Source organism: Coregonus clupeaformis, chromosome 13, assembly GCF_020615455.1.
Source record: "Coregonus clupeaformis isolate EN_2021a chromosome 13, ASM2061545v1, whole genome shotgun sequence".
Classification (NCBI taxonomy): Eukaryota; Metazoa; Chordata; class Actinopteri; order Salmoniformes; family Salmonidae; genus Coregonus; species Coregonus clupeaformis.
In genome coordinates this window covers 44,783,687-45,008,499 of record NC_059204.1, presented here as the reverse complement: position 1 = coordinate 45,008,499, position 224,813 = coordinate 44,783,687, and the positions used below count along the sequence as shown (strand labels likewise).

General features: G+C 42.4%; 6 protein-coding genes, 2 long non-coding RNA genes and 1 pseudogene across 16 annotated transcripts; 3 read left to right on the top strand and 6 right to left on the bottom strand.

Annotated features, from left to right (window-relative positions):
- Positions 1–3,640: 3,640 nt before the first annotated feature.
- LOC121578929 (M-phase inducer phosphatase 1-B-like) lies at positions 3,641–5,709 on the bottom strand. The gene is made up of 6 exons (XM_041893225.1): positions 5,578–5,709; positions 5,354–5,446; positions 5,196–5,258; positions 4,996–5,094; positions 4,749–4,882; positions 3,641–4,562 (listed from the first exon to the last, which is right to left on the bottom strand). Exons 1-6 carry the CDS (start codon positions 5,707–5,709, stop codon positions 4,430–4,432), a joined length of 654 nt encoding a protein of 217 aa, XP_041749159.1. The 3' UTR covers positions 3,641–4,429.
- A 9,835-nt stretch (positions 5,710–15,544) lies between these two features.
- On the top strand, positions 15,545–84,107 carry LOC121579583. Of its 4 annotated transcripts, XR_006002925.2 has the most exons (8): positions 15,546–16,018; positions 16,538–16,608; positions 16,692–16,865; positions 16,959–17,026; positions 17,114–17,176; positions 17,588–17,725; positions 18,524–18,649; positions 83,741–84,107. XR_006002925.2 is itself a non-coding variant. In XM_041894309.2 (7 exons), exons 1-7 carry the CDS (start codon positions 15,825–15,827, stop codon positions 18,569–18,571), a joined length of 756 nt encoding a protein of 251 aa, XP_041750243.1. In that variant the 5' UTR covers positions 15,546–15,824; the 3' UTR covers positions 18,572–18,655. The 4 variants fall into 4 exon arrangements, 2 of the variants coding, with proteins under 2 accessions (XP_041750243.1, XP_041750244.1); XR_006661668.1 differs by lacking the exons at positions 18,524–18,649; positions 83,741–84,107 and adding an exon at positions 18,051–18,141 and having other exon boundaries at positions 15,545–16,018; positions 17,360–17,725; XM_041894309.2 differs by lacking the exon at positions 83,741–84,107 and having other exon boundaries at positions 18,524–18,655.
- LOC121579581 (UDP-glucose 6-dehydrogenase-like) lies at positions 26,159–35,071 on the bottom strand. Of its 2 annotated transcripts, none has more exons than XM_041894305.2 (12): positions 34,886–35,071; positions 33,425–33,591; positions 33,086–33,187; positions 32,705–32,905; positions 32,396–32,593; positions 32,102–32,249; positions 31,843–31,937; positions 31,556–31,686; positions 31,307–31,449; positions 27,263–27,354; positions 26,997–27,107; positions 26,159–26,784 (listed from the first exon to the last, which is right to left on the bottom strand). In XM_041894305.2, the coding sequence occupies exons 2-12, from the start codon at positions 33,584–33,586 to the stop codon at positions 26,680–26,682; spliced, it is 1,488 nt and encodes a 495-aa protein (XP_041750239.2). In that variant the 5' UTR covers positions 33,587–33,591; positions 34,886–35,071; the 3' UTR covers positions 26,159–26,679. The 2 variants fall into 2 exon arrangements, with proteins under 2 accessions (XP_041750239.2, XP_041750240.2); XM_041894306.2 differs by having other exon boundaries at positions 31,556–31,641.
- LOC123492195 lies at positions 44,131–52,638 on the top strand. Its single transcript, XM_045224487.1, has 5 exons — positions 44,131–44,193; positions 45,336–45,760; positions 46,296–46,340; positions 46,837–46,939; positions 52,423–52,638. The coding sequence occupies exons 1-4, from the start codon at positions 44,131–44,133 to the stop codon at positions 46,904–46,906; spliced, it is 603 nt and encodes a 200-aa protein (XP_045080422.1). The 3' UTR covers positions 46,907–46,939; positions 52,423–52,638.
- LOC121579584 lies at positions 59,399–112,287 on the bottom strand. Of its 4 annotated transcripts, XR_006002928.2 has the most exons (8): positions 111,509–112,287; positions 110,311–110,412; positions 106,439–107,765; positions 101,477–101,589; positions 74,855–74,941; positions 74,626–74,699; positions 60,394–60,591; positions 59,399–60,216 (listed from the first exon to the last, which is right to left on the bottom strand). It is a non-coding gene; the product is annotated as an uncharacterized LOC121579584 (long non-coding RNA). The 4 variants fall into 4 exon arrangements; XR_006002929.1 differs by lacking the exons at positions 110,311–110,412; positions 111,509–112,287 and having other exon boundaries at positions 106,439–106,588; positions 107,512–109,215; XR_006002927.1 differs by lacking the exons at positions 110,311–110,412; positions 111,509–112,287 and having other exon boundaries at positions 106,439–109,215.
- A 109-nt stretch (positions 112,288–112,396) lies between these two features.
- On the top strand, positions 112,397–131,530 carry LOC121579582 (ADP/ATP translocase 3). Of its 2 annotated transcripts, none has more exons than XM_041894308.2 (4): positions 112,397–112,674; positions 124,046–124,529; positions 124,627–124,767; positions 131,499–131,530. In XM_041894308.2, exons 1-4 carry the CDS (start codon positions 112,564–112,566, stop codon positions 131,504–131,506), a joined length of 744 nt encoding a protein of 247 aa, XP_041750242.1. In that variant the 5' UTR covers positions 112,397–112,563; the 3' UTR covers positions 131,507–131,530. The 2 variants fall into 2 exon arrangements, with proteins under 2 accessions (XP_041750242.1, XP_041750241.1); XM_041894307.2 differs by lacking the exon at positions 131,499–131,530 and adding an exon at positions 129,698–130,747 and having other exon boundaries at positions 112,401–112,674.
- Positions 131,531–139,318: 7,788 nt separating this feature from the next.
- Positions 139,319–145,081, bottom strand: LOC121578928 (annotated as a pseudogene).
- Positions 145,082–152,904: 7,823 nt separating this feature from the next.
- On the bottom strand, positions 152,905–154,759 carry LOC121579585. The gene is made up of 4 exons (XR_006002931.1): positions 154,714–154,759; positions 154,300–154,364; positions 154,009–154,051; positions 152,905–152,936 (listed from the first exon to the last, which is right to left on the bottom strand). It is a non-coding gene; the product is annotated as an uncharacterized LOC121579585 (long non-coding RNA).
- A 22,074-nt stretch (positions 154,760–176,833) lies between these two features.
- Positions 176,834–209,978, bottom strand: LOC121579580 (zinc finger and BTB domain-containing protein 20-like). Its single transcript, XM_041894304.2, has 5 exons — positions 209,816–209,978; positions 206,461–206,567; positions 182,556–182,735; positions 178,987–180,525; positions 176,834–177,714 (listed from the first exon to the last, which is right to left on the bottom strand). The coding sequence occupies exons 4-5, from the start codon at positions 180,503–180,505 to the stop codon at positions 177,185–177,187; spliced, it is 2,049 nt and encodes a 682-aa protein (XP_041750238.2). The 5' UTR covers positions 180,506–180,525; positions 182,556–182,735; positions 206,461–206,567; positions 209,816–209,978; the 3' UTR covers positions 176,834–177,184.
- Positions 209,979–224,813: the final 14,835 nt, after the last annotated feature.

Below are 224,813 nucleotides of genomic sequence, written 5' to 3'. Positions count from 1 at the left end.
AGGTCAGGGCTTTGTGATGGCCACTCCAATACCTTGACTTTGTTGTCCTTAAGCCATTTTGCCACAACTTTGGAAGTAGGCTTGGGGTCATTGTCCATTTGCGACCAAGCTTTAACTTCCTGACTGATGTCTTGAGATGTTGCTTCAATATATCCACATAATTTTCCTTCCTCATGATGCCATCTATTTTGTGACGTGCACCAGTCCCTCCTGCAGCAAAGCACCCCCACAGCATGATGCTGCCACCCTCGTGCTTCACGGTTGGGATGGTGTTCTTCAGCTTGCAAGCAACCCCCTTTTTCCTCCAAACATAACGATGGTCATTATGGCCAAACAGTTATATTTTTGTTTCAGAGGACATTTCTCCAAAAAGTACGATCTTTGTCCCCATGTGCAGTTGCAAACCGTAGTCTGGCTTTTTTATGGTGGTTTTGGAGCAGTGGCTTCTTCCTTGCTGAGCGGCCTTTCAGGTTATGTCGATATAGGACTCGTTTTACTATGGATATAGATACTTTTGTACCTGTTTCCTCCAGCATCTTCACAAGGTCCTTTGCTGTTGTTCTGGGATTGATTTGCACTTTTCGCACCAAAGTACGTTAATCTCTAGGAGACAGAACGCGTCTCCTTCCTGGTATGACGGCTGCGTGGTCCCATGGTGTTTATACTTGCATACTATTGTTTGTACAGATGAAAGGGTACCTTCAGGCGTTTGGAAATTGCTCCCAAGGATGAACCAGACTTGTGGAGGTCTACAATTTTTTTTCTGAGGTCTTGGCTGATTTCTTTTGATTTTCCCATGATGTCAAGCAAAGAGGCACTGAGTTTGAAGGTAGGCCTTGAAATACATCCACAGGTACACCTCCAATTGACTCAAATGATGTCAATTAGCCTATCAGAAGCTAAAGCCATGACATCATTTTCTGGAATTTTCCAAGCTGTTTAAAGGCACAGTCAACTTAGTGTATGTAAACTTCTGACCCACTGGAATTGTGATACAGTGAATTATAAGTGAAATAATCTGTCTGTAAACAATTGTTGGAAAAATGACTTGTGTCATGCACAAAGTAGATGTCCTAACCGACTTGCCAAAACTATAGCTTGTTAACAAGAAATATGTGGAGTGGTTGAAAAACGAGTTTTAATGACTCCAACCTAAGTGTATGTAAACTTCCGACTTCAACTGTATAAGCTGGAAGTAGAAGCCTAAGTGTTGTTGTCCATTAGTTTACTCCAATTAGGGGAGGGGTGGTAGGGTTAGGGGAAACTAATCAAGGAACCTTACAGATATACTGTATATTTACAAAAACATATATGGGGGATTGGAAATAATGCAGACATTGATGAAATCTATCTGCTATATTAAAGTTGATCTACCCCCTAAAAAAAATATATATATTTATTTTTTTGTCTCTAAGAGCGTTGCACACCTGGATTGTACAATATTTGCACATTATTCTTCTAAAAATTATTGAAGCATTGTCAAGTTGGTTGTTGATCACCGCTAGACAGCCATTTTCAAGTCTTGCTATAGACTTTCAAGCAGATTTAAGTCAAAACTGTAACTAGGCCACTCAGGAACATTCAATGTCCTCTTGGTAAGCAACTCCAGTGTATATTTGTCCTTGTGTATTTGTCCTTGTGTTTTAGGTTATTGTCCTGCTAAAAGGTGAATTTGTCTCCCAGTGTCTGTTGGAAAGCAGACTGAACCAGGCTTTCCTCTAGGATTTAGCTTGTGCTTAGCTCTAGTCCTTGCCAGTGACAAGCATACCCATAACATAATGCAGCCACCACTATGCTTGAAAATATGAAGAGTGGTACTCAGTGATGTGTTGTGTTGGATTTGCCCCAAACATAACGCTTTGTATTCAGGGCATAAAGTTAATTTATTTGCCCCATTTTTTGCAGTTTTACTTTAGTGCCTTATTGCAAACAGGATGCATGTTTTGGAATATTTTTATTCTGTATAAGCTTCCTTCTTTTCACTCTGTCATTTAGGTTAGTATTGTGGAGTAACTACGTTGTTGATCCATCCTCAGTCTTCTCCTATCACAGCCATTAAACTCTGTAACTGTTTTAAAATCACCATTGCCCTCATGGTGAAATCCCTGAGCGGTTTCCTTCCTTTCCGGCAACTGAGTTAGGAAGGACGCCTGGTCTTTGTGGTTGAATCTGTGTTTGCAATTCACTGCTCGACTGAGGGACCTTACAGATACTTGTATGTGTGCAGTACAGAGATGAGGTAGTCATTTAAAAAATCATGTTAAACACTATTATTGCACACATGCAACTTCTAATGTGACTTGTTAAGCACATTTTTACTCCTGAACTTATTTAGGCATGCCATAACAAAGGGGTTGAATTGACTCAAGACATTTCAGCTTTTCATTTTTAATTAATTTGTAAACATTTCTAAAAACACAATTCCACTTTGACATTATGGGGTATTGTGTGTCCAGTGACACAACATCTCAATTTAATCAATTTTAAATTCTGACTGAAACACAACAACATTTGTAAAAAGTCAAGGGGTGTGAATACTTTCTTTCTGAAATGTCATTTGACTTTGCAGAAAATAACTGGACTGCAAATTTTAGTCAGCTATTAGGTTGGATTTCCTCTCACTGTTAGCAGTTGGGCTTTTGCACCTGGGCTTCCTGCATATTGCGCTGACAGACAATAACTAATCTCTCCATCATCGCCACTCTAATAATGCCACTTATAAATAAGATGGAATTGATCATTTCACTTTCCCTCCCGTTACTGCTCCACTCTGGACTGCATGACCTGAGGAGCAGGGATTAAGGAACTCTCAAAATCCATTGGCTCAGTGGAACCCAGCCTGTATATTCCAAACATTACACTGCACCAGAAAGCATTATTAGACACATACAGTCATGGTAGCATACAGGATTATTTTTTTGAGCAAGTGGCTTTTGAAAACTGCAATTTGAGACCTCCACTTGGACATAGAGGTTGATATGATATCATGTGATCTCTTAATTCACCCCTATCTCCAACAATGCCCTTATCTCCCCACTCAACATGCCCCGTCCTCTCATGGCCTTGCCTGGGACTCTGGGTTGTTGCTGCCAGTGACTTTTGGCTGCAGTCAGGGATATGAGTATGTAGGCTGCCCCATATGTTAAAAACCCATCAAAACTGTCTGCAAAAGGCCCTCCACTGCAACAGTCAGCCAGTACCACTTCCTTCCTCCTGGGAAAGGTCTGAAGTCTGAACCACGGCCATTCCCACCCTATCTGCTTTCAGTATAGTCGGATACCACTTTTTGGGGCCTGTGAAATCCCACAGTTGTTCCGCAATTACAGCTGCTGTGCAAAGAAGAGGGGGGCTTTTTAACAGCGAGGGGGATAGAGTTAACCCAGCTGTGTTGGGGGAGGAATCACAGCTGCAAACTAGACACACCTGTTGCACGGGCAGGGATAAGGACTAAGGATATTCACAAGGACAAGCCAAATAAAAAATACTTCTAAAGATTTTTCTCCTTAATGTTTTGGTTTTACTGTCCATGGACCATATGATACCCATTGAAATAATATAATTAAAATAAGAGTTACGTTTGTTTGTGTGTTTTTTTATTATAAATGTCATACTTAATGCATTAATTCATGTGCAGGTCCCTGATATAATCAAAACATTAAAAACTATTCAACCTAAACTGCAAGGTCATTCACTCTGGTTAAAAAACTGTGGTATTCAGAAGAGCTGAAATGAAGTCATGATTTCCATTAATAATAAAAACATACATTCATGATTGACACTGGAAATAATGCCACCATTTTCTGCTCTGCAATGTGGAAATTACATTAAAGCAATTTGAAAAGCTGAAAAATGAAAGCCATTAACCTGCGACCTCTACTGTAATTAAAAGACACTACAGTGGAATGAATTGATTACACATCCTGTTCAACTGGCAGGCAGTAATAAATATGAGTGGACAGTGTTTGTTATTAAAATTCACGGCCATCCAAACAAAATGGACAAAGGCAGCAGTGAACATCGCCATAGTGCATAGTTTCCATGGCAGCATGTGAAAAAGGCTTCCATTTGGAAAGCTAACAAACACAACAAAAGGGCAGTTTGTTATCACATAGTCAAGTAGGTTCTTGTGACTGTAGGATAATTAATCTGACAATCTCTAGGTCACCGTTTGGACTCAGCTGTCCCTCTGAGTGGCTGTTCTTCTCCTGGACTTCTTCCCCGACACGACTGGCTCAGTGTTTGAGTTTGACAAGAGTTTGGATGAGGTGGCATCTGTGGCGCTCCTAAGCGGAGGCTCGGCTGTGTGTGCAGCACAGCAGCAGCTCCTCCCTGTGGCCCTCGTGGTGCATGGGGCAGTAGGACTGGGGCTCACAGTGCTCCTGACAGACACAGAGGAGACCAGGGGAGTGAGAAATAAACTGATCACAGCCTAGCCCAACAGCCCAGAGTCTATGTGAGAGTGATAGAAGTCTCTGTAGCCACCCTTCAGGATGTAGAGCTCAGGGTAGTGCAGGGCTGGGTACTTGTTCATGCTGCGGTCCACACTGCGCAGGAGGCGACACCTACAGAATGAGAGAAACACGCTCTCATGAGGAGGGACTTAATCTCAAATGGAATACATGCAGAAAAAACACATTTCTGGTCAGGAGTATGAAGCAGATAATAAGCATTCTGCAGATTTGACACACACACACACAAACACGAAAACACAGACAGGTCGACGTGATGAAAAGGTATGCATGTCTCACGTTCTGGGTACTCTTTCGGAGGAGAATTCACAGTGCAGCACCAACACAAGCCTCTTATCAGGAGAGTGGGCTTTTAGCCTCTGGGACTGTAGATGATCCACTGCCTCGTCTGTGTTGGGCATGCTTAGAGCCCCCTGCAGGTGATGAGAGGGATAACACTAACTCAGACGAACACACTCGGTTCACACTCCACATTGATATAAACAAAGATTGCACTGTCCAGGGAATTATTCTGTTGATCTATCACCTTAATGTGTCCTCCCTGATACTCATATGGATAACAGCAGTCCACCACGGAAAAATACTCAACCAAGCAGCTGGACTTCCCTTCCAGAAGAGCACTCATCTGGGACAATGAGAGAATTAAGTATTTTTTGATATAATGTATCTTCCTGCAAATGTAACATGCACTATGTTAGGAACATAACTACATCTCATTACACTTACTGTGTCAACTGTGATGTACTTCAAGCCTTGATGTCTCCCTGTCACAGTCGGTAGGGCATGCACCTAAAATGCAACGGTCATTTTAATTTACAGGACCATGTAATTGTGATTGTGAAACTGTTTACTATTGTTAACTAGTTGGAGTCTCAATATACTACCTTGCTGAAGTCTCCAATGAGTTCTGCATTGATACCATCCCCACCTAGCTGTTGTTCCACCTCACACAGAGAGTGTGTCCTCTTATGCAGGTGCTGTTACTGAGAGTATGAATACTAGTCAGAAGAGAAACAACCCCCTAACTTCACAACACTCCTCATCTACCAATATACAGTGTAGCACTCCTGACCCACCCTTACCATCTTCTCATTGTTGACTCCAGCACCTTGGTCTCGCTCTCTCCCTGGCCCACCTCAGAGATGGCAGAGAAGGTGCAGTGTCGTTTATGTGGCCGGGTGTTGGCTGTGGAGGGGGAGGTGGAGGAGCGTTTCACCGGACGTGTCAACCGCTCTGGCATGGAGGGGGAGCAGAAGAGACAGCGCCCCCCGACGACACACTGATACCTTGTGAAGGAATATGTCTTGTTACTCCTTGCACCGCAGCAATGTTCAAACCAACTGCAAGTGATGATGGAAGAAGAAGATACTAACAGAGGAGAGATCTACTTCCTGGTTCATGAGGGGTTCAGACAGCAACTGTGCCATGCTACATGACATGATGACAGTAATGGAACCCTGGGGGGGAGATAAAAAAAATTGGGGTAAAAGGAGGGAGTCACGTAGGAAGACAGAAAAAAAGGAAGAAGATCTGGGGGAACATTATTCAAAGATGTAGCAACCGAGATTGAACCATGCATTGAATACAGGTACAGGATTCACACTGGTGCAGACCTCGTTGCATGATCCATTCAGTGACATAGATTAACACAATGTGACAAGAGGTGAAGACATCAGTCTATGAGATCCAAACATCTCATCAGCTTCCTGCTCCAGGATTTCCATGAATCTATCTGCATCCCCTGGAGAGTGCTGGGTTATGGGGGAGATGCAGGGTAGATGGGACTCCCGAAGGCATTTTTAGCAGACGCTCTTATCCAGAGCCACTTACAGTTAGTGAGTGCATACATTATTTATATTTTTCATACTGGCCCCCCGTGGGAATCAAACCCACAACCCTGGCATTGCAAACACCATTCTCTACCAACTGAGCTACATCCCTGCCGGCCATTCCCTCCCCTATCCTGGACAACGCTGGGCCAATTGTGCGCCGCCCCATGGGTCTCCCGGTCGCGGCCGGCTACGACAGAGCCTGAGAGTCTGGAATAGGCATAAAACACTCTGGCTTGCTCTGCATTCTTTTCCTGGGGCCATCTAAACATAGGGGAAACCACAGCAATGCAGTCATTGTATTTCAGGTGAGATACAGAGAATGCATAACTCCTCAAAAACACATCCACAACAGAGGTGGAGAAACTTTAGCAATCCTATACTGTCATCTAGTGGCCATAGTTGAATAAGCCACACGGCACTGAGCTGTTGCTAAAACATAATCATTTATGCCATTGAGAGGTTTAATCTCTGACTGATGACAGAATTGAAATAAAGTATATTGTAGAAGAAACAATAACATTTGCATGTGGATGTAAGTTAACCATGCATAACCCTGAATGTCAAAATACGTCCCCTCACATTCTCCTTGTTACTGAATGGACGTTCACTTTGGACTGCTACACAGCAACCTGAGCTAAGTGAGAAGAGAGTGTGTTAAATACACTGAGATAATCATTAAAAACAGATTCATAGGTAGAGTGAATCCACAGACTGTTCTTTACCAGGAAGGACCGTAACTTCTTAATGCGACTGCTCCCGGAAAAAAAGGAGAACAACATTACTTTGGATGATGCAGGTAGCAACACATTACCACTGGGATCCACAGGGCCAGTGGCGACCCGTCATTCACGGCAGGTGGGGCAAATATATATATGTATATATATTTTTTGCTTGCCTGTTTTGCATGTTATTTTGGCATTAATACGTGTCACATATCAGTTTGCAAACAATGTAAAAAAAAGAAGGAAAAAAAGTAATTGAGTTAATAAAGCCGCTTTTTTGCTTTCTTGAGTAAGGCAGCTCCAAAATGCAGGTGTTTCAGCCTAGCTTAGTGCTTTCTGTGGTTGTGGGGCAGCCAGCGGAAAATACGGAGCGCAGGTGTTGGTAATGTTTTCTAGTTGCACCGTGATTGGCTCAGTGTTCTGTCACTCATGGGGCACTAAAGTCACCGCCTAGTCTAAGGGTAGAGCTAGAACATTCAAGCCCCTTGGGTGCTGCCATAGAGTTACATTAGAAGTGCCCATCCAAGAAGGCTCAAGGTCATTGGCAACAGATAAAATGACGTCAAATCACGTTATACCTACAGTAGCTTTGATTGGACTGATCATGTCAACATCATACTTTCAAAATATTAGCTAGCAGTCATCATCATGAATCAAGTCGTCAATCTACCGGCAAATCCTTTTTAATCCTTGTCATATGAAGAGAAATAATGAAGAGAAATTATAGATAAAACGGATCGGTGCTCATCATTGGACATAAACATTACACAACAAGTTGGAAATCGCAAATTCAACAATGAGTGGTTTGGAAGGAATCAGTGGCTAACTGCATGCATTGCAAAGCAATCACTAGCCTGCTATTCAGTGGAGTGGCTGTGTGGTCCCAAGTCTGGGATTAAGGGTCTCTTCTCCATGTTTAAAATGATAAACATTCAACATTGGCCATGCTGTCAATGAAGCATGATTTGTGCCGCGCTCAAAACAACTGTTAACTCGGAACTGCGAAATCTGACTTCAGTGAGTTCAAGACAACTGGGAACTCGGGAAAAATGCGCTCCGACTGGGAAAATACGCTTTGAACGGTCATCCAACTTGGAATTGTAAATCCGGAACTCGGCCCTCTTTCTAGTGCTACGACCTGAAGATCACTGACGTCATCATGATTTGATCTTGTTTTTTTCAGAGTTCCCAGACTGCTGTTGGGACTGCTGTTGGGACATCTTTATGTAGGCCCTAACAGTTAGTGGGCACTGTTTGTCACCGTTATAGTGCAATTAATGTATTGTTTAGTGTTGTGTAGTGGCTTTGCTGGCATGCATCCCACAGTTTTTTGTTTGTTTGCCCCACCTAGATTAACATGCTAAAATCGCCACTGCACAGAGCCAATGGGGACCAGGTACTCATCCCTCCACAAATGATAACAGCATTCATATGTGTTTCCAGATTCCAGAATGTTTCTAAACACAGGGTTCAAGTTAACTGTGTTCTTGAATAACCCTGGCACCTAGGTGCATGAGAGCACAAGGCCACTGGAGGAGAAGTAGGCTTGTCTGCAAACCAACAGGAAATAATGTGCCAAAAAAGCATGACATGGTGAGGACGGAGTGAAAACAATATATCACGATGGTCACAAAAATGCAATGACATACAAAAGACAAACAAAGACAAAAGAGTGGCAACTGAAATTAAAAAATGGCGCAACATTTTACTGAAAGTGAAAGTGCAAAGCTTCTGTTACTTTACCAGAGTTTGTGGAGAGAATATGCAACGCACACACCAGCATAGATGGTCATAAACTCTGACCTTCTACCCAGCCAAGAGGAGTCTGGTTTCTTCCAAGGTTTCTTCCTACCTTGGGAGTTAGAGGTCTTACAGTTTTTCTCAGTCGCTTTGGTGCATTTCTTAGATCAAAAGTGCAATTCTTGATACTACTTGTACAAATTCCAAATCATCTAGTCACTTGTGCACATCATTAAAGCAATTTCTTATTCCTTTGAACAAATTGCAATTGCTTTTGTACATATTGCAATTGATAATGTACAAGTGTCAGCTTTTTCCACATTTTCAATTGCTCATGTCATGTTGATCAAAATATAGTAGATGGTTCTCTGTTGAATAGTCTTACCCCTCAAAACATCTAGGCATTAGTTCCTTGCATAAGCCATTACATGCAAAATTGTTGAACTATTTGTCATAAACTGTCAAGCATAGTTTTACACATTTCTATTAGACCTTTTGTACAAAAACGTAAATTGCTGAATCGTGCAGGTGAAATTAACCCTCACTCATGAAGGAATGTAAAGTGTTAGTTCAACCAACAATCAACCAGTTGTCTAAATTGCTCAAAGGTGCATCTCATGAAGAATCAATTGGCAAGCATATATAAACAGACCACAACACAGAGTTGCAATTTTCCAATAATGGATGGACCAGGAAACGAACAGGGTCAACAGCCAAGAGGAGGAAGAAGAGGAGCAAGGATGCGTGGTGGAAGGCAAAACAGAGGAAGAGGCAGAAGAGGACATAGGCGCATATCTGATGACATAAGGGCCACTATTGTAGACCATGTTGTCAATCATGGCCTTACAATGGCTGAGGCGGGTCGAAGGGTGCAGCCGAATATTGGGAGATCAACCGTGTCCTCAATAGTACAAACGTTTCGAAGAGAGAACAGGTATGTCCACCAATGTACAGTGCACTGTTACTGTTGTGATGTCACGAGAGGCTGTGTCCTGGAGGGACGTTACATCCCCCTGAGGTGGCTGCAAACCCAGACAGCTATGGCTCCATCTGCTGGTATGGTCGGGAACTCCACCCCTCTATGGCCAATCTTCCCACGCAGCTGAAACAAATGAGGAGCTGATGAGCTGAAGGTTTGGGAAGGGAAGAGACACAGTCTCCAACCTGGGCTCTCTGGAGGACAAGAGTGCTGCACGTCCACTTCCATGAGGAATATAAGGATTTGGAGATACTTACCTTTGGGAAATACTCACCTTTGGATATATGCACCTGTGGAAATACGTGAGAGACATTTGGAAGGACTTTTTGCTGGGTTGGCCACTAGCTGCAACGTGGACTACAGTAAGGCTGGGGAAAAGTTATCTGAGCGAGTGAGAATTATGACTTTGGATGTGGAAGAGACATCCCTGAACTGTTAACCCTTAAAGAGCCACAAGAGAACAGAATTTTGTTATATTTTCGTTAATTTCCCAAGACCTATAATAAAATCCTTGTTTTGTTTGAACCTTGTCTCCTTGCACTACTTGAGCAATCCCGCTGAAAGCTGTGTAGCCTCTCGTGACGTCACAGATGGTGGAGAATACGGGCACGCTCAAGCGTTAATAGTGCATGTCAGAGGAGGATACCGAAGGTTTGATCACCCAGTTTTCCAAGTTGGCCGTAGGCTCCCCGCCCGACTGAAATGGAGGACATATTGAAAGCCCTTGTTGCTGGCCAGCAAGCCCAGATGCAAGCAAACGTGGCTCTCTTGGAGGAGCAAAAGAAAGCCAACCTTCTGAAGGCAGAGGAATTGCAGTTGCAGAGACAGAGGGTTGTCCAAAATACCCGCCCAATAAAGGCAAGTGACTTTATATCTAAGATGGGAGCTACCGATGACATTGAGGCATACCTGCATGCATTTGAGGCCACGGCCACTAGGGAAGCCTGGCCCAAGCAACAGTGGGTTGGTCTGTTAGCCCCCCTTTCTAACCGGGGAATCGCTGAATGCTGTCCGGGACCTGGGCCCTGACCAGGTTACTGACTATGATGCCCTGAAGTCTGAGATCCTCAGCAGATATGGACTCACAAAGTTTGGTATGGCCCAGCGCTTTCACAGCTGGACCTTCCAACCAGACCAACCTCCTCGGGCGCAGATGCATGAACTTGTCCGAATCGCAAGGAAATGGCTGGATCCGCAGAGGAATACAGCAGCGGCGGTGGTGGAGGCCGTTGTGGTGGATCGTTACCTCACGCGCCCTGCCTTATGAGGCAAAACGGTTCATCAGTCAACAGGCCTTGACCACGGCTGATCTGACCGTGGAAGCTGTGGAAAAGTACCAGGCCACAGCGGAGATGCTGAATGCTTCCCGAAAAAGACCCCCGGAGGGCGGCCCCCACCACAAATGGGAAGAACCCGTCCAAAGGACCCCAAGGTCTCGAACCCAGCCACGTCAGGACTTATCCCGGCTCCAGGGGGAGCCAGAAACCAGGCGGGTCCAAGAAGAGTACACCAGGAGGGGGAAACTCGACAGTGTTACCGGTGTGGGGAGATGGGACATATCTCCTGGCAGTGTGGGAAACCAGCCGATGAACCTATGCCCACTGCGGAGTCCTCCAGCTCAGCACCCACACACCGTTTGCCTCGCTCTTGGGAGTCGTAGATGGCGGCCCAGATCGACCCCCCACCTGCCCGGTAACTGTGAATCACCATGATGTGGAGGCCTTACTGGATTCTGGTAGCCGGGTCACCCTGGTGCGTAAGGATTTGGTGGGCCCAACGTGTCTGACCCCGGGGAAAGTCCTCCCAGTTTCCTGTGTCCATGTGGACACCAGAGAATACCCCATTACTGAACTTACAATGACCAGCACACAGGGAACCATACACACGACGGCGGGGGTGGTTGATTCCCTCCCCGTCCCTGTCCTAATTGGACGAGACTGCCCAGCCTTTTACCCACTCTGGAGAGAGTCTCAGGAGAGGATAACCCGAGTACCTCGGAAACGGAGAGGCAAGACTCATCCTGGGAAGGCTCCGGTGCAATCCTCCGAGTTACTCACTCCCGCCCGGGCTCTGATAGGGATGGCAGGTGCCCAGACCGACACAGAGACGGAGCTACAGAATCTGGACAAAGAACTGTCTGGTCTGAAGGGGACCGCTGAGAGGTATCGTTTGTTAAAGCAACAGTTAGACATGAAGACAGAAGAGTTAGATATCCTCCAGGCTAAACTCCAACAGAGCTCCTTCCCTAAGCAACCGGAGGAGCTGGAGAGGCTGCGCAGGACCATCGAGGAGTGTGAGGAGACCCTGCGCAGTAGTAAGGAGGTCCAGAAGAAGGCAGAGGAGAAGTACAAGGTGTTGGAGAACAAGATGAAGAATGCGGAGGCAGAGAGAGAGAAGGAACTGAAAGCTGCTCAACAGAAGCTAAACTCTGCTAAAACCAAGGCTGATGCGTTCAGTAAGAAACTCAAGGAGAGACAACAGGAGGCTGAGTCCCTGGTCCTAGAGTTGGAGGAGTTGAAGAGAGAGCAGTCTGGCAAGCACCACGGCAATGCAGACGCCCTCTCCCGGCGTGATGCCTTCTTCGCTGCCTTTACCCCGACGAGGACGTCGGTCCCGAGGAGGGGGATGTGTGATGTCACGAGAGGCTGTGTCCTGGAGGGACGTTACATCCCCCTGAGGTGGCTGCAAACCCAGACAGCTATGGCTCCATCTGCTGGTATGGTCGGGAACTCCACCCCTCTATGGCCAATCTTCCCACGCAGCTGAAACAAATGAGGAGCTGATGAGCTGAAGGTTTGGGAAGGGAAGAGACACAGTCTCCAACCTGGGCTCTCTGGAGGACAAGAGTGCTGCACGTCCACTTCCATGAGGAATATAAGGATTTGGAGATACTTACCTTTGGGAAATACTCACCTTTGGATATATGCACCTGTGGAAATACGTGAGAGACATTTGGAAGGACTTTTTGCTGGGTTGGCCACTAGCTGCAACGTGGACTACAGTAAGGCTGGGGAAAAGTTATCTGAGCGAGTGAGAATTATGACTTTGGATGTGGAAGAGACATCCCTGAACTGTTAACCCTTAAAGAGCCACAAGAGAACAGAATTTTGTTATATTTTCGTTAATTTCCCAAGACCTATAATAAAATCCTTGTTTTGTTTGAACCTTGTCTCCTTGCACTACTTGAGCAATCCCGCTGAAAGCTGTGTAGCCTCTCGTGACGTCACACTGTATATAAGCAGTATACTGTATACTTCCTACAATGCTTCATATTACAGTAGTCCACTTGTATTTCACAGCATACAGAAATATACTCTATACAGATACATACTGCACCTTACATGCACCCACCTGTATGTTTTACAGTAAAATGTGTGTTCGCATAGTTTTTGTCTATGTGAAAGTGTGCGATGCATCACTGCATTTTTCCACACATAGGACTGCAAGATTACCTCAAACCGGTGGCAGAGGACGCCTTTTCACACCTCAACAGGAGGAGGCTATTTGCACCATGGTCCGAGCAAACAATGCCATGAGACTCAGGGAAATACAAAGGACCATTATAGAAGACAACGATGTCTTTGAAAACATCCATACGGTTAGCATCTCAACCATCGACAGGGTGCTGCATAGAAACCAGATGAGTATGAAACAGCTGTGCCGTGTACCATTCCAAAGGAATGAGGACAGAGTTAAGGAGCTACGGTACCAGTATGTACAGGTAAAACATATATCTATGTAACTACTTTACAGCAACATTTTATAGTGTTACATAGTACAGTAAGCATAAACTGCACACATTTCCATTGCTGTGGAAGGAACATGCAATATATGTACATTTTATGTCACTCTTCCTTACCAAAACAAATTCAACTGTGTGTTCTGGGATATAGCGTATAATGGAGTTGGAATCAAGTGAACCCTCTCACAACTTTGTATACGTGGATGAGGCTGGCTTCAACCTGACCAAATGCAGAAGGCGGGGTCGGAATATCATCGGTCACAGAGCTACTGTGGATTTGCCAGGCCAACGGGGAGGAAATATCACCATGTGTGCTGCTATTTCGGAGCATGGTGTCCTAACCCATATCCCCCCTTTTTAGGGCCATACAACACCCATCATCTACTCAACTTTTTTAGAGACTCTCTACAGGGCTCTCATCCCTGATGATGAGAGGGGTCTGTTTAGAGAGGATTTGCCAAAGTATGTGGTCATTTGTGATAATGTGAGTTTCCATCGATCAAACATCATAAGGCAATGGTTTGTGACCCACCCGAGGATGCTCATAGAATTCCTCCCACCTTATTCACCATTCCTTAACCCAATTGAGGAGTTCTTTTCAGCATGGAGGTGGAAGGTGTACGATCGTCAGCCACACACACAGATGACCCTGCTGGCTGCAATGGATGCAGCATGTGAGGACACCACAGTAGACGCCTGCAGAGGATGGATAAGGCATTCCAAAAGATTCTTTCCACGTTGCATTGGAAGGGAAAATATCCGGTGTGATGTGGATGAGAATATGTGGGCTGACAGACAGGAACGTCTGGATGTGTAGAGACAGCACTAGAACAGTGCTGTGGGCAAAGTTGTGCCTTAGGGGTGGTTTCCTGTGTTTCTTTCTAATTTAGTTTTTTTTCCTTTGTGCCCCTTGGGTTGTCCAGTCTCTTTCAATCAATAACCCACATACAGTAATATGTAAATAGTACTGTTGAAATTGATATATGCCATAGAAGTGCAGCCTTGTGCATTTTCAATACAGTAACTGTCATCCAAACTGTAGCCTAAGTTTACATCAGGTAATACTGTCAAAGTACACAGTTCCATTGACAACATGCCTAAACATTTTGACAACCTTGTTCGTGAACAATGACTCAATGACTTATCATTCTGATGACACTGACATGATCATTGGCATGAATATTTACTTTTGAGAGATGTACTAAGGATTTTTAGTGACTGACTAGCTTTAGAAACATATCTATTGTATATTGCAGTTTGTACAAATTGTTCTGAGAAATGCACTTATTATTTTGCACATGTTAGGGATGATGTGAAAAATGCACCAAAGCGACTGAGAAAAACTGTAATGGGTCCAAAAAGTTGGAAATGGATCCGTGGCTTTCCCACCCGACCCGATATGCAGATTTTTATTTTTTAAATGGAGACCCGTTCCAAAGGAACCCGTTCCGAAAAGGAGCGTGGAAAACAGACCCAAACAGACCCGTGCTGGTTTGGATCTGAGAGACCCGTTCAGATCCTTGCCATTGTCTCCTCTGCTTTTCTTTGGGGGTTTCTCCTGGGTTCGCAGAGGAATGTCACTAAGTAATGCAGGCGATGCATGGGAAAAAGATGGGTAAATATGGAGGTATAAAGACCATGGCACTAGCTCTCGAGAACCCAAGGAGTCCCAAAGCCAGTCCCCCTGTCTTAGGTTGTCAGCTGATTGTATGAAGGACAGCTGGCTCCATGTGAAGTAGATAGATAGATAGATAGATAGATAGATAGATAGATAGATAGATAGATAGATAGATAGATAGATGGATGGATGGATGGATGGATGGATGGATGGATGGATGGATGGATAGATAGATAGATAGATAAGATGGTCATACTAGGGATCAATTTTAGGACCCCTTTAGTTATCAAAAAAATCTAAACAAATTATTTGATACAATATTGAACTTGGCCTTTACTACTATAGAAACCCATTGAGTAATACACAAGACAGCTCATGAAATATTTCCATTCGTTTCTATGGGTTACCTTCAGACGAACGAGTCCCATTACGCTTGTGGATCATATTAGTTTGTAGCTCAAACGGTTCGGACGCTACAGACAGAAGTTGGCACATCGGCATTACCGAATTCAAACGAGTACGGTGACACTTGTGTGGGGCAGAGAACAACATCGTGAGAGTCTCCCCTTTCCATAGCGTGGTCATAATAATTATTGGGAAGCCCTACCCCCATTGAAGTTTACATTTAAAATGGTTAAGGTAAGGGTTATGGGTAGTGGTTTAGGGTAAGGACGTCCCAAGGATCTTTGAAAAAAGAAGAAGAATAAAGAAGAGGGGTAACCATGACAACGATCACACCAGGTGATTTAAAAATGGAGAAGGGAGAAAGGGCAGGCTTTTTCAGTGCTGCAGAGCAGCAAGTTATACTTCAGCGGTTTGACGACCTAAAACATATTTTCTATCACAAAAATAATACAACTGCTGCTGGAAAAGCTAGACGGGAAGCATGGCAGAAAATTGCCGATTCAGTCAACGCGTAAGTAGCTGCCATATAGACAGTGTACAGGACCCACTGAGTGTGGCAAGTTAGCCCCAGTAACTAATGTTACGCTAGCTAGCTAGTGGTGCATTGGTTGGTTAATCCTGTAGCTCTGGGTAAAGAAGTGGGCTGTCTAGCTAGCTAGCTGCTTCTAGCTTGTTACTCTATGTTCAGTAGTTGGCTACATTTTGAATGGCTTTGTAGTTCCTGATAGCAACTATAGCTAGCTAGCTAGCTGTCTGACCAGCATCTTCGAACAGCTAACTAACCTTTATATTCTAAAGATAGCCTACTTGCGTGCCCCCCATCCATAGTTATCATTTGCAAAGTGCACGATATGAACCTATAGCTTTGTATTTTTCTACCGTATTGCAACTTCAGTCAAACAGTGCCATGGAGAGGAAAGTTAGACACTCATCATGAAAAAAGTAAACAAGCCACTGTTTTTAGATATGTATGTATAGAGAAGATGTTGTTCTCATTGATTCTGATTCAATTATTTTATCTACATGACAGGGTTAATCCATCTGGAGTAAAACGAAGTTGGCTGCAGGTCAAGGTGAAATATAAGAATATGGTACAAACAGGTGAGTTGCACTGTCAGTGCCCCTAACTCTCCACTGTGAAGGTTTGTCAAGATACAGATTTACAATGTAATCTCTGATTCCAGCCAAAAAAGCAGAGAGGCAGATGACCAGGGAAGGCCCACTGCAACCTGGCTTTTCTGCTGCAGAAGAACTGATGGATGAAACCCAAAAGTTCTGTTACACTATAGACTGTATGACAGCAGAAACCTCATCCACAAAGCTCGAGTCAACACGCTCCAGCTCAAACTTTGTGAGAGGCAAGTCTGACCCTTTGGGATCATCTCTGCGTCTTTTATTAGATCTGGCATGGACCTCACCATGGTTTTAACAAGAGCATTATGCTTTTGCAGTGCTAGAAAACCACATGACATCAGAGGAGACAGCAGCAGAATCTGGGTCTGAAATGTATTTGAATAATGTGAGTTATGAAAAGCTATAGAAAACATTCAAGCAGTGGTTACTTAGCCTACAGTACTTTTGTTAATTGGACTGCTGTATGTTTTAGGTACCAGTCGTATACATTGACAATGCAGAAGAAATCACGTCAGAATCCTCTACACAGGAGGAGGTAGGCCTAATATGTTTTTTTTTAGAAGAGATTTGTGCGGTTGGAAGATGTTAGTGTAATTTGTTAAATTAATTAATTTGATGTATACATTATCATTGAAAGTGAAAAAGTATTCTGGAAGTGGCCTAATCAGTAATCAGACCTCATGGATAAAGATAATGGCCTAAACATTACACCTCATAGGGTCCAGGCATAAACGAGACCACGCCTGAGGCCACCCCATCCACTTCCAAAACATGGGACAGAGAGGGAAGATTATTACTCACTCAATGATAAGTGGTTAAAAAAGTGCTTGCCATATAAGGCCTGATATTTCTACATTAAGAATACAATGTACTGAGAAAATTTGTGAAATGGGAGCCGTTAAACAATAAAAAGTATGCATTTGTTTTAAATGTCAATGTTTTCCAGGGGGACAAACCAAGAAAGCCCTCAAGTGTCAATGTGAAGGACTTGTATATGAAATACTTGCAACAGGAGATCAACTACAGGAAATTAAAGATGCAAAAGATGACCTTGGAGATGGAATTACTTGAGAAACAATTAAATGTAAGTTTCACTTCAATTAGTTAAACTTGATGTTTATAGGATGTCATATCACAAAAGCAGTATCATGTTGGTAGAATTGTAGGAGGACGGTTAAATAAATAATCAGCTAAGAGCTTTGTATGAACAGTAAGTCAAACTTGGTGGTATTCAAGGCCCAAGATTGGGGAAACTAACTGGATAGCCGTTCAGAATGTTTATTAACTTTCCACATCACTTCAACAACCAGTTCTCATGTTTCTAATTTAACCAATTTAGGAATTATTCATAACATTTTAATCTGTCAACCTTTGCTCATACAGTTTACATGTTTCTCTTTTCTTCTCAGTCATGAACCACAAGGAACTTCAATTAATCATGCTTATGTACAGTTATTGCAATCTTCGAGCTTCACTTTTTGAATAAATGTTCCTTTTTCAAATAAACATTTGTCAACAGATTCCTTCTTCCGATATAATTTACTGATCTCTGGAGAGCATATTGCTGCAGTGTCTGTAGTCACTCATTTTGGTTCAGTCACTTCTTCACTTCACAGTCCTCTCTTACCCTCTTACCCTCTTGGCTTTCTGGGGTGAAATTGTCATAACACTTGTACCATATTGGTGATCACAGTGAACAGGCACTGGGTTTTTGCAGGGCATCCAATTGATACAGGGTGGTGCCTCCTTACGAATGATGGCAATGTTATGAAGGACCTTGCATGCCACTACTATGTCACACGCTCTGGAGTCCCTTCAAACAACTAAACCGGGCCCTTAACGTGGTGAATGTTGTCTTAATGCATGCTTTTTTCTCGTACAGTGCCTCGTTGAAGCAGCTCTCTGGGCCTGGTTTAGGATACAGGTATGACGTCATCATGAATGGAAGACGGGGATACTCATTGTCAGACACAAGACGGCCATCAAAACAACCTGAAAAGTAGGGGAGGTAAGAGAGACATGCTGAAATAGAACTGAAATTGTAACATTTTTCATTGTGGTTGTGCAATGTTGATGCCACCTTGCTGAAACTGATGGGACAGTGTACTCTCTTGGAGACATTGCAAATCACAAACAATCTGGAAAATATTTACATGCAGTGAGTTTTCATTTTCACATGAGATTTGCTCTTGGAATATATTTAAAAATGTTTCATTTATTTGGCACAGTTAAGAGCATAGCATTTACAGCTTCCCCAATAATACCTGCACATTTATGCTGCGAAATTCTCTGATTTGTGAAATACAACCTGGTCTCGGAGCATTTCGTATTATTCTGGATGTAAATCCGAGACACTCCAGTTAGTATGATATGTTACGTTTGGTATGGTTACATAAGACATGGTTACTTAAGTGAAAAACGAAAGGAGGATGGATGGGTGGGCGTATAACGCGAACGTCTAGCAACCCAAAGGTTGCGAGTGCAAATCTAATCTCGGACAATGTTAGCATTTTAGCAACTTTTCAACTACTTACTACTTTTTAGCTACTTTGCAACTACTTAGCATGTTAGCTAACCCTTCCCATAACCTTAACCCTTTAACCTAACTCCTAAACTTAACCCTAATCCCTAGCGTAGCATTAGGTAGTCCTGGTGTTAATAATTATTTAGCTAGTTTACAGTTTAATTTACTACCAAAAGCATTGGCCTAACCTTACTATGAAAGAATACATCACCTGCTATTCTATAAAAACAATTACATTTCTTGTTGAGCGCAAATGACCAATGAACTTCCCGAAATCAAGGAGAATTCTTGCCAGTGCGAAATATACTCCGTATTTGCTCAAGTTTTCTGCGTCACGGACTATGCATAAATTCTCCACACGCAATTTTTTAAAAACCAATGTTTGCATTACTGTAAGCCCACAGCTGCGGAGTGTATTGTTGCTCAATGACGGTGCAAACAGATCCACCAGGTATACTATACAATGAGATGAGAAGTGATACCTCTCATTAATGTATTCTTCAGAAAAACAGGATTTTGTCTGTCTTTGAATCCTAGGGCTTTTTTATTTGGGGTCTTTTATTTTGAAGATTCTAGGGCTTTTATTATGAAGATTTGATTTTGGAAGTTCCGTCTGTACAAATGAAAATGTATTTAAGCATTTGCACGCAGTGTTTGGACAATGGCGTTTCCATTTTTACTAGATCCAATTGACATCGGGGCACAAACATTTGTTCAATTTCTTTTTGTATTAACTGATAAATATAATACTTGTATCAACTACTAAAATGTATATCAAATTGCAATTTAAAAAAACAAGTTTGTTTTCCCATTCACTTCAGAATAAATACTCATAACTTCTGGAATATTAGCTAGCGACGGATCGGAATTTACAGAATGGTTACCTGGAGGAAAATGGGGGAGGGTCATGCTTTTTAAATTGCAGTCAAGGGGAGGGTTTAGTATTTTTTTTAAATATAGTCCAGGGGAGGGTCATGTACAGTGCAAGTCTGTTTTCACTTTGTCATTATGGGGTATTGTGTGTAGATTGAGGATTTTTATTTATTGAATCAATTTTAGAATAAGGCTGTAACGTAACAAATGTGGGTCTGAATACTTTCCAAATGGACAGTAATTTGTAATTGATTAAATTTCAATATTTCTGTGTTTTAGAATTGGTTGCAAATTAGGCTATATATCAATGTGTGCCCGATGCTGCCCCTCATCTCTAATTCTCCGCTGGGCGTGCAATATCAATATTTAGTGTGGTCTCAATCAAATTATCCATAGCCTATAGGCTACGAAGTGCATGCTGGGAGAAGCACAGAGCAAAGTTATATTTCTAAGATAGCTGCTGGGATGGTGTAAATAAAACTAGGCTGCACACTGCAATGGATATTCCAACCCTGAGCCCCGGGCTGCTCTGCTCTTGCTGATCAAAAACGTTTTTGCGTGGTGCTTAACCAATGGCTGTGCTGTGTAGGGCTACGGTGGTAGTTCAGGAGGAGAGTCAAAGGTTTCTTCCAATTTCTTTGTTAGGCTAGATGCGCGCAATATAGTGCACATGTTCTGTTCAGTTTGAGAAGGAGAGCGTGGAGATGAGGAGGAGGACCGGAGGTCAACTTTGATAGCTTGCTACTACTGTAATTGATTTGATTAAAAGCAATATGTTTCTTGCCCATGATGTACACTGAACAAAAATATATACGCAACATGTAAAGTGTTGGTCCCATGTTTCATGAGCTGAAATAAAAGATCCCATACATTTTCCATATTCACAAAAAGCATATTTCTCTAAAATGTTTTTTACATCCCTGTTAGTGAGCATTTCTTCTTTTCCAAGATAATCAATCCACCTCAGGTGTGGCATATCAAGAAGCTGATTAAACAGCATGATCATTACACAGGTGCACCTTGTCCTGGGGACAATAAAAGGCCACTCTAAAATGTGCAGTTTTGTCACACAACACAATGCCACAGATGTCTCAAGTTTTGAGGCAGTGTGCAATTGCCAGAGAATATAATGTTAGTTTCTCGACCATAAGCCGCCTCCAACGTCGTTTTAGAGAATTTGGCAGTACGTCCAACCGGCCTCACAACCGCAGACCACGTGTAACCACGCCAGCCCAGGACCTCCAGATCCGGCTTCTTCATCTGCAGGATCGTCTGAACCAGACAATCGGACAGCTGATTTAAACTGTGGGTTTGCACAAATGAAGAATTTCTGCACAAACTGTCAGAAACCGGGAAGCTCATCTGCGTGCTCGTCATCCTCACCAGGTCTTGACCTGACTGCAGTTCGGCGTTGTAACGGACTTCAGTGGGCAAATTCTCACCTTCTATGGCCACTGGCACACTGGAGAAGTGTGCACTTCACGGATGAATCCCGGATTCAATTGTACCAGGCAGTTTGCATACAGCTTGTATGGCGTTGTGTGGGCGAGTGGTTTGCTGATGTCAACATTGTGAACAGAGTGCCCCATGGTGGCGGTGGGGTTATGGTACGGGCAGGCATAAACTACGGACAACGAACACAATTGCATTTTATCAATGGCAATTTGAATGCACAGAGATACCATGACCCTTTGACGTGCCATTCATCCACCGCCATCACCTCATGTTTCAGGATGATAATGCACGGCCCCATGTCGCAAGGATCTGTACACAATTCCTGGAAGCTGAAAATGTCCCAGTTCATCCATGGCCTGCATACTCACCAGACTTGACACCCATTGAGCATGTTTGGGATGCTCTGGATTGACGTGTACGACAGCATGATCCAGTTCCCGCCAATATCCAGCAACTTCGCACAGCCATTGAAGAGGAGTGGGACAACATTCCACAGGCCACAATCAACAGCCTGATCAACTCTATGCGAAGGAGATGTGTTGCGCTGCATGAGGCAAATGGTGATCACACCAGATACTGACTGGTTTTCGGATCCACAGCCCTACCTTTTTTTAAGGTATCTGTGACCAACAGATGCATATCTGTATTCCCAGTCGTGAAATCCATAGATTAGGGCCTAATGAATTTATTTCAATTGACTGGTTTCCTTATATGAACTGTAACTCAGTAAAATCTTTTGAAATTGTTGCATTTATATTTTTGTTCAGTGTATTTATCAGAGTTATTGACCTCACAATAAGCCAGATTCTAGTAACTTCCATTGTGGAGCTGAAACCTGAAGCGGCAGCCCCGGCACAATCAATCGGAAGTGGACAGCTCATGGTACTGAAAGTAGGCAAATTCAAGTAGGCGTAATTCATTTCAACGTCTTCATTTTAATTACTAACAATTTTGGTAACTTGTGTGGCATAAAAAAAAGATTCCGGGCCTCCCGAGTGGCGCAGCGGTCTAAGGCAGTGCTAGAGGTGTCACTAGAGACCCAGGTTCAATCCCGGGCTGTATCACAACCGGCTGTGCGTGGTCCGGGTTAGGGGAGGGTTTGGCCGGGGGGGGGGGCTTTACTTGGCTCATCGCGTTCTAGCGACTCCTTGTGGCGGGCCGGGCGCCTGGAGGCTGACCTCTGTCGTCAGTTGAATTGTGTTTCCTCCGACACATTGGTGCGGCTGGCTTCCGGGTTAAGCGGGCGGGTGATAAGAAGCGCGGTTTGGCGGGACATGTTTCGGAGGACGCATGACTCGACCTTCACCTCCCGAGCTCGTTGGGGAGTTGCAGCGATGAGACAAGATCGAAATTGGGGAGAAAGAAGGGGGTAAAATAAAAATAATATAAAAAAATAGATTCCGATAATATGTAAAATTACGTAGAATTGCATGAAATGTTTATTTTTTCTTCACCTGCAAATAAGATGATAGATTCATGCAATGCTTTTACTATAAAGGAGATCTTTCCACCCCTACTCTTGTCCACGGTGGTCTGTGTACCCATAAGCTTCTGGCCCGCAGCCCTGTGTGCTATCAAAATTCCTGCATTGCCATGTAATGCTTACAAGACAAAGAACAGTTTCTAAAACGGCATATCTAAGGCTCTGGCCCGTCCAAGAAGTGAGGGTAAACCGTAGACGTGCTCTCTATTAAGTGTTCAGGGAGGGTTTAGGTAAAATATATTTTGCTGAAGGGAGGGCTATCCATTTTCATTTCAGAGAGGTCCGATTCTCTCCATGTAACCTTTATTATAAATAACATACTGGTTATTTTCCCCCCAGTCCCTATGAGGAATGTATTTTGAGGATTTTACAATACCAATTACATGAGCCTACATGTAATTGAAATGCTGTCTCTGAATATGGAGTGGTAGAGATTGCATAAAAGTTTGAATCCTCCCTTTAACTGTGTAAGGAAAGCTGTGGTGACTGTTACCAATGCAATCAATCCGCTTTGGCATGATCATCCATGGTTTAGCTCTCAGCTGTAATTGAAAGGAAATAGCAGACTTGTGACTTATCACTAGTGGACAACACGTCTGTGCGTCATGGGCCTTGTTGCGAAAGTGCATTTGTCAGAGCCGAACAGATGTTGATGATTAGGTTCATGTGTCACATGAAAGCCACTGCCCCATGGCTGATCCACAGGAAACCCAGCAGTGCGTCAAGACTGTCGACAGAGGTATGCCGTTCCTTGAGGAAAGTCTTCCCTTTCACAGAATGAACTGTCAGAATGACTAAGCAAATGCCTGACCAAACAAGAGCCATGCAACTAATAAGGATTGAGTTGAGTTGCTTGCAACTTTGAGTTGACCCAAAGCAACCTTGAATTGTTTTGAATAAAAGCATCTGTTATGTAAACTGGCAACATCCCTACCTAGTACACAAAATAATTGAGAGAAAGTGGCATAAAACAACTTATGTTTGAACATAATTGTAGTACAGTACAATTGATTCTGGTCATGCTAAAAAAATTCGTATTCACAGATACTAAACATGGTTTTATTCTGCAGGTAAAAATTTAAAGTGTTTTACTTTACAAAGTTCTTACATTAAAAAACAACATAATTATAATATTGCATGTATCGTTTATGTTTATACTCACACCGCTCAAGTTCACATTCAACCAGCACCATTTCATAGAAATTGCTTTGAAATGAATAAAAACTGAAAGAACAATGGAATCAGTCATCCAAAAATGCTTTCATACATGAATATTTTGGGGCAAATATACTTAAAGGGCAAATACAGAAACATCTGACATTAGATTAAGTTGTTTTCCCCCTTCCAAACCCTGGTAGGTATCCAACATGCACAAAACAAATAAATGAAGCATGAGGTTGGAGGGGTATTGTTGCCATATGTTGCTGACAAACAAGATCCTCAACCCTAACTTCAAAACATTCCCCAGGCATTCCCCCAGGCTTCTTTCATTGCAGCTGACATAATTATTTGTTTCAAGTCGCCATATTAAGTTGATGAGGGTGCTGAAACGACTGATTAGGGCTGGGCAATATGGCCAAAAAGTAATATCACAATATTCTTCACATTTTTGACAGTATTTATGTTTTTATATATCAAAATGTTCTAAATATGCTTTATGAGTAGTTTATGACCCTAGGATGGCAACACATAAATTATAGGTGATTTCAATGGGGCTTTCTCCATTCTCCTTTCTCCCCCACCCAAATCATACATTTCTGCATTTCCTGCACTCATTATCATTTCCACACGGTCACACATAGGGCTGCATGATATGGGGGGGGGGGATCTAGGCCTAATAAACTGGTGAACTGTTAGAATTATCGAAAAATGCATGATTATTCTAATTATATAGTAGGAATATAGTGGGCAGCATTTTTAATACATTGTCGTTTGACATGACAACGAATGAAAAAGACAGGTAGAATTTTTTGTGACTGGGTATGAACCAAATTGTTGGTCAGTGTTTCCCAAGGGACCCTAATTAGATGTTACATTACATGTTTTCTCTTACTCCATGTAGCTAACTAGCGCTAGCGAAAATGTTAATGCTTCGCCTATTCCTCTGATTTAGAATATACTGTTGCACAAACAACATGCTGATCCAAGCCTACACCAGCACTGGTATCAGTCTGTATTAGCTAGCTACGTTTGCTCTGACTCTTTGTACATTTAGCTAGCCAGCTAACACAATTTATTTTTGCCACAACTTGCTAAGAAAAGACCAACTAGTGTTTGCAGACAGTAAGAAACACAAACTAATAATTGTGATACACAAACTATGTAATTATAGAACCTGACAGAGCTTGAGAGGATCTGCAGAGAGGAAAGGGAGAAACTCCCCAAATACAGGTGTGCCAAGCTTGTAGCGTCCTAACCAAAGAAGACTCTAGGCTGTAATCGCTGCCAAAGGTGCTTCAACAAAGTACTGAATAAAGGGTCTGAATACTTATGTAAATATGATATTTCAGTTTTTTTAAACCCTGTTTTTGCTTTGTCATTATGGGGTATTGTGTGTAGATTGATGAAGAAAACAAAACCTTTTTAATCAATTTTAGAATAAGGCTGTAACATAACAAAATGTGGAAAAATTAAAGGGGTCTGAATACTTTCTGAATGCACTGTATATTAAGAAGCAAAGAATAAATCAGCATCATTGTCCCCAACATCTTGTTGCATCTGACCATGCAGACAGAGTGAAAGCAGAGAGGAAGAGGTGAAGCGAGAGGATTTACTCTACCCAAAGTTTGTCCGCATGAGATAAGCCCTTTTTTGTATGGAAGTCTATGAGAGTGTCTAATTACACTAGGCTTATTTGATCGAATAGAAGTTTCGTAATGTTTAGGTTGTTACAAATTTACTGATATAAGTGGATGCACGTGGCATTATATTGACAAGATAGTCAAGTGACCACTCTAACAATGGAAATGGACGTCCTCAAAGATGGAAGGCAGGCGGGAGGAGGCGAGATCAGGTGGGACCTTTCTTGCCAAGGAGAGGGCAAATATGCGTGTGAACAACAGGCCATGGAGATGGATAGGACTCATAATTTTATCTGTGCGTTATAGCGTCTGTGACAGCAAGAGCAGCGCCATTGAGGCTATCTCTATTTTAAAGTAGTCAATTATCTTCTTCATTGGCTGATTGCTTCGAACTCATAGGAATCCCTGACTACTTTAAAATGGTGGAACCCCTCAAAGGCAATGTCCATGCTAAAACGTTGCCGAAATGCAACGTGCGTCCACTTATATCAGTGCATTCGTAACAACCTAACCATTATGAAACTTCTATTAGATCAAATAAGCCTCACGTAGCAAATTAGCAAGTAAAACCTCTCGCTTTGCCTCTTCCTCTCTGGCGGCATGCAGGAGGAGAGGCGGGGAGAGAGATGACCCAAGTAGCAAAGGGAGTAAAAGATAAAAACCGAACATTACACGCGCGAGAGTCGCGTGTATCACACATTTAACAAACCAAAACATTGAAATGCCATTAGAAGGTCAAGTAAAAACCCAAACCGGTCCGTGCATCAATACTGGTGTATATAGTAAAATACGGTATGCCGCCTAGCCCTACCACTGATTTAATATTACATAAAACATTTTAACTTGGTTTAATATATTACTGCACTGAGCTGGCTCTGTCGCTCATGTCCCATAAGCACACTTCATAGTTTGATCTTCTTCAATGGTTGCTGTTGGTCTATTTTTGACTTGTCGCCACTTGCAGTGAAGTGGATCCTCTGGTTAACTCTTTTCCCAATAGTCTCCACCTGGAAAAAGACAAACAGTTACTTCGGAAACTACTGGACTGTCTCTATTATTCAACATTTCTCCAATACTAATTAGAAGAGCTGCTGCAAATGGATCTTTGGCTTTTTGTCAGTGCAGCCTTCCAAAAGCAAAGATGACTTCTTTGTTTGTGCCTAGGGTGTTTTCATACTAAAGCCATGTTTACTGTCTTACTGTGGTTGTGGTTACTTGCCTGGAAGCCGATATGCTGGAGTTGGTCGTGCAAGCTATCCAAGATCCTTCTACCGTCAAAGATGAAGGCAGGTTTCAGCATGGCTTTATAGATCTTCTCATAGTCCAGCTCCTGCAGTACAAATATGGACTCTATGGTTTACATTGAGAGCTCCCTTTCATCCATGTACAGTCCAATGCAACTATGTATGTAATTGTCAGAGTCATCTCCTTGCCATTTGATGTCAGTAATTGATGAGTGAGTAGCTTCAAAAATAAAAAACACACCGTGAACATATCCCACTCTGTGCAGATGACAATTGCATGGGCGTTCTCACAAGCCTTGTATGGGTCAGTGACGATGGTGATTAGACGAGAAACTAGGACGAAAGAGTATAAACCAAGGTTACTTCATGCAAATAAATATAAATCAACTGTTTGTGACAAACATTCATCCCATCTCATTAGAATGAACAAAAAAGTATCCCGTTATGTATGGCAACCAAAACCTAATGCGGAGAGAACAGTACACCCATTGAAATATCAACATGTATTCAATTAACTTATACTGACCAAAAATATAAACGCAACATGCAACAATTTTACTGAGTTACAGTTCATATAAGGAAATCAGTCAATTTAAATAAATTCATTAGGCCCTAATCTATGGATTTCACATGACTGGGCAGGGGTGCAGCCATGGGTGGGCCTGGGAGGGCATAGGCCCACCCACTTGGGAGCCAGGCCCACCCACTGGGGAGCCAGGCCAAGCCAATTAGATTTTTTTCCCCACAAAAGGGCTTTATTACAGACAGAAATACTCCTCAGTTTAATCCGCTGTCCGGGTGGCTGGTCTCAGACGATCCCGCAGGTGAAAAAGCCAGATATGGATGTCCTGGGCTGGCGTGGTTACACGTGGTCTGCGGTTGTGAGGCCGGTTGGATGTACTGCCAAGTTCTCTAAAATGACGTTGGAGGCGGCTTATGGTAGAGAAATTAACATTCAATTCTCTGGCAACAGCGCTGATGGAAATTCCTGCAGTCATCGTGCCAATTGCACGCTCCCTCAAAACTTGAGACATCTGTGCAAATTTTTGAGTGGCCTTTTATTGTCCACAGCACAAGGTGCACCTGTGTAATGATCACCTGTCAGGTGGATGGATTATCTTGGCAAAGGAGAAATGCCCACGCCAGCATAAGATGATTTTGTTGTTGTTGGGTATCACAGATTGTTCTGTCAAGTCTCAGGGGGACATAAAAATGTAATTGGGAAGAAGGATGTTTAACATGCTTTTTACATTTGTATCAGGAACCATTTTTGAGAAAATCACAATGAAAGTGGCCATTTTAGGCCTATACTTATTTACTTTATGTCATTTAGCAGACGCTCTTATCCAGAGCGACTTACAGGAGCAATTAGGGTTAAGTGCCTTGCTCAAGGGCACATCGACAGATTTTTCACCTAGTCGGCTAGGGGATTAGAACCAGCGACCTTTCGGTTACTGGCACAACGCTCTTAACCACTAAGCTACCTGCCGCTACTTGCCTCCTGTGAGACCCTATGATCCGTGAACTGTACATGGTACAGGCAACATCTTGGTGTCATTATGCTCCCTATAGTGTGCTCTAAAAATAAAAGTCACATTTATTCAACATAAAAAAATATTATTATTAATATCTCAAAAGTACCCTTTTTGATTTTGCTTATTTTTTAGACATATTGTTTGGAAGTTGGAACAATATATTATTCAAACACATCACGTTTCCAGAGTGGGCGCTCAGCTACTTTTTAAAGAAATTATCAATTTTATTCATTATACATTGACATGATAGGTCATTAACCAATTACGGTCCTCCTGTAGGATGGCACATTCAGCAAATCACCAATAGAGGGAGTTCCTATTTAATCAATTTCCCCATTCATTGTGTTGGTGGTGCTCATAAAATTGATCATAACTTTAAAAGTAGCAGAGAGCCCACTCTGGAAATGTGTTATACTTTTAGAGTATATTGTTTAAAACAATGTCAAAAAATTTACAAAATCAAAAAGGGGACTTTTCTTTAGATATTTACACCTACTGTTCAAAAGTTTTAGAACTACTCATTCAAGGGTTTTTCTTTATTTTTACAATTTTCTACATTGTACAATAATAGTGAAGACATCAAAACTATTAAATAACACATATGGAATCATGTAGTAACCAAAAAAGTGTTAAACAAATCAAAATATATTTTATATTTGAGATTCTTCAAATAGCCACCCTTTGTCTTGATGACAGCTTTGCACACTTTGATTTGTTTAACACATTTTTGGTTACTACATGATTCCATATGTGTTATTTCATAGTTTTGAACCCTTGAATGAGTAGGTGTTCTAAACCTTGTGACCGGTAGTGTATATTAATGGTTTTAATGTTGACATTCATGTGTAAAATTATATTTCAGAATGTACCAATACTTTTAGAGCACACTATTAGGAGTATAACGACACCAAAGTGTTGTCTGTATCATTCACAGATCATTGGGTCTTACACAGGGAATGTATACAGTGCCTTCACAACACTTAACCTTTTCCACATTTTGTTGTGTTACAGCCTGAATTTAAAATTGATTCAATTGAGATTTTGTGTCACTTATCTACACACAATATCCCATAATGTCAAAGTGGAATTTTTGTTTGTAGAAATGTTTTTACATTGATAAAAAATGTATTCAGTCAATAAGTATTCAACCCCTTTGTTATGGCAAAAATGTGCATACTAAGTTGCATGGACTCATTCCGTGTTCAATAATATTGTTTAACATGATTTTTGAATGACTATCTCATCTCTGTACCCCATACAATTGTCTGTAAGGTCCCTCAATCGAGTAGTGAATTTCAAGCACAGATTCAACCACAAAGACCAGGGATGTTTTTCAATGCCTCGCAAAGAAGGGCACCGATTTGGTAGATGTGTAAAAATAAAAAAGCAGACGCTGAATATCCCATGGTGAAGTTATTATTTAGGCTTTGGCTGGTGTATCAATACACCCAGTCACTACAAAGATACACAGGCGTCCTTCCTAACTCAGTTGCCGGAGAGGAAGGAAATTGCTCAGGAATTTCACCATGAGGCCAATGGTGATTTTAAAACAGATTTTAATTGATGTGATATGAGAACTGAGGATGGATCAACAATATTGTAGTTACTCCACAATACTAAAATACTAAGCTAAATGACAGAGTGAAAAGAAGGAAGCCTGTACAGAATAAACCTTTTTTTCCAAAACATGCATCCTGTTTGCAACAATGCACTAAAGTAATACTGCAGAAAATGTGGCAAAGCAATTCACTTTTTGTCCTGAATACAAAGCGTTATGTTTGGGGCATATCCAACACATCACTGAGTACCACTCTTCATATTTTCAAGCATGGTGGTGGCTGCATCGTGATATGGGTATGCTTGTCATCGGCAAGGACTAGGGAGTGTTTTATGATAAAAAGAAATAGAATAGAGCTAAGCACAGGCGAAATTCAAGCAGAAAACCTGGTTCAGTCTGCTTTCCAACAAACACTGGAAGACTAATTCACCTTTCAGCAGGACAATAACCTAAAACACAAGGCAAAATCTACACTGGAGTTGCTTACCAAGACAACATTAAATGTTCCTGAGTTGCCTAGTTACAGTTTTTACTTAAATCGGCTTGAAAATCTATGGCATGACTTGAAAATCGCTATCTAGCGACGATCAACAATCAACTTGACAGCGCTTGAAGAATTTTTTAAAGAATGATGGGCAAATATTGTACAATCCAGGTGTGCAAAGCTCTTAGTCTAACCCAAAAAGACTCATCGGTGTAAACGCCGCCAAAGGTGCTTCTACAAAGTATTGACTCAGGGGTGTGAATACTTTATGTAAATTAGATATTTCTGTATTTCATATTCAATAAATTTGCAAAAATGTCTAAAAACATGTTTTCACTTTGTCAATGAGGTATTGTGTGTAGCTGGGTGAGAAACAAATACATATTTAATCCATTTTGAATTCAGGCTGTAACACAACAAAATGTGGAATAGGTCAAGGGGTATGAATACTTTCTGAAGGTAGGTCTAAAAAGGGCCTAAAATTGCCACTTTATCGTGATTTTCAAAAATATGGTTTGTGTTCCAAATGTAAAAGGCATATCAAACATCCTTCCTCCTAATGAAGTTTCTATGTGAGAATTGCCAGAACAATCTGAGATGCCAAAAATATTTTCGGGGCCATGCTGTCATGGAATCACCCTGTTAGAATCTGTTTATTGATTTACTATACTATTAATTTACACAAAGAACACAAAATACTGTGGCTACCTGTGGCGGGGTCATGTCTTTCTGAGAGTGTGGGCTGAGTTAGGTCGTGCATGATCTGCAGCGCTTTAACCTTGGGGTCATAGATGTGTAGACAGGCCCCCTCCTCCAGCAGGTAGCGACTGATGTAGATACTAGAGGATTCCCTGAAAACAAAATACACACAAGGATAGCCTTGGAGGCGGAAGCAGAAAAATGTGCTCTGAGAGCTTTGGATGTAAGAAGATAAATATTTAAAATGCCCCTCCATACCTTGTATCGCCTGTGTTTTTCTTGAAAGCGAATCCTAGCAAGGCTATCTTCTTGTCCGTCACTGTGTTGAAGAGGCAGCTGATTATCTGCGAAGAGAATCGTTTTCGCTGGTAGTCGTTTATCTCTATAACCTGGGAGAGACAACATTTAGATGTTCCACATTTTTGCCATTGTGATATTTTACTGACTGTAAAACAAAGTGTTGCGTGAGACAATTACAGGAATTTCTTATCAAATGAGAAGTAAGTTCTGTATTGTACTACTTTGAGTTGATGAAAAAAGCACACCTGTTGCCAGTATCTTGCAACCTCTGGTAGGTTTAGAGCCTCGCATAGGTACACAAGATTGAGGACATCCTTCTGGAAACAGCTGCCACCAAATCCTGTGAAACAAACACTGAATGTATCATGACTGAACTCACCCACTCAAATCCCCACTAGTTCATAACTGAAACCCAATCACTTAGTCATCCAATCATCTCATCCAACCATCAACTATTACTGCCCCACAAGTCAACCACTCCAGCTTTTCTTCCCTCTCACTCACCCACGCTGGCCTTCAGGAAGCGACTGCCTATTCTCTGGTCTGTCCCGATGGCATGCGCCACCTCCTCTACATCAGCACCAGTTACCTCACACAGGGCACTGATGGAGTTGATGCTACTGATACGTTGGGCCAGAAAGGCATTGGCTGCCTGTAAACATGGAAAATGAAAAAACAAGGATAGAAGTGAGCAAATGAATAAAGGCAGGAAACATCACAGGAGGTGTCTGAGATCGTAATGCTGCTGACCTGAGATTGTACTGATATAACAGAAGGACATAAAAGGGGTATTAATACCAGCTTGGAGAGCTCAGAGGACCAGGTGTTGGTGGTGATAATCTTGCTCTTGGGGACCCAGTGCTCATAGATGCTCCGCAGGGCCTCAATAGCATGTTGGCCCTCAGGGGTCTCATCCCCTCCAATCAATACCCTGTCTGGATTCTTCAGATCAGTGATGGCTGTTCCCTCAGCAAGAAACTCTGGGTTTGAGAGAACCTGCAGAAGAACAAGATCATACTTATAAGACCTGATGACATGGCAGACCGATGAATGTAGACGTTTGATACACAGTCCGTCCACCCATGCAACACTGTCCCCTGCAATCACCTGAAAGTTGAAGCTACTCTTGGTGTTGGCATTGAAGATGCGGCGGATGCTCTCAGCAGCACGAACAGGAACTGTGCTTTTCTCTACAACAATCTTACACCCGATGGACACATCAGCAATGCGCCGGGCACATGCTTCTATGTACTTCAGGTCCGCTGCTCGACCCTTACCAATTCCAAATGTCTTGGTAGGCGTATTGACCTGGCAAAGGAAGGGGGAGATGTTTCAGGTGGATTCAATCATGGATCTTTCTCTATCACTGTATCTTACCTTTAAAGAAAGCCAAACTGAGTCCCATTCGTCTTAACAATACTTTCAAGGAAATCGTGTGAAAGCCATTGACATTATAAGAAGGGAAAGTGTTGAAAAAAACGTATTTACAGATATGAAAACCAGGTCTGCATTTTTTATGGCCTCATCAATGTCTGTGGAGAAGAAAAGGTTGACCCCGCGGCATGAGTCCACCACTTCCTGGAGTCCAGGCTAGAAAGAAAGGAGATGTTGTTAGAGCACAAGTGTCAAAAGTGTAATCAGAGCTCAAAAGTCAAGTGGCCAAAATGAATGACGTTACTTGGCAACACTAGTAGCTATTAATAATGGAAAGCCCAAGTTAGGACAGTTCTGTGAGAAACCTGGACGTGAATGTGTAATTGTGTTTTATATAATTTCTTCCAGTTGAGATCTATGATGTTTCTTGTACTAATATCGTCTCACACTCACCTCAAAGATGGGAAGGCTATCAGAATTCCAGGCACGGATGCGGTCCTCGTTCACGTCCACCACGGTAACCGTCACCTCGGGGCACATCTGGGCGATCACGCTGCAGGTGGGACCTCCCACGTAGCCAGCCCCAATACAACAGATCCTCCTCACCTCCACCATTCTCCCTATCAAGAGAAATAAAATACAAGCACTTAAGACAGGGGTCTCAAATACTATTTTTTTCAATGGATTGAGTGATAGACTAGCTATTTTCCTACTCTTCCATTTAACAGGAACTAAGCAATACCCAGATGGGCTAAGAATAAAACATATTTTTCTGACCAACACATCAACCGATGGTTTCAGTCAAGCCTTTTGAGTTTGTCCTTTCCCATTAATGTCTGGTATCCAGCACATCATTGAGAAAGGCTCAAGGCCAAAACGTTGGGTTAATGTGCTGTGCTATTTGAAATTCAATACTGACTTTGTCGAAACCAAAATAATTCCAACGCATAATCTGAATGTGCCATGGCAATAGCTACAAGATTTCTAGTTCGATTCACCAGTGGGTATCAATGGAATACAGTAAAAGGACAATTCTGTGGAGCAAATCAAAGCACCTCTATTTGGCCAGTTTTCCCCTCACTCCACCCATTCTGCCATGCTCTCTAGATCACAGAGAGGGCTCTATGTGCATTGTGGTCAGATGGAACTCCCTGGGACATACATTTAAGTCATTTAGACGCTCTTATCCAGAGCGACTTACAGTTAGTGAGAGCATATATTTTTCATATATTCCCGTGGGAATCGAACCCACAACCCTGGCGTTGCAAGCGCCATGCTCTACCAACTGAGCTACAGGAGGCAACTGGCCCCTTTAGATACAAAAGCCACATTATTCCTAACTTTTACCCCGGAAATGACCAAAAAAAACGTACCTGCCAGATATGAATCATCCCTCTAATTGAAAGATTATTGACTTTGGTTTGGTTAGAATTGCCTGGTACTGTACTGTGATACATTTCTGTGATTTACTATTTACTGCTGATAAAGGGCATACGGCTGCCAGTTGCACATGTTAAGTGAGCCTAAGAGATCTGTACAGAAGGACCAAAAGAAACCATAGAAAATGATTCAGTGAATACTACATTTCACAATCAGAAACCCTTTTGTGGCCGTTGAGAAACGTTTGCTGCTGTGATGATGCTTGACTGTAACGTTAGGGTTTAAAACTTGCCACATGTTTCCAATTGGAGCCACTACTTCGATGTTTAATTACTAGCTAGCTAGCTACCTAGCGATAGTGGTATCTATTGCTAACTTGCGCCTGTACACCAGCCACCTATAATTTATCCAGACCTGTTCTTTACATGAATGTAGCCCCATCCAGTCGATTATCAATATGTGTTGCAAAACCAATGTAGCTAGCTAACGATAGCTTATAGCACCCGATAAACACAAAACAAACGGGACACTTACCAGTAGTTGATGAGTGCGCTGCTGAACCGAATACAAATATTTCAGAGACTCAACCACGTTAAACCGAGACCTTATTATTTTATTCCAGGGGGTTGGTTGCTGATCTGTGGTGATGATAGTCCGATGTGTAGAAGCTTGCTCCAGTGATGAGAGTTTGGAATGCTTAGTGCCACGGTGAGACTTCTATCTAAATCTCAGACAGGGGGCAGGGCTTCACATCCCCTTGACATCACATCCCCACTGATGCTTACCAGAAAGAGCCTTATTCAAGAAGACACAACCATTCTGTCTATGGCACAAAGTTACAGAAGTTCATATTAGACAACTTATTACAGGGTTATTACATGGGTATGACATTATGTGGCTGAAAAGTCTTATAGAAAGCAGGGGTTAGGATTTAGTCCTTTGAGATCCAACCAATTCGTGTAGGCTAAGTAAGTACTGCCTATCATCATTCTAGATAGTACATGGGCGGGACAAACATTTCCAAATGTAATGAACACACATTCTTTCACATTAAGTAAGATTTATAAACCTTGGGAACAAAACATGACACTGAGTAAAATATAACTATAGGAGAAGGAATTTGATGATGTGTCTGGGAGAGGTGATGGTGGGAGGGAGGGTATTTGACAATTTAGTAGTCCAATGATGATATACAATTACATCACACTGACGTATGAATGGAAAACAAGATAAATATATACAGTGGGATTTGTAACAGTGTTACGAAAGAAATCCACACATCGTAATGATTTAATAGTAAACTCCCACCCAGGTCCAGTCACCCAGCATGGAAAGCATGAGGCACAATCCAGCTCAATTTGAGACCAGACATTCACCGACCACAGCTGAGGGAGTGTCCCTCTTGTTTTTATAGATATATTTATCTCTGGAGAGAGTAACTCAGCTTGATGGAGAGAACAGTCAGATCGTTTCATATCCTGGTTACAGCAGGAGATAGAAATGTGTTATTAAAAGCCAAGGGAATAGTGTCACAGCCCTATTGTAGTCTCTTATTCCGTACACATTACGGTAGTAGTTGGCTAAGAAACAGTGCTGGTTAGTGCTGTTCAATGAGGACAGTATAAGACACTCATTCCTGACTTGTTACAGTGCAGGGTCATTTTGGTCCCTTTCACTAGTTCGTCCCCCCTCAACATCATGGCTGCTGTCTTTGTGCTGTGTTACAAAGAAAACAAGGCAAGGGTCCAGCCACTCATCAGATTAAGTCATACCCCGCTCCCCAAAATCGTTACTAACCCATTACTTAATCATATGCTTGATATTATAAACTGGGTGGTTTGAGCCCTGAATGCTGATTGGCTGACAGCCGTATATCACGGGTATGAAAAAACATTTTATTTTACTGCTCTAATTTAGTTGGTAACCAGTTTATAATAGCAATAAGGCACCTCAGGGGTTTGTGGTACAGTGAGGGAAAAAAGTATTTGATCCCCTGCTGATTTTGTACGTTTGCCCACTGACAAAGATATGATCAGTCTATAATTTTAATGGTAGGTTTATTTGAACAGTGAGAGACAGAATAACAACAAAAAAATCCAGAAAAATGCATGTAAAACATTTTACAAATTGATTTGCATTTTAATGAGGGAAATAAGTATTTGACCCCTCTGCAAAACATGACTTAGTACTTGCTGGCAAAACCCTTGTTGGCAATCACAGAGGTCAGACGTTTCTTGTAGTTGGCCACCAGGTTTGCACACATCTCAGGAGGGATTTTGTCCTACTCCTCTTTGCAGATCTTCTCCAAGTCATTAAGGTTTCGAGGCTGACGTTTGGTAACTCAAACCTTCAGCTCCCTCCACAGATTTTCTATGGGATTAAGGTCTGGAGACTGGCTAGGCCACTCCAGGACCTTAATGTGCTACTTCTTGAGCCACTCCTTTGTTGCCTTGGCCATGTGTTTGGTTCATTGTCATGCTGGAATACCCATCCACGACCCATTTTCAATGCCCTGGCTGAGGGAAGGAGGTTCTCACCCAAGATTTGACGGTACATGGCCCCGTCCATCGTCCCTTTGATGCGGTGAAGTTGTCCTTTCCCCTTAGCAGAAAAACACCCCCAAAGCATAATGTTTCCACCTCCATGTTTGACGGTGGGGATAGTGTTCTTGGGGTCATAGGCAGCATTCCTCCTCCTCCAAACACGGCGATTTGAGTTGATGGCAAAGAGCTCGATTTTGGTCTCATCTGACCACAACACTTTCACCCAGTTCTCCTCTGAATCATTCAGATGTTCATTGGCAAACTTCAGACGTCCCTGTATATGTGCTTTCTTGAGCAGGGGGACCTTGCGGGCGCTGCAGGATTTCAGTCCTTCACGGCGTAGTGTGTTACCAATTGTTTTCTTGGTGACTATGGTCCCAGCTGCCTTGACATCATTGACAAGATCCTCCCGTGTAGTTCTGGGTTGATTCCTCACCATTCTCATGATCATTGCAACTCCACGAGGTGAGATCTTGCATGGAGCCCCAGGCAGAGGGAGATTGACAGTTATTTTGTGTTTCTTCCATTTGCGAATAATCGCACCAACTGTTGTCACCTTCTCACCAAGCTGCTTGGTGATGGTCTTGTAGCCCATTCCAGCCTTGTGTAGGTCTACAATCTTGTCCCTGACATCCTTGGAGAGCTCTTTGGTCTTGGCCATGGTGGAGAGTTTGGAATCTGATTGATTGATTGCTTCTGTGGACAGGTGTCTTTTATACAGGTAACAAGCTGAGATTAGGAGCACTCCCTTTAAGAGTGTGCTCCTAATCTCAGCTCGTTACCTGTATAAAATACACATGGGAGCCAGAAATCTTTTTTATTGAGAGGGGGTCAAATACTTATTTCCCTCATTAAAATGCAAATCAATTTATAACCTTTTTTGACATGCGTTTTTCTGGATTTTGTTGTTGTTATTCTGTCTCTCACTGTTCAAATAAACCTACCATTAAAATGATAGACTGATCATGTCTTTGTCAGTGGGCAAACATACAAAATCAGCAGGGGATCAAATACTTTTTTCCCTCACTGTATATGGCCAATATACCACGGCTAAGGGCTGTATCCAGGCACTTCGTGTTGTCGTGCCTAAGAACAGCCCTTAGCTGTGGTATATTCGCCATTATACCACACCCCCTGTGGCCTTATTGCTTAATTATAAATGATAGTGCCCCAGGTTATATGAAAAAACACATTGATATGGTCTTTAACCAGCACAGTTACAATACCAGAGCTAATGTTGTATCTTGTAAAATCCCAAGAGTAAACAGTACTGCGAGGAGCACGTTTTTCTATACAGGCATTTGTCTATGGAATAGCCTCCCCTTGGAGATCAAGCAAACAAATAATAGAAATGGCTTTAAAAAGCAGGCAAGGATTTTCATTTGGAGGAGGTTGTCTAACTAAGTGAAACCACTCCACTGCCTCCTTGTGCCCCATTTTGTTACTGCTACTGCTGGTCACGTTGTATTTTGTTGGAGCTGGGGATGATGTGCAATTAAAACTTGTTTTTTACAGTTAGGAATTATGTTCAATGAATTTGTTTCTTTAAAGTTAGGGTGATGTATAATGAATTAGTTTGTATTTTTAAGGTTAGGGATTATGTGCACTTTGTAGGATGTCAGTATGAGTGAATGTAATGGGTTTGAATGTAATTTTGTCTTTTAATTTAACCTTTATTTAACTAGGCAAATCAGTTAAGAACAAATTCTTATTTACAATGACGGCCTACACCGGCCAAACACGGACGACGCTGGGCCAATTGTGCGCTGCCCTATGGGACTCCCAATCACAGCCGGTTGTGAAACAGCCTGGAATCGAACCAGGGGGTCTATAATGACGCCTCAAGCACCGAGATGCAGTGCCTTAGACCGCTGCACCACTCGGGAGCCCAATCATTAGATGTTCTATATGTTTTTACCATCGAGGACCACTTTGGAAACAAGTGTTGTAATTAATTGAAGTGCTGTCCTCTGGAACACATAGTAGATATTTGTACATACAATATTCTACATATTGCTGTATATGTATTTTGCCCAAATATAATTCAATTCATACACACAATCAAAGCTCTCTAGTTATTCACTTCTCTCTCCACACATAGGGCCAAAGTAACTACCTTAGTCTACTTCCAGGTGCCCCTTTGTCCTAAGTAGAGATATAATAGTAACCACTTAAAACACCCCATTCTAGAAACATCTGTTCTAGTTAACATTGGTCAAACTTAACTGCCCTAAATATGGAGCTGTGTAGATTAGAAAAAAGGAACTGAAAGTTAGATTTACGATGCCACCTTTTAAATTAATTCTGGGCCCTGTAATTTAAACCAAGATTGTGAGGCAACCTCTCTCTGATGAGGGAGCCTTACGGAGATGAATGGAACCGTTAAAATGCTGCTGCCCTGTAGATCCTTGAGTTTGTGTCCTCTAAGGACTGGTTGTCAGTTTTTAGTCTACCTGCACAGACAAAGCTCTTGGAATGTGTATTTTGTGTTGGCAGTGCTCTCTCTCTTCACTACTATTGCTATGGGGGTCTTCAAAAATCAACAGATCAAGACCATCACCTTACCTGGTTATTTTTACAAGATGCCAATGAGTACTGATATACTTTAGAATAGGACATACATTTTTTTTCAACGATTCTATGCTGTACATTACATACATGCGCATGATGCCATGTTACAATGGACTGGTAATAAGGCATTAAAATATACTACTGCAAACCAGGCAGAGGGGTTTCCTCTTGCTAGAGGAATCTGAACAGTGATACTTGACCCCTACCCTATAAGCAGCCTCAGACTTCCTTGATCCTGAGTTCCCATATCTCAGCACTAGTGGCAGACTCCAACAACGTTTATGGGACTCATTTACAAGGCCTCTAAATTTGGAACATAAAACAGTTACCTTACTTTACCTTAGAACACATATTTTAGCCTGGGATTGCACCAGATTTAAATGTACTTTTGAAGAGTCATGTTTCAGGAGAAAAATACATTGCAAGCAGTGGATGAAACATACTGTTCTCATCTCCATGGCTATGCCTCAAGCATACACAATCTAAAGCCTCCACTCTGCCAAGATGCCTCTGTTTTAACTGTGTCGGTTAAGAGGAGTTTAATTGGTGCAACGGTCAGGAGTTTGACCAATAGCACACAACACTTCTGGCAAAACATGAAGACAGACTGGACTTCCACAAGTATCTTTTATTAATTGTCGCTGTCACTTTCAGTCTCACTGTCTCCTTCATCCTCTTCTTCTTTCTCTTTGTTTTCTGTCTCCTCCATCAGTCCAGAAAATAAATCATCCCCACCTCCATAGGCTTTCTTGCTGAGGGACTTGAGGTTTCTATCTTTCTTCTTCCACTCCAATAGTCACTGACTGTCATGTCACTGAGACTTTGAATTTGTCCCAGAATTTGATCATCTGGTCGTGGGCACAGTTTGCCAGGAAACGTGAGTCACGAGAGTGGGCCATTTGCTCAATAGGCTCCCCAACATGCTGCCCTATGCAGCCCAGTACCCGATTGGGAAATAAGTTAGGAATTAGGGACATGTGACTATAGGGTTGGTGTATTTTGAGGGGTTAGTGGCAAGAGGGATTGGGGGGACAAATTGATTTCAGGGAAAGAAATAGGCTGTGTTCTGATACCCTGCATTCAGAAGTGTTCACACTTTCATTTCACCTCATGCGTTTAAAGCATTGGATTGGTGCAAGCATAATGGGGAGACATTCCACCACAGCATAAGACCACTGAACGACTCCAGGCCAAGCGTTTTCTTTCCTAACCCCCTGTATTATTAGAATATTGTGAAATAAAGAATAAACAATCCACCACCTAAAACACTGAGGATTAGGCAGGATCAGGCAACAGTGTAAAATCATGTTTAATTACTGTACTGTAAACGGCATTTTATCAACATAAAAGTTATACAATGTTATGCTTGAATGGTTTTAGTTGCGTTACATCTAACGACAATGCTTTCCTTTCAAATTACAGAACTGGATTGGTAACTATAGGCGTTCACTTAATACCTCCTGCAACACCCGGCGCCGCAAAGCTGCTGGTTATAAGCGCAGTGTGTCTGCCTATAACTTGTTTTGCGCAGAGGTGTTGAAGGGGAAAGGTATGTATTCTCAGATTAATGTTAATTCCAACATAATGTGATGTGAAATGTTGAGAATTGCTCTATCACTTTCACCTCTCCATTCCATAATGCGTCTTTCCACAGAAATCCTTTTTTAGTCAGAAAAATATGATATATTCCTAATTTCAAATAAGACTGTTTCCTGCTGGATTATTTTTAAAGGGGGTTTTAAAGTAAGATTATTATTTAAATAATAACTGGCCAATTACATCTTTTTTGGGGGTGTTTTTTTTCCCGATTCACTACTACTACTAATAATAATTCATTTTAATTTGGCGGACACCTTTCAGGACACTCAAGGACATCTTTCATTAAAAGTAGGCCTACATAAAATGAAGTGCGATACATAGTCATAAAATCAAGTGCATCAATCAACAGCAATGTAAAATCTAAACAATCTAAAATCAAAGGACCAGACAAAATAGGACAGATAAAAAGAGGAGGGAGGTGTTGGGAAGAGGATAGAAACCCGGTTTAGGTTAAGGGTTGGGTTTAAGGTGGTAGGCTACCCGGTTTAGGGTAAGGGTTGGGTTTAAGGTGGTAGGGTTGGGAATAGGAGCTAAAGGCCCGGGCACCCATGGTGGAATGGGGGGAAGACAAGGAGACCAGCAGAGGAGGAGCGGAGGGAGCGGGAGGGGGCATAGACTGGGAGAAGATTAGAGAGGTAGGTTGGTGCCAGGTTGTGGAGGGTTTTGTAGGTGAGGATGAGCATTTTAAAGTTAATACAGGATTGCACAGGGAGCCAGGATTGGTTTGATGTGTTCAGTTGATCTGGTGCTGGTGTGGATTCTGGCAGCAGAGTTCAGAACCAGTTGGAGTCTATTGATGAGGTTGGCGGGGATCTGGTTACACTAGTCTAGTCAGGAAGTAACCAAGGCATGGATGAGGGTTTCGGTGCTGAAGTGTGACAGTGAGGGGTGGAGCCTGGAGATATTGCGGAGGTGGAAGAATGCTGTCGGGGTGCTGGTTTTTATGTGGGGTTTGAAAGAGAGGGAACTATCCAGGGAGACACAGAGGCTTTTGACTTGTGTTTACAGAGGGACGGGGAAACCATCTGTGGTGATGCTTGGAGAGAGTGGATTTAGAGCTGATGAGCATGACCTCTGTCTTGTTGCTGTTGAGTTTGAGGAGGTTCATGCTCATCCAGCTCCGGATGTCATGAAGGCAGCTGATGAGGGAGGGGAGTGGTGGGTTTGGTGGAGAGGTAGAGCTGGGTGTAATCAGCATAGCAGTGGAAGTGAACTTTATGATGTTGCATGATCTCGCCCAGGGGTAGGAGGTATATGGATTCTTCTGACAATAAGCATTCATGGTTGAGGAAGGTTTTTTCACATTCATGAGTGATTTACAGGAATGAGGTCCATGGTTTGAATAATCATTTTAATGTATTCAGAAATGTATTACTTAAAATGATGCGGTTCACTACAAATCACTTATCAAGCAGTTGTGAGATGGATGCCCATGTAAGTAGTAATGACAGTGTATCTAGTCACACTGCATCAAGCTGCCCTCAAACCTATATAACTAGTACACAGTAATAAATGCAGAATCAACATTGTTCTGAAACATGTTGGCTGGAGTTGTGCTGTTATCTAACAACCAATACCGCTAGACTGTAATTACATAGTAGTTACATAGCAGTTATTATGGTGATGCAATGTTTCCTAATTCCTTTCCATGTGAACAGTAAGAAAGCATTTTTATCCAGCCTGGCACTATCACACCTTAATTGACTGGCCAATGAATCACAAAGCCCTTGATACAGCCTAATGCAATTAGTTGTATCTGCCTGAGATAGATTTCAAATGTATCAAATGCAGATGTATTTTCTGAAGCACCAATATCTTTCAGCACCAATATTTGAGAGTCACATCTCTATAATCACCATTGGAGCGCTCCGCAATAATATCACACAATCTTCAGCGCTAACGCTCATACAATGATCCTATCACCAATATATACTTATTAGCTTTCACTTTAAATTAGAAACAGCAATACATACAAAGGATTAGGGAGGCGTGCCCAGGGAGAGGGAGAGCTGATCCTGGCTGGAGGTCATACTTTTGCCATACTTACGATTCAACTACCAGGCTGCCATTACTGGAAGTTTGGTGTAAGTCACCTTCACTTCTCTTGTCCTCTCAAGGCAGGCCAACCTTTACAAATAATGGGAATCTTCTGGCCACTGGGAAACACTGGAAATGTATAGGGAAAACCCCTCCCACCAATAACGAGACACCCCTGGGTGCAATCACAGTTAGGTGACGCATGTCACACCAATAAAACAGTCGACTTGGGTATTCCGTAATATTTAATTAGAGAACAATTTAAAAGTGATTTGTTTTATTACACATGTACTCTTCATTACATAAAGCAATTTGTTTTCCAACATATTTAGAAAGAGGTTAAGCTACGCATGACTAAGTCGTGTGACTAAGTCGCTTAAAAGTGTCAGCTTAATGGCGTATATTATCATATATTATTAGATAATATTATATGTGGACTATAGTATCTTTATAATATTGATACAGTCATGCGTTATTGTGTGTTTATAACCTACTGTATCTGGCCTGTTAGGCAGTTTAATATCTGGTTAAATAGTGAAACAACATGCTGTGCTCGCCTTAGCTCTGTCACGGTAGAACTGTGTCCCGTGGCGCTGAAGCCACAGGTGGTACAAGACAAGAACCCATTGTCTTGTACCACTGCATCTGTACAATAAACCGGAGATTCGTGCCAGTTTTTATACATTTTTGTGTGCTATTTTGGAGGGCTGCACTGCTAAAAGCAACGTCTCCTATGGTGCGGAGCCTTTGTGCAAGGGATGATGAGGAGGCCATTGTTAGAGGAGTGCAGTGAGCAGGTCGGAATGTAGGAGTGCAGAAGGTCCGTAAGGTATGAGGGCGCCAGTCCATTGAGTGCTTTGTAGGTGAGCATGAGCAGTTTGAAGGTGATCCTGTATTGTTCAAGTAAGCCAATAGCTCACGACACTTTCACCACAACAATATCCTCTGTTATAGTTGACATCAGTATACAATATTGTCATTTCAACTTACCTGACAACCCTCAGTGGCAGGTGGGGGAGTTTAGGTGAGATGGAGAGGAGGAAATTCCAGAAGATGGCTGAGGAGCTCAGGGAGTCAAGGGATAAAGGACAGGTGACGTTAGGCCAAGAAGAGTTGATGACCACAAAGTCATTTAAAGCCCAGGACAGAGTAGGATGGCAGCCTAATACTATAGTTTAGCCCACACTTTTAGCCACTAATTTGTAGTTTATAATTGTTTCATAGGTAGTTTATTGGACCATTATTAGGTATTACTTAGATTTGATTTCAGCAACCCTCCAGTTTGAACCAGCGACCTTGCAGCTATTGGCTCTTACTTAAAAGCTGCTAATTAGTGCCTGATAAGTGTGGGCTTAAATAAAGTGTTACTGTTTTAGAACCTCACATAGGGTAAGATAAGAGGTATGAAAGAAGAGAAGAGGTTAATATAGGTTCAGAGATTACTTAGACAGAATGATTGTGTTACAGGAAATGTAATTAGTCATTTGTTTTCAGTATAAAAAGTGTACAATTTACTAGTTCTTATAATATAAATGGAATGTTTGGTTCCTCATGTAGTTTAATAGATGTTCTTCTTATTAAGTTGTCCGATTTCGAGGATGTGGGGGTGGAAGCTGTTGTCCTCATCTTGAAGAAACATGGAGGACAAAAGGAGGCGCAGCACCTGTCCACTAGTGGAGCGCAACAGTTTGTCATGCAAACGCTCTTTTGAGGATGGGCCCATCGTCATTAGATGTCTGGGGCATGAGTTAACCATTAAGCGACCGTCATCTTTTGGAAAGAAACAGCTGGAAGACATACTGGCAAAGGCAGGGGACTTCAAATTTGAAATTAGTAGGTGTAAGTTAATTCTATCTTTGTCTCATTCTATCTTGTTATTGTTCAATTTTCCGATTAAATTATTACTTGATATAACTGAATAGATATTGTAGGCCGGCACCTGAAATGACTCTTAACAACTGTATGCAAGAGGTTTTATTGTGTGAAAAAGAAGTAAGGGAAGCACTGCACAATAATAGATGTTTGTAGATAGAAGTTGCTATTTTGGTAAAGGGGTTAATGTCTCTCTCCCTCTCTGATCATGTGTAGAATAATGCCTTATGAATGGCAGTATTGTCCTGTAACTTATGGTTTTGCCTTGTTATTCAATATTCACCTTTGATATTAATATTTCAGATCTTTCTTGATAGCCTATTAGTGTAACTTAACAATAGTCCTTTTGCACATTGCTCCAGTCCCCCCCAGATGTGGCGAGGGCCAGACGGGCCCCAGTGGACCTCCAGTCCCCCAAAGAAGTGGCAAGGGCCAGCCGGGCCCCAGTGGACCTCCAGACCCCCCAAGAAGTGGCGAGGGCCAGCCGGGCCCCAGTGGACCTCCAGCCCCCCCAAGAAGTGGCGAGGGCCAGCCGGGCCCCAATGGACCTCCAGTCCCATCCAGATATGGCGAGGGCCAGCCGGGCCCCAATGGACCTCCAGTCCCATCCAGATATGGCAAGGGCCAGCCGGGCCACAGTGGACCTCCAGCCCCCCCAAGAAGTGGCGAGGGCCAGCCGGGCCCCAGTGGACCTCCAGTGCCCCTCAGACGTGGTTAGGAACAGTCTGGCCTCAGCGGACCTCCAGGGCCACCCAGACCCCTTGTTGCATCCTCACCTGGTCAGCCGGTGGGTCTACATTCTCCCCAATCATTTGGTAGCCATTTTCAAAAGTCTGTCCAAAATGTGCTTCTGCAACCACATTGCAACTAGCGAAGACCCTGAAGCAACAACAAAAACAGGGTTGTTGACACTAAAATGTTGAGTTGAGACCAATCATATTTCAGCTACATTACTTTACATTTTACATTTTAGTCATTTAGCAGACGCTCTTATCCAGAGCGACTTACAGTTAGTGAGTGCATACATTATTATTATAATTGTTTTTATATATTCTGGCCCCCCGTGGGAATCGAACCCACAACCCTGGCGTTGCAAACGCCATGCTCTACCCAACTGACATCTACCCAACTACATCCCCTGCCGGCCATTCCCTCCCCTACCCTGGACGACGCTGGGCCAATTGTGCGCCGCCCCGGGGGAGGTGTTGAGGGGGCTGAGCTACAAAGTAGTAGCGCCTACCTGTTTGTGAATGCAGGGGAAAGGCTATGGGCCATATAACTACTATGATGTATAATTAGCAATTTCACATTCTTTGTTTCAGACCTTTGTGGTTTCTTCTGGGTATCCTGCCTTGGAGACTTTTCTGGTGGGTCCACTTCTCTTCACTCCACTGATAACCAAAAGGCCATATATTTCCTCATTATCCTTGCTGGTTCAGCTAGTAGTCCACTACACCTGTCACTAGTATAAACAACCCTGAACCCATTACAGATGTTTGTATTCAAGACCAAACCTTGACTGAAGTAGCCCACAGCATCCGAATCTCCAAGTGGAACGCAATTTGCACTTGAAGTCGTGTAAACTATTTGCTAATGTCGAGCTGAACACATTCCTAACTGTATTTTGTCTAACCTAGGAATTTAGATGTTCCTTTTTAGCTATGCTGTCCTTTACGACATCTTTCAGCAGTTTATATTTATTTATTGGCCCTTCTTTTACCAAGCAAGTTGACTGAGAACAGAAACTGTATTACAGCAACAAACTGGGGACCATTTGCATGCATGGGAAGGTGAGGGGTAGAATGGGCCAAAATGAAGTGTACAAAAATCAAGATGTCTTCTCTTGTGTTTTTTGTGGGGTAGGGTCTGCCTGTCTTGCCTGGACCCCCTGGCCCCCCAGGTCCTGAAGTTGCTGGGTCAGTGGGACCCATAACTGACACTTGCCCCCGCCATTCTGGTGTCAGATGTGAGTTGTAAAAATGTGGTTGTTTGCTTTGTTTTTAATGGTGGGAATTGAGTCACAAATATATGTTGAAATGAAGTGTCCAGTATATTGAAATTAAATGCTTCCATCTCATGAGGATAAGTTGTCACGGTTTCGGCCGAGGCGGCTCCTCCTCCTTGTTCGGGCAGGTTTCGCCGGTCGTCGTCTCCGGAGTACTAGCTGCCACCGCTCTATGTTTCTTGTTTGATTGGTTTTGTCTGTTAGTCACACCTGTTTTGTGTTATGTCTCATTTAGCACCCTATTTAGTTTCCTTGTTGTTAGTTTAGTGTTGTGTGTAATTGTTCGTGTCGTGTTGTTGCGCTACCCGTGTCGGTACGCTATTTTCATAGCTTCCTCCTTGTGTTTAGGAGAGTATTTTCGCACCTGTGTGTGCGCTCGCTATTTACGCCTGTGTGCGTCCTTTTTGCCTCCGGGCTGTTTGGATTATTTTTGTGTGCTCTAGTAAAGTCTTGTTGGACTTATCCTCTGCTTCCTGCGCCTGATTCTACACCACACCAATCCACAGCAACGTGACAGAATTACACACCTCACATGGAATCAGCAGGAGCACCCGTCGACATCATGGAGGAGCGTCTCCTTGGTCAAGAGCACCGAATCAACCAGATCGGGCACGCCTTGGAGGGCGTCATGGACACCCTTCGTCGATGGGAAACCAGCGGGGTTCCCACAGCCCCACCTATCGCACCATCACCACCGGACAGCCAGCCCGTCCATCGACCGGAACCCAGTGGGATTCGGCTCTCGCTCCCGAGGGCGTACGACGGCACCGCTGCCGGGTGTCAGGGGTTCCTCTTACAAGTGGAGCTCTACCTTGCCACCATACACCCGGCGCCCTCGGGATACGAGAGCGTTTCGCCCTCATCTCCTGTCTCACCGGCAAGGCGTTGGAGTGGGCCAACGCCGAATGGAGGGGAATAGACGCCGCCACAGTCACCTATGCGGAGTTCTCCCGCCGCTTCCGTGCAGTCTTCGACCATCCACCAGAGGGGAAGGCGGCGGGGGAGCGTCTATTCCACCTCCGACAGGGGATGAGGAGCGCTCAAGAGTTTGCGCTGGAGTTCCGGACTCTAGCGGCTGATGCTGGGTGGAATGAGAGGGCCCTCATAGACCACTTTAGATGTAGCCTTCGGGAGGACGTCCGCAGGGAGTTAGCATGCAGGGACACTACACTAACATTTGACCAGCTGGTGGACATGGCCATTCGACTGGACACCCTGCTTGCGACCCGCGGACGTCCCAGGTGGGGGGCCTCCCATTCCACCCTCCAGCGCCTCCGAGCAGTGTCCGATGGAGCTTGGAGGTGCTGGGCGCTAGAGGGGAAGAGGTAGGAGCCCGAGGGGGCAGTCTCCTGCACCAAGTGTGGCCGCGGAGGGCACACCGCGGCTAGGTGCTGGGGAGGGTCCCCTGGTGAGGGAGATGGCAGGTCATACAGTGGGGAGTCCTCCCAGGTGAGTAGGCGCCCTACTTACCCAGAGCTTTCTGTCGTACACATTACATTACCTGTTTGTTTCCCACAGGTTGCACCTCGTTCCCAGCATAAGGCGCTAGTCGATTCAGGCGCAGCTGGGAATTTTGTAGATCGGAAATTCTGTGTTAAGTTAGGGATTCCCCTCCTTCCAGTCGAAAAGCCCTTTCCTGTACATGCCTTAGATAGTCGTCCGTTAGGATCTGGGTTGATTGGGGAGGTCACAGCGCCACTTAGGATGATGACGCAGGGGGGTCATGAGGAGACGATTCAACTCTATCTGATCGACTCTCCTGCGTATCCGGTGGTACTGGGGCTTCCCTGGTTGATTACCCATGATCCTACTATTTCGTGGCGAGAGAAGGCTCTTAAAGGGTGGTCTGCTCAGTGTGAGGGGTTATGTCTGGGTGTTTCCGTGAGGGCGACCTCGGTGGAGAGTCCGAACCAGATGCCAGCACTGCACATTCCTCCTGAGTATGAGGATTTGGCGCTCGTGTTTAGTAAGACCAGAGCGGCACGGTTGCCACCTCATAGACAGGGGGATTGTGCGATAGACCTCCAGACAGGAGCCGCGCTTCCGCGGAGCCATGTGTATCCTTTGTCACAGGAGGAGAAAAGGGCAATGGAAACTTACATTGCCGAGTCTCTGAGACAGGGATACATACGGTCCTCCACTTCTCCCGCGTCCTCGAGCTTCTTTTTTGTGAAGAAAAAGGATGGAGGTTTGCGTCCGTGTATTGATTACCGTGGTCTCAATCAGGTAACTGTGAAATATAGTTATCCACTCCCGCTGATTGGGACCATGACGGAGTCATTACACGGGGCACGGTTCTTCACAAAATTGGACCTCAGGAGCGCATATAACTTGGTGCGCATTAGGGAGGGCGATGAGTGGAAGACAGCATTTAGTACTACCTCCGGCCATTACGAGTATCTCGTCATGCCATATGGGTTAATGAATGCTCCATCAGTCTTCCAATCGTTTGTAGATGACATTTTCCGGGACATGCAGGCGCAGGGAGTAGTGGTGTACATAGATGATATTCTTGTGTACAGTTCTACTCGGGCCGAGCATGTAGCCCTGGTGCGCAGGGTATTGAGGAGACTGTTGGAGCATGACCTGTATGTCAAAGCTGAGAAATGTCTGTTCTTTCAGGAGTCAGTTTCCTTTTTGGGTTACCAGTTGTCTGCGTCAGGGGTGAGAATGGAGGTGGACCGAGTGGCAGCCGTGCGTAATTGGCAAACCCCAACTACGGTTAAAGAGGTGCAGCGGTTCTTGGGTTTTGCGAATTACTACCGGAGGTTTATCCGGGGGTTTTGGACAGGTGGCAGCTCCCATAACGTCTCTTCTGAAGGGGGGTCCGGTGCGCTTGCAGTGGTCGGCTGAGGCGGACAGGGCCTTTGGGAGACTGAAGGACCTGTTTACCTCGGCTCCGGTGTTGGCGCACCCGGATCCCACTTTACCCTTCCAAGTTGAGGTGGGACGCGTCTGAGGCCGGTATCGGGGCAGTTCTTTCTCAACGATCCGGTACACCACCTAAGCTCCGCCCCTGTGCTTTTATTCTAAGAAGCTCAGTCCGGCGGAGCGGAATTATGACGTAGGGGACAGGGAGCTGTTAGCCGTAGTACAGGCCCTAAAGGTGTGGAGGCATTGGCTTGAGGGGGCTCAGCACCCTTTCCTCATTCTGACCGACCATCGTAACCTGGAATACATTCGGGCAGCTAGGAGACTGAATCCTCGCCAGGCTCGATGGACTATGTTTCTCGCCCGGTTTGTGTTCAAGATCACTTACATCCCTGGGTCCCAGAACGGGAAGGCAGATGCTCTGTCCCGTCGGTATGACACGGAGGAGAGGTGCGTGGAGTCCATTCCCATACTACCGGAGTCTTGTCTGGTGGCACCGGTGGTGTGGGAGGTCGATGCGGAGATCGAGCGGGCGTTACGCACCGACCCTAGTCCTCCACAGTGTCCGGTGGGTCGGGCGTACGTCCCGCTCGAGGTCCGGGATCGGCTGATTTATTGGGCTCACACGTCCCCCTCCTCTGGACATCCAGGTATTGGCCGGACAGTGCACTGCCTTAGTACGAAGTACTGGTGGCCAACGTTAGCCAGGGATGTGAGGGTTTATGTCTCCTCCTGCTCAGTGTGTGCCCAGTGTAAGGCGCCCAGACACTTGCCCAGGGGTAAATTACAGCCCCTGCCCGTTCCACAACGACCCTGGTCTCACCTCTCGGTGGATTTTGTTACCGATCTTCCCTCCTCACAGGGGAATACCACCATCCTGGTCGTTGTGGATCGGTTCTCGAAGGCCTGTCGTCTCCTTCCCATGCCGGGTCTTCCTACTGCCCTACAGACCGCTGAGGCTCTATTTACTCACGTCTTCCGGCATTACGGGGTGCCCGAGGATATAGTGTCCGATCGAGGCCCCCAGTTTACCTCCAGAGTCTGGAGAGCATTTATGGAACGTTTGGGGGTCTCGGTGAGCCTTACCTCGGGTTACCACCCGGAGAGTAATGGGCAGGTCGAACGAGTCAACCAGGATGTGGGTAGGTTTCTGAGGTCATATTGTCAGGACCGGCCGGAGGAGTGGGCGAGATATGTGCCCTGGGCTGAGATGGCACAGAACTCTCTCCGCCACTCCTCCACGAGACTAACCCCTTTCCAGTGTGTGTTAGGGTACCAGCCGGTTCTGGCACCGTGGCATGAGAGCCAGATCGAGGCCCCCGCTGTGGATGAGTGGGTGCGGCGCTCGGAGGAGACGTGGAACGCTGCACACGTCCATCTGCAGCGTGCCATACGTCGACAGAAGACGAGCGCCGACCTACACCGCAGTGAGGGGCCAGTGTACGCACCTGGAGATCGAGTCTGGCTCTCAACCAGAAACCCTGCCCCTCCGCCTGCCCTGCCGGAAGCTGGGTCGGCGGTTTGTGGGGCCTTTTAAAGTCCTGAGGAGATTGAACGAGGTGTGTTACAGGTTAGAACTACCTATTGATTACAAGAATATTAACCCCTCGTTCCATGTGTCTCTCCTCAGGCCGGTGGTAGCTGGTCCACTCCAGGACTTTGAGATTGAGGAGACTCCTCCGCCCCCGTTGGACATCGAGGGGGCTCCGGCGTACACTGTTCGGACCATCCTGGATTCGAGACGCCGGATGGGGGTCTCCAATATCTCGTGGAGTGGGAGGGGTGCGGTCCGGAGGAGCGGTGCTGGGTGCCGAGGAGGGACATTCTGGATCCGTCCCTGATGACCGAATTCCATCGTGGTCATCCTACGCGCCCCTGCTCCGCGTCCTCCTGGTCGTCCCCGAGGCCGGAGGCGGCGCGCGGCTGGAGCCGCGCGTCAAGGGGGGTACTGTCACGGTTTCGGCCGGGGCGGCTCCTCCTCCTTGTTCGGGCAGGTTTCGCCGGTCGTCGTCTCCGGAGTACTAGCTGCCACCGCTCTATGTTTCTTGTTTGATTGGTTTTGTCTGTTAGTCACACCTGTTTTGTGTTATGTCTCATTTAGCACCCTATTTAGTTTCCTTGTTGTTAGTTTAGTGTTGTGTGTAATTGTTCGTGTCGTGTTGTTGCGCTACCCGTGTCGGTACGCTATTTTCATAGCTTCCTCCTTGTGTTTAGGAGAGTATTTTCGCACCTGTGTGTGCGCTCGCTTATTTACGCCTGTGTGCGTCCTTTTGCCTCCGGGCTGTTTGGATTATTTTTGTGTGCTCTAGTAAAGTCTTGTTGGACTTATCCTCTGCTTCCTGCGCCTGATTCTACACCAAACCAATCCACAGCAACGTGACATAAGTAATCTGCCTGCTGTTTATGTGAGACAGAAAGATGAATGAAAGTAAAATGAATTGTTTTGTTTGTGTTATGCGTGTGATAGTATTTAACTGCATGGCAGTACATCTTAGTATTTAGTCCGTTTCAGAACTATACATTAAATATGCAGTTGGTTATAATGAGTCCTAATACATACATTTGTGTTACAGATAACCCCAGACACCCTGGTGACATTGGACATCGCCCAACTTTATGAACATTTCAAATAGAACAAATCTTCCTATTAGTATTTTGGTCGTTCATATAGGGCAGACAGACAAGTTCTCTACTTTCTCCCCCTTGTCACTTGCCTCCTTTATTGCATTAATGCTGCAATCACTTGGTTGAATGTACAGTATGTATACATCCTATTTATAATATTGTTAATAAAGATACCATTTTTAAACAATCTGCGCATTCTTTGTTTTTGTTGGCATGTAAGTATTCGTATTGCTCATACCAACTGAGCCATATGTTTAAAACTGTCAGCTCTGTCATCAATGGTCCAGATAGAATGAAATTTACTGTAAACGTTTCTTATAATCGTATATATTCTGGAAGCAGTAGGCATAGCACACATGCATACTACCTTTACTCCGGTCACTGTCCTTATTGGCATTACTTAAAGGGCTGTGAAAACAATGAAAATCTCACAATGTATTTAGGGACGCAAAACCCAGATACCAATCATGTGTTGATCTATTGCCATGGACGTAGCATCTTCCTTTCCCAATCTATTGCCATGGACGTAGCATCTTCCTTTCCCAATCTATTGCCATGGACGTAGCGTCTTCCTTTCCCAATCTATTGCCATGGACGTAGCATCTTCCTTTCCCAATCTATTGCCATGGACGTAGCATCTTCCTTTCCCAATCTATTGCCATGGACGTAGCATCTTCCTTTCCCAATCTATTGCCATGGACGTAGCGTCTTCCTTTCCCAATCTATTGCCATGGACGTAGCGTCTTCCTTTCCCAATCTATTGCCATGGACGTAGCGTCTTCCTTTCCCAATCTATTGCCATGGACGTAGCATCTTCCTTTCCCAATCTATTGCCATGGACGTAGCGTCTTCCTTTCCCAATATATTGCCATGGACGTAGCATCTTCCTTTCCCAATCCATTGGCAAATGACTTTAAACTGCAGTTGGGGAACCTTGTCCTAAATCAAATTATGATTTAGGACAACGTTCCCCAACTGGTTTTATTTGGCCCCTCAAGTTTTCTGAGCAACAAAATTACTATATATATATATATATATATTTTATTTTTTTACATTTTCATTGTTGGACATAAAAGACTGTAAAAACACCAGGAAATGAGCTCCAAGTGATTTTAATTTAAGAAATCTGTTCCCAAGAATTCCCACACACAATAGAGAGACACGTGATCGTATACAAATGTAAGCAAGGTTTGAAAGGATTGTTTTGTTCAAACATATCTGTTTGGGCTTCTTGCAGTCTACAAATTATTTGTAATTATAAACTGGGTGGTTCGAGCCCTGAATGCTGATTGGCTAACAGCTGTGGTATATCAGTCCGTATACCATGGGTATGACAAAACATTTATTTTTACTGCTCTAACTACGTTGGTAACCAGTTTATAATAGCAATAAGGCACATTGGGGGTTTGTGGTATATGGCCAATATACCACGGCTAAGGGCTGTATCCAGGCACTTCGCGTTGCGTCGTGCATAAGAACAGCCCTTAGCCATGGTATATTGGCCATATACCACACCCCCTCAGGCCTTATTGCTTAATTATGTTCCGGCCCCTTGACCATCTGCTCAAGACAAAAATCGTCCCGATGCTGAATCTAGTTGATGATCCCTGATTTAGGATGTTAACTTATGGGCTGTAGATGATGATCTACAATATCTCACATCTCACCAGATAGAGCAAAGGGTGTGGTGGAGTGTGCTTCAGGGTTCCAATGCCTCCATGTATGTAAGTAAGAAGAAGCCTTGCAGGAGCCTTGGCTTGTGCGAGCCAGAACGGCTCATAGGAGCAGCAGGAAAAATGCTTCTCACTAAGTAGAAGCAGATCATTCAGTCAACTTTCATACCGGTCCTATGGAGTGGAATGTTACCCAACATTTACATTTAAGCAGTGCATTGTAGGTACACTACACTACCGGTCAAAGGTTTTAGAACACCTACTCATTCAAGGGTTTTTCTTTATTTTTTACTATTTTCTACATTGTAGAATAATAGTGAAGACATCAAAACTATAAAATAATAATAATAATAATATGTGGAAACATGTAGTAACCAAGAAAGTGTTAAACAAATCAAAATATATTTTATATTTGAGATTCTTCAAATAGCCACCCTTTGCCTTGATGACAGCTTTGCACACTCTTGGCATTCTCTCAACCAGCTTCACCTGGAATGCTTTTCCAACAGTCTTGAAGGAGTTCCCACATATGCTGAGCACTTGTTGGCTGCTTTTCCTTCACTCTGCGGTCCGACTCATCCCAAACCATCTCAATCTGGTTGAGGTCGGGGGATTGTGGAGGCCAGGTCATCTGATGCAGCACTCCATCACTCTCCTTCTTGGTAAAATAGCCCTTACACAGCCTGGAGGTGTGTTGGGTCATTGTCCTGTTGAAAAACAAATGATATTCCCACGAAGCCCAAACCAGATGGGATGGTGTATTGCTGCAGAATGCTGTGGTAGCCATGCTGGTTAAGTGTGCCTTGAATTCTAAATAAATCACAGACAGTGTCACCAGCAAAGCACCCCCACACCATAACACCTCCTCCTCCATGCTTTACAGTGGGAAATACACATGCAGAGATCATCCGTTCACCCACACCGCGTCTCACAAAAGACACGCCGGTTGGAACCAAAAAGCTTAAATTTGGACTACAGACCAAAGGACACATTTCCACCGGTCTAATGGCCATTGCTCGTGTTTCTTGGCCCAAGCAGGTCTCTTCTTATTATTGGTGTCCTTTAGTAGTGGTTGCTTTGCAGCAATTCGACCATGAAGGCCTGATTTACACAGTCTCCTCTGAACAGTTAATGTTGAGATGTGTCTGTTACTTGAACTCTGTGAAGGATTTATTTGGGATGCAATTTCTGAGGCTGGTAACTCTAATGAACTTATCCTCTGCACAGAGGTAACTCTGGGTCTTCCATTCCTGTGGTGGTCCTCATGAGAGCCAATTTCATCATAGCGCTTGATGGTTTTTGCGACTGCACTTGAAGAAACGTTCAAAGTTCTTGAAATCTTCCGTATTGACTGACCTTCATGTCTTCAAGTAATGATGGTGTCACACCCTGGCTCTGGGACTCTATATGTTGAGCCAGGGTGTGTTTATTCTATGTATTGTATTTCTGTGTTGGCCAGAGTGGTTCCCAATCAGAGGCAACGAGTGTCAGCTGTTGCTGGTTGTCTCTGATTGGGAGCCATATTTATAGAGGCTGTTTTCCCACAATAGTTGTGGGATCTTGTTCCAGTTGGTTTGTTTCCTGTTGGTTTGTACCGTAGGACTGCACGTATCGTTTGTTGTTTTGTTCGAGTGTTTACTCTCTTTAAATAAATATGTTTGCCTTCAACGCTGCGCCTTGGTCCACTCACTCTAACGATCGTGACAGATGGACTGTCGTTTCTCTTTGCTTATTTGAGCTGCTGTTCTTGCCATAATATGGACTTGGTCTTTTACCAAACAGGGCTATCTTCTGTATACCCCCCTACCAACACATTAAAATGCAAATCAATTTATAACATTTTTGACATGCGTTTTTCTGGATTTTGTTGTTGTTATTCTGTCTCTCACTGTTCAAATAAACCTACCATTAAAATTATAGACTGATCATGTCTTTGTCAGTGGGCAAACGTACAAAATCAGCAGGGGATCAAATAGTTTTTTCCCTCACTGTAGACTAAATACTTTTTTTTATTTTGTTCTTTGAGGCTCTAATGTCGGTTTTGTATATACATTTACATACTTCTTTGACCTATTATTCAGCTTTTGACGCCCTAAAAACCTATATGTTTATCAAGCCAGATCTGGTCATGTATGCAAACATTGACTTTCTTGTCTTTTGTAGCTCAGACTTGGCGTTTGGCACAAATACATCTTTGGGATGATTCTGAGATAATTTTCCAACCCCATAACCCTGGTGCACATGTGGGGCTCAGTGGCGCCCCCCAAAGGTCAATTTTAACCACACTTTAATGATTTCTAAATCTTGAATAGATTGACATTTCATAAAGTAGCTACACATTAAGGTTCACTAAGGGACACTTATTAAATAGTGTCAGCCCCACATTTCAAGCTTGAATTTTATTGAACAAAAAACACATTTAAAAAAGTGCACCACTTAAAACATTGAAATGGCATGTGCTGATGTAGTACAGCTTTATTTAGGTATTAATTAAGGTACATGTCATGTTACACGTCAATTGGAATGATATTGGTGAAGATATTGATAAAGAAGATCAACCGGGTTAGGAAGAAACCTACAAATTGGTGCCATATTTGTAGTTCACAACACTTCTGGTTTCTGTAACACTGTCAGTTGTTAGCCTATTTTTTACATACATTATTTAAAACAATCCAACGTTATATACGAAAATATAGCTGTGATTCAAACGAAAGAATGATGGAGCAACAAGAATTGATTAATCAGAAAATTCCGAAAGAATCTCAGCTGAGACTGAGAAATGTAAAGGTCATTTCAGATTGAGCCGGTTTATGCAGCATTTACCATGAATGCAGTCTCCGCGAAAGCGGGAACATTTCCTTTAAATTTCAACAACTTGTAGGCCTATGTATGCTGTATATGAATATGTGTAGCCTGGCCTATATGATGAGTATATTCAACCCTAGCCCATGTAGTGATTCAGGCGCTCAGATAGTGAAAATTGTGATTTAAGCGTTTGAAGCTCTCGCCCAAAGCCTGTTGGCTTGGCATGTGGACATAAACCCTCTGATTAATCAAAAATGAGCTTATTCTTATCATTAAAAGTCTCTAGTAGTACAATCAAGCTGTTTCCAAAGTGTACTGATGAGTACAGTGGGGAAAAAAAGTATTTAGTCAGCCACCAATTGTGCAAGTTCTCCCACTTAAAAAGATGAGAGAGGCCTGTAATTTTCATCATAGGTACACGTCAACTATGACAGACAAATTGAGATTTTTTTTTCTCCAGAAAATCACATTGTAGGATTTTTAATGAATTTATTTGCAAATTATGGTGGAAAAAAAGTATTTGGTCAATAACAAAAGTTTCTCAATACTTTGTTATATACCCTTTGTTGGCAATGACACAGGTCAAACGTTTTCTGTAAGTCTTCACAAGGTTTTCACACACTGTTGCTGGTATTTTGGCCCATTCCTCCATGCAGATCTCCTCTAGAGCAGTGATGTTTTGGGGCTGTCGCTGGGCAACACGGACTTTCAACTCCCTCCAAAGATTTTCTATGGGGTTGAGATCTGGAGACTGGCTAGGCCACTCCAGGACCTTGAAATGCTTCTTACGAAGCCACTCCTTCATTGCCCGGGCGGTGTGTTTGGGATCATTGTCATGCTGAAAGACCCAGCCACGTTTCATCTTCAATGCCCTTGCTGATGGAAGGAGGTTTTCACTCAAAATCTCACGATACATGGCCCCATTCATTCTTTCCTTTACACGGATCAGTCGTCCTGGTCCCTTTGCAGAAAAACAGCCCCAAAGCATGATGTTTCCACCCCCATGCTTCACAGTAGGTATGGTGTTATTTGGATGCAACTCAGCATTCTTTGTCCTCCAAACACGACAAGTTGAGTTTTTACCAAAACGTTCTATTTTGGTTTCATCTGACCATATGACATTCTCCCAATCCTCTTCTGGATCATCCAAATGCACTCTAGCAAACTTCAGACGGGCCTGGACATGTACTGGCTTAAGCAGGGGGACACGTCTGGCACTGCAGGATTTGAGTCCCTGGCGGCGTAGTGTGTTACTGATGGTAGGCTTTGTTACTTTGGTCCCAGCTCTCTGCAGGTCATTCACTAGGTCCCCCCGTGTGGTTCTTGTGATCATTTTGACCCCACGGGGTGAGATCTTGCGTGGAGCCCCAGATCGAGGGAGATTATCAGTGGTCTTGTATGTCTTCCATTTCCTAATAATTGCTCCCACAGTTGATTTCTTCAAACCAAGCTGCTTACCTATTGCAGATTCAGTCTTCCCAGCCTGGTGCAGGTCTACAATTGTGTTTCTGGTGTCCTTTGACAGTTCTTTGGTCTTGGCCATAGTGGAGTTTGGAGTGTGACTGTTTGAGGTTGTGGACAGGTGTCTTTTATACTGATAACAAGTTCAAACAGGTGCCATTAATACAGGTAATGAGTGGAGGACAGAGGAGCCTCTTAAAGAAGAAGTTACAGGTCTGTGAGAGCCAGAAATCTTGCTTGTTTGTAGGTGACCAAATATTTATTTTCCACCATAATTTGCAAATAAATTCATTAAAAATCCTACAATGTGATTTTCTGGATTTTTTTTTCTTAATTTGTCTGTCATAGTTGACGTGTACCTATGATGAAAATTACAGGCCTCTCTCATCTTTTTAAGTGGGAGAACTTGCACAATTGATGGCTGACTAAATACTTTTTTTCCCCACTGTATATTCAACCCTAGCTAAAAGCCTATAGTCCTATTTATTACCAATAAAGTTCACCACTGTAAGTCCTAAATTGTAGTGATAACATTGTGTAGTATGTTTAAGGGGTGTTTCATGATTGTGATTCCAAAACAAACACAGCAAAATGTTCCAGTGCTTAGGAACAGTAATGGTTTGAATACACCTGCGCTTTCTGTGAAGAACGTCAACTCCCTTTTGTAGTTCTAACCCCTTTGTGGTTTGTTTTGAATAATTATTTATTAAATGTGCTACTTCGACCACACCATGGCCTCGATTCTCCTCTCTCCAGCAACGTCAATTTATCAGAAATTACGAGTCTACAAGGCTTGATATCTAAATTTGTTTCTCTGTAGGCTACATACTTAACCCTTAAAGCTAGAATCCTTAGTTGCTAAACCCATTTTTGGACCGTTAAATGTTGCGGGAGCCAGGCAGGATCAGATGCAGAAGTTATTTTATTTAAAGATGACAATGGTGATCTAGATGTTCAAATGACAAAATAATCTAAATTGATATTTACAAACTCCACAACTAACAGGTCAATGAAAAGACAATACTTTGGACGAAGCAAACCTGTCTATTCCATTAGACTCAGGTTGGGGTATACCAGGCTCATGTCTGGTTCTCCTCACCATGACATAAATAGTAAATGACATGCAACGATGGTGTGTATCGCATCGAACAATTAAACAGAAATGTCCACAGATGCATATAGTGCTTCTTTTAACCCCAAAAGAGCAATAAAACATACAATTGTAAACAAAGGGCAGGAATACAATGGCATAAATAAAAATTGAATGGACATGTTAAAAAAAACAAGAAACAAACAACAAATAGACTTCCTCGATGTCCTGCACTTCAAAGTTTCTGCCACTGCCCTCAATAAAAGCCCTTCTGAACAATTCACATTGTCCTTCTGCATGCTGGTGCTCATCAAGCTTTCCAGCAAGGACAGCTCGTGCCCCAAGACAAAATCGATCTTGCTTTGTGTAATGTTGTAAGGCCTCCACAATCAGTTCCTGCTCATGTAAGTAGAACTTCTTGGCAGTGAAGACATCATCCTCAATGTACCGCTTCTCTTCACACACCCGCTCTCTGAGGGAATGGAGCACAAAGAGCCTTGAGGTGAAACTCCCATCATCCTCTGCTCCTCCTTCTCTCCAGGACCAAACAGTGATGTCCACCTGCACTGCATCCTCATACACCAGGGTCTGTGGGAGCTGTGAGGACAAACCTTGTCTCCTCAGGTTGTAGTCCTTCACATTTTTCTTTATGCTACTACCGACCGTTGCATGCCTTTTGGACAGGCGGTTGGCAATACCTTGACCATCTATTGCTAACAGATAAAACAGACAAAATAATATGTTAAAGGTAATCCAATCTAAATAAAAAAACATTCAAAAATGACAAAAACTGCTATACAATCACTCTATTACCATCCAACAATAGATCATTCGCAACAGAAACAACGTTCAGAAACAGCTAAAAAATATATATTATTGTGTTTGCCCACCCAGAAATATCATAGAACTGATATGAGTTGACTTGTTCTTATTGTTGAATACAATCTGCATATTTTCTCATCAGGCCACAGAGGAACCTCCGTTCTAGCACCAGACTGAAGGTTCCCTCCAGATTGGTCCTCAATCTGTTACTCTGCAGCGACTGCTGGTGGAGGATGCTGTTCTTCCTCTCCATCATCTTGAGTTTTCTGTAGAAAAATAGTTAGTCATGAAAAGTTCATTAAAAAGAATGGAGCAAAAACTGCACATTTTCCAATGCAAATATAAATTGTTTTCTTTGACATATCTGTGATGCGTAACGGCACAATCCGCAGTCAGGAATTCAGTTTCACCATCATTCCGGGTCAACAACGTAGAAAAAGTTGCATTTCACATAGTAAACATAACCAACAAGCTTAAGAAGTTTAGGTTTGGGGAAAATGTATGGGAAATAACGTTACCTCTGGGTGCATTATGATTAGCATTGTCCCAGCCATAACAGCCCATAGGGCAGAAGCCTATCTCCTGTTTCAGTAGCGCAAGGCAACTTGATATACAAGTATACCTCTTGGACAGGACGCTAGTCTATCGCAATGCCAAGCAGAGATGCATTAGGTCCTGCTTTTTAGAGTCTTTGGTATGACTGAACTGGGGATCGAACCCAACCTTCCAATCTCAGGGCCGACACTAACCCCAAGGCCACTGAGTTGATGGGTGCATTCTGCTTTAAATAAACAACATCCGCTGCAGATTGTCAGCTGCTGTAACTCAAAACTGAGGTTTTAGGTTTTCTCCTTCAATGATTTGAGGGCAATCACTTACCGAAACTGTCTTGTTCACTTTTAATATCTGCAAAACCATGTCTTCCGAGTTGTAAAGGGGTGGCCAGTCACATAATTAGTTATAAGTCTCCCATGACAACAACAACTATGCCATTGACTATATCCAGTAATAGTTTCTTATTGTTCTAGTTATGATATCATAACACAGTTACGCTACTACAATTAAGGCACAAGCCATAATGAAGGGGTATACACTGAGTAAACCAAACATTAGGAACCTTCCTAATATTGAGTTGTGCCCCCCCCTCAGAACAGCCTCAATTCGTCAGGGCATGGACTCTACAAGGTGTCGAAAGCGTTCCACAGGGATGCTGGCCCATGTTGTTTCTAATACTTCCCACAGTTGTGTAAAGTTGGCTGGATGTCCTTTGGGTGGTGGACCATTCTTGATACACACGGGAAACTGTTGAGCGTGAGAAACCCAGCAGCGTTGTAGATCTTGACACAAACCGGTGCGCCTGGCACCTACTACCATACCCCTTTCAAAGGCACTTAAATGTTTTGTCTTGCCCATTCACCCTCTGAATGGCACACATACACAATCCATGTCTCAATTGCCCCAAGGCTTAAAAATCCTTCTTTAACTTGTCTCCTCCCCTTCATCTACACTGATTGAAGTGGATTTAACAGGTGACATCAATAAGGGATCATAGCTTTCACCTGGATTCACCTGGTCAGTCTATGTCATGGAAAGAGCAGGTGTTCTTAATGTTTTCTATACTCAGTATATGTCATTTGAAAATGCAAACAAAATTGCCTTGAACTTCTCGCGTAATAACATTTTCAAAAAAACTAAAAAGGTTATGTAGGGATGAATTTGAACATTTTTTGTTTACTGTAAGATATTGCTTTATTACTTACCAAAGTCATCAAATACCCTCATAAGTCTACTGTGCTAGAGTGAGCACTTATGGCCATCTCTCTGCCTCCAGTGCCATTAGAAAGCAAACGGAAGGGCCCTTTTAAAATGACCATCCTTAAGAGGAAGAGTATTGGTTAAGAGTTTGGGCTTGGTTTCAATGATTTAGCCATGGCTAAAAAGCATGACCTGGTGAAAATAAGTAAGTTGTGGCTGGAAATATGTATCAGATAGACAGAGAGAGACAGAGCGCAAATATATTTAGTTGATCAGTTTAAGTGCAACTGCAAATAGTACAAATGCTTGGTTTTAAGGTGATGACTGTGATCCTTCGTGGGATAATCCTCTGCGAAGGCCTCAGAGACTGATCATTTTAACTTAACCTATGTTTGAGAAATTAGTTTCTTTGTCAATTGGGCACATGATGAAACACTGTCGATGATAATTACCTGCCAGATCTCCAGGTAGTGGACAATGTTTTAGTCTTTATGGGTGGCCACCACACAGTCAAAGCAAAATATTATCTCAGCCCCACAGTCAGTGCACCGCCATATTATCTCAGCCCCACAGTCAGTGCACCGCCATATTATCTCAGCCCCACAGTCAGTGCACCGCCATATTATCTCAGCCCCACAGTCAGTGCACCGCCATATTATCTCAGCCCCACAGTCAGTGCACCGCCATATTATCTCTGGCTCGATCCCACAGCTGCTCCCTAATTTCTCTCCATGCAGCCACTCTTTCCCTTTTCCTCCTCTGAGCACTGGTAGTCTGGGTATGACTTGTAGCTGGACTCCTCCCTTTGGTCCTCCCTTTGGGCCTGAGGAGGATCCGAGCTGGAGGTGCAGCACTGAGGGACAATGTGCCTCTTTCACCTCAGAGCCTTGCCTCTGAATGCAATTTCCTTTCCCAGGATAAAGATTTTTGTTTTCCCAAATTTGGGCATTGTTGCACAATTCTGAAACAAAGACAGTTGTGAAGAATCAGATAAAATACATATAGTTGATCACAAACTGAAGGAAGGCAAGAAGCCACTTTCAAAAGGTATTCACCATATGTCTCTGATGTTTCACAAATCCTTTGACAAGGATTATGCAACATTTAGGGCAGGGATCATCAACTAGATTCAGCCGCGGGCCAATTTTTCCTTGAGCGGATAGTCGGGGGGCCGGAACATAAAACAAATATTTGTAGATTGCAAATTGACTTCAAGAAGCCTAAACATATATAATATTTGACTAAAACATAATAATTTCAAACCTTGATTACATTTGGGGACATTGCCCTACATAGGGTGCCTTCTTTCGGATGGGACGTTAAAACGGGTGTCCTGATTCTCTGTGGTCATTCAAAATCCCATGGCACTTATTGTAAGAGTAGGGTGGTTCACCACTGTGTCATGGCTAAATTCCCAACCTGGCCACATTCAATAATGGCCACTTAATCATCCACCTCATTCCTAATTGGCATATATCACTCCTCACCTCTCTACCTGATAGCTGATGTGCGGTGAGCGTTCTGGCACAAAAATGGTAAGGTACTACACATTGATGCTGGATGAGGTGAGTTTCCCCCTACTATGTAATGCACTTTGAGTACCTCAGTTGGTAGAAGAAAAAAAAACACCTCCCGAGTGGCGCAGTGGTCTAAGGTGCCACTAGAGATCCTGGTTCGAATCCAGGCTCTGTCGTAGCCGGCCGCGACCGGGAGACCCATAGGGCGGCGCACAATTGGCCCAGGGTAGGGGAGGGAATGGCCGGCAAGGATGTAGCTCAGTTGGTAGAGCATGGCGTTTGCAACGCCAGGGTTGTGGGTTCGATTCCCACGGGGGGCCAGTATAAAAAATAAATAAATGTATGCACTAACTGTAAGTTGCTCTGGATAAGAGCGTCTGCTAAATGACTAAAATCTCATCTAAAAGTGCTATATAGATCAATCAATTATTATGTATTATTTGTACACGATCACATACGTCTCTATTATGCGTGGGAATATTTGGGAACAGATTTCCAAAATTAAAATCACTTGGCAGTCTTTTATGACCAACAAGAAAATATATATATTTTTCTTTCCTTCAGAAAACTTGGGGGGCCGCCAAAAAACCCCACTCGCGGGCCACCAGTTGAAGAAGCCTGATTTAGGGCGTATTCGCTTAGAATCACCGCATCCAGTAGGTGGCAGCAACACACCTTTTTGGGTTGTAGTCCGCCATGAAACCCCACCGAAGAAAGACCAAACAAAGGCAAAAGGGATATACTTACCAGTATATGAATTTGTGCAATAGAAAATCTCGATTTCGTTGCAAAAAAAACCTATAATCAATATATCCTAACATTGATCTAAAATTGAGCCTAGAAATAGTATTGTTGGTAGATCTGGAGAGACCGGGTCAGTCAATTACTAATATACTAATACTCTTAGTAAAAGTATTTATCTTCAACTCGCAATCGGTGGATTCTATTCGATTAGATAGATTCAAATTGTATGTTAAACATCACAGCATAGTTGAAAGATATATGGTGCGTAGAAATCCTAAGAGGGTGGGCAGCAGAGATAGGTGGGATGGGCTGAGGGAAGCTGAGGGTTGGGATGTGGAATTGGAGACAAGTGGGAGTGGAGTTGCTGGGCGGGGGATAGAATGACGGTCAAAGATAAGTTAAAAATAAAGTCAAAATAAAACAGAACAAAAAGTGGAATCATTTTATTTTTCTCGGGGTGGACTGTGGGGGTGGGGGTTTTCGGATGGTTGAGGGGCAGCTCTTGGGGAACTGTGGGGGGGATCTTGGAGGGCTGGTGGCCTGGCGGTTGGGAGCTTGGGCTGGTGGCTGATGGGTCGCTGGTTCGGGTCCCCGTTTTTGACCTTATGGGAGATCTGTCAACGTGGCCTTGAGCGGGGCGTTGACCCTGTTGATTTTAAGAGGTTGTATTTGTTTATATAATAAAGTAATAAACCAATTGAATGCCCTATTTTTTAAATATATTTTTTTAAGATTACATTTTTAAAAAGTACAAAGAGATCCTTGATGAAAACCTGCTCTAGAGCGCTCAGGACCACAGACTGGGGTGAAGGTTTGCCTTCCAACAGGACAACTACCCTAAGCACACAGCCAAGACAACGCAGGAGTGGCTTCAGGACAAGTCTCTGAATGTCCTTGAGAGGCCCAGCAAGAGCCCGGACTTAAACCCGATCTAACGTCTCTGGAGAGACCTGAAAATAGCTGTGCAGCAATGCTCCCCATCCATCCTGACAGAGCTTAAGAGGATCTGCAGAGAAGAATGGGAAAAACTCCCCAAATACAGGTGTGCCAAACTTGCAGTGTCATACCCAAGAAGACTCAATGCTGTAATCGCTGCCAAAGGTGCTTCAACAAAGTACTGAGTAAAGGGTCTGAATACTTAAGTAAATGTGATATTTCAGTTTTTTATTTGTAATACATTTGTCATTATGGGGTATTGTGTGTAGATTGATGAGGGGGGAAAACAATTGAATCAATTTTATAATAAGGCTGTCAAGGGGTCTGAATGGGCCATTACATTTACATTTACATTTACGTCATTTAGCAGACGCTCTAAGAGCGACTTACAAATTGGTGCATTCACCTTATAGCCAGTGGGATAACCACTTTACAATATGTTTTTTTTAATTTTTTTCTTTGGGGTGGGGTAAGGGTGGGTAGAAGGATTACTTTATCCTATCCCAGGTATTCCTTAAAGAGGTGGGGTTTCAAGTGTTTCCGGAAGGTGGTGAGTGACTCCGCTGTCCTGGCGTCGTGAGGGAGCTTGTTCCACCATTGTGGTGCCAGAGCAGCGAACAGTTTTGACTGGGCTGAGCGGGAACTGTGCTTCCGCAGAGGTAGGGGGGCCAGCAGGCCAGAGGTGGATGAACGCAATGCCCTCGTTTGGGTGTAGGGACTGATTAGAGCCTGTAGGTGCCGTTCCCCTCACAGCTCCGTAGGCAAGCACCATGGTCTTGTAGCAGATGCAAGCTTCAACTGGAAGCCAGTGGAGTGTGCGGAGGAGCGGGGTGGTTGAACACCAGACAGGCTGCGGCATTCTGGATGAGTTGTAGGGGTTTAATGGCACAGGCAGGGAGCCCAGCCAACAGCGAGTTGCAGTAATCCAGACGGGAGATGACAAGTGCCTGGATTAGGACCTGTGCCGCTTCCTGTGTAAGGCAGGGTCGTACTCTCCGAATGTTGTAGAGCATGAACCTACAGGATCGGGTCACCACCTTGATGTTAGCGGAGAACGACAGGGTGTTGTCCAGGGTCACGCCAAGGCTCTTCGCACTCTGGGAGGAGGACACAACGGAGTTGTCAACCGTGATGGCGGGATCATGGAACGGGCAGTCCTTCCCCGGGAGGAAGAGCAGCTCCGTCTTGCCGAGGTTCAGCTTGAGGTGGTGATCCGTCATCCACACTGATATGTCTGCCAGACATGCAGAGATGCGATTCACCACCTGGTTAACAGAAGGGGGAAAGGAGAAGATTAGTTGTGTGTCGTCTGCATAGCAATGATAGGAGAGGCCATGTGAGGATATGACAGAGCCAAGTGACTTGGTGTATAGCGAGAATAGGAGAGGGCCTAGAACTGAGCCCTGGGGGACACCAGTGGTGAGAGCACGTGGTGCGGAGACAGATTCTCGCCACGCCACTTGGTAGGAGCGACCGGTTAGGTAGGACGCAATCCAAGAGTGAGCCGCGCCGGAGATGCCCAACTCGGAGAGGGTGGAGAGGAGGATCTGATGGTTCACAGTATCAAAGGCAGCAGACAGGTCTAGAAGGACAAGAGCAGAGGAGAGAGAGTTAGCTTTAGCAGTGCGGAGAGCCTCCGTGACACAGAGAAGAGCAGTCTCAGTTGAATGACCAGTCTTGAAACCTGACTGGTTTGGATCAAGAAGGTCATTCTGAGAGAGATAGCAAGAGAGTTGGCTAAAGACGGCACGCTCAAGAGTTTTGGAGAGAAAATAAAGAAGGGATACTGGTCTGTAGTTGTTGACATCGGAGGGATCGAGTGTAGGTTTTTTGAGAAGGGGTGCAACTCTCGCTCTCTTGAAGACGGAAGGGACATAGCCAGCGGTCAAGGATGAGTTGATGAGCGAGGTGAGGTAAGGGAGCAGCAGGGAGGAGAAGGTGGCAAAGAGCTTCCTAGGGTTAGAGGCAGCTCGCAATGAGTCGTCAAGCCACGGAGCAGGAGGGGAGGACCGAGCCGGCCGGGAGGATAGGGGACATAGAGAGTCAAAGGATGCAGAAAGGGAGGAGAGGAGGGTTGAGGAGGCAGAATCAGGAGATTGGAGGGAGAAGGATTGAGCAGAGGGAAGAGATGATAGGATGGAAGAGGAGAGAGTAGCGGGAATGTGGCCATAGAATGTGGATCAAGTGAGGGTGTAGATAAACCAATAGAGCCCTAAACTAGTGTTGAGACTAAAGATGTACTAAAGAGACTTTACCTATGGGCTTTGGCGACGCGAGTGACAAGTTTCCCCCTTCCACATCCATAAGATGGACTGACTTGTCTTTGGAGACGCTGAATAGTTCTACAGGCACAGAAAAGGAACTAATGGTTGATGTTAAAACATTTAGAACATAACATTTAGACAGAAGGGCCCAACAAGTTATGTTGCGTTCACTTGCATAGCATGAGATGATATCATAAAAATGTATCATATGAGCAAAATAAATGCACGGCGATCCAATCCTACCAGTGATCATGATCACACTTGCTATGTCGTTCGTGACAGAAAGCAACTTCCCTGCAGGACTTGAGGTGATGACCAGATGACCATAGCTCCTTGCTCTCCCCATCTGTGCAGAAGTAGGAATATCTGTTTATCATCATTTGGAAGTATAATGTACCTGATAATTCAAATACAAGGAGTTGGGAAGGACCTAGGACCTATTGTTTTGCCTTTTGAATGCCACTAGGAGGTGGGTGTTGGGAAAGAGGGAGGCAGTCTGTCATAACCTCTATCATCAGTTTATCCTAATTAGTGGATTTTTATGCTATTCGGCAAACATTGGGGGCCGGATAAGGTGACTATATTATAATAATTTAAACCATAATTTATACCATTGCTACTGAGTTGACCATTTCAGAATCAGCAGTACCATTGGGTGATCACGAACAGGTTGAATACGAAGAACATTGGCTGTATGGCGGTGAATATACAATGTATCTTCATGGATACACAAAGCATGAGCTAAACAGTTCCCTCAGATGTTGACCAAGGTTCATTGAGACCGTGCACATTGCACAACACCCGCCACCGGCTTCATCGATTATGCTTGGCACATTTACACATCTAGTGATGCCTTTTTCGTGGAGTGTTTGGATTTCTCTTAGGCTGCACAGCTACAATTATTTTATCATGTAGATTTTCCCCTGTAGCATCTGCAGTATGGTATGTAGCTCAGCCCAAAACAAATTAGCTCCAAAATGCTCCTGTCTTATGGGCTAGCTTGGCGACTGTCATCCTATGCCATGATGGTAATAATTGCATCGACCTTCAATTAACAATCATGACATCTTTTCTTAGAGGAAAACTCCAAGAAACAAAATGACCCTGAGGGTTAGCCTGGGTAAGAATGTATCTTTCCAGCTCATTTGATCTCTGCTTGTCTCACCCAAGTTCACTCAAGGCACATGATGTCCCAAATATTATATTACATGCTATTACAATTTAATTACAATAATTCCCCCCTCTGCCTATTAGGCCTGGTGTAGAAAAAGGGAAGGGAAGCGCTGCTAGGGTCCACAATAGTAGATCTTTGTAGATCGAATGTGCTCTTTGGTAAATTGGTCATCAAAAAGGAGGACCAAGGCACTCTTCAAATGATTAAAATGCCTTTATTTGTATGGCATGTTCAATGGAACAAAGATTTAAAAACTGACGTGTTTTGGCTGCATGGCCTTAGTTAGGGAGTACAAAGATGCAATATCTTATTTTGACCAAACCATGTTCCAATCAACCCTGATTGACGAGGAAGGTGGTTACAGAAGTTAATAGTCATTGGACAACGCCTAGTAAACAATACACATTGAAAAGTGAAATATATGTTCTCAAGGGCTTTTCAATCATGGAAGGTCAGCTTTACAGTGTGATTGAAACTTAAAGGAAATGTTCCTGCTTCAGCAGAGACTGCATTCATGGTAAACAATGCATATGTCTAAGCTACAGGACTTTCGCTAGCACAGACTGGAATAGGTTCCAGGATTCATCCGATGGCATTGAGGAGTTTACCACATCAGTCACCGGCTTCGTCATTCCCACAGTGACCGTACGTACATATCCCAACCAGAAGCCATGGATTACAGGTAACATCCGCACTGACCAGCTAGAGCTGACACTTATAAGAAATCCAGACAAACAGGCAAAGCGTCAATACAGGACCAAGACCGAATCCTACTACACCGGCTCTGACACTCGTTGGATGTGATAGTTGGAATCACAGATTACAAATGGAAACCCAGTCCCGAGCTGTCCAGTGAAGCGAGCCTACCAGATGAGCTAAATACCTTTTTATGCTCACTTCGAGGCTAGCAACACTGAACCATGCCTGAGAGCACCAGCTGTTCGGACGATTGTGTGATCACGCTCTCCGTAGCCGATGTAAGACCTTTAAACAGGTTAACATTCACAGACAGATTACCAGTTCGCGTTCTCAGAGCATGCGCTGACCAGCTGGCAAGTGTCTTCACTGACAGTTTCTACCTCTCCCTGACCATATTGCCCTCCAAGCTCATTACTAAGATAAGGACCCTGGGATTAATCACCTCCCTCTAAGCACCGCCCCCAGGTGGTGGGGGTAGGTAACAACACAGCCACCACGCTGACCCTCAACACGGGTGCCCCTCAGGGGTGCGTGCTTAGTCACCTCCTGTACTCCCTGTTCATCCACGACTGTGTGGCCACACACAACTCCAACACCATCATTAAGTTTGCTGACGACACAACGGTGGTAGGCCTGATCACCAACAATGATGAGACAGCCTATAGGGAGAGGTCAGAGACCTGGCAGTATGGTGCCAGGACAACAACCTCTCCCTCAACGTCAGCAAGACAAAGGAGCTGATCGTGGACTACAGGAAATGGAGGGCCTAGCACACCCCCATCCACATCGACAGAGCTGTACTGGAGCAGGTCGGGAGCTTCAAATTCCTCAGTGTCCACATCACTAAGGAATGATCATGGTCCACACACACCAACACAGTCGTGAAGACGGCACGAAAACGCCTCTTCCCCCTCAGGAGGCTGAAAAGATTTGGCATGGGCCCTCAGATCCTCAAAAGGTTATACAGCTGCACCATCGAGAGCATCCTGACCGGTTGCATCACTGCCTGGTATGGCAACTGCTTGGCATCTGACCGCAAGGCGCTACAGATGGTAATGTGTATGGCCCAGTACATCACTGGGGCCAAGCTCCCTGCCACCAAGGACCTCTATACCAGGCAGTGTCAGAGGAAGGCCCTAAAAATTATCGAAGACTTAAGCAACAGAAGTCATAGACTGTTCTCTCTACTACCGTACGGCAAGCGGTACCGATGCACCAAGTTTGGAACCAACAGGACCCTGAACAGCTACTACCCCCAAGCCACAAGACTGCTAAATAGTTAGTCCGGGTAGCTATTGGTTAACTATTGAACTATATGCATTGACCCTTTTTGCGCTAACTCTTTTGACTCATCACATATGCTGCTGTTACTGTTTATTATTTATCCTGTTGCCAAGTCACTTTATCCCTACCTCTATGTGCATACTGTATCTACCTCAATTACCCCGTACCCCTGCACATCAACTCGGTACTGGTACCCCGTGTATATAGTCAAGTTAATCATTGTGTATTTATTCCTGTTTATTCTTTTTATTTTTTTTATCTCTATATTGTTGGGAAGGGCCCATAAGTAAGCATTTCACTGTTAGTCTACACCTGTTGTTTATGAAGCTGAAGCGTTACAGATTGAATACAGCCCCAAAACTATTAGAACTATTAGAAAAGACTTGGGTCTCTTCAATCTATCGCTGAAGCGTTACAGATTGCGCAATATACATGTGAAGGTAATTTCTGATTGAGCCGACATATGCAGCATTTACCGTGAATGCCATCTCCGCTTACTTGGGACGAACATTGCCTTCACATTTTAATCACGCTGTAACGCTGAACTTCCGCGATACAGATTGAATAGAGCCCAAAGTAGTTCTAGCCTTGAATAGGCGTGGGCAAAATGGTGAGAGTAGGAGAGCCATACATTTTAGAGTACACTATCAGGGTTTCCCAAACTCGGTCCTGGGTGCACGTTTTGGTTTTTGCCCTAGCACTACACAGCTGATTAAAATAATCAAAGGTTGATAATGAGTTGGTTATTTGAATCAGCTGTGTAGTGCTAGGGCAAAAAAAACAAAATGTGCACCCAGGGGGGGCTCCAGGACCGAGTTTGTGAAACCTTGCACTAGATGACAGCAAACATGGACCACAGTAGTCAAAACATAGCAGAGGGCAATACGTCCACTAGATGACAGCAAAAGAACCACTAAGACCCTACAGGGGTCCTTTTTTTACAACCAAATCTCTATTTTTGATGTAAATGACATTTTATAGAAGGGTCCAGAAACTTTCTTTTGTGTGATTTCACATGTTTTTGAGAAACATCCGCCAACCAGTGAATCATTTCCCCATCCTTGTTTAGCAATATGGGGGCCCCGATAAAAAACATGAACAAAGTCTCCTAAAACACCCAAATACGCCATTTTAGAAACAGTAAAGCTCTCAGTATAGTGATGCAGGTCTTTAGATGTTGTACACGTGACATTGTGTCATTCTGAACTTTATCCGCAACGTTGTATTCCATTTTGTTCGACGAGGCAACGTTGACCCGCGAGTGTACCCCACTCAGTGTAACAACTGACAATTACTTTTCAACCCTCATCAACCCTGCAGTTCTAGAAACGTTTTTCAATGTGCCAAAAATTAACTGGAAGAAGAGACCTTAGCCAGAGTGACCTAATGGTCAGTTGTCAATAAAATAAGTTGTTTTCCCAGTGTTGCAGTATTCTGTTATGCTTTGTGTAAAAAAATGCCATCAGTCACACATAAATAACATTGCCAAAATTATGTGGACACCTGCTCGTCAAACATCTCATTCCAAAATCATGGGCATTAATATGGAGTTGGTCCACCCTTTTTTGCTATAATAGCCTTCACACTTCTTGGAAGGCTTTCCATTAGATGTTGGAACATTGCTGCTGGGACTTGCTTCCATTTAGCCACAAGAGCATTAGTGAGGTCGGGCACTGATGTTGGGCGATTAGGCCTGGCTCACAGTCGGCATGCCAATTCATCCCAAAGGTGTTCGATGGGGTTGAGGTCAGGGCTCTTTTCAGGCCAGTCAAGTTCTTCCACACCGACCTCGACAAAACATTTCCGTATGGACCTCGCTTTGTGCATGGGGGCATTGTCATGCTGAAACAGGAAAGGGCCTTCCCCAAAAATAAAGTTGGAAGCACAGAATCGTCTAGAATGTCATTGTTTGCTGTAGCGTTAAGATTTCCCTTCACTGGAACTAAGGGGCCTAGCCATTATTCCTCCTCCACCAAACTTTACAGTTGGCATTATGCATTCGGGCAGGAAGCGTTCTCCTGGCATCTGCCAAACCCAGATTCGTCCGTCGGACTGCCAGATAGTGAAGCGTGATTCATCATTCCAGAGAACGCATTTCCAATGCTCCAGAGTCCAATGGCGGCGAGCTTTACTCCACTCCTGCCGACGCTTGGCATTGCGCATGGTGATGTTAGGCTTGTGTGCGGCAGCTCGTCCATGGAAACACATTTCATGAAGCTCCAGACGAACAGTTCTTGTGCTGACGTTGCTTCCAGAGGCAGTTTGGAACTCTGTAGTGAGTGTTGCAACTGAGGACAGACGATTTTTATAGCCTACGCACTTCAGCACTCGGCGGTCTCGTTCTGTGAGCTTGTGTGGCCTACCACTTCACTCTTGAGCTGTTCTTGCTCCTTGACGTTTCCACTTCACAATAACAGCACATACAGTTGACCGGGGCAGCTCTAGCAGAGAAGAAATCTGACAAACTGAATTGTTGGAAAGGTGGCATCCTATGACGGTGCCACATTGAAAGTCACTGAGTTCTTCAGTACAGGCCATTTTACTGCCAATGTTTGTCTATGGAGATTGCATGGCTGTGTGCTCGATTTTATACACCTGTCAGCAACGAGTGTGTCTGAAATAGCCAAATCCACTAATTTGAATGGGTGTCCATATACCATTGGCCAAGGATGATCAGTGGAAACAGGATACACCTGAGCTCAATTTCGAGTCTCATAGCATAGGGTCTGAATACTTATGTAAATAAGGTATTTCTGTTTTTTATTCGTAATACATTTGCACAAAAATCTTAACCTGTTTTTGCTCTGTCATTATGGGGTATTGTGTGTAGATTGATGAGGACCATTTTTTATTTAATTCATTTTAGAATAAGGCTGTAATGTAACAAAATGTGGAAAAAGTCAAAGGGTTTGAATACTTTCTGAATGCACTGTATAATAGTAAAGCTTACAGTAGGTCCGGTGGGTACATTGAGTCAAGTCAGAGTTAGTTGTTGTTATTGCAGAGGCCGGGTGTGGTGCAGTAGTAGCTGTCGTGTGTGTGTGTGTTGTGTAAGGCTGTGTTTTCCAACTCCAGTCCCCAAGAAACAGTACACATTTTTGTTGTAGCCCCAGACAAGCACACCTGATTGAATTTGTCAACTAATCATCAAGCCCTCAATTAGTTGAATCAGTTGAGTTTGTCTTGGGCAACAACAGAAATGTGTGTTGGAGGGACTGGAGTTGGGAAAAACTTCAATCTTGACAAAAGGCAATATTTTACTCCAAATTGAAAAAACAAAGTATGGCAGTACAAAACCAATACACAATCAGCACCCTGGATCAGCCGAGTACTTCTGAAATGCTCCACAGATTTACACGTCCAAGTTGACCTAAACCGGTTTTGATTATCATTTGTGTGGTGGCTGTGAAATGGATACTCAAAAAACCAGTTTAGGCCAACTGCTGATTGCCGATTTGAAGGGGTGGCTCTCCCATAGACATCCAATGCGATAGCAGCTGGGTCTGGTCTATTTAAGCCGTGTTAACACTGCAGGCCTTAATGCTCAAATCAGTTTTGTTTTTCAAATCCATTTTGGACTACTGACTGTCGACGCCAGGGTTGTGGGTTAGTTTCCCACGGGAGACCAGTATGAAAATGTGTGTACTCACTAACTGTAAGTCGATCTGGATAAGAGCGTCTGCTAAATGACCTACGAAGGTGGTTTGAAATGTAGCTTGAAATATCAGATTCCATGTGCTTTTTGGCAGTTCAGACTGCAGGAAAAAGAACAGATTCTAATCGGATATGCAAATAAATAGGATTTGAGTGACTTCAAAATGCCATTGTGAACGCGGCTTTAGTTCATTGACTTCAATTGAAACAGGAAAAATGAGGGTGTGGGATGTCTCGCTTCCTCTTCCGTCTCTGGTAAAGCTCTTGATTCACCTTGCTAAACCAAGAGGTTATGCGGTGGGGTCCAGCTGAGGCCACTATGTAGGAGATGGGAGACCACGTGGCATCTAGGGTGGAGACCGGGGGAGATTAATGGGAGAGAAAGGGAGAGGGGGTATCTGTGAGTACAGTGCTGTCAACATACGGTCAAGTCAAATTATGAGTGTGTGTGTCTGCCTGCCTGACTGCCTGTCAGTCAGTTGCTACTCAAAGGATAGTCTACCTCAGTCAGTAGAGTGTTGCATGGCGATGAACTTGGCTCCTACTTCGGCTGCCGGACTGCTTCCTGGCCTCGGTGATGGTCAGCAGACTGTTGAATGCAGAATAAAGCATCTCTCATGGTGATTGGATGTCAAATAAATCCTTGCCAATAGTTGAGAAGAGCTGCTGTTCTAGGTTAGTCCCAGATCTGTAGGTCTAATCACCCACACCTACTAATCACAGACCAGTGGGTCAATCTGAAGTTATAGACAGGATGAGGGAGAGAGAGAATTTGCCATCAGAGTAGGAGTGCTGATCTAGGATCAGGTCCACGCTGTCCATATAATACTAGTATTAATTCTGATCTTAACTTTAGCAAATTCTTAGTCTGGATTGTTCTCTTGGGTCAAAGTACATTCATGAAATATGATAGTACTGTAAATCCATATGTACATGTAGCTAGCACTGTAGCAGTACCTAATATAGGATACTTGTTTCAGCTGTTATAGATGAACTTCATGATGATGAGCTCCTACATGTGCTACAGTAAAGTTGACCTCCAGTGGCCACCGTCACTCCCCCAGCCACATCTGGAACTCCAAGACAGACAGACAGACAGGCTGGTAGGCAGGCAGACCCTCACTCACACACACACAAACACAAACAGCCTGAGAGCTGGGCAAAATAGACAAATGCGAAACAAATGTTGCTATTCATAGGTTGCACCTCCGTCAGGGACGCGTCATGCCATTGGTGGAGTTTGTTTGCATGGCCCGGTGCCCCGGTTGGGGATTTCACTTAAGGACCAATGGAATGGTCTAAAATTAAAAACTCCCCCCACCCGGGGCACCGTGCCATGCAAACGGACCCCACAATTGTTATGAACCTTCTCAAGCGTCCCTCTGCCGGCGGCGCCATAATGTTGCCCAAAAGTCGTGATAGATGGAGGTTAACGACTGTTTCGTCTAAATAACACTATAGTGGCCTGGAAATATGATGACATTGTTAAAGTAGGCAAATGTTTAGTTGGAAACAACTTTGCCATCATCATCATCAAGTCATCATGTCGTCAAATGGGATGAATGTTGTCATTAGCTAACAAAGTTAGTCAAAAATAGCTAGCAACGCTAACAGCCAACACAACGTAGGAGTGGCTTCGGGACAAGTCTCTAGATAAAATCCGAGTTGGTCTCCCCTCAAACTTTAAGTTTCAAGTTTCAATGTCACATGCACAAGTGCTGTGAAATGCCTTTCTTGCTAGCTCTAACCCCAACAATGCAGTAATCAATAACAATGTAATACTACAAATAACAAGGTAGAACAAAAACACACTATATAAAAATAAGAAATAAAAAGAACACAGTAAAGTAAGTAAGCATACTATATACAGGGTCAGTTCCAGTACCATATTTACTATGTGCAGGGATACTGGATCGATAGAGGTAGATTTGTATAGGGGTAAGGTGACTAGGCATCAGGATATATTTTACATTTACATTTACATTTTAGTCATTTAGCAGACGCTCTTATCCAGAGCGACTTACAGTTAGTGAATACATATATTATTATTTTTTATACTGGCCCCCCGTGGGAATCGAACCCACAACCCTGGCGTTGCAAACGCCATGCTCTATCAACTGAGCTACATCCCTGCCGGCCATTCCCTCCCCTACCCTGGACGACGCTGGGCCAATTGTGCGCCGCCCATGAGTCTCCCGGTCGCGGCCGGCTGCGACAGAGCCTGGATTCGAACCAGGATCTCTAGTGGCACAGTCAGCACTGCGATGCAGTGCCTTAGACCAGAGTAGCAGCAGCGTACAGTATATTATGATTGTATGTGAGTGAGTGTGCATAGAGAATAATAAATAAGAATAAAATAAAAACTCAGATAGTCCGTGTAGCCATTTAGTTAGCTATTTAGTTAGCTATTTAGCAGTCTTAGGGGATGGGGATAGAACCCTTTCAGGAGCCTGTTGGTGTCAGACTTGATGCACGGGTACTACTTGCCGTGCGGAAGCAGAGAGAACAGTCTATGACTAGGATGGTTGGAGTCTTTTACAATTTTCCTGACCTTCCTTTCACACCGCCTGATATAGAGGTCCTGGATGGCAGGGAGCTTGGCCCCAGTGATGTACTGTGCTGTCAGCACCACCCTCTGTAGCGCCATGCGATCAAGGGCGGTGCTATTGCCAGGCCAAGCAGTGATGCAGCCAGTCAAGATGCTCTGAATGGTACAGCTGTATAACTTTTTGAGGATTTGAGGGCCCATGCCAAACCTTTTCAACCTCCTGAGGGGGAAGAGGTGCTGTCGCGCCTTCTACACGACTGTGCACGTGTGTGTGTGAACTATTTAAGTTCTTAGTGATTTGGACACTGAGGAACTTGAAGCTCTCGACCTGCTCCACTGCAGCCCCATTGCTGTGGATCGGGGCATGCTCGTCCCCCCTTTTCCTGTGGTCCACGATCAGCTCCTTGGTCTTACTGACGTTGAGGGTGAGGTTGTTGTTCTGGCCCCACACTGCCAGGTCACTGACCTCCTCCCTTTAAGCTGTCCCATCATCGTTGGTGATCAGGCCTACCACCATCGTGTCATCAGCAAACTTGATGATGGTGTTGGAGTCGTGCGTGGCCATGCAGTTGTGGGTAAACAGGTAGTAAAGAAGGGGACTAAGCACACACCTCTGTGGGGCCCCTGTGTTGATGGTCAGCGTGGTGGAGGTGATGTTGCCAACCCTCACCACCTCGAGTCGGCCGTCAGGAAGTCCAGGATCCAGTTGCAGAAGGAGGTGTTCAGTCCCAGGGTCCTAAGCTTGGTGAAGAGCTTGGAGAGGACAATGGTGTTGAACGCTGAGCTGTAGCAAATGAACAGCATTCTCACATAGGTATTCCCATTATCTAGGTGGGTGAGGACAGTGTGGAGTGCAATTGAGATGGCGTCATCGATGGATCTTTTGGGGCGGTATGCAAATTGGAGTGGGTCTAGGGTGTCTGGAACGATGGAGTTGATGTGTGCCATAACCAGCCTCTCAAAGCACTTCACGATTACAGAGTGCTACAGGGGGGTAGTCATTGTGACATGAAGCCTTAGAGATATTGGGAACAGGTATGATGGTGGTCATCTTAAAACATGTGGGGATTACAGACTAGGACAAGGAGAGGTTGAAAATTACCGTAAATATACCTGCCAGCTGTTCTGCACATGCTCTGAGAACGCCCTGGAATACCATCGGGCCCCGCGGCCTTACATGTATTGACCTGATTAAAGACTTTACTCACGTTGGCCTCTGAGAGAGCGAGATCATCCAATCTTCTGGGTCGGTGGCGGCCCTCACACCCGGCACGATGTTGTTATTGTCAAAGCATGCATAAAATGCATTGAAAGAGAGGGATCGTTGGGTAGATCACGGCTGGGTCTTCCTTTGTAATCCGTAATGGACTGTAGCCCCTGCCACATGTGGCGGGCATCGGACCCTGTGTAATATGATTCCACCTTATTCCTATATTGTACTTTTGCTCATTTGATGATTCTGCAGAGGTCATAGCAGGACTTCTTGTACTTGTTCCTGTCCTCAGCCGTATCCTCAGGGTTGTCTGCGATATCTCTGTGTGCGGTAGCCCTATCCTTTAGTTTAGTGCCAACCTCAGTATTAATCCAGGGCTTTTGATTGGGGAAGCAGTGAACCTTAACTGTGGGGACAACTTCACCGATGCATTTCCTAATGAAGCCGGTGACGAAGGTGGTTAGCTCTCCGCTTGTGCCATCAAACCCCTGCAACTTATCCAGAATGCAGCAGCCTGCCTGGTTTTCAACCTTCCCAAGTTCTCTCATGTCACCCCGCTCCTCCGCAGACTCCACTGGCTTCCAGTTGAAGCTCGCATCCACTACAAGACCATGGTGCTTACCTACGGAACAGCAAGAGGAACTGCCCCTCCTTACCTTCAGGCTATGCTCAAACCCTACACCCCAACCCGAGCACTCCGTTCTGCCACCTCAGGTCTCTTGCCCCTCCCATCCCTACGGGAAGGCAGCTCCCGCTCAGCCCAGTCCAAGCTCTTCCCTGTCCTGGCACCCCAATGGTGAAACCAGCTTCCCCCTGAAGCTAGGACAGCAGAGTCCCTGCCCATCTTCCGAAAACATCTGAAACCCTACCTCTTCAAACAGTATCTTAAATAATCCTCCTCCTCACCTTTAAAAAAAACAACACTTAACCAGCACTTGCACTTGACCACCCCCACCCCACCCCCCTTCTAGCTCTGACTCTACTGACAGCTACGTTATTGAGGAAAAATGTACTTTCTATGCCTGTGATATGTGGTTGTCCCACCTAGCTATCTTAAGATGAATGCACTAACTGTAAGTCGCTCTGGATAAGAGCGTCTGCTAAATGACTAAAATGTAAATGTTATCGGCAGAGTCCTGAAACATATTCCAATCAGCGCTAGCAAAGCAGTCTAGCATAATCTCTGATTCTGGAGAGCATTTCTCAATGGAGCGAGTCACGGTTTAATTCCTGTTTGAGCTTGTGCTTGTAAACAAGAAGCAGGAGTATGGAGTCATGATGTCACGACTTCCGACGAGGCTGCTCCCCCTCCTGGTTCGGGCAGGCGTCGGCGTTCGTCGTCACCGGAGTACTAGCTACTGCCGATCCCATTCTCATCACTCCACTTGTCTTGTCTTGTCAATCACACACACCTGGTGCTTATTCCCCTAATTAGTATGTGTATGTGTTCCCTCTGTTCCCCTTGTCTTTGTGAGTGATTGTTTGTTGTGAGAGCGTGTAGCTCGGTTGAGCTACTATTCACTGTGTTTATGCCAAGGTGGGTGTTTTCCCTTGTAATAGTTCCGTTTGACGCTTTGGGCTTTTGATTTACAGTGAGGGAAAAAAGTATTTGATCCCCTGCTGATTTTGTACGTTTGCCCACTGACAAAGAAATGATCAGTCTATAATTTTAATGGTAGGTATATGTGAACAGTGAGAGACAGAATAACAACAAAAAAATCCAGAAAAACGCATGTCAAAAATGTTATAAATTGATTTGCATTTTAATGAGGGAAATAAGTATTTGACCCCCTCTCAATCAGAAAGATTTCTGGTTCCCAGGTGTCTTTTACACAGGTAACGAGCTGAGATTAGGAGCACACTCTTAAAGGGAGTGCTCCTAATCTCAGTTTGTTACCTGTATAAAAGACACCTGTCCACAGAAGCAATCAATCAATCAGATTCCAAACTCTCCACCAAGACCAAGACTAAAGAGCTCTCCAAGGATGTCAGGGACAAGATTGTAGACCTACACAAGGCTGGAATGGGCTACAAGACCATCGCCAAGCAGCTTGGTGAGAAGGTGACAACAGTTGGTGCGATTATTTGCAAATGGAAGAAACACAAAATAACTGTCAATCTCCCTCGGCCTGGGCCTCCATGCAAGATCTCACCTTGTGGAGTTGCAATGATCATGAGAACGGTGAGGAATCAGCCCAGAACTACACGGGAGGATCTTGTCAATGATCTCGTCAATGATCTCAAGGCAGCTGGGACCATAGTCGCCAAGAAAACAATTGGTAACACACTACGCCGTGAAGGACTGAAATCCTGCAGCGCCCGCAAGGTCCCCCCTGCTCAAGAAAGCACATATACAGGCCCGTCTGAAGTTTGCCAATGAACATCTGAATGATTCAGAGGAGAACTGGGTGACAGTGTTGTGGTCAGATGAGACCAAAATCGAAAGGGGACAGGACAACTTCACCGCATCAAAGGGACGATGGACGGCGCCATGTACCGTCAAATCTTGGGTGAGAACCTCCTTCCCTCAGCCAGGGCATTGAAAATGGGTCGTGGATGGGTATTCCAGCATGACAATGACCCAAAACACACAGCCAAGGCAACAAAGGAGTGTCTCAAGAAGAAGCACATTAAGGTCCTGGAGTGGCCTAGCCAGTCTCCAGACCTTAATCCCATAGAAAATCTGTGGAGGGAGCTGAAGGTTCGAGTTGCCAAACGTCAGCCTCGAAACCTTAATGACTTGGAGAAGATCTGCAAAGAGGAGTGGGACAAAATCCCTCCTGAGATGTGTGCAAACCTGGTGGCCAACTACAAGAAACGTCTGACCTCTGTGATTGCCAACAAGGGTTTTGCCACCAAGTACTAAGTCATGTTTTGCAGAGGGGTCAAATACTTATTTCCCTCATTAAAATGCAAATCAATTTATAACATTTTTGACATGCGTTTTTCTGGATTTTTTTGTTGTTATTCTGTTTCTTACTGTTCAAATAAACCTACCATTAAAATTATAGACTGATCATGTCTTTGTCAGTGGGCAAACGTACAAAATCAGCAGGGGATCAAATACTTTTTTCCCTCACTGTATAAAGTGTTGGTCCCATTTTTCATGAGCTGAAATAGAAGATCCCAGAAATGTTCCATACGCACAAAAAGCTTATTTCTCTCAAATGTTGTGCACAAATTTGTTGACATCCCTGTTAATGAGCATTTCTCTTTTGCCAAAATAATCCATCCACCTGACATGTGTGGCATATCAAGAAGCTGATTAAACAGCATGATCATTACACAGGTGCATCTTGTGCTGGGGGACAATAAAAGGCCACTCTAAAATGGGCAGTTTTGTCACACAACAAAATGCCACAAATGTCTAAAATTCTCCAACATCGTTTTAGAGAATTTGTCACTACGTCCAACCGGCCTCACAACCGCAGACCACGTGTATGGCGTCGTGTGGGCGAGCGCTTTGCTGATGTCAACATTGTGAACAGAGTGCCCCATGGTGGCGGTGGGTTTATGGTATCGGCTGGCATAAGCTACGGACAACGAACACAATTGTTTTTTATTGATGGCAATTTGAATGCGTGACGAGATCCTTAGGCCCATTGTAGTGCCATTAATCCGCCGCCATCACCTCATGTTTCAGCATGATAATGCACGGCCCCATGTTGCAAGGATCTGTACACAATCCCTGGAAGTTGAAAATGTCCCAGTTCTTCCATGGCCTGCATACTCACCAGACATGTCACCCATTGAGCATGTTTGGGATGCTTTAGATCAACGTGTACGACAGCGTGTTCCAATTCCTGCCAATATCCAGCAACTTCGCACAGCCATTGAAGAGGAGTGGGACAAAATTCCACAGGCCACAATCAACAGCCCGATCAACCACGAGGCCAATGGTGACTTTCAAACAGTTACAGAGTTTAAAGGTTGTGATATGAGAAAACTGAGGATGGATCAACAACATTGTAGTTACTCCACAATACTAACCTAAATGACAGAGTGAAAAGAAGGAAGCCTGTACAGAATAAAACATTTCCAAAACATATTCCTGTTTGCAACAAGGCACTTAAGTAATCCTGTAAAAAATGCATAGAAATTAACTTTTATCCTGAATACAAAGCGTTATGTTTGGGGCAAATCCAACACATCACTGAGTACCACTCTTCATATTTTCAAGCATGGTGGTGGCTGCATCATGTTATTGGTATGCTTGTCATTGGCAAGCACTAGGGAGTTTTTTTATTTTTTATAAAAAATAAACAGAATAGAGCTAAGCACAGGCAAAATCCTAGAGGAAAACCTGGTTCAGTCTTCTTTCCAACAGACACTGGGAGACTAATTCACCTTTCAGCAGGACAATAACTAAAAACACAAGGACAAATATACACTGGAGTTGCTTACAAAGACTACCTTGAATGTACCGGAGTGGCCTAGTTACAGCTTTGACTTAAATCGGCTTGGAAATCTATGGCAAGACTTGAAAATGTCTGTCTAGCAATAATCAACAACCAACTTGTCAGAGCTTGAATAATTTTGTAAAGAATAATGGGCAAATATTGTACAATCCAGGTGTGCAAAGCTCTTAGAGACTTATCCAAAAGGTGTATATAACATGTATTGTCTCAGGGGGGTGAATACGTATCTGATCAAGATATGAGTGTTTAATCTTTCATAAATGTTTTAGAAATGTTCAAATTTTTCTTCCACTTTGACATTACAGAGTATTTTGTGTAGATGATTCAACAAAAATGATGACTTTCTGAAGGCACTATATCTGTAGAGGCAGTAGCCATCTGACATAAAGAAATACGACTCCCGAGTGGCGCAGTGGTCTAAGGCACTGTATCGCAGTGCTAGCTGTGCCACTAGAGATCCTGGTTCGTGTCCAGGCTCTTTCGCAGCCAGCCACGACCGGGAGACCCATGGGCGGCGCACAATTGGTCCAGCGTCGTCCAAGGTAGGGGAGGGTTTGGCCGGCAGGGATGTGGGTTCGTTTCCCACGGGGGGCCAGCATGAAAAAATAAAATAAAATAAATAAATAACATGTATGCATTCACTAACTGTAAGTCGCTCTGGATAAGAGTGTCTGCTAAAATGTAAATGAAAAAAAAAATAGGCTATAAAGTTTTGTATGTGCTACACATCAAACCACAAGGAAAGGTTTGTTATATGCTGTTTTCTAAGAACACGTAAATGTGGCTCATTTGGCCAATATCCCTCATTTATTGATGGCACTGGCTGCGCTAGGTTTGATCTGAATGCATATGGATGTCCGGTAAATTTCTCAAATGTCCGGTAAATTAAAATCTTCCTGGTCTGCTTCGTGGATGCAAAGACTAAACGGACCTGGAACCAGGCCTTTGCTGTCTGCCAGAAAGTTGCTGCTGTCGAGGAGGAGGATGGACACGTGGGGTATGTGTGGCCTGCCACTCGCCAAGGCATCAGAGTCCCTGCCAAGAGTGAAGTAGTTGTCTGGGGGCGAGCACGCAAGGGCCCCCAAGGCGGAGACTACTGTGGCCTGGTTGAGGACTTGCCAGGCCCTGACGCCATTGCTGTTGCTACAGTCCAACATGGTAGGGTACCGATCCGCATTCGAAACCTTAACCCTTTTCCCCTGTCCATAGGCACTACAAAAAGCTTGCCCAGCTGTCCAGAGTGGATGCAGCTGATGTGCATGGAGAAAAAGACCTCAGCTTGACGCCACAAGAGGATGGTATGGTGGAAGTGAGAGTGGCGGAAGCAGACCAGGTCGAAGGTGAACACAGTGAAGGTGGACGCAGTGAAGGGGTGAGTGACCTGCATCAAGACAGATTTGACTCCCCATTAACAGACTGACCTTAAAAATGTTTTAGGTTTTCTGTGGAGGAGGAAGATTTTGGATGCATTAACATTGTTCAGCACAGGATCTTGACTGGGGAAGCCCCTCCCACCCGAGAGCAGTTCCGCCCACTGCCCATGATGTACAAGGAGATGAAGACCCTGCTTCAGGTATGCTGGAAAAAGGTTAGCTAGCAGATTTTAACGGGCTTATGTGATGCTCCATTAGCTGTTAGCGGTTAGCTTATACAAGACACCTCCATAGATTTTATACTGTCTTTGTTCTCGATTCGGGGAAAAATGTATCTTATAAATGTCTGTGTCCAGTTGCAGGTGGTTCTACAAAAACTCAGAAAGATATGAATTCCATGTTTTGTGTCGTGAGAATTGCCTCTTGCATGTAATAATAATAATTTATTACATTTGTAAAGCGCCGTTCATTATACAAGTATAGTGTATAAAATAAAATGGAAAATAGAAAAATAGATTAAAAAACAAAACAAATATATCTAACCATATCATGAAGGCAACAATCAAGTCTAGGAGGAAGGGTAAGCCAGCCGATAGAGATGAGTCTTAAAGGAAGAATCCACTCAAAACCACTCATTCCTTTAATTTACAGTGTTAAATAACACTAATATGTGAGAACATTATTTTTTGTGAACAAATGTTTCATTTTGCCGTTATAATAAAGTTGGTAGCAACATGTAAAATCATTGTGGAAATCTGTTGCAGTTCAAAAACCCAACATAAGAAAGTACAACATTGCAAATCTTTTCCAAGATGTGAGGTAATTACCATGCTATCTGTAATATCGCATAGCTTTGTAATCGTGACATTACATACTTTTGAGGAAAATAGGCACGTTTTCTCTACATATACACTGACTTTGAGAAGGGATTGCGTGACGATTAGCTTAGCAACCGCATGACGCAGCATGACAACGTGAACGCGATTGGTCGACAGTCTGCTGGGTGGGGCGTTATAAGTGCCTTCATTAATTGGATTCCTATCTCCTTTCTAATATGATAAATGGCTCATTCGTGAGAAGACATCCCGAGTTTAGACATCGGACAGTATTCAAATCTGACATGTATGATAGACGTTTTCACAATCTAAAAGTCGTATTCCTATTAACTTCCAGTGTAATGAGAGCAACTTTATAACAGTGCTACATCATACCGGCTGGATTTCTGCCTGCTTGGATGCCAATAACTCAGATACACATGCAAACTTGAAATGACCCAGGGAATCGATAGAACATCACTCAGGGATGCACAAAAACAATAGAACATTCAAAATGGGTGAACAGTCTGAACAACCATGAGATTATCAGGAAGGGAGTTCCATAGGCGTTGTGCGTGGGAGGAAAAGGCACGGTCCCCCATTGTGCAGAGCCTGGTCCCGGGGGCATGGAGGAGTTTGGTGTGGCTTGAACGTAGGGTGGGTGGAGGTTCATAGGGGGATAGTAGGTCTGACAGGTAGGCAGGTCCGATGCCATTTAGGGAGGCAGGATAATTTTATAGTCAATTCTTTGAGGAACAGGTAGCCAATGGAGATCAGCATGGATGGGTTTGATGTGGGAAGACTTCTTTGTTTGTGTCAGAATCCTTGCGGCACTGTTTTGGATGAGCTGTAGTTTATGAATTGAATTTGCAGGCAGGTCCCCAAGCACTGCGTTCCCATAATCAATTCTGGAGAAAATGAATGCATGGATTAGCTTTTCTGCTTCAGATATGGTGAGAGGGCCTTAGGCGGGAGACGGTCTTCAGGTGAAAGAATTATGTTTTACAGGCGTGACTAATGTGGGCATTGAAGAAGAGAGCAGGGTTGAATTTCACACCCAAATTAGTGATGACTGAGGAGATGGGAATGATGTGGCCATCTATGACTGGACACAGACATTAATAAGAAAAAAATCCCTGAATCTAGAACAAAGACAAGGGCAGGTTAGTTGAAAAATCTATGGCACCATCTTGTTTAAGCTAACCTTTAACGGCTAATGGAGCATCACATTAACCCATTACAATCTGCTAGCTAGAAAAAGGTGTGGTCCATGAGAGCACTAGTCCCTGGAGTTCACCCATTGTCATGGTGAAAAAGACAGATGGTAGTTGGCGCTTTTGTGTTTAATATTGTCATGACCCATGGGATGGATGTAACTCTCACTACTGCTGAGCTACAGTTAATTATAGGGCGGAGGGAGCATGGGGCCAGAAAAACAGAGATTTGTAGTGAAAAGAAGAACAACAGGAAGGAGAGAGCTGAGCAGCGTTGCGGTCAGCTGAAGACTGTAGATTCAGCACCTTTATTGCCATCATCAGCACATTTGCCGCCGACACCAGCATCAGCAGAGCTAAAAATGGCGCCTGTGGAAGAACCCGAACAGGAGGTCAATGGAACACAAACTTCCTCCTACCCCCTCCTTTGATGTCCTTCTGGAGGTCAACAAATGCAACGAAAAATGGGACTTGGGAGGGGTTATGACTATGACAGTATATAAGTCAATGCTTGAGGGTTAGAGATCCCCTTCTCTTTTTGGGGGGCATTTTAGTTTAGAGGGGCTTTTTTATTTGTTTAGTAATTTTTTAATCGCAGTTTCCAGTTCTACTTTGTTGAACGTTTTGTGGGGATGGAGTCAGATCCATTTTCTGAATTCTTCTAGACATCAGCTAGAGGTAAGCCTCCGTTAGACCCAAAAGGGCAGGTTTTGTATATATATATATTTTCACTTCTGGAGGAAAAGGGTTGTGTACCTCCAAGGTTGGAAGCTAGGACATTCATGGGACAGTAGACTCATTGTAAAGGGTTTTGCTTGAATGAAAACAGGCAATGGATTTCTCAGACTGGAGGGGCCACTGACCGAAATAGAGCAGAGGTTTTCCTATTTTTTACTACTGTCTGGGTCCATGCTTGGGGTGTCTATGTCTTAGAATGTTAGGCAAAGGCTGACACAGTAACTATACCTCTTCTCGTGGGACAATAGGTCCCATTATGGTGAGTAACTCCAGGTCCACAGGTGAAGGATTTGTGGAGCGTACCCGTGGGTGTAAAACTAATATTTAATAATAATAATAGTTCCGAGTGGAGAAAGTATACTCACCACTCGAATTCCCCTGGTCTTATAGTCCTAGGAGAGCCTGATGAACTATGGGTCGCCCTACCTCTGAGCTAGACGTCTCGCTGAATGGCTTTTAAAAAGGTTTCTCCCACCCCAGCTGTCAGCTGCCAAGTGCTAAGCCGGTGCCGCAGTTGGTATCAGCGGGTCACTAGGATCGGGACTGGGCTGTAACGGCAACATCCGTAAATAATAGGCCTGAAGCAGGGGTAACTTAGGCATAAAAGACTAAAAACACCAAGAAATCAGCTCCAAGTGATTTTAATTTAAGAAATCTGTTCCCAAGTATTCCCACACATAATAGAGAGACACTTGATCCTATACAAATGTAAGCAAGGTTTGAAAGGATTATGTTTTAGTCAAACATTATATCTGTTTGGGATTCTTGCGGTCAGTTTGCAGTCCCCCCAACCATCCCCTCAAGAAAAAAAATCGGGCCGTGGCTGAATCTAGTTGATGATCACTGGCCTACATGATGTATCTGCATGATGTGATTATTATGGACTAAAGAGCAAGATTATTTTTATTTTCAAACGGCAGCCAAGTATCGATGATCATGTCACCAGAATAAGACCCTCGATATTTATTGGAAAGGAGCATCAAGCTCATCACCTTGCACTTTCACCACCCTGTGAAGTTCATCATAATTGATTTAATCTGTAGCCTAATAAACTGCATGGTTTCCTGACGAGTCATAGTGGGATGACCACACAACATGTCATCGCGTGACTCCAAGTCTACTTCAATATGATGTTATTATATCAATATTTGCACATAAAAGGGTTTCCACCGACATTTCTCGCATAATTCATTTTATTGACACAAAATTATCCCACATTGTCAGGCGTATTTTGTTTTGTCGACATTTGGAAAGATGTTTCCATCAGGTCATGATATTTTTTATATCCAACATGTACTTTACTTGCATGAAAAGGTTGGATAAAAACCTGGTTAATAACCAGAATTTTTGCTGCCGTAGAAAGTGTTTTGAATATGGTGTCTGCACTGAAACACCTCATCCAGTTCACACATTTACCCAATTTCTAATTCTGGACAATGTAAGTCCAGAATTAGAAATTGGGTAAATGTGTGAACTGGATGAGGTGTTTCAGTGCAGACACCATATTCAAAACACTGATGTTATTTTGTCAAAGTGTACTGTGAATGTAGCCAATAAGTCAACCTGTATTTTGTCTTTGATTATGAAGAACATACAGTATTTCCTCACAATTATCACTTTATTATTGTATGTCCCTCTATTTATTTTTTCTAGTCATACATAAACATTTGCAATGGCAGTTACAATTAACTCCATTATCACTTAGCCACAATGAATTGTCAACATTGTGTTGGGTGTAATTACATTGATAGTGAACAATGGATAAGCAACAATGGGCCTGAGGGATAGAAGTAGTCACTACAGGTGTGATCAAGCCTTACATCAAAGTTGCCTGAAGCTGAGTGACTGTCTAATTTACATAAGTTAATTCACCAGTGTGGACCCAAAACAAACACATTCTATACATTTACAAACTAGCTGTTTAAAGTGTTATTGTAACCACAGTGTTATTTTTTACTGAAGCTTATATATCAAATAACCTGACAATGATCCACATCATATGGGTACACAAATAATGTGTGTTATGCAGCAAAACACAACTATCCTTTTTTTAGGATGCAAATCAGTAATATGAATCTAATGAGATGGATGTAGGATCTCCTATGGCAGCGTTTCCCAAACTCAGTCCTCGGAACCCCAAGGGGTGCATGTTTTGGTTTTTGCCCTAACACTATACAGCTGATTAAAACAATCAAAGCTTGATGATTAGTTGATTATTTGAATCAGCTGTGTAAAAACGTGCACCCTTGGGGTCCCGTGGACCGAGTTTGGAAAACCCTGTTCTACGGCCTAGAATCTAGGCCTTTTCTAGTCATGAAGCACAGAAACCTGCAGCTGTGCACCTCACTGACGACCACAACTGTATCGGGGTAAGATATAGTGTTAGTACCACGCAAGGGGCCTAGTAAGGCAGGTTGCAGTCATTTTCACTCATTGGAGGCAGGCACGAAGCTAGACCCCTCTTGGTTCTCATTGGCGAAGACTGAACTCAAGTTAGAGTTAGGGGTTATATTTCATGTCAGACTCTCCTATACCACTTTGCCAAACATCTTATACCCCAGAGGTTGTAAATAAACCCTTTTTAAGCTGATATAACTTGTATCATTATCATAGGGCTCTGAAACCCATCGCCGAATGGCTTCAGAGTCCAGACTGAGCATTTCTCTGCATTTATTTACGGAGAGCAATTTCCGTTTCATAACAGGTAGTGTCCATTTATTTACAATAATAGTGTGTTGATTAACTACTGCTGTCTTAAAATGTGCAAATATACCGAAAGCTAAATCAAGCAGAGATTTACAACTATTTAAACATGTTAATCATTACTAAAACATGCAAACTACAAACATTTAACCAGTTAAAAATAATGAATAAATGAACTACATTAAAAATATTTTATTAAAAACAATTCATACAAAAGTTAAGAGTTGGCTATAACATGAGTACAAACAAAGTGAGTGTGTGTGTGGGGAAAAAAAGTATTTAGTCAGCCACCAATTGTGCAAGTTCTCCCACTTAAAAAGATGAGAGAGGCCTGTAATTTTCATCATAGGTACATGTCAACTATGACAGACAAAATGAGATTTTTTTTCTCCAGAAAATTACATTGTAAGATTTTTAATGAATTTATTTGCTAATTATGGTGGAAAATAAGTATTTGGTCAATAACAAAAGTTTCTCAATTCTTTGTTATATACCCTTTGTTGGCAATGACACAGGTCAAACGTTTTCTGTAAGTCTTCACAAGGTTTTCACACACTGTTGCTGGTATTTTGGCCCATTCCTCCATGCAGATCTCCTCTATAGCAGTGATGTTTTGGGGCTGTCGCTGGGCAACACAGACTTTCAACTCCCTCCAAAGATTTTCTATGGGGTTGAGATCTGGAGACTGGCTAGGCCACTCCAGGACCTTGAAATGCTTCTTACGAAGCCACTCCTTCGTTGCCCGGGCGGTGTGTTTGGGATCATTGTCATGCTGAAAGACCCAGCCACGTTTCATCTTCAATGCCCTTGCTGATGGAAGGAGGTTTTCACTCAAAATATCACGATACATGGCCCCATTCATTCTTTCCTTTACACGGATCAGTCGTCCTGGTCCCTTTGCAGAAAAACAGCCCCAAAGCATGATGTTTCCACCCCCATGCTTCACAGTAGGTATGGTGTTCTTTGGATGCAACTCAGCATTCTTTGTCCTCCAAACACGACGAGTTGAGTTTTTACCAAAAAGTTCTATTTTGGTTTCATCTGACCATATGACATTCTCCCAATCCTCTTCTGGATCATCCAAATGCACTCTAGCAAACTTCAGACGGGCCTGGACATGTACTGGCTTAAGCAGGGGGACACGTCTGGCACTGCAGGATTTGAGTCCCTGGCGGCGTAGTGTGTTACTGATGATAGGCTTTGTTACTTTGGTCCCAGCTCTCTGCAGGTCATTCACTAGGTCCCCCCCGTGTGGTTCTGGGATTTTTGCTCACCGTTCTTGTGATCATTTTGACCCCACGGGGTGAGATCTTGCGTGGAGCCCCAGATCGAGGGAGATTATCAGTGGTCTTGTATGTCTTCCATTTCCTAATAATTGCTCCCACAGTTGATTTCTTCAAACCAAGCTGCTTACCTATTGCAGATTCAGTCTTCCCAGCCTGGTGCAGGTCTACAATTTTGTTTCTGGTGTCCTTTGACAGCTCTTTGGTCTTGGCCATAGTGGAGTTTGGAGTGTGACTGTTTGAGGTTGTGGACAGGTGTCTTTTATACTGATAACAAGTTCAAACAGGTGCCATTAATACAGGTAACGAGTAGAGGACAGAGGAGCCTCTTAAAGAAGAAGTTACAGGTCTGTGAGAGCCAGAAATCTTGTTTGTTTGTAGGTGACCAAATACTTATTTTCCACCATAATTTGCAAATAAATTCATTAAAAATCCTACAATGTGATTTTCTGGAGAAAAAAAATCTCAATGTCTGTCATAGTTGACGTGTACCTATGATGAAAATTACAGGCCTCTTTCATCTTTTTAAGTGGGAGAACTTGCACAATTGGTGGCTGACTAAATACTTTTTTCCCCCACTGTATGTGAGTGTGAGTGAGTGTGTGTATTATGGTGTGGTGGACAGAGAAGTCAGTGGACAGGGAATGTGTGTGCCATCTCTAATCCTGACCCTGTCTAACCCCACACAAATCAGGACTCCAGTATCACAAGGACTATCAATTTGTAATCAATATTATTTAATGTTTGGAGGATATATTGGCACGTGTCAATATATCCTCCAAACACAGGCTTCAAGGGCATTATCACTTTTATACAACGGGTTACCAACATATTCAAATAATGATTGACATACAGTGCATTCGGAAAGTATTCAGACCCCTTCCCCTTTTCCACATTTTGTTACTTTACAGCCTTATTCTAAAATGGATTACATTAAAGAAATGCCTCAATCTACACACAATACCCCATAATGACAAAGCGAAAACAGGTTTCTAGACATTTTTACAAATGTATAAAAAATATATATATATATACCTTATTTACATAAGTATTCAGACCCAGTCGGAAGTTTACATACACCTTAGCCAAATACATTTAAACTCAGTTTTTCACAATTCCTGACATTTAGTCCTAGTAAAGATTCCCTGTCTTAGGTCAGTTAGGATCACCACTTTATTTTAAGAATGTGAAATGTCAGAATAATAGTAGAGATAATTATTTATTTCAGCTTTTATTTCTTTCATCACATTCCTAGTGGGTCAGAAGTTTACATACACTCAATTAGTATTTGGTAGCATTGCCTTTAAATTGTTTAACTTGGTTCAAACGTTTTGCGTAGCCTTCCACAAGCTTCCCACAATAAGTTGGGTGAATTTTAGCCCATTCCTCCTGACAGAGCTGGTGTAACTGAGTCAGGTTTGTAGGCCTCCTTGCTCGCACACGCTTTTTCAGTTCTGCCCACACATTTTCTATAGGATTGAGGTCAGGGCTTTGTGATGGCCACTCCAATACCTTGACTTTGTTGTCCTTAAGCCATTTTGCAACAACTTTTAAAGTGTCCGTTGTTACTAAAAGTCCATTCAACCAAGGCAAATGCCCTTCGTTCAAACACGTATTGAGATACACCAGAATTATAACTCCACCATCTAGCCATTAATGATTAATCAACAAACAAATACATGCCTAACCATCACCGATAGTCAGTCACTCATAATCATACACTGCTAAAAAAAATAAAGGGAACACTTAAACAACACATCCTAGATCTGAATGAATGAAATAATCTTATTAAATACTTTTTTCTTTACATAGTTGAATGTGCTGACAACAAAATCACACAAAAATGATCAATGGAAATCAAATGTATCAACCCATGGAGGTCTGGATTTGGAGTCACCCTCAAAATTAAAGTGGAAAACCACACTACAGGCTGATCCAACTTTGATGTAATGTCCTTAAAACAAGTCAAAATGAGGCTCAGTAGTGTGTGTGGCCTCCATGTGCCTGTATGACCTCCCTACAACGCCTGGGCATGCTCCTGATGAGGTGGCGGATGGTCTCCTGAGGGATCTCCTCCCAGACCTGGACTAAAGCATCCGCCAACTCCTGGACAGTCTGTGGTGCAACGTGGCGTTGGTGGATGGAGCGAGACATGATGTCCCAGATGTGCTCAATTGGATTCAGGTCTGGGGAACGGGCGGGCCAGTCCATAGCATCAATGCCTTCCTCTTGCAGGAACTGCTGACACACTCCAGTCACATGAGGTCTAGCATTGTCTTGCATTAGGAGGAACCCAGGGCCAACCGCACCAGCATATGGTCTCACAAGGGGTCTGAGGATCTCATCTCGGTACCTAATGGCAGTCAGGCTACCTCTGGCGAGCACATGGAGGGCTGTGCGTCCCCCCAAAGAAATGCCACCCCACACCATGACTGACCCACCGCCAAACCGGTCATGCTGGAGGATGTTGCAGGCAGCAGAATGTTCTCCACGGCGTCTCCAGACTCTGTCACGTCTGTCACATGTGCTCAGTGTGAACCTGCTTTCATCTGTGAAGAGCACAGGGCGCCAGTGGCGAATTTGCCAATATTGGTGTTCTCTGGCAAATGCCAAACGTCCTGCACGGTGTTGGGCTGTAAGCACAACCCTCACCTGTGGACGTCGGGCCCTCATACCACCCTCATGGAGTCTGTTTCTGACTGTTTGAGCAGACACATGCACATTTGTGGCCTGCTGGAGGTCATTTTGCAGGGCTCTGGCAGTGCTCCTCCTGCTCCTCCTTGCACAAAGGCGGAGGTAGCGGTCCTGCTGCTGGGTTGTTGCCCTCCTACGGCCTCCTCCACGTCTCCTGATGTACTGGCCTGTCTCCTGGTAGCGCCTCCATGCTCTGGACACTACGCTGACAGACACAGCAAACCTTCTTGCCACAGCTCGCATTGATGTGCCATCCTGGATGAGCTGCACTACCTGAGCCACTTGTGTGGGTTGTAGACTCCGTCTCATGCTACCACTAGAGTGAAAGCACCGCCAGCATTCAAAAGTGACCAAAACATCAGCCAGGAAGCATAGGAACTGAGAAGTGGTCTGTGGTCACCACCTGCAGAACCACTTCTTTATTGGGGGTGTCTTGCTAATTGCCTATAATTTCCACCTGTTGTCTATTCCATTTGCACAACAGCATGTGACATTTATTGTCAATCAGTGTTGCTTCCTAAGTGGACAGTTTGATTTCACAGAAGTGTGATTGACTTGGAGTTACATTGTGTTGTTTAAGTGTTCCCTTAATTTTTTTGAGCAGTGTATATACAATTTATACAACATACAACACAACTAGGACAAACATCTCGTTTACCGTCCTATAAATAACCGGGACAAACCTCTTGTTTACCGTCCCTCACACAACTAGGACAAACATCTTGTTTACCGTCCTAGCACTCCGGAGTACACAATTACAGGCCTAGGAATTTCTAACTATCACCTAGGTGGTCGGCTTTATACATTTTAGTCATTTAGCAGACTTGGAATTTGCCCTAAATCCTATCACCAAGTCAACATATCGTACCCCACCTAGGAAAAACTCTATTAAGAGTTTAGTAATAAATCAATATATACCACAATGTAGGTTTCGTCTCTTAAATTAACAGCATACTGTGAGTGAGGCGCCACTTACGTGTCAGAATGAGTCATCAACCACACAGTGCTTTGTTCAAATTACATACTTTAGATATAACAGGCGTCTGCTTACCTTTAAGTAATTGGTTGCGCGGCACAGTAGGTCGATGCTCACTCCAATGACGGGTAGTCACTCACTCCTGGCAAGCGCGCCAAAATGTAGAGGGTTCATGCACAGTGCTGATCTTCTCTTATTCTTAAACAAACTAAACTTTAGAAAATGACACAGACAGAGGCTTCTGAGTATATGTAAAATATCTTAAGTTTTGCAATTGCAGGCAGAAGTTAATACAGAGTCAACAGGATTTGTATAGCTCTTCATAAATTCTGCAAAGTGTCTAGAACAATCTCTGCTTTTCATACAAGCACGCCCCTCCCTGGCAGATCAGGAGCCACCTTGTTTTCATCTTGTGGCTATGTGTATCGGGTCATAACGCACAAACAAGTGATAACGTTAGCTCCGTTACTGCCCATATCTTGACCGTGTGACCAGGTTACTCAGAAGCAACAAGAAATTGAAACAATACAGGTCTATCTGTTCCTCAAATGTATCTCTATCCCATGTCCTTGACTACACGCCCAGACCAGCTGTATGGAGCTAGAGGGAACCATACTTATGAAAAGCACAGCATTGGTAGTTAAGAAATGTCTCTACTGTTGTTAAGCATATTAACTGTTAACTATTAATATTAAACAAATCAGGTAAATACGTGTATTCCCCATCAGTATGACGCTACAAGCTTGGCACACCTGTATTTGGGGAGTTTTTCCCATTCCTCTCTGCAGATCCTCTCAAGCTCTGTCAGCTTGGATGGGGAGTGTCGCTGCACAGCTATTTTCAGATCTCTCCAGAGATGTTCAATCGGGTTCAAGTCTGGGCTCTGGCTGGGCCACTCAAGGACATTCAGAGCCTTGTCCCGAAGCCACTCCTGCGCTGTCTTGGCTGTGTGCTTAGGGTCATTGTCCTGTTGGAAGGTGAACCTTGGCCCCAGTCTGTCCTGAGCGTTCTGGAGCAGGTTTTCATCAAGGATCTCTCTGTACTTTGCTTCGTTCATATTTTCCTCGATCCTGACTAGTCTCCTAGTCCCTGCCGCTGAAAAACATCCCTACAGCATGTTGCTGCCACCACTTTGCTTCACCGTAGGGATGACATGTGCCTTTTACTGAGGAGTGGCTTCCGTCTGGCCACTCTACCATAAAGGCCTAATTAGTGGAGTGCTGCAGAGATGGTTGTCCTTCTAGGAGATTCTCCCATCTCCACAGAGGAACTCTAGAGCTCTATCAGAGTGACCATCAGGTTCTTGGTCACCTCCCTGGCCAAGGCCCTTCTCCCCCGATTGCTCTGTTTGGCCGGGCAGCCAGCTCTAGGAAGAGTCTTGGTGGTTCCAAACTTCTTCAGTTTAAAGGGGAATGGAAACACTACGATTTAGAACGCCAGCTAACTGTAACTGTAAATCGCCATATTGGCATTGTTGCATCACTGGCGGGAGAGAAAACGTTGGAACTCCCATAAATGGCTGAATTTACAGAGTGGCTCCAAGTCTGAGAATGAGTTTATTACAGAGAATGAAATAATGTTAGTTAGGGAGCCAATAAACCTACTGAAGCCGTTCATGTTTGAGCCAATCGTTGCCCCAGATCAATGAGTTCGTTCTCGTAGCAGTAACAACACAGATATGCTGCCTGAAACACCTCAGCTAGAGGGTCGGCGTAGCGGTGACACAAACTGGTGTGAGTCCGGATGCTGCCAGATAATTGCTAGAGTATGAGTGTGTGTGTTGTAGAGAGATGGTGGCGATACAGCACAAAATCCCAGCAGATGGTGGCTGTATTACATCCAGTTAGAAGTTCCTGTCAGTCTGTCTGGATGGCGATGTATTTATTGGACGTGTCACTAATCCTTATGAAGGACTTCCTGGCAGAAGAGGTTACTCGACCAGTCAGCAGCCGATATGCCAGTGAAATGATTGCTGAAATTTTGCTTGATTATAAATTGTTTAAAGTTAATATCAGTAGTGGGTAGGTGCTCAATATATACAGTGAGGGGAAAAAGTATTTGATCCCCTGCTGATTTTGTATGTTTGCCCACTGACAAAGACATGATCAGTCTATAATTTTAATGGTAGGTTTATTTGAACAGTGAGAGACAGAATAACAACAAAAAAATCCAGAAAAACGCATGTAAAAAAAGGTTATAAATTGATTTGCATTTTAATGAGGGAAATAAGTATTTGACCCCTCTGCAAAACATGACTTAGTACTTAGGGAAAAACCCTTGTTGGCAATCACAGAGGTCAGACGTTTTTAGATCTTCTCCAAGTCATTAAGGTTTCGAGTCTGACGTTTGGCAACTCGAACCTTCAGCTCCCTCCACAGATTTTCTATGGGATTAAGGTCTGGAGACTGGGTAGGCCACTCCAGGACCTTAATGTGCTTCTTCTTAAGCCACTCATTTGTTGCCTTGGCCGTGTGTTTTGGGTCATTGTCATGCTGGAATACCCATCCACGACCCATTTTCAATGCCATGGCTGAGGGAAGGAGGTTCTCACCCAAGATTTGACTGTACATGGCGCCGTCCATCGTCCCTTTGATGCGGTGAAGTTGTCCTGTCCCCTTAGCAGAAAAACACCCCCAGAGCATAATGTTTTCACCTCCATGTTTGACGGTGGGGGATGGTGTTCTTGGGGTCATAGGCAGCATTCCTCCTCCTCCAAACACGGCGAGTTGAGTTGATGCCAAAGAGCTCCATTTTGGTCTCATCTGACCACAACACTTTCACCCAGTTCTCCTCTGAATCATTCAGATGTTCATTGGCAAACTTCAGACGGGCCTGTATATGTGCTTTCTTGAGCAGGGGGACCTTGCAGGCGCTGCAGGATTTCAGTCCTTCACGGCGTAGTGTGTTACCAATTGTTTTCTTGGTGACTATGGTCCCAGCTGCCTTGAGATCATTGACAAGATCCTCCTGTGTAGTTCTGGGCTGATTCCTCACCGTTCTCATGATCATTGCAACTCCACGAGGTGAGATCTTGCATGGAGCCCCAGGCCGAGGGAGATTGACAGTTATTTTGTGTTTCTTCCATTTGCGAATAATCGCACCAACTGTTGTCACCTTCTCACCAAGCTGCTTGGCGATGGTCTTGTAGCCCATTCCAGCCTTGTGTAGGTCTACAATCTTGTCCCTGACATCCCTGGAGAGCTCTTTGGTCTTGGCCATGGTGGAGAGTTTGGAATCTGATTGATTGATTGCTCCCTTTAAGAGTGTGCTCCTAATCTCAGCTCGTTACCTGTATAAAAGACACCTGGGAGCCAGAAATCTTTCTGATTGAGGGGGTCAAATACTTATTTCCCTAATTAAAATGCAAATCAATTTATAACTTTTTTGACATGCGTTTTTCTGGATTTTGTTGTTATTATTCTGTCTCTCACTGTTCAAATAAACCTACCATTAAAATTATAGACTGATAATTTCTTTGTCAGTGGGCAAACGTACAAAATCAGCAGGGGATCAAATACTTTTTTCCCCTCACTGTACCTAATAACAGGGGTACAAGGAGAAACTGTGTTGCAATTTTAGTTGCAGTTAAGTTGCTTGGTAATGTTACTTGCTGGGGGGTGTTACACAAAACACTTCAGACGCAATTAGCTAGTTACCTTCAACTGGAGTTGCAACAAAGTTGTCCAGTGTCTAATGCTAGCCTAGTCAACAACAGTCATGACCGGTTAACGTTACCGCTCAGGCTCCATTGCATTGACTCGTGTCACATCCTCCGTTCAGTCTGGCTTTTGCTCGACTCCGAACTCAGCGATGTTGATGATGGGCGGTCGGTAACCCCTAGACTATAACCCTCGAAATCTAAAATGTAGGCGCAAGCAGAGGGCTTCAATGTAGGCCTATGACTCCTTTCCATTTGGAAACTCCCGGTTGCCGCATCGAAAGTGCCCTTCATCGTGAAGTCTGCCTCCGCGAAGTGCTGTCTGCAGAACCTGCTAGCTCGAGCTGGCACGTTCTTCCTCTTCAGGACATGGAGCCACTTCTTCAAAAGTTGTGGGTCCTTGGGCAGCCGATGGTAGCTTACTGAGTGATGTTTTGGGAGCCAATTCCTACAGCCTGTCGCTATACAGTTCATGTTTTAATTACTACTTGTTGTTACCATCTTCGTTGTCTGCACCTAACCTCAGTCTTCGATTCACTCTCCGCGCGAAAACTCAATACCACAGACAATTTGATGATTCCTGCCAGTGACGCACTGGCGTCAGTCATTACTATGGCAATTTTAAAAGGCGCTAATCATGGCTCAAATAAACCTTGTCGACGATCCAAATACTAAATATAGAGATGTTTTTATGTTAAATGCACGTTTAGTATTAGTGGATTGAATCTCTCTTTGCTTAGATTTACTTCCTAAAGTGTTTCCATTCCCCTTTAAGAATCATGGAGGCCACTGTGTTCTTGGGGACCTTCAATGCTGCAGACATTTTTTGGACCCTTCCCCAGATCTGTGCCTCAACACAATGCTGTCTCGGAGCTCTACGGACAATTCCTTCGACCTCATGGCTTGCTCTGATATGCACTGTCAACTGTGAGTCACTTAGAAATGTCCTTGTTTTCCATGAAAATATATATTAAATGAGTTTTAATAGGAAATATAGCAAAATGCATAGGAAATATAGTCATTGACAAGGTTAGAAATAATGATTTTTAATAGAAATTATAATTGTGTCCTGCAAACTTTGCTTTCGTCAAAGAATCCTCAATTTGCAGCAATTATAGCCTTGCAGACCTTTGGCATTCTAGTTGTCAATTTGTTGAGGTAATCTGAAGAGATTTCACCCCATGCTTCCTGAAGCACCTCCCACAAGTTGGATTGGCTTGATGGGCACTTCTTACGTACCATACGGTCAAGCTGCTCCCACAACAGCTCAATAGGGTTGAGATCCGGTGACTGTGCTGGCCACTCCATTAAAGACAGAATACCAGCTGACTGCTTCTCTAAATAGTTCTTGCATAGTTTGGAGCTGTGCTTTGGGTCATTGTCCTGTTGTAGGAGGAAATTGGCTCCAATCAAGCGCCGTCCACAGGGTATGGCATGGCGTTGCAAAATGGAGTGATAGCCTTCCTTCTTCAAGATCCCTTTTACCCTGTACAAATATCACACTTTACCACCAAAGCACCCCCAGACCATCACATTGCCTCCACCATGTTTGACAGATGGCATCAAGCACTCCTCCAGCATCTTTTCAGTTGGTCTGCGTCTCACAAATGTTATTCTTTGTGATCCGAACACCTCAAACTTCGATTTGTCTGTCCATAACACTTTTTTCTAATCTTCATATGTCCAGTGTCTGTGTTCTTTTGCCCATCTTAATCTTTTCTTTTTATTGGACAGTCTGAGATATGGCTTTTTCTTTGCAACTCTGCCTAGAAGGTCAGCATCCCAGAGTCGCCTCTTCACTGTTGACGTTGAGACTGGTGTTTTGCGGGTACTATTTAATGAAGCTGCCAGTTGAGGACCTGTGAGTCCTTTGTTTCTCAAACTAGACACTCTAATGTATTTGTCCTCTTGCTCAGTTGTGCACCGGGGCCTCCCACTCCTCTTTCTATTCTGGTAAGAGCCAGTTTGTGTTGTTCTTTGAAGGGAGTAGTGCACAGCGTTGTACGAGATCTTCAGTTTCTTGGCGATTTCTCGCATGGAATAGTCTTAATTTCTCAGAACAAGAATAGACTGACGAGTTTCAGATGAAAGTTATTTGTTTCTGGCCATTTTGATCCTGTAATCGAACCCACAATTGCTGATGCTCCAGATACTCAACTAGTCTCAACTAGTCTCAAGAAGGCCAGTTTTATTGCTTCTTTAATCAGCACAACAGTTATCAGCTGCGCTAACATAATTGCAAAAGGGTTTTCTAATGATCAATTAGCCTTTTAAAATGATAAACTTGGATTAGCAAACACAACGTGCTGATGGACTGATGGTTGCTGATAATGGGCCTCTGTACGCCTATGTAGATATTCCGTTAAAAATCAGCTGTTTCCAGCTACAATAGCCATTTACAACATTAACAATGTCTACACTGTATTTCTGATCAATTTGATGTTATTTTAATGGACAAAAAAATTGCTTTTCTTTTGAAAACAAGGAGATTTCTAAGTGACCCCAAACGTTTGAACGGTAGTGTATATAGACAGGTGTATGCCTTTCCAAATCATGTCCAATCAATTGAATTTTCCACAGGTGGACTCAAATCAAATCAAATTTTATTTGCCACATGCGCCGAATACAACAGGTACAACAGGACCTTACAGTGAAATGCTTACAAGCATGTAAAACCAACAAAGCAGTTTTAAGAAAAATAAGTGTTAAGTAAAAAAATGGATAAGTAAAAAATGATTAAAGAGCAGCAGTAAAATAAAATAACAGTAGGGAGGCTATATACAGGGGGTACCGGTACAGAGTCAATCAAGTTGTAGAAACATCTCAAGGATTATCAATGGAAACAGGATGCACCTGAGCTCAATTTCGAGTCTCATAGCAAAGGGTCTGAATACTTATGTAAATAAGGTATTTCTGTTTAGAAAAAAATTCTAAAAAACTATTTTAGCTTCATAATTATTGGTTATTGTGTGTAGATTGCTGAGGAAAAAAATAATATTTTATCAATTTTAGAATAAGGCTGTTAACATAACAACATTTGGAAAAATCAAGGGGTCTGAATACTATCCGAAGGCACTGTAAACAAAAGATATGAGCAACACATGGAATCTAACCTGGAATGCTGTCTAGCAGCACCATCAACTCCTCCTTTACCTCAGTTTCCTCCTTCAGGACTTTCTGCCAGTGCTAAAACATGAACGTGAACATACATTACATGTAGTCCCCTGTAGCTCAGTTGGTAGAGCATGGCGCTTGCAACACCAGGGTTATGGGTTCGTTTCCCACGGGGGGCCAGTATGAAAATGTATGCACTCACTAACTGTAAGTCGCTCTGGATAAGAGCATCTGCTAAATGACTAAAATGTTTTTTTAAAAATTCAAAGATAGTTTAAAATACATTGCCGTTTCATTGTGTGCAAAATGATGGGATATCAACACAATCCTGAACAATGGGCCATCTCAATAACTGATTTCCAGTTATAAATTCCTACCTTGCCTTGACCCTGGCTGCGTAATAGAGGAGGGCATCAGTGAGGGTGTCAACACGACGAGATGTGTCATCAGCAAGCCTGCTACCAGTCACATACCTGGTACCATCGGTGACCTGAAATGTAAAGTACAATCAGAAACCATAATGAGCTTTACAATGGGCGATGATGATTCATTAAGGAACTAGGACAGATTACAACTAGCTGTTTTTGAATACTGTTAAGGCAACAGTCTGCAACTATACAAAGAAGCAGTGTTTAACAGAAGAAATTATAAAGAAAAAAGTATTCATTATCTGCCAGTCAGCATCATGAGCATAAACATGAAAGACTGGCACTGCAAATGTAGTGTCCACCATCAGTTCGGGACTGTTTTTGCAAATGTCAAAACAATTCAGTGTAAAGAGCAGTTATTTTGTACATTGTTGTGTAAAACATTACTTCAAAGTGGGTCTGGAGAAATCTGTATCAAGCCATTCATAAATCTGTATCAAGCCATTCATGAATGTCTCACTAAAGGGTGGTTAAATATTCTATAAATGATCTAATGTATCATTATAGCTAACATACAGTGAGCTCCAAAAGTATTGGGACAGTGACACATGTTTTGTTGTTTTGGCTCTGTACTCCAGTACTTGATTTGAAATGATACAATTCAAGTGCAGACTGTCAGCTTTCATTTGAGGGTATTTTCATCCATATCGGGCGAACTGTTTAGAAATTACATCACTTTTTTATATAGTCCCCCCATTTTAGAGGACTAAAAGTATTGGGACAAATTCACCTACAGTGGGGAGAACAAGTATTTGATACACTGCCAATTTTGCAGGTTTTCCTACTTACAAAGCATGTAGAGGTCTGTCATTTTTATCATAGGTACACTTCAACTGTGAGAGACGGAATCTAAAACAAAAATCCAGAAGATCACATTGTATGATTTTTAAGTAATTCATTTGCATTTTATTGCATGACATAAGTATTTGATCACCTACCAACCAGTAAGAATTCCGGCTCTCACAGACCTGTTATTTTTTCTTTAAGAAGCCCTCCTGTTCTCCACTCATTACCTGTATTAACTGCACCTGTTTGAACTCGTTACCTGTATAAAAGACACCTGTCCACACACTCAATCAAACAGACTCCAACCTCTCCACAATGGCCAAAACTAGAGAGCTGTGTAAGGACATCAGGGTTAAAATTGTAGACCTGCACAAGGCTGGGATGGGCTACAGGACAATAGGGAAGCAGCTTGGTGAGAAGGCAACAACTGTTGGCGCAATTATTAGAAAATGGAAGAAGTTCAAGATGACGGTCAATCACCCTCGGTCTGGGGCTCCATGCAAGATCTCACCTCGTGGGGCATCAATGATCATGAGGAAGGTGAGGGATCAGCCCAGAACTACACGGCAGGACCTGGTCAATGACCTGAAGAGAGCTGGGACCACAGTCTCAAAGAAAACCATCAGTAACACACTACGGCGTCATGGATTAAAATCCTGCAGCGCACGCAAGGTCCCCCTGCTCAAGCCAGCGCATGTCCAGGCCCATCTGAAGTTTGCCAATGACCATCTGGATCATCCAGAGGAGGAATGGGAGAAGGTCATGTGGTCTGATGAGACAAAAATATAGCTTTTTGGTCTAAACTCCACTCGCCGTGTTTGGAGGAAGAAGAAGGATGACTACAACCCCAAGAACACCATCCCAACCGTGAAGCATGGAGGTGGAAACATCATTCTTTGGGGATGCTTTTCTGCAAAAGGGACAGGACGACTGCACCGTATTGCGGGGAGGATGGATGGGGTCATGTATCGCCAGATCTTGGCCAACAACCTCCTTCCCTCAGTAAGAGCATTGAAGATGGGTCGTGGCTGGGTCTTCCAGCATGACAACGACCCGAAACACACAGCCAGGGCAACTAAGGAGTGGCTCCGTAAGAAGCATCTCAAGGTCCTGGAGTGGCCTAGCCAGTCTCCAGACCTGAACCCAATAGAACATCTTTGGAGGAAGCTGAAAGTCTGTATTGCCCAGCGACAGCCCCGAAACCTGAAGGATCTGGAGAAGGTCTGTATGGAGGAGTGGGCCAAAATCCCTGCTGCAGTGTGTGCAAACCTGGTCAAGACCTACAGGAAACGTATGATCTCTGTAATTGCAAACAAAGGTTTCTGTACCAAATATTAAGTTCTGCTTTTCTGATGTATCAAATACTTATGTCATGCAATAAAATGCAAATGAATTACTTAAAAATCATACAATGTGATTTTCTGGATTTTTGTTTTAGATTCCGTCTCTCACAGTTGAAGTGTACCTATGATAACAATTACAGACCTCTACATGCTTTGTAAGTAGGAAAACCTGCAAAATCGGCAGTGTGTCAAATACTTGTTCTCCCCACTGTATATGTGTATTAAAGTGTTTAAAAACATATATTCTTATTTACAATAAAAGTGACTCCAAAATTATACAATACATTATCTACAATAAATTTATATTGGGCACAAATCTGAAACAACCAAAGCAAATGGAAAATGCATCCAACAAGTTTGTCGAGTCGCAAGCTTGATGTAATCATTGCGTGCAAGGAATATGGGACCAAATACTAAACTTGACTACTTTAATACACAAGTGAATTTGTGCCAATACTTTTGGTCTCCTAAAATGGGGTGACTATGTACAAAAGGTGCTGTAATTTCTAAACGGTTCACCTGATATGGATGAAAATACACTCAAATTAAAGCTGAGAGTCTGCACTTTAACTTCATAGTCATTATACCATTTCAAATACAAAGTGCTGAAGTACAGAGACAAAACAACAAAACATTTGTCACTGTCCCAATACTTTTGGAACTCACTGTAGATTGACGTATCAATTTGACCTGTAAATGAGGCTTCAGCTGGCAAGCATTGTCATAATGAAGAAACATTGTGATGTTTAGTCATTGTTTTTAGGTCCCCCTGCAGGAACACAGCATTTGCAAGCCTGGAATGACAGTTCAACATCAGTCATCGTAGCCAATACACTGCTCAAAAAAATAAAGGGAACACTTAAACAACACAATGTAACTCCAAGTCAATCACACTTCTGTGAAATCAAACTGTCCACTTAGGAAGCAACACTGATTGACAATAAATTTCACATGCTGTTGTGCAAATGGAATAGACAACAGGTGGAAATTATAGGCAATTAGCAAGACACCCCCAATAAAGCACTGGTTCTGCAGGTGGTGAACACAGACCACTTCTCAGTTCCTATGCTTCCTGGCTGATGTTTTGGTCACTTTTGAATGCTGGCAGTGCTTTCACTCTAGTGGTAGCATGAGACGGAGTCTACAACCCACACAAGTGGCTCAGGTAGTGCAGCTCATCCAGGATGGCACATCAATGCGAGCTGTGGCAAGAAGGTTTGCTGTGTCTGTCAGCGTAGTGTCCAGAGCATTGAGGCGCTACCAGGAGACAGGCCAGTACATCAGGAGACGTGGAGGAGGCCGTAGGAGGGCAACAACCCAGCAGCAGGACCGCTACCTCCGCCTTTGTGCAAGGAGGAGCAGGAGGAGCACTGCCAGAGCCCTGCAAAATGACCTCCAGCAGGCCACAAATGTGCATGTGTCTGCTCAAACGGTCAGAAACAGACTCCATGAGGGTGGTATGAGGGCCCGACGTCCACAGGTGGGGGTTGTGCTTACAGCCCAACACCGTGCAGGACGTTTGGCATTTGCCAGAGAACACCAAGATTAGCAAATTCGCCACTGGCGCCCTGTGCTCTTCACAGATGAAAGCAGGTTCACACTGAGCACGTGACAGACGTGACAGAGACTGGAGACGCCGTGGAGAACGCTCTGCTGCCTGCAACATCCTCCAGCATGACCGGTTTGGCGGTGGGTCAGTCATGGTGTGGGGTGGCATTTCTTTGGGGGGCCGCACAGCCCTCCATGTGCTCGCCAGAGGTAGCCTGACTGCCATTAGGTACCGAGATGAGATCCTCAGACTCCTTGTGAGACCATATGCTGGTGCGGTTGGCCCTGGATTCCTCCTAATGTAAGACAATGCTAGACCTCATGTGGCTGGAGTGTGTCAGCAGTTCCTGCAAGAGGAAGGCATTGATGCTATGGACTGGCCTGCCCGTTCCCCAGACCTGAATCCAATTGAGCACATCTGGGACATCATGTCTCGCTCCATCCACCAACGCCATGTTGCACCACAGACTGTCCAGGAGTTGGCGGATGCTTTAGTCCAGGTCTGGGAGGAGATCCCTCAGGAGACCATCCACCACATCAGGAGCATGCCCAGGCATTGTAGGGAGGTCATACAGGCACGTGGAGGCCACACACACTACTGAGCCTCATTTTGACTTGTTTTAAGGACATTACATCAAAGTTGGATCAGCCTGTAGTGTGGTTTTCCACTTTAATTTTGAGTGTGACTCCAAATCCAGACCTCCATGGGTTGATACATTTGATTTCCATTGATAATTTTTGTGTGATTTTGTTGTCAGCACATTCAACTATGTAAAGAAAAAAGTATTTAATAAGATTATTTAATTCATTCAGATCTAGGATGTGTTATTTTAGTGTTCCCTTAAATTTTTTTAGCAGTGTATAACTAAAATGGCCTGCACGCCATTCCAAACACACCAGTTAAGTCCAGTTACTGAGTTTGGACCACAGCGCATCCCCAGCATGGAACATCTGGCGACCCTGTAAAATGAAGTGAATAAGCATGAGTGAAAAGTCCTCCATATTCACTTCTGTTCAATTAAAAAAAAGTGTTTAAGGACAGGATGGTCCAATGCTACAGTCCCATCATCAAGGATAAATGGCTTTTCCTTAATTCAATCAAATTGTTTTACTTCTCCAGCATAAGCCAGCTGTTGGTTATACACAAAAACAGATGTCACACAAGTCACACAGAAGTAGGTCAGTGAAACAAACCGATTATGAGATACATCCCATTGTTCAAAATTCAGTATACCTCAGTTGGTGCCTGGTGCTCCTCCTACAAAGCAGTTGACTTTGTCCTGGTCACAAAAGAACCGCCCACATGTTTGGGAACCTCAATGCTGGTCCCAGACAATCTTTTCCTGGCGAGCCCAACAGCTGCAATAATTTGATGACCGTTTTCCTTTCAAACAAAAATGCAAATAATTAATTATACAAAACAATTTGTGATACAGTGTCTGGCAATCCAGTACATTACCTGTTTCCGCCTCCCAGGTCATGGACGAGGGGTTGGATTTTTGAGCGGCTTGTATTGAAGCATAAAATTACAACTGTTTGGCAAGGCAATGATATAAGATAGATAAAAAAGCCAACCAACTACTTTGAGGGAAAATGACTACGACTTACTATGACTGTGATATGTGGTTGTCTCACCTGGCTATCTTAAAGGGACATCATCAGTGTGCATTGTGTGATTTTGACCAATTGTGAGTAGGCATTGCCTACTAATTGGTTGATGATGTCATTGGAAAAGCTTATCTTTATCTTTTTAACTACAAAACATAGAAACACACCATTTTCACATACACTGATGTTGGGGTGGTGATGGAGATGATGAATATGAAGTAGACCTTTTTTGAAATGTCCATTTAAGATGAAAGCACTAATTGTAAGTCGCACTGGATGAGAGACTGTCGCTAAATGACTAAATATTTTCCCTTATCAATTGTGAACAACATTGAATTCATAATATTTTAGGACAAATAAGAATCTTAGCTTACTGAGACTTTATACACTGACTGTACAAAACATTAGGAACACCTGCTCTTTCCATGACATCAACTGACCAGGTGAAAGCTATGATCCCTTATTGATGTCACTTGTTAAATCCACTTCAATCAGTGTAGATGAAGGGGAGCAGACAGGTTAAAGAGGATGCAATTGAGATTGTCCCTTTATTCCATCAGAGGTCTGTGGTACCAACTTCCTGACAGTCTCTCGTTCAAACTGCAAGTGTTTGAACTCCTCAAATGAATCATTTGTGAGCTTCCTGTAGAGCTCAACTGTCTGGAGAATGAAAAACTACTCCTTATAGAAAACACTTACATTGTATATGGTTTGATTTCCAATTTAAAATACAAGAACTGCCTTCCAGCATGAATTGGCTTTGTGGAAAGCTACGGTAATCCCCCTGAAAGACACCCCACACTCCATCTGCAGGGCTGCAAACTGGCGCAGGAGGTCCACTGAAACTTCCGTTTGCAGCTGATGGGCGGTGGCAGGCCAGAGTCTGTGGCGGATCAGGGTGACAGGTTCCAGCTCAAAGCTGCAGAACTGCAGCCCGACGTCATGAGCTCTTCCTGAAATGAGGACATTCCATTTCTTATATTGCATTGCTAAACAATACATCCAATGTTAGTGAGATGCATGTCTCATCATAACAAAGTGAACAGGTTTACAGTAAACTAGATCAAATGAAATCAAAATCAAAAGTTGTCATTTGTGCAGGAATACAGTGTAGTGTGCAATAAGAAATAAGTAGATAACTACACTATATTAAGTACAGTGCAGTAAGTACCATAGCAGCATAGAGTCATGTGTAATCTATTCAACAGTCTAAACGCAAATGTATGCTTGATCTGAAAATGTGATCGGAGGCTACGTATGGAGGGTGTGACACAGTTGCAGAGCCTCCGGAGGCGTGCAGAGGCCAAATCATGCTCCATACCGCATTGGCGTGTGACTCTCAAATTTTGCAACAATGCAGAGGGCGCCGTATAGTTCCGCATTGACATGATTGGTTGACGGTAGGATGGGGCGGTACGTCTTGTATAAACACAAACTCACTTCCTTGACAACTTCCTTCACAATAGCTCTGCTAAGCGCAAGAAGTATGAAAGCCCTGACGTCTGTGGAGGCTGCATCGCAGTAAATGCTGTACGGCCACTTCAGACGTCCGATTGACCATGTAGAACCTTTCATGGCTTGACAGTAGAAACTGTCTCTGAGCATGGTGGTGCTACAGTTGAGTCTCCTATAAAGGAGCAGGCATCTTATGCCGCGTTCACATCATGTCCGGAACTCATAAATACGACCTTCCTACTGGGAAAAATGCATGTGAACACCCCAACTCGTAATTACAACTAGGAAACTCGGGTATGATCTCTGGACCCACATTCTGAACTCTGACGTTACGCACCACTGCAAATGGCAACAAACATGGCCGCGATTTCGGCTGTCAATGGTGAGAATGGTGCTTGTATTCCTTCCGAGCACTCCAAGTTGTTCCTCAGATCAATCCGACATGACGTGAACGCGGCATTAGTTTCCAATTGTAATATAAGGCCTACTTCTAAAGACAGGCGGACACTGCACATTTCTAACCCGATCTATGGGCTCTTGATCAGCTCCTGGCGTATTTCAGAGGAAGTCAGAGGAAATCGGAGCAAACCCGGAGTAAAATGCAACGCCGCAGCTCGTAAAGTGTAAGCACATACTGATTTTCGGTTGATGGCTTTCAAGGGCACTTGCGGTGTCCTGATCATTTTCAAACAGGTTGACTAGAGTCAGTTCCACCTCACAGCTGCAGCCACCCTAATCTAGCACACCTGATTCTAATAATTAGCTGGTTGATAAGCTGAATCAGGTTAGTTACAACTGGGGTTGGAGCGAAGACCTACAGAAGGGTACCGCTCCAGGAACAAGTTTGGAGAGCCCTGTCCTAGAGAGTAGTGACAACTGTTACTGAGTGGACTATAGAGTACCACAGTATGAGTCATAATACCCATAAAACCTAGAGGTCAAACAGGGAAATGGTTCCAATAATCGTTTTTCCACCATTCATTTTTCCCATAGGGGATTTTAGAAACACTTAAAATAAGGGCAGTGTTTCGTGTAGGCTTACCCTAGCGTGACGTTTTGATAACTGTGTAAATCTCTCTAGGACAAGCTGACTTATCAATATAGTCGCCTGTATTTACCCCCCAAATGAAATGCTAATTAGCTGCTAATTTGGCTATCATAAAGAACTACAAATGCCATGATGATCTGGAAGAGACTGCTGAATCGAGGCAAAGGTAAGAATCTCTGGATTACCTATCTAATGTTAGCTAAATGTAGTAATGCATAAATAGGATACATTTCTTTAAATGGACAATGAACTGTCTTGTGCAAGTTTTGAATGGACACAATACCTGTTAGCAAAGGTATCAGCTAGAGATGATATGCAGGAGCTTGCAGGAATTTGTAGTTTTGCATGATGTCTACTTTGATGCCAATTAGTATTTTTGAATCTGAGAGTAAATAGAGCTGAATATATTGATAAAAGTCACCTTGTCCGAGAGAGATTTACATGGTTATCAAAACGTCAGGCCAGGGTAAGCCTACATGAAACACAGCCCTTATTTTAAAGCTACAACATGTCACTTTTTGGGCGACCCCACCAAATTCACATAGAAATGTGAGTTATAGATCTTTCATTCCTGTTGAAAGCAAGTCTAAGAAGCGGTAGATCCGTTCTGTGTGTGCTATTTCTATGCTTCCCGTTCTGAAGTTTCGTTTTTGCGTCTTTTACTTTCGTTTTTTTACACCAGCTTCAAACAGCTGAATAAACAATATTTTTGGTTATGGAAAATATATTTCACAGCAGTTTAGATTGTGTGACAAAACAAGCAGTCATTGTACAAACTGAAATTAGACGAACTATTAGAATTTTAGCAACCAGGAAATGGTGGAGCGATTTCTGCATAGTGCATCTTTAAGTGTCTCTAAAATCCCCTATGGGAAAAATGAATGGTGGAAAAAACGATTGGAACGATTTCCTTGTTTGACAGCTGGGTTTTATGAAACTCCACTGTGGAACTCGATTCTGGTTAAATTAAGTTGAACAGAATTGAAATGAGCAACTTTTTCACAGATCCAAGTTGATGGCAGGGGTGTACGCGCTATCACAACTCTAGTCAGGTCTCTGTAAACCAGCGTGGCTTGTTTTCTTCTAAAAGAGGGCATCTGTAAAGGAAAAACAAGACAATGACAACTAAATTTGACTTATTCTTAATGCAGATAATATTAATTACATTTAAATTAACTGATACATAGGACACAATTATCCATCATAATGCGTGACTAGCGGAGGTACATTGCTTACACTCTCAAATGTTTTCTTATAGGGAATCTGTTATGGGTAGATGGTTGTGCTTCACATAGACATAAGTAGTCTGATATGGCTTCAGAGACAGGTGATGACATCTTTGGCCTTCAAGTATTGGACAGGAATATATTAGGCAATGGCTTTGTTTGTGTTCCTTTCATCTGAACTGTCATTTAATTTGATTGGTGTAAACAAGGGATGGGGGATTTTCCACCATAATGCGCATACCAGTCATTTTATTTAAGATTAATTAAGATGAGTGCTCAAGAGACATAAGCTGCATCCTGATTCAGAAGTGTGCATATGCACACTCCTTGTCATGGATTTAAAAAGTATAGAAATGGTGTAAGCGTTGACTAGAGTGAGTTTAAATCCATGGGAGAAGGTGTACTAGTGCACACTTTGGGAGAAGCATGGAGAATTAAGATGCAGCCAGAGAATGGAGAAAGAGAAATGAGATGCTGCCTAGCACCCAAAACAGGAAATGACAAAATGCCAAAAATATCGACTGACTAGTTCTGTATGGGATGACCTGAAGAGATACTTTGAGGCAAGCTCACTGTGTTGATGCTTTGCCTCCAGTCATTGCTGACGTCCCTACTAGAGGTCTCCACGGACCCCGATGGGGCTTTCCCACCCAGACCCGACTAATTTTTAAAATATAGAGGCCTGTTCCAAACGGATCCAAGAACCACTAGACCCGTTCCGTATAGAGCGAGTGACACAGTGAGCAGGGAGGAAAGGGGATGAACAGGGAGGAGGGAGAGACGGCAAACAACCAAGCCGACTCGCGCTATAGTAGACTGTCTGCAATAGTACCTTTCTTGAGTGCATCAAACCAGGAGAAGTTAGTCAGCGTTAGGTAGCTAGGGTAATTGAGGCTGCAGTGCATGCGCTTTCTCATCCTACAGTTTCAAAAAACAACTCTATTCAGAATATTAAGTAGCAGCCTACCTGTTAGCTCTTGGTCGTTGTAGCCTATCTTTCTCCTTGAACTTTTAATTCGGTCATTTTTAATCCCATCTTCCATTTATTAGATACGGAAGCTCTGACTGTAGCTGCTTTGACGATTTATGATTGGCCAACAACAACAAGCTAGCTCTTGAGAAAAACGAGCAGCAGCACAAATGATAAAATGTCTCTCCCTCTCTCTTTACTGCAGCAGTCGCGTTCGGATCTGTACAGGCCCTTCCGGACAAGTCAGTGAAAATGAAACATACCCATGACAATCATATCAGAGCTGACCCAGACCCGTGACATTATTTAGAATTCTGGATTTGGACACTCTCGGGTACAGGTGGATCCATGAAGCGCTCTAGTCCCTAACCCCTACCCTAACCTTAACCCTTACCTAACCGGATAGCCCGGACCTTTAATTTACCCGCAGCCATGACAAATGGCCTTCTTTGTTGGACATGCGCAAGCAGATTGTCGTGTAACAATAACAAAACATAATATCCACCCCTATTTCGATAAAAATCTGAGGGATGGGGGCTGGAAAAATGTAATACTCTCAAATTTACACACAAAGTAATGGATGCAAGGACTGACCATCCATGACATCAAAAGTATAGTTCTAACCATGTTCTGAGGCTTTATAGTGTTTGTTTACATTTACTTTGTTTACAAACATTGGAGTAAAACAAGCTTATATTTTGGGTTATGATGGGGTAGGCCTACGACAGTTGAACTAAGCTCATGTGGCATTTATAAGTTATCAGTGGGTGCATATCATTCAATTATGTTATAAAAATTGATGTAGCAACTGCAGATTGCCCCTTTAACAGGTTGTGTCTGCAGATTGCCCCTTTAACAGGTTGTGCCAGGAAAGTCGGCGCAAGTTATACCTGCCATCCGCTGTTGGAGGGCAGTTGGGATAACTGGGTGTTCCGTCTGCAAGTCAACTTACATTTACATTTGTCATTTAGCAGACGCTCTTATCCAGAGCGACTTACAGTTAGTGAGTGCATACATTTTTCATACTCACAACATACTTACAACATCTCACAATGAATGAGACCGCAGTTTCATTCGCAAAGGATTTCTTGGCTGGTGGAATCTCCGCTGCCATCGCCGAAACGGCGGTTGCGCCCATCGAGAGAGTCAAGCTTCTCCTTCAGGTAGCTATGGTTCCGTAGTAGGTTTGAGACGCAACATCCGGAGTATGTGTATTGGTTGGGCTCCCTGAGCTGTGCATCGTTCTGGCGACGGAAAAAAACAACAACCTCAATATAGCCGGTTTCACAAAAAAAACGTATAATCTCTAGGAACTCTATTTACCAGATGTAAAGTGAAATGTGTCCCTGACTATCAATAAAACATCTAAATCCAACTTTTGTCCCAACCGCACCATATTCCTGCTGTGTATAAAGTGGTAGGAAGTATCGTATGACGGTGATCGAATGGCAGCCCGATGTCTCAGCAGGAATATGGTAGGTTTGGACAAAAGTTGGATTCGGACATTTGTTTGAAAGCAAGCAGGGATGGCTCCAGGCATAGGCGAAATAAGCAGGCACTTAGGGCACCAGGCCGCTTATTTGTTGTAAATACCAAAAGGGATTTACAACAATTAATTAAATGAACACCCTGTGGGGGAAAAAAACAACCTGTCAATATTTAAGATTGAAATATGAAAAAGTAGTTTTTTGTGGAACAGGTGTGTCATGAACTTGCTGATTTTATTTAATATACCCACATGGCAGTTATAGACTGAAATACATGAGTATAGGCTAACATCAACACAAACAATAAAATACAATTTAGTTGAGAAAACCGAAGTATGAATGACAAGTAAAGTACGTGTGAGAGGGGGCAGTCTTGGCAGAAGTAGGGTATGGGTGTTTTATTTATTTATTTTTATCTCAGTTCTGGCATGTGGGATAGAGAAGAGGTGGGTGCTACAGGTGGTTCTGCCAGTCACTTTTCCTCGACAGGCAGCCAGTCTTAGAAGGTGGACTTGAAGAGGGAGACTGTAAAGTCCAGGCACAGCTGTTCTCTTTGCTCTTGGAGTGTTGGCAGTGCTAGTGTATGTAGTGCATCTGTGTATCTCACTGTGCCCAGGATGGTATGTCAAGCACAGGTCCTTAGCAGATTAGATGAAACCACATGACATTAACAGTAGCTGTAGATAATGTAATGAAAAGTGGGATCTTGGAGGGTGATTGATCATGGAGGACATCAGGTGGATCCAGGTCTGGGGAAGGGATACGGAAGGCATCTCAGAGCATGGCAGAACCCTAGATCCTGAAGAACAGGAGCAGAGTAAAAGGAACAGAGACCGAGGCATAGAAGGATGCAGAAAGAAAACACACATTTTACAGGTAGACCCTAGACCCACTCCAATTCGCATACCGCCCCAACAGATCCACAGATGACGCAATCTCAATCGCACTCCACACTGCCCTTTCCCACCTGGACATGTGTAACACTGTGTTGTTTTTATCGCACTGCTTTGCTTTATATATCTTGGCCAGGTCGCAGTTGTAAATGAGAACTTGTTCTCAACTGGCCTACCTGGTTAAATAAAGGTTAAATAAAAAACACCTATGTGAGAATGCTATTCATTGACTACAGCTCAGCGTTCAACACCATAGTGCCCACAAAGCTCATCACTATGCTAAGGACCCTGGGACTAAACACCTCCCTCTGCAACTGGATCCTGGACTTCCTGACGACAATGAGACAGCCTTTAGGGAGGAGGTCAGAGACCTGGAAGTGTGGTGCCAGGACAACAACCTCTCCTTCAATGTGAGCAAGACAAAGGAGCTGATTGTGGACTACAGGAAAAGGAGGGCTGAACAGGCCCCCATTAACATCGACAGGGCTGTAGTGGAGCAGGTTGAGAGCTTCAAGTTCCTTGGTGTCCACATCACCAACAAACTATCATGGTCCAAACACACCAAGACCGTCATGAAGAGGGCATGACAACACCTTCTCCCCCTCAGGAGACTGAAAAGATTTGGCATGGGTCCCCAGGGCCAGGTTGGCACATAGAGTTGACCAGGCTGTTGACTGTGGCCTGTGGAATGTTGTCCCACTCCTCTTCAATGGCTGTGCGAAGTTGCTGGATATTGGCAGGAACTGGAACACACTGTTGTACACGTCGATCCAGAGCATCCCAAACATGCTCAATGGGTGGCATGTCTGGTGAGTAGCAGGCCATGGAAGAACTGGGACATTTTCAGCTTCCAGGGATTGTGTACAGATCCTTGCGACGTGGGGCCGTGCATTATCATGCTGAAAATGAAGTGATGGTAGTGGATGAATGGCACGACAATGGGCCTCAATCTCATCACGGTATCTCTGTGCATTCAAATTGGCATTGATAAAATGCAATTGTGTTCATTGTCTGTAGCTTATGCCTGCCCATACCAGAAGGCTACCATGGTGCACTTTGTTCACAACGTTGACATCAGCAAACTGCTCGCCCACACACGTGGTCTGCGGTTGTGAGGCAAGTTGGACATACTGCCAAATTCTCAAAAACCACACTCCCTCAACTTGAGACATCTGTGGCATTGTGTTGTGTGACACAACTGCACATTTAGTGGCCTTTTATTGTCCCCAGCACAAGGTGCACCTGTGTAATGATCATGCTGTTTAATCCGCTCCTTGACATGCCAAACCTGTCAGGTGGATGGATTATCTTGGCAAAGGAGAATTGCTCAATAAAAGGGATCAACACAATCATCTCCTTTGTCTTGATCACATTGAGGGAGAGGTTGTTATCCTGGCACCACACGGCCAGGTCTCTGACCTCCTCCCTATAGGCTGTCTCATCGTTGTCGGTGATCAGGCCTACCACTGTCCCGTCGTCTGCAAACTTAATGATGGTGTTGGAGTCGTGCCTGGCCATGCAGTCATGGGTGAACATGGAGTACAGGAGGGGACTGAGCACGCACTCAGTCCCCCTGAGGGGCCCCGGTGTTGAGGATCAGCGTGCCAGATGTGTTGTTACCTACCCTTACCACCTGGGGGCGGCATGTCAGGAAGTCCAGGATCCAGTTGCAGAGGGAGGTGTTTAGTCCCAGGGTCCTTAGCTTAGTGATGAGCTTTGAGGGCACTATGGTGTTGAACGCTGAGCTGTAGTTAATGAATAGCATTCTCACGTAGGTGTTCCTTTTGTCCAGGTGGGAAAGGGCAGTGTGGAGTGCAGTAGAGATTGCATGATCTGTTGGGGCAGTATGCAAATTGGAGTGGGTCTAGGGTTTCTGGGATAATGGTGTTGATGTGAGCCATGGCCAGCCTTTCAAAGCACTTCATGGCTACAGACGTCAGTGCTACGGGTCTGTAGTCATTTAGGCAATGTAATTGAAGACACTTGCCAGTTGGTCAGCGCATACTCTGAGTACCCGTCCTGGTAATCCGGCTGGCGCTGCAGGCTTGTGAATGTTGACCTGTTTAAAGGTTTTACTCACATCGGCTACGGAGAGCGTGATCACACAGTCGTCGAACAGCTGATGCTCTCGTGCATGCTTCAATGTTGCTTGCCTCGAAGCGACCATAGAAGTGATTTAGCTCGTCTGGTAAGCTTGTGTCACTGGGCAGCTCGCGTCTGTGCTTCCCTTTGTAGTCTGTAATAGTTTGCAAGCCCTGCCATATCCGACGAGCGTCAGAGCCGGTGTACTACAATTCAATCTCAGTCCTGTATTGACGCTTTGCCTGTTTGATGGTTCATCGGAGGGCATAGCGGGATTTCTTATAAGCGTCCGGGTTAGAGACCCGCTCCTTTAAAGCGGCAGCTCTACCCTTTAGCTCAGTGCGGATGTTGCCTGTAATCCATGGCTTCTGGTTGGGGTATGTACGTACAGTCACTGTGGGGACGATGTCATCGACGCACTTATTGATGAACCCAGTGACTGATGTGGTGTACTCCTCAATGCCATCGGAAGAATCCCGGAACATATTCCAGTCTGTGCTAGCAAAAACAGTTCTATAGCTTAGCACAACTCATGAACTTGTCTTAACAATTTACGTTACTCAGCTAACTATACTGAGAAAAAATATAAATGCAACATGTAAAGTGTTGATCCCATGTTTCATGAGCTGAAATAAAAGATCCCAGAAATGTTTCATTTGCAGAAGAAGCTTATTTCTCTCAAATTTTGTGCACAAATTTGTTTACACCGCTGTTAGTGAGCATTTCTCATTTGCCAAGATAATCCATCCACCTGACAGGTGGCATATCAAGAAGCTGATTAAACAGCATGATCATTACACAGGTGCACCTTGTGCTGGGGACAATAAAATGCAAATTTGCAGTTTTGTCTTACAACACAATGTCACAGATGCCTCAAGTTTTGAGGGCGCGTACAATTGGCATGCTGACTGCAGGAATGTCCACCAGAGCTGTTGCCAGATAATTTAATGTTCATTTCTCTACCATAAGCCACCTCCCAACATCGTTTTAGAGAATTTGGCGATACGTCCAACCGGCCTCACAATCGTAGACCACAATTAACCACGCCAGCCCAGGACCTCTACATCCGGCTTCTTCACCTGCGGGATTGTTTCAGACCAGCCACCTAGACAGCTGATGAATCTGTGGGTTTGCACAAATGAAGAATTTCAGCACAAACTGTCAGAAACCGTTTCAGGGAAGCTTATCTGTGTGCTCGTCGTCCTCACCAGGGTCTTGACCTGACTGCAGTTCGGCGTCGTAACTAACTTCAGTGTGCAAATGCTCACCTTCAATGGCCACTGGCAGGCTGTAGAATTGTGCTCTTCACGGATGAATCCCAGTTTCAACTGTACCGGGCAAATGGCAGACAGCGGGAATGGCGTCGTGTGGGCGAGCGGTTTGCTGATGTCACCATTGAACAGAGTGCACCATGGTGGCGGTGGGGTTATGGTATGGGCAGGAATAAGCTACGGACAACAAACACAATTGCATTTTATCAATGGCAATTTTAATGCACAGAGATACCGTGATGAGATCCTGAGGACCATTGTTGTGCCATTCATCCACCGCAATCACCTTATGTTTCAGCATGATAATGCACGGCCCCATGTCGCAAGGATCTGTACACAATTCCTGAAAGCTGAAAATGTCCAAGTTCTTCCATGGCCTGCATACTCACCAGACATGCCACCCATTGAGCATGTTTGGGATGCTCTGGATCGACGCGTACGACAGTGTGTACCAGTTCCCGCCAATATCCAGCAACTTCGCACAGCCATTGAAGTGTGGGACAACATTCCACAGGCTACAATCAACAGACTGATCAACTCTATGCGAAGGAGATGTCACGTTGCATGAGGCCAGTGTTGCCATGTTCGCAGTTTTCTAGCCAAATTGGGCTACTTTGAAAACGATTTTGCGGGTGAAACTGCATTGGTCGCGGATGGCGGGTATTGGGCAACTTCTAAATTGCACTGCGGCTGCCATGGCATTTCTCTTAAAAATACATATTTCACTGTGACCTGCTGCTACTGACTATCAGGCAGTGAGCAGGCTGTTACTGAGTTAGTGAATTGTGGAGAGGGGGAGGGCCGGAGGGGTGTGTGTGAGTTGAGAGAGTGCTGTAGCTGAGACGGTGACGCTCGCACATCGTGACCAGTTGTAGGTAGGCTATTTAGATTGGTCATTATGGAGACACCCTTTTTCCATGAAACATATTAATGCGCTACAACTGATATAACGGCGATAAAGCATTGGAAAATGACTTTAGGCACACTAGAGCTCTTTAGATAAATTCTCTTAGAGGTGGTTTAAGTAAACTGCATTCAAATGTCGACTTGTCTTATGGATAACAGAATAAAGCGAAGGACTTTACTCATGCTCAGTTCTAGGGTCTGGAGCGTTGCATGAGTGGAAATTTGAAATGGAAGTTATGGAACTCCCTCGCGTGCTTGTGTTATGGGGAAAAAGTCCACAATGAAAATGACATAAAAAAATGTGGCCAATGATTGGCTACATTTGCATCTGTTGGCCATCAAGTAGGCTATTCATTTCTATGCCATTGCAGACTACTGTAGCCTACCATTTGATACAATACAAATATTGAAATGACTATCACTGGAATTATTGCAAATCAATTTGTGCCACTTGTGTAGCCTACCTGGAGCTGGCAAAATTATTTAATAAATAGCCTATAACTCTGTTTTCTTGTTGTAGCCTTGTGTTATTATGCAACTATTAATGGCCATATTTAGTTAATTGGAAGTTATCAATTGTGATCATGGTCACAGCCCTATCGCAAATGTACAGTGCATTTGGGAAGTATTCAGACCCCTTGACTTTTTCCACATTTTGTTATGTTACAGCCGGATTCAAAAATGTATTAAATTGTTTTTCCCCCTCATCAATCTACACACAATACCCCATAATGACTAAGCAAAAACAAGGTTTAAAAAACATCACATTACATAAGTATTCAGACCCTTTACCCAGTACTTTGTTGAAGGACCTTTGGCAGCGATTACAGCCTCGTCTTCTTGGGTATGACTCTACAAGCTGGGCGCACCTGTATTTGGCGAGTTTCTCCCATTCTTCTCTGCAGATCCTCTCAAGCTCTGTCAGGTTGGATGGCGAGCGTCTCTGCACAGCTATTTTCAGGTCTCTCCAGAGATGTTCAAGTCCAGGCTCTGGCTGGGCCACTCAAGGACATTCAGATACTTGTCTCGAAGCCACTCCTTCATTGTCTTGGCTGTGTGCTTATGGTCGTTGTCCTGTTGGAAAGTGAACCTTCACCCCAATCTGAGGTCCTGAGTGCTCTGGAGCAGGTTTTCATCAAGGATCTCTCTGTACTTTGCTCTGTTCATCTTTCCCTCGATCCTGACCAGTTTCCCAGTCCCTGCCGCTGAAAAACATCCACACAGCATGATGCTGCCACCACCATGCTTCACCGTAGGGATGGTGCCTGGTTTCCTCCAGACATGACACTTGGCATTCAAGCCAAATAATTAAATATTGGTTTCATCAGACCAGAGAATCTTATTTCTCATAGTCTGAGTCCTTTAGGTGCCTTTTGGCAAACTCCAAGCGGGCTGTCATGTGCCTTTTACTGAGGAGTGGCTTCCGTCTGGGCACTCTACAATAAAGGCCTGATTGATGGAGTGCTGCAGAGATTGTTGTCCTTCTGGAAGGTTCTCCCATCTCCACAGAGGAACTCTAGAGCTTGGTCAGAGTGACCATCGGGTTCTTGGTCACCTCCCTGACCAAGGCCCATCTCCCCTGATTGCTCAGTTTGGCTGGTCGGACAGCTTTAGGAAGATTCTTGGTGGTTCCAAACTTCTATCTAAGAAGCATGGAGGCCACTGTGTTCTTGGGGAACTTCAATGCAGCAGACATTTTTTGGTACCCTTCCCCAGATCTGTGCCTCGACACAATCCTGTCTTGGAGCTCTACGGACAATTCCTTCGACCTCATGGCTTGGTTTTTGCTCTGACATGCACTGTCAACTGTGGGACCTTTATATAGACAGGTCTGTGCCTTTCCAAATCATGTCCAATCAATTGAATGTACCACAGGTGGACTCCAAGTTGTAGAAACATCTCAAGGATGATCAATGGAAAGGAATCACCTGAGCTCAATTTCGAGTCTCATAGCAAAGGGTCTGAGTACTTATGTAAATAAGGTATTTCTTTTATTTTTTATAAATGTGCAAAATTTTCTAAACCTGTTTTTTCTTTGTCATTATGGGGTATGTGTGTGTGTGTGTGTGTGTGTGTGTGGATTGACATTTTATTTTTAATCCATTTTAGAATAAGGCTGTAACGTAACAAAATGCGGAAAAAGGGAAGGGGTCTGAATACTTTTCCCAATGCACTGTATCATTCTCCACATTTAATGTCAATTTCATTGTGGACTTTCCCTCAAATTATATGTTGGCATATTGGCTTGTCAGGGCCTATAGGCTACCTGCATCTAGCTCAGCAAACCATGTCAAAGTTGAATTGCAATTATAAACCCAGATTTTAGTCAGTAGCCTATGCCTATTGAAATAACAGATCAATTTTGCAAATAGGCCATTTATAACAGTTATTAGTCTTAATATCTGGCACATAATAATGGCAAAATTGCCAGAAAATAGCCCAACATTCGTTTTTTTGAGATCCTCTGTCCAACTTTCATCACTCAAACTCTCCTGTCCGATGTATCTATAGTTATGCACATGCGCAAACAGGATTTATTTACAATTATAAACTGGGTGGTATGAGCCCTGAATGCTGATTGGTTGAAGGCCATGGTATATCAGACATGTACCACTGGCATGACAAAAATCTACTTTTTAATTAACTAATTACGTTGGTAACCCGTTTATAATAGCAATAAGGCACCTCAGGGGTTTGTGGTATATGGCCAATTTTATTTTACCTTTTATTTAACTAGGCAAGTCCGTTAAGAACCAACTCTTATTTACAATGACGGTCTACACCGGCCAAACCCAGACGACGCTGGGCCAATTGTGCGCCGCCCTATGGGACTCCCAATCACGGCCGGTTGTGATACAGCCTGGAATCCAACCAGGGTGCCTTAGACCACTGCGCCACTCGGGTGTGTCCTAAGAACAGCCCTTAGCTGTGGTATAATGGCAATACTCCACACCTCCTCTGGCCTTATTGCTTAATCATAGCAGTCAAAACAAGTTAAATCGACATCCATTGATGGAAAGTTATCTGGAGAGTTTAAGGACTATCTTTTCTCGTGACATTCTTAAACTCACAATAATTATTTTGATGGAAAACCGAATTTTGCTTCTCAGCCTACTTAGTTAAAATTACGTTGACATTCCTTAATTCGCTCGACAACGTTATGAAAAAAGGGTTTATTGGATAAATGTGGCACTCCTCTCTTGCTGCGAAAAATTATTTGGGGGGCTAGTTTTCAGGCCTTGTGGGTTGGTTTTCAGAGGTCATTGGGCTAGACGTGTTAGCTAGACCTGGTAACCCTGTATGAGGCAAATGGTGGTCACACCAGATACTGACTAGTTTTCTGATCCACGCCCCTACCTTTTTTTTAAGGTATATGTGACCAACGGATGCATATGTGTATTCCCAGTCATGTGAAATCAGAGGTGGAAAAAGTACTCAATTGTCATACTTGAGTAAAAGTAAAGATACCTTTTTAATAGAAAATGACTCAAGTAAAAGTGAAAGTCACCCAGTAAATTGAAATACCCATTATCACAAATGTAATAGCCAATTAAGCTAGCGAACAGTTAGCCACATTGGTGGAACCAATGTTGTGTTCGAGACCGATTCAAGACTAAGACCGGAGCAAATCGAGTCCAAATCAAGACCAAGACCGGTGGGGGGACAAGGGGTCCGAGAGAGTCAAAACCGAGACCAGAAAAATGCGAGTCCAATTCAAGACCATGATTGTAATTTTGTCAAATCACCACCACAATAAGATTTAAAATTGTCCAGTATTTCTGTGTTCATATTTCAGGACAACATATAGATACTTTAGACATTCAAAATAGTGACAATAATGCATGCTGAGGGGAAAATGGAGCCACTCTACAAATGACTAACAAACACAGTGGGGAACAATGAGCCTTCTACAGCTTCAGAGAAGGGCTAAGGATTTATAAAATAATGATTCATTATATTATTTTCAATGATGTTCTGATTTTAATCTAGTCAGTTTTTGTTGGAAAGGAAAGGGTTAACACTGAAGAGAAAAAAAGATCCAATCAGGATTTTTCTTTGCTGGTCTCTGGGGAGATACATCTAGCTAGCTAAGTCAGCCATTGGCTAGGTTTTCAGAAGCTAGATAAAGGCATCTGCCATTCAACTGTATTAGGGCAACATTTTGGAGTGACAGTGGAATCAACCAATCACATTTTGACTTAATGGGTGGGACCGTTTTTACAAAAGGTATGGAAACTTCTGCTTTGAAATCCAACAGGTCACTGCTTAATTATCACTATTATAGTGAGCAGTAGTTTTTCCCATGGTCTAGCTAGCTTGCTTTTGTTGTCGGCTAGTTTACAGCGGCTGCAGCAGGCGTTATCAAAGAGGATGTTGTTGCTAATTTGTTAGCTTCTCCCTTTTCAAGAATAACTTTCAACAAGAAGTTAAGTTTCAAATTATCATCTGGTGAGTGGAACTGTATTTTTTTTATTGCAGCGCGCTTGCTGTTAGCCATCTCTTTCAAAATAAGTTATGTGTGTGAAACATTGTTACATTTAAAGTGGAACTGGCAGCATTTTAGCAACATGACATCTTATTCAAATATGTTCATATACACCCCCAGGAATAATCAGACACTTTTTAAAAACATTTTCTGACACGCGACCACTTGGATATGGTCATTTTCATAAATTCTTAGAATGTATGAATAATTATTGGCATTTGTGAAAATTCTATAGCAATATAGAGTGGGAAAGCGGCTGTGTGTTGGGACAATTAATAGACACTGCAGTAAATTAAACCGAATAAAAACATCTGTCTTGTCCAGGACTGGAGTCCACACAGACCGGTGCGCTATAGCCAATCAGAGCTACAGTAGTCCTTTATACAAACAAACCATTTGCCACATGGGCCTGCCATCATTCACTTTGAACTGGACTGTGTCTTTACAGGCAGTTGCAACTTTAGATCATTAGAACGCATTCGCCAAAAGCCACAAAATACACCGGAATGGATTTCTGCAAATATGTCAATACCACGGGAGTCCTCTTACATTTGGGAACTTTACAGTTCTATTGATCAAACAACCATGAAAAGGTAGGCTCTCTCTCCCCCAGTTATGCACATCAACAACTAATGATAGCCAGAGCAAGTGCCAGGATAACAACCTCTCCCTCAACGTGATCAAAACAAAGGAGATGATTGTGGACTACAGGAAAAAAAAGAGGACCGCACGCCCCCATTCTCATCGACGGGGCTGTAGTGGAACAGGTTGAGAGCTTCACCAACAAACTATCATGGTCCAAACACACCAAGACAGTCGTGAAGAGGGCACGACAAAGCCTATTCCCCCTCAGGAGACTGAAAAGATTTGGCATGGGTCCTCAGATCCTCAAAGTTCAGTGGTATATCCCATCCCTGCATTGAGGTATGTTTTCGACCATTATCTCCCGCCGGTTCCACGTTGTCTTAATGTAACCATGATTGCGTTCCGACCCCAGCACTTACAAAAAAAGAGAAGTTTTGAAACTGCAGTAAAAGTGCAGTAACTGCAGTCGACTGTGGTATTTTGGACGCAGTAATTACAGAATAACTGCAGTGTACTGCGTTACAGTTATACTGCACTCTAACTGCAGTTACACTGCAAAATTACTGCAGTAAAAAAAAAAAATTTTGGACACAGTATTGGCAGCATACTGCAGTTATACTGCAGTGTACTGCAGTTATAATGCACTCTGACTGCAATTTTCTTTCGTAAGGGACGGCAGCTCAAGTGTAAAGGTAGGGTCGGTATCTTCTGGCAAGCTGCGGAGCCTAGAACTTCAGAGCTATACCATCTTGCCATGTTAGGGGTTGTATAATTCATTAACTGATATAAATGTTATTACATGGTTTTCTCCTACTCTTTAACAGGTCCAACATGCCAGCAAGCGGATCACGAAAGAGACACAGTACAAGGGTATCGTCGATTGCATTACCCGCATTCCCAAGGAAGAGGGCTTCCTTGCCTTCTGGAGAGGTAACCTGGCCAATGTCATCAGAGCCTTTCCCTCCCAGGCCCTCAACTTCGCCTTCAAAGACAAGTACAAGAGTTTCTTCCTTGACGGCGTAGACAAGTCCAAGCAGTTCTGGAGGTACTTCGCTGGCAACCTGGCCTCCGGTGGCGCTGCAGGAGCCACCTCCCTTTGCTTAGTTTACCCTCTTGATTTCACGAGAACTCGTCTGGGAGCTGACGTCGGAAAGGGTGGAATGAGGGAGTACAATGGTCTAGCAGACTGCTTGGTGAAGACGTTTAGGTGTGACGGTCTGAGGGGTCTGTACCAGGGTTTCACAGTGTCTGTACAAGGCATCATCATCTACAGAGGTTCCTACTTCGGCATGTATGACACAGCTAAAGGTATATAACACAAACATTTTTATAGAAAGCTATTGGTGTCTGGACATTTATAGATATGCATGTGGATATGAATATGTACTATTCTGTGTGCTTGCAGGTATGTTGCCAGATCCCAAGAACACTTCAATTTTAGTGAGCTGGGCAATTGCTCAGTCTGTAACTGCTGTGGCCGGCCTGACCGCCTACCCCTTCGACACCGTCCGTCGTCGTATGATGATGCAGTCTGGCCATAAAGGCGGTGAGTTTCCCTGTCACCCAAACCATTTAAGCCCCGTTTGCATTGGCACATTGAAGTCAACCCAGGTTGGGCTGGCCTTGGTGGGCTAGCTCAAATTGCATTTCCACTGCCTCCAGAAATTATAAATTATGTAATGTTGCTAGGTAGCCAATGTGTGACTGCAGCTGGCTTCACTAATGTTGCTAGCTAGCAAGATGTTAGAGTTTAATTCATCCTCACCATTTTTTTTATTTTTTATTTAACCTTTATTTAACCAGGTAAGCCAGTTGAGAACAAGTTCTCATTTACAACGGCGACCTGGCCAAGATAAAGCAAAGCAGTGCGATAAAAACAACAACACAGAGTTACATATGAGGTAAAACAAAACATAAAGTCAAAAAATACAACAGAAAATATATATACAGTGTGTGCAAATGTAGCACGTTAAGGAGGTAAGGCAATAAATAGGCTATAGTGCAAAATAATTACAATTAGTATTAACACTGGAATGATAGATGTGCAAGAGATTATGTGCAAATAGGTGCAAATGAGCAAAAAAATTACAATATAGGGATGAGGTAGTTGAGTGGGCAAATTTCAGATGGGCTGTGTACAGGTGCAGTGATCGGTAAGGTGCTCTGACAACTGATGCTTAAAGTTAGTGAGGGAGATAAGAGTCTCCAGCTTCAGAGATTTTTGCAATTCGTTCCAGTCATTGGCAGCAGAGAACTGGAAGGAATGGCGGCCAAAGGAGGTGTTGGCTTTGGGGATGACCAGTGAAATATACCTGCTGGAGCGCATACTACGGGTGGGTGTTGCTATGGTGACCAATGAGCTAAGATAAGGCGGGGATTTGCCTAGCAGTGATTTATAGATGGCCTGGAGCCAGTGGGTTTGACGACGAATATGTAATGAGGACCAGCCAACAAGAGCGTACAGGTCACAGTGGTGGGTAGTGTATGGGGCTTTGGAGACAAAACGGATGGCACTGTGATAGACTACATCCAATTTGCTGAGTAGAGTGTTGGAGGCTATTTTGTAAATGACATCGCCGAAGTCAAGGATCGGTAGGATAGTCAGTTTTACGAGGGCATGTTTGGCAGCATGAGTGAAGGAGGCTTTGTTGCGAAATAGGAAGCTGATTCTGGATTTAACTTTGGATTGGAGATTCTTAATGTGAGTCTGGAAGGAGAGTTTACAGTCTAACCAGACACCTAGGTATTTGTAGTTGTCCACATACTCTAGGTCAGACCCGTCGAGAGTAGTGATTCTGGGCGGGTGCCAGCAGCGTTCGATTGAAGAGCATGCATTTAGTTTTACTAGTGTTTAAGAGCAGTTGGAGGCTACTGAAGGAGTGTTGTATGGCATTGAAGCTTGTTTGGAGGTTTGTTAACACAGTGTCCAATGAAGGGCCAGATGTATACAAAATGGTGTCGTCTGCGTAGAGGTGGATCTGAGAGTCACCAGAAGCAAGAGCGACATCATTGATATACACAGAGAAAAGAGTCGGCCCAAGAATTGAACCCTGTGGCACCCCCATAGAGACTGCCATAGGTCCAGACAACAGGTCCTCCGATTTGACATATTGAACTCTATCTGAGAAGTAGTTGGTGAACCAGGCGAGGCAGTCATTTGAGAAACCAAGGCTATTTAGTCTGCCAATAAGAATGCGGTGGTTGACAGAGTCGAAAGCCTTGGCCAGGTCGATGAAGACGGCTGCACAGTACTGTCTATTATCGATCGCGGTTATAATATCGTTTAGGACCTTGAGCGTGGCTGAAGTGCACCCATGACCAGCTCGGAAACCGGATTGCATTGCGGAGAAGGTACGGTGGGATTCGAAATGGTCGGTGATCTGTTTGTTAACTTGGCTTTCAAAAACTTTCGAAAGGCAGGGCAGGATAGATATAGGTCTGTAACAGTTTGGATCTAGAGTGTCACCCCCTTTGAAGAGGGGGATGACCGCGGCAGCTTTCCAATCTCTGGGGATCTCAGACGTTACGAAAGAGAGGTTGAACAGGCTAGTAATAGGGGTTGCGACAATTTCGTCGGCTAGTTTTAGAAAGAAAGGGTCCAGATTGTCTAGCCCAGCTGATTTGTAGGGGTCCAGATTGTGCAGCTCTTTCAGAACATCAGCTGTCTGAATTTGTGTGAAGGAGAAGCGGGGGGGGGGCATGGGCAAGTTGCAGCGGAGGGTGCAGAGCTGGTGGCCGGTGTAGTGGTAGCCAGGTGGAACGCATGGCCAGCCGTAGCAAAATGCTTGTTGAAATTCTCGATTATTGTAGATTTATCGGTGGTGATAGTGTTTCCTAGCCTCAGTGCAGTGGGCAGCTGGGAGGAAGTGCTCTTATTCTCCATGGACTTTACAGTGTCCCAAAACTTTTTGGAGTTAGTGCTACAGGATGCAAATTTCTGTTTGAAAAAGTTAGCCTTTGCTTTCCTAACTGCTTGTGTATATTGGTTCCTAACTTCCCTGAAAAGTTGCATATCTAGGGGGCTATTTGATGCTAATGCAGTATGCCACAGGATGTTTTTGTGCTGGTCAAGGGCAGTCAAGTCTGAGGAGAACCAGGGGCTATATATGTTCTTAGTTCTGTATTTTTTTGAATGGGGCATGTTTATTTAAGATTGAGAGGAAATTACTTTTAAAGAACAACCAGGCATCCTCTACTGACGGAATGAGATCTATATCCATCCAGGATACCTGGGCCAGGTCAATTAGGAAGGCCTGCTCGCTAAAGTGTTTTAGGGAGCGTTTGACAGTGATGAGGGGTGGTCGTTTGACCACGGACCCGTTACGGACACAGGCAATAAGGCAGTGATTGTGATCCTGGTTGAAGACAGCGGAGGTGTATTTAGAGGGTAAATTAGTCAGGATGATATCTATGAGGGTACCCATGTTTACAGATTTAGGGTTGTACCTGGTAGGTTCGTTGATAATTTGTGTGAGATTGAGGGCATCTAGTTTGGATTGTAGGATGGCCGGGGTGTTAAGCATATCCCAATTTAGGTCACCAAGCAGTACGAACTCTGAGGATAAATGGGGGGCAATCAATTCACATATGGTGTCCAGGGCACAGCTGGGGGCTGAGGGGGGTCTGTAGCAAGCGGCAACAGTGAGAGACTTATTTCTGGAAAGGTGGATTTTTAGAAGTAGAAGCTCAAACTGTTTGGGCACAGACCTTTGGCAGTTCTATCTAGACGGAAAATGTTATAGTTGGGGATGGAAATTTCAGAATTTTTGGTGGCCTTCCTAAGCCAGGATTCAGACACTGCTAGAACATCAGGGTTGTTGGAGTGTGCTAACGCAGTGATTAACTCAAACTTAGGAAGAAGACTTCTGATATTAACATGCAAGAAACCAAGGCTTTTACGGTTACAGAAGTCAACAAATGATAGCGCCTGGGGAGTAGGAGTGATACAGGGGGCTGCAGGGCCTGGGTTAGCCTCTACATCAGCAGAGGAACAGAGGAGGACTAGAATAAGGATACGGCTAAAGGTACAGTGGAGGTAAACCTAAGCGTTGGGTAACAATGAAAGAGATAGCATCACTGGAGGCACCGATTTGAGTCGGTCTCTGCGTGTATGGGAGGTGGGACAAAGGAGCTATCTAAGGCAGGTTTAGCTGGGCTGGGGGATCTACAGTGAAATAGTACAATAAGAAATAACCGAAACAGCAATAAGCAAACCATATTGACATGGGAGAGAGGCATAAAGCAATCACAGGTGTAATTTAAGAGAGCTAAGACAACAGCTGGTAATGGCGACACAGTTTGGGCTGAGGCTAAACATAAACAGGATGCGGTACCGTAAAAAGGAACAGTCCAGCAGGCATCAGCTGTATAGCTGAGTTATCATAAGGTCCGGTGAACAGCAATAGGATAGTTCGAAGGTAGTTCAGGGGCTGCTAAAGCACTAGCGAGCAAGAGGCCTCGGCTAGCGTGTGCTAGCGGGACGAGGGCTAGCAGATGGAATCTTCGTGGAAGCCTGTTGTAACCACATCAGACGATTTCGTCGGCAGACCAGTCATGTTGGATCGGCGGGGCTCCGTGTCAACACTAGGTGGTCCCATCCGGTTGACCGAGAGGTAGATAGCCGGGAGATGGGCCTGGCTCATCTCATGGGCCTGGCTCAAAGCTAGCTCAGGCTGATTAGCCAAACCACAACAGCAATTTTGTTGCAGCTAGCTGGTAGCGATGAATCCGGTGTTAAAGGTCCAGTGATTCAGTGATTCCGGCAGAAAAACCGATATGTTCTGGGTCGATAACGCGCTGTGCAGACAGTACAGACTGGCCGAATAATAGTCCAGGCTAGAGCTGGCTGGTAGGTGGTGCAGGCCACGGACAATGGTGAAAAACCGCTAACGGTAGCTGTAACTAACGTTACCCCATACTCCTGCCAGTGCCAGCCAGACTCAGAGCCATGTAATTAGCTTGCTGACATTAGCTAGCTTAATTCCTACCTTGCTTGCCATGGTATGGGCTATTAGCTAGCTATCTAATCAAGCAAACCAGACGACCTGGCCAGCTAAAATTCCTGCTAGCTAGGTAGCTTGTTTCAACTGATTGACTGTTCTCATAAAAGTTTATTGTGTAGTGCAAAAATGTATGAAGGATCCAGCTATGGTGGTAATTCGTGTAATGTCTGTACTGCAGTACTGCTTGTCCATGTGCTAGCTAACAGCAACAAGGCCAAACGAGCTAGTTAACGTTGTAAGCATCCAGCAGTGATCAGCTTGGTGGTTGTATAGTAACGGCTTCACCAGCCCGAATTCTAATCGAGCTGGCACCAGTTGTGAAACTGGCCTGCATTGGCCCGGGTTTCCCTCGACCCTGCTCGAATTTGAGAATTCCATTTGAACCATCTTGAATTTGACTAGAAGCAACATGCTATTCCAAATACTACTTAATTGGCATAACATTCTAACTTGTGTCACCTTACATTTTTTCAGCTGATATCATGTATAATGGGACCATTGACTGCTGGAAGAGGATTGCTCATGATGAGGGTGGCAAGGCCTTCTTCAAGGGATCCTGGGCCAACATTCTCAGAGGCACGGGTAGTGCCTTTGTGCTGGTCTTTTATGATGAGCTCAATAAAGTCCTCTAAATAAAAAAAAAACCAACATCACTGGCAAAATGTAATACAACTTTTCATGCCTATGGACTGCATTCTGCCTTATTTATTTGAACCCTGCCTTCCTACAAGCTCTGGGTAGTGATTATGCTCCTGCCTCAATTAGATAAAAGGGGACCGCCTTAAAGCTAAGCCAAAGGTTTACAAACTACAGGCCATTAAGTACACTGATTTTAAATGAAGATATGGATTTCTCACCATTCCTGTAGGGTCTTAGTGGTCCCTTTGATGACATTTAGTGGACATATTGCCCTATTGCTATGTGTTACGTGTGACGTGTTTTTCTTTCTCCCCATTTTCCTTTGTAGTGTGTTTGTGTGTTCTGAGCATTACAGGTGTACTGAGTGGCGGTTGACAATGGTGGGCGTGGCTTCAGTCTGGAGTCCTGGCAGCTGTAGCTGATTGACAAGAGTATAAACTGTTTGCCGTGTGAGCTCGAAGAGGGGGGGGGAGGACACTTGTTGTTTGGCTATTTTAATGTATCTTTGTGTCCTCCTGATGTACTCCACCCTACCTAGGTCCGGGAGAAGGGAAAAGGTAGATCTGCCCATGGGTGTACATTCACACGTAGATAACCCATTGTTTTACACACTAGGTTAGCCGGGCGGGTGTCACCCCTGTATTTTTGGTAACAGGTAGGAAAGTGGGTTAGGGCTTAGAATGTGTTAGGAAGGATTAGGTTTGTAGAAGAGGAGGGACCTTTTTGTTTATTTTCATTACTTGGACCCCGTTCCCAAACATTCCCTTCTCTTACCTTCCTTGGTTTGTTTGATTGGTTTTTGTTTTATTACTGTTTCTTAATGGGTGTTGTATATTTATTTTTGGCTTAATTACCTTACTAAACGTCCCCGAGGGCTATCATTGAGTTCTGGTTGTTGTCTGGTTATTTCAGTTCATTACACCCCACATTTCTTCCCCATCCATCTAGTTTACCCATCCGGGCATTTACTTCTCCTCCTCTGACGAACTACACCCGAGGGGAGAACGTAACACTATGTTTTGACTACTGTGGTCCATGTTTGCTGCCATCTAGAGTGCTATAAAATGTGTGGCTCTCCTACTTTCACCATTTTCCCCACTCAAGGCTATAACTCATTTGTCTTTTCTAATACTTCTAACATGGATAAAAATTTAAAAACTCTAAAGCCTTTTGGCTGCCTGAAATAGATATGTTATGCATTTAGATTACATATCTATTTCAATTTTCTGCAAAATCATTCACAAGGAGATTCCTGCAAAAATATTATTTGAAGATGGAGGGAGTGGTTACAGAATAGTTAGCCGTCTTCAAATAATATTTTAAAAGGTAAAGGACACCAATAATAAGAAGAGACTTGCTTGGGCCAAAAAACACGAGCAATGGACATTAGACCGGTGGAAATCTGTTCTTTGGTCTGATGAGTCCAAATTAGAGATTTTTGGTTCCAACCGGATGATCTCTGCATGTGTGCTTCCCACCGTGAAGCATGGAGGAGGTGTGGGGGTGCTTTGCTGGTGACAGTGATTTATTTAGAATTCAAGGCACACTTAACCAGCATAGCTACCACAGCATTCTGCAGCAATACGCCATCCCATCTGGTTTGTGCTTAGTGGGACTATCATTTGTTTTTCAACAGGACAATGACCCAACACACCTCCAGGCTGTGTTAGGGCTATTTGACCAAGGAGAGTGATGGAGTGCTGCATCAGATGACCTGGCCTCCACAATCACCCGACCTCAACTCAATTGGGATGAGTTGGACAGCAGAGTGAAGGAAAAGCAGCCAACAAGTGCTCAGCATATGTGGGAACTCCTTCAAGACTGTTGGAAAAGCATTCCTCGTGAAGCTGGTTGAAAGAATGCCAAGAGTGTGCAATGCTGTGATCAAGGCAAAGGGTGGCAACTTTGAAGAATCTCAAATATAACATATATTTAGATTTAACACTTTCTTTTGGTTATTACATGATTCCATATGTGTTATTTCATAGTTTTGATGTCTTCACTATAATTCTACAATGTAGAAAATAGTAAAAATAAAGAAAAACCCTTGAATGAGTAGGTGTGTCCAAACTTTTGACTGGTACTGTACCTGAAGGAATTTGGAATCTGTAGGAGGAAGTTGCCAACTTCCTAAAGCATTAGTGCTGGCTGCCGATCGGGCTGCCAAAAGCATTCCTCTGTAGTTTGGTCCAGTTATGGTCACTTATTGGGGAATACACCAACTGATTGGGAATTTAGCCAGGACACTGGGGTTAACACCCCTACTCTTATAAGTGCCATGGGATCTTTAGTGACCACAGAAAGTCAAGACACCCGTTTAAGGTCCCATCCAAAAGATGGAATGGTAACACAGTAAATGTAAGCCCTGTCTCACCCACTGAAAAAGGTCTAGCTGTGACCACTGTCATTGGCCTGCCTAATGCCAGCCACTATGAATTTATAACTTTTTTTTTTTCATTTAGCAGACACTCTTATCCAGAGCGACTTACAGGAGCAATTAGGGTTAAGTGCCTTGCTCAAGGGCACATCGACAGATTTTTCACCTAGTCTGCTCGGCGATTAGAACCAGCGACCTTTTGGTTACTGGCACAACGCTCTTAACCACTAAGCTGTATTTTTAAGACCCATTCTCTCATTTGTGAACTATTTGTTAGGGTTATTTCATAATGTTACTACCCACAAGCAGACAAGTGTTAGGGGAAGAGTGGGGTAAGTTGAGCCATTTTTTTACATTCCACGTCACTCCAAGAGAAATATAGTATTCTTTCTAACAAAGATATCTACATATGTTTCAGGATGTTGTGTATCCCTGGAAATAATCAGAATTCATATAAACATTCATTTTGAAAACCTAGATTGTCCAAAAAAAGTGGTTTCTTGGTAAGTTGAGACAGGGTAAGTTAAGCCGCATACACATTTCTGTACTGAATGAAATATTACCACTACCTTCTTTATTTCCCAAACCTAATTCATCACAATAACTTTTTTGTCTTTTAATAATTTTAAGCATATTTTAACACAGGCTTAACACCTAACAAACACTTGTAATTTCATGCTTTTAACATAGGCCAGGCCCTGTTACCTCATATCCCAGCGATAATACCTTGCATTACGCCTGTGAAGAAAACACTTCAATTTGTTGAACTTGCCATTGGCTCAACTTACCCCAAGGCAAACATTTTGACTATATTAGCCCACACAGCTAGAAGGATGCACTTTGATGCTAGGTAAAAACAATATACAAACTTGAAACTTTAGGACCTCCTATTGAAGCTTCTAGAGACCCCAACGAAAAATGTATGCACTCACTAAAACTGTAAGTTGCTCTGGATAAGAGTGTCTGCTAAATGACTAAAATGTAAATGTAACTGATGTATAGAATAATCTTAAAATGATCTACTTTGGTTTAGATACAAGCATCATGAAACCTCTAACACAAATTAATTTGACTTGGTGAAAAACATTTTTGGGGATCTAACTTGCTTAAACGAACTTTTTCAATTTGGTTTCTGTAATGATGTCAGGTCATAGTATCGTGTGGACCAGGGAAGAGTTACTAGATAAGTGGTTAGGGGCCACAGAGTCTACATTCCATTATGTCAAAGGAGATTACTCATGTTTATGATAGCATGATGGATGGACAGGATATACTGACTTGGGGTAAAGAGTAATAACATCAGAGAAAGGGAGTGCCCATGGAGGGTTACCAGATGTAGGTTAAGGAATGATAACCAAGGGTATATAAGGGAGAGTGGATCTTTGTAAGAGTCAGTTGGAAACTGTAAGAGGCAAAGCTCTGCCCTTGTTGTATCTTACCCGGTACCGACTAATAAAACATTTGCATTAATATTCTTACATCCTTGATTACTTGATAACCGAGAAACTCATCATAACAGTTTCTTCCTTCACAGACTCCATGAAATGATCTCTCCCTAAATATTTGGTAAAATGATTAATTGTGTGTATGGTTTCAGAGAAACAAGGTTGGCTCAACTTACCCCTTTGGCTCAACTTACCCCACTCTCCCCTACTAGTCTGATCAAGTCAGAAATCACATCTGGTTCCTTGGAAATTTCCAACATCTTACCTGTAAAGGGGCTGGCCAGTCTGAAGAGTGCTGGTCAGGATTGTGCTGGGGTGGGCTGTGTCTGCACCCCAGAGTGGCGAGGGACCTTGTCCTCACAGGTACCATTGGGAAAGCCAAAGCAGGTAGAGAGCGCTGGTAGAACGACCAAACCAAACATCAACAGCTCTATTAGTTCAGGTTAGGTCAAAATATTCCGGCACTAGGGCCTCCCGAGTGGCGCAGCAGTCTAAGGCACTGCATTTCAGTGTTGCGGCGTCACTAGAGCCTGGGGTTCGATCCCAAAACCGGCCGTGACCGGGAGTCCCATAGGGCGGCGCACAATTGGCCCAGCGTGGTCCGGGTTAGGGGAGGGTTTGGCCGGGGGGGCTTTACTTGGCTCATAGCACTCTAGCGACTCCTTGTGGCGGGCCGGGTGCCTGCAGGCTGACTTCGGTTGTCAGTTGAACGGTGTTTCCTCCGACACATTGGTGTGGCTGGCTTCCGGGTTAAGCAGGCGGGTGTTAAGAAGCGTGGCTTGGCGGGTCATGTTTCGGAGGACGCATGACTCGACCTTCGCCTCTCCTGAGCCTGTTGGGGAGTTGCAGCGATGAGACAGATCGTAATCACGAAATTGGGGAGAAAAAGGGGGTAAAAATTACACAAAAATATATATATACAGTGGGGAGAACAAGTATTTGATACACTGCCGATTTTGCAGGTTTTCCTACTTACAAAGCATGTAGAGGTCTGTAATTTTTATCATAGGTACACTTCAACTGTGAGAGACGGAATCCAGAAAATCACATTGTATGATTTTTAAGTAATTAATTTGCATTTTATTGCATGACATAAGTATTTGATCACCTACCAACCAGTAAGAATTCCGGCTCTCACAGACCTGTTAGTTTTTCTTTAAGAAGCCCTCCTGTTCTCCACTCATTACCTGTATTAACTGCACCTGTTTGAACTCATTACCTGTATAAAATAAACCTGTCCACACACTCAATCAAACAGACTCCAACCTCTCCACAATGGCCAAGATCAGAGAGCTGTGTAAGGACATCAGGGATAAAATTGTAGACCTGCACAAGGCTGGAATGGGCTACAGGACAATAGGCAAGCAGCTTGGTGAGAAGGCAACAACTGTTGGCGCAATTATTAGAAAATGGAAGAAGTTCAAGATGACGGTCAATCACCCTCGGTCTGGGGCTCCATGCAAGATCTCACCTCGTGGGGCATCAATGATCATGAGGAAGGTGAGGGATCAGCCCAGAACTACACGGCAGGACCTGGTCAATGACCTGAAGAGAGCTGGGACCACAGTCTCAAAGAAAACCATTAGTAACACACTACGCCGTCATGGATTCAAATCCTGCAGCGCACGCAAGGTCCCCCTGCTCAAGCCAGCGCATGTCCAGGCCCGTCTGAAGTTTGCCAATGACCATCTGGATGATCCAGAGGAGGAATGGGAGAAGGTCATGTGGTCTGATGAGACAAAAATATAGCTTTTTGGTCTAAACTCCACTCGCCATGTTTGGAGGAAGAAGAAGGATGAGTACAACCCCAAGAACACCATCCCAACCGTGAAGCATGGAGGTGGAAACATCATTCTTTGGGGATGCTTTTCTGCAAAGGGGACAGGACGACTGCACCGTATTGAGGGGAGGATGGATGGGGCCATGTATCGCAAGATCTTGGCCAACAACCTCCTTCCCTCAGTAAGAGCATTGAAGATAGGTCGTGGCTGGGTCTTCCAGCATGACAACGACCCAAAACACACAGCCAGGGCAACTAAGGAGTGGCTCCGTAAGAAGCATCTCAAGGTCCCCTGAACCCAATAGAAAATCTTTGGAGGGAGCTGAAAGTCCGTATTGCCCAGCGAAACCTGAAGGATCTGGAGAAGGTCTGTATGGAGTGGGCCAAAATCCCTGCTGCAGTGTGTGCAAACCTGGTCAAGACCTACAGGAAACGTATGATCTCTGTAATTGCAAACAAAGGTTTCTGTACCAAATATTAAGTTCTGCTTTTCTGATGTATCAAATACTTATGTCATGCAATAAAATGCAAATTCATTACTTAAAAATCATACAATGTGATTTTCTGGATTTTTGTTTTAGATTCCGTCTCTCACAGTTGAAGTGTACCTATGATAAAAATTACAGACCTCTACATGCTTTGTAAGTAGGAAAACCTGCAAAATCGGCAGTGTATCAAATACTTGTTCTCCCCACTGTATATAATAATCTGGCACTATGTACAAAGACGGCAGGTGGAGGAAGAGTGAATTGGGAGCCTTGAATCAAGAGATAGTCTTTTGAAGCAGATTACTGCTGAGTCACTCATCCACATGCTCGTGCACCAACAAGGGTGTCATGTGCAATGGCGATTTTAGCATGTCAATCTTGGTGGGGTAAACTCAACAATTATTTTTTAGATGCATGCCAGCAAAGCCACAACACTAAACAATACATTAATTGCACTATAACGGTGACAAACGGTGCCCACAAACTATTAGGTCCTACATAAAGCTGTCCCGATAGCCAGCATTCCTTTCAGCACCATGTAGTGAGTGAATCCTTACCACTGCTACACCTGGCTATCAGCGGAGCCTCGTCTGGCAGCGAAACAGTTCATTCAGCCTCATTTACTGCCTTTTTAAAAACCAAAGTTGATATGGCTGACTTGCTTAAATAAGTATGGTTACTACTGACTCCTTGTGGATGTGTAACTCCATAAGAACCGCATTCTCCTTCAATAATAATGAATGCCGACATGAGTTTTGACTTTTGAACCATACACAAACATTATTACATTTATGTTCAGTAGATTCATAATGTTTGTTCTTATATCATTAACACGGAGCACTAAGTATAAGCTAGTGCAAGCAAACTAGCTATGACAAGGTAGGCCTTAATTCAGAATGGACTTCACTTTCAAAATGGACACTGACAGAAATTCAGATAGACGTTAGTTCAGATATATTCAGCAGTATGTTGAGGCCTTAACTTATACTCTTCTTTAAGTCACCACATTATATGTATAATTTTTTAGCTAAACAGGTGGGGCTATGCCCCAATGTCCCTGAATGACGGGTCACCACTGGTCAGGTGAACCCTTGACATGAGCAAGAGCAACAGTTTCATTCGATTTCCAAATAAATAGTTTATCCTATTCCCTTTAGATGGCAAAAGAAAAGTAGTCACATTTTCTGAACCGCAATGGAAAGTGAAGGGCTGTGCAATGTGAGGGGTTGTGCAATGTTTCATCTTACATTTTACATTTACAATTTAGTCATTTAGCAGACGCTCTTATCCAGAGCGACTTACAGTTAGTGAGTGCATACATTTTCATACTGGCCCCCAGTGGGAATCAAACCCACAACCCTGGCGTTGCAAACGCCATGCTCTACCAACTTCATGCAATCAACAGCAAGCATTTACACCATGATGAAGAAAAGCTCTAATCTATGGATTACTGGCCATTGCTCTGGATGTAGAGCAATATTTCTCAACAATCAACTCTTATCAACAAAAGCACTCCAGGTAACAAATTATGTTATAATATACCAGTAAAAAAGAAAACAGCACTTCATACAGAATAGTCCTAGAAGGGCCAGCCAGTGAAGTTTATTGACAGCAGTGACTAGATCTGTTACATGAGTGGTGTTTTATTAAAGGGGCAATCAGCAGTTGCTACATCCATTTTTGGAATTCTAAATTAATGATACACCCATTGATTCTTGAAGAATATAACATATAAATGCCTCATGAGCTTAGTTCAGCTGTTGTTCCCCATCAGAACCCAAAATATAAGCTTGTTTTACTACAATGTTTGTAAACAAAGTAATCGTAAACAAACACTCGCCTCAAAACATGGTTAAAACATATCATGGATGGTCAGTCCTTGCATCCATATCTCTGTCTATGAATTTGAGAGTGGTTTAATTTCTCTAACCCCATCCCTCAGCTTTTTATCAAAACGGGCTGTTATTGTTTCCACTGCTGATTGCCTCTTTATGCACTTTAACCTAGAGTCGATTGACGCACCCCATCAATTCTGAGTAACATAAAAATATCAAAATCCATCAGTTTAAAACTAGAGATATCAATTTTTTTGCATTGGATGTGTCTCATTCACTGCAGTCGCACTTCCACACCTACAGTGAAAGGTGGCAGAGCTACAGCGGTGTTTGTCAGACCATGAGACATCCCGACAATCGGTCTTCTCACAAAAACCTACAAAACTATACTGAACAAAAATATAAACGCAACATTTTTGTCCCGTGTAGCTCAGTTGGTAGAGCATGGCGTTTGCAACGCCAGGGTTGTGGGTTCATTTCCCATGGGGGACTAGTATGAAAAAAGTATGAAAATGTATGTGTCGCTCTGGATAAGAGCGTCTCCTAAAATGTAAATGTAAAACATGCAACAATTTTACATAGTTACAGTTCATATAATGAAATCAGTAAATTGAAATAAATTAATTAGGCCCTACTCTATGGATTTCACAACTGGGCAGTGGCACAGCCATGGGTGGGTATAGGCCCATCCACTGGGGAGCCAGGTCCAGCCAATCAGAATGAGTTTTTCCCCACAAAAAAGATATTTATTACAGACAGAAATACTCCTCAGTTTCACATCAGCTGTCCGGGTGGCTGGTCTCAGATGATCCCGCAGGTGAAGAAGCCAATTGTGGAGGTCCTGGGCTGGCATGGTTACACGTTGTCTGCGGTTGTGAGGCTGGTTGGACGTACTGCCAAATGTTATAAAACGACATTGATGGCGGCTTATGGTATTGAAATTAACATTCAATTATCTGGCAACAGCTCTGATGGACATTCCTGTAGTCAGCATGCCAATTACAGACTCTGTTACATCTGTGGCATTGTGTTGTGTGACAGAACTGAACATTTTAGAGTGGCCTTTTATTGTCCCCAGGACAAGGTGTAATGATCATGCTGTTTAATCAGCTTCTTGATATGCCACACCTGAGGTGGATGGAGAAATACTAACAGGGATGTAAACACATTTGTGCACATAATTTGAGAGAAATAAGCTTTTTGTGCATATGGAAAATTTCTGGGATCTTATATTTCAGCTCATGAAACCAACATTTTACATGTTGCCTTTATATTTTTGTTCAGTATATTATGATCACTCTATGGAAAGGGGAGACTCACGAACACGATGGTGTTGCTCTCCGACCCCCACAAGTGTCACGGGACACGTCTGAAGGTAACCGGTACCGGTTTTAAATAATTAATGGAAGCATGAAGGTAGTTTTGTGCACACCCAAAACAAGGGGTTAAATATGTGTAATATATATTTCCTGATATTTTTTATATCTCCTAGATATAGGACAGACACTTCAAAACCTTATTTCCTGTCTTTTTTTGCCATTTATGAATATGTTATTCAATGCGTTTCTATGGGCTATAGTAGTAAAGGCCAAATTCAATATTTTTCTGAATCAGTCACTAAAATAAACTGGCAACCAGAAGACACAGAACCCTCAACACTGAAATACAACCTTAACCTAAAGGAACAGAATGAGTTCTTATCAACAGTCTCATAGACATTTAAGTGATGACAATCAGTAGGACCATCACTTATTTTTGTGTTTCTTCTTTTGCTGCAAGCGTCTTTTCACCTGAGGGCCTTTGTCTGACTCCAGGTTTATATTGGGCCCTTTCCCTGTGACTGCCTGCCTTTTGTCCTTTGTTAAGTCCTGCCGAGCAATTGGCTCAATGATGGCGCCTAACTGGGTGACGACCTTTGGCGCTGTGATCTTCTGCACTGCATTTTGGGTGTTCCAGGTGAGGCCAACAGGAGAACGAATGGTGCGCTCGACCTGTGTGGGGTTCTCAAATGGGAACGGTAACTGACTCACCTACAACAGAAAGAAAGTAGAGGTCAGAGACCATAACACAAAGTCATATTTGTACTAAAATAGTATGCACGTCACTGAGCTAGGTCACCTGGTGTGCAGCAATGGAGGAATCCCGCTTCTCTGAGATGATGATGTTAGGGAGCTTTTGGTCTTGCCTTGGTGGAGGTGGTGCAACTTTTACCCGGAATCTTCAGTAGACAAAAAAGCAAACCATGTTAGGGGGACAAACTCAGAAATACCTCCACTAAACCTGCATAACGCTACTTAGAGCAGTTTGTCAAATTACCACAATTCTATGCCATTGCCATCTACTTACCTCTTGCGTTTGCTACGAGAGGGTTGGAGACCGAGGCCCTCCCACTCTCCCCATCCAGGCAACGTCAGGTCGATAACCTTCGGCCTTCCTGCCTCCTCCCGTTTCCTTTTGTCCTTCAGGAAGTCAGAGATTACATCGTCCCCTGCAAAGGCCTCTTTAATGATGACCCTCTGTTCATCCTTGTCCTGAGATGGAAAGACATTACATGGCAGAAAAGGCAGGGTTTATTTTTCTCATAACAGCATAGGATAGATAAATATATTTTTGCAGGCAGGTGCACTGATTGGTGCATTGAAGCCTCATGCAGATCAAAGGGCCCTCATTTTAGATGCACCTTGCAAATGACATGTACTGTATTTGTCTTTATACTGTGTCCCTTACCTCAACATCCTCGACAGCTGTTGGAGCCAATGGCACTTTGATGACCTTCGCCTCCTTGGTCAAAACCTCATTGGGATCAATCATTTTCTTTCTCTTTTTGTCTGCCTGTTGAGTTGCAGACTGAGGGTCAGTTTCATCTGTGCTCGGGGTCTGAGTGGTCGGAGGCGCTGGGTCACTGGCAGAGATGTCCTGACTAAGCAGCTCCACATCCTCCAGGATCCTAACCCGAACCAGGCCCTCCTCTTTCCCAAGACAATGACGTTTTACTCCCGATCATGTTATTAGAGTGAAACTAATCTGCGAAGACATGACCCTACATTGTGACACTATATCAGAACTTGATCTTACCCTCATTCTCCTCCATAGACATGGGTGGAACCTAATCTTCAGTTTGACGCAATTTCCGCCTCTCCTCAAACCCTCTTAAAAGCGCTTCTTCTTCGGTTTCCTCCATCTGCTCCTCATCTTGGTCGTCCCGTCCTTCCCCTGGTTTTCCAACTTCTCTGGGCCTCACAACAGGAGGCTCCATACCATTGCTTTCTTCCTGCACCGTAGGCTCTGTGGAAAGCTTGCACCTCATCCATGGATTCACCTGGTCCAGTATGGGCTCTGCGTCATTCATAAAGTCTGGCAAGGCGTCTGCCGACTCTTCTTCATCCTCCTCGTCTTCATCAGCAGGGATTACCAACTTCTGGGTCAGATCTTTGTTCACTTCCAGCTGCTGCTGCATGGCTTTGCGAGCCTAGGGACAAAAATGAAACAAATTAGGAGTCTCAGTCAATTTATTTCAGGCATGGGGTCTCATGATACCATTCTCTTTTCTGAAAACACTGGTTCTCTCAAACTGCCAGGCCAATACAATATTTTTGCACGTAAAATATTGCGACTGGTAGCGTAATAGCCTATAAACAAACAAAATACAACGGTTTAAAAGCATATTACCCCATCATCATATTTTGCCATGATGGCCTTTGACTTGGCCCATTTGCCACTGTTCTGGTGCTTCAGAGACATTAGTTCCTGTGTGAGTAGAGATGAAACAGAGCAAAAGAAGCAGGTTTAATGCAATTAATAAATTAATAATCCGAATTTATTCTTAGGTTATTTTAAGTTGTTTCCATCAATCTCTCCTTTCTTGTAAAGGTTTCAAAGTTTACCTTCATTCTTGACAGTTCCATCTTCTTCAGTTCATCCAAGACAGCAGCAGGGTCTGTCTTAACCATTTCATCAAACTGTTTCAGATACTCCTTACGCATTACTTTCTTCTGTACTCTGTGGTATCTGGGGAAGAAATCGGAACGTTATTTATCATGTATTGCCTCTGATGTTTCCTTGCAGTGATGTTACACCATTCATATGCCACCTTCCTACAAATCAACCTCCTCCTAGATAATTGGATTTCCTTTTACTTTGCATTAGAGGTCTTCACAGGTCAACAAAAGTTGGACCCGTTCTGAAATGGACCTGGGACTTTTCCACCGGGACCCGATATGCATAAATTAATTTAAGAAATATAGAGACCAGTTCCGAACGGACCCAAGGACCACTAGACCTGTTCCGTATAGATAGACCTAGTCGGATCCAGACCCAGTCCGATCCGAGTGATGGAAGCAGCAGAAAAAGTAGCTTAAAAAATGACTTATCAACCAGAGCTGATACAGCGTGAGAGGAGGGAGGTAAAGGTACCGCTCTAGCAGGTGGGGGAGGGGCCATACTGTGAGCGACACAGGAAGCAGGGAGGGAGAGACGAGACACAGCAAACAACCAAGCCGATTCACGCTATAGTAGATAAATAATCTAGCAATGGCAGCTATTAATCATCCAATATGATTAGGTAGTAACTGTCTTGACTGTATCAAACCAGGAGAAGCTAGTTAAGCTAGCTAACGTTAGCTAGCTAGGCTAATTGAGGCTGCAGTGCATGTGCTTTCTCATCCTACAGTTACAAATAACAACTCTGTCTTCGCACCACGTGCTCTCACCACTGGTGTCCCCCAGGGCTCAGTTCTAGGCCCTCTCATATTCTCCCTATACACCAAGTCACTTGGCTCTGTCATATCCTCACATGGCCTCTCCTATCATTGCTACGCTGACGACACACAACTAATCTTCTCCTTTCCCCCTTCTGATAACCAGGTGGCGAATCGCATCTCTGCATGTCTGGCAGACATATCAGTATGGATGACGGATCACCACCTCAAGCTGAACCTTGGCAAGACAGAGCTGCTCTTCCTCCCGGGGAAGGACTGCCTGTTCCATGATCTCGCCATCACGGTTGACAACTCCGTTGTCTCCTCCTCCCAGAGTGCGAAGAGCCTTGGCGTGACCCTGGACAACACCCTGTCGTTCTCCGCTAACATCAAGGCGGTGACCCGATCCTGTAGGTTCATGCTCTACAACATTCGGAGAGTACGACCCTGCCTTACACAGGAAGCGGCACAGGTCCTAATCCAGGCACTTGTCATCTCCCGTCTGGATTACTGCAACTCGCTGTTGGCTGGGCTCCCTGCCTGTGCCATTAAACCCCTACAACTCATCCAGAATGCCGCAGCCCGTCTGGTGTTCAACCTTCCCAAGTTCTCTCACGTCACCCCGCTCCTCCGCACACTCCACTGGCTTCCAGTTGAAGCTCGCATCTGCTACAAGACCATGGTGCTTGCCTACGGAGCTGTGAGGGGAACGGCACCTCCGTACCTTCAGGCTCTGATCAGTCCCTACACCCAAACGAGGGCATTGCGTTCATCCACCTCTGGCCTGCTGGCTCCCCTACCTCTGCGGAAGCATAGTTCCCGCTCAGCCCAGTCAAAACTGTTCGCTGCTCTGGCACCCCAATGGTGGAACAAGCTCCCTCACGACGCCAGGACAGCAGAGTCACTCACCACCTTCCGGAGACATTTGAAACCCCACCTCTTTAAGGAATACCTGGGATAGGATAAAGTAATCATTCTACCCCCCCCTTACCCCAACCCCAACCCAAAAACAAAAAAAGCATTGTAAAGTGGTGATCCCACTGGCTATAAGGTGAATGCACCTATTTGTAAGTCGCTCTGGATAAGAGCGTCTGCTAAATGACGTAAATGTAAATGTAAAATAATATTAAGTAGCAGCCTACCTGTTAGCTCTTGGTCGTTGTAGCCTATCCTTCTCCTTGAACTTTTAATTCCATCGATTAGATATCTCCTAACTTTTGTCACTCACGGAGGCTCTATGACTGTAGCCCATTGCCGCTTTGATTACTTATGATTGGCCAACAACAAGCTACATGCGCCACGCTCCACTTGCCAAAAGCAAGAGCAGCAGCATAAATGTTGTAATGTCTCTTCCTCTAGCTTTACTGCAGCAGTCGCGGTCGGATCTGTACGGGCCCTTCCGGACAAGTCAGTTGAAATTACACATACCTGATGAGACCGTGACAATCAAATCAGATCCAGACCCGTGACAACATTTAGAATTCTGGGTCCGGATCAGGTCTCGGGTACAGGTGGATCCGTGAAGACCTCTACTTTGTATTACTCATCCTCCAGCAGAGCTTATACATAAGTTAGGAATTTATTTTCACAGCACACTTTAGGAAAATCTATAAAACAGTACATTTTGGTTTACGCTACCGAAATAGTGTAAAATCCTCCTACATACAGGGAACTACAGTATGTTGTAAGAATATGTCAAACACTCACTTTTTGCTTTTTCTTTCCCTTTTGGCTTTCGCTTCATAATAAGACTGTAGAGCTCTGGCTTTTTGGAGTTCTGCGACGGATCTTAGCCTGACAAAAAAAATAAACTATATATATATATATATATATTGTTTGTAGAGACAATCAATAACAATCTAGAAAAACTCCACAATTTGTGCATTGTTGTTTTTCCAGTACATTGTCATTTTAGTGTGCATACACTAGTCAAGGGCAGTAGTGTGTGCAGGTCTTTGCCCTTGCCCAGCACTAACACACCAGATGTAGCTTATCTTATGCATATGACCACATGCTGGATGTTTGAGGTGGGACTCACTTCCTCCAGACTCATGGCCCTCAGACAGGCCTCCTCAGTGGGTGTCAGGACAGGGTCATGTGCAGGAGGCTGAATAGCTCTTGTTCTAGGGGGGTTTGGGCCTGGAGCATATAATATTTGAAATTAGTTTACCATCATGAAACACAAACAGAAAAAAAACCTAAAAGGAACGTTTTACACCCACCTTCCATCCAGCCACCACCTTCTCATGCGTTTAGGTCCAGAGGGCTCCTGGTTCAGTGGGAATACCAGCTGCTCTGCCTTCTGGTTCTGTAGGACCACACTCTGCCAGCGGGACACCTCTTTTGATGTTTTCTCAAAAGCCACTTCTCTTTGGATCTGTAAAAGGATATTGTTTACATCTCAGAGTATTTAACAAGAGGCCTGCAATCAAGACTAGACATTCTACCCGTTGATGTTCTTACCCTTTCTGTCTCCTCCTTAGTCAGGGTGTCTCCAGGGTGCTCTGGTTGTGTTGAAGGTTCTTCAGCTGCTTCTTCGTCTTCATTAATGCACTGGGGGTCTTATCCAAGGTTCCAATGAGGTCAGAAAAATTGATTTAGGTCTCCTTCACCTGTCAGTTATGACACACAGACAGACATACAGTTCAGACTGTAAAATCACATTTTGGATTTCTATCACTGTTCCTAGATCTTGTCAGACATTTAGCTACACGTTTCACTAATAAACTGCCAAACTATCTTGATAAAAGCACAAGGGATTTTGAAAAAAAGTAAATTGGGTACATTTAGTTTCATTTACCTTCGGCATTGACTGTGAATTCTGACACCTGAATGCTTGCTTCAGACCGTTCAGTAAGCTTCTTCCTGATAGTATGAATAATGCACATTGACAAAAAAAATTATCAAACATACATGACTACAAAAGCAACACAAGTAAAAATGTTACATTAAATACTAAATACTGGTGATTTAATTAAATTGGTGGGCCAAGTCCTCCGGTCTGCATTTCTCTTGTATGTGACGACCCTCCCACTCTGTCTGCCGTATTCTCTCTTTGCTCTTGTTTCCTTATTAGGATGCCGGTGGGCGGAGTTGGGAGGGTCGTCAGCTACATGGGAAACACCTGGGCCGGGTGTGTCCCAGCATAAATGGACCTCTTCCACATTAATTGGAGACTCTTTCCAGGCAGATACTTTGACTTTGGTTGTGGTATTTTTGTGGCTTTTTGGTTGTTGCTTTGGCACCTCTCAACACCTTTCCATATTACATTTATGCATGCAAACACTCACTTACACTACTGATTACACACACCATTGTTATTTGATTTAGTTTACTTTAGTTAATAAATATATACTTTGAGTATTCCTTGTCTCCACGTGTCTCCCTTTTGTTACGAACTTGAGCCGGTTCGTGACAAGTGGGGGCTCGTCCGGGATCTTGAACTGGTTGTGTTTGGGAGAACGTGGAGTTAATGTCCAATTCTGTAGGGTCTTTCTTTGTAAATTTTGTTAGTTTGTTTGAGTTTGATAGGCCCAGTATTGGTTGCCTTTGGGTTGTGTACTGCGTTGGAGAGAGACATTGGTTAGTTTCCAGGCCCTGCTCTACTCGCTGTTGGGACATCGGTTGGAGGTGAGTACAATCGGCTGTGTACCTCAGTGGGAGATTGGGTAGGGTAGTGACATTTGGAGCTATAGCTTTTTCCCCTGATAGGCTTAGTGACGTGTTTTGTTTTGGGATACGTTGGGCATGGTTAAATGTTTGTTATTTTTGTGTGGTGTCTGTGGACTGAGCAGTTGTCTCGGGGGCACATCCGTGGCTTGGGGGAATCTACCAGCGTGCTGGGGGGTATAATTCCTTGCCAGCGGGCTACAGTACGTAATTACCCACCGCGAATCTGCACGAAGACTAGGGTTGAGTTATTGTAGGTTTTGGGGAAGCTCCATATCCCATCTCTCTTCTGTGGTGCTCGGTGTGATTGTCATTTCTCTTGTGTCTGGTGTGCTCAGAAGAGGGGTTGAGCAAGATTATTATGATATATATATTTTTTTTTTCTTCTGATTATGGCGTCTAATGTAGACGAGTTCATTCGCTTTCCATCAGAAGAACTGTTAGAATTATGTACTAAAGAACAGCTGTTGAAGGTTGCTGAACACTACAAGGTTGAAATTAGTGATAAACGTCTAAAAAATTCTATTAGGTTAATATTGAAGGCCAATTTGATGGAGAGTGGTATTCTTGAAGTTACCACTGGGGCAGCCTCTGCTGAGGACACGTTGTCTCCCCGATATGTTACAATGACCGCTCCATCGTTTAGTCATAGTAGTCTTCTTTTTGAACAGCAGAAAGAACTGCTTATGTTACAGCTAGAGCATGGACAAGCTAAAATGGAGCATGATCGTGTCAAATATGAAAGGGAATTGGAATTTAAACAGGATATGGAGCGTGCTAAAATCAAGCTGCAACAAGAGCGACTAGAGTTGGTTAGGGAAGGAAAGCTCTCAGGGGAGAGTTTGCTCTGGGAAGGTGATCCAGAGTTACCTAGGGGTCGTTCCTCTTTTGGTCATAATCCAGACACATTTGATATTGTTGGGAATTTACGGTTGTTGCCCCAGTTTAATGAAAAGGACCCGGAGACATTCTTTTCGTTGTTTGAGCGTGTTGCTAACGCTAGGAGTTGGCCTGATTCTGATCGCACTTTGATGTTGCAGTGTGTGCTGACTGGTAAAGCGCAAGAAGCATATTCAGCTCTTAGTGTAGCCGACAGTGTTAGTTATGATAAGGTTAAAACGGCTGTGTTACAGAGTTATGAATTGGTCCCTGAGGCTTACCGCCAACGATTTAGAACTTTAAAAAGGGATGATCAGCAGACTCATGTTGAGTTTGCGCGAATATTATCTTCACAGTTTAATCGCTGGTGTTCCGCCTCTGCAGTTATGACTTTCCAAGGGCTGTGTGATCTGATTATGTTAGAACAATTTAAGGACACAATCCCTGATCGTATAGCGACGTACATTAACGAACGAAAAATAAAGACTGTCGCTGAAGCTGCGGTTTTGGCAGATGAATATGTGTTGACTCACAAAAATGTTTTTGCAGAACCCCGTATTCGGAGTGAGTGGGGGCGTTCGCAGAGATTTGGGCCTCGCTCGCCGAGATACTTCGGTTCCCGGGCAGAGTTTCATTCAACTAGGGTTGAGCCTGATACCTGTGGTAAAACTGACTTTGGTCAAGAGTGTCACTACTGTCAAGAATTAGGTCATTGGAAAAATGAATGTCCGATTCTTAGGTCTAGGGGTAAATTCAGTACAGGTGCTTATGGTAAATCGAGGCCTACAGCGTTAGCAGCGCCTGTTCCACATCAGTTCACTCCTGACGCATTGTCTCATGCCCAGAGCCATGTGAAAGGCTATATTGATCCCGACTATTTACCTTTCGTTACGGAGGGTTTTGTGTCTATGTTAGGAAGTAAGAACCTAGTGCCAGTAAAGATCCTAAGAGACACAGGTGCCTCTGAATCATTTGTGTTGGAATCTGTGTTACCCTACTCTGCGGAGACTGATTCGGGGAATAGTGTTCTAATTAGGGGAATAGGTTTGAACACTGTCAGTTCCATTGCATAAACTGATGTTGGATTGTGGACTGGTGAAAGGTGAGGTTGTTGTGGGGGTGCGTCCTTCATTGCCTATTGAGGGTATTGACGTGATTATTGGAAATAACTTGGCTGGGGAGCGTGTGTGGCCTATCGTGTTTCCATCTTTAGTGGTTTCCACTAAGCCTTCAATTGTAGGGATTCCTGATGAGATTGCACAGAATTTCCCAGAGGTGTTCTCTGCGTGTGCAGTGACGCGTTCTATGATCCATGACGACCTGGTCACGGAACTGGCTAACGAGAATACCACAAAGAAGTCTTACTGTTTTCCCTGTTATCCCGTTATCTGTATCCCGCTCCGATTTAATCGAGGCGCAACGGACTGACCCTACATTAGAAGAGTTGCGGGACCAAATTGTGCCTGTGGAACAGTTGGGAGATGTCGCACAGGGCTATTTTCTCCAAGAGGAGGTCCTGATGAGAAAGTGGATGTCTCATGGTAGTTGTTTTCTGGGGGAGGCGATTAGTCAGGTTGTGGTACCAGTTAAGCTTCGTGAGTTGGTGCTGACAACTTCTCACAATGATGTTGCTGGGCATATGGGTGTGAGAAAAACCTACAATCGTATATTACGACATTTCTTTTGGCCAAGATTAAAGAGGGATGTTTCTGATTTCATCAAAACTTGTCACACCTGTCAATTAACTGGTAAACCTAATCAAGCTATTAAGCCGGTACCACTGTTCCCTATTCCTGTACTCAGTAAACCTTTTGAGTATCTGATTATTGACTGTGTTGGTCCTCTGCCTTGTTCTAGAAAGGGTAGTAATTATTTGTTGACTGTGATGTGTCAGACCACTAGGTTTCCTGCCTATCCTCTCCGGTCTATCACGACTAAGTCTGTGTTAAAAGCTTTGACTCAGGGATTCCAAACAGTGAGAGAAACTAAGGTCATTCAAAGTGATCAAGGATCTAATTTCACCTCTAATCTCTTTGGTCAGGTTCTCCAACAACTCCATATTAAACACAACTTGTCTAGCGCCTATCATGCCCAAAGTCAAGGAGCACTGGAACGTTTCCATCAAACGCTTAAGTCTTTGTTGAGAGCTTATTGTACTGAGATGGAAAAGGATTGGGAGGAGGGGTTGCCTTGGTTACTGTTAGCTGCTAGGGAGGTTTCACAGGAGAGCACGGGTTTTAGCCCAAATGACCTAGTGTTTGGACATAGGGTGCGTGGGCTTTTATCTGTTCTCCAGGATGACTGGAAGTCTCCCGAGCCTCCTCAGTCCCTGTTATCATATGTGTGTGATTTTCGGCGACGCTTGTATGCCGCTGGTGAAATGGCTAAAGAGAAGCTATCATCTTCACAGGACAGGATGAAGAGCATATATGATCGCCAAGCTGAGCCTCGTCACTTTAGTCCAGGTGATCAGATTCTGGCTCTGCTGCCAATTGTTGGTTCTCCTTTTCAAGCCAAGTTTCAAGGTCCATATACAGTGGTGCGCCAGTACACTGAGCAAAATTATCTAGTTGCCACTCCAGAACGGAGGAAAGCACACCAACTGTGCCATGTAAATTTGTTAAAACCCTATTATGCACATTCCTCTGAGACTGAACAGGGGGGGTCTACAGAGGACGGTAAGGCTGTTCTTTTGGCTGATACTGTTTATTCCCTGGGTTCTGGTCATGCTAGGTCTGTGCAGGAGCAGGAAGATGTTTCTGGACCCGACGATTGCATACTGCAGGGTAGATTGAAAAATTCAGAGACACTGGAGATTTTAGATAGCCTTCTTACTCATCGACCTGTTGATGGGCAGAAAGAGATGGTTGGTTTGATTCTGAGATTTCCAGGGTTGTTTTCTGATACACCTACACGTACAAACTTAATAGAACATGATATTGACATTGGAGATGCTGACCCCATTCGTCAACAGTTCTATAGAGTTTCTTCAGAGAAACTGCGTTGTCTGGATGCTGAGGTCAGGTACATGCTGGAGAGTAAAATAGCAGAGCCTTCTTTCTCCAGTTGGGCTTCTCCCTGTATCTTGGTCAGTAAATCGGATGGAACAAACAGATTTTGTACGGACTACTGTAAGGTAAACGATGTCACTAAGCCGGATTCATTTCCTCTTCCTCGGATGGAGGACTGCGTTGATCAAGTCGGCGCAGCTAAGTTTGTGAGCAAATTTCACCTGTTAAAGGGCTATTGGCAGGTGCCACTGACGAGTAGGGCACGTGAGAAATCTGCCTTTATTACACCTTTTGGTCTGTACTCGTATTCGGTTATGAGTTTCGGACTGCGTAATGCGCCTGCCACTTTTCAGCGACTTATGAACAGGGTTGTCTCTGGTCTGGCCGGGTGCGCTGTTTATCTGGACGATGTAGTGATATATGCAGATACTTGGGAGGAACATCTGTCCCGTATTCAAGCCTTGTTCGGACGTCTGGCTGCGGGTCGCCTCACGATAAATTTGGCTAAATGGGAGTTTGCTCAGGCGACTGTTACATACCTTGGAAAGGTGGTTGGGCAGGGTGAAGTGCGTCCTGTTCGGGCTAAAGTGGTAGCTATTGATGCTTTTCCACTACCAACTACTAAAAAGGAACTGATGCGTTTCTTGGGAATGATTGGGTATTATCGTGCTTTTTGTAGGAACTTCTCTACTGTGGTCGCTCCCTTGACAGATTTGCTGAAAGCTAAGGCTGTTTACGTATGGTCTTCTCGTTGTCAACAGGCTTTCGAACTTGAGCCGGTTTGTGACATGTATAACTCCAGAAGCCCCACTTATCTAGGAAGGTACCATTAAAACATGATCAGTTCTGACCTTTTCTTCCCCCTAAGCGAGCTAATCGCCTTTCCTCTCGTCATCACTGCCTCCCTGTCTCAGACAAGACACACCGTACCAAAGTTGACCGAATAATCCATAATTGATGTGCTTTTTTGGTTACTACATGATTCCATGTGTGTTATTTCATAGTTTTGATGTCTTCACTATTATTCTACAATGTCGAAAATAGTCAAAATAAAGAAAAACCCTTGAATGAGTAGGTGTGTCCAAACGTTTGACTGGTACTGAATTTTGCAGGTTTTCCTACTTACAAAGCATGTAGAGGTCTGTAATTTTTATCATAGGTACACTTCAACTGTGAGAGACGGAATCTAAAACATTGTATTATTGTTAAGTAATTAATTTGCATTTTATTGCATGACATAAGTATTTGATACATCAGAAAAGCAGAACTTAATATTTGGTACAGAAACCTTTGTTTGCAATTACAGAGATCATACGTTTCCTGTAGGTCTTGACCAGGTTTGCACACACTGCAGCAGGGATTTTGGCCCACTCCTCCATACAGACCTTCTCCATATCCTTCAGGTTTCGGGGCTGTCGCTGGGCAATACGGATTTCAGCTCCCTCCAAAGATTTTCTATTGGGTTCAGGTCTGGAGACTGGCTAGGCCACTCCAGGACCTTGAGATGCTTCTTACGGAGCCACTCCTTAGTTGCCCTGGCTGTGTGTTTCGGGTCGTTGTCATGCTGGAAGAACCAGCCATGACCCATCTTCAATGCTCTTACTGAGGGAAGAAGGTTGTTGGCCAAGATCTTGCGATACATGGCCCCATCCATCCTCCCCTCAATACCGTGCAGTCGTCCTGTCCCCTTTGCAGAAAAGCATCTCCAAAGAATGATGTTTCCACCTCCATGCTTCACGGTTGGGATGGTGTTCTTGGGGTTGTACTCATCCTTCTTCTTCCTCCAAACATGGCAAGTGGAGTTTAGACCAAAAAGCTCTATTTATGTCTCATCAGACCACATGACTGTCTCCCATTCCTCCTCTGGATCATCCAGATGGTCATTGGCAAACTTCAGACGGGCCTGGACATGCGCTAGCTTGAGCAGGGGGACCTTGCGTGCGCTGCAGGATTTGAATCCATGACGGCGTAGTGTGTTACTAATGGTTTTTCTTTGAGACTGTGGTCCCAGCTCTCTTCAGGTCATTGACCAGGTCCTGCCGGGTAGTTCTGGGCTGATCCCTCACCTTCCTCATGATCATTGATGCCCCACGAGGTGAGATCTTGCATGGAGCCCCAGACCCAGGGTGATTGACCGTCATCTTGAACTTCTTCCATTTTCTAATAATTGCGCCAACAGTTGTTGCCTTCTCACCAAGCTGCTTGCCTATTGTCCTGTAGCCCATCCCAGCCTTGTGCAGGTCTACAATTTTATCCCTGATGTCCTTACACAGCTCTCTGGTCTTGGCCATTGTGGAGAGGTTGGAGTCTGTTTGATTGAGTGTGTGGACAGGTGTATTTTATACAGGTAATGAGTTCAAACAGGTGCAGTTAATACAGGTAATGAGTGGAGAACAGGAGGGCTTCTTAAAGAAAAACTAACAGGTCTGTGAGAGCCGGAATTCTTACTGGTTGGTAGGTGATCAAATACTTATGTCATACAATAAAATGCAAATTAATTACTTAAAAATCATACAATGTGATTTTCTGGATTTTTGTTTTAGATTCCGTCTCTCACAGTTGAAGTGTACCTATGATAAAAATTACAGACCTCTACATGCTTTGTAAGTAGGAAAACCTGCAAAATCGGCGCAAAGTACAGAGAGATCCTTGATGAAAACCTGCTCCAGAACGCTCAGGACCTCAGACTGGGGCGAAGGTTCACCTTCCAACCTTCCAACACGACCCTAAGCACACAGCCTAGACTACGCAGGAGTGGCTTCGGGACAAGTCTCTGAATGTCCTTGAGTGGCCCAGCCAGAGCCCGGACTTGAACGCGATCGAACATCTCTAGAGACCTGAAAATAGCTGTGCAGCGACGCTCCCCATCCAACCTGACAGAGCTTGAGAGGATCTGCAGAGAAGAATTTTATATTATTAATACATTTGCTAAAATTTCTAAAAACCTGTTTTTGCTTTGTCATTATGGGGTATTATTGTGTGTAGATTGATGAGGGAAAAAACTATAATTTTATCAATTTTAGAATAAGGCTGTAACATAACAAAATGTGAAAAAAGTAAAGGTGTCCGAATACTTTCTGAATGCACTGTAAGTGTTGCTATTAGTTGGCAGGAGTTCTTACTTCAACATTATTTAGGGTGTCCAATCAAAAACGCCTATTTTGACCAATGGGCAAAATAATATGTTAATTGTGTAGATAATCCCCTAAAATACTGTCTATCATAATCCGTTCAAAAATTAATGGAGTTGTTACCCTTGTAGGATGGCCAAAATTAGGGTGACTAAATCAATGGAGGCCACAGAAAAAAGTGGTCAAAAATAAGGAAAATTGCACAGCATCGCATCAGCCTGGCTGGATGCTGTGCGAGAATGAAGGCTACCTGACAGGATTCACTTTCCCGATCTTTCTAATCGAATCCGCAGGACATAAAACAATATAGAGGTAAGGTAGCTATCGATTTTGAGACATGACATGTAGTATTTGCATATTTAGTATACGCTTTTAATACTATTGCGAAATTCCTGTTCTTTTACAAAGATTTCTCACAAAAACAAGCGCATCTCTGTGAAATGTCAACAGTGTCGGAGCACTGTGTGTACCGGAAGTTTTTTTATTTTCAATGCCTTTTACACTTAATTCCGCTCGTCATGCGAATTTTGCCTTTTGTGATCCGCGGAAATAACTTTGAAGACGACCACCACAACATGTAAAATCAAGTTGCTACGAGAAAGCTGCACCGCTCTGTCAACAGAGCTCAGTGCTTACTATTGGATGTATTAGATTACGAATTCCGACCTTTTGAATAGTGTTAATTAAAATGTTAGATAAAGTCCCCACTGAATGATTCAGAAGAATTAGAACCATATTTGTCTTGGTCAAATGTATTTTTATAACATAAGGAAGTGAAATTCATCAGAGTGGGTGGACATCCTAAATTATTGTGTTTTGATGCATTTCCAGTACCTTAAGACTTTCTGGTAGATGTTGTCCAATACCTCTTTTCCATCTGTTTGAACAGAAATGAAAGACTTCGCTTATTACTAATTTTAAGGAGGGAAACTGGTTATAACATGTATATACATGCCTTAATTTCGAAAAAATATAGACTCTTAGCTTTCATTTGACATGATCAGAACTTTACATGTTGGTGCTTACGGGTCCTTTCAGATGGAAATGCCCATATGCTACCGTTTTATTTTCTCAAGATAATTACTGCAGGTGTGTGTGTGTGTGTATCTCCCATCTCATCCTCACTGGCACTAATGATGTCATCTGCTAGTGCTTGATGAAGTTCCTCTTCATCGTCAACCATCGTTGCACTGGAGTGAGGGACAACAATCATTACGCATGTTGCACCTCGCTTGTTGTTATTGTATCATCAATATCTGATTTAGCTAACACAGATCGTCATCATTAGCCCTGGAGTTATGTGTAATGTTACAGTGTGTAGCTAGTTAGTTAGCCAACGGTCTTCCATAAAGACAAGGGGAAATTGTCATGATGGCCAGGTAGTTACAACGCTAATATGAGCTAGCTAGCTAGCGTAATTTAGTGCCTCTGGCAACATCAGTGGTTCTCGACCTTTCATTTAAACTAACCAGTAGCACACCAAAAAAGTAACAGTAACAACCCGAGTTAATTGAAAAGGCCAGAGTTCATTGCACAAACCTTGTCATCTTCATAGTTTTTCCACCGTTTAGTGCATTCAGTGGTGCATTCTTCTTATTCTTCGTCAGTGGGGTTTATCGGCGGTTGGCATCCAACGTTATGGTGCATTACCGCCACCTACTCTACTGGAGTGTGGGACAGAGACAGGGACAAACTAAATCCTACCAGCCCCTTTGCTCTTAAAAAAGATAACTAAATATTTGAGACTATATCTACACCTTTTAGTAAAGTTTTTGACTAGCTAGACTCACATGTGCAACGTAAATATGTCGTGCATTGTCGTAAAAACGCGTGCTCCACACCTGGCGTGTTCGAGGACATCAATGCCGCTTATCTATATTGACAAGATAGTTGGCTGACTGCTCTAACGATGGAAATACATGTCCGCAAAGGCGAAAACCGGGCGGGAATATTCTAGCCCAGGGCTCCCCAACCCTCTTCTTGGAGAGCTAGGTTTTTGCTCCAACCCCATTTGTAACTAACCTGATTCAGTTTATCATCCAGCTAATTATTGGAATCAGGTGTTCTAAATTAGGGTTGGAGAGAATGATAGTTCTCCAGGAATAGTGTTGGCGAGCTCTGTTCTAGCCAATGATCTTTTGTAGAAAACATATCAATAACCTCCTAGCAACCTTAGCATGGCGATATTGAGTCGTTTCATCTTACTGTCCAAAGGGACTGCATGCATCCGGCTATACATACATTCTCCATTCAGGCTACAAAGGTGTCGATGTTCTCCTTAACTCAATTTAATGGTGAGAAGGTGGAATTTGGGGGGGGAAACATGCGTACTTTCTTTATGACACCATTTTCCACCACCATGCTAGAGTAGCTAAATGCTAATCTCAAATGTTGCGTATCGCGTTCAGCCAATCAGGTAGCAGCAGTCTGTTGTTTACCCTTGGTCTGAATGTTGTATGCAATTTAGAAAGTTGCATTAGCCAGTATAGCATGGTGGTGTAAAAATTGTGTTTTATAAAGAAAACTGAAATATTTTCCCCGTTTTTTTCTGCCTTCTCGACATTAAATCAAGTTGAGGAAATCGACGCCTTTGCAGCCTGAATGGAGAATATTTTATGTATGAACCGGTCCACGAGGGATACATGTGTACAGCCAGCTGCACGCATTCCATTTGGACGGTAAGATGAAACGACTCAATATCGCCATCTGATGGTCTTTGGGCTATCACAACCTAAGCATTATGCAACTTCTATTCGATCAAATAAGCCTCCGCTATCAAAATAGCAATTAACTTTTATCTTGACCAAATTAGACACTCTCAGTGCCCCCCCCATACAAAAACTCATAATTTGGTCTGCTCAATCTGCACAGACAGATTTTGTGCGGAGTCGACCCTCTCACTTCGCCTCTTCCTCTCTGCCCAGATCTGATGAAATCGACGCCTTGCCCTGCTCTAACATCCTCTTTAGAAAAATATATTCTATCTATCATTCTATTATATTCTAATCTTTCTTGTAGGCTACTTGACCTCACATGATTATTCAGATCCAGCTGTAGGCCTAGGCTTTTCGAGGGGAGATAGTTCAAAGAATTTTGCTAATTCAAAACATGTAGTTTTTGTTTTCATATGTATTTTTCTACATAGTTTGTGTGACCAAAATATTGTACACCCATGTGATGGCTTTGAATAAATTAACAAGATCATTTCATTCTGGAGCGGCATGTAGCTCCCTAAGCAGATAGGTAGCCTACTAGAACTTATGCTAATGAAGCCGTTATTTGAAGTGTTTCTATGGGAAAAATGAATGGTGGAATAACGATTGGAACCATTTCCCTTTTTGACCGCTAGGTTTTATGGGTATTATGACTCATACTGTGGATCTCTATATGACCCCTCTGTGGAAAGGTGAGCCTCTCTCACAAGCAGGTACTGTACAGTCATTGTCAAAGTCCCTCTTTGCCATGAAAATGAACTTAATCCCCAAAAAACTTTTCCACTGCATTTCAGCCCTGCCACAAAAGGACCGGCTGACATCATGTCAGTGATTCTCTCGTTAACACAGGTGAGAGTGTTGACGAGGAGAAGGCTGGAGATCACTCTGTCATGCTGATTGAGTTAGAAAAACAGACTGGAAGCTTTAAAAGGAGGGTGGTGCTTGAAATCATTGTTCTTCCTCTGTTAACCATGGTTACCTGCAAGGAAACACGTGCCGTCATCATTGCTTTGCACAAAAAGGGCTTCACAGGCAAGGATATTGCTTCTAGTAAGATTGCACCTAAATCAACCATTTATCGGATCATCAAGAACTTCAAGGAGAGAGGTTCAATTGTTGTGAAGAAGGCTTCAGGGCGCCCATGAAAGTCCAGCAAGTGCCAGGACCGTCTCCTAAAGTTGATTCAGCTGCAGGATCGGGGCACCACCAGTGCAGCGCTTGCTCAGGAATGGCAGCAGGCAGGTGTGAGTGCATCTGCACGCACAGTGAGGCGAAGACTTTTGGAGGATGGCCTGGTGTCAAGAAGGGCAGCGAGGAAGCCACTTCTCTCCAGGAAAAACATCAGGGACAGTCTGATATTCTGCAAAAGGTACAGGGATTGGACTGCTGAGGACTGGGGTAAAGTCATTTTCTCTGATGAATCCCCTATCCGATTGTTTGGGGCATCCAGAAAAAAGCTTGTCCGGAGAAGACAAGGTGAGCGCTACCATCAGCCCTGTGTCATGCCAACAGTAAAGCATCCTGAGAACATTCATGTGTGGGGTTGCTTCTTAGCCAAGGGAGTGGGCTTACTCACAATTTGCCTAAGAACACAGCCATGAATAAAGAGTGGTACCAACACATCCTCTGAGAGCAACTTCTCCCAACCATCCAAGAACAGTTTGATGACGAACAATGCCTTTTCCAGTATGATGGAGCACCTTGCTATAAAGCAAAAGTGATAACTAAGTGGCTTGTGGAACAAAACATCGACATTTTGGGTCCATGGCCAGGAAACTCCCCAGACCTTAATCCCATTGAGAACTTGTGGTCAATCCTCAAGAGGCGGGTGGACAAACAAAAACCCACAAATTCTGACAAACTCCAAACATTGATTATGCAAGAATGGGCTGCCATCAGTCAGGATGTGGCCCAGAAGTTAATTGACAGCATGCCAGGGCGGATTGCAGAGGTCTTGAAAAAGAAGGGTCAACACTGCAAATATTGACTCTTTGCATAAACTTAATGTAATTGTCAATAAAAGCCTTTGACACTTATGGAATGCTTGTAATTATACTTCAGCATACCATAGTAACATCTGACAAAAACATCTAAAAACACTGAAGCAGCAAACTTTGTGAAGACCAATACTTGTGTAATTCTCAAAACTTTTGACCACGACTGTATATGTCGGTTGTTTTGCTCTAGGACGCCCACAGGCTTCACAAGACTTTTCTGACGGTCCCCTGGTACCAGTTGAAAAAATGAATGGAAGTATATATGGAGACTGTTTAGTGCCAAAAATAAGGGGTTAAATACGTGTTAAAAAAATATATATACAGTACCAGTGAAAAGTTTGGACACACCTACTCATTCCAGGGTTTTTCTTTATTTTTACTATTTTCTACATTGTAGAATAATACTGAAGACATCAAAACTATGAAATAACACATATGGAATCATGTAGTAACCAAAAAGGTGTTAAACAAATCAAAATATATTTTATATTTCAGATTCTTCAAAGTAGCCACCCTTTGCCTTGATGACAGCTTTGCACACTCTTGGCATTCTCTCAACCAGCATCATGAGGTAGTCACCTGGAATGCATTTCAATTAACAGGTGTGCCTTGTTAAATGTTAATTTGTGGAATTTCTTTACTTCTTAATGCGTTTGAGCCAATCAGTTGTGTTGTGACAAGGTAGGGGGGGTATACAGAAGATAGCCCTCTTTGGTAAAAGACCAAGTCCATATTATGGCAAGAACAGCAGCTCAAATAAGCAAAGAGAAACGACAGTCCATCATTACTTGAAGACATGAAAATCAGTCAATCTGGAAAATGTCAAGAACTTTGAAAGTTTATTCAAGTGCAGTCGCAAAAACCATCAAGCGCTATGATGAAACTGGCTCTCATGAGGACCGCCACAAGACCCATAGTTACCTCCTTCTGCAGAGGATAAGTTCATTAGAGTTAACTGAACCTCAGATTGCAGCCCAAATAAATGCTTCACACAGTTAAAGTAACAGACACATCTTAATATCAACAAAGAAACCACTACTAAAGGACACCAATAAGAAGAAGAGACTTGCTTGGGCCATGAAACACGAGCAATGGACATTAGACCGGTGGAAATCTGTCCTTTGGTCTGATGAGTCCAAATTTGAGATTTTTGGTTCCAACCGCCGTGTCTTTGTTAGACGCAGAGTAGGTGAATGGATGATCTCCACATGTGTGGTTCCCACCATGAAGCATGGAGGAGGAGTTGTGATGGTGTTGGGGTGCTTTGCTGGTGACACTGTCAGTGATTTATTTAGAATTCAAGGCACACTTAACCAGCATGGTTACCACAGCATTCTGCAGCGATATGCCATCCCATCTGGTTTTTGCTTAGTGTGACTATCATTTGTTTTTCATCAGGACAATAACCCAACACACCTCCATGCTGTGTAAGGGATATTTTACCAAGAAGGAGAGTGATGGAGTGCTGCATCAGATGACCTGGCCTCCACAATCACCCGACCTCAACCCAATTGAGATGGTTTGGGATGAGTTGGACCGCAGAGTGAAGGAAAAGCAGCCAACAAGTGCTCAGCATATGTGGGAACTCCTTCAAGACTGTTGGAAAAGCATTCCAGGTGAAGCTGGTTGAGAGAATGCCAAGAGTGTTACTTTGAAGAATCCAAAATGTAAAATATATTATTATTTGTTTAACACTTTTTTGATTACTACATGATTCCATATGTGTTATTTCATAGTTTTGAGGTCTTCACTATTATTCTACAATGTAGAAAATAGTAAAAATAAAGAAAAACCCTTGAATGAGTAGGTGTGTCCTAACTTTTGATTGGTACTGTATAAAATAATAATTTCCTGATTTGTTTCTTATATCTCTCACATATAGGACAGATACTTCAGAACAAACTTCCTTTTGCTTTTTTGGGGGTGCTATCTGTTGTTGCATGTAGTGAATCTGTTATTAAACGTGTTTGTTTGGGCTAATAGCAGTATGGCCAAATGACAATTTTAATTTAAAAAAATTTAAAAATATTTTTTTGAATCAAATTATAAATCAAATAGCTAAATGATCCTTGGTATGACATTCTTAAAACAATTGCATATAGCTTAGTAGAACCCCCCAGACAGGGCTTAGAATGTAGAGGGTTAAATATAAACTCTGAATTAAGATTCAGAGAGGTCTGAAGAAAGAATGGGGTGTCAACTATGATATGACACCTTGACTTTCAAAAAATCTTTATTGGTTATTGAAGTACAGTAAATTTAGTGGATTAACACCCAGTAACAGAATGATGGTAACAAAATGACATCATGGGTACCTGATCTGTACTCTACAACAATGCATAGTTATGAATGTCATTCTCTTCATGAAAAGGTACACAAAGGTAGAAATATGTAATATCCTCCTTTGCATGTTTGGGTATTATTCTACACACTGGCTATTATTTTAATGAGCTCTAACCCCCAAACAAGACCAAATTTGGTTGGTTCGAACTAAATCTTTACCAATCAAAGACATCCATGTTTCACAGGTTTGGACATCACAGTACAGCACAGTAGGGTTATTCCTCACAAAACCAGGACAAAAAAAACAACATGATTTTGGGGATTTTCAAGAGGAAGGATTGTTGACATATATTTGACATTTTATCTTAACACATAATTGAGAAATAATGATCAAAGTTGATATATTTATGACATTTTGGCCTTACGCAGGCCTCCTTTAAGACTCCATAATGCTTCATCTATAGGGGCTACAAAGAAAACATTGGTCAAATGAAGCTTTACCGCTTTCTCTGTAATATGAGTAGTAATTTGATTTCAATACACAAATTCTTGCATTCATTTATGAATATAGAAAAATATAGACATGAATGTTGAAAATATACCATTTTTGTTTTGGCTAATTTTTCTATATATTGTTGAACATAGTATACTCTACAAGCAAATCAAAGTTCTAGAGTATGCTAATGGCCTCATGGGTAGGTGTCAGTATCTTAAAGATATGCGGGTTTATGGTAACAAGACATTAGGCAATATTTCTTAAACTTACAGAAGGCAAAATATAAATGATGATATTAGTTGGCTGGGGTCTTTACTTCAACATTATTGTGTTTTTATGTATAATCTAATACCTTTTAAGACTTTTTCTGCTAGATGTTTTCTAAGACCCCTTTTCCATCTGTTTGACCTGAAAACAAAGCCTGCTTATTCAAAATTTTTAGGACGTAAAATGGTTGACAAATTGTATGTTAGTGATCATGGGGCCTTTACATAGAAATGCCCTAATGCAGTCAACAATAACAAATGTCTTGAATTGTAAACATTCTATTTATTCTCAAACTAAAGAATTTAACTTCTATGGTCTTTGGATGATCTTTTAAATATTATCAGAACCACACTGCATAGACCGACCATCAGAGTATATGTCACTAGTTGAAATGGTTTGGAAATCTGTGGCTGTAATGTAGTATGAAGCAACAGGTAGCAACATATGTCTGGTCTACTAGGCAAATCCTTTAATGAAATAAAAACACACAACATTACTTTCTGTGAAGTACAGGAAAGTACTAGTTTTTATTCCTTCATAATCAAACTTCACAAACAGCGTGAACTTGTACAATACCTCAGAGAGTGAAAATTACAAAAAAAGTGCTGGTAACATTTACAAAAAATCATCCTTACTTAGCAACAATCAGTTTATTCTTCCACACTTTTTTTAGTATTTTGTATTAAGGCTTAATACTTCTGTATAAAGTATATGCAAGATAAGTCTTCACAGTTTTTCGAAAAAAGTCACAATATTATGTAACATAATGAAGCTTTACGGCTATTTTTCTTTTATAATAACAAATACACATCACTGGTAAATATACGTGAAATACAGGGCTTACTGTAAAATGGCAGGTAATGATACTGTTTGCTGAAATAACTTGCTTTCACACATTGATAGGAAAGGTTTGACATACCATTGTGATAACTGAAGGAGGAAGAAATAAAAAATGATAAGCATAAGCACTCGGGAGATTGCCTCCTAACTTTGGCACATCCCTTTAAACATTTTCACAAAATATATAAGGTTTATTTTGGAAATCATATGCACGGAAGAATATTAAAACTGGCATAAAGTGAAAACATGCTGTGTAGTAAGGTGCTAAATCAGAGATATACAATAGCCAGCCTTTTCCACTCAGACTGAATTGAATAAGGTGCATTTGTAAGACTCAAAGCATGTAGGTATTTCTCTTAGATTTCAACTGACTAAAATAACTTAGAAACACAAACTTTCAAAAACAACCAAAATAAAGTTGACCAAGTCTCGAAGTAGCCTCTTGTACTCATGCATCCCCATGGATTGAGAGAAATGGTTGAATATCTCTTACTACAGTAATGCAGCTGTTCAAATGTGGCATATGACAATAAAAAGGAGAGCTGTATTTTATTTGTTATGTTATTTGCTTATCTTTAAGAGTATGGATATTCCACAGAGGCTATTTAATGTGGAACATGCGTCTGAGAAATTAGAAGAGTAATGAATGAGATGGAATCAAAAGCTGAGATATATTCAGGGTATTCCCTAAGCTGCACTAGTTAACAGATCAACAGATGGGCGCTCTAGAATTGACCAATTTCACCCTCATGCATACTGTACGGTTAAAGTGATGCAACAAGCTTGCTTAAATAGCCTACATCACAAAAGCAATTTGGTTTTAGTGCAAACACTATTGGCTGGCTTCAGCTTCTCAATAATAACAAGCTCACCAAGGAGATTACAAGAAGGCACATACTTATGCTTCCTCTAACACGCAACATATTTAGACAAACTGCAACATCTTTCAACAACACCACAAAGCGGTAATAACAGGAAAGCTACTATTTCCAGATACCAAAAATCATAATTATCATGATTGCTATCATAAATGATTGATGGTTTATAATTATCAATAGAGAACATTTTGACTTCAACAATATTTCACCCTACTACTCTTGATGTATATTTCCTTATGGATAATTATGAATTATAATATATTTGGGTGGACTTTGAATATTTGGATGACTAAACTGATGTTAAAATTGACAAGGAAAGATGCATTTCCCATCCATCAGTGTTTTTCTACAGAAATGTTGTAGTCTTTTTTTCATTTTCAATACTGTTATCAATAATGTCCCAGAAAAATGTACTCACTCAGACCTGACCTCGGATCTTTACAGATCATATGAGTGTTTTAAAACAAAAATAAGTAAATCAGTGAAGAAATTGTATGTTTTAACATGGAGGAAGTTTAATGTGTTATGTTGGCATCATTTGCAAGAAAATATTGTCTACATAACATAAACCTTTATTACCTTTTGTTCAGTTACCACCATCTTTTTCTGATGAGGACATTTTACAATGAGTGCATGTTTATGGGACATCTTGTGACTCTCAACTCCTTCCTGTCCCTCACTTAGGGCTTGTAAGAGCAGTTTCATTTTGTCCAAAAACAATCACACGAGGAAACAGAACGTCTGATTGGTCAAACATGTCAACTCTAAACAACAAAATGTGCGTGTCCAAGTTCATAATATGTGTATCAAAGACAACAGGTTTCCATTCTGTACCTTTTAAACAAACATTTAAAAAAACTAACTTTTCAAATATCACCTTTTACACAGTGTTACACCTGAACACAGACAGCGCTCTTATTTCAAATACTGTGGCTTGAAGAATGTGTCAAATGTTCTGTGTTGTATTGCTTTCCATCAACGAAGACCAAAATATGTTTAGTGCAAATCTCTTTTCTGGTTTGATAAGTGGTAGTTGGCTCTGCAAAACACTTTGACATTAAGACAACATATACCGAGTGGTTTCTTTTGATTATTGAATTGCTATTAAGTGGTATCCCTTTTGATATTTTAGCATATACTTATTAGAACAGTCTTTCATTAGAAGAGAGAATTTAGAAATTGTTATTGTATAATAATGACAGACAGATTTTATAATGCAAATGCAACAATTTAGCAGATATATTCAGCACCTTATTGAACTTAATTAAAATGGTGCAAATATATTGATCAATTTCCATTTAAAAAAATGTCACTATTCCTTCTCCAGCAGGATGGACCCGCTCCATCTGTCAGGTAATGGGTGTGATAAGGCTTTATTCTGTGCAGTCGGTTCATGTCTCTCATATAATAGCTCTCAACTTGGTAATGTTGGAAAACTCAGTCCAGTCCAGTGTTTGACAAGTCAAAGTATAAAACTTCCTTGTACATACATAAAAAAAAAAAAACGTATCACCTATTTCAAAACAGCAGTCATACAATTCAAACAAGGTTGTTTCATAACAGTAATAAAAATACAAACCAACTTGGAGCACACATAAAAGAAAACCAACATTACTGCAGCATATAAATCAGGGTTGCTTAATTGTAATGTTAACTACCTTTCCTACAACAGCTCCACTTCTGCCAAGTTCATTACTGTAATATATAAGGATTATTTGATCAGGAAGATAATGAAATCGCAAGCCAAAGCAGGCAACAAAACCTAACAAAATATTCTTAACTAAATACATGTGTATATATAAGTGAACCTCATATTTCACTGCAGGTACTTTGTTTTTTATAAACACCTATAAGATATGGCACCAAAAAGCTTGACAGTCTGATTAAAAACCTAAGCATACAGCTACACTTCGAGAGAACAATGAATTTCTGATTTATCACTGAGTGGATCTTACAATTTCCAAGGGAGACACTGACTTTATGACACTACCACACTAAAGAAGCACGACACAAATTACTAATCATATTTCAAACATCCAGCTTGAAAAAAGCTTCAAAGGTCTTACCTCATCAATTAGTGAAATATTTCCAATACACATTTTCCAAGGGGTTACATTCTTCTTTGATATGAACAAGTAATATTACAAATAATATATAATGTAGTAATCAACATCATGTATGCCACCAATTGATAAGAAATTTGGTCCACATCATCGAGATGTTAATACAACTCAATTAATAGGAATATTACTACACTGTTTTGTTGTTTTTACAGTAATTATTCATCAAATGTCTGCTGGCTATTGGGTTTAATGCTCTCTGGGGAAAATGTATCTGTAGCAGGCTCTAGGGTAGCCATCAAAATTTAATAATATCGTATTGTGGGATAAAAAAAAATTACCCTTAAAGTAGATTTAGGCCTCTTTGTGTTACTTGGATTGGTTGTTATGGGCAGTGGCAAGTTTAATGTTCCTACTCTTTTACTCAATGGCATCAACACATTGCAAAACCAATAAACAAATATGTGCAAAAGCAACTAGCATCTTGGTCCATCTCTAAGTATGAAAAAACAGTATAAATTCGGTATGGATCTTCCACTATATGTTTGAATAACATTTTGAGACAGGTGTCTTTTGAATATTAGTCAGGCAAATAGATAAATTGTGCATGGCACGTCAGTTTAGTATCAGTTTTCCACCAATCCAGTGCATTTTGTTTATCAGAGAATAAAAGCTTTGAAATCAACAATACGGCAGGAAGAAATCAACTACTGAAAACTGGAATAGCAGACGAACGGCTCAAACAAAGACAAACAGATGAATCAAATCAAATGCGTATTGGAAAGGCCTAAATCAATTAGCTAAGAGTACGTAGAGAAAATAACTCATGGATATTGAGTATTACTTTTAAGCAGAGGAACAATGCAACATTTACAATCTTATTAATGTAATAACATGCTATAGTTTTACATCCCAGCTACTATGTGTCAGGTTTATTTTTTGTTTTGCTGAATTTCTTTAGAAAAGCTATTTTGGTCTACAGTAGGCACATTAACACAACTATTCAACTACAGTCTACCAATAGTGATCAGAGTATAAATCGCAGTGACGCATTTTCATAAGCACCCTGTCTTGAGTATCAAAAGAAAATATAACTTTAGCCATCTAGCCAGATTTGAACACATACAAATTTATAGGAACGTACATCTTGGTAGTCTTGGTTATCGCTTACACAACAGATTATGTTCTTTCTGCTTGAAACTCAAACACTGTGATATTCTTATCATTCTTTGGTGTTTACAGAAAAAAACATGTCATCCAACATATTCAATAGCCTCCTAATGGTTAGCTTGGATCCATATCACAACAGACAAACATAATGACAACTACCGACACCTTCAACAACAACACAAAGCAACATATTGTAATGGAAGTTCTGCATGTTCAAACGAATTATATATGATTGCATGCTGATTGAGACCACAAGTATGGGGGGAACACAGCAGAAAGTGGACAGAAAAGTGTTAACCGAACCTATTTGGTGAAAGAGGGACCAATTTAGAAAAACATATGGGTAACATAGTGCAGTGCATGTTGCTTAATCTCACCATATACATTTATCTTTTGGACATGTGAGAAGTTCAAGAGACCCGCTGAAAGCCCCAAGACATCCAAGGTGCTAAGCAAGCTACTGTTCAGGCTCTTTTATTCAGCACCTTTCAAACTCCACAGCTTCTGGATGACTCAGTATTCTCTGTAACTAAGAGACAACATTTAAGGGGGAGTTTGAGATATTGCATATGAAACACAATCAGATAGGCACCAGAGCACACCATGGTAGCAAGCAGACCATTGTTGTGTATACAGGGGCATATTCTGCACTATGGTTAGAAGCTATATCAAATACAACGATAGGATCATCAATGCAAGAGATGCTAAGCAGTGCTTTTCTGAGACTGACCTGTAATCATCTACAGTTTAGCAAGACAGTGACATTAAATTAAACATCAATATGAGGGTGATTATTGCGAAGATTAAACTAAACATAAACCAATTTAGAGGGGAAAATGTCCCATGACAAAATAACCAACAGAGGAGATCAGCGAATAGTGAAAATAAAGTAATTGATTTAGTGTCCTAGTAAGGCTGTTGGGGTCACGTCATTTGTTACCGAGTCTGAGAAAATCGACAACATAGTCACGTAAAGTGATACCAGACTAGTTAGGAATGTTCTGGACATTACAGGAATGTGAATATTTCAAATATGTGGTGGGTATTGGGGTCCTGACAATATATGACACTAACTTTCCCTATCAATTCAAGTTAGAGATACACAAAAAAGATGACTATTGATCTCCAAATCATATTCTAGAGTAGAATGCTGAAGATAGGCTAATAGTGGGGCAGCTGTCTGAATCTGGTTTACAAGGACACTTTTAATTACAGTTAACATTCAGACAAAGGCTTGCTACTCTTCAAGTAAAACTTGTTTGCACTTCTAACTGGTATTGCTGTGGTGTTGTAGACTGGAGTAGCTGAATCAAATATAGTACTGCACTTGTGTCACTGATCATGTACAGTCATTTACGTGCACATGTAGCTAGGTGCAGGGACAGAGAAGCATAATTGATTGCTAGGTCAGAAACAGATTTCGACTGCCTATCATCGCCCAACCAGCACAAAGACACAAGTATACACGCAATCCATCAATATGAACTACAACCAGACAACAAACTCACAGTATGTGCTCAACTGACTGGGATGTCTGAAGTGAGATGGTAATCACTGTATTCTGAGAAAACAGCTAGGCTATGTCTAAGGACAACATTTGATTGTGGTAGGGATTTTGCATCAAAACAAAAGGTAAGACAATAAGTGTTTTAGTGACTACTATTTAGATGTTTTAGAAGAGCAAAAACCCCCAAATGTAGTTATGGACGTTCAGTATGGCAGAAGAATGATAGCTAGTGCTGATAAGCCAAAAGTCATGACAATTTAGGTGTGCTTACAAACCTGGGCAAACTCTTTCAGATTACATAGTTTTAGACAAACAAAACAATGCTGTGTGTGTGTAATGGCAAATATGAAAATAGGTACCAGCTACTATATCATATTACTGTACATGCTTACTCATTGTTGTAATGAAGAAGAGTTGGGAGAATGCCTCATGGCTATGACCCTTACTGTATTACAGTAAATTAACTCCAGTTGTTTATAATAGCTGTTTTCTCTTATGTATTAGTTACAAAACTATGTATGACAGCAGGAAATAAAAACACAAATCTATCTTATATAAATAGAAGATTTGAGGCAGATAAAGACATTTTAAAGGGCTTTCTTAGGATGTTATGACTATGACCAACATTATAGTAGTATAAATATTGTTATCATTTGTGTATAGATTATCATGTGTATATACTGTATATATTTGGAAAATGTACTGTAGGAGAGCAAAACTACTTTATGAAGATTTAGTATAGTAATGTACAAATAGGCACTTGATAGATAGGCATACTCCTTATATCCCTCAAAGCATATTCATTTAGCTGCAGTTCTGTCTGTATCTCAAAAAGGTTATATTATACGTGTTAAAGTTGTTGATGAAGAAGATATTGATTTTTAAAAAACGTGTATGTACTGTATATCCATTAGATTCAACTGATATCATGTAGTTGGAATTGATCTATATAATGTATGACAGCAGGTTTACTGTCAGGGTAACTGTTCGTTACTATCTGAGTTACTAAGTGTGCGAATAAAATGAATGTGAGGACACTGAAGTAAAGTAATCAGGAGCTGTTAGACAAATAGCATGAGTATTTCTAAGCCTGCTAGAACTAGAACTACACTCAGAAAAAAAGGTTCCAAAAGGGTTCTTCAGCTGTCCCCATAGGAGAACTCTTTTTTCGCTCCAGGTAGAACCCTTTTTGGTTCCAGGCAGAACCCTTTTGGGTTCCATATAGAACCCTCTGTAGAAAGGGTTCTACCTGGAACCAAAAAGGGTTCTTCAAATTGTTCTCTTATGTGGACAGCTGACGAACCCTTTTCGGTTCTACATAGCACCTTTTTTTCTAAGAGTGTATACTAGTAATCGATTACATCACATGTGCTGTGGCATTCAAGCAGGATATCTCTGTGACATTCAATTGAATATGAGAGGCATTCTATGTATCATCCCTAGCTAACACATGACTAGTTTTATCACTACTTTTGTTCTTATATTTTCCCAAAGTGTTTTCCACTGAACGTATCTCTCATTTGAAAAGAGGTTTGTGTCCAACCAGAAGATATGCGCTTCTGGCTAGCTGTCATGTCTTCAATGGCTGTCTATCCTTTGCCCACTAACTAAAAACAAATTACAAATCCACCGGTACACAATGGTTGCAAGACAAAAGGGCAAAGTAAAGCCCTGAAACACACAAGCACACAGATGATTCAAACACTGCAAAACTGACAACAAAGCAGATCCTGTGTCTGTACACTAAAGTAAAAACGTGAAACATAAGAAAATGCCCGTTAAAACACCAAATGGAAAGCTGTAGGCTTAATTCTACGTAATTCTATACCTGTGAATATATTGTATAGCTGAAAAATACTTTATGTTATAGCAATCTTACAAACATAAATTTCAAACACTTTCTTGGACAATGATGACAGGGGTGTATTTCAGGGTTGCATTGCATGTTTTCACAACTTGCTGACTATTAACTGAACACAATAATGGGACATCAGCCACTGGTACAATAAGTGAATAAAACACAAGAGAGCTATTATAAGTAAGGCCAGGGAGGAGTACCGAAAAAACATGGCGCTGTTGGAAAACAAATCCTGGGTAGTTCTTAAGTCATGTCAATTTATAGTATCATAAGATGATACTAATGCTAAACCTCTGCTTGTAAGTCAAGTTTGCCATAAAACACACGTATGAGTGAGGTCAACCATCTATGGGGAACCAACAGGCCTATGCCTCAGTATTGTCAATATAATTTCATGTTTCCATTGAACCTCTTATGAGCTGTGTGATAATATGGATGATTTATAGCCCAAATCCACTCTCGAAATACTGTATCTCAAAACCAACATCTACATTGCTATTATCTTTTTACACAACCTATGACAACGAGAAAATGACGTACTTTAGAATAACATCTACAGTCAATAGTGCATTTGATTCATTTATTACATAAATATCATTTAGGCTGACTGTAAGAGACTGCAAAGTGGTCAAAATAATGCTAGATTATCTCACTGATAATACATTTGGAAGCAACTATTGTCTGGTCTTGGTTTCATTATAGATAAGTGACGGTTCCATGGCTATCATAGAGTGTGTTTGTTATGCATTAATGATTCTGTTTTCTGAAACTGAAGGTTGGACTTACTTTCATAGTGCATGGTTCTTACTGTGTTTACTGGGGCTAACTGTGTGACTGTACTGCTCTGCCTAGCTGGTTGACCATTTCTATACTATTCCATAGAGCAGACAACAACACCACCAGGGATGTAACTACATAGTAGGACACAGAGGTAAAAAAAATAGAAAGATTATATATATATATATATATATATATATATATATATATATATATATATATATATATATGGAACTCAGTCAGGGTCTAAACTTACTGTTGAGAGTTAGAATAGTAGAATACACAAGGTGCAATTTCGAAACTTAGTTGTGCATCAGCAGTTTTCCTGTTGTTATAGGTCACTCACTGACAGTCACTCAATTAGCCCATTGCAGTAAAACATTTTTAGATTGGTAAATTAGTCTAGTTAGTCAGCTATCTAAACTTGTAGTAATCATGGCCGAATTACCGACTGGGCAAGCATGGCACTCTAGGGGTATCATTAACATGGAATTAGTCATGGCAAAATATGGGGAATTGCAGGACATTAGCTGTAAAACTGCAAAAACAATTGTTCTGTAAAGCAAACTCATTTGTTTACTTTTTGTTAATGAGATACCTTTTCTGCCAACAGATCCCTCTGTACGTATTAAATTATCGTTTTTAATCCTGATTCTGAGTTCTGGTGTAGCGGCTAATTGTATAGCTAATAGGCTATGTGTTTGTAGATCGACTGAGGTGAATGAAGCTACAGCAACCAATTTGATAATTGCTGGGGTCACTTTTTCTGTTCTCCAAATAGCATTTTAAAGTTTTTAAATTGTATCGAAATGCAGTAAATGAGCTTCAACTTTCTTAAAACAGTCCGGACCTCACTAAAACTCAGACCCTGGTTACGACCCTGAACATTACCACCAACAACAACTGTATGCCAGAGCAATAAAATGTGATTAAAATAGATCTCAGCAGTTCCTTACATACGGTAGACCTCTGTTAAGGACTTTGCCTCCTCAAACATAAGACTACAGAGAGTGCTGCAAGAATAGAGACAAAGTTAACATTGTACGCAGCCATACAGTGTCCCTTGTCTTAGTGTAGCAATAGAAGCTACAGAGTAGAAGCATGTATAGGCTTATGTTCCCCGTAGAGACCTCAGCAGCAGAGGATAACAAACTGCTGGCCAATCACAAGTCACCTACAGTTGAAGTCGGAAGTTTACATACACCTTAGCCAAATACATTTCAATTCCTGACATTTAATCCTAGTACAAATTCCCTGTCTTAGGTCAGTTAGGATCACCACTTTAGAATGTGAAATGTCAGAATAATAGTAGAGAGAATTATTTATTTCAGCTTTTATTTCTTTCATTACATTCCCAGTGGGTCAGAAGTTTACATACACTCAATTAGTATTTGGTAGCATTGCCTTTAAAATTGTTTAACTTGGGTCAAACGTTTCGGGTAGCCTTCCACAAGCTTCCCACAATAAGTTGGGGGAATTTTGGCCCATTCCTCCTGACAGAGCTGGTGTAACTGAGTCAGGTTTGTAGGCCTCCTTGCTCGCCCACGCTTTTTCAGTTCTGCCCACATATTTTCTATAGGATTGAGGTCAGGGCTTTGTGATGGCCACTCCAATACCTTGACTTTGTTGCCCTTAAGCCATTTTGCCACAACTTTGGAAGTATGCTTGGGGTCATTGTCCATTTGGAAGACCCATTTGCGACCAAGATTTAACTTTCTGACTGATCTCTTGAGATGTTGCTTCAATATATCCACATAATTGTCCTTCCTCATGATGCCATCTATTTTGTGAAGAGCACCAGTCCCTCCTGCAGCAAAGCATCCCCACAGCATGATGCTGCCACACCCGTGCTTCACGGTTGGGATGGTGTTCTTCGGCTTGCAAGGTACCCCCTTTTTCCTCCAAACATAACGATGGTCATTATGGCCAAACAGTTCTATTTTTGATTCATCAGACCAGAGGACATTTCTCCAAAAAGTATGATCTTTGTCCCCATGTGCAGTTGCAAACCGTAGTATGGCTTTTTTATGGCGGTTTTGGAGCAGTGGCTTCTTCCTTGCTGAGCGGCCTTTCAGGTTATGTCGATATAGGACTCGTTTTACTGTGGATATAGATACATTTGTACCTGTTTCCTCCAGCATCTTCACAATGTCCTTTGTTGTTGTTCTGGGATTGATTTGCACTTATCGCACCAAAGTACATTCATCTCTAGGAGACAGAATGCGTCTCCTTCCTGAGCGGTATGACGGCTGCGTGGTCCCATGGTGTTTATACTTGCGTACTATTGTTTGTACAGATGAACGTGGTACCTTCAGGCATTTGGAAATTGCTCCCAAGGATGAACCAGACTTGTGGAGGTCTACAATAATTTTTCTGAGGTCTTGGCTGATTTCTTTTGATTTTCCCATGATGTCAAGCAAAGAGGCACTGAGTTTGAAGGTAGGCCTTGAAATACATCCACAGGTACACCTCCAATTGACTCAAATTATGTCAATTAGCCTATCAGAAGCTTCTAAAGCCATGACATCATTTTCTGGAATTTCCCAAGCTGTTTCAAGGCACAGTCAACTTAGTGTATGTAAACTTCTGACCCACTGGAATTGTGATACAGTGAATTATAAGTGAAATAATCTGTCTATAAACAATTGTTGGAAAAATTACTTGTGTTATGCACAAAGTAGATGTCCTAACCGACTTGCCAAAACTATAGTTTGTTAACAAGAAATTTGTGGAGTGTAAACTTCCGACTTCAACTGTACGTATTTATTTGGACAGTGAAGCTAAAACGTTTAATATTGGATTTGAGATCAAATGTCACCTTTTAATTGAAAGTATTTTCATACAGTACATATCTGTTTTACCGTTTAGAAACTAAAGCACTTTATATATCTAGACCCCCATTTGAAGGTGACATAAGTATTGGACAAATTCACTTATGGAGTCACTTTTATTGTAAATAAGAAAATAATATGTTTATGAACACTTCTACATTAATGTACAGATGCACAAATATCCCCCAAAACATGCTAACCTCTCACCATTACCAATAGGTTACAATTTTTTGGGGGGGGTATGATATTTATGTCTCTAACTTTATCACTCATCATTATTCACGATTCATTCATAATTATCCATAATCATGATAGCATCCACCTTAATTTATAAGTGTTCAGAAATATTATATTCTAATTTACAATAAAAGTGACTCAAATATGACACCATACATTATGTACCATTAATTTCTATTGGGCACAACATAATCCAAAACACAAACCAATTCAAACTGCAAATTCATCCAACAAGTTTGTAGTCACAAGCTTAATGTACTCATTGCGTGCTAGGAATATGGGACCAAATACAAAACTTTTGACTAAATGTAATACACTGGGCTCCCGAGTGGCGCAGCGGTCTAAGGCACTGCATCTCAGTGCTGGAGGCGTCACTACAGACCCCTAGTTCGATTCCAGGCTGTATCACAACCGGCCGTGATTGGGAGTCCCATAGAGCGGTGCACAATTGGCCCAGCGTCGTCCGGGTTTGGCCGGTGTAGGCCGTCATTGTAAATAAGAATTTGTTCTTAACTGACTTGCCTAGTTAAATAAAGGAAAAATAAAATTAAAATAAGTGACTTTGTCCAAATACTTATGACACCTTCCAATGGCATGTTGTGTTTGCTAATCTAAGTTTATCATTTTAAAAGGCTAATTGATCATTAGAAAACCATTTTGCAATTATATTAGCACATCTGAAAACTGTTGTGCTGATTAGCAAACACAACGTGCCATTGGAACAAAGGACTGATGGTTGCTGATAATGGGCCTCTGTCCGCCTATGTAGATATTCCATAAAAAATCAGCCGTTTCCAGCTACAATAGCCATTTACAACATTAACAATGTCTACACTGTATTTCTGATCAATTTGATGTTATTTTAATGGACAAAAAAAATGCTTTTCTTTAGAAAACAAGGACATTTCTATGTGACCCCAAACCTTTGAATGGTAGTGTACATAAAGTGCTTTAATTTCTAAACGGTAAAACAGATATGTATGAAAATATGCTGGGGTATAGAGACAAATTAAACACGTAGGGGAGTGTATATTGTTTCCTTCGCTTGACAACCACATGCTATTTCAGTGACCAGATGGAAACTCTATAACATAATATGAAGACCCCTTTCTGATGCATACAGTAGGTACGTTGTTTCTGATATGAGGAAATCCTAACTTTGGGATTTATGTTAATAACAGTCCTCATCACTTCCTTGTTTTTCCATTTGAAAGAGACAAAGATAGAACACAGTGAAGCTGGTAGAAGAGTATTTTCAGGTACGCCTTGCCTATTCAATTAGCAACCAGCTGACGGTAACTAAAGCACTAGGCACAAAATGCCATGTACTTCTTCCAATAGGGGCAACGTGTTTACCAGTATCAACATTTGATCAATAGATGTCTTCGTAAATGTGCATAACAAATGTGTGTATTAGCCCGAGAGGGTTAGCAAAAGCTGCGTCTCATAGTACCTGCACTGCATATTGCAAAGGAAGCCCTACAGTTCAGGTATTACACCCCCACTTGGGACACCAACAGTTTGATTATATAACACACACAAACACTCACACAGACATACAAACACAAGAGACACACACTTGTGTACACTTTACATATAGCAAATAAGTTGCGTACAATCTCCCACCCACCCTCTTATTCCCAAATAAACTTCTAAAACACGCACATGATTTATGTGTATCATTTATGTCCACGCACATTATAAAATATTGTTTTTGTTTTTTGGGGGATTTCATTTGGCATGAATGCTTTTGTATGAAAATTCAGCATCTGTTCTAATGTATGCAATGCGTTAACTGCTTTTAGAGGGGATTCACTCCTGAAAATAATACATTAAAAGGGTAAAAACAGAGAGAAGCTCACACGATGGTTCGGATTTAAATCAAAATAAATGCTTGCGAAAACACAGCACAAGTAAATACATATAATAGCAAGCAATAACAAAAGCCAAGAAACGTTGAATTACCTTATCAAAAAATGGAACAAAGCTATTCTAACACGTGAATTCTACAACCAAACATTCAATAAAAAAGGATTATTATTCTCTAAAACTATAATATCTCTGGTAACAGTAGTGCACTTATCGGTTTAAGCAGTGCAACATATATGCAAGAAAATAATGCAGTCCTCTTATCAAGCTTTAAAGAAATATTTTTTCCTTTAGAAAATGAAAAAATGAAAATCATAGAATTTAATTTCTTAAGTAAAACAATTCAATATTAAGCACAGGCATTTGAAGAAAATGTGCAAAGTAGCACTTTGTTTTTATCTACAACATATTGTTTTCAGACTGTACTGTGATTGTGGTTAGTTACTATCTCGTCATTGTAACTAAAAAGGTGTGTCTACTCAAAGAAATTAGCAAAATCTTTATATTGCAGTTGCAGGCAGACGTGTTTGTCTTATTTTGGATAAAATGCAAGCACAACAAGACAAATATCAGAGCAGAGCCTTTGAGTGATGTGACACTTGAATGGCATCCCCTCTCCCTACTCCCAAATCTATTCTGTACACACTGTGTCTAGGTATCCGTGAAAACAGGAATGTATCTTATTGTCTGGAAAGTCCATCTGCAAGTTGTGGTATATTATGAATTAGGCTAATTTTTGACCGGGTATATGTTATTGTTAATTATTTTGTCCCGTGTCTCTATTGTCTGTGTTTCATGTCCGAACATGACATGCCATTTGTGCCACCAGGTGGAGCTAAGATTTCAGGAGTAGTGCATTTTAATTTCTCCACCTGCTCAGATAGCTGGGTCATGTTCTTAGGAACAGGGTATACAGAGTTTTAGGTCATAGGTTGATATTTCTGTCCAATGCAAGTTTATAGAATCATTCTCAATTCACCGGTAATCCTTTTGACAGCTGTCTTAAACTTCCTTGGTAAACCATTCCATGATCAAATAATATATATTTTTTGAGTAATTTGAATGATAATAGTAATAATGAAGAATCATGTTGTAATCTACATCTGATAACAGTCTGGTGCAAATTGAGGAGTAGCAATCATGATAAGTCTTGTAGCATGCTCAAGCCTGCCACAACTGCACATGTAAATTCCTCTTCATTGAACTAAACAATTATTTAGAAACAGATGAAGTCAAGAAGAACCTTCTTCTGTCTTCTGTTATCTCACATGTTTTAAATGGAAGGGGTCTAATAACTATAGCCTTAACAGTCTTCTAAGATATTAGTGGCAGTGTATGCAAATGAAATAAACTCCTAACAATATTACATTTTTGCTCAAATACTGTCTTATCAACAACCCTAATTTCGTAAACTTAACCTGAACCATCAAAATGCATGGACAATAAAACATTTACTAAATAACCATTCCTATACCCACTCACAGGAAGCTACATTTCAGTACAATTATTAAAATCAACTTGTACCTCCACAACTGCTGCATTTTAATCCTGCGATACCATAATAATAAATAAAAGCCCAGTGTCAAATTAATTACTCTCCTTTTCTTATCCGACATAAGAAGGCAAACTTGTGACCAACAATTTTTTTTTTTAGAGGGAATCTTTAGCCCAAGCCAGATATTTTTTTGTTTATTTGAAAATTATACCACAGTAAGCTTGGACGCCTATAGTGCCCAAAACGGTCAATATGGGATCACATTTACCATATTAGAAATTCCATGGCAATGTTTGCACACCGCACACACACACAAACAGTCACGCACACATTCAAATACACAAGCACAAGTACACACATACACACATGAACACATACACTCATACAAACATATATCTATACTGTATATAGGTGTGTGAGTTTGAATTTGTGTATGTGTGTGTGTTTCTTTCGTAGGCCTTTCGGTAGTGTTCAACACATAAATCAGTATTTTAGGAAAGCATACATTTAGAGGCCTGTAGTAAGGATCCATCCAGTGGATCAATATCAAACTACAAAGCCTTAAGGCCACCATCTTGTTTTTCTTTTAGAATAACAAAACAAAACAAATTTCTGGGAAACTTAATGTGCCAGTGTCTATACTAATTACTACTCTTCATGACCCAAAATAAAAAAATCTAGTGCCATTTTTCTTTTTCATAATTTTTTTAAAGAAGTGCATCTATTTGTACTTATCCATCGGAGACGTGCATTCGCATGTGGTCATTGAAGTGCTCAATTTGGTCGAACTTGGCAGGGCAGACGGAGCACACATAGGTGGTCCCTTCTTGGCAGCTTGCTTCCGCAGCCACACCCACTCCTGTTCCGACCCCACCCCCTATTCCGGCGCCTCCGCTGACGGGCATGGCGAGGGCCACAACTCCGGCGCCGGGTTCGGGCACGGCCATGGGAATGGAGACAGGGCCACCGGCGCCTGCTGCTCCCGACAGCCCCGTGATGGCGCCCACTGTGCTGTGCAGAGCCATATGTCTCTCCAGCAGGGTCTTGTGAGAGAACTTCTTCTTGCAGATGTAGCACTCGTAGGACTTCTCTCCACGGTGCAGCCGCATGTGGACGTTGAGGGAGCTCTTTTGGGTGAAGCGTTTGTTACAGATGCTGCACTGGTAGGCACGTACCCCTGTGTGAGTGACCATGTGTTTGATTAGGTAATCCTTCAGGGAGAACGAGCGCCAGCAGATGCTGCACTGATGTGGTTTCTCACCTGAATATACACAGAAGTCACAGTCATTAGGATGAAAAATGGGAGGCAAAAACGGACAAAACCCTGCTAAACAACGAAGGACATTGACAGCGCAACTCAATTCTTCCAATGTAGCCTTGAAAATGTAGTTTTGCAAATTAACGTGGTTTGTGCCCGTCACAAAACAAGTTAAACCCAATGCCCTAAGAAAGTTTGACCTCACTGCCAAGCAGCCATTGTTGGTGGGCACACTCGTCCTCCATCAGTTTATGAATAGGTATCTCAGCTTGAATATATTTTCGAAACTATTTAAAATACCATGTGCATCATTCATTGCTGTTTCATTCTGCTCTTAACTGGAATATGAAGAGCCCAATTATGGGTTCTGGTAGAATTTGAACCCCTTCCAACGTCCTGCTCAGTGGTAGTTGCCGTCCCTTTATTTACCTTGTAATATTTATGCACCAACCACCACCCACTGATAAAACTCTAAATTACAAATAGTAATCAATGTGTCATATTTTACAGTACTAGCTTAATTGACAGGACATTAAATATCACTCACTGTATTAATCAAATATAGAATATCAGCTATGATGCAGGCAGCCACAGTTCATTTTTCAATGTGACAGAGCCTTTTAACTAATTTGTACACTCAGCTGAATCAAAATCAGGGATTGACATTAAGGTAGCCTAAAACAGGTCTTTCTGGTTCATCTCCATTGTTTAAGTGAAATACAATTCATGGCATTTCTGTGTGTAAACAGCTAGGGCCATAAAATGCCAGAAATGGTTTGTCTTTCACTTAAACAATGGGGAGGAACCAAAAATATACATTTTAGGCTACTGGAATTATTTGCAGTTTGGTTGTTTTCAGTTTTAAAAAATCGACCTGACCAATGGGGAAACCACAGAGCAGACTTAACTTGCCCGACTGCCATGAATTCAATGAGGGGAGAAACCAGAAAGTTCACTTGCTTGGTCAGTAGGGGAACCCTTAATGTCAATCCCTAAAATTAATACTTCTTTCATGCACAGAAAACCTGTGTAATTTTCATTATGCTAGTAAAATAGTTGTTTGTTTTTAGCCATCCATCAAGAAATAGCCTAAATATGTCAAGCCATTTAACAAAAGACACATTTATCCATTGCTACATCTAAACTTAAAGAACCATTCTTTTGCATTTGTGTATTTTATGTTTGCAAATGTATAAGGAAATTATTTCAACCCCAAACCACTAATGGCAAGTGGTTTGTTACATGCAAAATGGTAAAAGGAGCCAGTGTACTCACCAGTGTGCACAAACATGTGTTTGACATAGTTCTGTTTAGCAGTAAAGGTTTTAGTGCAGAGAGTGCACTCATAGGGCTTCTTCTCCCCCTGCCCCATCTGGGCCGCCTGCTGCTGTTCCCGCGCTGCATGCTGCTGTACCATCAACTGCTGAGGGAATGGGGGCATACTAGGGGGCGGCACGGCCACAAACTGGGGCTGCTGGCCTCCCATGGACTGTGGCAGGCTGAAGAGGAAGGGCTTGTTGTTGCTGGCCGACTGTGTGGCAAAGAGGTTGGGCAGGTAGGAGTTGCCGGCTGTGCCCATTACCTGGGTGTTGCTGGTCATGGTGAGCGGCATCCTCAGGTTGCTGGTGTGAGTTTCGGCCTGACACATGTAGAGTGGGGCACTTGGCAGGGACTGGGCCATGATTGGGTTGGGCAGGGGCTGCAACATGTTACTGTCGCTAGTGTTGTGGGATGTGCCCCTGTCATCCATCTCATGCATCTGCTCTGGGGAGGAGTCATTGACCTCGATCTGCACTGGGGTCCCCTCGCACTGTTGCCCCTCTCCACCCCCTTCCCTCCCAAAGCCAACCAGGTACTGCTGCTGATCCACGGAGTCTGGCTCAGTACCGATGGAGGAGCTTACCCCTGAGTCAAAGCTTTCACCCTTCGGTTCACTCTCCACACCCTCAACGTGGTCAGTGTCTTCTGTGCACTCATCCATACCATAGCTGCTGTACTCGTCCTCTGCCTCCTGCTTTATGTGAATACCTCCTGTCTGTATGCGTACCGGCCGGGGCTGCTTGCGGCAGTGGGTGGTCTCAGGAGTGGATAGGAAGCGTTCCATCTGCTGTGATCTCTCATGGATGCGGGTGATCCATGGCGGGTCATGCTGGTCCTTCTGCGTGCTGAGGGCTGGGTCGTAGCTTGTTGTCATACTGGTTACGTAGTGGGAGCGCTCACGGGTTCCATTCTGCAATGAAAGGCCAGAGTAGGAGTACAGCGATGTGTAGGCACGCTCAAGGCTCTGCTGGGACGTGGCCTGCATGTACCCTGACTCTGCATCGCTGCTGGGCCCAGAGGTGCCTGACTCAGGCGTGCCCCGGGGCGTCTCTTGCCCAGAGTCCCCTGGGTTGACAGGGAACCCCCCTGGCCCGGCCAGGCCCACATTCTGGGACACGATGCGGGTGCACTCATCGATGACCGTCTTGATCTGCAGGATGCTGGCAGCAGTGAGGATCTGGAGAGCTTCCGATTGGGACACCCGCAGGACCCCGCTGTACATGAAGTCTATCAGCTTCTGGATGGACTGCACCGAGACTACAGAGGGGACCTCAATGTCACTGTAGCCGAGGAGCAGCTTGTCCTGAAAGAAGGGGCTCCCAGCGGCCAGCACGCACCGGTGGGCTCGCAGCATGCTTCCATGGATCCGAACAGTCACGTCACAGAAGTGCCCGCGGTTGCGCTGCTCATTGAGGGTCTCAAGTACAGAATTGCTGAAGTTGTGGAGATTGATGTTATGAATGCACTCGGTCATCCCCTTGCAACTGATGTCACCTGGAAACAGAAGAAGAAAACACTAAACATTTTAAATGTCACCTGGACACAGAAGAAGAAAACACTAAACGTTTTAAATGTCACCTGGACACAGAAGAAGAAAACACTAAATGTGTTAAATAATGAATCAATCTTTAGAAATGTGGGCCACACGATGAGCTACATCTAATTTAAAAAATTTGATATTGATTATCAAATACATTTTGAGAAGCAACACAGCTGCACTGCTGTAGGGACATAATCAGGATATTTAGCACAGATATGCCCAATTTAATCCACTTCAACATATTACTTTTTCCATCCACCCCATGTGCTTTCCTCACATTTCAGTGATCATCTTATTTTCATAAGATGTTGGCATTTGATATTGAAACAATCATATCATTCAAGGTAAACTAGCTGGTTAGTAGTTGGATGAATGTCTGCACAAAACTGCACGACAAAGGATCTGTAGCGCAATTCGAGAGAACGAAACAACCAAGATGGTTCCCATCCAATTAGTTTTGTTCCTGTCTTACAAGTCTGCTGATATATTTTCTATGAGACTCCAAACCCCCAGTAGGTGGCGCTGTGGGTTTAGACTATTAGGCCTCGTTTATCAGCCTTCAGCGTGCACTGTGACGTGCTTCCTAACTACCGTACTCTCCGAATTTCAGGATGTTACACAGCTAGGCTTAAGCAGTGTTTAAGTTTGTATTTGCGCCCGACTCCTTTGCTAAAAATGTGTCTGGCAATGTTTAAGCCAAACTCACAAATGGAGTAGTGACTGCCCTGAACACAAATTGTAAATAATAAACTCATATCTACAAATTGGCTCAGCTAGGCTTCATGATATTTCAAGCATTACAGTATTACTCTCAATTCATGCGTTGTTGAAGCTCTTCTTGGATATCTACATGTAGTATTAACAAATTGCTACAAAAACAATACAGAACTGACTTGTTGAATGTTTTACTTTTATCACTGACATTTGTAGATCAGTTTAACAAGAATGGATATGACAATGACATTCAATGTCATCCAATAGCTTTGTCACTCCACACATGGAAGCTAGATTCATTGAATGGTTTAAATGTGGTGTTCTACCATTTTACCATTACATCTCATCTCAATATAACATCATAGATTTTATTAACCAATCTGTATCAAATCACTAAATATTATTTTGCATTAGCCCTCCAGCAAATAGCCTCATTATACTATCCTCAAAAAACATGAATGGCTTCTCTTTAAGACTGAACACCTGTTCATACAATCTGTATACGTTTTACATAATTTCATTCATCCACATAACCCACACTCGGAGAACAAGGGTTCTTAAAACCACTGCTATTATACAGCACCTCTCCCTTTACTCTCTGGATACATACTGTACATCACACACACACGTTTATTCATATAGCTCCTGACCCCTCTTCACTACTAGCACCCTTGTAATTAGCATATGCTTAGCAGTAAAACTACAATGAAATTAGGCTACTTTACTATGCAACCATGGTGACAGAAAAACAAACACCTCCCCTTGATGTTAAACACGATCATCAAGATCTATCTAGATAATGTATATTCATGGCCATGCCTTGCTTTTAGGTCAACAAAAGGAGAGCTCCCAGGTGATTACCTTTGACCACCTGTCAGTGAATATGAAAGCCTTGAATCTATGTGTCTATTTACTATAATGTTTTATCGAAGACATTCTATCAAAACCAAGGGAAGGACTAATGAACACCATTTACTATTATTAACTCTTGGGAAACCAAATGACCGTAAAATATATAAATAAATAAAACGGAAAAACTAATTAAAATAATGAGAACAAACATCCTCAAATTATAGCCATTATGCTTAATACAATCAGAAACAGAAAATGTTGATGATTGCAACATGCAGGACAGCTTTGGTATATATTAATAAAACCATATTGAATGTCTGTTAATAAATGAGAAACACACCCATGCTGCTGGAGATACAGTGGCCAGTGTAGCCTAACTATGAGTGCACTGACCGACTGATCACAGAAATATACTCACACAGTCAGATGACGCTTGGTTGGGAAGATGTGTGTGAGGCTGGTGATGAGGCACGGGACACACTGCTACAGGTTCCTGGTGGAGGTGGCTGAGGAAAGACCAGTGCTAGGCAATACCTTCCGTCCTCTCTGCTGCCTCTATCATAGGTCGCTCTGCCACAGTGGTCTCTTCAATACCACCCTAGGGGAACAAGAGAGAATTCCTAAATCAACATGCTCATTCTGAGAAAGAAGTATCTAACCTTGATACGTCGAGACCGAAGCAAGCAAATGTATTCGTAACTTACAAAAGACAAGTGGGAAACTTTGAATCGGTGACGTGGATGCAATGCAATGGATGTGTTATAATCTCCAACGTAAAGAGTGAGTGGACCTTCTAGACTAATTTGAAGGCAGTTTACTCTAGTGGACATTTGACCGCCAATTATATGTCAAGGTTGGAAATCATAAGGTCACAAAGCCAATCTCTTTTGAGCCGTTATCTAAACTACTGGTCAGTGAACCACACACTGCCAAAGGAGATCTATCCACCTTTCAGTCTGATTTACTCACAATGATATATCTCCTCATATCATATTTTTCAGTTCTGAATAAAAGGTCAAAGGCTATAGACATACCGTTATGCACACAACCTGATAGAGTTATCAGAAAAGCATTTAGAGAGACCAGAAATGTCTACAGCATGCCTTGAAAGGACCTACAGAGGACACAGGAGCTAGAATCAATTTAATAAGAGGTTGCAACAATGGCAAAAGGATTGTTCTCCAATACAAAAGTCTCCAACTGGATGGTGTGTGTGTGTGTGTGTGTGTGTGTGTGTGTGTGTGTGTGTGTGTGTGTGTGTGTGTGTGTGTGTGTACCAAGGCAGTACTGAACGTGATTTCAAATCCAAGTTTTACCCAGTCCCTATGTATCTATAACTCACTGTGCTGTTATATATATATATACACACAAAAGTATGTGGACACCCCTTCAAATTAGTAGATTCGGCCATTTCAGCCACACCCGTTGCTGACAGGTGTATAAAATCGAGCACATAGCCATGCAATCTCCATAGACAAACATTGGCAGTAGAATGGCCTTACTGAAGAGCTCAGTGACTTTTAACGTGGCACTGCCATAGGATGTCACCTTTCCAACACGTCAGTTCGTCAAATTCCTGCCCTGCTAGAGCTGCCCTGGTCAACTGTAAGTGCTGTTATTGTAAAGTGGAAACGTCTAGGAGCAACAATGGCTCAGCCACAAAGTGGTAGGCCACACAAGCTCACAGAACAGAGCGCTCCTAGGTTGCAACACTCACTACCGAGTTCCAAACTGCCTCTCAAATTTTTTTTATTTTTTTATTTTTTTTAGGTCATTTAGCAGACGCTCTTATCCAGAGCGACTTACAGGAGCAATTAGGGTTAAGTGCCTTGCTCAAGGGCACATCGACAGATTTTTCACCTAGTCGGCTCGGGGATTAGAACCAGCGACCTTTCGGTTACTGGCACAACGCTCTTAACCACTAAGCTACCTGCCGCCCCACTCGAAGCAACGTCAGAACAAGAACTGTTAATTGGGAGCTTCATGAAATGGGTTTCCATGGCTGAGCAGCTGCACACAAGCCTAAGATCACCATGTGCAATGCCAAGCATCGGCTGGAGTGGGGTAAAGCTCGCCACCATTGGACTCTGGAGCAGTGGAAACGCGTTCTCTGGAGTGTTGAATCATGCTTCACCATCTGGCAGTCCGACGGACAAATCAGGGTTTGGCGGATGCCAGGAAAAAGCTACCTCCCCAATGCACAGTGACAACTGTAAAATTTGGTGGAGGAGGAATAATGGTCTGGGGCTGTTTTTCATGGTTCAGGCTAGGCCCCCTAGTTCCAGTGAAGGAAAATCTTAATGCTACAGCATACAATGACATTCTAGATGATTCTGTGCTTCCAACTTTGTGGCAACAGTTTGGGGAAGGCCCTTTCCTGTTTCAGCATGACAATGCCCCTGTGGCACAAAGTGAGGTCCATACAGAAATGGTTTGTTGAGATCGGTGTGGAAGAACTTGACTGGCCTGCACAGAGCCCTGACCTCAACCCCATCGAACACCTTTGGGATTAATTGGAACGCAAACTGCGAGCCAGGCCTAATCGCCCAACATTAGTGCCCGACCTCACTAATGCTTGTGGCTGAATGGAAGCAAGTCCCCGCAGCAATGTTCCAACATCTAGTGGAAAGCCTTCCCAGAAGAGTGGAGGCTGTTATAGCAGCAAAGGGGGGGACCAACTCCATATTAATGCCTCTGATTTTGGAATGAGATGTTCGACAAGCAGGTGTACACATACTTTTGGTCATGTAGTGTGTCTATATATATATATATATATATATACTTAAATAGCAAACATTTTGTTACTATGGCGTACCATATTAAGAGCTTATGATCAGTAACAGTCAAATGATATATACCATAACACATAGGCATTCATGGAGAAACACAAAAAGGCATTCAGCTACACCCAGCATGTGATTCTCAGGTTTACAGAGACTCTAAGCCGCACAGGTATACAGTGGGGTCCGAAAGTATTGACACCCTTGATAAAGATGAGCAAAAATGACTGTATAAAATAAATAATTGAAATACTGAGCTATATTGTATGCAAAAAATATATATATAATTATTTATATTAATACAATTGCTCAGAAATATATTTTGTTTAACCCTTTACACTAGTCCCTGTATATGGGTTGAAAATAGCATGGTCACTGATAAACGCCTAAATTGGAATGCAGTGGCTGTACAGTAACATGCTATACATGACGTCAGAGCTCTCTGCTTCACAGCAATGTATGGGTTTTGAATGACAGCTGTTCTGAACTTGAGCATTGCGCGTGACAAAAAGTTGCCCCCATCCCTCCCTTGCACATTTTTTATTGAGCGGGGGGAAATGCTTTAAATTAAGATGACTTGATGTATGTTTGAAAGATTAGACGTTGAGGATTAAAAATAAATAGCGCATTGATGTCATCCTAGCAAGTCCAAATGTGCGCTTCACATTTCCATATCATAAAACTCATGTCATATACAGTGTCAACGTTAATGATTACTATGTTTGATGTACAGTTACAGGATGGCATGGTATTATACCGTGGGTTATTCTGAACAGAATTAGCGTATGTTTGTCTATTGTGAAGAAAATTTGCAGCGGCACACGCAAATGAATGCACTCATGACTCCTTTCTATGCACACCAAAATCTGTTCCCCTGAATTGCATTGTGAAAGCTTAAGACTGAAATATTGTATTGTATAACTTAGCTAGCATGTTGGCAATAGAACAAGCTTTCAAATGATGCCCACCTGACCCAGATTGCGATTTATAATGGACCGTTTTTGGATTGTGTAAACAACAATAGTAATTGTGTGATGGTGGAAATGCAGGGCTGTGTTCCAAACAAAACAACTACAAGTGTCCTTGCTCTAGTTCCTCAACGGCACAGCTAGGGGAGCTCAAAAAAGCACCTTATAGTTGAAGACTCTTTTTTTTAGATTACTTAGGAAATGTGCACACTTTGGAGAGGTGTGTGGCCATTTGGAGACACCAGTTAGTCCTCTCACTCAAACTCTTGCAATTATTTTGTCTTATATTGCACCTACAACACATTTTTCAGGAATGTTCTTACCATGTTACTGAATGTATCCAGAGTATTTTCAGATTTCATTTTCAACAAATGCGGCAAAAAGTACAGTAAATGTAAAATGCACATAAAATCAACAGTGTAATGTTTAGTTTCAGTCTTGTGTCAGGTGAACTGTTGTGTCCTCACCTTTGGTCTAATCATTCCCATAATCTCCAAACTGTTCCCTTTCAATTGCTACCATGGTTATACATTTCATATTTCTTCTGTAAGAAACATTTCAATTTTGCCCTATCCATATAGGCCAATTCCGATGAGTTAACAAGTAATAAGAAAAAGGTACTAAAAGGTAGGGGTCAAAATGATTGACACCCCCTTTTTCCATACCTTTCAATAGCTCACCTTGCGAGGATAACGACACTGAGCCTTTTTCTCAAATGGAGAACACATTTCAAACCACTCTTCAATTCAAACCACAGGTTTTCAATGGGTTTCAAATCCGGAGACTAAAATGTAAATTGCAAAATGTCGATTTTGTGGCCAATTAAGGATTTCTTTGTCGATCCACTTGCGGCCAAGTTTCAGCCTCCTGGCAGAGGCAACCAGGTTTTTGGCTATAATGACCACATCCTGGGTAAAGTTCATGATGCCATTGACCTTAACAAGGGCTCCAGGAACAGTGGAAGCAAAATAGCCCTATAACACCAAAGATCCACCACCATATTTTACAGTAGGTATGGGGTTATTTCTGCTCATGTATTCTCATTTGGATGCCAAACCCACCACTGGTGTTAGTGGCCAAAGAGCTCTATTTTCATGTCATCTGACCAAAGCACCGGTTCCAATCCAAGTGCCAATGCCGTTTAGCTAACTCGAGGCATTTACATTTGTTGGGTGACATGAAAAAATATATGACCCCTACTGTTTTAAGAACTTTTTTTATTACTTGTTAAACAACATCTTTCTCTGAGCAATTGTATTAGTAGAAAAACATTTGAGCATACAATATAGCTCAGTATTTTAATTATTTATTTTATACAGTCATTTTTGCTCATCTTTATCAAGGGTGTCAATAATAATGTGCATGACCACAAACTGTAAGAGGCCAACTATGGACAATTTATGCATCCTCAGGTTTGTACTGTTCACAGAATGGAGGAAATGTCCATATGTCAAACTCAAATAAACCTAATCATATCATGAAGTTTGCCAAAGGATAAATAAATACCCATATTTGCTTTGAACCATTCTGTTGTGGTTTTCTCATGTAGATGCTGTGACTGATAGGACAATGCTTATAGTACAACACAAACAAATGTACAGTGGCTTGCGAAAGTATTCACCCCCTTGGAATTTTTACTATTTTGTTGCCTTACAACCTGGAATTAAAATGGATTTTTGGGGGGTTTGTATCATTTTATTTACACAACATGCCTACCACTTTGAAGATGCAAAATATTTTTTGGGGTGAAAAAAAGAAAAAAAAGAAAACTTGAGCGTTCATAACTATTCAATTTTAGTCTCATCTGACCAGAGTACCTTCTTCCATATGTTTGGGGAGTCTCCCACATGCCTTTTGGCGAACACCAAACGTGTTTGCTTATTTTTTTCTTTAAGCAATGGCTTTTTTCTGGCCACTCTTCCGTAAAGCTCAGCTCTGTGGAGTGTACGGCTTAAAGTGGTCTTATGGACAGATACTCCAATCTCCGCTGTGGAGCTTTGCAGCTCCATCAGGGTTATCTTTGGTCTCTTTGTTGCCTCTCTGATTAATGCCCTCCTTGCCCGGTCCGTGAGTTTTGGTAGGCGGCCCTCTCTTGGCAGGTTTGTTGTGGTGCCATATTCTTTCCATTTTTTAATAATGGATTTAATGGTGCTCCGTGGGATGTTCAAGGTTTCTGATATTTTTTTTAACCCAACCCTGATCTGTACTTCTCCACAACTTTGTCCTTGACCTGTTTGGAGAGCTCCTTGGTCTTCATGGTGCAGCTTGCTTTGTGGTGCCCCTTGCTTAGTGGTGTTGCAGACTCTGGGGCCTTTCAGAACAGGTGTATATATACTGAGATCATGTGACACTTAGATGTCACACAGGTGGACTTTATTTAACTAATTATGTGACTTCTGAAGGTAATTGGTTGCACCAGATCTTATTTAGGGGCTTCATAGCAAAGGGGGTGAATACATATGCACGCACCAGTTTTCTGTTATTTATTTGTTCGAATTCTTTGAAACAAGTTTTTTTTTTTCATTTCACTTCACCAATTTGGACTATTTTGGGTATGTCCATTACATGAAATCCAAATAAAAATCAATTTAAATGACATGTTGTAATGCAACAAAATAGGAAAAACGCCAAGGGGGTTGAATACTTTTGCAAGGCACTGTATTCTCATCAACTCAGCCAAATGTGTTAATGTCTTCCCATTAAAAAAATTTAATAGTATTTCTGTCCATATGTGTCCTTCATCTATTACAATCTATTTGCTGAATGGTCTTCATGAATATGATCATACAGTATACAGTAGGAATATCATGTTAAGCCCTGAGCTTGATTAAACCGTAAACTTTAGTAGAGGGGTATTGGGGTAACCAACAACAGTTTTAATATTTCTAAGGAGCCAAAAATCCTTACAAATTTTTGACTGGGAAAATGTACTGGCATCAAGTTACACAACTTGTATTACATTAAGTTCATGACTGCAACAGAAAAAAAGACATAACATGTGACGACAATGAATACAGAATTGTCTCCATAAATACTTTATGTAATTTATCTTTTCATCAGATTTATTTTCTGTTTTTGGTTATCTTGCCCAGTCTGCTCTGAGCTGAGATATTTATTTTTCTAAAAAGGGCTTTATTTATCCTTGCATACTTTCCATTGTATTAGTAGGCCTATGCCCCTGGCAGACCAGCCAGATTAACATAATTAAACACTGATTTGTAGATGCACAGCAGCAGTCAAAGACAACCTTTGGAAAAACAATGAAATTGACATACAGTAAAATATCATAAACTAAGAGAACACAATGTAATTCCTGACTAGTTACACGAAAAAAGGTTTTAAAAAGGCTTCTTCGGATGTCCCCATAGGAGAACCCATTTTGGTTCCAGGTATAACTTTTTTGGGTTCCATGTAGAACCTTCTGTGTAAAGGGTTCTACATGGAACCCAAAAGGGTTCTTCCTGAAACCAAAAGGGTTCTACCTGGAACCAAAACGGGTTCTTCAAAGGGCTATCCTGTTATCCTATGGGAACAGCTGAAGAACCCTTTCAGGTCCTAGATAGCACCTTTTTTTCAGAAGAGAGTCATTTTTGATCATTTTTTATTTTAGAAAACATGGTTTGGAGTAGGAATGTGAGTGTGATGTTAGAAAGAAATGTATATTGGTGAGCTTCATGTATACACGTAAGCTTCATTTCCTTGAAAAGATTACTTCACTGAATACATGTGGACCTCATTAACCTGTTTCCTAACAACCAAATACCTGTGGTGGTTACACTACATAAGATTGACATACAGCATCACGTGACACAACATGAATAATGTTTATCTCCATTGTCTTACTGAATTATAGTTTGTGGCACAGTAAATAAAGCTGTGAGCATGTGTTGTTTGTTTTCTATGTTGGACAAAATGGCACCATGGTTCCATAACAAGCCATTGCTTTGTACCAAATCTCAGGGTTTTAGGTCAAACAGCTCAAAGGAAACAATCTTTGGTTAGCCTCGCCAACTAAGCCACCTAGAAATGACATCACAGTTCAATTGCTCACAGACACATTATGGCCATTGTTGTGTTAAAATCACAGCTAAGATGTTGATGATTCTCTCATGGCATCCATACTATTTTGATAAAGGGACTTTGCAAAACTTAGCAAAATACCTTCCAATGATGCCATGAACCAATTCTGAAGCCATGAATCAAGTCTGAAGCCATTGCTATGCAGCTGAAAAGATTTTGAGTGATACATGGCAACAGCTGAAACACACCAATACCAATAGGACACCCTCAATTGTCTAGTAACCCCTAATAATCCATACAACACAATAAGGTCCCAGCAGCTACACTTGCAGACCCCTGATAAAGTTTCATGTGTAAGCACACTTGCCAGGACAGTAGTCATTGTTTGACCTCTCAAATTGCCTATACAGTACGCCCATTGCCCAACACCGACTAAACGTCAGACCTTCCTATTCCTACTATGAGATACTTTTGTGGTAAATATCTCCCTATGAAGTTGAATTCAAGTACACTACTACATTATATGTTAAGGAGTGTCATGCAATGTACATATCATCACGCACGCAAGCGCACACATACACACAGTATACACTCACTCTCTCACTCAATCATTCTCTCAATCACTCACTTTTAACTTGAGGAAAACATTTGAAAGCACATAAAGGGGCCTTTTTCTATTCTCACCATAGTGCTTTTGAAAAGTGTCACAAATCAAGAGGGAAATTACACTAGTTTACAATAAGCCAGCCAATGCAGGTGTAATAGTGTGGTTAGTGACATTCTATGGTGACCTGCTGACAAAGGCCCCTGCATGGCTAGATTTAGACAACACAAGCATATACATTTCCTCCCTGGCTTCAGTTGCAATCTAGACATGTAAAGCCACCTGCCTGAGGGGTGAAGTGAGGTGAATACTGGCAACAAAGGAGCAGACTGAGGGAAGCAGGCTTCAGCTGCCCAGACTGTCACTCACAACAGTGATTCCATTTTAGCTGTGACACGGTGGGTGAGCAGCAGCCAGCTTCTACCTGCAGTGAATGCTAATCAGTCCAGGGGTCTGTATCTCTCCCTCCTTCCCTCCTCCCTCCCCTGCCTTGGACGAAAGGGGCTGATGATCCTTCAAAATTAATTAGATCCTTTTTGGAGGCAGCCATTTTCTTTCACTCCTTATGCCTCTGCCAAAATCTGTAGCATTTTTCTTTTCGTCCCCGTTCAGAGGGAATCAAACTATACTTGGGAAATATTATGTTCTTTCTTAAAAACAAAAATGCATTTATTTGTCTGAGATTGATCTTCCCCAAGCCTTTCCACAGCTCTCCCTTTCTCTATATCGCTCTCCCTGCACTGCACTGTGTCTCTCTCTGTAGAGTTAGCTGTCAATAAGTCCCCAGAGGTCAGTTCGTCTGCTAGAAATCAGACACAATGCTCCAGACTGCCAGTGCCATGCCCTGCTGCCACAACAAAGACCACAGGAAGAAAAGGCAGAGAGAAGGGAAGAGAGCAGCATCACCAGTCTGACTTCAGGTTCATCAGAGCTGCCTTAATTAGTTGGCAACCTCATGAAGAATACTGCGCCGAATTTGGAAATCAGTTTAATCTAGGGGGAAAATTAAAAGGTGGGGGTGGGGGATGGGGTTGAGGACAGAGATGAGAGGCGGGTTTGTGAAAGGAAACGATGTCAGACGTGAATAATATACATCTTGAATATGCAAATGTACTTCAATACACACAACAAGCATATATTTTCTCCTTGATACATTTGAGCCTACAGGGGGGCGGGGCGAGGGATTTTAATGGAAATGAACCAACCCATTTGTTTCCTTGGGTGATGAATAATCTGTGATGTGGATTATGTTGCGCATACTGTACATACTGTACCATTCAGAAGGATATTCAGACCTATTCTGATTCTATTTACTGTTAATAGCAAACAGCCATTAATGCAGCATGCAGTGTTTTGCTTCCTTTTGTTGTTGCACCTGAATACTATCAATCTGGTTCAACCATTTCATCACGATGTAATTCATACTGCCGAAAATAAAGCATAAGGAAATGGGTCGGCTTTCAACAATTGTATGGTATTTGCACACTGAGGAAATTGCAACAAAAAAATAATTTTGACCAGATTAAATAATTATAGGCACAAATGTCATGAGTGGCAAACTTCAATAACCAAATACACAAAAGTCACATCAATTAATTCACTGTAAGGAGCTACATTGCACATACATTCACCAAAATGTATACCACATCTGGACTCACTGCATAAAAAACCGAAGGTAAACGGAACAATACTGCAAATGCCACTCTGATCTGAATAAATTATTGGGCAATTGATTGTTCAGTTCTCTCCCAACAACATTCTGTTGGGTAATTAAATTAATGAGCAATATACAGTACTACATCTCTTATTACAGTTGTTTCAAAATCAAACCCTTGTGCTTTCAAGTATAAACATGAACATTATGCAAAATGCACAAACACTCTTTAGTAGAATGACTGGAAGATCAATCTCAGGTTTTAATAGATTTACATTTAGTCTGCTTATGAACTCTGTTGGCAGAAAATCCATCACGTTTGAAAACAACATTAACAAAACACCTACACACTGCTACAAATATATACAAATCCCTCCAAAAAAGGTCACATTATCATGATGTGATGTGCTGAGTTATCTACATTCCTTACTAGTTTTTCCTCATTTTCAAAACATGTGTTGGACTTAACGAAGCTGAAACATACACGATGGGCATGTTTATAAAGGTACAGTAATTGGTATGTGCAGATACTACAGGCAAAGCAATACCATCACTCAACACATGAGAATGAGTTGATCAATTATAAATGAGATGATAAACATTGCCCTCCCAACAAAAACAGGATTCTTCAGGGTTAGGCAATGTTCTAATCTAAATTCTCTCCATTGTTAATGTTTTGAGGTAATTTGAGTCTTTGCCAACAATGTATAGCTTCAAAAATGGTCTACAATTATCATTAATACTGTCAGTCCTTGAATCCATATCTATGAATTTGACAGTGGTTACATTTCCCTAGTCCATCCCTCAGATTAACAAACGAAGTGTCAGGGTCAGGCTGTTGAAATTACTAATTGTGGTTCCAGTATATTTACAACAAAATGTTAGGTTAGGAACTGTAGAACGCTATTGCCATACCATCTCAGAAATGTTATGAAAGCACTACTGAGAACGTTACGCAACAATCTATAACAAATACATTAGAGTGGATGTTGCCATAAAGTTCCCATTTGGTTGTGACATAACTGTAGCCTGCATTGCTAAACATTTTTTCTCCAGAATGAGCTGGAAATATAATGGGAACATTTTATGATAGGTAGAATGGTTGAATGGACTACAACTTACACTGTGTGACTAAGGTTGCACTTAAAATAAATGCTTATTTGCAAGTAGCCTACACACAGTGTGCTGTAGTCCATTCAACCATTGTCCTTAAGTTTATTGAAAAATGTTCAACATGACAAAACATGGTTCTGTATATATGCCTTCTTTGTGAACCTTCTGAGACTTGCTGAGTTATGTAAGTATGCAAGGTAGCCAAATAGGGTGTAAACTGCATTGTTGGTTTAGGGCTTGTAAGTAAGCATTTCACTGTAAGGTCTACACCTGTTGTATTCGGCGCATGTGACAAATAAAATTTGATTTGAAACCAATAGACTCCACTCATTAGCATTAGCCGTAATGAGAAAAACTGTTGCATTGTGGTATACCAGGAGATCAGCAGCGGGGCGGGGGATGGTGGGTGAGCTCATAGAGCTAGTCCTTCGATCAAACATTGCCAAACATTTAGATAGGGTTTGTCATATTCCAATACCATCGTTGTGAGGAAAGTAACATTTTCAGCGCGGGGGGAACCCCTGTGCACATACGCAGATGCTTTGCTAAGGCTGTTTTTCTTTGTCGATGGCATTATTGTAGCTATCCGGACATGTTTTCCTATGGGAAATGCTAACAGTCCAGCGTCTTAGTAATGAGTGTGACTTCGACGTAGACACACAAGACGTTTCTTGAGATTACGAGAACTGTATGATGTGACCAGAACATGACACAGTTTCCCGTGATCTTGAGATAACAAAAGTAAAGACTAGTTTGTTTCAATGGCCTCAAAAGACTTCTGTAGTGACGTAACACTTGATGTCCCACCAGGGGGCAGTGTAGCCAATGTGACTTGCTACTCAAACTCAAAGTGGACGTAAGTTCCCGAGTGGCGCAGCGGTCTAAGGCACTGCATCTCAGTGCTTGAGGCGTCACTACAGACCCCCTGGTTCAATTCCAGGCAATATCACAACCGGCCGTGATTGGGAGTCCCATAGGGCGGCGCACAATTGGCCCAGCGTCATCTGGGTTTGGCCGGTGTAGGCCGTCATTGTAAATAAGAATTTGTTCTTAACTGACTTGCCTAGTTAAATAAAGGTAAAATAAAAAGCGTTCTTCCTATGATCAACTTGTACCTTTGCATACCCCACTATTGGATCCGACTAATTCTAATTCCCTGCACAAAGACTATTAGACCTAGCTACATGAGGTAAGTGAACAGGGCTGCTGTACATTACGTTTGAATGTTTTTACTTGCGATGGATATATTGCTGCATTCAAGTGCTATTGGAATTATCAAAAATACCAGTCTGACATTGAAAAACTGTTCACGTGAGTTTCCAAGCCGGAAATACAAGTGGGAGACTCTGGTATCATCTTTGTGCCCCAAGTTTACCAGTTGTGACATTTTATGGTAACTAGCCAATTCATTAACCAACTTCAGCTAGATAGCGCTAACTCACAGTTATTGCCAATCTCATTGATCCAGAATCGTTCAGACATCAAAATCACTTGAACACAACCAAGTCGTATGAACGACTTCATAACTTTAAATTTCACCCTGAAGCAGATAAGTCTGCATTGCTTAATAATTTTCTGTAATTACAGTTTAACCATACACAGTAATAGTGGATTGGACAATCTGTTTTTTTTCCAACAGTGACCAATGTAAATGTTACCTCTTTGCAAGAAATACAAGATGAAAGTACAGACCTGATGGAAAATATTGAAAATACTAAAATGATTACGTAATATATTGTAGCAAACTCTCCCTTTAAAAGCACATAGATTCGGTCTGAGTTTTACCAAAACCATGGAAACACCATGGAAATCTTCTATACAAGGTCTTATTCTCTTAAACAATGCAATCAAGGGCTACCTGAAAACACGCAATGACATAACAATCATGAGTGACGCAAGCATAAGCATGTCTAACTAACTACAGAAAAAAACAATTGCTGAACAACTTGCTCACCTAAATCATTGCATGTCATGAACTCCCAGCCAACAACCTTTCTACTTAATTCCTAGCATGATTTACTTTGCCTTCATGAGGTTTATCATAAATACTTACAGATGTAGGATCTTAATTTGATCACCCTGTTGCAGGAGAACAATTTCAAACTTGTAATGGATTTGAGGTTTAAAAGGGCTTCTGAAGAAATTTTAGACGGGATTTTCCCTTATGAAAAATGTATCAACACCTACAAATATGTCCATTAATTATAATCCACATACTAATTCACATTTCTGGTTGCTGCCAGATTATGTTCCTGCTGTAGCAAACTGGCTCAAATTAAGATCCTACATCTGTACAAATAACTCAAGTATCTTGAATATCTTAACATTAATCAAGACAGGAACTCAAAACAAAGTTGAGGATCAACCATCAATTATTCTCAAACCATTGATCAAGTTCATCTTGCAGTAGGCCTACAAACAGTACTTGTAAAAACAGTCAATATCAGGATGCTGTATGAATCTCATGGTTGGTTGCCTTTTGATATGCATTTTAGTGTGTTTCGTGTTCAGATAATGAACCATTTGACCACTCATGTGACCGTCTTTAAAATGCTTTAACCCTGAAGCAGATATTTGCACAATTGCAGTCTTATTATTTTGGCACGGCAGGTGTCCATGGCAACTGCCAAATTTGGAAGGAGAAAAAAAGGAAGAAAAATATATAATTCAAGAGAAACAGTATAATCACTTGTACTATAGGATGTAATAAAGAATCTTTGAAAAACCAGTCATAGATTTTACATACAAAGCATTCTGTCATTGCTTTACACCATACCACACTCCAAAGCCAAACCCAACACAGACTTCTGAAGACGGGTATGTTGTATAAAAGAGTTACAATATGACTGTATCTTGTTAGCGCTTATAACCTTTGACCTCTTAATAATATATATGCTGGCAGATGGAAACTCAATTTACTTCGGTGCCAATGGCCTGCTGGCCAGCTTCTCATCCAGCTTCTGTAACTAGCTACAAAAGCTTACACATTGCATCAGATATAGAGAAAATGTGAAACACACTCACACACACACTTATACGAAGAATTATAAAGTATTTGTCATTCAGGAAACAAAGGTTTTGTTTGTTGTTAATCCAGAAGGGGTAGACGCAAACTGCCAACCTGAAAATATAAGGTCTTTATAAACTTGACCCATAGATTAATAACAGTGAACTAGTTAAGAAAGCCAGCCATTTCACAAGAATGAAGCAACAAGCCAGAAGCTCGTTGTTTTTTTTCTGTTTCAGAAAATAATAGCAACGTGATTTAGGCTAATAGCAAGAGTGAACCGTGATGACTACGGTGTTGTATTAAAAGTTTAGTAAACCATAAACCATAAACCATTTGGCGTTGTCTCAATATTTCAATTTATAATGACAGAGGGACTCTTACATTTTACAAAAGGTATGTAAGCTAATCGTGATTACAAATATTTTGTTGTTGCTCAACAGAAACTTTGTCAAGAAAAGTGCAACAACCCAATTATGAAATAGCTAAAGCCTGCTATCATCTTCACAAGATGACATATAAAATATATTTCTTAAATCAATACATTTAATGACAATACATTTGAGTGAACTACATCATCTTTGTGACTTCATAATTTAGGCTAGATAGGACAAAACAATAATTTGCACAACTATTGGATCCTGTGTAAGGCTGTTGCAGACCCACATAGTCAGAGGACAAATAAAACCTTGACCGGCGATGTTGCTATAATGTACATGTCATTCTACCAAATATTTCCTTGGCCAAAATGTAATTGTGACACCTTGATAATTGTCCTTTAGAATGTAAAAAGTCCTACAGTAGGCCACCAAAGCTTGCGTGAACATAGGCTACAGCCATATATTATCCCACACAGTATAACAATCGAACAGAGCTTAAACAACACGTAAGACAAGCTACTTTTACTATGCTTGACATGCAAGCTGCTACAACATGTAAAGGCAAGTAGAGACGGGAAATTCTTGAAAGAAGAACAACAGTGTGTCTGGATCACTAGGTCATATCCCCATTGTGACCTGTTTTCTCTTACCCCTACAAGAAAGCACACTTGTCACAATCTCCCTAAAAGGTTAGCTACCTAGACGTCTGAATCAGTCAGCACACCTTCTAAAAATAATACTGAGAAGCTAGATTATATAAAGAGTATATTATCAGCATCATTTGATAATCCTGATCCATTTCATGCAAGTGTTCGGCTAGAGAAATAATGTTTCTTCAGTGGATATTCATTAAGCAAAGATAGATTTGTTTGTGCATAAACCAAAAGGATTTCATAATAGAAGTAGGCCTAACTGTTTCATGGGTAAAGCAAAACATCTAAAGATATGACTGCCAGCTATTTCCTAAAAACGAATTGCTACCCTTTTAATAAAAAGTAACAACGAGGTGTGGAAAGTCCTAATAGCCTTTACTTGTGTGGGTCAACTCAGGTTTTATAACACATATGCCATTGTGCAGATAATACGTCTCTGGTTTTTCCATTACACACCAATGTCACTGTGCGTTTTTTAATGGGATGTAGTCCATCTTACAGTTTTGTCCACAAGTGTTGTTCACTAGCATGGGGTCTAAAAGGCTTTTCAGGAGGCCTAGGTGTAAACAAGTAGAATATAGGTCTAAACCTACTCTGGCATTATCCACAAACTTTACTGAAGAGTCTATTTTATTTATTTTCTAAAACCATCCCCAGATACTTTCCCTTTTGAATACACAGTGATCTCACCATGACTTTTAGAAAACCATATGGTTGGCGGGGTTAGCCGAGGACACACATGCACCTTGGCAAACATACAACTTCCCTATTAGAATCCAAGATACATTTCTCACATCAGTGAAATGCCCGAGCTCTCGTGGATGTGTTTAAAGAGTAAGACGGAGAAGAAAGTAATTACATGCCCCTGTCTTTTGCCTAAATCAAAAATGTTTTAAAGGAATTCAAGAACAGCACAACAAGAACGTACAGACAATACCGTAAAGGCTAAAAGAGATTATAAAACAATAAACTACTGTTGGTTACAAAGTCCTTAGATCTTCACATGAGATCAAGAGCAATCTATCATAAAGTTCACTAAATATTTTAACAAGTGTTAGTGCTACATTTTCTACTCTATCATTCCCCACTGAGGTATTTTCTTTTGAGTGTGCTGAGAAAATGCATGGTTTGAATAATAATGGGTTTGTTTTATTTTATTTAACTCAAACATTGTCTAATAAATCCCAAAACATAAACATGGGAACAATGTTATTTTCCATGGTGCGGCGTGGCTGCAGTGTGGGTTTGATTAAATTCAGCCTTACTTTCTGACGATCAAGCTGATTCGCTATACATTGTAAGAAGCAGTCACGTTAGATCTGGCACAGAAAACGGACTTACAGTGTACTGTCAAAGAAATAAACCTAGGCAAGAGAGAGAATATAGGCCTACTACCTGACACCATATAGAAAGTCCTTCCAACAAAGTCTCCTATTGGACTTTTGGTTCTTTTTTTATTACTGCAATCTAAACATTGGAAAGGGAGTGGCAATCTAATCCCACGGTTCATGACTATTACAGGTAGGCCTATAAGCATACACTGTGTACCTTTGTGCTAAAACATAGCCCTGATGAACCAGTTGGTTTTTGCCATCTCAAGCATTATTTGAGTTATATGCCATTTAGTAGACGCTCTTATCTGACTTACAGTTAGTGAGTGCATACATTTTTCATACTGGCCCCCCGTGGGAAACGAACCCACAACCCTGGCGTTGCAAGCACCATGCTCTACCAACTGAGCTACAGACAACTTTGTGTGATAATAGGGTAACTTAAGGTTACTTGCGTAACCCAAGTTCTCTGATACTACAATCACTGCTAAGTGGATTCTCTTTTAATTATTAGTTTCAACATCTCATTCGTGGGATTCACCAGAATCTCCTAAGTAACTTGAAGAACTAATGGTACACAGTGCATTCGGAAAGTATTCAGACCCCTTGACTTTTTCCACATTTTGTTACGTTTCAGCCTTATTCTAAAATTGATTAAATCGTTTTTCTCCCCCTCATCAATCTACACACACTACCCCATAATGACAAAGCAAAAACAGGTTTTTAGATTTCTTTTTAGAAATGTATTAAACATTAAAAAAACGGAAATATCACATTTACGTAAGTATTCAAAACATTTACTCAGTACTTTGTTGAAGCACCTTTGGCAGCGATTACAGCCTCAAGTCTTCTTGGGTATGACGCTACAAGCTTGGCACACCTGTATTTGGGGAGTTTCTCCCATTCTTCTCTGCAGATCCTCTCAAGCTCTGTCAGGTTGGATGGGGAGTGTCGCTGCACAGCTATTTTCAGGTCTCTCCAGAGATGTTTGATCGGGTTCAAGTCTGGGCTCTGGCTGGGCCACTCAAGGACATTCAGAGACTTGTCCCGAAGGGTCGTTGTCCTGTTGTAAGGTTAATATTCACCCCAGTCTGAGGTCCTGAGCGCTCTGGAGCAGGTTTTCATCAAGGATCTGTCTGTACTTTGCTCTGTTCATCTTTGCCTTGATCCTGACTAGCATGATGCTGCCACCACCATGCTTCACCGTAGGTATGGTGCCAGGTTTCCTCCAGACGTTACGCTTGGCATTCAGGCCAAAGAGTTCAATCTTGGTTTCATCAGACCAGAGAATCTTGTTTCTCATGGTCTAAGAGTCCTTTAGGTGCCTTTTGGCAAACTCCAAGCGGGCTGTCATGTGCCTTTTACTGAGGAGTGGCTTCCATCTGGCCACTCTACCATAAAGGCCTGATTGGTGGAGTGCTGCAGAGATGGTTGTCCTTCTGGAAGGAATTGTTGTAGAGCTCAGAGACAGGATTGTGTTGAGGTACATATCTGGGGAAGGGTACCAAACAATTTCTACAGCATTGAAGGTCCCCAAGAACACATTCTTAAATGGAAGAAGTTTGGAACCACCAAGACTCTTCCTAGAGCTGGCCGCCCGGCCAAACTGAGCAATCGGGGGAGAAGGGCTTTGGTCAGGGAGGTGACCAAGAACCTGATGGTGACTCTAACAGAGCTCCAGAGTTCCTCTGTGGGGATGTTTTTCAGCGGCAGTGACTGGGAGACTAGTCAGGATCAAGGGAAAGATGAACGGAGCAAAGTACAGAGAGATACTTGATGAAAACCTGCTCCAGAGCGCTCAGGACCTTAGACTGGGGCGAAGGGTCACCTTCCAACAGGACCACGACCCTAAGCACACAGCCGAGACAACACAGGAGTGACTTCGGGACAAGTCTCTGAATGTCCTTGAGTGGCCCAGCCAGAGCCCAGACTTGAACCCGATCAAACATCTCTGGAGAGACCTGAAAATAGCTGTTCAGCATCTCTCCCCATCCAACCTGACAGAGCTTGAGAGGATCTGCAGAGAAGAATGGGAGAAACTCCCCAAATACAGGTGTGCCAAGCTTGTAGCGTCATACCCAAGAAGACTCGATGCTGTAATCGCTGCCAAAGTTGCTTCAACAAAGTACTGAATATAGGGTCTGAATACTTATGTAAACGTGATATTTCCGATTTTTATTTTTAATACATTTGCAAAAATGTCTAAAACCTGTTTTTGCTTTGTCATTATGGGGTATTGTGTGTAGACTGATGAGGATAAAAAAATTTAAAATCCATTTTAGAATAAGGCTGTAACGTAACAAAAAGTGGAAAAGTGAAGGGGTCTGAATACTTTCGAAATGCACTGTACGCATGTAACCTTAAGTTCTCTTGGAATTATTCGTTTTGACATCTCACTAGAGGGATATGGCTAACTCCTGTATCGCACATGCTCTCCGAAGCAAGGCAGTCTCACATATCAACCCTTAGATGCCCCGACAATGAGGACAGTATGCACCAAAGAAGGCGCAGTGACATCTAGTCGGTAGAACCTCATAAAAGTACGAGGGGATGCCCAACAAGCCGCTTCACAAATCTCCTGTAATATAATAGCTTATAATAATAGCTTCCACAATCCAATATAATACCATCCACAATCCAATGTGATAACCGTTGGCGAGAAAGGGGCCTCCCCTTGCAGGGAGGTACCCAGGACACAAAGAGTTGGTCGCTCTAGCCCTATCCAAGTATATGCGCAACGCACATACTGGACACAAACAGTGTAGCTGCTCCTCTTCCATAGAAGGGAAAGGCGGCTGGTGGAGGGCCACAAGCTCCAATGCGAGACAATTGTAATTGCCACTACTCTTAGGGATAAAGGTGGGGTTGGGCCACAAGGTAACCTTGGAAAAACCCCAGGCAAACAGTAGGCACAAATGGTGAACTGACAGTGCGTGTAGCTCACTCACTGGTTTTGCGACCAGTAAAGGGCGACCAGTAAAGTGGTCTTAAAGGAGAGATATTTCATCTCCATGATTTCCAGTGGCTCAAAATGCTCCTGTGAAATAGCCTCAAGCACAATAGACAAATCCCATGATGGGACTAAAGGCTTCGGAACTGGACATAAGCGATGCGCAACCTTCATGAAATGACTTAACAGGGGGGGTTTTCCCACCGTGTTCTTGTCAAAGCCTATATGACAGACTGAGATAAACAACCTTCCCTCTGTCCAAAAGGTCCTGCAGGAAGCATAAAACCTTGGAAACAGAGCATTGGTAAGGAATTATCTGTTTTTGGTCACACCATGTGTAGAAGGGGCCATAGCACTCTGGATAGTCTCAATGACCCAGAGAGGCAGGCTTGTCCCATCCAGATTTAACCTCTCATGGGCCATGGCTTCCGGTGAGGGTGGAAAATCTCTCTGTTCGCTTAGGTCAGCAGATCTCTGTGTAACGGGAGTTGCCAAGGGTCTTCATATAGCAGGAGAATGATCTCCGCTATCTAGATCTTGCCTTGCCATCGAAGGGCTACCAAGATGAGGGATAAGCCTTCTTCCCTCACTGTGGCCAGAGTGGGGAGTATGAGGCAGAGGGGAGGAAAAGCGTAAAGCAACACCCTTGGCCAAGGGTGTGCCAGCATGTCCACCCCAGTACAATGGGCAGTGCACGTTTTCTTGTGATGTGAAGAGATCTACGGATGCTTGACCGTATGTCTCCCAGATCTGTTTCACCACTTGGGGAAGGAGTCTCCAGTTCCTTTGATGGGGATCCCTTCTGGACAATAAGTCCACTCCTACGTTCAGTACACCCAGGACATGAGTTGCGCGTAGGTACAGTAGGTGTGCCCTGCTCCACAGAAGAATCCTGATGGATAGTCTGTGTAAGCACAGGGAGCAAGTGCCACCCTGGCGGTTGATGTATGCCACTACAGTTGTATTGTACATTCTGAACAAAACGTGACAATTCCGAATGGAGGGTAGAAAGTGTTTCAGTAAAACAAGCACTGTCAGCAATTCGAGGTAATTTATGTGAGCAATACAGAGCTGTGGGGTCCATACTCTGTTTATTGCATTTCCCTTGTGAACTGCACCCCAGCCCGTGAGTGACGCATCTGTTGTCACCACTTTACTCATTGCCACTACCCCTAGGGGAGTAAGGAATGAAGATTGAGGGGTTCTTCCAGTGACAGAGAGTCGAGAGACATGCGGAAGTCACCTTTATCTGGCGATTAAGGTGACGATTGATGTACACAGATGTTGGGCAAACACCCAGCGCTGGAAGTCCCTCATCCTAGACTATTGAGATGGTGAACGGCAAAACCCCCAGCACTCAGAGACACATCTTGAACGTGAGAGGCATTGTTGGAGAAGTACTATTGAGTTGGTGGACGCCATCAACCCCAGCACTCGGAAAAACGTCTTGAATGGGAGAGGCACTGTCGGAACGACGCAATGTGGTCTTCCGAGAGTCTTGCCTGATAAGAGAGAGAATCCAGCATTACGCCTAGGTATTCTATTCTGTGTTGGCACCAAACAGTTATTTTTCTGATTGATCTTGAATGCTAGCTCGGAGAGGTGGGTTACAAGGGAAGTTGTGTCTCGTACCGCTTGTTCCCGGGATGGGGAGCAAAGCAGGTAATGGTCTATGTAGGCAGAGATTCTTACCCCTTTGTTTCTCATGGGTGTGAGAGCTGCCTCTATACACTTGCTGAACATTTGGGGAGCTAGCGCTAGTCCGAATGAAACAGAGTGATATTCGTAGGTTGTGCCTTGATAAGCAAACCTCAGAAACCTGTGTGCTGTCAGGATGCTTATGTGAAAATAAGCGTCCTGCAGGTCGACTGAGGTGAACCAGTCGCCTCAATGAACAGAGCGAGATAGCACATTGAACGTAAGCATATGGAACGTGAACTTCGTCAGGTAGCTGCAGATAGCCCCTTTTCTTAATAGAGAGGAGATTTCCTGCTCTAGTATGCACGCCTAGTCGCCAGTTGCTGCTGAACCCAAAATTATATTGAAAACGGGTGGTCTCAGAGCAAGCTACAGTCTGTAGCCCTACGTAACTGTGGACCAGACCCAGGGCTGGACTGAGCATGCGTGCCGGTTCCCTGCTCTGTTGTCGAGTAGCCCACAGGTCAGTAGACTCTCGCTCACCAGAGCGCCCTCTGGTGGTGATGGAACGAGTCTCCTTTTCATTGTATTTAGTTCTGTGTCCTTGGCATGACGCATGTTTACAGCAGAGGCTTTTTTATTGACAAGGGCAGTGTTGACACACATCTCATCCAAAGGTCTGGGTTAGGCTTGCCATTCGATAGGAGATTAGGCATCTCAAGCATCAAATCGGCTTTGTAAGCTAGTAGGAGGGACGTAACGTTCAACACTGTATGGAATGTGCGGAAGACACGTAGACCTTTTGGTAGATCGACGCAGAGAAGCGGTCCGTCTTACCAGCGAGAGAAGTTGACCAGTGACGGCTCGACCACCGGTGGCTTGTCGAGGCCCAGTTCCTCCATGTCCTTGACATTCATGCGGGCAAAAAGTCTGGTTTGGACTTGCCGGTCAATGTTTTGTCCCAATTGTGTTTGACTTCCACCACGTAAGCTGGGATAGCTGGAAGGAGTTGTTTGCCTAGGACAGTGCGAGAGGGGAGTTTCCTCCCGTTGTACCAGTCCCTCTCTGCGCTGCCACCCCCCACGGGTTCGGGCCCTTCAATACTGAGTCTGGTCGCTGCCCGTTTGCAGATATCAATGAACGAATATCTGTCATCAGTCATTGGGTTAAACTAAACGAGAGAGCGAACTAGTAATTCTACCATTCTAGGTATAAAACCTAGTCGGTAGGATAGCTAGCCTTGCGGTGAGATAGCAGGTTAGCTAAGCCGTGCAGCTAAGCTAGTCAAGTCTCCGTAGCTAGCTGTGTGACACTAGCTACAACAGGAGATGAAGAAAGAAAAGCGGTGAAGCTAATTCTTACCCGAAGAGAAAACTATCCTTTCGGGAACATCAACCAGGACAAAAGACGAGCGCTGATAACACTGCACAACCTTGACTGCACACCGGTGAACAGTTAAGCAGGAAAACAGAACAAGTTGTGCTGAGGAAAACTAAGTAGAAGTCTTCTGTGAGGAAGAGAGGTGCGAATGATCAAAGGGCAGGCGAGTGGCTCGTTAGTATGAGGGGAGGGGCTCCTTCATTCGCCACTCGACCTGTCTGTCTCTGACAGATGTGTATGATTGGTTCTTCGAGTTACTTAGGAGATTCTGGTGAATACCACGAATGAGATGTCAAAACTAATCATTAAAAGAGAACCCATTTTGCAGTGATTATAGTACACTTAGCAATGGAAGGCACACTGCACTCTACCCCTCCTCAACGTCCTTTCCATGGCCTCACTACTTCCTTGGCCTACTAGGCATATGTCCTTGGCAGTAGTCAATGAATGTTTGCTAATGGCTAGGTCGCTACAATACGCAAAGTAAGGTTGAAGTAAGTTAAACAGCAAATACTAAACTATGAATTTCCAAATAATTACAACTCATATCAACAATCCACAAACTCATATGTAGCAGTGTGGCCACATTTCTGCATGTAGGCTCGGCCTTAAATGGATACTTCGAGATTTTGGCAATGATGAACTCGTGGATACCATTTTTATGTCTCTGTGTCCAGTATGAAGGAAGTTAGAGGTAGTTTTGCGAACCAATGCTAACTAGTGTTAGCACAATGACTGGAAGTCTATGGGTATCTGCTAGCTCTAACTTCCTTCATACTGGACACAGAGCCATAAAAATGCTATCAATGATTTCATCTGACTCCGGGGAAATAAATAAAGCGCCTCATTGACAAAATCCCGAAGTATCTCTTTCAAAGCTGTAAGAGAAATATGTCACACAATTTGGCCACAATAGCACTATTAAGCTTAAATCATGTTACATATATGCTCAATTACTACTGAACATCTTATGCTCACTTCCCCCCCTCTGTTCATATACCAAAGGGCTTTGAAACGGAAATAAGTATCATGTAGACTAGAGGACATGATATGGTAATGTGAACTCTTCTTCACATTTTCAGGATATATTTCAGGGCTAAAAGGATCTATTTGCAGCAGGACATCTTACAGCGTGCTCCTGAAAGGCCTATAATAGGCTTTCAAAAAATGCACAATATTGTCATCTGTGCCCCAGATAACACACCAATATACGTTTCTTAGTTGAGTATAGCCTAATGCTCAAATATCATTACATAATGTGTTGGGGAGCCTTAGTTTGCCACTTATTGATTTATTCAGCAAACGAGTACAACACAGCTGTTGCTTAGCTAACGGTTTTCTACGTCTTCAGTTTAAAAGCTTGCTGTGTTGAAGAGAAGGGGAGGCCCCAGCGTTCTGTGGAGGGGATGCACAATAAGAGGGGGTCCTCCATTTACAAATGTCTCAATATGTCAATATTTTAGTGACCATTTGCCAGAGAGCTGACAGCTGGGCTTGCTAACACTGTAGAACACACTAGCTGCATAGGGGGCAGCTTTGATTGAACATCAGGCCTAAGTTGGTTGGAAGCTGGAACTACGAAAACTGAGAGGCTGAAACCATTCTACTATGTGCTTGAGCAAAAGAGGACAGGAAGCAATATTAGAATGGCAAATACAATTTTTTCCTCTGGCTTTGTAATAGTTACAATCCTTTAAAAAATGTATATCTAAATAAAATTTGGTACCCATGATTATGGAATTAACAACACAAAAAAATCAGGTGGTACCTTTGAGAGCCGAAGGGTATACCATTACATTTTCATCAAACTTTTGTTCTGTGAGCACAAATAGGCACATGGCTTACCTTTCAATTTAAACTGGACACCTCCAAAACCTCCCCACCTTGCAATGACATCACAGATCACATTTGATGTCCTGGCAGTGTCTTCGTGAGTCAATCCAGACGTATCGCTATGGACAAAGTACTGAATCAATTATCATGAATCAAAACTTTACATCTTGCATTTAAAATATTTGTTTTGCGATTGCTCATATGAAGAGTTATTGTAAAACATAGTTAGCAAACAAACTCCTTCAACTCTGCTAGCTCCTCTGAATTGTGGCCTGAATAACCAGTGAGTTTTTTCTTCACAAACTGAAAATTAGTTGTAGTAGTTGTAGGTACTATGTAACAATGTGCATGTAGTTACACTGTTATTGTGATTACAATGAAAATGTGACAATTATGGACAACTGGGCCTGTTTACTATGTGTTGTAAGAAAATCGGATTGAACTGAAACCGAAGACCAGAGAAGGCTGTTGGATGCCAAACTCTCTCTCTAAAGAGTAGGCCTAAATGTTCCACCAACAGGTTTCAATTGCAATACTTCATGTGTGATACTGGCACTTATTACAATCATTATCATTTCATCCATCATAGCATAGGCCCACTCTGCATACACCCTCAATCACTACAATGGTGGATGAGTTCAATTAAAACTTTCCATATCAAACCAGTATACTTAACATACAACTGCATATCTCCATCTCATCATCAAAAGGAAAATGGAGCAGGAAATAGATACCAACAATTGGAGGGAACATACTTGTAGGCTATAAACTTTATAATGTACATTTCAGTTGTGAGTTTTATCTTAGCTCAAGATGTGTATTGGGGCGGCAGGTAGCTTAGTGGTTAAGAGCATTGTGCCAGTAACCGAAAGGTCGCTGGTTCTAATCCCCGAGGCGACTAGGTGAAAAATCTGTCGATGTGCCCTTGAGCAAGGCACTTAACCCTAATTGCTCCTGTAAGTCGCTCTGGATAAGAGCGTCTGCTAAATGACTAAAATGTAAAATGTATTGATCCGTAAATGTAGGCTACTTGTCAACATGCATTTGAAACAATTAATACCTCAATGCATGTTTGCTATCCTACAGTTCAACACTATTCTTCATTATGTATACAGCCTATGATTCACATCATAATTTAGTGAAGATCTATAGCCATATGTATGGATATACCAATTTTAGGATTTTGTGAAGGGTAATTGTTATCCAAAGTTTGCAGGACTTAGGCCTACAACACAGTATAGGCCCAATAATGAGACATGATGGCATCAATCCAAAGAAAGGCTGTGAATTCATTTTGAATACGTTTTCACTTCATAAAGGCCTGTGTAAGACATAGACATGCTTTCTTCACACCTCACTGAAAGCACGGACCCCACAAAAGCAATTTATGGCACCCTCAATTAAACATCGATAGTGATACACTATTTCTGGGCCAAATAATTTTTGAAATATCTCCAAAATATCTGATGCCAATCTACCTTTAATTAATTGGGTGTAGTAAATGACGTCACACGAACAAACAAATTACATTTGCAGACATTTAGGAGAAGATGCGCAACTCAACACACTCATGTAAGCAGCAGCCAGTGCACATGTGCGTCACAAACTTGTGGCTGGTTATCCATTGCAACTCACAGTGCCAAGCAAAGTTTCTGTTGTGGAGTTACCGGTATATTCAATCTATATATAGTAAGCCTATTCTATATAGGGCAAATAAGCCTCAACAGTAGTCTATGACCATTAGAAGACTGTTATAAGGGGGTGAATGGGAAACAAGCCAAACCGAAACAGTTCTATTTAAAAATGCAATTAAACGAAAAGGACATTGTGAACAATCTCTGACTGATTCAATAAAGTTTGTTATTCACCCAAAAATCCCTCCAACCTGCAACAGTTGTAACAATTTTTGATTCTAATAGACTATATAGGCCGCGGCTACTCCTAACCTTGTTGACCAAGTCTTGTCCTGACATCCAACATGCGGCGCAGAGGCAATAGTCTCAACAACTTTGAGAGATGGATAGGACGTTTTGCCCCACTGACCAACTGTCAAATCAACCGTCACTAAAATGGTTAAAACTAATAAAACTGTTTGTGTTTTCGAAGGAAGTTGGAGAAGCCAACATCTTGATGAGCGAATTCCCTGCCTCAAGCACCCCTGTGCTGTCATTTATCATACGAACCGGACTGTCTCCCATAGGACTATAGACCTATGCCTAATGATATCCTATTTCTAGATTACAATATTTTTTAAATGGTCCCTCTTCTAATTTCCAATATGGTCATGTACGTTAATATAGCTGGAATTGCGCAACACGGATCGTGACCATAAAAGAGGGCATTCATTTTGTAAAACATGGCACCAAAATCCAGAGCAGATGGACAGTTTTCATTCTATCGGTGAAACTAAATCCGCAGTGTCTTTCATACTTTTAGCTGAGGATATTGGCTGAATATGTAGGCTACCTTTCTGTGTCAGGCAGATGTTCATGTATAATTTAATTTGACAAACGACTGACACCTTGCATCCTCATGTTAATTTAGGTACAACATGTGCCAAACTAAAATATTGTAGGGCTTTATTGCAATTTGACTTATATTTCGCCCATTGTTCGGTCCAACAAGTGTTGACTTGGTAAACGTTGGACAAATTTGGACATAGTCCGAGAAAACAGCCAACAGACGGAGTTACAACATAGTGGTTTTAAGTTGTATGCCCGCTCCTTCTCATTCCCAAATGATTGACCCTTATAAATGTGTTTATTCCGCTTTACGCACCACACCGCCTGCACTAGACTCCAGATGTTTCATGTAAATTATCCTTATTTTGTCTAATTTGTCTCATACAGTCTTAACCATGGAGTCCCATTCATAATGACGTGACAGTCCGAAGTAGAACAGTTAACACAATTCATATCTCTGTCAAAAATCGGTAGGAGTAAAACTAAGGAAATAAGCATTGATGTTGAGAATAATGACAGATGGGCACACTAGGACGTCATGAAAGTGAGCAGCGCGTCTTTTTTTGTCGGGTGTAACATAAACGGACTATTGTAAATCCATACTGTCTGCAATCACATAGACCCCACAATATCATATATCATTCTGCATTTAAGTTCTAATTCAATTAGGCTCTGGAATGCTGGAATGAAATAAAGTTTTTGTTTCTGCTGTAAATCTGGTTGGGAAATCCAGAAATGGAGGCAATGGAACTCAGCGTAAAATTGTCTGTATGTTCTAAGCTTCACTTACTATTAAGTTGAGTATATATCATATATAGGGAATAACTGTAATGTCTCTTCTTATAAATAGCCTAACATAGACAGTATTAACACCAGCCCCTTCCCTCACTTTTCCTATTTCTTACCTGCTGTCCTAAGCTTTTTCTCCAGTGGCGACAGCGATTCACAGCTTCCCCGGTTTTTCCCCGGCAAGGCTTCGAATTGTTTAATATTTTCCCTTACTTTGTTTCATTTCTCACTTCCATCTTCTTTCATCTCATCAATAAACACACGCTGCAGCCTACCTTCATAAAGGACTTCAACGAGTTCAAGTGTGCCCTCCCATTTTTTAACTATACGTTGAATATTTTGGACAGTCACGCCTTTTCACTTACGATTGGAACAGAGAGCCCTCTCTTGAGCGATGTAGGTTGGAATATAAATCGGTCAGCGTGGTTTTGCCCCAATCATTGAGCCGTACACCCTCTCTACAGAGCGCAGTGGGCCGGTGAAACTGTCTCCATGGCATTGTGGCTCTGAAATAGTAAATGTTCCTCTTAGCAGACAGAGAAGTTGTTTGATCCAATATGAACAACCGAAGACCGTAGTTTCTTAATGAAATTCCACTCTCTGGGTCTTCAAACGTTCATCCATGCAGAATGTCTGTCTTCTTCGCAGAATGTTCTTTAGGGAAATCATTTTCATTCAGGTCATCAAGGGTTCATTTCGTCTTACACGCTTTTATAAAAAAATATATATAATTAAATAGGCCTATATTGGAATCATGACGCTTGGTTTATAATTTAAAGAGAATAACTCTTCCAAGTCTCAATATTCCATTGATCAAAAGGGCAGTCAATTGAAGAATTATGTCTATCATGTGTCTGTACTTTGCATTGGATAAAGTTGTTGTCAGTAACTGCTACCGATTGGTTTGCAGCTTCATATTGGATGACGTAGCTGCCTATCATTTTTAGTACCAACAAGCTAGATTGCCTGCCGTGTCTTTTACTTTCTACGCATTTCTATTTTCTCATTTATTTATTTTTTAACGTCCCTAGCTAACCTCAAGCCAAGAGAAAAAAATGCTGACGGTTTAGCTGGCCAATCAGATTGAGTAAAGCAATATTACATTGTTTTGTTCTCCAATGCGTTCACAGATATGTTCTGACTGGCATGAAATAAAGCAATAGTGGATCGCGCAAGTTCCCCCCACCCCCCTCCTGCCTTCATGCCCCCTCCTGTCTAGACAGTGACAGGTGTGTGTGTGTGTGCGAGCGAGCTTGTCTGATGTCTAGACTGGAATAATTAGCCTTAATTAAAGCTGAAGTTAATGTTTATTGTATATTCTAAATATCATGGGCTATTCGTTGCGGGCAACACCATGAGATGTCGAACATATATGCAGAATCCCAAGTAGGCTATCACGTTCTCACATGGAATGATGCTTATCAGGAGGTTCTGTTTCATTAATAATGCTCTGTTGTAGGATAATTAGGTGTGACTCATAGCCTAATAATAAATCATACGCGTGCTTCGGCCTACTATGATATTAGACTACGAAAGACAACATGACGAGAACCATTGACCAAACGTAGCCCATTAACATTAAATACGCGTATTTTCTCTTTTGCTTAGTAAAGCAAGACACATCTCATAATTACTCAAACAATCGCCATTTCTCATGGTAAACGTTCATCCCGAATTGTAGATTTCCGGATTTGGTGAGACATGTGCTTTTAGTTGATTATGAGCGCCATCTAGCGGATATTCTTTATGTAATTTTTTGCGGGTTAAGGGGAGGACACCCTCGGTGTGAGAACAATGAGCCAGATACATCACCAGATGTGTAAGCGTGAAGCATTCGTTTGGCGTTTCCACTCACCACCAAATCCGGTGATGAGAGGAAGCGCAGTGGCCGGCAGTGGGAGAAGATGGAGCGAAATGGATTTTGGCCGACATTATGCAAATTTTCTCATAGAGTAAACATTTGATCTCAATACAGTTTTCTGTTTCCATAACTAGAATCTGTTATGAACAGAGTGGACAAAGTTATGTAGATTTTACCCTTTGCCAAAGTTTTTTTTAAATTGCGTTGTTTAGGAGTGCAAGGGCGAATTGGGTTACTGCACACGCGCACTTCATAGAATAGGCGTTCCCTAACGGAAATACGCAAATAGATGCTACAACTAGCCAATAGGATCTCGCTAGCTCGTGCTTGGCTCTTCCCCCCTCCTTCCTTGTTCTGCCCACTATGACTCATTTGTTCCCATTGGAAACGACAGGCTGTGGTGGATCTTGGGTTAGTTATACAAATCTTTGGGGTAGCTGGATCCCAATATGGCAATTTGAGTATGGGCGAGTGGGTGTGTCGAAAGGAAAGTAGTGGGCGTGTGGAAAACAGTGGGTGAGTCGAAAGCTCTCTGCTATAGGTTAGACGGTTTTGATTGAGCAGTGTTTTTTTTCTCAGTTTCTTACCATGCAACTACAATACCTTGAGCTACCTTACAGTGAGAGTTTGGAATTATTTTTTTTAAGCCAGAGGATGAGTCTGAGTCGTATTTCACTGTTCGTTTTACACAATTAATTGTACATTTTAAGTTATAAAACGGACAATTGTTTATTTTTGATTAAAAGTATTGATGACGGGTGTACTTCATGCATTGTATGTGTGTGCAGCTGATATTGGCTACTAGGTACCTACTTCCCAAGGGCCAGACAGTAGTGCTTGTCAAGCAGAGTGAAGGGCACTGTGTCCCGTTGTTGTTGCCGTTCATGCCCTCCCCATTGAGTAGACTGTATACAGTGAGGGAAAAAAATATTTGATCCCCTGCTGATTTTGTACGTTTGCCCACTGACAAAGATATGATCAGTCTATAATTTTAATGGTAGGTTTATTTGAACAGTGAGAGACAGAATAATAACAAAAAAATCCAGAAAAATGCATGTCAAAAATGTTATGAATTGATTTGAATTTTAATGAGGGAAATAAGTATTTGACCCCTCTGACTTAGTACTTCGTGGCAAAACCCTTGTTGGCAATCACAGAGGTCAGACGTTTCTTGTAGTTGGCGGTTCTCACCCAAGATTTGACGGTACATGGCCCCGTCCATCGTCCCTTTGATGCGGTGAAGTTGTCCTGTCCCCTTAGCAGAAAAACACCCCCAAAGCATAATGTTTCCACCTCCATGTTTGACGGTGGGGATGGTGTTCTTGGGGTCATAGGCAGCATTCCTCCTCCTCCAAACACAGCGAGTTGAGTTGATGCCAAAGAGCTCCATTTTGGTCTCATCTGACCACAACACTTTCACCCAGTTCTCCTCTGAATCATTCAGATGTTCATTGGCAAACTTCAGACGGGCCGGTATATGTGCTTTCTTGAGCAGGGGGACCTTGCGGGCGCTGCAGGATTTCAGTCCATCACGGCGTAGTGTGTTAACAATTGTTTTCTTGGTGACTATGGTCCCAGCTGCCTTGAGATCATTGACAAGATCCTCCCGTGTAGTTCTGGGCTGATTCCTCACCGTTCTCATGATCATTGTAACTCCACGAGGTGAGATCTTGCATGGAGCCCCAGGCCGAGGGAGATTGACAGTTATTTTGTGTTTCTTCCATTTGCAAATAATCACACCAACTGTTGTCACCTTCTCACCAAGCTGCTTGGCGATGGTCTTGTAGCCCATTCCAGCCTTGTGTAGGTCTACAATCTTGTCCCTGACATTCTTGGAGAGCTCTTTAGTCTTGGCCATGGTGGAGAGTTTGGAATCTGATTGATTGATTGCTTCTGTGGACAGGTGTCTTTTATACAGGTAACAAGCTGAGATTAGGAGCACTCCCTTTAAGAGTGTGCTCCTAATCTCAGCTCGTTACCTGTATAAAAGACACCTGGGAGCCAGAAATCTTTCTGATTGAGAGGGGGTCAAATACTTATTTCCCTCATTAAAATGCAAATCAATTTATAACATTTTTTACATGCGTTTTTCTGGAGTTTTTTTGTTGTTATTCTGCCTCTCACTGTTCAAATAAACCTACCATTAAAATTATAGACTGATCATTTCTTTGTCATTGGGCAAACGTACAAAATTAGCAGGGGATCAAATACTTTTTTCCCTCACTGTATATGTATCAAGGTGACATCTAGATGGTTATCAATATTAGTTATTTCTTGTGTAGGCTGCTATCCTACATAAAATCATGTGAAAGAAAAATTGCCACATTAGCTACCACCAGCGACCGGACCGTGAAACCGAGTAGGAAGCACTTCAAGTCGGCAGACACGTAGATTCACTGGTCGCCGGCTTATCGACTTGTTGTGCAGTCCAATCAGCCACGCAAAACGGTCTTGAGTGGCAAGAAATCTGCCCAATTAGCTGATTCGATTTCCATAAACCCACTCCTTTCGATACACCCACTCACCCATACTCCGGTCGCCATGTTGGGCTGCAGTTACCCATACTTGCTCGGTGTCGAGAAGAGTGCAATTACGGCCTGCAAGTTGTGGAGTTCCTGCATGTGGACATTCCTGCATTTGCAGGAACCCCTCTTTATACTTCTATTGGTCACTTTTTAAGTTAGGACAGGCAGGAGGCAGTGACACTCCAGTACAGTAGGTGGCGTTAATGCACAATAACGTTGAATGTCAGCCGCTGATAAACCCCACAGAGCATGCTAGCTAGCACACACATGGCTTTCCGTTCTGTACCATCCAACATGAACCCATATGAGTGCTCTTTAAAATACATGGACAGCCATAACATTCTTCGAATCTTTCAGGTGAGAAAAGCACCTTACTTCTGAGGTGAAACAAAAGTTGGTGATCATGAAACATGGGCATGCAGTGTTTGCAGTCTGATGATCTTTTTGTGTGATCTTTCTACAGGAGATGACTGAAAACCAGTTTTTTGACAGGCCAGAGGAGCCGCTTCAGTTCATGTTAGAACAGGTTAGATGACTCCTTTATGTTTTTAGATATAGGCATAGAGACCATACAGGTACAATAACTAGGCCTATTGCATGTTTTGCATAGCTTCTTGGCAACGAGGCAGCAATACTGTCATGGCAATCTGAACCTTCTTGAGTCCTTTCATCACTCTTTTTTTACCCTGTGTGTATTGCCACAAACAGTGCATTCGGAAAGTATTCACCCTTGACTTTTTCCACGTTTTGTATTGTTACGTTACAGCCTTGTTCTAAAATTGATTAGATAGTTTTTTTCCCCTCATCAATCTAAACACAATACCCCATAATGACAAAGCAAAAACAGGTTTGTAGAAACTTTAGAACATTTATTAAGTAAAACGTACATATCACATTTACATAAGTATTCAGACCCTTTACTCAGTACTTTGTTGAAGCACCTTTGGCAGTGATTACAGCCTCAAGTCTTCTTTGGTATGACGCTACAAGCTTGGCACACCTTTTTCTCCCATTCTTCTCTGTAGATCCTCTCAAGCTCTGTCAGGTTGGATGGGGAGCGTCGCTGCACAGCTATTTTCAGGTCTCTCCAGAGATGTTCGATCGGGTTCAAGTCCAGGCTCTGGCTGGGCCACTCAAGGACATTCAGAGACTTGCTGTGTTCTTTTTTTTTATTTTTTTTTATTTTTTTTTGGGGGAATGGATCAGCTTAATATTGCAGATAGATTGTATCTTCTATCAATGTAATTGTCTGCATCACTTCCAATCCCCCATGTTTTTTTTTTTTTTTTTTTTTTTTTTTTTATATATATATATTTTTTTTATATATATACTCCCCTTTATTACTTTTCAACCCCACCATCCTTTCCCTACTTGGAGTAAATTAGTGAACAACAATTCCCAGGCCTCTACTTCCGGTCTATACTTACTATCTACACCTTATGGACACAGTTAATTTTACAATAATTCTATTATATATATACATATATATATACATATACATACATACATACATACATACATACATATCATTATTATTATTATTATTATTATTTATTTATTTTTTGCTCCTGAACTACTTCTACTCTCAACCTCTCCGATCGTTTTCATGATGTCCATCCGGTTTGCTTCTCTATGCCATATCTTTCTAACTGTGCTCTTTCCCAAAAGCTCCCAACATACAGCCTATATACTTATTATGGACACAGTATGCTTTACATTATTAGCTATCTTTGTTATTATTTGTTGTTATTTGTTATTAGTCCCATCCTTCAACTCTATTCAATACCTCCCATCTATCTCTTAACACCATCCATATCGGATTTCTATTTGCCATATATATTTCAACCGTACTGTGATGTTTTACAAAAGTTCTGAACCTTTCTATTCTCATTGCTTCTACAGATTGAGAGTTAAAAATAAACAGCTTTGCTAAAAGTATTATTATATTATTGATTGATTGACTATGGCTTTTCAGATCACCCAGTAATGCTATCTGCAAGGTTAGTTCCAGGTAAATATTGCAATCCTTTAGCCATTCCTGGACCAGTGTCCAAAAACAAGCTACAAATGGACAGAACCAAAACAAATGGTCCAATGATTCCGTCTCTTCACAGCAAAATCTGCAGAGCTGGGAAGATTGTATCCCCCATATAAATAACATTCTATTGGTAGCAAGGATTTTATATAATAATTTAAATTGAAAGATTCTAATTTTTGAATCCGGTGTCGTTTTGCGTGTCAGTTCATAAACACTATGCCATGGGATCGGTACATCAAAGATCTCTTCCCAACTATTTTGCAATCTATATGGGACGGCTGTCAATCCTTTGGTCCTTAAGTGAAACTGATATATTTTTTTATTTATCACAGTTTTCCTTAACCAATTATGTTCTTTAATGCAAGGCCGACAGACAAGTTCCTTACTTTCTCCCCCTTCCACTTTCCTCTTCCATTTTTGCGGTAAAGCTGCCATTATTTGGTTGTAATTTTGGGTAGAGCAGACATTTCCATATGTTTTTGTTAGCTGCATGTGCGTCATAACTCCACCAGTCCTACCGATGATATCATTTACAAAGATTATACCTTTTTTAAACATTCTGTCAAAAAATAAAGGTTTTTTGTCAATTAGTATATTTGAATTTAACCACAATATTTGTTGCATTATTTGTTCTGTCGTTTCTGGAGGATTAAATTGAAATTGCAACCAACTTTCTATGGCTTGTTTTAGAAATAGTGACATTTGGGAGATTATTTCCTTTTCAAATAACTGAAAGTGTGAGGTTGTAATCTGAATAAAGGGAAAAAGGCCTTTCTTGAACATTGGGTGAGACAATCTTACTAATTTGCTTGAGAACCAGTTCGGATTTAAGTATAACTTTTGTAAGACTGAAGCTTTTAGTGATAGGTCTAATGCTTTAATATTTAATAATTTCTGTCCTCCGAATTCATATTCATTATATAAATATGCTCTTTTAATTTTGTCTGGCTTGCCGTTCCAAATAAAATTGAATATTTTTTTCTCATATAATTTAAAAAACTGTTCGCTAGGCGTAGGCAAGACCATAAGCAAATAGGTAAACTGTGATAATACTAATGAGTTAATCAGGGTGATTTTTCCACAAATTGACAGGTATTTTCCTTTCCATGGTAGTAAGATCTTATCTATTTTTGCTAATTTTCTATTAAAATTTATTGAAGTGAGATCATTTATTTCCTTTGGGATATGTATTCCGAGTATATCCACATCACCATCAGACCATTTTATTGGTAAACTACATGGTAATGTAAAAATTGTATTTTTTAGTGATCCAATACGTAATATAGTGCATTTGTCATAATTTGGTTGTAATCCAGAGAGGTTAGAAAATGTATCTAGATCCTCTATGAGGCTGTGGAGGGATTCTAGTTGTGGATTTAAAAAAAAACATGAATCATCAGCGTACAATGACACCTTTGTTTTTAAGGTCTTTATTTCTAATCCTCTGATATTATTATTAGATCTGATTTTAATCGCTAACATCTCGATGGCCACAATAAATAGATATGCCGATAGTGGACAACCTTGTTTCACTCCTCTTGACAGTTTAAAACTTTCAGAGAAATAGCCATTATTTACTATTTTACACCTAGGGTTACTATACATGATTTTGACCCATTTTATAAGAGATTCTCCAAAATTGAAATGCTCCAGGCATTTATATATAAACCCCAGTCGAACTTTATCAAATGCCTTTTCAAAGTCTGCTATGAATAGCAGGCCTGGTTTCCCATATTTTCCATAGTGTTCTAATGTTTCCAATACTTGCCTTATATTATCTCCAATGTATCTTCCATGTAAAAAACCTGTCTGATTAGAATGAATAATATCCGGCAATACCTTTTTAATTCTATGCGCTATACATTTTGCTAGGATTTTTGCATCACAACACTGAAGTGTAAGGGGCCTCCAATTTTGTAAATGGACTGGATCTTTATATTTTCCACTTGTATCCTGTTTCAGTAATAATGAGATCAGTCCTTCTTCTTGAGTGTCAGATAATCTACCATTTACATAGGAGTGGTTAAAACATGCTAATAACGGTCCTCTTAGTATATCAAAAAAGGTTTGGTATACCTCGACTGGTATGCCATCCAACCCTGGAGTTTTCCCAGACTTAAAGTCTTTAATTGCATCCAGAAGTTCCTCCTCTGTAATTTCACCTTCACATGAGTCTTTCTGTGTGGCTGTTAATTTGACATTATCAATAGAAAAAAAATCTCTACAATTAGCTTCAGTTAGAGGAGATGGAGGCGACTGAAAAGAAAACATATGCTTAAAGTACTTTGTTTCTTCCTTCAAAATGTCATTTGGTGAATCATGGGTGACTCCGTCAATTGTAACCAGTTTCATTAAGTTCTTTTTGGTAGCATTCCTATGTTGAAGATTAAAAAAGAATTTTGTGCATTTTTCCCCATATTCCATCCAGTTTGCTTTATTTTTATAATATGTTACACTTGATCTTTCTTGAATAAGTTTCTCCATTTCTTTTTGTTTTTCCTCTAATTTATTCTGAGCCTCTATGTTACAGTTTTTATTGCCATCTATCTGTTCTGTTAGACTTTCTATTTCCTTTCTTAGTATAAACTCTTTTGACCTAAATTGCTTTTGTTTTCGAGATGAGTACTGAATTGCATGGCCTCTAAAGGCACATTTAAAGGTGTCCCATACAATAAGGGGATTCGCTGTACCTATGTTATGTTGGAAAAAATCAGTTATAAATTCCTTTGTTCTAATTATAAATAAATTATCATCCAATAGGCTTTGATTAAATTTCCAATATCCTCGCCCACGTGGAAATTCAGTAAGAGTAATATATATGCCTATTACATGATGGTCTGACCGCATTCTGTCCCCTATCAACACTTTTTTTACTTTTGGTGCCAACGAGAATGAGATAAGAAAGAAGTCAAGACGACTAGCTTGATTCAGTCTCCGCCATGTATATCTCACTAGATCAGTATATTTAAGCCTCCATATATCTACTAGTTCTAATGTATCCATGACATTCACAATTTCCTTAAGAGCATGTGGGTGATTGTTTGTGGTGTGATTTCCTTTACGGTCCATTGAGCTATTTAAAACAGTATTATAATCCCCCACCATAATAATATTGTCTTGAGTTGCTTGCAGGCTTGATAATTTATTATATATATTGTCAAAGAATTGTGGATCATCATTATTTGGTCCGTAAAGGTTAATGAGCCATATCTGTTTATGGTCCAATAACATATTTAAAATAATCCATCTACCTTGTGTATCTATTTGTACAATTTGCACATTTGGATCGAAATTACTATTAATTAATATCATCACCCCTTTTGAATTTCTTTGCCCATGGGAGAAGTATATTTCCCCCCATTCTTTTTCCACGCTACTTCATCTCGAATTGTTGAATGAGTTTCCTGTATACAATAGATATTATATTCCTTCTCTTTGAGCCATGTAAATATTGTTCTTCTTTTGTTATTATCAGCTAAGCCATTACAATTATAACTGGCTATACTTATTTCACCATACACCATAATGAGATACAAGTTTCAAGTCTATTTATCATTATATATGTTTGTAAATTTACCAATAAAAAATAGCGTAATGATTGAGTGTCCATATAGCTGTACCGTGATATTTGCATTGCTACGGAGTAGCCCTTCAATTGTTCTCCACTAATTCCCCCGCTAAAGCCCCTTCCCATCCCAAGTTGAGCCGTCATCGCCGTGATCAGCATCCCACCCACGTCCCTCCGTATCCCTAAGGCCCGGAGAGGCCAGGACCCATCCATCGAAAACAGCACATAGTGCCACCCACAAAACAAAAGCAGGTCAACCGCCAAAAGCATTTCCAATGCTTTCACCTCTATATATATATATATCTATTTATTTATTTTTTAATTATGCATATCCTATTTTTCATCATTATCAATTAATATGCGTAATAATGTCGGCAGTTCACGCGTAGGATTCTAACATATAACCCGGATTGCCATTGTATTACATTTAATTCATTGACAAGTAATTATTATCCCAGCAAATAATTCCCGCGGTCCATCCCATACCCTCCCCCCAACATCCCCACCCCCCACAACAGACGTCAGACAAGCACACACGCACATACTCACATACTCCAACACACTCAACCCCTCCCCTCCACAGTCCACCATAAAAACAGATACTCAACAGCTGTTATATCCCAGAGCCCAACTCGAGAAATAACTTGATCTACGAGTGCAGATACAGTTAAAGCTGACTGAGAAAGCATGCAGATTGAGTAGAAATTGATAACAATGTGAGATTTGATTAATCTACTTAATCTATGTCCAGTCCTAGGTGATGGAGATCAGATCACCCTCTTCACCTGACACAAACACTCTGATCCCCTGTTTTAACCATTTTCCCAAGCATCTCCATGCGATCAGACCTTTGATTATTTTGTGCCACCTGGGCTACAATGATAAACCCCCTCTCTGATTGTCCGAGTGTGACCCCCTCCCCATGGGTTACTGCAGCCAGTGTTGCCAGCACTGCCACTACCTGGGTGGGCGTACCCCACCGGAATCCCCACCGGCTAGGTAAAAGGTCGTCAAGGTTCTCATTAGCAGCTTTGAGAATTTCCTTGTTTATTATGCTCTCCCATCAGGGGGCTCTGGCTTTGTATGACCAACCCTGCCAGGCAGGCTCAGAATCTTGAGGGGGCGGTGCTGCTCAAGTAGGTCTCTGACCGTATTTATTTCTCTGTTTAGGCTGCATATTCACAGCAGGTCCAAAAAAGAGATGGGAACTTCTCTTTGGTGTATAGGTCGCTCAGGTGGGTGTCAAGGTTATAGGGTTAGGGATCTTTCCATCATGATAGGACAATGGAAAATTAGATTAGATGTATACTATATTTAAAAATGTATATCCCTCATCCACACAAAATTGACAGCTCTCTCTCTGTACCCCTGCTCCCAGACCCCGGTCGGCTCCGGGATATGCAACCATTTCCCCTCTCACTCATTTAACGCCGCACCTTTTCAAACACAAAAATGCATACCACATGGTTGACTGGGGAAGAAATGGGCCGAGCGTGCAAACGCACCCGCATCCACATCTGCCGCAAGGGGGAAAGGACGCCAGAGAGAACACAGGACCAACCACAACAACCATCCGCCAAAACAACAACCTCCCGCCAAAAAAAGCCATGTTCTAATTATTTGTATTTAAATATGTATTATTCTGCTTGTTATATCGTTTTATACAATACTATACTTACTATAAATGTCATTTAATATTACAATCCCTATCAGGTGCTCCAATATTTGACTCCTCTATTACCACTTAGAATAGCCATGGAGTAGTCTTTGTGTCTCTGAACATTTGGTTGTCAATATATAATTTATCCACCACTAATGCAACACGTTTCCCTTTTAATCTGTTTTCCTTGAAGATTGGATACAGAACTTTGCGCCTTTCTACAATCTCCCTCGGGAACTGATCATTCATGCCTATTTTTGTGCCAGCAAGTCTTTTTCCCAGGCTCTTCACCATAGCTTTCTCCTTAAAAAACGCAAATTTGGCAACGATTGGGCGCTCATATTTCTGTCCTCTTTTTCCTAAACGATGTACACGTTCGAGTTGGATTTTATCGACAGCCTCGAGTGGGATTTGTAGCGCTGTATGCAGGAAGTCCTTCATAACATTCTCTGTTATTTCTCCCTCCTTTTCCTGAATACCGGTAAGTACTAGATTTTCCCTCATCGATCTAGTTTGGATGTCTAGTAAGGCTGCTTTCAGAAGATTGTTCTCCTTTTTTAGTTCCCTAACGTTCGTTTCTATTTTAGAGACTGTCACTTTTAATTCTTTGGTTTCTTTCTCCATTACCAAAGCTTTTTCGTCACTCATTTGAAGACTCGCTTTCAACTCTTTTACGTCTTTACTGACCAGTTCTAGTATGCCCAATTTGTCATTTATCGACTTCAACAGGTCGCTTTCCACACTTACCATACCTAGTGGTGAAAAGCATATGTCATCCGTATCAGTTGAAGAGTCGCGTTTTCTTTTGGGGATCGGCTCTCCTCGCTTATCTTCCGCCATGTTTGGGTGTTGCGTGTTGATGTAATATTTGTCGATATATTTCTCTAGCCTTATGATCTGTTTTATGTTATTATCCAGATTGAATTATATTAACTGCGAATATATGAAATGCTAATATTTAGTCTAACTTATTGATTTTGAATATTATGTTTTTATCTTGAGGTGTTTCGTACCGATTTCTATTCAATACGCCATCTTGTCTACGCCCCTTACAATCCCCCTTGCTGTGTTCTTAGTCGTTGTCCTCTGGAGCAGGTTTTCATCAAGGATCTCTCTGTACTTTGTTCCACTCATCTTTCCCTCGATCCTGACTAGTCTCCCAGTCCCTGCCGCTGAAAAACATCCCCACAGCATGATGCTGCCACCACCATGCTTCACCATAGGTTAGGTGCCAGGTTTCCTCCAGACGTGACGCTTGGCATTCAGGCCAAAGAGTTCAATCTTGGTTTCATCAGACCAGAGAATCTTGTTTCGTGCTTCTACATCTGCATTGCTTGCTGTTTGGGGTTTTAGGCCGGGTTTCTGTATTGCACTTTGTGACATCTGCTGATGTAAAAAGGGCTTCATAAATACAATTTGAGGGATTGATGGTCTGAGAGTCTTTAGGTGCCTTTTGGCAAACTCCAAGCGGGCTGTCATGTGCCTTTTACTGAGGAGTGGCTTCCGTCTGGCCACTCTACCATAAATGCCTGATTAATGGAGTGCTGCAGAGATGGTTGTCCTTCTGGAAGGTTCTCCCATCTTCACAGAGAAACTCTGGAGCTCTGTTAGAGTGACCATCGGGTTCTTGGTCACCTCCCTGACCAAGGCCCTTCTCCCCCGATTGCTCAGTTTGGCCGAGCGGCTAGCTCTAGGAAGAGTCTTGGTGGTTCCAAACTTCTTCCATTTAAGAATGATGGAGGCCACTGTGTTCTTGGGGACCTTCAATGCTGTAGAAATGTTTTGGTACCCTTGTCCTCTGTAGCTCAGCTGGTAGAGCACGGCGCTTGTAACGCCAGGGTAGTGGGTTCGATCCCTGGGACCACCCATACACAACAAAATGTATGCAGGCATGACTGTAAGTCGCTTTGGATAAAAGCGTCTGCTAAATGGCATATTATTATTATTATTATTATTATAATCCTGTCTCGGAGCTCTACGGACAATTCCTTCGACCTCATGGCTTGGTTTCTGCTCTGACATGCATTGTCAACTGTGGGACCTTAGGTGCCTTTCCAAATCATGTCCAATCAATTTAATTTACCACAGGTGGACTCCAATCAAGTTGTAGAAACATCTCTAGGATGATCAATGGGAACAGGATGCAACTGAGCTCAATTTCGAGTCTCATAGCAAAGGGGTTTTCTTTATTTTTACTATTTTCTACATTGTAGAATAATAGTGAAGATATCTAAACTATGAAATAACACATATGGAATCATGTAGTAACCAAAAAAGTGTTAAACAAATCAAAATATATTTTATATTTCAGATTCTTCAAATAGCCACCCTTTGCCTTGGTGACAGCTTTGCACACTCTTGACATTCTCTCAACCAGCTTCATGAGGTAGTCACCTGGAATGCATTTCAATTAACAGGTGTGCCTTCTGAAAAGTTAATGTATGGAATTTCTTTCCTTCTTAATGCGTTTCAGCCAATCAGTTGTGTTGTGACAAGGTAGGGGGGGGGGGGTATACAGAAGATAGCCCTATTTAGTAAAAGACCAAGTCCGTATTATGGCAAGAACAGCTCAAATAAGCAAAGAGAAACGACAGTCCATCATTACTTTGAGACATTCAATACGGTACATTTAAAGAACGTTGAACGTTTCTTCAAGTGCAGTCGCAAAAAACATCAAGAGCTATGATGAAACTGGCTTTCATGAGGACTGCCACAGGAATGTAAGACCTAGAGTTAACTCTGCTGCAGAGGATAATATCATTAGAGTTACAAGCCTCAGAAATTGCAGCCCAAATAAATGCTTCACAGAGTTCAAGTAACAGACACATCTCAACATCAACTGTTCAGAGGGGACTGTGTGAATCAGGCCTTCATGGTCGAATTGCTGGAAAGAAACCACTACTAAAGGACACCAATAAGAAGAAGAGACCTGCTTGGGCCAAGAAACACGAGCAATGGACATTAGACCGGTGGAAATGTGTCCTTTGGTCTGGAATACAAATTGGAGATTTTTGTGGGTGAACGGATGATCTCCGCATGTGTATTTCCCACCGTAAAGCATGGAGGAGGAGGTGTTATGGTGTGGGGATGCTTTGCTGGTGACACTGTCTGTGATTTATTTAGAATTCAAGGCACATTAACCAGCATGGCTACCACAGCATTCTACAGCGATACACCATCCCATCTGGTTTGGGCTTAGTGGGACTTAGAATTGCAATTGCAAACTTGCTGAGGTATAACCAACCACCTTCCAGATCAAAAATCAAGCTAATTGGCTTTCATCTGTGATCAATTGTAGTGACTTTGATTAGTTCAGAATAAAAGCAGTTGTTTGAGGACTCCACTGCTTATTAGTGCAATTCAAAGCAAAGAATCCACTATGGGCGGAAAGGTACTTTCAAAAGATCTACGAGATAAAGTTGTGGAAAGGCACAAGTCAGGGGATGGATATAAAAATATTTC

Excerpts from the sequence above, each read along its gene's own strand:
- LOC121579583 (XM_041894309.2), top strand. The coding sequence starts at position 15,825 with ATGACAACGATCACACCAGGTGATTTAAAAATGGAGAAGGGAGAAAGG. Across the intron at positions 16,019-16,537 it reads ATTGCCGATTCAGTCAACGC|GGTTAATCCATCTGGAGTAA; the intron begins GTAAGTAGCTGC and ends TCTACATGACAG. Across the intron at positions 17,027-17,113 it reads CTGAAATGTATTTGAATAAT|GTACCAGTCGTATACATTGA; the intron begins GTGAGTTATGAA and ends TGTATGTTTTAG.
- LOC121579581 (XM_041894305.2), bottom strand. The coding sequence starts at position 33,586 with ATGGTGGAGGTGAGGAGGATCTGTTGTATTGGGGCTGGCTACGTGGGA. Across the intron at positions 32,906-33,085 it reads CAGACCTGGTTTTCATATCT|GTCAATACGCCTACCAAGAC; the intron begins GTAAATACGTTT and ends TTCCTTTGCCAG. Across the intron at positions 31,938-32,101 it reads CTTCCTGAAGGCCAGCGTGG|GATTTGGTGGCAGCTGTTTC; the intron begins GTGAGTGAGAGG and ends TTTGTTTCACAG.
- LOC123492195 (XM_045224487.1), top strand. The coding sequence starts at position 44,131 with ATGGAGAGGAGGAAATTCCAGAAGATGGCTGAGGAGCTCAGGGAGTCA. Across the intron at positions 45,761-46,295 it reads CATCCTCACCTGGTCAGCCG|ACCTTTGTGGTTTCTTCTGG; the intron begins GTGGGTCTACAT and ends TCTTTGTTTCAG. Across the intron at positions 46,341-46,836 it reads CTGCCTTGGAGACTTTTCTG|GGTCTGCCTGTCTTGCCTGG; the intron begins GTGGGTCCACTT and ends TTTGTGGGGTAG.
- LOC121579580 (XM_041894304.2), bottom strand. The coding sequence starts at position 180,505 with ATGACCGAGTGCATTCATAACATCAATCTCCACAACTTCAGCAATTCT. Across the intron at positions 177,715-178,986 it reads ACACATGTTTGTGCACACTG|GTGAGAAACCACATCAGTGC; the intron begins GTGAGTACACTG and ends GTGTATATTCAG.
- LOC121579582 (XM_041894307.2), top strand. The coding sequence starts at position 112,564 with ATGAATGAGACCGCAGTTTCATTCGCAAAGGATTTCTTGGCTGGTGGA. Across the intron at positions 124,530-124,626 it reads CATGTATGACACAGCTAAAG|GTATGTTGCCAGATCCCAAG; the intron begins GTATATAACACA and ends GTGTGCTTGCAG. Across the intron at positions 124,768-129,697 it reads GCAGTCTGGCCATAAAGGCG|CTGATATCATGTATAATGGG; the intron begins GTGAGTTTCCCT and ends ACATTTTTTCAG.
- LOC121578929 (XM_041893225.1), bottom strand. The coding sequence starts at position 5,709 with ATGCCAGAGCGGTTGACACGTCCGGTGAAACGCTCCTCCACCTCCCCC. Across the intron at positions 5,447-5,577 it reads AGGGAGAGAGCGAGACCAAG|CACCTGCATAAGAGGACACA; the intron begins GTGCTGGAGTCA and ends TCTCAGTAACAG. Across the intron at positions 4,883-4,995 it reads ATCAGGGAGGACACATTAAG|GGGGCTCTAAGCATGCCCAA; the intron begins GTGATAGATCAA and ends CATCACCTGCAG.